The sequence below is a fragment of the Homo sapiens genome, chromosome 5 (genome assembly GCF_000001405.40).
Source record: "Homo sapiens chromosome 5, GRCh38.p14 Primary Assembly".
Taxonomy (NCBI): Eukaryota; Metazoa; Chordata; class Mammalia; order Primates; family Hominidae; genus Homo; species Homo sapiens.
In genome coordinates, this window is record NC_000005.10 from 159132200 (window position 1) to 159420557 (window position 288358).

A 288358-nucleotide genomic window follows, 5' to 3' on the forward strand; every position below is an offset into this window, starting at 1 on the left:
CAGGAGGAGATGGCACATCACAAGCCATTTGGTGGCACGTAATTGCTTCGACATTGACAGCAGAGGGGTATATATCACCTCCTCTGTTAAAAAGAGAGTGAGTGTTTTAAGTGGAAGAAGACTGAATGTAAAGGCAAATTTAAATAAACATTAAAGGGAAGTTAAACCAATACAAAACTGAAATGGATACCAAAATAAAATGAAAGCTTAAATATATGTTGAAGAAAACATTTAATAATGTATGATTTCTAATCATGCCCTTTAGAAATATTGAAGAATCAAGAATAAGAAAAAAAAAAGAATCTTATAGCTTAGAACAGCTTATAAAAGCATGAGACTGGTTTTGGACGGTACATGAAGTATTGTGGTTGGTTTTGTAAACTGCACAGAGAGAAAGGTCTTCTCAGTCTCAATTCTTCTGCTGACATTGAAAGGAAAGTCTCGGGGCTGGTCTGTCTTCAACTCCTCTTCAACACTGCCAAATCTCCCTTTTAAAAAAAGGAGGAAAAAAGAGTAGACTCATGCTCTGAGCCTTTGGCAAACAATCGCTTGAATTTAATTATATTACGTTGTTTTTATTACATTTATTTTTGTGGTTACCTTTATTTATGGCAAGTGAACTGGTTTCCACTTGTGATGGGCCTATGACATTTTTTTCTTTATTTACATTTTAAAAAGCTGAGTCAACTTAAAAACAAGTACTATATAAATAAAAGCTCTGAGTTTAAAAACAAAACAAAACAGAAAAATCAGTAGTGGGTTCAATGTCGTTGGACAAAAATCTTGTAAGGGGCACTGAAATAATTTTAGTTGAAAAAACATCAGTTTAAAGTCATAGACTACGAGAGCTTGAAGAGACTAAGAGCAGGCAATCCAAGTCTCCTCCACATGTGGAAACCAAGTCCAGAGACGGAGCAGTAACTGCCCGGCTCCCACGGCTTGTAATCGCAGAAACAAGCTTTAAGCCGGCTGCCTCCTTCCTCGTTGCTTTTACCATTATTTAATTTGTAGGCTTCACAAAGGCTATATGTGTTGAAATTGGCTAAATGTGCCCAGTCTAGAAATGAGTCAAAGTCAAGAGGCAGGCCACCAAGGAATTTATGTCTTTACTGATAAAATTTGTGCAACCTGCAAAACCACAGTGACATCTAGTGGTATTCCTTGAAAATGCAACTTTAAAAATATTTTTACATATTTAGAGGGTACAAGCGCAGGTTTCTTACATGCTTAGTAGTGAAGTCTAGGCTTCACTACTGGGTGCCCATCACCCAGATAGCGAACATTGTACACAACAGGTAGTTCTTCAACCCTCACGACCCTCCCACCCTTTCACCTTTTGTAGTGTCCAATGTCTATTCCACTCTGTATGTTCCTGTGTATCCATTGATCAGTTCCCAATTATAAGGGAGAACATGGGGTATTTGACTTTCTGTTTCTGAATTATTTCACTGAGGATAATGGCCTCCAGTTTCATCCATGTTGCTGCAAAAGACATGATTTTATTCTTTTTTATGGCTAAGTAGTATTCCGTGGTATATCTTTACTTCATTTCCTTTATCCAATCCTCCATTGATGGAGACAGTCAGGTTAACTCCATGTCTTTGCTATTGTGCATAGTGCTCTGATAAGCATATTAGTGCAAATATCTTTTTTTATATAATTGTTTCTTTCCCTTTGGGTTTATACCCAGTAGCAGGATTGCTGGATCAAATGGTAGTCCTATTTTTAGTTCTTTGAGAAATCATACTGTTTTCCATAAAGGTTGTATTAATATGCATTCCCACCAACAGTGTATAAGCATTCTCTTTACTTCACATCCTTGCCAACATCTATTGTTTTTAGACTTTTTAATAATTGCTATTCTGTCTGACTGTTGTAAGATAATATCTCATGGTTTACTTTGTGAAAATGCAACTCTTGATGCAACCCTTGACTTAAGCAGGCTTGTCATTAAAAAGGAAACATTGTTTTGTAGAATATCTCGTAGTGTGGGTTTGTCTATTTCCTCATGATTAGATTATTCTTAACAAGAATATCTCAGAGGTGAAGGAGTATCTTCCTTAGTGCATTATGTCAAGAGGTACATGATGAAGGCTTGTTCTATCATTGGCGATGCTAACTTCAGTCACTTGGTTACCGTGTTATCTCCCAGGTTTATCTCCTGTAGAGTTACTGTTCTTCCTTTCTTAATGATTTGAGGGACAATATTTTGAGGCTATATAAGCATCATTTTCCTTTTCAAACTTTCATCCACTAGTTTTAGTATCCATGGATAATTCTTGCCTAAATCAATTATTATTATAATAGTTGCAAAATGATAATTTTCTAATTCTGTCATTCCTTTCTCCATTTTATTAGTTAACATTTTACTCAAAGAGGGGCTTTCCCGATTCGCTTATGCATGTTTGCATTTATTTATTAGAATAAACTCATGAATGCTTACACAATCTACAATCTATGGATCTAGAATTCATGAGTCTATCATGAATAGGTTATATAGTAGATATTATATATCTTTAGATATATTATAGAGTACATATGCATGTATAGATTATGTCTAAATCTATAATCTATTGGTATTGTTATGTATTTCTTTTTAAAAATATAAATGTAGAACATCACACACTGGGGCCTGTTGGGGGTTGGGGGCTAGGGGAGGGAAAACATTAGGAGAAATACCTAATGTAGATGATGGGTTGATGGGTGCAGCAAACCACCATGGCACATGTATACCTATGTAACAAATCTGCACGTTCTGCATATGTATCCCAGAACTTAAAGTATAATAAAATAAATAAATAAAAATATAAACGTTTTGAAAGTCAAAATGGCGTGAAGAATTGTTTCGGATTAAGGAGACCAAAGAGACATGACAACTGAAAACAATGCATAATCCCGGGGTCAATTCTGCAAGGGACCTCAGGGGAGGCGCTGCAAACTGAAGGACATTATTGCGATGATGGGTGAAAGCTAAATAATTCTGTGAAGTAGATACTGCAGATTAAATAATAATACTGTACCTGTGTTACATTGTTTGGTTTTGATCATTTTACTGTAGTTATGTAAGAAAATGTCTTGCCTTAGGAAATACACACTGAAATATTTAGGGTTAAAAGGGCATTACATCTGCGGCTTATGCTCAAGTGGTTCAAAAATAATAGTGTGAGAGTGTGTGTGTGTATTGTGAAGAAATACAATCAAATACATCCTATTGTAATAGGATAATCAAATGTTGCAAAATGTTAACAACTGGTGAATCTGGGTGAAGGGTACATAAAAGTTCTAGCAACTTCTGTAAATTTGAAATTAAATCAAAATAAAAGTTACAAAAAAAGGTAAAATAAGATTTTAAAGAATTTTAAATTGTCTTTTTTTTTAAAAAAAAAAAAAAAAAGAGCAAAATAAACAAGTAAACTTGCACCTAGAAGCTTGAGAATGTCAAAGTCCTGTTAAGTTTCTTTCCACTGCTGCATACAGTTTGAGATAAAGTGCCGCTCTTTTCATTAGGGAATTACCTTGCTAGTCAAGGAAATCTATTATAAATTACTAGTTCAAATTCCCTAGATGCCTGAAAAATTCCTCAAAGGTACACACAATTTTATAAAAATTCACACATTTAATGTCATCACATACAGAAAACTGGCTATCCAGGTTGGGTCCTGGCATTGAACCCAACCAACCAACCATCTATGTTTGGACTAGAGGAAGCTGGCGATGAACAAATAAACAAAAGCTCCTCTGAAATATAATTATCCTCATCTTAAAAGGAAAAGAAACTGGAGTGCTGGCGAGGATGCAGTGGTGAGAGTGAGTCACTGGATCTGGAGTCGCTTCTTAAGGTGGTGCACCAGCCCTACCCACGACCTCATGGTTGTGAGTATGTGTCTAGCCTCCTCTCTCATGATTCCCCCTCTCTGCCCTCTTTCCTTAGCCTCTTCCACCCGCTAAGGAAACTGGAGTGCTGGCCAGGATGCAGTTGAGAGAGTGAGTCACTGGATCTGGGGGGGGGGGGAATTTGATGCAAAAGGGAATGAATTGGTCACCAGCAAAACGTCAATTGACAGGTAATGTGTATTGCATATCCTTAGGTTGTTCTCCTTCATAATAAGCCTGCTGTATGTATTAATAGGCACACTGCTACATACGCCTTGAAAATAAAGGAAATTGAACAGAACTTGGTACCAGGTGTGAACTGAGCGACACAGCACCCTCCCAGACATGACATTTAGGGTGGTGTGGGGTTAGTTTTCCTTAGATCACATGATTGTGATGCAGAGACTCTTTCCTGCCCTCCGGGAGCTGCCCTGCCCAGTTCCACTTCACTCTGCCAGGCCTAGAGCTCCTGCTCCTCTGTCTCTGTGTTCCTTGCTGTCTCTTCTAGGAAGCAAACATTGTATAGAGAAGAAAAGCAACAATAAAAAATATCTGGGCTGGGCGCAGTGGCTCATGCCTGTAATCCAGCACTTTGGGAGGCCGAGGCGGGTGGATCATTTGAGGTCAGGAGTTGGAGACCAGCCTGGCCAACATGGTGAAACCCCGTCTCTACTAAAAAGTACAAAAATTAGCGGGTGTGGTGGTGTGTGCCTGTAATCCCAGCTACTTGGGAGGCTGAGGCAGGAGAATTGCCTGAACCCATGAGGCGGAGGTTGCAGTGGGCTGAGATCACACCACTGCACTCCAGCCAGGGCGACAGAGTAAAACTCCATCTCAAAAAAATAAAATAAAATAAAATTTTATATATATGTGTGTGTGTGTATATATATGTGTATATATGTGTATATATATGTGTATATATGTATATATATGTGTGTATATATATATGTGTATATATATGTGTGTGTGTGTGTGTATATATATATATATATAGACTTTGGAGTTACATAGCTGTGTGTTAGAATCACAGTTCTGGAACTTACTAGTTGTGTGGTCTGTGGGGTTAATGTATTTAACCATGCAAACTTCAATTTCCTCGCCTGTAGGATGAGGGCTATTTTGAGTATATATTCTAGACCTGGCACTTATAAGGGATGACTGTACAATAGGTCCTGGGCAAAGCATTGTGGATCATGGAGGATGTCTGGTCCCTGAGCATCCTCCTCTCTTACCTTGACTGCCACAGTCTCTTGACTGATCTCTGGCATCCACTCGCGTCCTCCTTCCTGTCCATTGTCCACCCAATAGCAGTGTGAGTTTACTGAAAGGCAAATCTTCAGCACCAAGTCCAAACTTCTTAAGGTGGTGTACCAACCCACCCATGACCTCATGGTTGTGAGTATGTGTCTAGCCTCCTCTCTCATGATGCCCCCTCTCTGCCCTCTTTCCTTAGCCTCCTCCAGCCTCTAAGCTCTAGTGCTGTCCAATAGACTTTTCTGCAATAATGGACATATTCTGTATCTGTAAAGTCCAAAGTCATCACTGATCACATGTGCCCATTGGGCATGTGAAATGTGGCTAATGGGACTGAAGGACTGAATTTTTAATTTTTGAAACATTTTTAATTCAAATGTAAAAAGCCATATGAGGAGTGGCTGCCATAGCGGACAGAGCAAACACGTAAAACTTCTTCAAGTCTCCAACCAGCTATGTTCTCTCTTGCCTCTGGGTCCTTGCGTCACTGTTCTCACTCATGTAAATACTTCTTCATCCTTTATGTCTCAGCCTACATGTCACATGCTATATGCGTTCATATGATAGGATGAGATGTATATAAGCTCTGCCACTGACAAATTTTCAACCAGTAAACATTCATTGGTGCAAGTAAGGCTGTGCCTCAGGGAAATAACCCATTAATTGTACCTTTTGCTTTCTACCAACAGATGTGCAGGGTATTTTTCCCTCTGCCCTTGTTTGTTCATTAATCCATGGTAGGGGACACCAATGGATGGTCACAGTTATGATTCCTCCCATCAATGTGTTTTGCTTGGTTTTCATAGCATTTTTAATTATTTATTTTTGGAGACAGAGTCTCATTCTGTCACCCAGGCTGGAGTACAGTGGCGTGATCTCAGCTCACTGCCACCTCCACCTCCTGGGTTTAAGTGATTCTCCTGCCTTAGTCTCCTGAGTAGCAGGGATTACAGGTGCCCACCACCACACCCAGCCAATTTTTGTATTTTTAGTAGAGATGGGGTTTCACCATGTTGGCCAGGCTGGTCTCAAACTCCTGATCTCAAGTGATCCACCTGCCTCAGCCTCCCAAAGTGATGGGATTACAGGGGTGAGCCAACGTGCCTGGCTGGCTTTCGTAACATTTTTTTAAATGGAGCCAACATTTTAAATGGAAAAGACTTCACTAAACATATGGATTGGGTTCCTGGATGATCTGGAAAAAAAAAATCAGTACATCTAACCACACTGGACCCATATCCGTTTCTGTTCAGTGATAAGCAGCTGACTCATTCCAATATGGTAGCCACTAGGCACATATAGCTACTTAAATATAAGTTAATAAAAATGAACTAAAATGTAAAATTCTTCAGTCTCACTAGCCACACTCAACTGCTTGATAGTCACATGTGGCTAATGGCTAATGTATTGGACAGGATAGATGCAAAACATTTTCTTTTCTTTTCTTTTTTTTTTTTTTTTTGAGATGGAGTTTCACTCTGTTGCCCAGGCTGGAGTACAGTGGCATGATCCATGATCTCGGCTCACTACAACCTCTGCCTCCTGGGTTCAAGTGATTCTCCTGCCTCAGCCTCCCGAGTAGCTGGGATTACAGGCATCCGCCACCACACCCGGCTAATTTCGTATTTTTAGTAGAGATGTGCTTTTACCATGTTGGCCAGGTTGGTCTTGAACCCCTGGCCTCAGGCAATCAACCCGCCTTGGTCTCCCAAAGTGCTGGGATTACAGGCATGAGCCACCGCACCCAGCTGCAAAACATTTTCATCACAGCAGAATTTCTGTTGATCCGTACCCCTGGAGGGTAGTTGGGGAGGGCTGCTTCCTGCAAGTGGAGCAAGTGCTCTTCAAGTCTCTGTGGTCCTCAGCTGGCCTCCTTTACCCCCTTATGTCATCTACCTGATCCCTGTAGGCATTTGAATTCTAGAACTTGGTCTGCTACATGCTTTTGGGTTTCTGCTTAGTTTTGTGATGTTTGAAAAACACCACTAACCCTATGCCATCTGGAAGCTACGAAAAAAGCACTGGAAGTTATCTGAAAAAATGAATATGAAAGTAAGGATACCAAACCTGGAAAGTAGTGTGTGTGTGCATGTGTGTGCGCGTGCACATAAATGAGATTGGTGGTTCTATAGTAGAAATTGTTTTGAAGCAAATCATGGTAGGAAAGCACTGTGCATATACAGTCAATATTCAGCAAAAGATAAACAAAAGCAACTACCAGTCCATTCCAAGATGGACGAATAAGAACAGTTCCGGTCTGCAGCTCCCAGCACGATCGATGCAGAAGACGGGTGATTTCTGCATTTCCAACTGAGGTACCTGGTTTATCTCACTGGGACCGGTTGGACAGTGGATATAGCCCACAGAGGGTAAGCCAAAGCAGGGCGGGGCATCACCTCACCCGGGAAGCACAAGGGGTTCGGGGATTTCCCTTTCCTAGCCAAGGGAAGCCATGACACACTGTACCTGGAAAAACGGGGTACTTCCACCCAAATATTGCACTTTTCCCATGGTCTTAGCAACTGGCAGACCAGGAGATTCTCTCCCGTGCCTGGCCCGGCAGGTCCCATGCCCACAGAGTCTTGCTCACTGCTAGTGTAGCAGTCTGAGATCGACCTCTGAGGCTGCAGCCTGGCATGGGGAGAGGCGTTGGACATTGCTGAGGTTTGAGTACGTAAACAAAGTGGCTGGGAAGCTCAAACTGGGTGGAGCCCACTGCAGCTCGGCAAGGCCTACAGCCTCTATAGACTCCACCTCTCTAGGCAGGGCATAGCTGAACAAAAGGCAGCAGAAACTTCTGCAGACTTAAACATCCTTGTCTGACACCTCTGAAGAGAGCAGTGGTTCTTCCAGCATCATCTTTGAGCTCTGAGAATGGACGGACTGCCTCCTCAAGTGGGTCCCTGGCCCCCATGTAGCCTAACTGGGAGACATCTCCCAGTAGGGGTTGACAGACACCTCATATAGCCGAGTTCCCCTCTGGGATGATGCTTCCAAAGGAAGGGTCAGGCAGCAATAGTTGCTGTTCTGCAATATTTGCTGTTCTGCAGCCTCTGCTGGTGATACCCAGGCAAACAGGGTCTGGAGTGGAACTCCAGCAAACTCCAACAGACCTGCAGCTGAAGAACCTGACTGTTAGAAGGAAAACTAACGAATAGGAATAGCATCAACATCAACAAAAAGGGCATCTACACCAAAACCCCATCTGTAGGTCACCAACTTCAAAGACCAAAGGTAGGTAAAACCACAATGATGGGGAGAAACCAGAGCAGAAAAGCTGACAATTCTAAAAACCAGAGTGCCACTTCTCCTCTAAAGGATCACAGCTCCTCACCAGCAATGGAACAAAGCTGGACAGAGAATGACTTTGACGAGTTGACAGAAGTAGGCTTCAGAAGGTCGGTAATAACAAACTTCTCTGAGCTAAAGGAGCATGTTCTAACCCATCGCAAGGAAGCTAAAAACCTTGAGAAAAGGTTAGACGAATGGCTAACTAGAATAAACAGTGTAGAGAAGAACTTAAATGACCTGATGGAGCTGAAAACCATGGCACGAGAACTTTGTGACACATGCACAAGCTTCAATAGCTGATTCGACCAAGTGGAAGAAAGAATATCAGTGATTGAAGATCAAATTAATGAAATAAAGTGAGAAGACAAGATTAGAGAAAAAAGAGTAAAAAGAAATGAACAAAGCCTCCAAGAAACATGGGACTATGTGAAAAGGCCAAGTATATGCTTCATTGGTGTACCTGAAAGTGACGAAGAGAATGGAACTAAATTGGAAAACACTCTTCAGGATATTATCCAGGAGAACTTCCCCAGCCTAGCAAGCAGGCCAACATTCAAATTCAGGAAATACAGAGAACACCACAAAGATGCTCCCCCAGAAGAGCAACCCCAAGACACATAATTGTCAGATTCACCAAGGTTGAAATGAAGGAAAACACGTTAAGGGCAGCCAGAGAGAAAGGTTGGGTTACCCACAAAGGGAAGCCCATCAGACTAACAGCACATGTCTCTGCAGAAACCCTACAAGCCAGAAGAGAGTGGGGGCCAATATTCAACATTCTTAAAGAAAAGAATTTTCAACCCAGAATTTCATATCCAGCCAAACTAAGCTTCATAAGTGAAGGAGAAATAAAATCCTTTACAGACAAGAAAATGCTGAGAGATTTTGTCACCACCAGACCTGCCTTACAAGAGCTCCTGAAGGAAGCACTAAAGGAACAAACAACCAGTACCAGCCACTTCAAAAACATGCCCAATTGTAAAGAACATTGAAGGTAGGAAGAAACTGCATCAACTAATGGGTAAAATAACCAACTAACATCATAATGACAGGATCAAATTCACACATAACAATATTAACCTTAAATGTAAATGTAAATGGGCTAAATGCCCAAATTAAAAGACACAGACTGGCAAATTGGATAAAGAGTCAAGGCCCACCAGTGTGCTGTATTCCTATTCAGGAGACCCATCTCACGTGCAGAGACACACGTAGGCTCAAAATAAAGGAATGGAGGAAGATCTACCAAGCAAATGGAAAGCAAAAACAAGCAGGGGTTGCAATCCTAATCTCTGATAAAACAGACTTTAAACCAACAAAGATCAAAAGAGACAAAGAAGGCCATTACATAATGGTAAAGGGATCAATTCAACAAGAAGAGCTAACTATCCTAAATATATATGCACCCCATACACGAGCACCCAGATTCATAAAGCAAGTGCTTAGAGACCTACAAAGAGACTGAGACTCCCACACAATAATAATGGGAGACTTTAACACCTCACTGTCAATATTAGATCAATGAGACAGAAGGTTAACAAGGATATCCAGGACTTGAACTCAGCTCTGCACCAAGCAGACCTAATAGACATCTACAGAACTCTCCACCCCAAATCAACAGAATATACATTCTTCTCAGCACCACATCACACTTATTCTAAAATTGACCACATAATTGAAAGTAAAACACTCCTCAGCAAATGTAAAATAACAGAAATCACAACAAACTGTCTCTCAGACCACAGTGCAATCAAATTAGAACTCAGGAATAAGAAACTCGCTCAAAACTACCCAACTACCTGGAAACAGAACAAGCTGCTCCTGAATGACTACTGGTTAAATAATGAAATGAAAGCAGAAATATAGATGTTCTTTGAAACCAATGAGAACAAAGACACAACATACCAGAATTGCTGGAACACATTTAAAGCAGTGTGTAGAGGGAAATTTAAATGTCCACAAGAGAAAGCAGGAAAGATCTAAAAACGACACCCTAACATCATAATTAAAAGAGCTAGAGAAGCAAGATCAAACAAATTCAAAAGCTAGCAGAAGGCAAGAAATAACTAAGATCAGAGAAGAACTGAAGGAGATAGAGACACAAAAAACCCTTCAAAAAATCAATGAATCCAGGAGCTGGTTTTTTGAAAAGATCAACAAAATTGAGAGTCTGCTAGCAAGATTAATAAAGAAGAAAAGATGCAATAAAAAATGATAAAGGGGATATCACCACCGATCCCACAGAAATACAAACTACCATCAGAGAATACTATAAACACCTCTATGCAAACAAACTAGAAAATCTAGAAGAAATGGATAAATTCCTGGACACATACACCCTCCCAAGACTAAACCAGGAAAAAGTTGAATCTCTGAATAGACCAATAACAGGCTCTGAAATTGAAGCAATAATTAATAACCTACCAACCAAAAAAAGTTCAGGACCAGACGGATTCACAGCCAAATTCTACCAGAGGTACAAAGAGGAGCTGGTACCATTCCTTCTGAAACTATTCCGATCAATAGAAAAAGAGGGAATCCTCCCTAACTCATTTTATGAGGCCAGCATCATCCTGATACGAAACCCTTGCAGAGACACAACAAAAAAAGAGAATTTTAGACCAATATCCCTGATGAACATCAAAGCGAAAATCCTCAATAAAATATTGGCAAACTGAATCCAGCAGCATATCGAAAAGCTTATCCACCACGATCAAGTCGGCTTCATCCCTGGGATGCAAGGCTGGTTCAACACATGCAAATCAATAAACGTAATCCATCACATAAACAGAACCAAGGACAAAAACCACATGGTTATCTCAGTAGATGCAGAAAAGACCTTCAACAAAATTCAACAGCCCTTCACGCTAAAAACTCTCAATAAACTAGGTATTGATGGAAGTTATCTCAAAATAATAAGAGCTATTTATGACCAACCCACAGCCAATATCATACTGAATGGGCAAAAACTGGAAGCATTCCCTTTGAAAACTGGCAGAAGACAAGGATGCCCTCTCTCACCACTCCTATTCAACATAGTATTGGAAGTTCTGGCCCGGGCAATCAGGCAAGAGGAAGAAATAAAGGGTATTCAATTAGGAAAAGAGGAAGTCAAATTGTCCCTGTTTGCAGATGAAATGATTGTCTATTTAGAAAACCCCATTGTCTCAGTCCAAAATCTCCTTAAGCCGATAAGAAACTTCAGCAAAGTCTTAGGATACAAAATCAATGTGCAAAAATCACAAGCATTCCTATACACCATTAACAGACACACAGAGAGCCAAATCATGAGTGAACTCCCATTCACAATTGCTACAAAGAGAATGAAATACCTAGGAATCCAAGTTACAAGGTATGTGAAGGACCTCTTCAAGGAGAACTACAAACCACTGCTCAACGAAATAAGAGGACACAAACAAATGGAAGAACATTCCATGCTCATGGATAAGAAGAATCAATATCGTGAAAATGGCCATACTGTCCAAGGTAATTTATAGATTCAATGCCATCCCCATCAAGCTACCTATGACTTTCTTCACAGAATTGGAAAAAACTACTTTAAAGTTCATACGGAACCAAAAAAGAGCCTGCATTGCCAAGTCAGTCCTAAGCAAAAAGGACAAAGCTGGAGGCATCACGCTACCCGACTTCAAACTATATTACAAGGCTGCAGTAACCATAACAGCATGATACTGGTACCAAAACAGAGATATAGACCAATGGAACAGAACAGAGGCCTCAGAAATAACACCACACATCTACAACCATCTGATCTTTGACAAACCTGACAAAAACAAGAAATAAGGAAAGAATTCCCTATTTAATAAATGGTGCTGGGAAAACTGGCTAGCCATATGTAGAAAGCTGAAACTGGATCCCTTCCTTACACCTTATACAAAAATTAGTTCAAGATGGATTAAAGACTTAAATGTTAGACCTAAAACCATAAAAACCCTAGAAGAAAACCTAGGCAATACCATTCAGGACATAGGCATGGGCAAAGACTTCATGACTAAAACACCAAAAGCAATGGCAACAAAAGCCAAAATTGACAAATGGGATCTAATTAAACTAAAGAGTTCTGCACAGCAAAAGAAACTACCATCAGAGTAAACAGGCAACCTACAGAATGGGAGAAAATTTTTGCAATCTCCCCATCTGACAAAGGGCTAGTATCCAGAATCTACAAAGAACTTAAACAAATTTACAACAACAACAACAACAACAAGAAAAACAACCCCATCAAAAAGTGGGTGAAGGATATGAACAGACACTTCTCAAAAGAAGACATTTATGCAGCCAACAGACACATGAAAAAATGCTCATCATCACTGGTCATCAGAGAAATGCAAATCAAAACCACAGTGAGATGCCATCTCACGCCAGTTAGAATGGTGATCATTAAAAAGTCAGGAAACAACAGATGCCGGAGAGGATGTGGAGAAATAGGAAGGTTTTTACACTGTTGGTGGGAGGGTAAATTAGTTCAACCATTGTGGAAGACAGTGTGGCGATTCCTCAAGGATCTAGAACTAGAAATACCATTTCACTCAGCCATCCCATTACTGGGTATATACCCAAAGGATTATAAATCATGCTACTATAAAGACACATGCTCATGTATGTTTATTGCAGCACTATTCACAATAGCAAAGACTTGGAACCAACCTAAATGTCCATCAATGATAGACTGGATTAAGAAAATGTGGCACATATACACCATGGAATACTATGCAGCCATAAAAAAGGATGACTTCATGTCCTTTGCAGGGACATGGATGAAGCTGGAAACCATCATTCTCAGCAAACTATCACAAGGACAGAAAACAAAACAGCGCATGTTCTCACTCATAGGTGGGAATTGAACAATGAGAACACTTGGACACAGGGTGGGGGACATCAAATGCCAGGGCCTGTCAGGGGGTGGGTGGCTGGGGGAGGGATAGCATTAGGAGAAATACCTAATGTAAATGACAAGTTGATGTGTGCAGCAAACCAACGTGGCACATGTATACCTATGTATCAAACCTGCACATTGTGCACATATACCCTAAAACTTAAAGTATAATAATAATAAAAAAAAGCAACTACCAAAAAGGAATAATGATCTTCAGGGGTCACGGATAACATAAATGTTGGGATCTGGGTAGGACCTAGTGAACTGGGTGGGTGGGAGGGAGTAAGTGCCTGTTAAAGGGCAGAAGCCCCTGGGCTCCTGATGAATATTATGGTGGAAATGGGCTGAGACCTTCTAATTTTTCCAAAGAATCCAGGAATCCATACTTTTTGTGTGAAATCTCACCTTTTTTATTTTTTCGAGACAGTGTCTCACTGTGTCACCCAGGCTGGAGTGCAGTGGTGTGATCACAGCTCATTGCGGCCTCCCTCAACGTCATGGGCTCAAGCAATTCCCTCAGCCTCCCAAGTAGATGGAACCACAGGTGTGCACCACCACACCAGCTAATTTTTGCATTTTTTACAGAGACCAGGTCTCCCTGTGTGGCCCAGCCTGGTCTTGAACTTCTGGCCTCAAGTGATACTTCCACCTCAGCCTCCCAAAGTGGGAGTTCATACTTAGCATAGTGGTTCATAGAAGTATGAACTACCATACACAGCCTGATTTTTAAATGTTCAATTTTTTTAGAATCACCATCCAAGCAAAACAAAAGAAGTTTGCCAGTCAGATTCAGCTCACAGATGCCAGTTCGCCAGGTCTGAGCCCCAAAATTAGCAGCAGCATGAAAGTCATTGAACTTGCCTGATGCTGATTTAAGAGAAGATTGGTTGTTGAGAATACCAAGGTTCAGAGTGGAGGAAATCATGCTACAAACCAGGCACACTGTCGCGAGAAGATCTATCTCAGGTGTCAACGGCAACAGAACAGCAAAGTGCTGATCTCTTGGGACACTGTGATTCCCAAGCTTTGGTGCACGCTGGAATCACTAAGGGAGCTTCTAAGAATTCCCGTCCCTAGCCCAACAAAATTAGAATGTCTGGGTGTAGGACCCCAGGTGATCTCAATGTGCAGCAAAGTTTGAGAACCACTATGCTAAGGGACTCTCTCTTGAGTCTGAGAACCTGTCTCCACAGTGTTGATAAAGCTGGTTTTGGGGGAGCGGCGGGTATGCCTCACAGAAGGCAAGGCAGTATACTCAGTTGTAAAGATTTGAAGGTTTTCCCACATCTGGTGAAAAGGAATCTGGGAGCGACAAGCTTAAATCCATCCTTAGTGACTGAATTTACGAGCAGTGGACTTTGCCAACAGCCATGGTTAGGTAGAAAAGTTTGGTGCTCCTTTAAAAAAATAATCACACTTTATTGTTATCATTTAACTGTGAGTCTTCCAAGTGCCCCATGAGAGTTCTGTGAGGGCAGGGGTGATGTCTGGTGTTAGTCTGCATCTGGTTCCTAAGGGCTACTTACAAATGTGTATTGGTGAGATGCCATGGAGACGTAGGGAAAGCAAGCTACTAGCTGGGAACAGGGAGGGCTTGCGGGTGGGACTCTGGAGAAAATGCCAGGTGTCTATATCAAAGAACAGGGGTGGGAGGTCTTCGGGGTGGGGGTCACCTTGTGGCAGCTACTGAATGAATGAAACTGGTGAAGTCCCCAGCACATAAAAGCATCCAGGAGTTACTTCCTAAGATGCTTTCCCTACTACCGCCTCCAATTTTAAGTGCAAGAATGAAAAATCCAAAAAATACGTGTCTGTGAATAAACACTGTAATGTATTGCTTAAGTGGATTCTGAAGCCAGACTGTGTAGGTGCAAGAACTTACTGCTGTGGACTTTGAGCAAGACATCAAACTCTGCCTCAGCTTCCTCATCTGGATATGTAGATGATAATGCCTACAGGGGGTTCTAAGGAGTTCATGAGTTATTCATAAAGGGATTAGAAGGCCACAGAGTGTGAGCTATTCTTTTCTTGGAGACTATCAGTAAAAAGGATATAGTTTGCTAATTATCAGATAAATGAAAATCAAAACCACAATGAGATATCATCTCACACCTGTTATAATAGAATCTCTATTATCAAAAAGTCAGAGGCTGGGCACGGTGGCTCATGTCTGTAATCCCAGCACTTTGGGAGGCCGAGGCAGACAGATCACCTGAAGTCAGGAGTTTGAGACCAGCGTGGCCAACACGGTGAAACCCCGTCTCTACTAAAAATACAAATGTTAGCCTGGTGTGGTGGCTAGTGCCTGTAATCCCAGCTACTGGGGAAGCGTGGGGGAGAGAATTGCTTGAACCTGGGAGGCAGAGGTTGCAGTGAGCCGAGATCGCGCCACTGTACTCCAGCCTAGGCAACAAGAGTGAGACTCCGTCTCAAAAAAAAAAAAAAAAAGTCAGAAGATAACAAGAGTTACCAAGAATATGGAGAAAAGGGAGCCCTTGTAATCCGTTGATGGGAATGTAAACTTGCACAGCCATATGAAAAACAGTATGGAGATTCCTCAAAAAATTAAAAATAGAACTACCACATCATCCAGCAATCCTATCTGGGTATATATCCAAAGGAAATGAGATCAGTAGCCCAAAGAGGTATCTGCATATCTGTGTTTATTGCAGCATTATTCACAATAGCTAAGATATGGAAATAACCTGTCTGTTGATAGATGATTTGATTTTAAAAATGTGGTATGTGTGCATACACATATACACATGATGGAATATTATTCAGCATAAAAAGGAAGGAAATCCTGCCATTTGCAACAACATGGAGGAACCTGAAGGACATTATGCTAAGTGAAATAAGATGCATAAAGACAAATACCACATGATCTCACTTATACATAAAATGCAAAAAAGTCAAACTCATAGAAACAGAAGGGATTGGGGCTAGGGAAAATGGGGAGATGTTGGTCAAAGGTACAGACTTTCAGTTATGAGATGAATACGTTCTGGAGACCCAATGTGCAGCATGGTGACTGTAGTTAATGATACCGTATAGTATACTTGATATTTGCTTAGAGTGAACCTTAAGTGTTCTCACTACATATGGGAAAAAAAGGGAAACTGTGAGGTGATGGATATGTAAATTAGCTTGATTGTGGTGATATTTTACAATATATACACATATCAAACATCATGTACACCTTAAATATATACAATTGTCATTCATCAATTATACCTCAATAAAACTAGAACAAATAACTAAATAAATAAATATAAATAGTATGGTTTTAAAAAAGAAAGTAAAAAGGACATAGTGTTTCTTTTGATGTATGTGTCAGATGTTTGGATAACATGGACCATTAGCTCAGTTGACCAGAACAGAGGGTAAATAAGGCCTGGGGGGGTCAAAGCCCAAGGAGGAGAGGAAAGGCAAATAGTTCTCTAGTTTTCAGACTATTTCTCTCTTTAAGTACATGGTAGTAGTCACTGCAAGAATTGGTTAATTCAGTGAGAATGACTAGGCACACACTGATCTCCTCATCCCCATGCTGGTGGGGGGCAGTTGGCGGGGGACCCTCAAAGTTCATGTCATACAATGATGTGTTACTAATTGTCCTTTTTTTTTTTTTTCCAAGACAGGGTCTTACTTCATCACCCAGTCTGGAGTGCAGTAACACAATCATGGCTCACTGCAGCTCCGACCTCCCAGGCTCAGGCGATCCTCCGGCTTCAGCTTCCCAAGTAGCTGGGACCACAGCTGGGAGTACAACTGTGCCTCCACATCCAGCTAATTTTTCATATTTTATGTAGAGACAGGATTTCGTCATGTTGCCCAGGCTAGTCTCAAATTTCTCAAGAGATCTGCCCGCCTCCCAAAGTGCTGGGGTTACAGGCATGAGCCACCGCGCCTGGCCAAATGGTACTTTCCTACTAGATTCTGAATGTATCACATTGCATCTGAGTTTATTGAATTCCATCCAACCATCTTTTTATAATTTTTATTTTATTTCAATGGTTTTTGGGATACAGGTGGTTTTTAGTTACATGGATAAGTTCTTTAGTGGTGAGTTCTGATATTTCAGTGCACCCATCACCTGAGCACCGTACACTGTACTCAATATGTAGTCTTTTATTTCTCACCCCCTTCCACCCTTTCCCCCAAGTCCCCAACATGCATCGTATTGTTCTTATGCCTTTGCATGCTCATAGATTAGCCCTCACTTATAAGGGAGAACAAACGATATTTGGTTTTCCATTCCTGAGTTACTTTACTTAGAATAATGGCCTCCAGCTCCATCCAAGTTGCTGCAAAGGCCATTATTTTGTTCCGTTTTATGGCTGAGTAGTATTCCTTGATATATGCCACACTTTCTTTGTCCATTCGTTGGCTAATGGGCTTTTGGTTTGGTTCCATATTTTTGCAATTGTGAATTGTGCTGCTATAAACATGAGTTTACATGTGTCATTTTCATATAATGACTTCTTTTCCTTTGGGTAGATACCCAGTAGTGGGATTGCTGGATCTAATGATAGTTCTACCTTTAGTTATTTAAGGAGTCTCCATACTGTTTTCCATAGTGATTGTATTAGTTTACATTCCCTAATATTTTCTCCCATTCTATGGGTTGTCTGTTTACTCTGCTAATTATTTCTTTTGCTGTGCAGAAGCTTTTTAGCTTAATTAGGTCTCATTTATTTATCTTTGTTTTTGTTGCATTTGCTTTTGGGTTCTTGGTCATGAACTCTTTGTCTAGGCCAGTGTCTAGAAGAGTTCTTCCAATATTATCTTCTAGAATTTTCATGGTTTCAGGTCTTAGATTTAAGTCTTTAATCCATCTTGAGTTGATTTTTGTATGAAGTGAGAGATAAGAATCCAGTTTCACTCTTCTACATGTGGTTTGCCAGTTTTCCCAGCATCATTTATTGAATAGGGTGTCCTTTCCCCAGTTGATATTTTTGTACGTTTTGTTGAAGATCAGTTGGCTGTATTCGGCTTTATTTCTGGATTTTCTATTCTGTTCCATTGGTCTACATGCCTATTTTTATACCAGTACCATGCTGTTTGGGTAACTATAGCAGTGTAGTATAATTTGAAGTTAGGTAATGTGATGCCTCCAGATTTGTTCTTTTTGCTTAGTACTGCTTTGACTATGTGGGCTCTTTTTTGGTTCCACATGAATTTTAGGATTGTTTTTTCTAGTTCTGTGAAGAATGATGATGGCATTTAGATGGGAATTGCATTGAATCTGTAGATTTCTTTGGATAGTATGGTCATTTTCACATTGATTCTACCCATCCATGAGCATGGGATGTGTTTCCATTTGTTTGTGTTCTCTCTGATTTCTCTCAGTAGTGTTTTGTAGTTTTCTTTGTAGAGATCTTTCACCTCCTTGGTTATGTATATTCCTAAGTATTTTTTTTTGTAGCTGTTGTAAAAGGGATTGAATTCTTGATTTGATTCTCAGCTTGGTTGTTGTTGATGTATAGTGATGCCCCTGATTTTTGTACATTGATTTTGTATCCTGAGACCTTTACTGCATTCATTTATCATATCTAGGAGCTTTTCAGATGAGTCTTTAGGGTTTTCTAGGTATATGATCATATCATTGTTGAACAGTGACAGTTTGAATTCCTCTTTTCCAATTTCGATGCCCTTTATTTCTTTCTCTTGCCTGATTGCCTTGGCTGGAACTACCAGTACTACATTGAATAGAAATGGTAAAAATGGGCAGCCTTGTCTTGTTCCAGTTCTCAGGGAAAATGCTTTCAACTTTTCCCAATTCAGTATGATGTTGGCTTTGGGTTTGACGTAGATGGCTTTTATTACTTTGAGGTATGTCCTTTCTGTGCCAACTTTGTTGAGGGCTTTTATCATAAAGGGATGCTGGATTTTATAAAATGTTCTTTCTGCATCTATTGAGATGATCATATGATTTTTTGTTTTTAATTCTGCTTATGTGATATATCACATTTATTGACCTGTATATGTTAAACCATCCCTGCATCCCTGGTGTGAAACCTACTTGATCATAATGTATTATCTTTTTGATAGGCTGTTGGATTGGGTTAGCTAGTATTTTGTTGAGGATTTTTGCATCTATGTTTATCAGTGATATTGGGCTGCAGTTTTCTTTTTTTGTTGCATCCACACATCTCCTAAGTGGAATGTAATCTATATATACACATACATTTGACTAAGCAAAATGTTTGTTTTTATTTGCATGTGTGATTTAAGAAGTATATTTCGGCCCCATATTACATTAAAAATATTCAAGTTCTGGCTGGGCACGGTGGCTCGCCTGTAAGTGAGGTGGGATTACGCCTGTAATCCCAACACTTTGGGAGGCTGAGGTGGGCAGATCAGTCCCAGCTACTAGGGAGGCTGAGGCAGGAGACTCGCTTAAACCCACGAGGCGGAGGTTACAGTGAGCCAAGATCACACCAATGCACTACAGCATGGGCAACAGAGCAAGACTCGGTCTTAAAAATAAATTAATTAATTAAATTAAATATTCAAGTTTTTTCTAAGTAGTTAATATTGCGTCTCATCTTTTTAAAAATAAAGTTGTTTTTTCCTTTCCCTTGAAATAACAAGTACACTTTGGTGGCAAGCATTTCTTTTCCTTTTTTTTGTTATTATTATTATTATTATTATTACTATTATTTTGAGACAGGGTCTCGCTCTGTCACCCTGGCTGGAGTGCAGTGGCATGATCACAGCCACTGCAGCCTTGACCTCCCCAGTTTGGCAATCCTCCCACCTCAGCCTCCCGAGCAGCTAGGATTACAGGCACATGCCACCATGCCTGGCTAATTTTTAATTTTTTGTAGAGACAGGTTCTCCCTATGTTGCCCAGGCTGATCTCAATCTCCCGGGCTCAAAACATCTTCCCTCCTCAGCCTCCCAAAGTGCTGGGATTACAGGTGTGAACCACCTCACCCAGCTGAGCATATTCATTTATCAGGTATCATTTGTTCAAGCTATATGTGCTTTTTTTCTTCTTAAATGTAGAAGAAACTAAAAAACCTAAACCCATAACAAAAGATAAATGGCAATGGCATGGAGGCAGGCTGTAAGCCTGTGAGATACAGGTTGAAAGTCTAAAATGTTATGATACAAGTTAGCTCAGCGAATTGGCTTCCTTCTCCTGTGAACATACTTTTCTAACATACATGGCCTTTCCGATATCAGTCCCCCACCAGCAACAGCACCAGCACCAAAACACATACAGAGGTCACCATCTCGCAAGTTTATTCGTTTGAGTTGCACAATGTAGCTCATAATTACAAAAATAAACATAATGGCCCCCTTAAAACTTGGGCTTTCTTTTTAGGGGTAGGGGATGAGTTTCAAGGTAATTTTGGGAAGATGACTTCAGAAAAGATTTTCTAATCAACTAGAGAAAAAAAATGGGAATTTACAATGTTTATGTCTATCTATCCCTCACATGTGTTTCTTAGGACGATTTAATACTTATCTTGGGAAGGAAGCAGTTTTATATTTTAAAATTCTCTAAACTAAGGCTTGACTCCTATTTTAAACACAGCCCATCTGTTCCTGCAAATAGTGTGATTACACAGTCTGCACAGATCTGTGGCTTTAACTAATATGCAGAAGGCATTTTTATATTAAATGGTACGTATTTAATATTAAATGTTGGTATTTTGTAGCCAACAGTTTCCAACTCCAAATCTTGATGGGTTGTGGCTTGCCATATACTAAGATTTATTCTACATCCCATATTTTTTTACTGTTTGTTTTCCCTTTTTACATAATTTGCCAGACGTTTGATCTCAAATTGATAATTTTAAATATTATAATATCTCAGAAATTGTTTCAGATTTTCACATCTCTCGTGTAACATCTTTAAAGTTAATATAAGTTTTATTGAATGCAGCAAAATACACATGGGTGTTTGGATCTTTTTGAGGTGAGAAGGTGTAACGGAAAGAGCATTGGACTGGATTCAGGAGACCTGAGCACCCTTCCCCGCTTTGCCATCAATTGTGTGGCCTTGGACACATCGATAATTGGCTCTCTTGTAAAGTAGGACCACTGATCTAGATCTCTGAAGGCTGGTTTGCTTCCAAAATTCTGTGATTCTTTAATTCCATATGCTTGGGAAAGAGGAGGTGGAGGGGGTGCTAACAGCATTTTACCTTCAAATATAAATAGCTTGAGACACTTTTGGGTGGTCAACCAACCAAAAAAGGTTGGTAGATTAGGCCAGATGGCACATGCACACCTGCATAATGTGTCGGCCAGGCTTTGCTGCTTCACTGCAGAAACCCCATCGGTTGTAATGTTTGCTGAAATCCTTAACCACCAATGTTTCCCAGAGGCAAACCTCATGTGTATTTCTTCTCTAAGAATCTTCTTCCATAAAAATGGTAGATCCAAGAACAAGCAGCCCCCTCTCACTGAAATAGCAGGAATATTTAAATGAAAGGTACTCACATTTCCATAGAATCAGAATCATCTGAAAAATTGGAAAAGGTAAGATACCAGGCTCCATCCCAAACCTACCCAGTCAGAATCTATGGCACTGGGTCTAGGCATCGTATTTTTCTTTTTTTTTTTTTTTGAGATGGAGTCTCAACTCTGTTGCCCAGGCTGGAGTGCAGTGGCACGATCTTGGCTCACTGCAACCTCCACCTCCCAGGTTCAAGTGATTCTCCTGCCTCAGCCTCCCAAGCAGCTGGGATTATAAGCATGTGCCACCACACCTGGCTAATTTTTGTATTTTTACTAGAGACGGGGTTTCACCATGTTGGTCAGGCTGGTCTTGAACTCCTGACCTCAGGTGATCCACCCGCCTCAGCCTCCCTAAGTGCTAGGATTACAGGCGTGAGGCACTGTGCCCGGCCGGCATTGTATTTTTCACAAGCTTCCCAACCTGCTTCCAACGCCCATCAAAGGTTGAGAAACACTGCTCATGGAACAACTTGGTGATACCAAAATGCAAAATTCTAGCATAGATCCAAATTGAAAATATCTTCAAATAAAACACTTGCTCATTGATTTTTTTTTTCTTTTACTGCACTCCGGTCATTAAAGAAAAACAAACAGGTTCTATACTTCCATAAATGAATGTCAAATTTATACACATTGCTTCTGGTTTTTAATCTTTTCACTTTAATCAATACCGAATATCTGCACTATACATATTCATATAGGATTTGACTGTGATTAAATGAGATGTCGAATTTGCCCAGTGTTCACTTACGGCATCCTCTAAGCAAACGGAAGAGTCTGATGACAGCAATCTAATTTGCTAGAGCAAGCTGTGGTGGAGACGACAGGGGTGAATTAGAAACTCAGCCCATCCCAGCTTATGCGGACTGTTGCCAAGCAAGGATGAGTGGCCTATGCAGCCAGCACTTCCAATTTTTCACAAGAAAATAGAAATTGAGTTTGTCATATACAATCTTGCAATTTTTAAATGGTTGGCAACTGATTCAAATATTTTTTAAAATATCATTTAAAAATGTACCATTGAGGCTGGGCATGGTGGCTCATGCCTGTAATTCCAACACTTTGGGAAGCCGAGGCGGGTGGATCACTTGAGGCCAGGAGTTCGAGACCAGTCTGGCCAACCTGGTGAAACTCTGTCTCTATTAAAATACAAAAATTAGCTAGGTGTGGTGGCACATGTCTGTAATCCCAGCTACTCGGGAGACTGAGGCAGGAGAATCACTTGAACCCGGGAAACGGAGGTTGCAGTGAGCTGAGATTGTGACATTGCACTCCAGCCTGGGTGACAGAGCAAGACTCCATCTCAAAAAAATAAATAAAATAAAATAAATCTATCACTGAGGCCTAACAACAAAGCAAAATTTATCAGCCCAGATTTCCCCCAGAAGGCCCCAAATTTGTAATTTCTGCTCTAGAAACTGAGTTCAGGATCTGATCAGTTAAGACGATCAAAACCCACTCACAGAAATTACTTCATTTAGTTGCCATGCAATATTATGCTCTCTGCCTCTGGAAAGAATAGAATTCTCTGCCATTTTTAAACTACAGGGTGGATATGAGGAGCCACCTGCTAAGTTCCTTTGTTCATTCTGTAGATATTTAGAGTGCTCCTGCCCTATACCAGACACTGGGAACACAGTGGTGAACCGAATCTTAGGTAAGTTTAATATGTAGCACAGCATATTAAAAAAAAAAATGAAGCATCTGTCTCTAGTTTAAAACTGTTCAAAAATATGAAGCTCATTACTCAGTCAGTGGTGAGGATTAAAAATACAGATGGGCAAAACCTGAAACAGAATGACACTTCAGTGATGATTTTTTTTCAGATGAGGCTGATGCCCAGAAAAACAAAGGCTAATCAAAGATCACAGAGGACTTAGAATTATAATCCAGAGCTCCTGCCCTTAGTGCAAGCCCCTTTTATCCCTCTGTGCTGTCCATTTCCCTAAATCCAAGAGGACTGATAAAGGATTGTCACAGTACTAATTTTGATGGCAAAGTGCATAAGGTGACAGACCTTATTACAAAGTTTTTAAGGGAATATTGATGCGTGAAAATAGGTATGCACTGTCTGAAAACACTGGAAACCATTAAGTAGACAAGAAAAGTGACCTAAAAAGGACTCATAAGGGAACTGATGATTCTCTCAATTTGATCAAGCATAATAGAAGAGGAACTGAATCTAATTTTCTCATCTTCTCTTCAGTAGAACAAACCAGGTGGTTAAACTTTGTCTTCTTCCTAAGTCAAAAACTCTGCAGTGAGTTGGAAGCTATTACAAAATGGCTAGATTTTGAATACGGATGGCATTATACAATGCTACTGTCCAGTATGTAAGGACAAATAACAAATTAAGTCAGAGGTATATTTGGAACCATTCACAGGTGTGCTCCCAAATTTCAAATAATCTGTAAAATGAAGTTGCTCCACCAGAGTGCTGGTCACTGATATGCTCTCTTTCTAGGACGTGGAAGACAACTTCTGTGCTGTTGTGGCTGGTGGGGCCATATCAGTAGTTCCGGCCAAGGGAGTGAGTGGAAGTGACATGTCCATACCAGGGAGGAACGTGTAATTGCTGGTGTACAGCCTTGCAGTCTTCCCTTTGGCATGACCATCCAGAAAGTTCAATAGTGTCTGCACCAAACAGGATAGTGTCTGCACCAAACAGGATATCCTTGTAATGTACGTGCATGACATAAATCTTTGTGGTTTTAAAGCCACTATAATTTTGAGGTTTTCTGTTACAACCACATAATATATTCCTCCTGACACACAGTGACATTTGTCCAAAAGGCTACTAACACACTCATCTGATTTGGCATGTACAGCTGGGATCTATTTGCTATTAAGAAGTAAAAAGTGTATTATAATGTGGAAAGTAATTCCAAAGAACTCTACTTTTATTAAAATCCCAGATCATTACTGCTAGGTCTTTGGATAAGCAGCCTTCCTACCACTAGAGGGAGCTATCTGCTTTGTCTTCTGCCTAACACGGAGCACCAAAAAGATGATAAACTTCCAGCTACACCTGGGGAGAAATGAATTCTAGCCTAGATACTTTCCCCCCGCCAACAAGTCATACTGCCTTAGTGCTAGGCTAGCTGGATAGAAGCTCTGAAATGCTCAGGCACCCCAAAAGGCTGATTCAATCTGAATCAGAAGTAAGGTTCAGAAATGTGTACTTTTTTAAAATAAAAAGCTTCCCAAACACTTCTGAAGCACAGGTAAGTTTGCTAACACTGGGTGTAGAAGATTTCAAAAGAAATGGTCCTTTTCAATCAAAGAGTTTTGCCATCTACAGGGCATTTCTGACAAGGATCAACATGTAAGTCCAACTAAATTAAAAACAGAACCTCCTAAGAACAGAACTTCAAAAAAAGCACTTTATAATGACAACAAACCACAAGAACAAAACATAATTATCTTCAAATTTAAATTTATTAAGACATTCAGCTATGTCTGTCAGTCTACATCCAAATTTGCTACTAAAAATAAAATAAAGTCACATCCCACATTAGGAATACCGAGGTCTGAAAAACACTTTTTGAGCCAAGCCTATTGTATAAATAAATGACTAGTTTCTTTTCATATCAAAATTCCCATAAAAAATTACATTCCCCCCTCCCCAGTTCTACCTGTAGCCATGATGAATGTAAAAATTTAAATATGACACATCCTTGTCAAAGAAAAGGTGCAAAGTCTATTAACAGCTTTAAAAGTGGCATTTGCAGAGTGTGATCATACAGTTATGTACTCATTCCCAAAGTGCAAATATTGCCATAATTTAACACTGTTTTGATTCAGTTGCAAGAATTAAACATTACACAGGATTGAAAAGTACACCCAGGGCCTCTATCAGTGCCCTAAAGCCCTTCCCACTTTGGTCTCCTTCACTAAAGCAGACTCCAAAGTGTTCATCAGAGTTTTAGTTTACTTCACACAGCCAGCGAAGTATACAACATATTTAACAAAAGTTTCATATACATCAAAATACTGAAGACTCCGTCATAAAGTTCAAGAGTCTCAGATTACATGAATGCACCCGCAAGGCCCAAGTGCCCACCCACCCCTTCCCTAAAGCACATACAAAGTATGAGCGTGCTTCAATCTTTGAATACAATCAATGCTTCTTCATCTTTGATTTCATTTCAGTGCTGTACAAGACTCAATAATCACCTGACTGAGCTCCAATTAACTGAGGAGAAACGGGGTGGAGGAGAGGGCTGGTTGCTATTCAGACTTGATAATGAGATTGATCTGTCCCATGGAGAGTGAAAGTTCAGTTCCACTTCTGCCTCCTTCTTTCCATGCTGTCCTCATGCTCTTTATCCTCACTTCCTCAGTCCCTTCAACACTCAAAATCTGATTTTATTTCTCTCTCACACGTATCAGGGGCAGTTTCTGAAGTTGCTGAGGTTGAATTTTCTTCACAAACCTCTATAAAACATCAGCAGAGAACATATAAATACATTTTGATTAGCATACATTGCAAAATTTCTCCCACAATGTCAGGGGATGAAAGCAGGTGGTCCCCACTGAGAGTACTTCCTGGATTAGATCCTTGGAATGTCAGTTTCCTGCCTGATCATCTCATTTTCATTCCTCAAATCAGAACATGAATTCCATCTTGAGTTAACTTCTCCTCCAGAGTATCAAAGCATCATTCCTGCTGCTTCTCCTCTAGGCTGATTCAACAGGATGTGCTTCATCTTTCGCACTGTGAGGATATTCTTTGGGGTCAAAAGCCCCTTCCTGGTTATCTGGTCGTCTGGCAATGTACTCATTATTGTCCCTGGAACCTTCCTGTATCCTGGTCCCTGGAGTATGCTCCTGGCCTGGGGGTTCAGTACCTTCCTGAAACATGACGTTTTGCTCAGCTCCAGCATGAGGCTGTAGAACTGGCTCAGTTCCTAATCCTGGAAGCTGGGAGGAGTTTTTCAGATGGCAGTGGCACAGAGGGCAGGTCTCCTGGACATACAGCCATTTCTTAAGACAGCCTGCATGGAAAAAATGACTGCAAGGCGTGATCACAGCAGATTTCATGTCCTAAAAGAGGGGGAAAAAAGATACCTTATAAATGTCTGTTTTCTAGTATCTTTGGTGCTATCCCCAAAGTTCTGGTTCTAACATCTCTTTCCCACAATAGAAAATTTGTAACATAGATCTTAGAATAAAACTTACTTTATATATCAGTAATAATCCTGCTGCCATCACAGATCCCCCTTATACAAATAATGCAAGAACTACTGGCTAAGTACTTTCTAAAAGTGAAGGAAAAACCAAAAATGAGGAAGAAGCTACCTTTATAACTGGGTTTTGCCTGAGTATGAAATGCAAGTGTTACACAATTGTTGCAGTATGATTACTGGGTCTCCACTGGTATGACAAGAGTATAATTACAACCTCAGAAAATCTGATGAAGACAGGACTTTTTCTACAGTTTTGCTTCAACACAGCTGAACAGTTTATAATGAAATTATTGGCAAAGAGACAAAATCGGCCATATAATACCAGGGTATTGGCAAGGAAGTGGCACTCTCTCATTACGGACAATGTATATACCCAGTTTTCAAGATTTGGTCTATATAAGCCAGTGTTTCTCAACTTGCATAAGAACCACTTGTTAACACATAGTCTTGGGCCACCCAAGACCTACTGAAGTGGGATATGTAACGATGGGATTCATAAAATCTATAGTTACAAGCCACCTGTGTGACTTTTATACACTCACATTTGATAACCACTGGAATAAGGAGTGGTGTACTTTGCATTAATATTCCTTGCATAAGATATATATGAAGAGAGAAGCCTGAAGACATGAAGTTAAAGTTATAAAGACATAACGTTTCGTGAATCAACCATTAATTTTGTTTCAAGTCCCAAAACAAGCAGGTGTGGATATCCCAGAAATTCCTTGCCAAGAACTGGTAACATCTGGGAGTCAACTTTTAAGCAGAAAGCCATCCAAGGAAAAGCAGCCAGCTGGGAAGCTAAGCAGTTTTACTCTCATTTTCGATGTGATATCAACAGGTAGTTCTAGCACCTCAAAAAAAGTGATGTGACAACAGGAAATACAAACAGGACTCTTGAATCCCCGAGATGGAATATTCAGACATCAGCGGCTGAAGCTGAGGTGCTCCGACTCTGTTTTTGATGTGCTTTGTCCTGAGTACAATGAGGCTACCTAGCACAAAAGAGCTAGGGTTCATTTTAATAATAAACACAACTAAGAGAATGGCTACTTTGAAGGGAGGCAGGAACCCTACATTACTCCTCAGACCCCTCAAATGCAAAACCGCCTGGAGAACATTGTTTAGCTAGGATCAAAAAGTATGTTCTAATCAAAATAAAAAATTGATAGCTGTATTTTACTATCAGAAAAAAATTAAATATGCACAAATTTAAATATACACAAATACATACATACCCCACCTAAACTACAAAAGCAATCCTGAAGTAAGAATATCCCCTGTATATTGTTGACACTATCTATAGTTTTATTCTACCAGCCTACACTCTTTGAGTGACTTTAAAAATGGGACATAGTTTCTGCTGTTGGCCATCATCTCTGTCCATTATTTCCAACAGTGCGGCCTCTTGCACAGGTGATTGATGATTAAACTCTAGGTCTTTTTGTTGTTGTTTTATTTCCAAAGTGATTTAAGTACTACCTTTAATTTGTAATAGAAGACAATCATCAGGCTCTTTATGGTGCATGTGCTAAAGACTATAGGTAGGCCAACTTCAATTTTACATCAGTTTGGTAGCCTTTACCATATTCACCCACTCCCACCAAATGCTTGTACCCTCGGATACTTAGCAACCCACAGGTGGGCACATATTCTCTCTACCTATGTTAGGTACATGAATATTTCTTCCCCACTCTGGAAATACTAGAGGGAAAAGAGTCAGAATTTTGGCACACCACTTTTCAGGAGTTGCTGACCCCTCATGGATAGTATATTCAATAGTCCGTGTGAGTGTGTATTCAGGAGTAAATATAAAATGCACCTGACCTGTTTTTCCTTTATTTATGGGTGAGCAATAATGTTGAAAACAACAATACATTAGAACCCAAGGGACTAAATTTAAAACTTAATTTAGAAATAAAATGGAAATATTTTATCAGGTCTTTAATATAATTTCTGAGGTCCATTTTTTTTAATCCAGAAGATAATTTTGCCTAGAAATTTAAGTTGAATTTGGTTAATATGGTTACAGTCCCAAGGGATACACTGTATGACTTACCCAAACACATTCTTATTGAAGGAGTTACCTGATAACAGATGGCACAAATATCATTGTGTTTCTCAAGCTGCTCTTTCGTAGCAATGGGTAACGATTTAATCTTATTCACAGCATCCCTGCGGAGAAGAAAGCTCTTCCACCCCAGCTGGGCCCGAAGCCACACGTTATAGTAGGAATGAATGAAGATGATCATTGAGCCCATCACTGTCCATTCTCCAAAGATGGTCTCTGAGACGCCATAGGCCACCACACAGAGGGCCACAAGAAACTCCAGCAGGCGGTAAGTGCCATTCACATAGTAGATGACATCATCCATGTTTTCCACTGGCTCTTTTCTGAATTCCTCAACCATAAATAAGACATAAATAAAAAGTGTTCCCAGAACCTGAAAAAAAAAAAAAAATGTACGTATCTTGAAATATGATCACTAAGATACTTTTTTCATAGGCTTTAAACAATAACACATTCCTGATGTTTTTAGGGTGCAATATTTCAAATATACAGAAGAGTATCCAGGGGAAAAAAAAGTTTTAATAAATAAAAAATCAACTCTAAAGAGAAGACACTGATGACTAAAATGTGGGTGATCTTAGTAATCCAGGCATAGAAAACAAAAAGCCACACCGTCAGACGTGACTTTCCTAAAATGATTCTGATGAGTAATCAATTTTTTGATTCATCTTTTTCCCTTATTCCTTAGGTCACCAAACCTCATCAACTCCATCTTAATTTTCCTCATACCATAGTCATTCCTGTTCTACAACTCGCAAAGAAGTTTTACTTCTGCAAAAAAATAATGAATAACTCTTCACTGTGTTATGTTTTCCTTTACCTAGGTAGCAAAGATCTTCCTTTAAGTTACAATAAGCTTATCATTTCTAGGGCAATATTTTGTGTGTGCATGTCTGTGAAACATGTATCATGTCTGTATGTGTGCAATACACACACATCATATACATATATATTTATATACATCGTGGAACTATTGGTATTTTTGAGTGGAATTTAAAAAACACACTCCAAATAAGCTCTAACACAAGCTCTAAAAACTTTTAATATTTTAGTTACTTGTCAATTTAAGATTTATATGACACCTCTGTATCATACCATTTTGAAAAAGAGAAACTGAAAGGCTTAATTACCTTCATAAAAAATACAGTGACATCAATAGGTTTATGTAATATTTTCTTTTTTTTTTTTTTTTTTTTGAGACGGAGTCTCGCTCTGTCGCCCAGGCCGGACTGCGGACTGCAGTGGCGCAATCTCGGCTCACTGCAAGCTCCGCTTCCCGGGTTTACGCCATTCTCCTGCCTCAGCCTCCCGAGTAGCTGGGACTACAGGCGCCCGCCACCGCGCCCGGCTAATTTTTTGTATTTTTAGTAGAGACGGGGTTTCACCTTGTTAGCCAGGATGGTCTCGATCTCCTGACCTCATGATCCACCCGCCTCGGCCTCCCAAAGTGCTGGGATTACAGGCGTGAGCCACCGCGCCCGGCCGGTTTATGTAATATTTTCATAACCTGCCATCTAACTCCTGTGCTCAAATAAATGTAATGTGTTCTAGTAAAGAGAGAGAGAAGTTATCACCTGAATAGTCCACTTATAATCATTCATCTTGAAAAAATTTAATTCCTCCTCTGGGAGGAAAAATAACAAAATTGGTTATTATATAGAGTTAATTAATCATAGGCTTACCTGAAGAGAGGTAAGAATGCTGCTGGAAATAATGATAAGAAGCCAAAAATCCATGTGGAAAAACTGGCAAATCATATAAGCCATATAAGCAGGGAATACCAATAAAAATAAACAAAGGCTTACAGCACGGAAGTGTTTCCACAAGCTCCTGGAGAAAGACAAAATTATTCTTTTTAAGTGCCTGCCACCTAGTAGCACAACCACTCACATCAGCAGCTAACATCTCTGGTGCCATGATCAAATTTCACAAATTCCCACTGAACACCCTTCTCCATGCCAGTCACTGTACTAGAGTTCAGACCAAGTCACACAGGCTTGGCATGTCAAAGCCACCACACTCAGTCAATTGCAAAGTACAGCTGATTTTCTTTTGTTCCTCAATAGTTTGCTTTCAATTGCTACTCCTAGCAATTTCAAATTATTTCAGGCTTTTGTAGCCTTAAACCTTAACAATTTCAATAATTTTTCCTGGTTAAGACAGGGAGGGAGTATTAGAATAATTTGTGGTCTTTTTCAAATCTTATGACACCCTCTTCCCACTGTTTCCACTTGTGATGAGAATCTCTGCTACAGAGAGTGCAGTGTGACTAATAGGAATGACTCTCCAATGAGCAGGTATACTCATCCTCACATCTGTTGTGGTCAGGGTAAGTGGGAGACATGACTGAGAGCAACTGTATTGTAAGATCTACTACCTGGTTTTCCTCCCTCCTCCAGCCCTGATCTATCCAGGACACTGCCAGCCAGACTAATCCTCCTAAAGCTCTACTATCGTAATATTTTCAACACTGTCTCTAAATTTTTGAGCCTGGCATTTGAGGTCCTCCACTCCTAATTTTTCCATCCAAGCTTGTCAAATCTGTTCCTCATAAACCAAGCTGCTTATTAACTAACTGCCCTCTCAGCAAAACACAAGCACTCTTACGTCCCACTAGAAATTCCTCCATCATGCTCTCCATTTCTCTAAACCCTTTAGGCTAGTTCAAGCTAAACAACTTTGGCTTTCAATTGAAATAAAGCTCATGGCTACAAAAAAATTTAAGCTGTTTTAATTAAACATCAACATCTGTGATATGTTCTCAAATCCAAGTAAAGCATCTCAAAGAGACACAAATAACATAAATCATCTCTCCTACCTTTAATTATAATATAGTCAGGAAGTAAAAGTTACCACACACAAGGTCAAATGCTATACAGTGTGGTCCTATTATAATCAGTAATTCAGAGAAGAAAGTTAATTATTATGGTAAAAATTAAAGCTGCATACTTTGGAAAGTGTTTTACATTTTTTCTTGCCAAAAACTAATAATAATAATAATAATAATCAGAAATTAAGGAACAAATGTAAACTTGTCAGTAGCTTTGCTTTGAGATTCAGCAATTTTAACTTTTTAAAGAAAGGCAGTAGCTGTACTGTGTTAGATGATGAATTATAGATCTAATAGGGCAATCTGCCTTAAAACCTTAAATATATTTTTTAAAAATCAAGCCAGCTATGATTTATATGAAATATGTACGTATTTATAAACACACATGCATAGATTTAAGCACACACACAGAAATGTATATACAACAATGTTATGTCAAGAGTTTTACATTTATGCCTAATTTTAATACAGGTGGATATATACACACAAACATATACATAGACACACATATATGTCCTTATCTAAATAGTTAAAATTAAATAAAAGCAAATTTCAAATAAAATATAAAAATAAGGGAAAATTACATTGAAACCTCGTGCAATAGGTTAAGTACTATAAAAATGACAACCCATTTCCTAAAATGTTTGCCTTTTGAAAATTTGCTACATAATTTGAATAAGTAGACCATAGTTCTAATATTCCTTGTTAAAAACTGCAATAAAATTTACAGATAAAATAACCAATTATTTCTATGGCTAAAACTAACTCACACATCCTCCTAAGCTAAACGTGGAAATTACCTACAGTTCAAGCAACTCCAAAGACGTATTTATGAAGATTTTCCCTTTAACAATTATTTCATTAATAGAAAAGTTGTTTCATGAACTATTAGTATCATCTCTTAATTGTCCTCTAACTTGAGAATTAGGACGCTTTTCCTTTCCTTTTTTAATTCCCAGTACACTGAATTGAATTCATCACAATCCTTGATTGACGATGTACTGTCATCATTTGTCTGTGCATGTCCCTCCTTTTATTTAGTCAGTAATCTAATTAACTATTGTCAATAATGTAACAAGCATTTATGAACCCACTTCCCACATACAGGTGAAGGCCTGGAGAATAAACCACATCTAACGACAGGGGCAGGCCTGCCTATATATACCATGTTCTCGCCCCTCTGCCCCACGAAACCACTATCTTGAATCCTGTGTGCTTCATTCTCTTCCCTGCTTCCCTTTTTATAGTTTGGTTTTATCTATATGTATTTCTAAGTATTACAAATTTTAAAATTTTGTTTTTAACATAAAAATAATATCCTGGCCGGGCGCGGTGGCTCACGCCTGTAATCCCAGCACTTTGGGAGGCCGAGGCGGGCGGATCACGAGGTCAGGAGATCGAGACCATCCCGGCTAAAACGGTGAAACCCCGTCTCTACTAAAAATACAAAAAAATTAGCCGGGCGTAGTGGCGGGCGCCTGTAGTCCCAGCTACTTGGGAGGCTGAGGCAGGAGAATGGCGTGAACCCGGGAGGCGGAGCTTGCAGTGAGCCGAGATCCCGCCACTGCACTCCAGCCTGGGCGACAGAGCGAGACTCCGTCTCAAAAAAAAAAAAAAAAAAAAAAAAAAAAAAAAAAAAAAAAAAAAAAAAAAATAATAATATCCTACATTATCATCTTTTTGGATTTACTTTTTTACCTCGTGCTGCTATGATCATTCATACTGATTTGTGGGTCACTATTTTTAACATAGCACTGTGACTATTACCACATTTTATCATCTACTTTCTTGTTGCATTGGCATCTGGGTTGTTCCCAGGATTCTGGTGAGGTGAACTGTTCTACGAACATTCTTCTACATGTCTCCTACTGTACACATGCAAGAGTCTTTGAATATATACCTATGAGGAGATCATGCCAAACTCTCTTCCAAAGTGACTACACCACTTTACACTCTCATCAGTACCATGGGATATCCTGTGGAGCTGCAACTTCCCCCATCATAGGTATTGGCAGATTTTTTCCCTCCCCTTTCTATCTCCTTCCTTTTGATTGCATGTAAAACAGTATCTCACTGTAGCCTTCACATTTCCCTTATCATGAATGATGCTGAACTTCTCTTCATGTTTGCATTTTTCTCTTTTCCTAAATGCCTCATCAAGTTTTTTGTCCCTTTCTCTTACTGATGTGTAGGAGCGATTCTTGATCAGGAGTGCATACTAGAAATATTTTCTTCCAGTTTGTAATGACCATTTCTAACTTAAAAACTGCCATTAATTCTAATATTAATCATTAAATGTATTAATCTTTTCTTTCATAGTCATAGTCAATCTCAGTCTTCCACAGTCAGTTCTGTCAGTTTAAGAAATCTTTTCCTACTCAAAAATATACTAATCTCAGTGGAATTTTAACCTTCTGTTTTTGACATTTAAGTCCCTAACATACTGGAGTTATTTTGTTTATAATGCAAGATAGGAATCCAGTGTTTTTCTAGCTTCATTATAGAGTAGCACCTGTCTCCACTCATCTGGCATGCCACTTCTGTCATATACCAGAGTTCCACCCATATGTGGGTCAGTCTGTGGTCTCTATTCCACTGGTCTACCTTAAGCCAACATTACAAATGCCTCGCAATATCTCCTGCCATGAGTGAAATACTTTAAAAATTGTCTGGTTTATTTCAATATTGGGATTACGATGGCTTCACAGAGTGGACTTGGGGGGTATTCCTCTTATAGTTTGAAAGTATTTGTTTTAAATAATCTGCCAAGTGTGGTGGTGTGCACATGTGTCCCAGCTCCACAGAAGGCTGAGGCAGGAGGACTGCTTGAGCCCAGGAGTTCGAGTCCAGCCTGGGCAACATAGCGAGATTCCATCTCTAAAAATAAATAAATAAATAAATAAATAAAATAGGGATAACTGTTCTTTGGAATTTGGTAGAACTTGCCTGTAATATCATCTGGCTCAAGAAGTTTGCCAACTGCTTTAATTTCTTTAACTGTTATAGAACTATTCAACTTTTTAGTTCTTGAGTCAGTTGTGGTAAGTGGAATTTTTCTCTTAACTTTATTTCATTTGTTTTAAAACATACTGGCATGTAGCTGATGGTTAGTCTCTTATTACTGTAGGCAATGGTGGGAGGGAAGAACAGAATAGAATAGTTCATGTCTATTTTTCCTCCCACAGCCAAGAGGGCAGCCTCTCCCGCCTCAGGTTAATGCAGCCGCAGCCACAAGGAATAACACAGACACCAATTCAAAGTACCCCGGCCCACATACAACACTTCTCAGTTTGCTCCTTTTTCTCTAAATCTCCTCTGCATCTAATTTTGGAGAAAGCCAGTAGTGAGGATAGTTCAGTATCCTGGGAAGACCCACAACTGCCATCCACTGATTCTTATACTAGTGGAACAACATATTTTTTCTCTTTTCTAAATATTAGTTTTATCAATATATACTAAATTAATTAGTGTAATTAATAACAGATGACATTGACAGAGATGACAAAATACTAATTGTACTTAGGTCAAAGAAATCTACTTTTCAGATCTACTAAGTGGCTATTTAATTGCGCTCACCCTTGAGTTCAACATTTTAAATGCTTCAGTCAAGAAACCTTAAACCTCACAAACAAATGTGAAATAACTACCATCAACTATGATGATTAAGAAGATCTGAAACATGTCTAATAGTTTGAGCTTATTTAAATTGATTTTTCAGCCATCCTACCACTTGAGAAAATTATATAGAATGTTTGGCAATGTGTGTTATGGGGATACAAAGATGAATCTGATGTACTATAATTAAAATGTTAATTTGGAATGTTTTAGAAATCAGCTGATACAATTCTACCTCCCAAGAGATTAGCTGTTCCCTTACTATAAAAGGCTACCGAAGAAGCAATAAATTCAGATGTATTTCTATAATCAATAATCAGAATGCAGATAGAGAACTAGAAAAAAAACAGTGACATCGAATTTTAAGAAATTCCTTACAGAATTTCCTTGTATCAACTACAATAAAAAGACTGTATCTTTAAGGAACTAAATAATAGTTTGGCTTTTATCCCTCACAAAAATTTCTGGATACCTCAATTATCCTGATTTAATCATTATACAATGTATACAGCTCTCAAAATATCACACGAACCTCAAAAATATATACTACTACTATGTATCAATAAAATATAGAGAGTTTAAAATTTTACTGTAATGCAAGATGTACATGAATCCAACTATTAATTTCATTTGGTCCTATAAGTTGTCAAGAATCCTTATAATCCAGTCAGTTGAAATTGTCTAAAACTCCATCAAATGAGGCTGTTTTTCCATAAATGTCTATTTTATGATTACCTGATAGCCTCTATTTTCCTCTCCTTCATTTGCATTTCACTTAATGCTTTCTCTCCTTTAATTAATTTACACAGAATAAAATTAAATATTATTTGTTACATTTATTATGCTAGACTAAATTTTATGCTCTATGTTCTTAATTTTAAAATTGGACAAATATAAAAAGTATTAACTTCATCTGAAGCAGAAAAAGTTAACTTATAATTACATGGCCTTTGATGTCATTTTTAACTAAAAAATCTTGAGAGAAAAAAACAAAAGTCAAGTAAGTCAGACATCTCATATAGGAAAAATAAAAACATAAACTTGTTGAATTAACCTAAGCTAATACCAATTACCCATATCCATTTTCTGTCTCTAAATATTCCCTAAATATTTAGACAACAAATGCATGTAAAGAATATTACATGAGTTAATTTAAAGAATATTAAGAGGTTTCTTACTTGTCTCTAGATGCTCCCAGTGCCAAAACAATAGGATCTGCAATTTCTAACATAGACTGTAGGATAGAAGCTACGACAATGAAAAGGATAATACTGAGCAAGAATGCCCGATGAACAACCTGCAGTTCTATCAGCCCAGTCTGCACTGCCAGGATTAACAGCGTTACTCCTTCTGTCATGCCCCTAAAAAAAGCATACATTTTCAGAAAACATAAAATAATCTGAATCTCATTTAATTCAAAGAGAAAAATAATCCAAAGGCTTAGACTCTTGTTACATATTTTTAAATCTATTCTGACTTAATCCAGACTAAAAACCTGATCAGTATATTAACTTTGTAACATTAATGAAATAGTCATATATATCACTACATGTGCAAAGGCATAATAGCTATTACTTTACCACACAATGAGGGCAAAAATAATAACTTCTAAGACAAATAGAAGTTTTCCAACCAGATTCTGTAAATGAGCCAGATATTAACATCAAATACTGTATAGAAATCAGATTTTAACAGGGCTAAACTTCAAATGGGAAAAAGCACGCTTCTGAAAATCTCTTAAAGAAATCTAGGGAAGGAAGGTGCCCAATATTCATCATAATGTATTAATACATACAATACAAATACATCTTTAACATGGAAATGTATTTTTTCATAGTATTTTAACCCAAATGTTGCAACCATTCAAAAAAAACCTCTCCAATTCCATTTCTTCTAAAATTCATCAGCCAAAGAAATTCATCATTACTTCCTCAAGTTATCTATAGTATTTACATTTCTAGATATAATCAAGGAAAGAACTTACCGATTCATGGCAGGATCATTCATGAAAGCTCGATAACCCTGCAAGTAAAACTTGCAGAGTGTGAGAACACCCAAGGCAACAAAAGAAACCGTGAAGACCAAACCCAAAAGAGAGTAAGGAGTGCTGCAGCATTCCGCAATACTGGAAAAAAAGAGGGGGAAATTAACAGACATAAACTTTCCATTTGGAGTAAACACATTTGAGGCCTTTAAATAATCACCAAGCTTGATTTGATACTCATTAATTAAAACATCCTAAACCAAAATTTGAGGAGAAATCACCCAATTACTCCATTAATAATTTAACCATCTTATTCACCTTCAAACCCACATTTTTCTATCTCATTGGCAAATATGCAGTACATAGCACCAGATCTGAAACAAGGTCTTCAAATACAGTAAAATTCAAAGAGCCTAAATGTTCACATCTTAAGAAATATATAATTAGCATGCTGACAAGTATTCAAAAGAAGCTTGTACAGTTGCCCACTCTTCTTCCTGAAAAATGATGGCTGTTCAAATTGTTCACTGTGCTACATTATAATATGAATACTTGCTGCAACTCCTTATTTGACCAAACTGCTATGGAGCAGGGTGTATCACTCCTCCTACTCCATCAGTATCTTACATACTACTGCTATTTTTAAATTTAGGTTGAGACAAAGGCATTTTTTAAAAAAGGGTTACTTCAAAAGCATGCCCAATAATTTGCTCCAAGACTATTGAAAAGTAATTTTAATATTAATTTTTAACAAAAGTTTGCTATGATACTATTCATAAGGATAACTGGAAGACATTACACTAGAACTTGGAAATATTTTCATTGAACTTCTTAGATATTAACTTATATGTATTTTATAAATACATGTACTATTATGTACTGAGATAGATTTAGCATTTACACAATATCTATCTTATATATACGTATATTTATTTGAGACAGGGTCTTGCTCTGTTGCTAGGCTGAAGAGCACTGGTACAATCATAACTCACTGCAGCCTTGAACTTCAGGGCAAAAGCAATCCTCTCACTTCAGCCTCCCAAGTAGCTAAGACCGTAAGAGCGTGCCACTGCGCCTGGCTAATTTATTCTTTATACAGACAAGGTCTTGCTATGTTGCCCAAACTGGGCTAAAACTTTCTGCCTCAAGCGATCCTCCCACCTCGGCCTCCCAACGTATTGGGATTACAGGCTTGAGCTAATGCTCCCAGCCCTTATATAGTATCTACATCTTAAGCTTTAATTTTCAAAGAAGAATTTCACTGATATAGATGAGGAATTCATTCAGGCAATCAATGCTTGTCCCTTACTATGCAGCTCCATGCTTCTATATAGTTATCTTTCCTACACAATTGCTTATTAGTTGGTTTTTATGTGAAAGCATCTAATTTTACATGGTACCAATGTACACTATGATGAGAAAAAAAGTCTGGTTTTCTGTTAGGAGCCAAAATATCCACCAATCATGGTGGCTAATAACTAGAAAAAAATAATTAATTTTATGACATTCCTACAAATTTAATTTCTGAAATGTTTGGCATTTTCACACTGAAATCATTAGTAACAATTTTAAACAAATTGTGTACAATTTTACAACATGAGAATCATGGCTGAAAACCAACTAAAATTTTACTTCATTCTTATTGAAAAAGGCTGAAAATTTAACCAAAGGTCCATACTATTTCTCTATTTTTACGGACCTTTCTCCATATTTAGAAACATTTTTTACACCCACACAATATGATTTAATTACGTATTCAAACAGAGCACTTTCCTTTTCTCTTATTTTAGAAAAAAAAATGTGGTGCTATTTTTCAAAACAGAGCATACTAAATACCAAAGATTTCGACCTAGCTTTGGGGAAGTGAAAGAGTTTGGAAAATTTATAAAGTTTTTCTTTGCTCTCTCTTCATTCAGTAACTCATTTTTATTAAATCTTAATTTCTATTTTCTGGCTGCAAAAAAAACCTTTTTTTTGATTTGCAGTTTGATCTGGTGTGCTTTATTGTTGGTTGGTGTGTTTGTTTAGTCAGGGTATTCTGGTAAGCTCCCAATCTCTTTTTCTAAATAAGTTGTTTTTTTGGCAAAGAAACATAAACATTACCAGGCACACAAAAGCATGGATAAGAACAGAGAATAACTCTTACAGAGATATAAATTAACAAAAGAACCAATATGAGAACTTCTCAAAGCAAATTACAACATTCTTATCATGAAAAAAGGCAATCTATCCTGGCGAGGCATAGAAAAAGAAAAGAAAAAAATTATGTTAGCAAGATATCTAAACTTCACAGAATATCCGAATATTATTTTCTTACTTTGTAAATAAGTCCAAATGCATTCATGGCTTAGTAAATTGTTAAGCCTACTGCACTATGCTATACCTCATCTTACTGTGCTTTGCAGCGGGTAACAATCTGGTTTAAAGCACCACCAATTCAGTCTCACGCTGAGTTTATTATCCTAACCACAGAACTGTCTCTCTTTCTCTCTATATGCAGTTACTTTTTGGGTCATTTTAAAAGTCTTCAGGCCGGGCGTGGTGGTTCACACCTGTAATCCCAGGACTTTGAGAGGCTGAGGTGGGTGGATCACCTGAGGTCAGGAGTTCAAGATGAGCCTGGCCAACATGGTCTCTACTAATAATATAAAAATTAGCCAGGTGTGGTGGCGCATGCCTGTAATCCCAACTACTTGGGAGGCTGAGGCAGGAGAATTGCTGGAACCTGGGAGGCGGAGGTTGCAGTGAGCCGAGATTGTGCCACTGTACTCCAGCTGGGCGACGGAGCCAGATTCCGTCTCAAAAAAAAAAAAGTCTGCATAAAACCTCCATAATACTTATATCAAAAACAAATAGCAGTCAAATTTACTTAATACTAGATTAATCGTTAAAATGTATTTGAATTTGACATCAACTTACTGCATGTTTATAGAAGCTACTTATAATTGTTATTCATTTTTAGAAAGTTCAAAATCTGATTCAGTACCAGTATAAGTTTATCCCACTTATTTCTTAAAACAGGTTTTTGTCCTGTATATTTTTAATATTTACATTTGTGTTAATGCTTTCCTAGTAACATGCTCCTTAAGGATAGTAAACTTGTCTTAAATTTCTCATAGCCTACACCACTTAGTACACAGTCTTCCATCATATTGGATGGCTGAGAAACAATGACTATTAACTAGAACTTAAAACTGTTATCTACCTATATTTACTTTATAGGAGGACAGATTTTCATCCCTACTTTTTAAAGTGACAATGAGCAAGGGAACCAAGATGTATATTCATGTACTAGATTCTGAGAATGTGAGATTCAAACTCAAGAGTGGAAAAAATAACAAATGTGGATCTAGCAGAAGCTCACAATAAAATGGGAAAATGACTTAAATGACATGAGATTTAAAAAGACAAAACAAAACAAAAACCCCTAAATATTAAAAACCGAGTCTTAGAATTATTTTGGGTTAGTCCAAGCTTGACTAACCTGCAGCCCAGGACAGCTTTGAATGCAGCCCAACAAAAATTTGTAAACTTTCTTACAACACTATGAGATTTTTTTTTTGCAAGTTTTTTTTTAAAGCTCATCAGCTATCGTTAGTGCTAGTGTATTTTATGTATAGCCCAAGACAATTCTTCTTCCAATGTGGCCCAGGAAAGCCGAAAGATTGAACACCCCTGGGTTAGACAGTAAAGTACTATTATCTACCCATTTCACCAATTACCGGACTCTTTCTCGATACTGAAGTCAACAGGGACAAAGGCAAAGTATAGAGAGTAAGTCACAGGCTTCGAACTCAGGTGGGTCTGAGTGCCAGTTCTGCTTCTTTTGGCAGTGTTACCTGGGGCAAGTTATTCCTGGTACAGTTTCTTCAGCTATAAAATGGTAATTATAATAAAGGCACCTATCTCTTAGGGTCGTTGTAAAGATTAATGTGAGGCAAAGTGTTTAATGGTATGGTACATTTTAAATACTCAATAAATGTTATTTTTATAATATACTTTTTTCTGATTGACCCAATAATTTTAACTTGAAATTGAAAAAATACTTTTACGATTTGCTATGTACCTTTCCACAAATCATTTGCTACACTCTGGTCCATAGTGCAGCCAAATAAACCACATTATTATGTTAGCACCTCCCTGCATTGCCAAACCTAGGTATCCAGTGAATGAAAATCCTATCTTAACAAAATACGAAGTTGTGTAACATGAACGATAAAAGTAATCTGCAAAACTTACTATTCCTAGATCAAAGTTTTCTCTTTCTAAGGTTATATATAGTATCATAGGCTCTTATTAATTACCTTGTCAGAAAAAGGAAAAGAAGCCTCTCACGTGATGCAGGCTGATCTCGAGTACTGAAATAGGAGTAAATCTGAAGAGCAAATAAGACGAGCCAGAAAACCATGAAAAGAACAGGGACTACCAGTTGATTCCACAGGGACATTCCCAAGGCGAGAAGGCCATATACCTCCACTACCTAAATAAAAACGTAAGATAGGAAAACTTCTTGCATCACCATCAATAAACACTTTAAACACTTGAGTCAAATCAGAAGTAAAATATTAAATAGCTTTTCTTTGATTGCAAGACTGTTTCAGCTAAATTCCTTTAAAGTTAGCCTATATAGTTAATAAATAGCATGTTTTTTAAAACTTACTAATTTTGCATTATTATTAACACTTGACACACACTTATCTAATAGCACAGTAAACTGCCCTAATAGTTCAGGGATAAGGTCAAAATAAGGTCATATTCAGTACAAAATAACCTTAAAAGGTAGTTTGAGGAGACTTGGTAAACACTCATGTCTAATCAAAATAATCAGGACTAGCATGAATTGATACAACACTGCTTGAGGCACTAGGAAAAAAAATGCAAAAGTAAAAACTTTCAGGGTTTATTCAGAAATGTCACAAATGAGAAACAGTTCAATGGAAGAAGAGTACTTAATCACTGGAAAAAAATTTTGCAGAGCAAAGATAGTTAGCAAGTCTTTTTCTCCCATACACATCAATTCCCCTTCCTCCTACTGTGTTTTTATCAAGCTATGTTTTTCCATTTGGTTTGCCAAGTGTAAGTAACACTAGGAAAAGGATATATCTTAAAAAAAAAAAAGGCTTAATAATCTGCAACTCACTAAATTAGTTTTCCAGTTTATAAAACACTCTTCTTATGAAACTGATTAGGAAAAATCAATCACAGAATCTGATTCAATCTAAGAGCATAGGTGTAACCAAGTTTCTAGAGTTACTATGTCAGGGACCAGACCCTGGTGACACAGCAGGAATTCTGCTGGACAGCTTACAAAACCAGTATCTAGCAGTCAGCTGGTCTTGCTGGAATCTCTCAATGTGATACCAGAATGTTTCAATAAGGTATAAACATCTTTAAGTATTAAGTTAAAATAAATTGACTTGCAGATTATTCTAAATTTAAAATTCTTTCATCAGTAAAGCAAAGGCTTTTTCTACAACCCAGTCTATTAACTTCTATTTTCCCCAGTGACAAAAGATTAAAAGAAAAAGGAAACTGCCCAACTAGCTGCAAAATTATTATCAGGTAAACTCATCATTACGAGGCAGAGAATATTTTTCTTCCTTTCCATTCAAGAAACAGACCACTAAAAAAACCTGTCTGTTTCCATTTCTTGCTTATCTGATTCTTTCCTGGTCACGCATTTTATAACCTATATTTCCAACAACTACATCTAGTTGATGTATGAATCTTATGGCAACCAACTAAACATGACATTAAAAAATGAAGGCTGAGGTTATTCAATAAATATTTAATATTCAATAAGTATTTACTGAATATTCATTATTTATTACAAACAAAGATAACCCTCATAAGACTGAATTCAAAGAAAAAATATGTATCTTAAATTTGTCATTATTACCCTGAATACAACTATAACCCTTCCTGCCCTGCTTCCCCATGAAGCCACTCTTCACTGACTGTAGAAATAATCCCTTTTCTGGAAGATCTACTCCTGGGAAAACTGCCCAAGTTAATCACTGTGTAAGACGAAGATAGAATCAGGCTAAGGCCAAAAGCTTAGAGAAAGTATTCTCAAAGATCTGCCCCTGGGGCCACAAGAGAATACTTCACTTAGCTGTTATCAGTTTGTTCTATCTGAGAGCTTCCTGTACCTTAAGGACACAGTCAAGAGGTGGAAGACAGTGACATTTTAACACTCTCTTTTTATACCAATGTCAGGTTAAAATCTATTTTATATATTACAAACTATCAATTAAACCAAACAGAAACATTTATTTCCCAAATGTGTATTGTTTGTATCTGGGAGTAATTTATCTTAGAGCAAAGGCTGAAAAAAGTAGGGAAGAAACTTTTACAAAAAGCATGTTATGTTGGCAAAGTCAATTCAAGTACTATATCTAAATGAAATCTATCATATTATAACCCAGAACTATTTAACTTTTCTGTTTAAATTAGGCACACAAAGGGAAGAAACTATAGTCACAGTAGGACTATAATCAGAAGGAAAAAGCAGGATTTGACTTATAGGTATTCAATTCTTTATTATTTTTGTCTTCATTACAATAGCTAACACATATGGAACATTGTCTGCCTGGTACTAAACTCATTTAAATCTCACAGAACTCTATGAGGAAAGCACAGCTTTCATTATTAGCTCCGTTTTACAGAAAGTAACGCAATTATCACAAGGTTACACAGCTAGTGAACAGCAGCATCAGGGTTCGATCTCAGATAAATCTGCTTTAAGAGAACCACTTCACTTTACTGCCTTCTCAATAGAACATAATCAAGAATCTTTCAGATGCTCCTAATTGGGCTGAAAATAGCAGCTGTTTTGAAACTGCAAAAATGAATGGTACCATAACTGTGAAATAAAAATGAACTATAACTTTAATGTACTTAACATTTATGTAGAATTTTATCTACCTGTTTGTGGTTGTCAGCAGTCTTACCTGAACCAATTCTCTGTATGCAGATTTAGCAAGGTTATAAGGTACCAAAAGATTAGACCCAAGAAAATAGAGAACTTCCAATCCAGTAAAAATCATAGCAAATTTATTGATGATAACAATTGTCTCCAAAGGAACAAGGCAGAGTCGTGCTAGCAGAGGAAGCATGTGAGCTGAAAACAGCCAAATCTGCTTTGTTTTCATGACACAGGAGCATAAAGTACACACCACCAACTGACCTAAAATAGGGAATAGAATACATTTAATTTTGAGTATTTGGCATCCACAAAATAAAAACAAACAAAAAACACTGTTGATAAGGATAATAACACAACTTTTGAAGAAGTCTAACTAAAATCTCGTAGATAATATTTTAAATCAAACTTAAACTTCATCTGACTATAATTACATATTCACATGTTCTGTGAATTTTGAATACTAATTCTGTAGGGCTGATCTGGAAAGAGCAGCATAAATCTCCACTGGTCGTCTGTGATGCCATGTGTAATATGAAGAAAACTTTAAACAATGTCTAATTCAGTATTGTGACAATTCAGTTGCTAATGTTTATACATAACTTCTTTTCCAAAGGTACGCAATATTTAACTGTTCTGGTCTATAGGTGAAAGCATAAAATCCAAGAGATATAATTACTTGTTCAAGATCATACTGCAACAATATTTGTTCTGATAATTTTTTAATCTTTATTTTTGGAGGGCCAAGTAAACTGCCCCAAATAACTAAATCATAAGTTAAAACTAAAAACTAAATAAATTCTTCTCACTGGGGATTACGCATGATCATTACATTAAACACAGAAATACAAAGAACAAAATGGGAAACTCTCAGTCTCTTATAATCCCACAACCCAAAGGTAGTCCTAAGAACACCCTGGGGTACACTGAATGTATGTGACATGATATTTGCATTTAGCCCTTTCCAAATATTCCATAATTATAAAATGCTTTGTATGAATAAGCTTTTACATTATGACATCCTTGTATAAACTACTTGGAACACATTTCCTAATATTCTCTTAGGCTAGGAATTACTGAATCAGAAAAAAACATTTTTAAAGACTTTGACACACTGTCAAGACTGCCCTCCAGCAACAATTTACCAGTGTATAATGTGGCTATTTTTCTATTAACTTGCCATAGTGAGTATAATTTAGAGATGGGAAGAACAGGGAATATTTCCCAAATTTTTTAAATTGGCATTTTGTTGGTTACTAACAGCACTGAACATTATCAATAAGTATATGAAAACATTTGCAATTATTTGGTGAAATGTTCACATTCTTTGCCCATTTTTCTGCTAGAATACGTATCCTACTGCCTGATCGAAATAGTAATCCTTAGTCACATGATTGCATTTTTCTAATATGTCCCTTGTCTTAATATTTTAAATAACTTTATTCTCTTATAAAAGTATGTATTGAAAATAGTCAAACCATTTTTTTTCTTAATAGTACCCACCTTTAGTGCCATGGCTTATTACATGGCTACCCCACTCAAGATTATACAAATAGCTGTATTTTCTTTTAGTAATTTTTAGCTAATTTTTAATTTTAACTTAAAAATTAATACATTTGATTTATTGTGGAATAAGAAAATAAAGATCGAAGTTTGTTTTTTGTACATGTTTAGCTGGTTATCTCAAAACTGGCTACTGGAATCATCCATTCCTTTCTCATTAATTTGAAATGCCACTGTAGTAAACTCCAAAATCTTTTACATATTTAGGTCTATATAAGAACTTGTTACTTTTTGTTTTCAGTGATCTATTCTAATGATGGTACCACCCTGCTCCATCATACTGATTGGACAAGTCCTCTCTCATTGCTCCTTTCAGAATTTCTTGGAGATTACTGAATGTTATTTTCCAGATTAATTTAGAATAATTAATCATATTCTCTCACTTCTTGTCAATGAAAACCAAAATGAAAATTTGGGACTTGTTTGTATTCTATCCATATACATGTTGAATATTCCTAATCCAAAAATCTAAAATCCAAAATGCCCTAAAATCTAACATTATGCTCCAAGAAAATGCTTATTGGAGTATTTTGGATTTCAGATTTTGGGATTAAGGATTTCCAAACAGTAATATAATGCAGATATTCCAAAATGTAAAAAAATCAGAAATCCAAAACACTTCTGGTGCCAAGCATTTTGAATAAGGAAAATTCAATTTGTGTTAGAAAAATACAAAAATGTCAACCATTTTTACATAAGACCAAACACTTACAACAATCTACTATGTCATAAACACATACGGTATTTTATCTCACAAAGCATTAATTTTGGCCTTTAAAAAACTGATACTAAAGTAATGTGAAAAATAATCATAAAGGCATAAAGAAAAGAAAAACTCCTAATTATATAGAAAACAAGAGGCCACCAAATGATCTGGCTTTCACTGTGTTTATAGCTATGAAATTTAAATGTCCTTGTTGAGCACAATGTAAACTTCCTCTAAGCTCTGAAAATTCCCTTAAGTCTATGCCAGCACATGTGGTGCTCAGTGCTGGGGTTACAGGCTCCCTTTATCTTCTTTCATAGAAGAATATGACTCATATGGCGTATTTAAGAGAAGACTACTCCTGCTGACGTAAAAGAAGGAAGGAGTCATATTGTTAGTGGAATTTCCCCTGAAGTTCCAAAAGAATAAGTTGTTTGTCTTCTGATTTGCCTATTTCAACTTTTAACTCTGCATAAACCAAAATCCCAATGTACTCTTTAGATTTCAGGATTCCACTATTAGAAATATCTCCAAGAGGTTGGCAACCCTAAGAAATCATGGCATATTAAAATTACCTAGTTTTTCAAAAAAGTTTGTTACTGAAATGAAGAAAAACACCAGAAAATTATTTTAAAATCTAAGTTGGAAGAAAACATGCTCCTTAATAGTTTATGGACTTTGGAAAGTTGAATCTTAGTTAAGTAAACAGAAGACCATGGCCACTGATAAGAAGAGTTTTAAGAAATATGCTTCATATTTATAATACAAGTATATGCATCATAAACTAAAACTTTACAAGCTTTCTAACTTGGCAAATATCTTCATTATTGAATGTTACCGTTAATAAATATGCCAACTCATAACGATAGTCATAAAGCAACATTATTTTTGTCCTCTGCTGTCTTTTAAAATCCACTCTGTAGAGATTAGTGGTTTTCCTGCCCCTAGATAAAATCCAAGGCAAGTCCCATAACTTTTCTACTCTAGCTTAGGTTACTGTCTCAATTTAATAATAACTGAAACTTTCAAACAGATTTAAAGTTGAGACTTATCCCTTACTCTAGAGTTCAGGCATTCTAGGGAAAGCATTAATTTTTACCTTTATGCTTTAAGATAGAAAACCTGCAAGTGGGAGAGAAGGTGGGGAGGTTGTGGCTGGCTTCTTTCTCTTTTTTGACCTAGCACTTCTCCCTCTCTCTCTGACTTACCAAGGATTGAAGTGGGTAGGGAAGAAGGAGAGGGAGGGAAGTAGGCAGGTTCCTACTTAACTGGACTCTTACAATGATGTGGTTGTTACTGGTGCTTCCTAGACTTGAGGTATCTAAAACTGATTTATTTTCCCCTGGACCCTTTTATGGGTTCTTCTGAAACCGTTCCTATCACTGTGGCTCTCTCACCTGCAGCAGTACCCTTGGTGCTTGGTATACACCCTCAACTGGCCATTTTTGGCTCTTTTCTCAGCTCCTGGGAATCTGGAAGGTCAATCCCTGTTGAGGTCTTCTCATCCATCTAAAAGGCCTTCTTGAACAGGACCCAAGAAAATCCTACACAGACTTTCGGGGCCACTGTCTAGTTCACAAGAAACTTACATCCTTTGCTCTACAATTTCCTGTATCAGAAGATACAGGAAAACCCTATAAGGCATTTTCATTCCACAGTCAAAACACTCAACAAGCAACTAGTCTATTGCTAGTCCTTTATATCAGATTAGAATTATAATGTAAGCCAAATATAATTTTAAATTTTCTATTAGTGTCATTTCAAAAAGTAAAAAGAAACAAGTGAAATCAACAATATATTTTATATAACCTAACATATCCTAAACATCATCATATAGACATTCAATCTATATTAAAAGTTAACAAGATGTATTAAAAGTTAACCTGGTTTGTACCAAGTCTTCAAAATTGAGTATGTGCTTTACACATACAGCACACCTTAATCTCAATTCACCACACTGCAAGTGCTAACCAGCCACATGTGGCTAGTTTTGGACAATGTAGTTTTAGATTTTGCAGGCTGAAAAGGCACAAGAATGATATAGTGGAATTCTGGCCTCCTGGAAAGGTGAGAGGTGGGTGAAGGATAAAAGACTGCACATTGGGTACAGCATACACTCCTCAGGCGACGGATGCACCAAAATATCAGAAATCACTGCTAAAGAGCTTGTCCATGTAACCAAACACCATGTGTTCCCCCAGAAACTTATCTAAAAAATGTTTTCCCAGCCTGGGCGACAGAGCAAGACTCTGTCTCAAAAAAAAAAAAAAAGTTTTTTAATGTAAGAAAATAAAAATAAAAGTGTAACTCAAAAAAAAAAGATGTTCCAGGGTGAGTCAGACACCAGTCCACAGCATTCCCCCCTTCACCACACAAGACACATAACTCCCCAAATGGTCCCCCAGTGAATCCTCTAGTGTAAAGGGCTGGGGAAGTATTTCAGAAAAAAAGAGTTCTCTCTGAAGAAATCCTCCTCTAATCTCTAATATTAGGCCTGTTAACACCTTCTACATGGGTGAGTTTCAAAGTCACAAAACAGGTTTTCTCTTACTTCCTTTTTTGCATTTTGGCATGGTACACTCTGGTAGCAGGGGTCTGGTACTTCACTTTAAATTGTATCTATATTGTTTTTAGGCCTTAGCCAACACTTCTATTTTTAACATTCTGCTACCTGAATATTTCAATCACATCTCAAGTTCTTGATGTTTCCGGACATTCATTTTTGACAATAAGGTCATGGCTTTCAACAGCAATAAGTAAATTTAAGATACTACGTGTTTCATTTTAATCTTTCAAAGTAATAATTAGCTCTATTTAAAAATTAATCTTCTCAAATACTTAAAAAACCCTTAAAAAAACACAAGCAACTGTGCACTATGTACAATATGACTATAAATACATAATCTATACATGGGGAAAAGAAGACTTAAAAAAAAAAAACCACCAAACAATGGGTATATGTGGGAAAAGTCCCCATGAATCACTTTTGAGAATTCCGTTTTAAAAAAAAATGAGTATGCATGAATTTTATAAGTTAGTAAGACTGGTCGGTTCCTACCTACACTTTAATTCTTTTATAATACTTACCTATTAAGGCTGTGGTAAACCGATTCATAGAGAGAGGTTCTAAATACATTGGTCCCTCATAGGCAAACTCCAGTTCACTCCGAACATAGTCCCTAAATAAGAAAATTGATTAGAATGTATATATTAGATACATTCCTAGCGGAATCACAATATGCTTATAAAAGCATATTATGTTAATGATACCCCTTTCCATATCTAAGGAAAAATTTAGATATGAAGAATTATATATAAATGGCCTTCATCTCTGTTTTCTGTGCACTAGAAACAGACACAACTTATTGAAATGGAATTTTACCATACAGAGAAAGCTGCCAAAGCTCCACATTATGAAATTTTCTTTCTTTTCATGGCCTTATTAAATATTTTATGCCCAGTAAAAACCCAATTGAGAGCTGATCTCTCTCAACTCTACTACACTAACCAATCACATCTAGTGATATTACACTAAACATCTCTTTTGGCTATCTTCCACCACCATCACCCCACCCTCATCTTATTTCCCTCAAAGTTTTGGCCCCGATTATATTTTATTAGTCCCAAGTAGAACCACAAACTAGTTAGAAAACTGGGGGATAGGAGTACAACCCTTAAAAATTATCATTTTCAACTCTATATGAAATCTAAGATAATTATAATATTTAAGTAGGCTACATATTTACTTTGAAGCAAATTTTACATCAAACAAAATATTCCTTTTAAAATTTAACTCATTTAACGTGTGACTACTGAGAAATAGTAAGCTTTAAGTAATAACCAGAGCCTTTACACACTCAGAAAACAGGCAGGAAGCACAACCAGGGAGAATTTAGTTTATTATCAGTAAGTTACATGGGAGTACTGGAAGACAGTTTGTCTAAAGTATTTTTGGCATCAAAGAAGGGAAGTTTGTGTAAAAAAATTCTTCCCTTTTTTTCAACTTTTAATGCTTTATTCATTGTATTTAAAAGAGAACATTTCAAGTATTTCCAAACAAACTCATATGGCTGTATTTACTTTTTCCATGAAATGACTTCCCATTAGGCAATCAAGTGGAATTCCTTTAGCACTGCATAGCCAAACAAGGAAAGACCCTCACACAATCAGCCGGAAGGGTATTTGCAAAAAAGAATCAAAACTTAAAACTAAAAATTGTTAAAAGAATTAAAACAGTTTCTGAGATTATAAAAATGCATGACTAAGTTATATGGGTGATCTAGCAATTCTCCTTTATCACTCTTAGATGATGGTTTCTAACACATAATGTATTAATTGTCTCTTTCTACTGAAAGAGGAAGCCAAATTCTCAGGAAGAATTATTGTAATGCAGTGGTTGTCAACCAAGGGGCAATTTTGCTCCTGAGGGGATATTCTACAACCTCTGGAAACATTTTTGGTTGTCACAATTGGGGAGAGGTATTACTAGCACCTAGTGTGTAAAGGCCAAAGATGCTGCTAAATATTCGTCAATGCAAAGGCTAGCCCCTAGAACAAAAAATCATCCAGTCCAAAATGTCAACTGTGCAATATTGAGTAACCCTGTTTTCATGTAGAAAGACACAAATGCAAATAACACATAAATATCTGATTACTATAGGTAACCATCAATGGAATTATATAGTTAGAAAACTAAAAAATTAAAAGAATTATGAAATTAGAACAAAATGCATATATAAATAGTATTAATACAAAGTATTTTAAAATGCTATTTGAAAAATAAATTTATACCTAAAAGAGATACAACTCTGAGTGTCAGTACTATCCAGACCTTTAAAGCCCAATAATTTCTTTTTGGTCATAGCATATCTCTCTCCAATGGATACAGTTTAAACAGGGGCCAGGAAAAATCCATACAGACAAAACACAGATTGGTGGTTGCCAGGGGCTGGGGAGAAGGGGAGATGAGAGTAACGGCTTAATGAGTACTGAGTTTTGTTTTGGGTGACAAAAATGTTTTAGAATTAGATAAAGGTGACAGCTGCACAACATTATGAATGTACTATATGCCACTGAACTGCTCACTTTAAAATGATTAATTTTATGTTATACGAATTTTACATTAGAAAAGGGAGAGAGGTCAGCTCCAAGAGCACTATCCCCAAGGAGAAAGCCACAAAGTGCCCCAGAAGGGCCTCAGTCCCAAGTGTCTCTTTGTGAGGGACAAGAAAAGACAGAAGAATTGAGGTCCCTACCATGTTTTCTTTCCACTGTTTGGTTTTGTCACATATTATTGATATTTTATAATAAAGCTCAGCAAACTAAACATTATGCTAGAATTTGATTGCTGAGACATTTGTTAATTGTTCTGCATTTTTTCATAGCCTACGTTAGTTTATCCTCTTTTTAAAAACTTTGTCTTTCTTTAGAGTTTCTTACCTTAAATTCTAATTTCACACAACAAAATTTCTAGGGATAACTAACATTCTCTGTTGCTTTTTAACTCAAAAAGAAATTACTGAATACATAAGTGCTGGCACTCTGCTAGACTCTGCTAATACTGCACATTCCATACTAGCACGCAACTTATAAACAGGGAGGGGAGATAAATACTTAGTCCTATAATTATTTAATTATGATGATGATCAGTGCTGTAAGAAAAAATACAGAATGCTGTGAGGATTTTAACGTCTTTTTTATTGATACATAAAAAGATTTTAAATTCACAGCATATTTAAAAACTACATCTTTTATTCTCTATTTCTAGGTTCTAACTTTTTCATTTAACTAATAATATTTCTATCTGCCTTTTACTTTTTTATCTTAAATACTACTTATTTTACTTCTCCTATTTCATATGGTTATTATAAAAGGTTTTAACTATTTCCTTTTCTTTTATCCAACCCTATATTTCATTCCTTTTTTAAGCCTTCTCTTAACTTTGTAATCCTTTCCATTATTTTCTTTTTAATTATTTTTGCTTTCTCTATACTCATTACTTTGCGATTTGCTGTGATTATAGGACCCTAAGGGAGGTCTGCATTCCAGAAGAATAAATGATCAACCTTTAGGCCACAATGACAGCCCTGATGTTAAGTGGTTTCCTCCCACTCGCTCTCCTTACTTTGTCCTCCTCTAGGATCCCAGGATTAGCTCTCCAATACTGTACTGCCCCCCACATTCCTGTTCAATTTAAGTCTGTATCATTCATCATAGCCTCAAAATTAGTATCATCCCTAGGCCCCTTAGAACGTTTCCCCTTTGCTCGATTCCTCTCTTTCAATACAGTCCTCCAAAATCCTCCATTTGGCTGACTCACCAAAAAGCCCCACCTCAGTAAAAACAGCCAGGCCTAGAAAGCCTGCAGACTCTCTCTTTAGGCCAGCTCAGCTTAGCATGCCAGAGTCAAGGCAGTAGTTTTGGTGACAGCTAAACTACCTAGTATGCCACACAACCACTATGGAGCTGTCACTTCTAAAAGGAGGATCTGGGCATCCCATCCCAAACTGTAGAGAATAACTGAAATAAGAATCAGGGTTAACAAAAATCTCTATATCTTACTTATGCACAAATTCCAGGTATCTCATGCTGGCATTGAGAATTCTTGGTAAATCAGTCCTAACAGGGATGGTCATTCACAACATAAGAAAAACAAGACAGTAAGCCTAAATAAGAAGGATCCAAAGTGGGAATTATCCAAAATTCCATGAGTCATTTTAGGTGAAAAATTAGTTCAAGGCAAGAGTCATAAAATTCTAACTTTTAACAACAACATATGATTCTCTTAAGACTCAGGTGAGCTATTCAAGAGAAGCATTACAATTTTTCATTTCAGAAGACTTAAAAGGTAGAATGTTTTAATATCTTCAGAAACAAGAATTCCTGCCAATCTACTTATAACTGAATAAAATATTTTCCTTCTTAAATGTTTTTTCACTTGTGGAAGGCTGATAATCACCCCAAGGCACTAATAAACTGAAAAATCTACGTCCCTAGTCCTGTATAACAGCCTCCCCTCTTTTAACTCAAACTGGGGCCACAAGGAATGTACAAGATCTATGAAAAGGGCCTCCGGCCATGGTAGCTCAAGCCTGTAATCCCAGCACTTTGGGAGGCCGAGGCAGACGGCTCACTTGAGCCCAGGAGTTCGAGAGCAGCCTGGACAACACGGTGAAACTCCGACTCTACAAAACAAAAAATACAACAATTAGCCAGGCGTGGTAATGCCTATAGTCCCGGCTACTTGGGAGGCTGAGGCGGGAGAATTGTGTGGACCTGGTAGGGGCAGGGGTTGCAGTGAGCCAAGATTGCACCACTGCACTCCAGCCTGGGTCAGAGTGAGACCCTGTCTCAAAAAAGAAAGAAAGAAAGAAAAAGAAAAGGGCCTCAGAGCTTGCAATTAGAAAAATTCTTGCTTATAAAGAGAAGTATACATGTTACAAAAAATAAATGGGTACCAAGAACAAAACCTAGTAGCTTACCACTTCAGCTAATTAAAGACCTTTATTATAACAGTCTCTTCAGCGACCTGACTCAGACACTGGACAACCTAGGAACAACTTGTACATTCTGGCTATTTACTTAAAGCTTTCAAACAACGTTAATTCCAAAGAAACCTAACCTGTTTTCACACAAAAGAGGTGTGCCAAGTTATCTTTTGCAATATGGGCAACAAGAAGCACCACTTGGTACAAGAAATCTCAGATGTTCAAATACCTGTATTTCCTTATATGCCTACTAAACACACATATACGCACACAAACATACCTACCATACCGTCAGCACTGAGCTAGCAGTTGAATAATTCATTTACCCAGAGTTTATTTAAACTGTTGACACCCTTTCTTTAGTTTCTTTCTGGCCTCCTAGATATTGAGTGCCTGTATTTGATAATGTTCAAAAGCAGAACACATGTCAAACAGTGAAACTGGTCAATTTTATTCCTGTCAAAATTAAGTTTAGAATATAAATGGTAATACTCATTTTAACAATCCAAGCTACTTGGGAGGCTGAGGCAGGAGAATCACTTGAGCCCTGGAGGCGGAGGTTGCAGTGAGCCAAGATTGCACCATTGCACTCCAGCCTGGGCAACAGAGCAAGACTCCGTCTCAAAACAAAAACAAAACAGTTGGGCGTGGTAGCTCATGCCTGTAATCCCAGCACTTTGGGAGGCCAAGGTGGGCGGATCACCTGAGGTCAGGAGTTCAAGAACAGCCTGGCCAACATGGTGAAAGCCTGTCTATACTAAAAATACAAAAAATTAGCCAGGCGTGGTGGTGGGCACCTGTAATCCCAGCTATTTGGGAGGCTGAGGCAGGAGAATCACTTGAACCCAGGAGGTGGAGGTTGCAGTGAGCCAAGATCACGCCATTGCACTCCAGCCTGGGCAACAAGAGCAAAACTCCATCTCAAAAAACAAACAAACAAAAAACAATTTATCTAGTTTTTTTTTTTAAAGAAAAAAAATTTTTTTTTGAGATAGTCTCACACTGTTGCCTGGGCTGGAGTGGAATGGCACGATCTCAGCTCACTGCAACCTCTGCCTTCCAGGTTCAAGCGATTCTCCTGCCTCAGTATCCTGAGTAGCTTAGATTATAGGTGCCTGCCACCATGCCCGGCTAATTTTTTGTATTTTTAGTAGATACGGGGTTTCACTATGTTGGCCAGGCTGGTCTCGAATGCCTGACCTTGTGATTCACCCGCCTCAGCCTCCCAAAGTGCTGGGACTACAGGCGTGTGCCACCACTCCCGGCCTATCTATAGTAGTTCTTAACTGAGGACAGTTTTGTTCCTCAGAGACAGCATGTGACAATGTCTAGGGACACTTTTTGGTTGTCATATTTGCTGGGAAGAGGGTATCACTGGGGTCTAGTGGGTAGACAGAGTGTTGTCAACATCCTATAATGCACAGGACAGCTTCCGTAGCAATGCATACCCTGCCCAAAATACTAGTATCCCTGAGAAAGAGCAGCCCCAATCTACAACTTTGAATTATGCAAGTCATCATAAAATGGAGAGCTGATTATCCATAGTTTACACATAAGTCACTCTTGGGGAAGTTTTTACATTTGAAACCGTACTTACACACCGAAGAGCCAGAATGAAAACAGTATTACTTCCTTCTTTTGAAAGCCAGTTCTACTGGGCTCTTAATTCAAGTCACAGACACACAAATCCAATATGTTGGTTCATAAATCTAACAATAAAACAAGGAATTTAAGAACACTGGGCCAGGCACAGTGGCTCATGCCTGTTATCCCAGCACTTTGGAAGGCCAAGGCGGGCGGATCACAAGGTCAGGAGACTGAGACCATCCTGGCTAACATGGTGAAACCCCATCTCTACTAAAAAAAAAATACAAAAAATTAGCTGGGCATGGTGGCAGGCGCCTGTAGTCCCAGCTACTCGGGAGGCTGAGGCAGGAGAATGGCGTGAACCCAGGAGGCGGAGCTTGCAGTGAGCCATGAGCCGAAATCGTGCCACTGCACTCCAGCCTGGGCAACAGAGCAAGACTCTGTCTCAAAAAAAAAAAAAAGAAATACTGGAGTTTAGAAATTTTAGAAAAAACATCCATCTGTGGATGTGACCACACCCTCACAGGAATGACCACCACACTCTCACAGGAATAGTAGTATCAGTGTATGGTTTTTCTTTTTTCCCCCTTAGTTTTGGATAGTCTCAATTTTCTATACGGATTAGCACTAGAAAAATACATTCCCTACATCCCTCAAAACGCCAAGGAAGAGTTTAGTAATTTTAAAAATTTTAAACTGACATTTACCAAATTCTGTTAAGTTCAATTAGAATATCAATATTAAATATTTATATGACATTGACTGAACCCATGAATCTCTGACATTTAATTCTTCCAAACTGCAAGCTATATCCATTCTATAGACATATTCTAAACAAGTTTTTAGTCATTTCAGGATAATAAGTTTCATTATGTAAATACACATAAAGGAAAACAGAAACCCAACTTTTCAAAAGTTCATGAAATTTTCAACTTAGAAAATTAATATTTGCAAATGTCTTTTTCTATAAGCTAGTTTTTAATTTTTTTTTTCTTGTTTCCAATAAGGCTGGATATAGCCAGTTTTTTAAGTACGAAATTAATTGTTAAAATTATTATAAGTGCTGATTCTCCTTCTCAGGAGCATAATAAACTATGCCTTGATATAACTAGATTGCAGTGAATGGAAGAATATATTTGTAAATTATAGATCTGATAAGGGACTTGTATATATTTGCAAATCATAGATCTGATAAGGGACTTGTATATATTTGCAAATCATAGATCTGATAAGGGACTTGTATATATTTGCAAATCATAGATCTGATAAGGGACTTGTATCTAGAATATATAAAGAACTCCTACAACTTAGCAAGAAAAAGACAAATAACCCAATTAAATACTGAGCAAAGGATGTGAATAAACATTTTTCCAATATTTACACACGGTCAATGAACACATGTAAAGATGTTTAACTTCATTAGCCATCAGGGAAATGCAAATCTAAAGCACAATGAAATACCTCTTCACACTCACTGTAATGGCTCCACTAAAAAGGACAACAATGGATGCTGGCAAGAATGTAGACAAATTGGAAGCCTCATACACCGCTGGTAGAAATATGAAACACTGCAGCCATTTTAACAGTCTGGCAGTTTCTCAAAAGGTTAAATATAGGCACCACATGATTCAGCAATTCCACTCCGAGGTATTTGTCCAAGGAAAATAAAACATTTGTCTACACAAAACCTGTACATGAATTGTCATAACATTATTCATAATAGCTAAAACATAGAAACAATCCAAGCGTCCATCAAAAGATAATTGGATGTATAAACAAAATGTGACATACATCCATACAATGGAATATGGACAGAAAAAGAAAGTAAGCACCAACACATGCTGCAACATGCATGAATCTTGAAAACATGCTAAGTGAAATTCAGTGCATATAAAATATCCAGAACAGGTCAATAAAAAAAGACAGGTGATAGACTGACAGTTGCCAAGGGCTGGGGGCAGGGAGGGTGGTGGGAAATAGACAATGATTGCTAATGGGTATGAAGTTTCTTTCTGGGGTGATGAAAATCTAAAATAAATTTTGATGATGTTCTGCACAACTCTGTGAATGTACTACAAACCACTGAGCTGTATACATATATACAGCTTGTTCTGTCAAACAGGGTCTTGTTCTGTCACCAGGCTGGAGTGCAGTGGCACAATCCCAGCTCACTGTAGCCTCAACCTCCCAGGCTCAATCGATCCTCCACCTCAGCCTCCGAAGTAGCTGGGACTAAAAGTGCATGCCACCACACCCAGTTAATTTTTTGTAGAGAAGGGGTTTCACCATGTTGCCCAGGCTGGTCTCCAACTCTTGAGCTCAAGCAATCCGCCTGCCTTGGCCTCCCAAAATGCTGGGATTACAAGTGTGAGCCACCATACAAGGCCCTTGAGCTATATACTTTAATCAGGTATGTGACTATCTCGATAAAGTTGTTATTTAAAAAAAAATACCTGGGGCCAGGCACAGTGACTCATACCTGTAATCCCAAAGCTTTGGGAGGCTGAGGCAGGAGGATATCTTGAGGGCAGGAGTTCAAGATCAGTCTGGGCAACACAGCAAGAAACCCATCTCTACAAAAAAATATTTTTTTAATTAGCTAGGCATGGTGGCGTACACCTGTAGTCCCAGCTATTCAAGAGGCTGAGGTGGGAGAAGTGCTTGAGTTCAAGGCTACAGTGAGCAATGACTGCACCACTCCACTGCAACCTTGGTGACACAGTGACAACCATCTCAAAAAAAAAAAAAAAAAAAAAGATACTTGGTTATGAAGCTCCACAGAAATCTGAACCATTATTTTTTTAAAACTAAAACCTTCAACCTCAATGTCTTACAAATGTTACATATTCAAACATTGGTATTTATTAACTGTGATATGTTATGAATAATTCAAGGACAGCACATCTTTACTAGCCTTTTGTGAGATACTATCATATAGTATAAATTATACTAAGAGGAAAATATTAATACTAAAATATGCCATATCTTGAAATTCATTCATTTTATATCAAAACAAACTCCATGAGATGGCATTGTCTACAAAGGGGTATCCAATCTTTCGGTTTCCCTGAGCCTAACTGGAAGAAGAAGAACTGTCTTGGGCCACACATAAAACACACAATAGCTGATGAGCAAAAAAAAAAAAAAAAGGCAAAAAATATCTCATGTTTTAAGAAAGTTCACGAATTTTTGTTGGGCTGCATTCAAAGCCATCCTGGGCCACACGCAGCCCAGGAGTTGGACAAGCTTAGTCTACAATTTCAAAGAAGTAACTTGCTGAGGTAACATATTTACTAGGTAAGGAAACAATTTGTATCAAGTCTGATTCTAAAGTTAATTTTCCTTTCTACTAACCATGCTGCCTACCTAAGTGGAATGAACTAGATTGTGAAAACATGGATTCAAGTTAAAGTCTGGGATTGCCCTTCCTAGCTGTTTGCCTACTTCCTTTTTTTCATCTGTAAATCCCAAAGGAACATAAAAAAAATCAAAATGAAATAAGAATGGGAAGTATTTTTGCCTACTATAAAATTTTATTAAAACTTAATAAAATCCTATTATTGAGGCTGGACACGATGGTTCGTGCCTGTAATCTCAGCACTTTGGGAGGCCAAGGTGGGAAGATCACGAGGTCAGGAGTTCAAGACCAGCCTGGCCAACATGGTAAAACCCCATCTCTACTAAAAATACAAAAAATTAGCTGGGCATGGTGGCGCATGCCTGTAGTCCCAGCTACTCAGGAGGCTGAGGCAGGAGAATCACTTGAGCCTGGGAGGCAGAGGTTGCAGTGAGCCGAGATAAAATAAAAATAAATAAAACAAAATTCTATTATTTAAAATAAGCTTTAATTTCCTAGTTATGAAAATAAACTTGAAACATTAGAAAAAGTCATTTTCATAAACTGAAACTAAAAAGCTCAAAAAGCCACAAGGGTGGTCAGAAAAAATCCTTTCTTTACCTCTGAAACTACTTAGGTCCCCTTTTTCCTTATATACCAGAATCCTGACCTCTCTAGAAATGCCTGGATTGGTAATACAGTCAGCCCTCCATATTCACTGGGTTCCACATCTGTGGATTCAACCAACCAAGAATCGAAAATATTCAGAAAAAAAAAAAAACTGCAATTGGAGTAAACATGTACAGACTTTTTTTGTCATTTTTCCCTGAAGAATATAGTATAAAAACTATTTACATAGCATTTGCATTGTATTAGGTATTATAATAATCCAGAGATGAATTAAAGTACATGGAAGGGAGTGTGCAAAAGTTGCATGCAAATACTATCAGTATTTGAGCATCCACAGATTTTGGTATCCTCAGGAGGTCCTAGAATCAAACTCTCATGATACCAAGGGAGCATAGCACTGTAGATAAAAACAGAACTACATGGGTTTAGCCATCACTACACCACAAATGCAAATGGAAATGGAAAAACCATGAGAAAGGGCAGGCTCACAGTTTTTCACCCAGAATTGTAGCTATAATAAAAGCAACAATATTAAGAGGTCTACCTTCAACCTTGATATTTTCTTAATTAATCAACAAAATCCTATCAATTCTAAAAAGATATTATATGGCTATACATAAAATACCATGTAAAAATCATTTTTTAAAGATTAACAATGAGAAAATGCTCACAAAACATTGCTATGTGATAAAAACAAGACAAAAGAATTCACCAAGTACTCACTATGTCAGAAACTGTGGTAAGAGCTTTATATACCTTATCTTATTTGATCTTACAACAGCCCCTTAAGATATTTTATTACCACTTTAATGTGAAAAAACTAAGGCTTATCCTTCTGGGAAATGACACCCAAGGTTATGGAGCAGTAAATAAAAAACCTGGAATTTGAACCTATCCAAACCATCCATCTATCGAAAAATAAGTGCCCAGGCACTCATTTATAAAATAGAACAGTTACTCCAGAGCTCAGTATACCCTAATGACTGCATTACACTCTATAGATACAATTTTTGTTTACAAAAGAGTAAGCAAAGATGGGAAAGTGTCTCCATCCTCAGCCTGAGCTGAGACTCAGAGGTATCGGGGTAAGGCCACAGGAACAGAGGTGTGGGGGCTGGTGGTACTAGGATGAGAAACGCATCATGTCTGTATCAGTATTGGTGCTTGGACTCCTAGTTTGGCTCTATGGAGAGGGATGCTACAGGACAAGGTCTAAGTTGTTTTCATGAAGGAGTCTAAGACACAGTGACATACTTCTGTCATGCAAAACGGGGAATGTCACTGTCTCCATTCTTGAAGGGAACACAGCTTGATTTAAACATTGTGAGGATTGCAAGAAATGCAACACTACTCTGCCAGCTCCAGATTTTGCAACTTTGACATCAGAGGACCTACCCTGGGCAGGATGGTGGCAGAAGTTAAAGAGTAAGACACCATCCTCCAGGCACCATTTTGAGCATAGAAAATCAACCAGGAAGGAATAAAGGAGGAAAATGCAAGAAGAGTAAGCTTCTGGGAAACACCCTGGGACTTTGAGAAACAATTAGACAAAACATTAAAGAGAATTGGTGGTCCTGTTTCAACAAGAGGGGTGAAAAACCCAGTGATTTTAGTTATTCTCATCCTTTCATATCCACAGAAGTGGTGAGAATTGAACAGTATTTTAAAAACTGAAATAAAGTACCAGAATATTAACACATCTATCTCTGGGTGGTATAATTTCAAACGATTATTAAATGCCTTTACATTTTCTGTATTTTCCAAAAATTGTCCATAGTGAGCACCATAATTTTATAATCAGAAAAAGTTAATGTTTTTAAAAACTCAACAATGTAATTCTAATAATGTAAAAATGCTACTTCTAAGATTAAATTTCAACTACCCCAAAATCTGTTTCAGACTCTTATTATGGCTTGTACTATATGCAAGGTCACTCCTCTTAGAATTGGGAATATATTTTAATATGGTAAATGCCTTTCTATCAAAAATCATAAAATTTAAGTTTCAAAAGAAATTATACCTCCAAAATATATTCCAACCCACTACTTCATAGTGTAACTTTTGGTCCACCTATATTTTAACATTCTGTTGCAAAGTAGAAAGCTCATATTCATTGGCAGACCCAAGTCTTAAAATTTAGATCTAGCAGACTTAGGTACACAGACAATATGGCTAAAGAGATAGAAGGTTAGCTATACAATCAACCTTACAAGATAATGTATATCAATCATTCACTCCACATGGCTGCATCTTATGCTGATTCTTACACATCATAAATTGATTTCCTAAAGTAATGAAGTCTATAATTGTTAAAATGCTCCTACAGCCTACTTTTAGAAATTCTTTTATCAGGCAATACAGGAAAGTTCAAGGATATCCTCCCGAGTAGATGGGATTACAGGCGCCCGCCACCATGCCCGGCTAATTTTTGTATTTTTAGTAGAGACGAGGTTTCACCATGTTGGCCAGGCTGGTCCCGAACTCCTGACCTGAGGTGATCCACCCGCCTCCCAAAGCGCTGGGATTACAGGTGTGAGCCACCACGCCCAGCCAGTTCAAGGATATCTTTATAAACATAACCTTAAGGCTTGTTTCATGTTAAGCTTGTTTTTAAAAGCAGAAATAAAATGTCAGCATAAACCAGCTATTAATCCTGTGTAAGATTTGGAAAATGAGTATCAAACCAGTTTTGGACCTACCAAAGCCTTAGCTTTACTTAACAGTGTTCATGAAAAGTATTTTATTGGCAAAAGAAAACTTTAAATTCAATCATACATTTCAAAAATGGGGTCATATTCTTACCTGGAAATTTGATGTCCAGCATAGAGGAGCAGAGCAGTCAAAAAATATAGATAAAGCTGAACCAGATGCTGCCTGGGCAATGTTAGCAGCACCACACTTAAGATATAACCTGTACCAGAAAGATAAATAAAATACAATTTTAATTTAGTTTCCCAATTAATTACAATAAAAGAAAGAGCTTGAGACAAATAATTTTCCAAATAGGTTTCAGTACTTTCTGAGGTTTTTTATTATACTTACCAAAGTAAGTTTAGCATAGTGACACCCCTATGGATTTTTTGTTGTTGAAAATGTATTGTGTTTTTCACTTCTTTTGTAGATTTCTCTACCTAATAATCAAATATATCACACAAATGTGTAACACAACTCCTTTCTTCATCTACCTTTCCTTGATATCAACTTACTTGTTTTATGCCAATTCTCTCTTTCTTTCTAGTCCCAGAGGAAAAACTGGGTGTCTTAATGTCTCTTTCCAAGGCTGCCCCTTCCATGTGATTTAAGACCTTATTTCTCCAACCCCTGAAGACTCTCTATCTCCTATACTTTCAGTCGTTCCCCCTGACATCACTCCTTACCTTTGTTTCAAAGAATGTGCAGGGCTTTTACCCATCTTGAGAAAAAAAAAATAAACTTCTTTTCACTGCGATTTTTTTCCTATTATTTTTCTCATTCCACTGTCAAATGTTTGAAAAGATCTATACCCAATGCCTCTATTTTCTAAGCATCTATTCTTCTCTTTACCATCTACAATCCCTTTACAAACCCCCCTAACTTGTTTGCTCTAAAGAAAGTTGGAAGTCAACGACTGCCTACTTATCACATCTAAGACATCCTGCTTATTTTTGATCCCCAATATCCAGGCAACGACCATCAAAACGTTGTTACTCTTTGGCTCTGTTCATATGGATTTCCTCTTACCCTCTAACTTCTCTAATTTCTTTTCACGCTTTCCAATAAACACTGGAAATTTGGTTCCTAAACAACTGTTTTTCTCTATATATAAAGTACCTAGTGCAAACAACATATTTTGTAACTTCAAGTATCAGCATCTCTTCTATAAATGTTATCAACAAAGTTACTGATAACTTATTATACAGGCAAAAACATATCCTCATTTCTTAATCTAAGTAGACATCCCATCTCATGACACCTGAGATATATTCCACTTAAATGTTCTCATATTCAACAAGTACAAACTGTGCTCCCCACCTCCTCCCTCAACAAAGTAACTCAGTGACTCAAAACCTGTCATCTTTTCTCTCTTATCGTCAAGTCCTGCTGAGCCTTCCATGATAAATTCCTCTCATGTGTTACCCTTCCATTCCAACCTCTATGTCCCATATCCTAATCTGCTCTGCAATGCACAGTATACTACCATCCTTCTTTCAGTCTCTATTTTTGTATACCCTATACTTCAAGCTTGTCCAACCCACGGCCCATGGGCTACATGTGGCCCAGGATGGCTTTGAATACAGCCCAACACAAATTCATAAACTTTCTTAAAATATTATGAGTTTTTTTTTTTTTTTTTGCAATTTTAAGCTCATCAGCTATCACTAGTGTTAGCATATTTTATGTGTGGCCCAAGACAATTATTTTCCTAATGTGGTCCAGGGAAGCCAAAAGATTGGACACCCTGATATACTTAATTACCAGGGTAATATTCCTAACACCATCACTTTTACTTGACAATTCTCCTGCTCTAAAAGTTATGAACCTGACATTCTTGGTCTTACACAATCTGGACCCAGTCTACTCTTCTATAACCATCTTCCACTTAATTTACAAATCTTTATTAAGGCACAGGTACTCCTACTTATCCCCTATTGCCTCTCTCATGCTGAATCAATCATGCCAAAAGCTAAGAAAACATGAGCATGCTTGGGACTAAAGAAACAGAACTGAGGATTTCCTACACATCCTAACTGCAAGGACAGTCCATCAAAAGCCAGAGATAAGTATTTTTATTTGCTCTTTATTTCTTAAAATAATTTCCCCAATTTTGTTAACCCCTACCTCAAATGACTTTAGAGGTATTTTAAAGGATATGTAATATAGTTACTAAGCATTTCCACTGATTGTAGCTGAAGGATTTTCTAATGTCTATTACATGAAACTTCTCCTTAAACTCTCTTTTAACGAAACTGTCATTTTCCTTTCCAGAACGGTCTTGTCTTTTCTTTCTCCTATATATCGCATATAAAATCAGCGGCCAAATCTTCTAGATCAAACATATTCATTTCATCCATTCCTTCAATTATCCAGTCATTCAATCAACATTATTATGTGTAAAGTATGACCCACTTGCATTCCTAGACATGGAAGATCCAAAATTAATGTGAATAATAATCTAGTGAAAAGATAAGCATGGACAAAAGTAATTATTAGACAAAATTGATGCTATAATAAATGAACATTGGAAGGGCTATGGTTAAGTGATTAAGCTTGACTTGGATCTCTAAAGGTGAATGGTTCTTTACCAGGCTAAGAAGAAAAGGAAACATTCTAGGAAAAGAGAACAGCAAGCATGAAAACCATAAAAGTGTAATTTTCAGGGGACAGTAAATTCTGTACGTTAGACTAGACTTTGATGTTAACAGAAAGATTGGGAGATGATGCTGAAAGAACTAGCAGCTAAAGCCTCAATATAAAGCCTAAATACAATAATCAAGAATTTAGACTTAGCTAATGGTTCTCAAATTCTTCAATATCTATTTAGGTGAGGTAAGAGAACAGAAACCAAAACAACAAAAGCACCATTGCTCATCTATACCCCATTTTTATATTCCAGTGGAAAAGTAACTCTGTGATAACAAAATATTTGTGTAAGAAAACTTTGAGAGACAATGAATACTAACTATGAGAGCAGTATGAATGAACCATCTGAACTACGATGTATATATAATCTAACAATTTAAAAAATGCAAGCCAAAAATACTATTGACACAAACATGCATCACAACTCACTCTACAGCATTAACCAAACAATCCATAACAAACTAAGTTGACAATGGCAAAGCTGTTAGTTTTTAAATTATACACAGTAATTTGTAATTAAAAAGCAAGACCAGTGGCATTTAAAAATGATGACCTAGGCCAGGTGTAGTAGTGCACACCTATAATCCCAGCTACTCGGGAGGCTGGGGTGGGAGGATCCCTTGAGCCCAAGAATTCAAGGTTACAGTGAGGTTATGATTGCCAGTCTGGGTGACAGAGCATGACCCTGTCTCTATAAAAAATAAGGGTTGGATGTGTTGGCTCACATCTGTAATCCCAGCACTTTGGGAGGCCAAAGCAGAAGATCACTTGAGCTTAGGAGTTCGAGACCAGCCTGGGTAACACGGCAAATTCCTGTCTCTACAAAAAAATACAAAAAATTAGCCAGGTGTGGTGGCACACAACTGTGGTCCCACCTACTGAGGAGGCTGAGGTGGGAGGATCACACGAGCCCAGAAGGTTGATGCTGCAGTGAGCTAAGATTGTACCACTGCACTCCAATCTGGGCGACAGTGAGACTCTATCTCTAAATAAATAAATAAATAAATAAATAAATAAATAAATAAAAGAAATAATGACCTACGGGAACAGACTCTGAGAACAGAAAAAATAAAAAATAAATCAAAATGATGACCTGCTTAAAACAACACTGATGAATCTAATAATTTCTGCTATTTAAACATTATGGTAGTTGTAGGGTAAACAGCAGGACCAGAGGTAAGATGAGAGCCTGGATTGTAACAGTAGCTTTGGGTATGGAGCTGCCAGTCAGCCATGAGATACATATTTAAATAGGTCTTAGTGGTTATCTGTGGGTGACTAGTTGAGAACAAGGAAGTGAAGATCTGATGTTTCTAGCTTGGGTAATCAAGAAGACAGCTTTGCTATTAAGACAGGAAACACAGCAGGAGAAAGACTTCTGAGGTGAGAAAAAGGTGATGAGTTCAGTGATTGACAACAAATTGAAATGTCCATAGGCTATTTAGGTGGAAATGTCTAAGAAGTAATTCAAAATGCATTCATTCAGGGCTGGGCACAGTGGCTAATATCTGTAATCCTAGCACTCTTGGAGGCTGAGGCAGGAGGATCACTTTAGGCCAGGAGTTTGAGACCAGTCTGGGTAACAAAACAAGACCTTGGTATATGCCTGTAGTACCAGCTACTCCAGCAGCTAAGGGTTACTTGAGCCCAGGAGTCTGAGACTGCAGTGAGCCATGATCACACCACTGCACTCCAACCTGCGCAAGAGTGAGACCCTGTCACGTACATACATACATATATATAAAATTCATTCATTATTGGGCACCAGCTAGGTGCTGGGAATACTGAGATAATAAACAACCCCCTTCTTACCTTAAAGGAGCTCACAATCTATTAACAGTTGGGAAAATAGATAAGCATATGGACCCTTAGAATGCAACATAATAATTGCTATGGTAGAGATGTGAACTGGTTCCATGGAATCACAGAGGAAGAACATCAACTCCAGACTACAGTGGTCAAAAAGCAATGTAAAGTGGAGACAGAGATCTGCAGCCCAAACTACGTTCGGTCACCCAAACAACAAAAGATTAAAATTAAACACAAATTGTGGGCAATATCAACACTTGAGAAGTCTAAAGAAAACAAATCAAAAGAATCAGAAGCAATGGTCAGGGAGTTAGGAGAAAAATCAGGAAAAAAAAAAAAAACACTTTCAAGAAAGAGGAAGTGGTAAACAGCTCCATAAACATAGAAAAGTCTGTAGAATTAGGACATAAATGAGGGTTGAATTTTACATTTTAAGTCACTAATGATTTTAGTGATGGTAGTTTCAAAAGGATTTTCGCATCCATTTCTTCCTTTCTAATTTCTACCTTGCCAGTTCTGGCTCTCATTACCTCTTGCCTAAAATCCTAACTGGTCTTCTTACCTCCAGTTTCTCCCCTCCCCAATCCATCATCCTATAAAACGCTGCCTAATCAATCTTAAAATGCAGCTCACCTGCTCTAAAATCCCCACTGACCCACCACGACCTATAGAATTAAGCACCATATCTACTGTATGTATTCAGGATTCTTCACAAAAGCCCTATTCTACCTTACCAATATTACTTCTACTCCTCCTTTCATATCCTACACTCCAAAAAACAGTGGGCAGTCACTTCTCTTTCAGCAGAACCCACCCTGGAAAGCTTCTAAGTTTGAAGACACAATTACATTCCATTAAATACAAACTTTATTGCTCCCTCCCTTAATTTTTAAGCTCCTTAATTACAATTAGAAGACATAAAGGGGGAAAAACTCCCACTTACGATAGCAATAAAAAAGATAAAATACCTAGAAACAATAAATGTCAGGAGGCTGCGGCAGGAGGATCACTTGAGCCCAGGAGTTCCAGGCCAGCCTGGGCAACACAGCAAGAACCCATCCTCCCCACCTGCCCCCAAAATTAGTAATAATGCAATCTAAATTTTAAAAAAAATCAAATGGGTTGCTTTGTTTTTGGAATGAGACCTAGACAATTTTGAGACAATTCTTAAATTCACATAGAAAACTAACCATAAAAAAAAAGCTCAGAGGAGGAAATAAAGAAAACTGAAGGGACTAACCCTGTTAGACAGTAAAATATAATCTAAACCCTCAACAAATAAGACAGCGTGTTAATAGTTCACAAACAGGCAGACAGACTAAAGGAAGAGAAGTTCAAAAATGAAACAAAATATATGTGAGAATTCAGTATATAATGAGAAAAAAATGGACTAAATAGGTGAGGATGACTGTGTGGTTATCTAGAAAAAATAAAATTATACCTATAACACACTATTCATACAGATAAATGAAGCAAAGATTTAAATGTAAAAATAAACCCACAAAAATAGTAAGATAAAATACAACAGAATTCTTTATAAACTCAAGAATAAAGAAGGCTTTTCTAATTGACTCAAAATACTAAAGCTTAAAAACCTTCTAAATGTCAAAAAATCATAAGCAAAATCACTGAGTTGAAACTGGAAAAACTATTTTCAACTTATCACAAAGGATTAATTTCCCTAATGTATACCAAATTCCCACAAATTGGTAAAAAAAGAATCTCACAGAAAAGTGGGCAGGGTATATAAACTGACAACTCTCAGAAGAGAAAATACAGGTTTTTCTTAAGTATGTGTATGTTCAATTCATTCATAATAGAAATGCAAACTAAAACTACATTGAGTTAAAAAAATCAATTTTTCCACCTATTGGAGTAGCCAAAATATTTGTGGTAACAGGCTGTTTTGATAATATAGGATTGTAGGAACTCTCAACCACGGTTTTTGGAGGTACAAAATAGTAAAACCCTATGGAAAGTACTATCTGTCAACACTACAAATATATATAAGTTAACCCTTGAACAACATAGGATGGAACTGTGAGGGTCCACTTACATGTAGATTTTTTACAACCAAACTCTTATGGAATACAGTATTTGCAACATGCAAAACCCACGTATACAGAGGGCCAACCTTCTGCATACATAGTTCCACAGGGTCACTTGAGGGACCTGAGTATGCGCAGATTTTGGTATACGTGGGCATCCTGGAACCAACTTCCAGCATACACCGACGGACCACTGTACTCTTTAACCCAGCAACTTCGCTTCTAGTAACTTAGCCCCAGGTTATATTTGTACTTGTTGAAATTATAGCTATACAAAGTTATTTAGCACAACGCTGTACAAAATAGCAGAAGGTAGGCTATCTAAAATGTCCACCAATGGAGTAATTAGTTCAATAAATTATGGTATATCCATACGAAGATACTATGCCAACGTAAAATGCAATCGGGAAGAGGAGAAATGAGGCCTCGATATCTACTCAAGAGAGTCTTTAAGATCCGGCAGACTGTCATCATAAGAAAAAGAGCACAAAACTCTATTTCATAAATATCTAAAAGCAGTAGTTATGGCTCCACATACATCACAAACAAAAACCATGATTCAAAACCATGTATACCATGCTAACATCTGTATAAAAAGGGGGGAAATATACATTTTTTATATTTACTTATATATACATAAAAATATCTCTAGAATTATACAGAAAGAAATAAAAGCTACATGGTGTTCAGAGTGAGAACTCAGCGAATGAGTAACAGAGATGGGAGGGAGATACTTTTCATTAAATACTTTTTATGCTTTTTTATTTCTGAATGTAGATACATTATTTTATTAAGGTGAAATTTGATTTGTATTTGAGGGTGAAATTCTGTAAACAGGAGCATTACATAAACACTATGTAATATTTTGACAAAGGTAACTCCAACCAAAACATTGTTCAAGCTGAAAATATCTGTTCATGCAACCACTGAGCTTACTCTACTTTGGCATGGAGTAAGCATATTTAAGATGGCTCAACTAACTTTATAAAATTATAAACCAGATTATGAACTTCAATTGTACTCGAAAACATTCAATTTCTAAAATTAATATTCCTGGTTATCAGGCAGCTGTTTTTATAATAAATATTTCAACCTATTCAGAAACAATATATAAGCACATTTTTAAAACCACAGTATGTATGACTTTGCTGATTAATCTAAAAATCTAAGCCAAGTACCCAGTTGTTCTACAACTGACGGGAATTACTTTCCATAAATTGGCTAACATACAAAGCCTTTCATAAAAGGCTGAGAATTACAGTGTTTTGCAACATAAAGGAACTTTCCCATTTCAGAGACATTCCCAAGGTAGTGCTATCCACAAAAGATGAGTTTACTGAACCGAAACGTTTTGTTTCTAGTGCACCATCTCTTCTACTACATCATACTTCTTTCCACAACAGCTTACCTCTTAGGGATGTAAGGGGAACGTTCTCAGGGCTAAGTTTTAGAACCCAGAAAGTGATAAAAATAAATCTCAGAGAGACAGGACAACTCTTCATGACTTTATAAAAGATATATTTTGTGACAGGCAACTCTAATAATAAAATATTAGCAAAACCACTATAGTACCATTCAAACCATGTCTGGAACTCTGCAATCACAACATTAATAAAATATATTGCTATATACATTACAAATAAACCAAAACCTAAAAAGTAAGGATCATGATTTTTATTCTAGGTAAATTTTATCTGTTTCATGCTTGTATTTCTTGACTTTAATTTCTTCAATCTCTTATCATTATTTTTACCACTAACCCCATAGCATATCAATGATAGTTCCATTTTTCTTGAAAGGGGATTCAAGCAAAAAAAAAAAAAATTATAGTTCCAGGAGGATTTTTTTTATGGAACAAAGTATTATAGTATCATTTCCCAAATTTCATTTAACTGAACACTTTATCTTCAGCTGATGTTAATGTTTTCGTTTATCTCAGGGAACAATAAAGAATGTTGCATTTTAAAAAGCTTACTTTCTGAATTACTACCAAACCCCAAAACAAGGACAAATTAGAAGGGGCCAAATGTCTCTAAAAGTATTTCTCATTGTTTATATTTCATCATATTAAAATCTAGAATGTTTTCTTCTGCCTTCCAGTTTTATCCAGTAAAATAAATCCAATACTGCTTACTTTCTTGTAGCCTTAATAATTCATGTGCAATGATAAGACAAAACTATCAAGATTCATAAACACTCATCAATAACTATATCACTATCATCTTAATGAAAATGAACTTCATTTTACCCAAATTCAAAAAGATACTAAGACATAAATCAGAATGCTCACTAGAAGATTAGAAAATGTGATGTAGACACTCACCTACATAATGCATATTAAGAGCCAAATACTTATACTGGAAAAGAGGGTTATTACTAAGGCTACTTCTTTGGATCTGCTGGAAAAAGGAGCTGACATCCCATCTGTACAGGACATCCAACAGCATGATGCTTGGCACCCTCAGGGCCACATTTAACACTGCCTCCAGTTTCTCCTTTGCAGCCATGTTGTTTTTTTTTTTCTTTTTTTTTTTCTTGGAGAAGACCTAAAATTCAGAAGACACAATATATAAAAATAAAAAGTCAACACAAATCGCTTTTAGATACCCTTTCACGAATCTAATAGGTTGTCACACACTGTACAAAACTATGTGAGAACGTATACTACTTCTCAGCCACAACTACTATTTTTAGATATTCATAAAATAACCTCTGTATTGTGTTTTCACATTGACCCATTCAGTTCTGTCCAATCTTATAATTCTGATTAAATGTTCTGGCCTCAAAACTAATTTTTTAAAAGGCCACTAACTCCAAATCTAGGAACAAAACACTCTGTAAGACTACTGTAACTTGTATAAAATTAACTTGAAAAATTCACTCACTCCAATAAAACTATGATTTATGTAGCTCATAAGAGGGTGAATTTTGAATATTTACTCTATGAAAAAGCCTAAGCAATTCAATAAAAACTTGATAACTGCACGTTTAGTTTGCAGCATCTTGTACTCTATGCTTTTCCTTATTCACTTACAATCAAAATTGAAGTGCTAAATTTACAATCCAGAGAACTCATGATGTAGATACAGGTAGAGGGAACATTATTTACAATATCATTTCCTTGAATCTTTAAAGTTAAATATGGTCTAAAATTCCCATAATCTGCCTTCAAGTGTTCATCAAATTCTTCCCTTGATACACAGATAAGCAGGCACATGGAAGACGCCAGGCATTGAGTCTGCAGCCCCTGTCTCTGCACAGACCATGATAAGTAGTGGGGGGGGGCAGGGGGAGGAGGAAATGAAAGGCAGTTATCAGGACAATTTACTATTTAAAGGGACAATTCAATGCCATACTGCTTTATATGGTAGAACTTCAAATTAATCCAAAAAAATATAAAATAGGGCAAACAAGGCCGGGCGCAGTGGCACACGCCTGTAATCCCAGCACTTTGGGAAGCCGAAGCAGGCAGATCATGAGGTCACGAGTTCGAGACCAGCCTAGCCAATATGGTGAAACTCCGTCTGTACTAAAAATACAAAAATTAGCCGGGCATGGTGGTGCACACCTGTAGTCCCAGCTACTCAGGAGGCTAGGGCAGAAGAATTGCTTGAACCTGGGATGCAGAGGTTGCAGTGAGCAGAGATCACAATACTGCACTCCAGCCTAGGCAACTGAGCTAGACTCCGTCTCAAAAAAAAAAAAAAAAAAAAAAAAGCAAACAAAAGTGGGTAAAGAACAATTTAAAGAGTAAAGATAATTCTGGATTGTTGGCTCTGACAATATCCTTTTAAGAATTTTGCTGAGAAAGCTAAACACATTTCCAGCTTTAGCAGTAATTTCAGACATTACAGGACAAACGAAAACATTTATTTCTGCAGAAAATTATAGTGACAGATTGCTATGCTATGGTTAAATATTTGTCAGTATTTCCATCTTACCCTCCAATTTTCATAGCTTCCTAGTTCAGATAGTCAAAAAGCTAAAGGCAACCCAACTTGGCACACTATCAATAAAAGCTTTTCAATAATCATATATCAACCATTCCCATAACCCAAATGTTTTATATATATAGCCTGCCAATAATATAGATTTAACATTTTTATAGATAAGTACTGCAATTCTGATTATTTCACATGAACAAGATCATTTTCATAATTTTCCTACATAAGAAAAAATATTATTGTGAAAATCAGAACTAAATATCATGTCCTAAGAAGGAAAAATGCACTGAAAAATAAAATCTCTAACCTTTAATATTTATTGCAAACCAACCACTGAGGAATCTAAATTTCTCAAAGCCCATGATATTATTATTTTTTCTAATCCCAGGAAAAAATACACCAAAACATTCACAGAAATTGTTGGTAAAGAGTTTAATGCATTTTAATGTGTATAAGCCATCTAGATAACTTCAGGAATTACAGTGGAAAGACTTACTTTGGTGAGCAAACTGATAACCCAATACCCTCTTGGGAATTTATTTCAAAGTAATATTGAATAGATCTTCTCACAAACCACCAGCCACCATATTTGAAAATCACCACGTACTGAGATGACAGTATTACTGACAGTCTTTATACTGCCATCGAAAAGTAACTATTTTTCTATATTCTGGAATCCAATATAAATCATTACTCTGTTTTTATAAGTAACAAGAGAGGGAGGAGCTATTACTGATTTAACACTTGTAGCCCATATTTATTTCATTTGATTTGGAACCTTTCTCTTTTTTCAATGCTTTGCTATTTTAAAATGTGCCCATTTTCACCATTTACTGTGGCTCCTAAACGGGTAAAGAAGAAAATTTAAACTAAACAAATAACTAATCCTGCTTTAGAAATCAAGATCTGCTAGGGAAGAAAAACTCCCTAATCCGTACAGAGGATCATCTCTATTACAAAAGTCCATTAGCAGAATGGTACATGTTCCCTCTTTATTTCCACCCACCACTCCTGCCTAACAAATATAATAAGAAACAGAAAACAGGACACATTTCTATTTCTATAAAGAGAAAATACCGGGTCCCGAAAGCTGTCAATAAAAAACAATATCCAAGATCCCCCTCTACTACATAGTCAACTCGAGACTGAAATGTTTTTAACAAGGACTTTGGATAGAATTAAATACGCCCAAATAAACGAAACTAAATGTTGCATTTATTTCTATACGTGAATGTTATTTTAGCAAGTCAGTGGCAAGCTGGTCATGTATAAAGGCACTGACGAAACAAATTTAATACATGGAAAATCAAAGAGAAAAAAATTTCAAAACCTTATCACTTTGAACCCTTCTAAAGTAAAAGAGCACATGATAGTTATCAATACAAATAGGTACTTTACACTACACTTTAGCACCACACACTAAACCAACATCAAAACAAAACTTTAAAATATTCATCTTCTTTGCAAGTACTTGCAATTACTCACACCTGCCAAATCACTATATCATACAAACACGAAGTAAAATGGAGCCTTCTCTCCTGATCTAGAGAATACCTTTATAATGTTGCCTAATTTATCCTGTTCCAGATTTATTGTCAAACAGGGCTAATCAGCATATCCTAAAGTACAGGGGAGCTCAATATTCTCTTGAAAACAAAATAATACCAAATAATCCTAGAAAATAAGCAGGAGAGCTGAAAGCAGAAAAAACCGAAAGGTTTAACACACCCAAAGCCAAATACATAAACTTCCTATACTGTTTTATCTTCCATGCAAGATTTTAAAATGTCCTCCTTGAACTTTGAAAAGAACTGGGAAAGTAATATCCAACATGATGTGTCTGCAGGTAACATAAACTAAATGTGACTCAAAGATGTTTTACACAGTAAAACAGCTAAAAACAAACCAAAAAAAAAAAAGGCATTTCTTTCCAAAAACCACAAGAGGTGCAACAAATGCTAACCAAAAAGGAGACCTCAATGAGTTCATTAAATGACCTTCTCAGGCTTAGAAGCAGCAATCCGTAATTATGAAAACAGTAATGTCTTGTAGAAGTATAATGCTGTACAGTTTACCATTCAAATTTGTGGGTTAGAAAACACAGGGGGCTTCATTCTACACTTTCCTGAAAATACGGGATTTTAGTTTTGAATATGAAGAAACCAAACAAATCGTCCTGAATAAGAAAAATGTAGGTTTTTACAGTCACAGCTAATCTCTGAAGAACTATGTCAAATAAGAGAAATGAAAAATGTGATTTTTTATTTCTCTTATTTGAGTTCTTCAAAAATACACCTCCTAAACTTTTTTTTAAAAAGACAAAGAAAAAACAAGAATGACACGTGACCCAACTTAAAACTATTCAGTACAATACTTCTACACCTTCCCCCTAAAAAAGAAAAACAAAAATCATCATTCACCATTATCTCCTTTCTTTCTCCCAACCAGTTAAAAAAAAAAATTCTACCATCAACTAAAACTGATCTTAAGAAAAGTAAATTTTCGGGCTGTCCATCGGTTAGGATGGTAGGCCTCACTGAAAATGTTAAGAGCACAAAGCTAGAGCCTAAAATTCTAAGTAAAAGCCCAGAACTGAGATACCAGGAAAGAGAACGCATTTCTTACATAAGCAATGGCACATGTTTTAAATATAGCTGGTCCTCCCCACTCCCACTCCTTGCTAGCTAACTTTGTATGTACCTGATCTCCACATAAACTACTAGCAATTCTGTGGTTTCTCATCATCTCCCAAACCGCAAAGACAGGGAGTCTACTCTGAATACAAAGGCCATCTTTCAACTTAAGGAACAGAGAGAGGAAATAAAACTGCTACCTCTGCCATCGGCCGCTCAGCCTGGGTCACGACTGCAGCACCGACAGCTCATTCTTTTGGGCATGATTCAAGATTCAGTAAAACTGCACACTCCGTATTTTAAAAAATAAAAAGACACACAGTCCTCTCCTTCCCTTTCAGACTAGTTTCCTCTTTACTGCAGACTGCGACGCAAGGCCATCCACTAATCTTTGATGCCTGCTCACTGCACAGGCCCCTTCCTCTCTCCCCGCACCTCCTCCCACAACGCCTGCAGATCTCAGATGCGTTTGAACTACAGTAACCCCAACCCAGCTCGCGGCAAGCAGGCAGCGCAGCAGCAGTAGCAGCAGCAACCGGGCCGCCGCCGCCGCGGGGCTAAGAGATTACGTTCAGCAAAAACTCTTCCAGGAAAGAGGCTCGAGAGCTCCCCTCCTATCTCGCCAAGGGTGCTGACTCTGTCGCGCCACGCCACGTACCAAAAGGCTCGCGAAGAAAAACGCGGGCGAAGTTCAGCATCCCCGAACAGAAAGGGAACTCATTCCAGAAAGGGGGTTCACGGGTCTGAGGGTCCTTGGGTGGGGAAAGCAGTATTGGAGGGAGAAGACAGAAGGGATGGCAAGACAGAGGAAACCACGGGGACAAAAAGGAAGGGATGAGGAGCCCTCTTACTATAAAAGGGACTGACGGACGGGATGCAGAGCAATGGGCCCCCCTCGAAAAATGGACTGGCAGGCCCTTCCGCACCCCCAAACAACCTCGCACCACCTGAAAGCGGGGAGCTTGAGTTTGGGGCTGCGTAGATCAAAGCAGGGTAAGACGAAGGGAAAGAGGGAGGGGAGCTTGGAAGCAAAGTGAACAAAGAGGCAAAAGAGGCAAAGTTGGAAATGGAAACGAGAAAGGGAGCTGGAAAGGGGCCGCTCTGGAAGGGTCTTGAAAAAGGCCTAGAAATGGGATGCTGGGGAGGCAAAGGGGGACAGCCCCGAGGAAGGGCATCTCAGGAATGTAAGGGAGCGCTCCAGGCCCTGGGAAGAGGAAGGGATGGGAGGGCGGGGAGGCAGCCGAGGCCCGGGAGCTGGAACAGAGGGGGCTTTGCGCGGGGCCCAGGAGGGGAGAGCAGGGTCGGAGGGAGGCGACCACCGCGGGAAGAGCTAGAGGATGGGAGGGAGGGGTGCTGCGGCTGAAGAGGGGATGTGGACTCCTCCAATGCTAGGGAGAAGAGGGAGGTGAAGCGAGATAAAAGGAAAGGGGCGAACAGGGAGAAGAGGAAGGAGCCTGCGACGCGATGGGGGAGGGGAGGGAGGCCGTGGGAAGCGGCCGGGGGGCGCGGGGATGGGAAGGGGCCGGGCGGGCGGCGTGGTCACCTCAGGCTGCGGACTCCCTCCCTGGGGAGCGGCGCTGCCGGCGGGCGGGCTCCGCAACTCCCCGGCTCTCTCGCCCGCCCTCCCGTTCTCCTCGGGCGGCGGCGGGGGCCGGTACGGCACGGCTCACAGCGGCGGCTCTTCTGCGCCGAGCCTCGGATGTTGCTTCTGGGGAGGCGGAGGCAGCGGCAGCGGCAGCGGCCCGGCCCGTACGGTCACCATCGTCCGCGGCAGCAGGCGCTCGCGGGCCGAGCCCCTTAGCAGCCGGCGCCGGCGTCGGCGGCCATGGCCTCCTGCGTTTGCTCCTCCCGCCCCCGGCGCTCTGCGGCGGCCGCGGCCCGACTTCCGCACTCTGCGCCTGCGCGCGGCCCAGCCAGCGCGGCGCGCCCCTCCCGCGCGCGCCCGCGCTCACTCACAATCGCGCCCGCGGAGTGCTTTCCGCACCGCCTCCGGTGCGTGGGCGGGAGACATAAGCCTAGCCAAGCCCATACAGCCCGGCTCGGGTGGCTATGGAGAGGCGTACTGCAGAGACACCTGGACGCGCACTGTGACAGGCGCCATTCTGACACACGTGCTCTCTCACTCCCAAACACCACGGGCCGCAAGCGCTCACACCCACACTCACCTGCAGGGACCACGTGGGAGAATTTGAAGGGCTGATCCTGTCCCGGTGCATTCGCAGTAGCAATGATGCGAGAATTCGTTTTAACCTCGTCACTGACTGGACTAGACTGTAAACTCCTTGGCGTCTGGGATGGCTCAGCCGTGCCCAGCACCAAGTGCAGGCACTCAAACCCCTGTGGAGTAAGTGACTGGATGAATGAATGCATTGGAACTGTTCACTGAGTATCTGTAACAATTTTGATCCCATGGTTTGGTACAAAGAATTTTATTGCAGTATGAAATTAAATGGTGTTTGTGTGTTTGTCTTGTCTTGGTCTAAGGTTCAAAACAGGCTAATGTATGTTTTCCCCTCCCCAACGTAGAGGAGTTCCACTTTGTCTCTGTGCCAGTCTCTATCACAGAATGCGCAATCCTACCCTAATTTAAATGTCCACACCTTTTAGGGCAGGAACTGTTGCCCAGAATACATAGCCTGAAGCATATTGTGTGTTTACACAACGATAGTCTTCTGGGCTTGGCAAGACTTCTCATTCCCCATTTGTCTGCCACTCTGCCTCACCACGACCTTCTGCAACCCCCACTTCTATCTCCCCTGCCTTCCACCATCACCAAAACCCCTCCACTGTTTCTTGCTTTCTCTTTCGTTAGTTCCTGGGGAGCCAGTTGCTATGAGCACCTAGCCTGGCCTTAGATGTTGAAAGGGCCAGTGTACACAGAAGATACACACCCAGTGATGGGTAAGATGTTGCAACTATACTGGGTCATGCTGAAATTGTGAAGCCTCAACTTCTTCATGTGCAAGAGAAATTAATGTACTGTAATCTCGATGTCTGTGTTGAGGACCCTCCTTGTAAATTCAAGTCTCTGGCCTCTGCCCTTTGAATGGTAAACCCCCAATTCTGAACACTCTTGTATCCTGCTGAAATTGTGAAAGCAAGCTCTGTATTTAGAAAATGCAATCCCTGGAGGTATCAGTCAACCAAACTCTGAGTAACTTGCCTTCCATTAGTTTGATAGCTCTGTAGGAATCAAGTGTTTAAAATGTGTGGGAATTGTGTACATAACTCACTATAACCACCTTTCATCCAGGTGCCTCAGACTACTTCACCATAGTCATAAATCCTGTCACATCCCAGTGATGCAGTTCATGAGTCTCTTAATCTAGCCTGGTAAGTAAAAAAATTACAGAGGTCACATGAATAATGACTGGAATAGGAAATGGACCAAGATAGCAAGGCCTTATCTTGATCCCCTCCCTGTTTTAACAACTTTACATCTGACTGAGTCAAGAAAACCTAAGGCCAGAAACAGATTACAAAGAAGTCAAAATGAACGTAACACTAAATTCTAACTTTATTTATTTATTATTCTTGGATAAATGGCAGAATCCTGAAAATGTGATTCTAAAAGGAAGTATGGTTGCTGGATTTGCGTGGTTTTTGTTTGTTTGTTTGTTTGTTTTTTGAGACGGAGTCCACTCTTGTTGCCCAGGCTGGAGTGCAGTGGCGTGATCTTGGCTCATCGCAACCTCCGCCTCCTGGGTTCGAGCAATTCTCCTGCCTCAGCCTCCCAAGTAGCTGGGATTACAGGCATGCACCACCACACCTGGCTAATTTTGTATTTTTAGTAGAGATGGGGTTTCTTCATGTTGGTCAGGCTGGTCTCTAACTGGATTTGTGTTTTAAATGGAGGAGAGGCCTACTTCAGCTCTTACCTTTCCTTTTTTTAAAGTGGAGAAAATGGCTTCAAAGCCCTGTAACCCTCACTGGAAGTATTCTGGACTTGTAAAAGCAGGAAAAAGTCACATGTCTTTTTACCTTTTAACTTAATAGCAGCTGCCTGTAAATGCTGAAGTTCAAAACAAGTAAAGAAAATTACTCTGGTAATGAAAGGGTTACTGCTATTATAGTGCTGCTAATCCAGTTATGGGAAAGCTCCACATTGCCAGAAGCAGGTAATTAAACAGAACTAAAAAGCAACGCAAAAGAAAAAAGAAGTGGGGGTGGGGCGGGTGAATCGAGAGCAGCTCAAATAAAAGAGCTCAATCAAGTGTAGAGGAAGTACTTTCTAGAGGCACCCAAACCCACCCAAATCAGGAAAAGCCAGGAGCTAAATTTGTCCTTAAGTACCTGGAAGAAACATAAGGAAATGTCTAAATGCCACAGCTTGGTCATAAAAGGAACTTACCCAGGGTGCTAGAAGGAAAGAAGTGGTATGTTTATGACTGCCCAATGGCAGACCATTCAGGATTCGAAAGGTTATCTTCCTTCCTGTCTAAATGCATCCAACATTGAGGAGGAAGTCAGCACAAAGTTTGAAAGAGTGCATATATGTTCCAGTTCTAGCCATTCCAAAAGACTCGTTCCTGAATTCCTGATAGAGCCAACTATTGCTAATAGTCACATAGAAATAGTCTTGTGTTGCAAATCCGCAGGAACTGATGGCCACTTTATTATGCACTGCCTTCTAAATCTAGAGAAAATGATATAACGGATTTCACATGTTGGGGCCAAAATCCAAAGAACCTTGGATAGCCAGCATTGGGAATATGAGGGAGAATTTTCATGTCTTCATTTCTTCACACACTTTCTTGTTCCTAATGTTTTCTGGGCACTTTGAGGTTTTCTTTATCCAATTCAAACAACCAGATATTCAAAGATATCCAATTCAATAATCAACTCCCTAATTAGAAGAGTCTAGATAATATATAGAATCCATTCAACCTGGCTACCCTCATGGTTTGATTTTGAGAGCCAACTCTATAAGGAAAACTATAGTTTTGTTAGGCAACATTATTCGGTAAAGGGCGGTTCACTCTTTTTTTCATATATATATATATATATATATATATATATATACAGCTTAATTGACATATAATCCACCTGTTTTAAAGTGTACAACTCAGTGGTTTTTAGTATATCCTCAGAGTTGTGTAACCATCACCACAATCAATTTCAGAACATTTCATCATAACCTCCCGCCGGGGAAAAAAAAACCCATATCCATTAGCAGTTGCTTACCTTCTCGTCCCAGCCCTCAGCAATCATTAATTGTTCTGCAGTCACTAATCTTTCTGTCAGATTTGCATGTTCTGGACTTGTCATATAAAGAGAATCATACAATATGTAGCATTTTGTGTCTGGCTTACTTTACTTAACATTTTTGAGGTCCATGCATGTGTAGCATGTATTGGTACTTAATTTTCTTTTCTTGCCAGATAAAATTCCATTGTGTAGATAGATATACCGTGTTTTGCTTATTCATTCATCAGTTGATGGACACTTGAGTTATTTCCACTTTTTGGCATTTATGAATAGTGCTGTTATGAACATTCATGTACAAGTTGTTGTGTGGACACATTTTCATTTGTCTTGGTAGAATTACTGGGTCATATAGTAACTCTATGGTTTCACTTTTTGAGGAACTGCCAGATAGTCTTCCAAAGTGGCTGCATCATTTTACATTCCCACCAGCAGTATATGAGAGATTTACTCTTCTATTCAGATGCTTCCTATCTGCTAGCTATGGGACCCTGTGCCAAGTGTACGTAACTTAAGAACACCTCCATTTATTGTCTGTAAAATAGGGATAGTGATAATATCTACTTTGCGGGGTTGTTGTGAAAAATAAATGAAGTGATGTGTGCTAATATTCTTGGTACAAAGTCCTCAATAGTTCCCCCTCCTTCTTTTTTTTTTTTTTTCCTCGAGACAGGGTCAAGCAGTCCTCCCACCTCAGCCTCCTGAGCAGCTAGGACTACAGGCATACGCCACCACACCAGCTAATTTTTGTGTTGAGACAAGATATTGCCATGTTGCCCAGGCTGGTCTGGGCTCAAGTGATCCACATGCCTCGGCCTCCCAAAGTGCTGGGATTACAGGCATGAGCCACAGCACCTGGCCTAGTTCCCTTCCTTCTGTCTGTAGTATTTGATTGTCAACTTTTATTCTCTAATAGGGAGATAAAGATGAAATTGTAACTTTATATTAACACTAAGTGATTCATACGCATAGCTGGTGCTGAATAAACACTTTTCGTGGATAACTGAAAACAGCAATAGAACTTATATTGTTTTAACACCAAAATAAATGTATTTCTTTCTCCCTGGTATGGAACTAATACCTGAGACTATAAGAAGAGAAAGCATAGAAATAAGTCAGCTTTTTTGTTTGTCTGGAATTTTCAGATTTTTCTGAAAACATTTTTTATTTCCCCACATTTTAAGAGTTTCAAACATATAGAATTAAAAGAATATTCTAGTGATCACCCATATGCATACCATCTAGATTCAACAATTGGTAATTTTTGCATGTTTGCTTTATCTATGTGTGTGTGTCTTTTGCTAAGCTATTTTAGAGAGCTACAGACATCAACACACTTCACTCCTGAATACTCCAAGCTGCTGCTTCTAAAAATTTTACCAATTACCGTTACCGCACCTAAGAAAATGGAGTATAGTTCTCTACATCCTCTACTGCCCAGTCAATACTCAGATTTTTCTCAGTTCACCTCAAAATATCTCTAAAGAAGATCCAATCTGACAAGCCAGCTTTGCTTTTCATCAATCTGAGCACCTGTGACTGTTTAGAATCACTAACATCAGCAGAAACAAATTATATTTTTGCTGTTGTTTTCAGATTTTAGCTCAACTGGCACCTCTGTTCTATCCAGCTACTTTCTTTGCCTTGGTTCTGATTAAGCCTGAGGTAGGGAGTAGTGCAAAACTGTGTGTTGTTGTTTATGTGTGATGATATTCAACTAAATAAAATGGACATTGATTGTCATAGACATTTGTTAGCTACCTCCTCGCTATTCTTCTCCTCTTCTTCTTTCTAATACCAACTTGAACCTTGAATAAACAGGTGGTCTGTTGGCCATTGACCAGGAATGGGCTCCACCAGTTTATCCTTTCTCCCTTAGTGCTTAGTCCAGGGAAGGACCCGTGAGCCACATTGGGCCAATCAGAGGTAGGACTAAACATCAGAGGTTTTGACTGAGCTATGGGAAGAGCAAAGTTTCTCTTTTCTGCTAGACCTAAAAAAGGAAACCTGTAATCCCAGGAATTTACTGGCAGCTATCTGGGATACAAAAGGAAAGAACCAACTGAAGATTTAGCCAACAGAAGAAAGAGAACCTGAGACAAAAAAGAAACCAGGACCTGGTCACAGTGTAAGAGCTCTAAGCCTTATCTGAAGCCAGCATGCTGACCTCCTCACTCTTTAATTTATATTACCCAATAGATTACCTTTTTTGGCTTAAGCCAGTTTGGGTTGTGTTTTTGATTATTTACAGTTAAGAGTCCCAAGGCATTCAATCCTTATAATTTGCTTGTCACCCATCCCTGAGTATAATATGCTGCTATGAACATAAGGAGGTAACTAATAATAATAATGTTAAGTACATAAAAACACAATTGTACAGCTCCACATACTATTATGAAATACAACCATTTAACCACTATCCAGAAATATAAGCTTGTCCACATCCCAGAAGACCCTCACATGCCCTTTCATTCACAGCTGTCTCACTAGCCCCAAAGGTAATCATTTTCCTGACTTTAATGTAGTCACTTTCTTTTCTTTCTTTGACCACCTAACTATGAATTCCTGAAAACTGTAGTCTAGTTCTGCCTGTTCTTGAATGCTATATAAATTGCATAAAATAATCAAGTATTAGATTTTTTTTTCCTTTTTTTTTTCTTTTTTGAGATAGAGCCTCTCTCTGTCACCCAGGCTTGAGTGCAGTGGCACAATCTCGGCTCACTGCAACCTCTGCCTACTGGGTTCACACGATTCTTCTGCCTCAGCTTCCTGAGTAGCTGGGATTACAGGCATGCACCACCATGCCCAGCTAGTTTTTGTATTTTTAGTAGAGACAGGGTTTCACCATTTTGGTGGCCTTGGACCCCTGGCCTCAAATGACCCATCCACCTCAGCCTCCCAAAGTGCTGGGATTACAGGCATGAGCCACCATGCCCAGCCTAGATATTCTTTTGTGACTAGCTTTTTCTCCTTAACATTGTGAGATTCAATTACGTTCTCGTGAGGCTACAGTTATTTCATTTTCATTGCAGTATAGAATTGTCCTATGAATAGAATATGATTTAATCATCCTAGTACTTATGAACATTGAATTTATGAACATTAAAGTTTCATTTTGGAGCCATAGGTATGGTGAATCATGCTGCTGTCAACATTTTTGCACTTGCCTTCCTGGTCACCACCTGTACATATTTCCCTTGAATTGCTGGGCCACAGGGCTACGTATCTTCAACTTTCTTAGGTAACTCCAAACTGTTTTTCAAGGTGATTGCAGCACCTTACTTGCCTAATAGCAATCTGGGTCCTGTTGCCCTGTCTCCCAGCCTATGATTGGTATTGTCAGACTTTTAATTTTAACCATTCTAGTGGGGTTTTTAACTTGCATTTCCCTAATTGCCAATAAGGTTGAGTACTTTTTCGTATTTTGGGGGCCTTTTTAGATTTCCTTTTTGATGAATTGCTCAAGTCTTTTCCCCAGTTTTCCCTTACGTTGTCCTTTGCTTATTGTTTTCTTTTGTAATTCTTTGCATATTATGAATGCAAGTCCTTTGTCAATTATGTGTCAAGCAAAATGTTCTGTTATGTAGCTTCCCTTTTTAGTCTCAAAATGATGTCTTTTGAGGAAGGTAAATTTTTAGTTTAAATTTAATATTTTTTATTTGTAATGCTTGTTTTAAACCTGTTTTTTCTGTGCTCCACAGCACCATCTCTGTCATAAATTGAGTGTGCATATCTGAATAGATCTGTTTCTGAACTTTCTATTCTATCCCACTGGTTTCTTTGTTTATCCTTGTGCTGACACCAGACTGCTCCAGTGACTCTAAGAAGCTGATATGTGGTAAAGCACATCTTCCCACTTGGTTTTCTTTGTTTTGTTTTGTTTTCGGGAGGATCTTGGTTCTTTGCATTTCCTTATCAATTTTGGAATCAGCTTGTTGAGTTTCCCAAGATCGTGCTGAGGTTTTTAGTTTCCACGTAGATATTTTACATATCTCTTGTTACATTAATTCCTCCATGCCTGGTATTTTTTTATGCGATTGCTAATGGTAATTTACTTTTTTTTTTTTTTTTTTTTGAAGAGGAGTCTCCCTCTTTCATCCAGGCTGGAGCTCAGTGGCACAGTCTTGGCTCACCATAACCTCTGCCTCCCAGGTTCAAGCGATTCTCCTGCCTCAGCCTCCCAAGTAGCTGGGATTATAGTTGCCCACTGCCATGTCCAGCTAATTTTTGTATTTTTAGTAGAGATGGGGTTTCACCATGTTATCCAGGCTGGTCTCAAACTCCTGACCTCAAGTAATCCCCCCATCTCAGCCTCCCAAAGTGCTGGGATTACAGGTGTGAGCCACCCCACAGGCCGGAAATTTGCATTTTATTGTATGTTAGGCTTTGAGGATGTAACAGTAAATCTCAAGAGTCTCTGACCCCAAGACCTTCCAATGTCTTAGAGTGGGGGCAGACACATAAATGATGTGGGTTGGTTATCACAGATATACAAAGTGGTGTGGGTTAGTTGTGATAGAGGTGAGAAAATGTTACCATGAAAATGCAAATAGTGTGAAGTGGGTGGGATTAGCCCATTTGTGGGTTCTTGAGGGGATGGGGAGAGATATTCTGAGTGTTGAAAAATGCATAGGAGTCAGCTGAACGGGTGCTGACTCACACCTATAATCCCAGCACTTTGGGAGGCCAAGGTGGGTGGATCACCTGAGGTCAGGAGTTCAAGACCAGCCTGACCACCATGGTGAAACCCTGTGTCTACTGAAAATACAAAAATTAGCTGGGCGTGGCCGGGCATGGTGGCTCACGCCTGTAATCCCAGTACTTTGGGAGGCCAAGGTGGGTGGATCACCTGAGGTCAGGAGTTTGAGACCAGCCTGACCAACATGGCGAAAACCCATCTCTACTAAAAAAAAATAAAAATATTAGCCAGACATGGTGGCATGCACCTGTAGTCCCTCCCAACTATTCAGGAGTCTGAGGTGGGACGATGGCTTCAGCCCAGGAGGCGGAGGTTGCAGTGAGCCGAGATCACGCCACTGCATTCCAGCCTGCACAAAAAAGCCAGACCCAGTCTCAAAAAAAGAAAAAAAAATCTTCAAACAACCCATGGAGAGTCAACAGCTTCTCACAATAGTTGATCAGTTATAAAAAGCCAGCTAGCTTCTACCAGTTAAGATACCAGTAACAGTGGTGCCAATTGTTCAGATTATATGAAATTACAACTCCTATGTGTTATATATTCTATAATGTGAAGCAACTTGTGCACCCTGCAAACCAGGGTCCCTTGTAAATCACTGCATGGAGTAGTTTCATGGAGTAATAGGAGAATCAGTGATATTGTGGGTCCTCTTTTATCAATTATGTCACTTACCGCTGCGTATCCATATATTCTTTTTAATAAACTGCTATATATTAAAAAAAAAAAAAAAAAGACGTGCACCCAGAAGTGAAAGAATCAAGTTTAGGCACCTGCCAGATGCAGACAACCTGAAGACCACCAGCAACCTGCACTGCCTTAGCTGGCTTCTGCCCAGGTGGGGTCTGATGCAGCTGCTGGTGCCTGGGAAGGATTTAAGTGGGGGAGAGAGAGCATAAGGTGACCACAGGCCCTCACAAGTGCAGAGAACTCTCACTTTTTGGATGGAGATTGAGGCATTTAATTAATATCTTGACACATTTCTAATTACCAAAGCCAGACTGATTTTTTACTTAAAGTGAGTAGGAGTGCCCACTAATTAAGAATTCTTGATATCTGTCCAAGTTTCCACTGGAAGGCAGAAAAAAATTACTCCTTCTGAATACTTAAAGGGATAGTGAGTGATAAAATCAGATTGCATTTTGATTGCATCACAAATCTTCCGAGTTACTTCCAGAGTGTAAAGTTCATATAAGAAAGGATATGCAAAACAATTATGATTGGATCTCAGATTTACAGAGGGAATGGGGGGAAAGATGAGGTAAGCTGGGGCCAGTCCAGGAGTTAAGGAGGGACTTTTCATGCCATGCGAAGGAGTTTGGACTTTAACACAGAAATCAGTTAAATGCTGAGGAGTTGACTTAGAAGAGTAACATTTAGGGCATTTACTATGTTTTAGGTCCTGTACTAGGTAGTTTACATGAATTATCACATTTAATTATCATGAAAAACCTATGAAGTAGATAGTATAATTATTGCCATTCTAAAAATGAGAGAACTGAGGCATAGAGAGGTCAAGTAACTTGTCCAGAGTCACGCAGCTAGCAGCAGCAGAACTCAGATACAACCCAGACTTGTCAGGGTTCTATGTGTATATCCCCCATTATGCTGCACCTGCTTCCTGTCCCACTGATAATGCCAGGATAGATGATGAGTTTGTTCACAGAGTGTAGAACTCAAGCCCCACTGGTGTCTCCTTAGTAATGAATGAACGATTATTTTACCTGAAATGACTATATAAACAAAAGACAATAACACTTCAGGAATCTTCCCTGTGAGTTATCTTTGTTTTTGTTTTTGTTTTTGTTTTTTGAGACAAAGGCTCACTTTGTTGCCCATGCTGGAGTGGAGTGCCATGATCTCGGCTCACTGCAACCTCTGCCTCCTGGGTTCAAGCGATTCTGCCTCAGCCTCCTGAGTAGCTGGAACTACAGTCATGCGCCACCACTCCCAGCTAATTTTTGTATTTTTAGTAGAGATGGGGTTTCACCATGTTGGCCAGGCTGGTCTTGAACTCCTGACCTCAGGTGATCCACCCACCTCGGCCTCCCAAAGTGTTGGGATTACAGGCGTGGGCCACCGCGCCAGGCCCCTGTGAGTTTTCTTTGATGTCTGATATGGTTTGGCTGTGTCCCCATCCAAATCTCATCTTGAATTGTGGCTCCCATAATTCCCACCTGGGAGGTAATTGAATCATGGGGGCAGGTTTTTCCCATGCTGTTCTCGTGATAGTGAATAAGTCTCACGAGATCTGATGGTTTTATAAAGGGCAGTTCCCCTGTACACCCACTCTTGCCTGCTGCGATGTAGGACACGCCTTTGCTCCTTCTTCACCTTCCGCCATGATTGTGAGGCTCCCCCAGCCATGTGGAACTGTGAGTCCATTAAACCTGTTTTTCTTTATAAATTACCCAGTCTCAGGTATGTCTTTACTAGCAGCATGAGAACAGACTAATACAATGTCTCCACATTGTTTCACAAAATAAGAACGTTTGCTTTGGGTCATAGACTTCTGAGTAGAGTGTGGCTAATTAATTACTCTTTCTAAATGGGAAATGGAGGTGGCGGCTAGGAGAGTGCAGACTAGAGTTACTCTAACTGGGTTCAAAGCCTGGCTCTGCCTCTTACCAGCTGTGTGACCTTGGCCGAGGTACTCAACTTTTCTTTGCCTAATTTCCTATTTAATAACACCTACCTCACAGGATTTTGTGGTCAGATGTGTCATTATACATATAAAGTACTTAGAACAATGTCTTGCACAAGGAAAGCAGCATTGCTATGGTCTGAACGTTTATGTTCCCCCAAAATTCATATGTTAAAATCTATTATTCACTGCAATAGTATTAAGAGATGGGGTTTCTGGGAGGTGATTAGGTCATGAGGGCTCTGTTCTCATAAATGGAATTAGAGGCTTGAGGGAGCTTGTTCGCCCCTTCTGCCATGTGAGGACACGTAGAAAGCACTATCACCAGGAACAGGCTGTCACCAGACAACCGTTGCTGCCTTGATCTTAGACTTGCCAACATCTAGAACTGTGAGCAATATATTTATATTGTTTATAAATTACCTTATCTAAGATATGTTGTTATAGCAGCCCAAGCCAGGATAAGCACTATCATAATTGTTATTATTATTATTTTTGGCTTATCATGCTTATACCTTCACTATTCAAAGATACTAAAGATACTATCAGTCAGTATTTACTGAGCACATATTCATAGCATCTGTTAGATGCTAGGTGCCATATAAGTGAATTAGAACACACAATTCCTGCAGGTGCTAAGTGTGATGTAAATGAACCAGACCATAATTTCTGCCTTCAAGCCTGTTATGACCCAGTTAGATAGATGGACCTACGTATGCTGCCATGTTATAAAGCTGCATGATACATATTTTATCCCTTAATTGATTATAAACTCTTTCTGGCATGAGCCACAGTTTCTTTCTTTTTGAATCCCTCGCTCCTTCTCTCTTCCACTTAGGAGATTGTCTATAGTATGTCTTCAGCTAATTTGTCATCAACTTCCAAAAAACTTATTTTATTTGTTTCCTTTTTTTTTTCAAGACAGTCTCGCTTTGTCACCTAGGCTGGAGTTCAGGCACAATCTCGGCTTACTGCAACCTCCACCTCCCAGGCTCAAACAATTCTCCTGTCTCAGCCTCCTGAGTAGCTAGGATTACAGGTACCCGCCACCGTGCTCAGCTAATTTCTATATTTTTAGTAGAGATGGGGTTTCACCATGTTGGCCAGGCTGGTCTCAAACTCCTGACCTCAGGTGATCCACCTGCCTACTAGGCCTCTCAAACTGGTGGGATTACAGGTGTGAGGCACTGCACCTGGCTGCAAAAACCTTATTTTCAATAAACTTTCCTGCTGACCACTCCTATTAAGGTTCTGGTGCTTTCTTCATAGTGTCTTTACTCAAGTGTTCTCAGCATCAAGCTTCCAATCCACTGACCCTACCAGCTCTTTACATCTTCTCCTTATGTCCTGCCATCTCTCTTCACCCACCATAAGTTCTATGGTGTGTCATTTAAATGTGCCACTTACAAGGATTCTTGGCTCTCTGTCTGCTCTGTACCTGCACCTGAGTGGCTGATATTGCTGGATAAATCACACAACCAATCACAAATCTCAAATCTGAGCCTTCAGGCCCACTCCACAATCCCACTGCATTGTCCTGGTACATTTGTTTCCCACTCCCAGAGGGGCATGCTCTGCTGTCTTCTCAAACCTTCCACACCACCCATCCTCTCTCTTCCACTATTTTCAGCTGAGTGAGTAGCTGAGAAAATCAAAGTGATCCATCAAATCCCTTGTCTATCCACCATGAAATGACCAGAACGTAGCGGTATTTTAGGCCTTCTTTCTTGTACCGTGGTAGAGGTTCCCTGGCTTCAACAAAAGATCAGATTCTCCACTAGCAATCTGAATCTCAGCCTCTTGTTTTTTTCCAGCATTTAGAATCTGAAATAAATCCCTCTTTCTCATACCATCAAGTCCCCTCTCTACTGGGTCATTTCCACTAGCATAGAAACATGATTAGAATGGCGGTTGTTTAAAAAATGTGTCCAAACACGGTGGCTTGCACCTGCAATCCCAACACTTTGGGAGACCAAGGCAGGAAGACCGTGTGAGGCCAACAGTTTGAGACTGGTCTGGGCAACCTTGTAAGGTCCCATCTCTAAAAATTTTTTTAAAATTAGCTAAGCATGGTGGCACACACCTTTAGTGCCAGCTATTGAGAAGGCTGAGGCAGGAGGACTGATTGAGCCCAGGAGTTCAAGGCTGCAGTGAGCTATGATTGTGCCACTACATTCCTGCCTGGGTGACAGAGTGAGACCCTGTCTCTTAAAAAAAAAAAAAAAAATCCCCCCCTTGAATTTTGTGCCTCACAACCTTCACCTCCACTTCACTACAAAAAATATCCTGAAAAGTTGTCTATCGCAACTGCCTCAACTTCCTACCTTTTATTCTCCCCTTAATCCATTCCAATCAGAATTTAACCCCAAATATTTCACTGAGAGTTTTCTAGCAAGATCATGAAAGACTTCCTCACCAAATCCAGTGGTCCCTTGTCAGTACTGATCTTATTCTACCTGTCACCAGCCATTTCAAAGAGTTGACCATCTCCCCACCTCTTTTTGTTTGTTGGTTTGTTTTGTTTGAGATGAAGTTTTGCTCTTGTGGCCCAGGCTGTAGTGTAGTGGCACAATCTTGGCTCACTGCAACCTCCACCTCCCGGGTTCAAGCGATTCTCATGCCTCAGCCTCCCGAGTAGCTAGGATTACAGGCATGCACCACCACGCCTGGCTAATTTTTGTATTTTCAGTAGAGATGGGGTTTCACCATGTTGACCAGGCTGGTCTCAAACTCCTGACCTCACGTGATCCACCTGCCTCAGCCTCCCAAAGTGCTGGGATTACAGGTATAAACCACCACACCTAGCCAATTATCTCCCCCTTTTAAAAACATTTTCTCCTCCTGATTTTTGCATTAGATGCCTAAGGCTGCTGTAACCAATGACTACAAATTGAATGGCTTAAGATAAAAGAAATTTATTCCCTTACAGTTTTGGAGGCTAGAAGTTCAAAATCAAGGTGTCAGCATGGCCTTGTTCCCTCTGAAGTCTTTAGGAAAGAATCTTTCTTGACTATTCCTAGCTTCTGGTCACTCCTGCCAATCCTTGGTGTTCCTTGGCTTGTAGCTGCCTCACTCCAATCTCTGCCTCTGTCATCACATGGCCTTTTTGTAAGGACACCAGTCATTGGATTCAGGACCCACTGTAATCAGTATGACCTCATTTGAACTTATTAGATCTAACTAATCAGGTCTGTAAAGACCCTATTTTCAAATAGGGTTACATTCTGAAATTCCAGATGGGCATGAATTCTGGGGAGAATACTGTTTAACCTGCCAGTTTCGGTGACTGCATGCCTTCCCAGTTTTTCTTCTATCTCATTAGCTGTTCTTTCTCACTCTCATTTGAGGGCTACTTTGTCTTAGCTGTAAATGTTGGAGTGACCCAAGGCTTGGCTCAGGGCCCTTTCGCCTTCTGTAAACACACTGTCTCCTGAGGGGATATCGTCCACTCCCATGGTTTTAAAATTCCACTAATGACTCCCAAATTTGTGTTCCAGCCCTCAGCTGTACCCTTAGCTGTGTCCAAATCCCAGCCTCCTATTGATGATAGTAGTTAACACTTATTGGACACTCCCTATGTACCAGACCCTGTCTTAAGGTCTTTATATGTATTAACTCATTTAATCCTCACAAGAAATTTACAGGGTGAGTACTGTTTTTATCCCCAATTCATAGATGAAGCAACTGAGGCACAAAGAGGTTAAGTAAATTGTTCAAGCCTACATAGGTGGGAGCCAGGTTGAGTCCAGAGTCTGCTCTTTTCACCACCACCTGTTCTGCCTTTCCTCTGGGATCCAGGCTTATATATCCCAACACATACTCAACATCTGCACCCAGATGTCTAATAGGCATGTTGGAGGTGAATTAAATAGAACATTGGACTCCTGCCCGTTACCTCCACCTTAATCTTTCCTTTCCTGGTCCCACATCTCAGCATATGGCACCACCAACCCAGATCTAGAAGTCAAGTTCAAATTTGATTCTCCTGTTTCCCCATTTACCCTAGTCTTCATTCCCGTGCCCAGCCAGTCCATCAGCAAGCCCTACTGGCTTGACCTCAAGCATAGGTCTCTAATCTGTCCACTTCTCTCCATTTTCACTACCATCCTAGTTCATGCTGAGCTATCATTTCATGTTACTGCAATTAAATTCTAGTCTTTTTGCTTTCACTTTTTTGGTCTATCCCTAACCCAGTGGCTAGATACATTTCTGAAAGATAATCAGACCATGACATGGCCCAGTTTCAGAGCCTTCCAGGTGTCCCTTATGTTCAAAATGCATACTCCTGTTCCTTGCCCACAGGGCCCAGCCTGACCTGGCACCTTTGCCTCTCTGCTCTCCTCTCTTACCACACTCCTCCTTAGTTCTCCAGCTTGAGTCACAGGCTTCATTTATGCTTTTCCAGGAACCCCAACCCATGCTTGCATCAGGCCCTCTGCACCTGTTCACTCTCCTGACAAAAATGGTAGCAGAAATGCTCCATCCTCACATCTTCCCTTCATTCAGACCTTGGCTCAGACATCACATGCTCAGACAGGACTTTTCTGAATCACTGCTTTTTTTTTTTTTTTTTTTTTCGAGACAAGGTCTCACTCTGTCACCCAGACTGGAGTGCAGTGGCACCATCTCGGCTCACTGCAACCTCTGCCTCCTGGGTTCAAGGATTCTCCTGCCTCAGCCTACCAAGTATCTGGGATTACAGGTGTGTCCCACCATTCCTGGCTAATTTTTGTATTTTTAGAAAAGAGGGTTTCACCATGTTGTCCAGGCTGGTCTTGAACTCCTGACCTCAGGTGATCCGCCCAACTCAGCCTCCCAAAGTGCTGGGATTACAGGCGTGAGCCACGGCACCCAGCCTAGGACTTTCCTGAATCACTATCTAATGTTGTTCTGTTGTCCCCTGATCACTTTCTCTCACACACTGTCCCATGTTTTTTGTTTGTTTTTCCTTTGAGACTGGGTCTCGCTCTGTCACCCAGCCTGGAGTGCAATGCCACAATCTCAGCTCACTGCAACCTCCACCTCCTGGGTTCGAGCAATTCTCCTGCCTCAGCCCCCCCGAGCAGCTGGGATTACAGGCACCTGCCACCATGCTCGGCTAATTTTTGTATTTTTAGTAGAGATGGGTTTTGCCATGTTGGCCAGGCTGGTCTCGAACTCCTGACCTCAAGTGGTCCACCCACCTCGGCCTCCCAAAGTGCTGGGATTACAGGTGTGAGCTGTTGCGCCCGGCCTGTTTGTATTTTAATAGCCTTTATCACTATTTAAAAATACCTCATTCATGTTTTATTTATTTGGACGGAGAGCTTTTCATTTACATTTTATCCCCAGTGCCTAGAATGGTGTCCAATACAGACTACTCAATATATATTTTTAAAGGGATGAATGAATGAAACTGAGTGTACAGACAAGTGAGGTCAATCATGAGGTTGTTTATGGATCAGTTTTAAGGCATAGTTTGAAAGAGGGGAAGATGTTTTATTATAGTGGAGAAAGGACATTTTTAGCAAAGAAAACAATATATTCAAATAAATGATCTGGTCTTGAATAAGTGACAGATAGAAGCTGATAACTGTATTAATTCAGGTGATATAGAAAGTTGGTGACTACAAGAATAAAATTAGCTTATGAGAGCAGGGAGTTATCACTTAGATATTGAATGTCAAACTAAGGAGTTTAAATTCATTAATGACTTCAGCAAATCTTTATTGATTTTCTTTTGGATGCAGATACTGTTCTAGGTACTTTTTGTACAATAATGAACAAGCAAGGTATAATCCCTGTCCTCATGGTATTTACAGTCTAGTGGAAAACTGACATCAAATACTATTCCATAAGCATTTATACAAATGGTCAAAGTGTGTGCTGAGTTAATATTTTGGAAAATTACTCATTGTGTGTTTTGTTCCCAGCATTACTTGTTCTCCTTTGGCTCTTACCCATTCAATCAGCTCAGTATTCTGCATGTAATGATGCAGAAGATAGATGAATTGCAGAATCCAATATATAACTAACAAAAACCTTATCCTAGCTCTTGAGTTCCAAAATTCCAGTTTTCAGTAGGCATAGAATATAACTTCTGTCATGAATAGTGATTTGAGAAGATACTCACTGAATCAGAGCAAGGCTATTCTGGCCCAGAGACTGGCAACTTTTCCCCAGGATAGAGGAGAGTCAGAGGGAAGTGATTAGAACTTAGGTGGTGTTGGGTCTTTGCAAAATGGAGCCTCCACCCCATCTCATTTCCCAGGCCAACCTCCAGGGGATGACAAATTCAAGATTAGTTTGGACTTCATAAGAGCAAAAGAGACTGGTGCTCACATTCTCCAGGCCCAGCCCAGCAAGTTGACCAACACTGAGTAGAAATGGCTTTGTAGAAGCCTTTGCACTTGGACTTTGAAACCTCACAGATTCCACCTGTGCTTCTCTTTGGTGCAGAAGAGCAAAGTGATCTCTAGGCACACAGGAGCAGTGCTCCAATGAAGCACAGCATTGTTTTTCTGACAGCAAATCTGTCATTTTCCAAGGACCACCAATTCTCCAATTCTTTGATACCAACTGGGTGTCCAATAATTCAATTCAACTCTGACACCAATTACCTGGAGTCAGTGCAGACCCCACAAGTTATGGGTTCAGTTGCATAACAATGCCTCCACTTCACATGTTAGCCGGATATGGGGCTCCAAGCTAACTGAACCTCTGCTCAATCAACTACAAATTTGGGGATTCCCATGACCCTCCCTGTATTAGTTCATTTCCACGCTGCTGATAAAGACATATCATGCTGATAAAGAACAGCATGGAAAAGAACTGAGCCCCTGATTCAATTACCTCCCACCACGTTCCTCCCACAACACATGGCAATTCAAGATGAGATTTGGGTGGGGACACAGCCAAACCATATCACTCCCCACCCTCCACCAGGTTTGATAATTCGCTAGAAAGACTCACAGGACACAGGAAAGCACTATACTTACCACTGCAGTTTTATTATAAAGAATACGATTCAGAAACAGCCAAATGGAAGAGATGCATAGAGCTAGCAAGGGAGTGGAAGGTGGACAGAAAGCCCATGCCCTCTCTGGGCATCCACCCACCCAGCACATCAATATGTTCACAAACTCAGAACATCCCTAAACGTTGTTGTTCAAGAGATTTTACTGAAATTTCATTATGTAGGTGTGATTGGCCATTGGTGATTGAACTCAATCTCCAGACCCTCTTCCCCTCTCCACAGTTAGGGGTTAGGGGATGGGGCTGAAAGTCGCCTGGTGATCAGCTCTATTCTGAAGCTCTCTAGAGGTTAAGAATTCTCTCATTAGCATGTGGTCAGGTATGATTCAAAGAGGCATGTTATGAATTACAAAAGAGTCCTATTAGGAAATTCTAAAGGTTTAGAAACCCTTGTTCCCCGCGTAACTACTCCACCCAAGGCAAGTCTCAAGCTGTCCAACTTGATGTCACTGAGTTCACCTGGAACCCAGATGAAATATCAGGAGGAAAGGGAAGGGTGAGTACTGACTCTATATCATTTTCAATTCCTGTTGAATAAGGGTTCAAATTGTAAATTAAAGCCTACTCTTCCTTTCCCTCCCTCCCTCCCTTCTTTCCTCTCTCCCTCCCTTGCTTCTTCTCTCCCTTCCTTCTTTCTTTCTTTCTTTCTTTCTTTCTTTCTTTCTTTCTTTCTTTCTTTCTTTCTTTCTTTCTTTCTTTTTCTTTCTTTTTCTTTCTTTCTTTCTCTTTTTTTTTCTTTTTTGAGATAGAGTCTTGCCCTGTCACCCAGGCTGGAGTGCGATGGCATGATCTCAGCTCACAGCAACCTCCACCTCCCAGGTTCAAGCAATTCCCTGCCTCAGCCTCCCGAGTAGCTGGGACTACAGGTGCACGCCACCACATCTGGCTAATTTTTTGTATTTTAGTAGAGATGGGGTTTCACCATGTTGGCCAGGATGATCTCCATCTCCTGACCTCGTGATCCACCCGCCTAGGCCTCCCAAAGTGCTGGGATTACAGGCATGAGTCACCACACCCAGCCTCTCTTTCTTTCTTTTGTTCACAAAGTCAACAGTGGCTGAGTGCCCATGTGTTTCACGGTGCTTGTCTAGTATATTTTTAAAAGGTGGCACCAGGGCGCTTCTGCTAAAATGGGTCTGTTGTTCATGGAGGAGCTGGGAGTAATGGCTCTGGAAGTGTGGGGAGACCAACAGCTGACAGGGATCAGCCCTTTCAGTCCAAGTGGGACACTGCTGCCTACATTATCTTCCTCACCTTCGTCAGCACCCTGTTGTTCTTGCTGTTGCTCATTATCATCCACTGTTGCTGCAGCTGCTGCTGCAACTCCCAGAAAGTGAGCCCCCAGAACAAAAAATTCCAGTAGGGTAGGTAACTTGGCCCTTGTACCTTAACACCATGAGTCCCTGCCAGCCCCTTCCTGTATGTCTTGCCTTGTAGCAAGTAACAATCCCATGCCTTGTGTTTACCTAGAAAAATTAATTAAATTAATGGTGAGTCACATATTTAGAAAATAAGAGTTTTTGCAGACCTGCGTTTGTAGATTGAGATCCATTCCTGTCATTAAGACTGATCTTGCCATTGTAAATAGAGATATACAAAACTACAAAGAGATTTGTGGAATCCCAACTGGATTCTATTTAAATATCAATAAGAGCTGAGCCTGGCCTGCTCAGAAGAATAAGAAGATAATTTAGAATAAAATAAAGCCATTGAAAGAGTAAATCAATCCAATCTCAAAGTGAAAGAACCTAGGAGAGGGGTTACAGACCCAGATTTCACTAGAATTAGGGACGTGAACATGGGACCCTTTCTGGCTATGAAATTCCTGTAACTAGGCCTCGTAACTGGGCCTCAGTATGTTGGGAGAACACAAAACCCTGAGTCCCAGCCAAATCCAGAGTCAATTTGTATCCTCAGTGACCTCCTCCTGAAAAATAAGACCAAATGTTTGGTGTGGTATAACTGTCTGCTTCATCTGCCCATTTTAATTCTAGGAGGATCTGTAATTGAAAATAAAAGAGTGAATTATGAAAACTGATTAAGCCAAACCCATCGTATTCATATATTCATGGTAAGTTGAGAAACACCTTGTGCACTTGCTATTTAGAATACGTGTAATTATTTGGAGAATTTATTAATAGCAGATGAGCGAATCAAACAGAATTGCTTTATAATTTAATGTATAATATTTAATTGAATAATTGATTAACTTCTGACTTTAAGTTCAATGTATAAGAAAACTTTACTAAATTTAAAGATACTATTGGAACATTCAGAAGAACCTAATATTCACCATATTTATGTTTCATATGTTAGAGTTACTTAAATTATTTTTGTTACACAGTTGAATGACTTAAAATGAAAACAAGTACATTAAATGTATGAATGTAATTTTTTGATGTTTAAGAATTAAAATTGTCCAGCGTGGTGGCTCACACCTGTAATCCCAGTACTTTGGAAGGCCAGGGCGGGCGGATCACCAAGTCAAGAGTTCGAGACCAGCCTGGCCAATATGGTGAAACCCCATCTCTACTACAAATACAAAAATTAGCTGGGTGGTGGTGCGTGCCTGTAGTCGCAGCTACTTGGGTGGCTGAGGCAGAAGAATCGTTTGAACCCAGGAGGCGGAGGTTGCAGTTGCAGTGAGCCGAGATCGTGCCACTGCGCTCCAGCCTGGGCAAAAGAGCGAGACTCCGTCTCAAAAAAAAAAAAAAAAAAAAAGAATTAAAATTAAGTTTGTAAATGGGCTCACACATTAATCAAAGGCCCCCTTAAAAGTGACTGTTAAAGTCTTATTTATTCATTAATAGAACAATGTGATTTTTATTTTGAATTTTAAAGCTTAAGGACAAATAGTCTTTTGATCTTATAACCTTAAATGGAATATTAATTTCTAAAAACCAAACTCATCATAAATAATCTTTTCTGGTCATAAAAACTGCCATCACTCATACCTAAACCCAAGAATCACTTTCTTATAGTGATGATTTAAACAGATGCAAACAGCGAGCACATCTTGTCACCTTTGCGGGACTGTGGCTGTGCCCCTCGCAGTAAATTTGGAGGTTCTACATCCCTGGTGAAAAACAAAACAAAACAAAAAAAAAGCCTGCCATCATTGACACCAAAACACTCATAATGACAGTACCCACTGTAATGCTTAGAAGTGAAAAAATAACATGCCATGAAAGAGACTAATTGAAGGGGCTTAATTTAGATCAGGGGTTCAAAGATCTCTCTGGAAAGTGCCTTGTGAGCAGAGACTTCAGAAAGAAAGTTTAACCAAAGGAAAATCAAAAAGAAGAGTGGTCCAGGTGGGATCCTAGAGAGAGCTTAGTATGACAGAGGAATTGAAGGAAGTTGGGAAGTTCAGAGAAGCTGGAACCAAGTAAGTCAGAGGGAGAGTGGCATGGATGGGACAGGAGAGGAAGCTGCAGTCAGATCATGCAGGCCTTTGGAGACCGGGTTAAACCATATGTTATATAAACACAAATATACAAATCCCTAAATGTAATGGAAAACCTCTGAGGATTTTAAGCAGAGGTCGGGGTGCTGAGTATGGTTGAATAGCCTGCGTACTGCACAACTCCATGTTGCACCAGTGGCATAGTTCCTGGTGTGATGCAATATTGCCTCTGGGCAGGTAACACAATCAAATTAGTGTTAAACAATTACTCTGGTTGCTGTAGGGAGAAGAACTGTAGAGGTAAGAGTGGAACCAAGGAGATCATTTAACTAGCTAATGCAGACTCCAATCAAGTAGCCTAACACAGTATTTGTGGTGATAGGGAAAAGTGGACAGACTGTTTTTTTTTTTCTATTTCCATGGCAGACAGTAGAAGTCTGGGTAGATTTCTGAATCTGAAAATAACCTATCTTAAATGGTGCTTGAGAAAAATTAATCGTCCATCCAGAAATGTGCTAGAGCTGATATACAGCAGCTTGTATTGGTTCAGTAGAGACAATGGGGTCCACCTTTCCCCAACTCCTCATTCAGTGACATCAAGTTGATAGCTTGAAATCTGCCTTGGTGGGAGTATTTATACCATGGAGATTAGCAAACACTACCAATAGAGCTTCTTTCCCCAGAGAGCTGATTGTGAAACATTTACCAGCACACCAGTGCTTCCAGTGCTTTTCGCTATCTCAACACTGGAATACTATTTAAAGAATCACTGCATATAATATGATATGATGTCAAAGAACATTCATATGGTTCTTACGAAACCTTAAGAAAGGAATGGTTATGAGAGACACTGGGAAGAAAATATCTGTAAGACTGGGTGGTGCTTTGCAAATGGTGGTAATGGGAAGAGGGGGAGCAGATTGTATCTTCTTCCATGGAATAGGAATCATTTCAAAGCATATATCTTTGATGAAGATTACAGAGAGAACATTTCACAGTTTGGTTCCCTGTCCTCTGTATTTTAAATGTCCCTGCTTCTGCTGTCAAGGATTTCAAGTGCCTTTTAAAAATTCCATATTGTGGTAGCTCTGAGTTCTGAATTCTATCACTATTTACTGGTGCAGTTAAATGAATAAAATAATAATTGAATACCAGACTCTCAGTCACTGTCTTGCAGAAACAGAAGCTCTGCAGAGAGCTGGAGAAGAGCATGCTTCAAAACTGAAAAATGTCTTCCACTTTGTAAATTTGTAGCATCAAGGCAGTGGTGTTGAAGACCAACCTGAGCCTTCCATATATATGTGAAGGTTCACATAAGGGTTTCTAAAGGGTACCAGGAAAGGAAGTGGAGGGAGACCCTAAGGGCATGCTCCAAATATTATTTTTCCCATGAAAATAAGTGTTCTGCAGAATTTAAAGCTTATATCACAACATGATGTAAACACCTTTCTCATCAATATTGTGACAAGTATTTTCCTAGATCCCGGAGATATGAAAATGAATAATGTAGTGTTTCCTCGGATCTCAGTGAATAAAAAAGTGAATAAGACTACTTCATTTGGCACACAGTAATTGAGAGAGACAAAATCATGAACAGATTAATTAGAGTACGATGTGGCCAATGCAGAAATTTAGTATTTAGAAGATACCATGGAAGCCCAACGAAGGGCATGTGACTCAGCCTTGGGTGAGCAGGGGCAGCTTCCTGGGGGAAGCGATATTTAAGTTGAATCTTAAAGAGTAGGGGTAAACCAGATACAGTGTGTGTATGGAGTAGAGGGAATTCCAGGCAGAGGGAAGAGCATGAGAAAAGACACAGAAATGAGAAACAACAGGTGATTTGGCCTTAGAGGCTTGGCTGAAGGGAAGATGGGGATAAGGAGAGGAGGGTGGAGGCCTCCAGGTTTTCAGTGGAGTACCAAGGAGTAGGGCAATTTGAGTGGACCATGCTGGGTGTAGGCAAAAAGGGGGTAGACTGTCTGTTGAGTATTAGAAAACAATAATAAAACTGACTATATTGCCAGTGATTCTAAACAATGATAACACGCTCCTCTCTATCAAGGTGGCTACCCCCTGGGTACACCACTGCATGTTTTTCCTGAAGGTCTGGGGCAAGGAAGTGATGCAGTCAGACTCCTGAGCTGTGCAGATCTGGAGATGCCAGCCTCAATAATATCTAAGTGAGAGAACATTTTCTCGCATCCCCCTCCCCATCCTAGACAGATAGAGAGTGCCTCTACTAAACATCCTCAAAGCACTGAGCATTTTTCCATAATAGCCGAGCAGTTTGTAATTATATCCACCACTGAAGAGAAAGAATGCAAGAGAAAAATACAGGTTTTCGGAAGATATATAGAGTTTGGGACAAGTTTAGTTTTATTGGCTTGTGGGAGATCAAGGACAGATACACAGCAACAGGACATGGATTTTGGACTAAAGCTGTAGGTTCAGAGTCATTAGCATAGAAGTGGTGGTTAAATCCTTGGGAGTGGATGAGGTAACCTGGGAAAAACTGAGAAAGACAGTGGGCCAAAAGTGGAATGCTAGAAGCTGAATATTCTATGGACAGATGATGGAACAAATATCCAAAAGAAAAGACAATGAAGAAATGCTCAGAGGCCTAAGAAGAATCTGGACAACACAAAATTGTGGCAAGATTTTCCAGGACCAAAGGAAGAGAAAGAACTGGAGATAATGCAGAAAACTAAAATATCAGTAAGTGTCTGTGAGAAAGAAGTCAAACCCATGGCATATGTGTTGGAAGGAAGTTGGTGAGAAAATGGGGAAGCAATGGCGGAAACCTTGGAAAAATCTGGGAATGACAGAATCCCATCTAGGATTCTCCAGAGGGACAAAACTAATAGGAAATATGTCTATGTGAAAGGGAGTTTATTAAGAAGAATTGACTCACACAATCACAGGTAAAGTCCCACGATAGGCAGTCTGCCAGTTGAGGAGCAAGGAAATCAGTAGTGGATCAGTCCGAGTCCCCAAACCTCAAAAGTAGGGAAGCCAACAGTGCAGCTTCAGTCTGTGACCAAAGGCTCGAGAGCCCCTTGGCAAACCACTATTGTAAGTCCAAGAGCCGAAGAACTTGGAGTCTGATGTTCGAGGGCAGGAAGCATCCAGCACCGGAGAAAGATGAAAGCTGGAAGGCTCAGCAAGTCGGCTTCTCCCACCACCTTCTGCCTGCTTTATTCTAGCCAAGTTCGCAGATGATTGGGTGGTGCTCACCCACATTGAGGGTAGGTCTGCCCACTGGGAAGATTTCCCTTTGCCACTGTCCTTCAGGGATGTCCTAGAAAGAGACTATAGTGCTGCACCTGTCCACTTTTGGGTGGTACCTGCATATCGTGCAGAACCACCCGTAAACCAGGCCCTAGTCCTCTCTTCCTGTGTAGACTGATCGTAAGGAATTCCCCATGAGGCCATCGGTGCAGGCTTGGGGAGAGAAGACAGGGTGGCAGGAGTGGAGATCATGGGCATTTGAGCCATTTCCTTATGTAACTTACTTGTGCCTTCTAAGCAGCTCAGGTCGCATGGTGACTTGATGACCCATAATCAAGCCTTCAGTTTCTACCAAAGCCCAGTAACAAGCCAAGAGCTGTGTCTCAAAAGGAGAGTAGGTATCTGCAGAAGATGGCAGGGCCTTGCTCCAAAATCCTAGAGGTCTCTGCTGTGATTCACCTATGGGGGCTGGCCGAAGGCTTCGAACAGCATCCCATCTGCTACTGACACCTCAAGCACTGCTGGATCTGCTGGGTCATATGGCCCAAGTGACAGAGCAGCTTGCACAGCAGCCTGGACCTGTTGCAGAGCATTTTCCTGTTCTGGACCCCACTCAAAACTGACAACCTTTTGAATCATTTGATAAATGGGCTGGAGTAACATACCCAAATAAGGAATGTGTTGCCCCCAAAATCCAAATAGGCCAACTAGGTATTGTGCCTCTTTCTTGGTTGTAGGAGGGACCAAATGAGGTAATTTATTGTTCACCTTAGAAGAAATATCTCAATAGGCCCCACACCACTGGACTCCTAGAAATTTCACTGATGTAGAAGGTCTCTGAATTTTAGCCGAATTTATTTCCCATCCCCTGGCATGCAAATGTCTCACCAATAAGTCCACTGTGTTTGCTACTTCTCACTCACTGGGTCCAATCCGCATAATGTCATCAGTAGAATAGACCAGTGTGATATCTTGTGGAAGAGAAAAGTGATCAAGATCTCTGTGAACAAAATTATGACACAAAGCTGGAGACTTGATATACCCCTGAGGCAGGACAGTGAAGGTATATTGCTGACTTTGCAAGCTGAAGGCAAATTGCTTTTGGTGGGCCTTATGGACAGGAATGGAGAAAAAGGCATTTGTCGAATCAATGGCTGTATACCAGGTACAAGGATATATGTTAATTTGCTCAAGCAATGAAACCACATCTGGTACAGCAGCTGCAGTTGGGGTCACCACTTGGTTAAGCTTACAGTAATCCACTGTCATTCTCCAAGATCCATCTGTCTTTTGCACAGGCCAAATAGGAAAGTTGAATGGGGATATGGTGGGAATCACCACCCCTGCATCTTTCAAGTCCTTGATGGTGGCACTAATCTCTGCAATCCCTCCAGGGTTGTGATATTGTTTTTGACTTACTATTTTTCTAGGTAGAGGCAGCTCTAATGCCTTCCATTTGGCCTTTTCCACCATGATAGGCCTCACCCTACCAGTCAGGGAGCCAATGTAGGGATTCTGCCAGCTGCTAAGTATGTCTATGCCAATTATGCATTCTGGCACTGGGGAAATGACCACACAATGAGTCTGGGGACCCACTGGACCCACTGTAAGTCGGACCAGAGCTAAAACTTCATTAATTACCTTATCTCCACAAGCCCCATAAGATCCGTATTTTAGCTAACCAAGCTTTAACTGGAGGACCACAATGATGTTTTGGGTCCTCTGAAATCAATATCAGCTCAGAGCCAGTGGCCAGAATCCCCGAAAGTTCTGATCATTCCCCTTTCCCCAGTGCACAGCTACCCTGGTAAAAGGCCAGAGGTCTCCTTAGGGAAGGATGGGAAAAAGATTAACTGCATAAATTGTTGGTAGTATAGTGAGGTTCTTCCTCAAGGAGAACCGGCGTCCCTTTCATTCAAGGATTTCTGGGTCTGTAAACTGGTTCATGTCTGGAAATGATTGACAGGCCGTAATTCTCTATTTTTATAATTCAAATTAGTCTTTTGTCCATTCAGCCTGAAAGTTTTCTGCTTATATAAATTAAGTAAGCATGCAGTAGGCTTCCTATCAATTTCACTTCTAGGAACACTGTGATTAATTAGCCAAAGCCAGAGCTCTACATAAATCATGCTATTCTGATTGCTACTTTGCCTTTGCTGTCCATTATAGTAACTACATCCACCTTGCCTTTCATGGTTGAGTGCCTCAACTTGGCCCCTGCCACCTTGGGATCCAATTATTTCCATTGCATTTAACATTTCTAATTGAGTGACTGCAGTTCCCACTGTAAGATCTGGCATACAAAGATAAGCAATCACAAAACTCTTCAAGGATGTAAATGCTCCCTTCACAAATCTATTTCGCAAAGTATTGGTGAAGGGTATATCTTCTGGACCCTCCCAGCTGGGATGAGTAGGTCTAAAATGACTAATCCACTCCAACATTCCAATCTCCCTAAGCTTTTGGATCCCTTCCTCTACATTAAACCAAGGGAGATCAGGCATTTCCAGCCTACTCATAGTAGGCCATATTTTATTTTATTTTATTTTATTTTTTTGAGACAGAGTCTCACTGTGTCACCCAGGCTGGAATGCAGTGGCACGATCTCAGCTCACTGCACCCTCCACCTCCTGGGTCTAAGCAATTCTCCTGCCTCAGCCTCCTGAGTAGCTGGGATTACAGGAGTGTGCCGCCAAGCCGGGCTAATTTTTGTATTTTTAGTAGAGACTGGGTTTTGCCATGTTGGCCAGGCTGGTCTCAAACTCCTGACCTCAAGTGATCTGCCCGCCTTGGTCTCCCAAAGTGCTGGGATTACAGGCATGAGCCACCACGCCCAGCCAAGTAGGCCATCTTTTGATCCATGTTTCAGCTAACCAAGCAAATAAATTATTAGAACCTTTTTTTAACTCCCTGATCTGCAACATTAAATGCAGAATCCCTGCTTAGTGGGTCCATATCAGTAAATTCAGCCTGATCCAACTTTATGTTCTTTCCACCATTATCCCATGCCCTTAAAGTCCATCCCGATACCTGTTCTCCAGATTTCTGCTTTATAAGTTAGAAAACTCTGTTCTTTTGGAGTGTAGCGCACCTCCTCATTGGTCACACTCTGAACCTTACATCTAGAGCCTGCTGGAACTTGAGTCTAGTTATAGGTCTGGAAGCAAACAGGGGTGTTAGGGGTGGGTCCTGAGGAGAATCAGCATTCTCTTACCTGGCAACTTCCTCAGGGGAGGCCATCACTGTTGCCTCAGGCAGTGCAGGGTTAATCTCCTCAGACAAAGGTGGAAAGGCTGATGGCAGCATGGGTGGTGGGGGGAGATGTTGCTACTGCTGCAGATGGGAAGGCTGTTTCCTCTGGCAAAAAAGGCTCATCAGAATTTAGAAGCTCAGTGTCCCAAGCCTCATCAGGGACCTCCTATACATCCCCATTCCTAATTGCAGGGTCCCATTCTTTTCCAATCAATGCCCTCACTTTAACAGTAGACACCTGGCAAGGGTGTGCATTCACCTTTTATTGCAAGTCAGCCACTCACATGATAAGAGCTTGTGTCTGTTTTTCCACAATTTCAGCTCTTTCTATACAGGAGATAAAACTCTCTGTTAGGGCAGTCTTAGAAGATTTGGGGCTCAGTATCTGCTTCTGGAGCCAGGAGTTAGAATCCCTGAGTTCATCGTTTTCTTTCATCACTTTGTCCAGCAAACTTAGGAGCAACCAAACAACTTTATGACATTCCTTGATTCTCCACATATGGTCAAAGGTATTATGTATAGAGTCACTAAACTCCTTGCCTCTGCAGAGCAGTGAATCAGGAGTATCAAATGCATTTATTTTGCATAACTTTCTAAACAGTTCACACCAAGGACTATCAGTGTTTTCCATAGTATTCAAAGCAGAGGTCTTAGCATTTTTGGGTCTAATCAGATTGAGCAGCCAATTCCAGAAACCCTGAAACCAACTAAAGAACTCTATCCTTAAAATTCTTGAACCACTCCAGGAACAAAATCTGTATTAGTCAGGGTTCTCTAGAGGGACAGAACTAATAGGATATATGTAAATATGAAAGGCAGTTTATTAAGAAGAATTGACTCACGCGATCACAAGGTAAAGTCCCACGATAGGCCGTCTGCAAGTTGAGGAGCAAGGAAGCCAGTAGTGGATCAGCCCGAGACCCAAAACCTCAAAAGTAGGGAAGCCAACAGTGCAGCCTTCAGTCTGTGGCCAAAGGCCAGAGATCCCCTCGGCAAACTGCTAGTGTAAATCCAAGAGTCCTAAAGCCAAAGAACTTGGAGTCTGATGTTCAAGGTCAGGAAGCATCCAGCACTGGAGAAAAATGAAGGCAAGTCAGGTTCTCCCACCTTCTTCCGCCTGCTTTATTCTAGCCAAGTTGGCAGTTGATTAGATGGTGCTCACCCACATTGAGGGTGGGTCTGCCTTTCCCAGTCCATTGAGTCAAATGTTAATCGCCTTTGGCAATACACTCACAGACACCCAGAAAGAATACTTTGCATCCTTCAATCCAATCAATTTGACAATATTAACCATCTGATGGTGTAAGTGGATCTATGGGCCCCTGCCTAAGTCACATATTGAGCCCTGCAGGTGACAAGACCCCAGAGTTTTCCCACAGCACAGTGTGGTGAGGAATACGGTAGTCATGGCCCAGTGTGGCTGAGGGGCCTAGTGAGTGTTTCCCTTCCCTCAAAAACAGAATTGGCCCAGCAAAGAGACTCACCAGACTAGAAAAGACAGGGACTTGTGTTGACAGATGGGATCATGCAGATCTTAAGGTCAGCTAGGATGATGGCCATCTTAAAAGATACCGTTGTCCTAAGACCTCTGGCCCGGATGCATTCTACATGAACCTCATTAACTAAGCCTCTGCCCACACCTACCTCCTCTTGAATGTTATCTCAAGCAGAAAACTTAGTTGCCTGAGGCCAAGTGTCTGCCACTGGGAGGACAATAACAACAAATAAAAATGAAGATAGAGAAAAATAAAGTAATATTTCTTGTGTACTTCAGTTTGCAAACTGGAACCCATATGCTAATTGTAGAAAAATGACTTTATAAATCCTGGACTCATTGAATCCTTTCTCTGTATGCTGTTGATGCTGCATTCAAAGAAGTACAATCCCAACAGCTAAAAATGATAAAACATGAAATTCTGAGCTTTCATGTGCATTACTTGGAAATTGTTTAAAAGGATCCCATTTGTAACCCCGAGAATACTCTTCCTATGCTCTCTTCTCTCTTCCACAATTCTCTCACACCCTGTATTGCTTTAGAGCCTCTCATTCACAACTCTACCTCCCCAAACCTTTTTCTCCTACAGTTCACACTATATTTTGCTTCCTAAATTCATGAATCTGGCTGGGCACGCTGTCCTGTATTCCTAATACTTTGGGAAGTTGAGGCAAGAGGATCCCTTGAGGCCGGGAGTTCTAGACTAGCCTGGCCAACATAGCAAGACCCCACCACTACAAAAAAAATTAGCCAGGCATGATGAGGCACCACTACAGTCCTAGCCACTTGGAAGGCTGAGGTGAGAGGATCATTTGAGCACAGGAGTTCAAAGCTGCAGTGAGCTAAGAAGGTGCCACTGCATGGGTGATAGAGCAAGACCCCATCTCTTATAAACAAACAAACAAACAATTTTTTTTATCCCCTAGTTCTTTAATAGATCATTTATGTTTTCTTTTCTCCTGTCCTTTCCCCTTTTTTCCTATTCTTTCTTCCTCCTTCCCGAGGTATGGAAGGATTGTGAATCTACTCAGTCAATCTTAAAAGGGGCAATGGGGAGAGGGAAAACAAGGAACCCTCACAGGCTAATTTTTAAACCACATCTCTTAAGAAAATATGGAGAAGCAAAGAGAGGAAAATGTAAATTACCTGAAATTCTACCACTGTAAATATGTTGATATACTTTCAGACTTTTTCCTATGCATTTATAACACACACACACACACACACATATATAAGTTGCAAAAAATGGCCAACAGTATATATATACATACTCTTTTGTAGTCCCCTTTAAGCAACTTATTGTGAATGTCTTTCCCTCTCAAGCTTTATACTGACAACATCATTTTGAAAAGCTACATGACTTTCCATTGTGTGAATGTACTATCATTTATGAACTTTTCTTTCACTGTAAGACATTTAGGTTGTTTTCTCTGTTGTAAATGATAAACACTGCTGTTGTCAATATCCTTATGATAACTCCTTTGCTTACTTGTGCAATTATTTTTATAGGATCAGTTACTGGGTGTGAAAATTGGGATGGCAAGCGTGCATATAGCATTCACTTTCTAGGGCTGCTGGAACACAGTACCACAAACTGGGGAGCTTAAACAACAGGAATGTATGGCCTCACAGCTCTGGAGGCTAAAAGTTCAAGATCAAGGTGTCAGCAGGATTGGTTCCTTCTGAAGGCCTGTCCGCAAGCTCTGGTGGTTTGCTGGCTCTCTAGATGCTCCTTGGTTTCTGCTGCATCACCTAATCTCTGCCTCCATCTTCACATGGTCTTCTCCCTATGTGTGCAAATTTCCCCTTTTTGTAAAAACACCAGGCATACTGAGTCTGAGACACTGTGGAACATGCAAGCGGAAATATCTACTCAGTAGCTATATATGTAGGTCTGGAGTTTAGGAAAGACAAATGTGTGAGTCATTGCCACTTCAGTGGCAGTTGACAGTCATGGGGATGGGTGAAATCACCCACTAAGATCGCCCTGTAACATGATATAAAAAGAGAGCCAAGGAAAGAATTCTAGGAACTCCAATAAACTTACAGGATGATTGGAGGGTAAGAAGGTCACTAATGTTGCATAATTAGACCTGGGCTTCAGGAAGTCAGCACTGGGAGCGATATTATGGAATAGTTGGAATTAGAAAGAAAGAGGAGACATGTCCCATCTCCTAGCTCTGAAGCACCCTGTGTGTCCATTCCTGACTTCAGGCACCTCCCTCCCTGCCATTGGCAGTCACTGCTCTTAAGTTTTTATTAACCAATCTCTTGCTTTTCTTTATAGTTTAAGCACATATATATCTCTAACTACTATGTTGTTCAATTTTTTCTACTTTTAAATGTTACATACATGGAATCTTGCTTTATGAGTTCTTCTACAATCTGGTTATTTACTCAAAATTAGGTGTTTTGGAAGGATTTGTTTTGTCACGTGTGGCTATAGATTTTTCATTTTTAGTGCTGTATGGTATTGCATTGTAGGCACATACACCAATTTATTATTATTATTATTATTATTATTGAAAGTAATGGCAAATACTATAATTACTTTTGCACAAACCCAGTATTTGTCCACTGTATTATTCATGGACATTTGGGGACATTTCCAGTGTTTTGCTATTATGAGTAATGTTTCCATGAACTTGTTCATACATTTCTCCTTCATCTGCCCAAGAGTGTCTTTCTAGAAAATATACCACAGAGTAGAATGTTTGAATCGCTTACCCCCAGGCTTGCTTTACACCAGAAAAGACTCATATGAAAATGAATTCCTGCCTCACACCATATTCAAAATTCAATTTCATGTGGATCAAACACTGAAGTTCCAAATGTAAACCTTAAGACTTTCAAGAGAAAATATGAAAATTATTATTTTTTACATTTTGAGATGGAGTTTCACTCTTGTTGCCCAGGCTGCAGTGCAACAGCGCAATCTTGGCTCACTGCAACCTCCGCCTCCTGGTTTCAAGCGATTCTCCTGCCTCAGCCTCCCAAGTAGCTGGGATTACAGGCGTCTGCCACAACGTGAGCTAATTTTTTTGTATTTTTAGTAGAGACAAGGTTTCACCATGTTGGCCAGACTGGTCTTGAACTCCTCACCTCAGGTGATCTGCCCGCCTCAGCCTCCCAAAGTGTTGGGATTACAGGTGTGCGCCACCATGCCAGGCTGGAATATCTTTATGACCTTAGGTTAAGAAAGGTTTTCTTATACAAAGTACAAGAAGAACCACCTGTAAAGCAAAAGGTAATAAATCGTAAGAATTAACAACTTCTTTTCAATAAAAGACATGGTAAAAAGAATGAAAAGAGAAGCCATAACTGGGAGAAGATAGTCATATAATATATATAATGCACAAAAATTAGTATCTAGAGTCTATGAATAATTCCTACAAATCAATAAGGAAAAAGACAAATAACTCAGTAGAAAATGAGCAAAAGGCTCTTCACAGAAGAGGAAATCCAAATGCCGAGAAACACAGGAAACAAGATTCAGTCTCATTAGTAATCAGATAAATGCAAATTAAAACCACAATGAGAAACTGTTTAAATCCACCAGACTGGCATAAACGTAAAAATAAGACAATACCAAGTTTTGACAAGAATATAGAGCATTGTAAACTCACACACTCCTGGTGGGGTTGTGATTTGCTACAACAACTTTGAAAAGCAATTTGTCATCACCTAGTAAAGTCAAGTAAGCATGTGTCATATACCAAGCAATTCTACCCCTAATGTTAAACTAAAAAAAAATTCTTTGTACATGTGAAGCAAGAGACACAATAAGAAACTCCATTGCACAATAGCCCATAATTGTTCCTAACAGCAAAAAACATTGACACAATTGAAATTTCTATTGACATTAAAATGGATTACAAAACTGTCATCTATCCATATCATGGAATTTTATACAGCAGTGAAAATGAATACACTGCAACTACACATAATAAATGGATGAATTTCACAACACAGAGTGAAAGCCAAGTAGTAAGTCACAGAAAGTCACATATGATGTGACTTAATAGATGTAGTTTAAAAAACAGACAAAATCAAATAATAGTTTGTTTAGAGCTACCTACATGTGTGGTAGGGTCTAAGGAAAACATAGGCTTAACACAAAATTTAGGATAATAGCTACTTCTGGGTGGAGGTGAGCATGCGACGATAAACTATGATAAATATTTGAAGGAAAGGCTGGAGCTTATTTGAAGTTCATAATTAAGGGCCTGACTCAAGACTGTGGATTACAAAAGCCTTCCTGAGGAAGTGCACGTCAGCTGATACCTGAAGCGTGAGAAACAGTTTAGAGCAGTGCTTCTCAAACCTTAACAGAGACCCCCACCAATTGCTATGGGATAGAAAGGTATTTTCAGTCATAGTCAGATTTTTGATTATTAAAATAGAACTTTATCCAAATAAACATAAAGTACTGACTATTGGATTTTCTGCCTTCCTGGAGGAAAAACATCATTTTTTTTTCAAGCTTAGCCTCATTCGAATAGAATTTGAAAGATTTCACTCTGCTTTAATGGAAGCCAGACTTGAGAACAAATGATAATATATACAAAAACTGGTGGCCATAAGCAAAAAATCTGGAAATATCCGATTGTTTACTCTGGGTTAAAAGAGATTATGAGAGAGACCTGGTCTTCAGAAAATGCATTGAACATCCAAGTTCAAGTAGCTGCAACAAAAGCATCCTTTAAAATATATCAGATAAATTTTAAAAAAAACTTAAGGTGGCAATAAAAGATGGCCTGGATGAAAGCATATTTTTGTAAAAGCATAAATCTGCTTTCACAAGAAGCTAAGATAAAAAAGAGTGAGTAAAGTGAATAAACTGAAAAAAACTTGCAGAAGATGAAAGATTGAGCTGCTGTTCTTACATAGGAGAATGAGATCTGGGAATTGGAGATATTAACAATGCCTCAGACAATGGAGATTGTGTTGAGGATTAATAAAGTTTTTTATTGAGGTAAAATTCATTTAAAAACACTGTGAAGTATACAAACCAGTGGCTTTTAGTACATTCACAATGTTGTGCAGCCATCACTACTATCTAACTTCAGAAGATTTTTGTCACCCCAAAAAGAAACTCCATACACATTAAGCAGTCACTCCCAATTCCTGCCCCCACTTCCACCTGGTAACCACTAATCTATGTTTTGCCTCTATAGATTTGCCTATTCTAGACATTTTATATAAATTGAAACATTATGTGGCCTTTCGTGTGGGTTCTTTAACTTAGGATAGTGTTTTCAAGTTTCATCCATATTGTAGCAAGTATCAGCACTTCATTCCATTTTATGGCTGGATGACATTCCAATGTATGGGTCTGCCATATTTTGTTCATGCCATTTATCCACTCATGGATATGTAGCTTGTTTCCACTTTCTGCCCATTATAAACTATGCCTACTACGAACATTCATGTATAAGATTTTATTTGAACATATGGTTTGATTCTCTTGATATATTCCCAGGTGGGTAATTTCTGGGTCATATACTGTAGTAACTCTGTCTGAAACATTTTTAGGAAATGTTTTTTTTTTTTTTTTTTTTTTTTTTTTTTTTTACAGTGGCTATACTATTTTACATTCCCACAGCAGGTTTTGAGGGTTCAAGTTTGAGTTTTCCTTGCCAATACTTATTTCGCATTAAAAACAAAATTATTGTTATAGCCATCATAGAGGGTGTGAGGTGGCGTCTCACTGTGGTTGGATTTGCATTTCCCTAACAACTGATGATGTTGAGCATCTTTTTACGTGCTTATTGGCTATTTTTATATTTTCTTTGGATAAATGTGCATTCATCTCCTTTATTCATTTTTAATTGGGTTGTCTTTATGTTGTTGTAAGAGTTCTTTATATATTCTGGGTACTAAATAAACCTTTATTAGATTTCTGATTTGCAGATATGTTCTCCCATTCTGTGGGTTGTCTTTTCACTTTCTTAATAATGTCCTTTGATGCATAAAAGTTTTTACATTTGATGAAGTCCAAGTTTTTTCTTTTTCTTTTCTTGTGCCTCTAGTGTAATATTTAAGAAACCACTGCCTAATCCAAGGTCATGAAGATTAACATCTATGTTATTAAAATGAAGTTCTGAAGAAGCTGGATTTATGTGGCTATGGTAAATGTATCTTTAAAAACTCTTGAAGGAAAAAGCAATAAAATCTACACTAAATTATTGAAGAAGTCAAAATAACAAATGCACTTATGGATAATGTTAAAAGTCTCAAAAATGTACTAGCTTCATTGCAGTCTGAAAAATCCAGTTTGAAAGTGAGATTTCAGAGCTTCAGCAGAAACTTAGTCATTACTAAACTGCATCAATAAAATAAAATGATTATGCAAGATTCAATTTAAAGTGATTTACTATGGAAAGAGAAGAATCTTTCCAAAGCAGATGAAAAAATCAGTCATGCATCTGAAGTGCTAGACATCTTCAGAATCCTAGCCAAAATTCTCTCTCTCTCTGTCTCTCTCTCTCTCTCTTTTTTAGCAGGGCCTCTCTCTCTCTGTTGCTTAGGCTGGAGTGCAGTGGCATGATCACAGCTCACTGCAGCCTCAACCTCCTGGGCTCAAATGATCCTCCCACCTTAGCCTCCCAAGTAGCTGGGACCACAAGCATGCACCACTATATGTAGCTAATATTCTTTTAAATTATTTTTTGTGGAGACAGGGTCTCCCTGTGTTGCCCAGGCTGGTCTCAAATTTCTGGCCTCAAGAGATCCTCCTGTCTTGGCATCCCAAAGTGTTGGGATTATAGGTGTGAGCTACCACACCCAGCCCAAATTAAAATTCTTCTAGAAAAATTAGAAAAAGCCATTGGATCCTATCAATTATCATGAGGAAAAAAAAGCTCTTGATAGTTGGTTGAGAGCTCTATTGGCTGAGAAAAACTTTGATAACTCAAGAAAATAAAATCCACAACTCAGGGAAATAATGATTTAGGAAGAACTTAAGTTTCAGCTTTTTAAAAAGTATCTCTATGTCCCTGATATTCCAAAAGGAAAATTTGGCAGATGCATGGGAGATACTAGGATCCCCTGATACCAAGACAGCGGAGCATTAGGTTGGGATGGCTCAGGGTTCCAGGATCTGTGCCTAGTGTGGACCAGATTCCTCCATCAGGCCAACTCCATCAGGACACATAAATTCCTCCACAACAACAGGGAGAGTTTCTCCTGGTGCTCCTTTGCTGCCTTCTTTCAATGATATTCAATGCTCAAGATCTTCTTTTGATGATGTTGAGAGACATGCACCTTCAGAAGTGGAGACCAATAGGAAAGACAATGCACATGATCTTGGTCATTTAATTACACCAGACTCAACCCTTCCATCTGGACAAGAAGCAGCTGCCCAGGCTCTGTTCTTCTACCTCATCCTCCTGTCAGATGGCACAGATGTGTCCCAGGGGAATGTTCCTGAGAAGCAAACCTTCTGTCATGCTCTCTTCTCTGGAAAGCCATCATGGACCTCCTCAAGGATTCTTTCCTTGGGGATGGCCACGGCCCAGCACATCCTTCTCTGGCCACAAGAAACATGTCTTCACAAGTGCTGGATTTTGTCTTCTGTTCACACAACTTGAAAACAGAAGCAATGCACCTTCAGAATTGATCCTGCCTCCCAAGAAGCCTACTTCCAAAGATCAGAATCATAAAATGCATTTTTGCTGTCTTCGTAAGCAATTTTGATATTTTGTCAGTTTCATTGCTATTAAGTGATCATTCCTTGCTTCAAATGAAAGCTAGAGAGAATTACAATTCTTATGATACTGTTTTATAACTGTAGATTACCTATATGTGAATTTTTAAGCAAATTGTTTCCATTTTATTCTATTTGTATGTAATTATACTATTTTTGTTGTTAAGTCCACTAAAATAATTCAGAAACACAGCAAAAACTTTGTCTTCTAAGATATTTTTGAATATTTTCTCTTTTAGTTTTATTGCTCTTAAGTGATTATATAAGTACTCAAATGGGAACATGATAGAATTATAATTCTCAGGAGAGTGTTTTACAAACACACATCATATAAATGGAAGTTTTGTTAGTAAATTGCCTCCATTTTATTTGATTTCTGCATAAAGTACATTCTTTTCAACATTGCTATTTAACAAGTCTCTTCTGTTAGTCCAGAAAAATGGCAATAGTTTTATCTTCTAAAGTATTTTTCAATTTCTCTTCTTTAGTTTCTCTGTAGTAGTTATGGGATTACACAATTGCTCAAATGGAAGCTCAATAGAACTATCATTTTTAAGATAGTATTTATGAATTTATTTTTAAGTGAATTTTATTTTCTTCAATCTCTAGATAACATGAAGACAGCATTTCAATTGCTGATGTTTAACAAGTCCCCAGTAACTCCAACTGTAGTTGTAGTAAGAGCAGTTGTGTAAACACATGGAGACATTTGAAATTCAGTTTATTTCTGTATAGCTGGGGCTGAATTTACTCTAAATAATTAATATATTTATCTAAACAAATGTCAGTTTAAAAAGAGCTGTCTTAAAATAATTTCCTCTCCTGGGTGACTTAAAAGAGGCAATCTAGGAGAAAACTACATTCTTTTCTTCTGTCAACCATGCTATGGATCCTTAGGGACCTGGGTTTTCTTTTAGGGAATCAAAATCTTACACCTATTAAAGGCAAAACATGGCTGGGCATGGTGGCTCACGCCCGTAATCCCAGCACTTTGGGAGGCCAAGGTGGAAAGATTGCTTGAGCTCAGGATTTCAAGACCACCCTGGGCAACAAAGTGAGACCCTGTCTCTACAAAAAACCCAAAATATTAGCTGAGTGTAGTGGTGCATGCCTGTGATCCCATCTACTCAGGAGGCTGAGGAAGGAGGATAGCTTGAGCCCCGAATGTCGAGGCTGCAGTGAGCTATAATTTTGCCACCGCACTCCAGCCTATGGGAACAGAGCAAGACCCTGTATCAAATTACAAAAAAAAAAAAAAAAGGCAAAACATACCTTTAAAATAAAGGGGGGAAAATCTACCTATAATCTACTTTAAGTCTTCTGTGAAGTAGTATTGCACACTGATAGCTAAGATTGAGATTTCACTGTGGAGGGCAATAGAAAAAAGCAGGTAACAATTTTTTTTCACATTCACGGTCTGTTTCTAACATATACATGCCTTCTTTTGAGGGATCTTTGTCTTAATGTTAGCAACTACTACAGTTTGTGTCCCTGCAGGTGCCCAAGAAATGTTGAGTGAATTAAATTTCATTTTGAACCCAGAGATACTAATTAAACTGATTTTAAGTGATGTTTTAAAGATGAAAAAGGGCCAATGACTATATATTTCTCCACAAACGATGAATAAAATAGTTTTCAGAAAGTTTGGAGTGTGTGCTTAAAACTATATTTGGGGGGTGGCCTGATTTTTAAAATTTCCTGTAACCACATTTTGGATTATTTCAAGGTCCAATGTGATACAAAAGTTGGAGAAATTGAAAATAAATTTTATAAAAATTATAATGAAGAAATATACAGCATAGAAGAATAAAAGGGAAACAATAAAGGGTTAAAAGTACAGATTCCAGAGCTGTCCAGTTCAGCAGCCACTAGCCACATGTGGCTATTGAGCATTTGAAATATGGCTAGCATGGACTGAGATGCATTGTGAGTATAAAGTACACAATGGATTTAACATGATTTAGTATAAAGAAAAGTCTGTGAAATCTCTCTCTTTCTGTTTTCCCCCCATCAGAACTCTACTTTTGCATTCAGACAGGCAGGGGATGCCTCATCCTTTGAATACTGGCACATTAAGAGCAGTGACATAGGTAAGAACTGAACCCAAGCACTATAAGAGAGGATGTTAAGCAAGATCTAAAAATCAACGTGATCAACAAGAGCAGTAATCTTTTCTTTTCCAAGAAAAAAGAATGGAAGAAACAGAAGGTACTGGGCGCAATGTATTAAACACTGTGTTTTGAATGACTCGAGATTCTACGACTGCCTGGAGGGGTTTTGCTGGATCGGTGCAATGTCATGTGATTATTGGAAATTAATCCCTTTTTTCAAGAATTTTTCAAGAATTAGGTTAAGTTAGATTTGAGCAAACTTAATTACCTTGCCAGGCATTTGTTTTTCAGAAACATAATAATCTATGTATTTGATTCAATTAGTAGTAGGCCCATGGGTTGTTCTGTAAATCACAAGTATGAAATACAGACTCTAAAATTCATTTATTGAGCAATTACCATCTTCTGGGCAATGACCTTGTGAGAGGAATACCATTATGCCTATTTTACTAATATGAGAAATAAACCAAAAAGAGGTTAAGTAACCTGTCCAAAGAAATACACCAAGAAGTGGGGGAGCTGATTTGTACCCACAAATGGTTCTTCATTAATTCTCTTTCAGCTGGGAAAGATAATTTCAAATGTTAGCATATGTCCTGATTTTATCTTGTGTACATCATATTAAAACCCAGAAGGACTGGTTGGCCAATCGACATCATCCTTCAAACTTTTCTCCCTCTCTCCCTTCACTCAATCTAGTCAACAATTAGAAGACAGAATCGAAGTGTGATTTGTTGATACCCAAAAAAGACTATGATGACTGAAGGAAATGTAGAGTACTCTAGATCACAAAAAATAATTCCTGCATGGTGATGGTGAGGGTTCAGTTCTCGTTCTCCCCATCACAATTCTATGTATATATGCCATGAGGACAAACACTTGCAAATATAGGCAAACTGCTGATTGTGGGAGGGTGGGGCAGAGTGCAGAATGAATCAGCTATTAAGATAAATCATCTATTCAACTGTTAACCCCAGGCAAGCACAAAACCCACAGAATATTATGAAAGAATATTCTCAAGCACTAGGTGTTTTTAGGAATTCTAGAAACAAAGACTGAGATAGCACTTGTTACAGACTATTTTTTTTAGAGCAGTTTTAGGTTCACAGCAAAACTGAAAGGTACATAGATGGCTGGGGGCAGTGGCTCACACCTGTAATCCCAGCACTTTGGGAGGTAGAGGCGGGCACATCACTTGAGGCCAGGAGTTCGAGACCAGCTTGGCCAACATGGCAAAACTCCCTCTCTACTAAAAACACAAAAATTCGGCGGGCGATAGTGGCATGTGCCTGTAATCCCAGCTACTCGGGAGGCTGAGGCAGGAGAATTGCTTGAACCCAGGGAGGGGGAGGTTACAGTGAGCCGAGATCGCACCACTGCACCCCAGCCTGGATGATACAGAGATTTCCCATATACCCACTACCCCATTCAGGAACAGCCTCCCCTACTACCAACATCCCCCATTGGAGTGGTACGTTTGTTACAATCAATGAACTTGTACTGACATATCATTATCACCCAAATATTATTAAACAATCTCTCCTTTTCTTACTTTTTTTGTGGTTATTAGAAAATTTAAAATTACACATATGTGGCTTGCATTATATTTATCCTGGACAATGTTGCTCTAGAATCAACCTGCCTGGGTGTTAAATCCTCCACAAACCTGAGGTATGACCTTAAACAGTTAACATAACCATGTCTCAGTTTCCTTATCTGCACAATGGGCTTAAAGACAATACTTTAAAGCAGCGGTCCCCAACCTTTTTGGCACCAGGGATCACATTTCTTGGAAGACAATTTTTCCTCGGAACAGGAGTGGGGGTGGGTAGATGGTTTCGGGATGAAATTGTTCCATCTCAGATTCTCATTAAGGAGTGCCCAACGTAGATCCCTCGCATGCGCAGTTCACAATAGGGTTCCTGTTCCCGCTCCTATGAGAATCTAATGCCACCACTGATCTGAGATGGGACAGAGCTCTGTTGGTAATGCTCCTGCGCCATGCTCACCTCCTGCTGTGCAGCCCACTTCCCTTCTGTGGCCCAGTGGTTGGGGACCCCTGCTTTAAAGGATTAAGAGCATTTCTTAGACATACTGATGTTGGCATGTGCCAATGTTCAGTAATAATAGCAAGGGTACCAGCAAAATGATCAAAGAGTGAGCCTATTCCGAGACAGAACAGAACTGGAAGTGGGATATAGTTGAAAAATGGAAGGATCACTAGAGCAGTTTATTAAAACACACACAAACAAAAACAATACAAAGCAAGCAGATAGCTAGTTAGTGTTTAAAGTTACATTTTCCAGGGTCATAAAAGCATCATTCCTATATCAGTTGTTACAGAGGAAATCTGGAGGAAATAGTGGCAGATTGCAGGTATGCTGACCATTGACTGAAAATAAAAATAAATACATCTACAAAGCAAGGACAATGATACATCTGTGGTTGTTAACTGGAGTCTTAGGCTTTCATCCCCCAGCTTTGCTGAGGATGCAGAAACTGAGTTAAGCCAACATCAGAGGCAGAGCACCGAGCAACAAAATCTGACTTTAAACAGATTGTTGCCAGTGATTTTCTCAAACCATAAGTAAAACACAGAATCTATAGTTTGCCCATTTTTTGTTTTGAGGCAAAAAGTTTTAATTTTATACCCATAAGGTTGTGAGAATTAAATAAAATATCACATCTATTATATTTACATGCATTAATAATAGCTTATTGGGAATATTATTATGGGAAAGTCATGAGGATAAAAAAGTTATAGTTTAGTTTCACCATGTTTAAAATCATAATAATACGGCTGGGCGTGGTGGCTCATGCTTGTAATCCCAGAACTTTGGGAAGGCCAAGGCGGGTGGATCACGAGGTCAGGAGATCGAGACCAGCCTGGCCAACATGATGAAACTCCGTCTGTACTAAAAATACAAAAAAATTAGCTGGGCATGGTGGTGCGCACCTGTAGTCCCAGCTACTCGGGAAGCTGAGGCAGGAGAATCTCTTGAACCTAGGAGGCAAAGGTTGCAGTGACCCAAGATTGTGCCACTGCACTCCCGCCTGGCAACAGAGTAAGACTCCATCTCAAAATAAAAATAAAAAAAATAATAATAATAATTGTGAATTACATCAAAATTGGAATTATTAAAATACAATCAGATTCAGACATTAATTTTTTCTTAGAGTCAGGGTCCCATTCTGTCACCCAGGCTGGAGTGAAGTGGCATGCTCATGGCTCACTGCAGCCTTGAACTCCTGGGCTCAAGTGATTCTCACATCTCAGTCTCCTGAGTAGCTGGGACTACAGGCATGTGCCATCACTCCTGACTAAGTTTTTCTATTTTTAGTAGAGACAGGGTCTCACTTTGTTGGCCAGGCTGGTCTCAAACTCCTGGCCTGAAGTGATCCTTCTGTCTTAGCCTCCCAAAGTGCTGGGATTCCAGGAGTAAGCCACCACACCCAACCTCAGAAAGAGTAATTTTAAGAAAAAAATTAATGTAGAAATCACTGTTGATTTAAAATATGGAGCATTTCAAGATTGGAGAGTCATAAACTAATTTGGAACTATTTAATACTTTTTACATTTGCTAGTAGCAGTGACAGCAGAAAATACATTTCCAAGTGGTAGAATTTAAAATTAATGTAAATCCAAAGAGCTAAGATATGAATGGAGAGGAAGAAAATGAGTGATTTTCTTATGGATAAAATGTGACTATCATTAAAAAATAGAGTGGGTGAATGAATAATAAATTAACTAGAATATTGAGATAAGGAAAAGTAATATTGAGACTTCTTAGGAAAGTAATTAACACTGTTAACTGTCAGTGTAGAATAACTTCAGGAGTGGCTAATAGGCCTACAGAGAGGGTCTCATCCCTGAGAACCCTCCCCAGTACACAGGGACAAGCTCAGGCAGAACCTGATCCCTTAGGCAGAACTGATTGGTTCAGAGAAGGACATGTGGCCTAAGTGAGGCCAATAAGATTCTATCTCAGGATTTTGGAATTTGGAGCTGAGCAATACAGAAACTAGGAGTCAGAGTCATATGAATGGCAGTGTTCTTGAGAGAAGGTCTATGGATCTAGAATTTATTGTTGAGGATCTTGGACTCACCTTGACTCCTGGTTCAACGACAGGCATAACTGTGTCTGGTACTGTGCTCTTTCTAATACTGCTCTCCTGCTTCCTCTCCTCAACTCCCTTTAGGCTCAAGCTAGCATGTTTAAGTTTCTGTTATTTAAAACCATAAATAATATTTCAAAACAAGTCACTTGAGGTAATATTTATACAGTAGCAAGAAAAAAATTACTACTTTGATGTTTTCAATAAAATTCTACATACTAAATGTAAATTTTCTATAAAATTTATTTAAGTATGAATGATGAAGCTCTGAAAATTCCAGGAGAGATATATGCAGATATCAGGGAAGTAATAATAGCTGTCAATAAAGAGGAAGAACATGAATTTTCCATTTGGTTTTACGGATTACGTGATGCTTATGTTTCTCATTTTGCAAACGGAAGATTGATGGAAACTGTCAAAATCTAGCCCAGGCCCATAGGCTGTTGTCTGAGAACTATTAAACCATAGAGGCTCTGAAACACAGAACGTATTTATCTTTTTGTCTTTTGGCTATTCAATAAACTCATTTTTACAAATGGAATTGAGGTCAGGGGAAATTGATTGCCTCAAGGTCAGGAGGGCAATTTTAGGCAAGGCTGCTTCTAGAACCCTGTCTAATGCTCTTTGGAAATAAACACATTGTTAAAGAAATGTCTCCTGAAGATTGGAAGCATAATGAATAAAACAAGGTAGCCTAGTCATTACAGATAGCTTATTGGTAATCAAAGCTTGCCTTGTTGTGTTGTAAATGTTTAGATTGTAACTGTCTAAACATTTCATTGATATTTTTTGAAGCATGGGAGATATTAATTTATTCACTTATGAGTCACTGTGGATGTAAAAAAACAAATAAATGAAATTACTTCATAATGTTAAATACTACAACATAACAATTTGATGTTCTTTTTTAAGATTTCATAGTGAATGTGATTAGGCAGCAATATATTATGCTAAAATTTTCATCTCAGAAATAGTTTCATTAGCCTAGAATTTGTGGGTTGGGACATTGTAATTATTATTCCATAAGTAAGAAGATACTATCTCTAATGCACAAGACTTTGGATATAAAAGAGAAGCACACATTTTATTGTTCCTATTAAAACTGTGCATGGGACATCTATGGAAGGTCTGTTCCACCCTTTGACTGTGGGAAAATTTCTACTCTATATTCTTCTCTATAAATGATAATGAAATTAAATGAATGTAGATATTCTGCCACCCTGCAATCTTTACTAACTTTGAAGTTTTCATTTTGTTTACTAAATAAAGAAAACTAATATATTAACCACCTGTGTCAAAGAAAAGTAGAATCAGTTTTTTATAATGAGTACATATTATTATTATTATTATTTTGTATTTTTGAGACGGAGTTTCGCTCTTGTTGCCCAGGCTGTAGTGCAATGGCACAATCTTGGCTCACTGCAACCTCTCCCTCCTGGGTTCAAGCTATTCTCCTGCCTCAGCCTCCTGAGTAGCTGGGATTACAGGTGCCTGCCACCACGCCCAGCTAATTTTTTGTATTTTTTGTAGAGATGGGGTTCACCATGTTGGCCAGGCTGGTTTCAAATTCCTGACCTCAGGTGATCCACCCAACTCAGACTCCCAAACTGCTGGGATTACAGGCGTCAGCCACAGCGCCCAGCCGAGTACATGTTATTTTTATAAATGAGAGAAAATGCATTTTACTGTTAGAATAAGTGGAATCAAGTCATGATAATGTTTTTCACTCCTGTTGGTAACTTTTCAGCCCTATATTTAGGTTAAGCTTGCTATATCATATTTATTCATTTATTTTGTTTTGTTTTGTTTGCTGTGTCATATATAGATATGTTTTGTTTTCAAAACGAAAACAAAAAAATGCCTTTTTTTCTCATTGTAAAAGTAATACAGAGATTTCCAGTTCCAAGACAGTTCCAGTTGCACGTCTCCCTATTCTTCTGCTAAGTATAGCTAAAAATCCTGGACAGTATATGTAAAATAAATATAAGGGGACTCTGGAAGGTAGAAATAAGGCAGATTGGCTATTTACCTTAAAAAACATGCTAGCAAATTCCTTGGGATTTCTTTTTGTTTCATATATCCCAGACTACGTACTGGCAATACAGGCAACCTAGAAATGCCAGGGGGTTCATGTAACACTCCCCCATCCCTACCCCAAGCCTGCTGTCTCTAGACAAAGGACCAGGAAAGGAACAGCCTGGTAAGGCAGAAAACATTTAGTTAATAACCACATATGCAGAAAAGTTACCATGGGAGGCCTAAGCCTGCCATCCTTAGAAATTCTTGCTTGCAAGATTGGTCTTTGGCTGGCATCTGGGAACATCCTACAGTTCCTATACAGATATGAAACTTTCCCCAAATGATAAGAATGGCTCACTGAGACTAGACTGTTGGCAAACAATGTAGCTTCTGCTGCACAGCTGCTTTCCTTCTGAGAGTCTGCAGTTTTGATAGGTGCAAGACAGTGGGTATCTACATGATGACATAGTTTGTCTGTGTCCCCATCCAAATCTTATCTTGAATTGTAATTCCCATAATTCCCACATGTCAAGGGAGGGTCCTGGTAGGAGGTGATTGGATCATCGGAGTGGTTTCCCCCATGCTGCTCTCATGATTGTGAGTGAGTTCTCATGAGATCTGATGATTTTCTAAGTGTCTGAATTTCCCCTGCTTGCACATACTCTCCTGCTGCCATGTGAAGAAAGTCTTTGCTTCCCCTTTACCTTCTGCCATGATTGTAAGTTTCCTGAGGCCAACCCAGACATGTGGAACTGTGAGTCAATTACACCTCTTTCCTTTATAAACTACCCAGTCTTGGGCAGTTCTTTATAGCAGCAGTGAAAGGGACTAATACAATAATCAACTGTCCCCAAAACCTAGGGCACTGATTCTCTAATAATCTTCCTTTGTAGACACAATTCATGCCTGTTGTCACAGTTCCCTGTTAACAAAATTAAGTGTGCTCTGTATAATTTCCCTTGGAGAGAATCCTTAGAATCTTGGGCCTGGTTTCCTCCAGACTTCATTCCACGAGGCTATTCCTTTTGCTCATTTTATTTGTGACAGGAACTATACGCTGAGTCCTGTGAGTCCTCCTAATGAAACGCTGAACCTGGGAGTGTTCTTGGAGACCTCTGACACACTGCCATACTCCAACCAAATATCACAGAAAAAGGAGTGTTCCCACCCCCACCGATCAGTAGTAGCTGACTGGGAAGCCTAGACTTTCACCCTTGATGGACTATAGGGTCCTCTAAACCCCCACCAGGCTGGTTTCAGAGAAGGCTGAGTGGGAAGCCCAACTTTCACCATCTTCCAGTGGTAATGAGTCCCCCACACACCCTCCAAAGTGTCATTGGAGGCCACGTGAGGATATGACAGTGAAACAGCAAAAGAACTAACATAACTAATCCATTTTTTAAGGGGCCTTTACTCATTCCTGCATGTAGGCTAGGATAATTTTAGAACACTGAGATAATATGCAAAAACAGCAATCATGTAGTTTTAAAAATGAACTCTAGGATTAAAGGAGAAGTATGTAAACAGCTAACTATATTTTGTTAAAGATTTATAGGAACATTTTCACATGACAAAGAAGTTCCCAACCACTGTGGACCCTCACTGGTGCCGAGATGTCTGTGGTTATTGGTCATCTCTTGATCTCAACTCCCTCCTTGTCCCCTTACCCTTACACAAAAAGAGCCTAAAATTTGTCTTGACTTAAGATGGTACTTTAGAATGATGGTCCACCATCTTCTCAGTTAGCTGGCTATCTGAATAAATCTGCTTTTCCTTCCACCAACCATCATTTTTCATGTCTGGCTTTCAAGCAGTGAGCAGCTGAACCTAGGTTCAGTTACATGGGGCAGTAATGAGGCATCCCTCTCCCTCCCAACCAGGGTGGTATCAGTGGAGGCCTAGTGGGGAGCCTGAACTCCCAACCCTGCTCAGCAGTAATGAGATACCTTCCCCACCAACCTAGGTTGTCAAGGGAGGCCTGATGGAGAGCTTTGACTCTCTCCCTAGTCAGAGAGGTTGGAGGTGGCATCTCCCTTCTCCTAACAATTCAGTGTCAGAGGAAGCCTGCTGAAACAGAAAATTTAAATAAGATTCAGCACCAAGATAATACAGATGTTGGAATGACGTTATCCTAGCCTACATGAAGGGTTTTAAAGCAGTCATCATAAAAATGCTTCAATGAACAACTAAGAACATGCTCAAAATGAATAAAAAGTGTTAGCAAAGGAATAGAAGGTATAAAGAAAAATAGATGGAGATTTTAGAACTGAAAAATACAATATCCCAAAAAAAATCAATGGATGGAAGAATGGAGGGGACAGAAGAAAGAATGAGCCTGAAGATAGAACAAGAGAAGTTATCTAATCTGAACAATGGAGAAAAAAATGGACTGAAAAAAAATGAACTGAGGTTCAGGGACCTGTAGACTATACCAAAATATCTAACATTTGCACTGTCAGAGCCCTGGAAGGAGAGGAGAAAGAGGGTAGACCTCAAAAAGTGTTTAAAGAATTCATGTTTGAAAATTGCCCAAATTTGGCTAAAGACATAAGCTTACAGGTTAAAGAAGCTGAGTGAACCCCAAACAAGATAAACACAAATAAATCCCCATCATGACACATCATTAGTCAAACTTTTGAAAACTAAAGACAAAAGATAAAAATATTGAAAGCAGCAAAAGGGAAACAATGGCTTATGAGTAGAGTAGAAAACAATTAGAAAGTCACAGGATTTCTCATCTAAGACATTGGAGGCTAGAAGAAAGAAGCACATTTTTCAAGTGCCAAAAGAAAAGAACAGCCAGCCCAGAATTCTGTATGCAGTGAAAATATGCGTCAGGAATAAAGCGGAAATCAAGACATTCTCAAATGAAGGAAGACTAAGAGCTTTTGTTGCTAGCAGACCTACTGTGATGGTTAATTTTAGATGTCAATCTGACTTGATTAAGGAATACCTAGAAACCTGGTAAAGCATTATTTTTGGGTGTGTCTGTGAAGATGCTTCCAGCAAAGATTAGTGTGTGGGTCTGAGTGGACTAGCTGGGGGAGATCCACCCGCAATGTGGGCAGGCACCATCCAATCTGCTAGGGGTTCAGAAAGAACAAAAACAGAGAAAAGGTGAATGTGTCACTCTATCTGCCAGAACTGGGATGCACTTTTTCCTTTCTTGTCCTAGGAAAACAACTCCAGGCTCCCCAGCCTTTGAACTCTAGGACTTACACAAAAGTCACCCTCCCTCCCCAACCAACTGGGTTCTCAGACCTTTGTCCTTGGACTCGGAGTTACATCACTGACTTCCCTGGTTCTGCAGCCTTGGAGCTTAGACCCCGCCACACTACCAGCATCCCAGAGCCTCCAGTTTGCAGACGACCTGTCAAGAGATTTCTCAGCCTCCACAATTGTGTGAGCCAATCCCTCTAATAAATCCCCTTACGCTTCACTTGAACTACTAACATGTTATCGCTAATTGACTGTTTTAAGTTATGTAAATATAATGTAATACCTAGAGCAACCACTACAAAATTTACAGAGATAAACTAAAAAAAATTATACAAAGAGATACACTCAAAAACCTTGCAGACAAATCAAAATAGAATTCTAAAATAATATTCAAGAAATCAATAGAAAAACAAGAAAAAAATAGAAAAACTAAAAATAGAAGCAACAAACAGAAAACAAAATATGGGTTGGAAGACTTAAGTCTCAACAGATTACGAATTACCTTATAAACAAACAGTCTACTTTATTTCTAAAAGGCAAAACTCAGAAACAACTAAAATGCCCAGTAAGTGAATGGCTAGACAAATTGTTGTACATCCACACAGGGAATCCTACTCAGCCATAAAAAGAAATGAACTATTGATACACAAAATAGCTTGACTGGATCCCAAGGGCCTTATGATGAATGAAGAGGCTGATTTCAAAACACTTATACTGTATGATTCCATTTACATAACATTCTGGAAATGACACAATTATAGAGGTGGAAAACAGATTAGTGGCCAGTGATTAGGAGTGGTCCGAGGAATGTGGATGGATGTGAGTACAAAGAGGTAACACAAGTGCTATGTTTGTGGTGATGGAATAGTTCTTTGTGTTGATCATAGTGGTAATTACATGAATCCGCATGTGATAAAATGGCATAGAGCTATATGTACACTCATTGCATCAATGTCAATTTCCTGGTTTTGATGTACTATAGTTATATAAGATGTAATTCACTGGGGAAAACTGAGTGAAGGGTACAAATGACTTTTTGCAGAAGTTTATAATAATTAAAAATTATAATTATAAAGTAATGTATTTATAATTATAAATATAAGTATCATTATAATTATAAAATATTTATAATTATTTTTAAATAATGGTATTTTTAAATAATTGTAGATTTTAAATAATTGTAGGTTTAGATAATTGTAGATTCCCAGGAGAATCTACAATTATCTAAAAATAGAGTTTAAAAAGTCTCATAAAAGTCTCATAAAAGGCATGGTGGCTTACACCTGTAATTCCCAGCACTTTGAGAGGCCAAGATGGGTGAATTGTTTGAGTTCAAGAGTTCGAGACCAGCGTGGGCAACATGGCAAAACTCTGCCCTAGAAAACACACACACACACAAAATTAGCTGGATATGTTGGCGCGTACCTGTAGTTTAAGCTACTCGAAATGCTGATGTGGATCACCTGAGCCCAGCACGTCAAGGCTGCAGTGAGCCATGATGGTGCAGTTGCACTCCAGCCTGAGTAACGGAGCAAGATAAAAAAAAAATAACATAAACTATACATATGTGTGTATGTGTGTGTATAAAGTCTAGAAAAGCAATGATAGGCACTACAAAAAGTTAGCAGAGTTATGAACGTATCTGTGTTATTTCAATATTTTTTAAAAGAATGCCTTTATGAACTTCTCATATAAAAAAGAAATAAAAGTAATGTAAAACTGTAAAAAATTCAGATGTACATAAAAATATAAACAAGATGGAAATTGCCTGTTCTGTGATGCCACAGATAATTTCATTAATTCACCTAACAAATATTTACTGAATACATCCTATAGAGCTATGATCTATCACGATTTTAGTGTGCATTTCAGACCTTTCCTGTACCTCCAGAGTTATATACAAATTGTAATCATTCATTGATATGTATTGTTACAAGCGTAATATGTACAGCTGGCCCTCTGGATCCACAGGTTCCAAAACTACGGATTCAACCAACCTCGGGTTTGAAGTATTAGGGGAAAAACCCAAAGATAATAAGACAACAATAAAAAATAATGGAAGTAAAAGCAATACAGTATACCAACTATTTACATAGGATTTCCATTGTATTAGATATTATAAGTAATTGAGAGATGATTTAAAGTGTATGACAGGATGTGTATAGGTTATATGCAAATACTATGCTATTTTATATCAGGGACTGGAGCAGCCTTAGATTTTGTTATTTATTGGGGGCCCTAGAACCAATCCCCTACCAATACCAAAGGACAACTGTTACATCATAAGCTCTTATTACTTAACATTCATTATTCATTCATTCAGCATATATTTATTGAGCATCTATGTTAGCCAATATCATGCTAGGTTCTGAGAATGGAAAGGTGAATAAATTGTCTGTTCCTTAACAAAATTTACTGATATGGTTTGTCTTTGTGTCCCCACCCAAATCTCATCTCAAATTATAATCCCCACGTGTTGAGGGAGGGGCTTGCTGGGAGGTGATTGGATCATGGGGGTGGTTTCCTCCATGCTGTTCTCATGATAATGAGGAGCTCTCACGAGATCTGATGGTTTAAAAGGGGCAGGTTCCCCTGCGTGCACGCTCTCTCTCTCTCCTGCTGCCATGTAAGACATGCCTTGCTTCCTCTTCACCTTCTTCCATGATTGTAAGTTTCCTGAGGCCTCCCTAGCCCTGTGGAACTGTGAGTCAATTAAACCTCTTTTATTTAGAAATTACCCAGTCTCAGGTAGCATCTTTATAGCAGTGTGAAAACTAATATGCTTACAATATAGTGGGAGAGAATGTCACTAAAGAAAGAATATTTCCAAGAAGTATACAATTATAGATTATGTCAAGTTCAGACAACTGTAAACAATGTTCTGAATATCCATCTGTGAAAGGAAAGGGTGATGGCTATGATGGCAAGATACCATGGCATGTTTATTATTGATGGGAATGAGCCAGTAGAAAGAGGTTAAAAATACAAGAGCAAGAGAAGGGAATCCTGGATTTATAGAAAGCTTCCTTAGAAGGAAGAAGCCGGAGAACAAGTTAAAGGGTTGGCTTCAAATAGAAGCGAACTGCCTCAACTGAAATAAGCAAGAGTGAGGATGACTGAAAATATACCTTAGTTTGTAGATTCAGAGGTTTGAAGAATTGCCAAAATATGGGACAATGTCATCTGCCTAGAGCAAAGGAGTATATTGGAAGTTCTGAGGTTTGAAGAGAATGGAGTTTTTAAGTAGTAGTTTGGGGAAAGCATGCTGAATAGAGAAGGGCAGTAACTGGGCATGCTTCATTAAGAACCTGTATTCTGTCATGTGGGGCAGATTCTAAATATTTTCAGCTCTCTTACTGCAGGCAAGATAAAGGCAAAGGAGTAGGTATTAGAAGAGAGAGACAAACTTCTAGAGGGAACTAAATTTTTGAAGAGGATTGTCTTCCAACTGGGAAGAGAGGGAAAGCTTTTTGAGGGGAGTAGATCTGAGCTGGGCAAGAGAACACACTTGCTAGAGAAAGAAAATGGCCAGAGAGAGAAAAGGGGAGAAAAAAGTCTGGGGGAGATGGAGATAAAAGCAGAGTAGTGGGGGATTTCTGGCCTAGGTGCAGGAATGTCCTTTTATCTTCCAAAGTAAATGTGGTCACAGTAATATTAACAGTTTGTCATCTGATGTTGTGAAATTGTTTCCATATATTATTTAGACTCTCAGACCTGACAATCTATGGAGGAATTCCCAGGCATCTTTAGCTGCTACAGAGATGCATGAATGAAGGACAAGTATATTATCCTCCACACATTAGAAGAGAGGCTCCAGGGAGCAACAGGAGGCAAAAGTTCTTCTTTTCTTTTTTTTTTTTTTTTTTTTTGAGATAGTCTTGCTCTATCACCCAGGATGGAGTGCAGTGGCATGATCTTGGCTCACTACAACCTCCACCTCCCAGGCTCAAGTGATTCTCATGCCTCAGCCTCCCGAGTAGCTAGGGTTAAAGGCACATGCCACCACACCTAGCTAATTTTTTTTATTTTTAGTAAAGACTGGGTTTCACCATGTTGGCCAGGCTGGTCTTGAACTCCTGACCTCTAGTCATCTGCCTGTCTTGGCCTCCCAAAGTGCTGGGATTACAGGTGTGAGCCACACTGTGCCCGGCCAACATTTATCATTTGTGTTGAGACTATCCCAACCTTTCTCCTCTATTTTGAAATACAAAATAAATTATTGATTACTATAGTCACCCTACTGTGCTGTGGAACGCTACAACTTATTCCTTCTGTCTAACCATATTTTCGCTCCTTTTAACTTCTCTTCATCTCCTTCTCCCTCCTTATCCTTCCCAGCCTCTGGTAACCACAATTTTACTCTCTATCTCCATGGAGTCAACTTTTTTTTAGCTCCCACATATGAGCACCAAACTTCAATGTAAGACCCAAAACTATGCAGCTATTCCAAGAAAACGATTTGAGAAAATGCTTGAAAATGTTGGTCTGGGCAATGATTTTTTTTTTTTTTTTAATTAAGACTTTCTGAAGAAAAGGGCATACTTTTCACTGAAAAAGTTTGAGTTTTTTAAATGAGCAGATACTCATGCATTACTAGTGCAGCCAAAAATTATCAAAAGTAGGGAAGAATGCAAAATAGCGTGTGCCTCTTAACTAAAGAACTGTTAAGATACAAAACTTGGCTCTTTGCTGCCTTTCCCGCACTGCCAAGAGGGAAACATGAATTAGTTACATTGCCGTGGTGCTCACTGGGAGTTCGCTGTATGGACCAGATGGGTACTGCTCCGAATTTCCATTCAAGTCTGACATTCTTTTGTCAGCGTTTGTGTAACCGGTTTTCCTTGCATTCAGAGGAAAGACAGCATGGAAGTATGGATGGGAAGGTTGAGACGATTGGATACTGTATGGTAACCTCGATCGCAGCTCTCCTATGAGACTTGCTTCTTGGATTCTGAGTCACTTAAGCTTGCCCCTTCTCTTTCCTGACCCTCTTCCGTTTCCCCTTAGATTGGAGATTCTCCTCAGATTCTAAGTCTCTGAAATTATTAGTGTTGGCAGCCCCTGGGCCCATGGAGGGGTCTCAAGTCTTCAGTTCTCAAAGATCACCTTTTAAGCTTCATTCGGAACATGACACAGCCACACGAGTCCTAGCCCTGAATCTCACGAAGACCTCAGTACACCTGGAAAAGGCAGCACACCCAGTTACGACACTACTAGAGACGTCACACGCCTCAGCACCCATCCGCTCCCAGCCCAGAACGAGCGCACGCGCAGAACGAGAGAGCGGCCACCCAGGGATCGGCGCTATCTGCACAGCGGTTACAGTCTCGGAAAGGCCTGGCTTCTTCGTGGCTTTGTGGAGATCCCTTACAGCGGCCATTTGATTAGCACCCGAAGAGATTCAAAGGAAGCAGTTGTTCCGTCCCCAACATATTTCCGTTTCAAACCACCCACTTCCGGTTTTTCAGCCGGTTCCGGTCCCGCCCTTCACTTCCGGTCGCTTTCGGTCTCTCAGCGGCCGGTTTCTGCGTCCGCTGCCGCAGGTTCCACCGCGCTCCAGGTGAGGGGTTGCGGGGCACCCTGGCGCGCTGCCCTTGGAGACGCTGTTGGGGCTCGGGGACAGTGGCTTTGCGGCCCGCGCGGCGTGGCTTGCACTGCGGCGGGCTGGGGATAGTGTCTGTCCTAGTCTGACGCCCAGGCCCCTAGCCCCGGCCCGCTTAGTCGCGGGGGCCGCTGTCCTCCCATCCAGCAGTCTAGCCTATTTGGAGGGCTTTCTGTTTCCCAGTGGGTTTTGCGTCCCCAAACTTCATTCCTCCGTCTTCTCAGGCTTGTCCATCCCTCCCCTCAACCTCCTTGTTGAAGGCATCCCGGCCTTTTTGGTTCTGGAGCCTCCACCTGCCTCCTAATGCTCCCCTAAGTCAGTTAGCACAGCCCCCGACCCTGCACCACCTCGCAGTTGTTGCTGGTGTGCGGTTCTCGCCGGAGTTCTTAGTGCTTCACGGTTATCTTTTGCTGGGATTGTTGAAAGTTAACCTCCCGTTAATTCCCAAAGTGTTACTTTTACTGCTATACTTTAAAATTTCTTCATTTGCCACTTTTTAGGTTTGTGGTCCCGGGCAAGTTTAATTTCTTTTCAGGATTCTCATTTGTATAATGAGGACAACAGCTGTTGGTTCAGGATTGTGAAGCTTCAATGAGATAATTGTTTAGCATGTTTTTATTCCATCATGAACACCATTTGTATTGTGTTTTACAGTTTACAAAGTGCTGTCACAGGTGTTACTTCATACCTTAACACTACTCCTGTCCAGTGAATATTAGTAGCCTCATCTTGTTGAGAAGACTGAGGCCAAGAGGTGGATTGACTAGGCAAAGTCAACACAGTATGTTAGGTAGAACTCCAACCTAAACAGCTATTCTTGACCCTAGGTTGACCATATGGAAGTGTATTCTTTGCTTGCTTGTTTGGGTTTGCCAACTTCACTCCTCCCCACACCCCAAATCATTTTTCAGCTTATAAATCTGATGGGATCTGAAATGATACAAAATACTAAGAAAGAAGGTTAAATGTGAAAGCAAAATAGCTCATGCATTTATATCACACTGCTTCATTGGTGTGAACGGTCTTAATGATGAAATAAGGTTCAGTAACTTTTAAACAAATCTTAAAGACATATGCATTTACAATTTTTATGGTGTTTGTTTCGCTTGGCCCTTTAAGGCATTTGCCAACTTGGAATTTCCACTTGTGGGATAGGTGCTTCGTAACGTTTTTATGCTGCTTTATTAACCATATAGAGCCCATGCCCTCTGGCACATTTTTTTTAAGGCTGAAAACATTGAAGAGCCTGTAGTACTGACTCTCAAATTTGAGCATTCATCAGAGGTGAGGAGGACTGACCTTGTTAAAACACAGATTCCTAGGTCCCTTCTCTCCACCCCAATTACATTTCTACCAAATTACCAAGTGAGGTCAATGCTGTTCGTTAGCCCAGGGACCATGCTTTGAAAACCACTAGTCTAGAAGAGCAATCACTTGTCCAGGGTCACCTGGAACTCAGATGATTTCACTCCAAACTCTGCACTACTACGCATCACAATATATGCGATATTAGTGCTGGTTGCCTTTCTAGCTCTCGTAGGATTCCCTTTTATTCTTATGTCTTACAGAAAATATTTAAACTGTATTTCAGTTTAACTCAAAAGGTCCACTTTTAATTGAAGAATATAACATTTGTTATAGTTCTGTCTAAAATGGAATACGTTACCCTAAATTAAGACACTTGCTTTACATTTTCAGTAGAACACATTGTAAACATAGGAGTAAATATACATTTATAGTTCATATTTGTATTCATATATGAGTAAATATAAATATGAATTTATGGCTCTCTCTTCTAATTGGCCTTTTAGTAGGAGACACTGTTTTTAAATTATTTTTGGAAGTGGAGATTAAAAATTTAACCTCTTTCTTGCAGTTGGTCCTAATAGTTGCATGAAGAGTGCAATCAAATGTTTCATCAAATAAGTGAAAGCATTGGAAATACCAATACCTTGAGATTAGAAAATCCAGTTCTCTGGACTGTGGGAGGAATGAGTTTAATGAAAAATAGAAAGCTTTATGCAGGAAGAGACATATGTTTGGTTATTTACATGAGTGGCAGCCACTATATAATCTTTGTGTGCTTAGATCTGTACCCATGGGTTTTGTATTTTCTGATTGATATGGTTTGGCTGTGTCCCTACCAAAATCTCAACTTGAATTGTATCTCCCAGAATTCCCACTTATTGTGGGAGGGACCCAGTGGGAGGTAATTGAATCATGGGGGCCGATTTTTCCCGTGCTATTCTTGTGAATAAGTGAATAAGTCTCATGAGATCTGATGGATTTATCAGGGGTTTCCGCTTTTCTGTCTTCCTCATTCTCTCTTGCCACTGCCATGTAAGAAGTGCTTTTTACCTTCTGCCATGATTCTGAGGCCTCCCTAGCCATTGTGGAACTGTAAGTAGCTGGGATTACAGGCGCCCACCACCACCTCTGGCTAATTTTTTTTTGTATTTTTAGTAGAGATGGGGTTTCACCACATTGGCCAGGCTGGTCTTGAACTCCTGACCTAAGGTGATTCACCTGCCTCAGCCTCCCAAAGTTCTGGGATTACAGGCATGAGCCACTGTGGCCAGCCTTGGGTATGTCTTAGCAGCATGAAAACAGACTAATACGGTAAATTGGTACTAGTAGAGTGGGGCATTGCTGAAAAGATACCCGAAAACGTGGAAGCAACTTTGGAACTGGGTAACAGGCAGAGGTTGGAACAGTTTGGAGGGCTCAGAAGAAGACAGGAAAATGTGGGAAAGTTTGGAACTTCCTAGAGACTTGTTGAATGGCTTTGCCCAAAATTCTGATAGCTATATGAACCATAAGGTCCAGGCTGAGGTGGTCTCAGATGGAAATGAGGAACTTGTTGGGAACTGGAGTAAAAGTGACTCTTGTTATGTATTAGCAAAGGTACTGGCAACATTTTGCCCCTGCCCTAGAGATTTGTGGAACTTTGAACTTCAGAAAGATGATTTAGGGTATCTGGCAGAAGAAATTTCTAAGCAGCAAAGCACTCAAGAGGTGATTTGGGTACTGTTAAAGGCACTCAGTTTTATAAGGGAAGCAGAGCATAGAAGTTTGGAAAATTAGCAGCCTGACTATGCAGTAGAAAAGAAAAACGCATTTTCTGTGGAGAAATTCAAGCTGGCTGCAGAAATCTGCGTAAGTATCAAGGAGCCTAATGTTAATCCCCTAGACCGTGGGGAAAATGTCTCCAGGCTATGTCAAAGACCTTCATGGCAGCCCCTCCCAGCACAGGCCCGGAGGCCCAGGAAGGAAAAAAGGTTTCGTGGGCCCGGCCCAGGGTCCCCGCGCTGTGTGCAGCCTAGGGACTTGGTGCCCTGTATCCCAGCCACTCCAGCCATGGCTGAAAGGGGCCAACTTACAGCTTGGGCTGTGGCTTCAGAGGGTGGAAGCCTCAAGCCTTGGTAGCTTCCATATGGTGTTGAGCCTGTGGGTACACAGAAGTCAAGAATTGAGGTTTGGGAACCTGTGCCTAGATTTCAGAAGATATATGGAAACTCTTGGACGCCCTGGCAAAAGTTTGCTGCAGGGGTGGGGCCCTCATGGGGAACTTCTGCTAGGACAGTGTGGAAGGGAATTGTGGGGTCAGAGCCCCCATACAGAGTCCCTACTGGGGCACTGCCTAGTGGAGCTGAGAGAAGAGGGCCACCACCCTCCAGGCCCCAGAATGGCAGATCTGACAACAGCTTGTACTGTGTGCCTGGAAAATCCACAGACACTCAATGCCAGCCCGTGAAAGCAGCTGGGAGGGAGGGTTTACCTTGCAAAGCCACAGGGGTGGAGCTATCCAAGACCATAGGAACCCACCTCTTGCATCAGTGTGACCTGGATGTGAGATCTGGAGTCAAAGGAGATCATTTCGGAGCTTTAACATTTGACTGCCCCGCTGGATTTCGGACTTGCATGGGCCCTGTAACCCCTTTGTTTTGGCCAATTTCTCCCATTTGGAATGGCTATATTTACTCAATACCTGTACCCCCATTATACCTAGGAAGTAAATAGCTTTCTTTTGATTTTACAGGCTCATAGGCAGAAAGGACTTAACTTGTCTTAGATGAGACTTTGGACTGTGGACTTTTGAGTTAATGCTGAAATGAATTAAGACTTTGGGGGACTGTTGGGAAGGCATGATTGGTTTTGAAATGTGAGGACATGAGATTTGGAGGGGCCAGGGGCAGAATGGTACAGTTTGACTGTGTGCCCACCAAAATCTCAACTTGAATGATATCTCCCATAATTCCTATGTGTTATGAGAGGGACCCAGGGGAAGGTAATTGAATCTTGGGGGGTGGTCTTTCCCATGCTATTCTCATGACAATGAATAAGTCTCATGAGATCTGATGGGTTTATCAGGGGTTTCCGCTTTTGCTTCTTCCTCATTCTGTCTTGCCACTGCCATGTAAGAAGTGCTTTTTGCCTTCCACCATGATTCTGAGGCCTCCCCAGCCATTCTGCAACTGTAAAGTCCAATTAAACCTCTTTCTCTTCCCAGTCTTGGGTATGTCTTTATTGGCAGTGTGAAAACAGACTAATACACTGATCTTTGATGCCTTAACTCTTGTATGTTCAACTGAAGAGATACAATTGTGGAGGAGAAGAAACATAAGATTTAGTCAGAAGACCTGTTCTGTAACTAGCTATGTGTCTATGTACAGATTGTATAGCCTCTCAAAACTCCTGTTTCCTTAATTGTAAAAGAGGGAAAACTTACCAAATTACTTTCTCTAATGAGATTGTGTAAAAACTTCAATTCATAAAATATGAAACAAAGAATGGCTATTTACTATTTATTTAGCACAGTGCCTGCCTGGAACATAGTAAGCTTTTAGTTTAAAAAGATTTTTGTTTAACCAATACTTAATTTATGTAGTGTTTACTAGGTGCCAGGCACTATGTACCTTGTAAATGTTAATTAAGTTAATCCTCATAAAAGCCCTAAGAAGTAGGTAGTATCATCATCCCTATTTTACAGATGAGGAAACCTAGACACTGAGAGTCAAGTAACTTCTCAAAGTCAGATGGCTAAGTGGGAGAGATCTGGGATCTGAACCCAGGTCATCTGGCTCTAGAATCTGTGTTCTTAACTACACCACACTACCTTTCAAATGTTAAATGAACATGGATGGTCTGTCAGGGAAGGACTTGCTTGTAGCATCAACCTGACCAAATAGAACAGGAGGAATGGTAGCTCATAATTGCACATTTCCAGTTGAACAGTGAGACTCAGAGTATTAGAAAGTAGTAACTCTAAGCCAAAAATTAGGAGTGTGGGGGAATTTAACTTTGAGTCCTAGTATCTTTTGGTGTTCTGGTAGCACTCCTGTATGGACAAAAATCCTCTCTATCATAAGTTGTAAAATAAGGCTTAAACTGTACACATAAAACTTAAAAGTTTGGCTTCAATAAACAGTATCTATTTTAACTTGTTCATTTTTGTCTTCCTTTCCAGGTATTTTTTTTTCTGAAGGAAAGCTGCTTCCTCATATGTTTCAAGAATGGCTCTCCCTATCATTGTAAAATGGGGTGGACAGGAGTATTCAGTGACCACACTTTCAGAAGATGATACTGTGCTCGATCTCAAACAGTTTCTCAAGACCCTTACAGGAGTTCTTCCAGAACGCCAAAAGTTACTTGGACTCAAAGTTAAAGGTAATTCTCTCCCCTCTTCAGATTTTTTGCATTGAATTTTTAGTATTATGAATTTTAATAATTATTTTGAATATAATTGTTTAATAATTTATACTTGCTATTTGTAGTTTAGTAAGTCTCTCCCTTTCGAGATTTCTCTGGTAGAAATATTCTTAAAATTGTTTTAGTGGTAAAAGTAAGAATATTAAAGTGTTCTCGAAAATACCATGATTATTAAGATTACTTTTGATGTTTTAGACAGTCAGTATTTGCTTGTTAAACCTTTGGCACAGAAGTCCCGGATGAAACTCATTTATTTTCTGACATCTACCTTTTAGCACAGTGTTTCGTTGTAACGAGGGCCTCGTACTCTTCCCAAATTATCTTTTCTGTTTCAAAAGTAAAGACAACATTTAAAAATTACAGGCAGCATTCATATCCAGTTTAAAAGGGATTTTTTTTATGGTGTTTTGTGATTATCATATTGAAGAGTGAGTTTTGAGTAACAGTAAATCTGCAGTTTTCTTAGGCACTCAATTTTTAAGGCTTCCTGGAAAACAGTAATATTCATCTTGAACAACAGAATAAAACATGAATTAATTTTGTTTAGGTAGTTGAATAAAGGTGTTCATCTAACATAGAATTGGGGAGAAAATAACCCTTGTATTAATTTTGACTTCTTCGTGTCTTAGATATGACTAATTCAGCAGAAACAATTTGTTAATGTAGGAAAAAACAAAACAACAAAAATTGCTGTGACATCTGTACCAAACCTTTTAATGTTAGGGTTTTATATAATGGAATAGTGAAACCAGCACCTGAACTTTAGTGAGAAAACAGTCATTTGCTTGTATTGTAGGCAAACCTGCAGAAAATGATGTTAAGCTTGGAGCTCTCAAACTGAAACCAAATACTAAAATCATGATGATGGGAACTCGTGAGGAGAGCTTGGTAAATGTTTACTTTTTGTTACCATTTGTCCATTTGAAGATATTATGATTTATACTACACTGTTGTATTATAGTTTTAATTGTGGTAAAATTGTCAGTCTAGCAATCAATGAAAAATAAAACCCGCACCGTGAATGTGTTATTAACTGTATAAGTATAGTAGTAGCACAAATGATCAAATTTAATATGGTAAATCTGCCCAGGAAACATACATAACGAATTATTAATTGTGGAAATTTTCCAGTATGGGCTTAAAAGACTCTGGAACTCAAATTGTATCTCTCATTTTATTTTTATGCTATGCATGTATTTGTTATATTAAGGATAATATGGTAGAACAAAACTTTTTCCATCTTAATAGGAAGATGTCTTAGGTCCACCCCCTGACAATGATGATGTTGTTAATGACTTTGATATTGAAGATGAAGTAGTTGAAGTAGAAAATAGGTAAGTGCTTTTCGCTTTAGAAGTAATCAGTTGTCATGTGAGAACAAGTGAATATTTTATCTAATTATATGTTTTCCATTAGGGAAGAAAACCTACTGAAAATTTCTCGCAGAGTGAAAGAGTACAAAGTGGAAATTTTGAATCCTCCCAGGGAAGGGAAAAAGCTTTTGGTGCTAGATGTTGATTATACATTATTTGGTAAGTCAGTTAAGAATGCTTTTCATTTTCTGTTACCCACAACAACTCTTTTTTTCTTTTCTTTGTTTTTTTTTTTTCTTAGCAACTCATGGTTCTCGTGAAATACTTGAAAACTTTTCTTATTACAAAAGTAAATTGCTCATTGTAAAAAATACAGATAAGCAAAAAAAAAAGTCATCTGTAATCCTGATACCCAAAGATGACCACTCTTAGTAATTTGATATATATCTTTTAGACTGTTTGTATGGATCTCCTCTAAATCTTTTATTTAATAACACATTGAACATCTTCTCAGTAAAATATTGTTTATTATGAATGATATATATATATGTGTGTGTGTGTATATATATTTTTTTATTTTTTTGGCCAGAAAGTATTCTAGTTTATGGATGCATCATCATTTAACCATGTTATTCCCTGTTGATTATAAATAATTTTTTATAAGGAATATTTTAAAAATTATGTTTGATATTTTATCACTAGTTTTCTGTTTAGTTATATTCAAGCAGATTCTTGAATTTAAAATTTCTCATGTAGGCCAGGTGCAGTGGCTCACATATGTATCCTGGCACTTTGGAAGGCTGAGGTGGGAGGATTGCTTGAGCTCAGGAGTTGGAAATCAACCTGGGCAACAGAGCAAGACCTCATCTCTAATAAAAACTAAAAATACTCGCTGGATGTGGTGGTATGCACCTAGTCCCAGCTACTTTAGGAGGCTGAGGTGGGAGGATCACTTGAGCCCGGATTAAGACTGCAGTGAGCTATGGAGTGCCACTGCACTCCAACCTGGGTGACAGAGTAAGACCCTGTCTCAAAAAAAAAGAAAGAAAAAAATGTTTTGTGTTCATTGAAAAAGAAAGATGTTCCTTTTATGTCTAATGTTGGCAAGAAATAGTTAACTTCTGATACTGGAATTTATTTCTAACCCTAAACCTAAAACATAAGTTAATGTACAGTTTTTAAAAATTTAATTAATTGGTTAATTGGCCTGTCATTTTGATGAAATGTGATTATATCTGCAAGGTAGATGACTAAAGGTGAGTATAAGTGGACATAGTTTGTTTTTCATTATTAAAAAATAACATCTAAACTTTAGAGACTAGGTGAGAAAAAAATTTTCAGTTTACTACTTAAGCCTGAATTTTCAGTATTGCTTTTTGCAAATTGAACAAAATTGATCGACTAAAATTGGATCTTAAGGATTTTAAATTGTGTTTTGAAAGACATCTTTTTGTCAGCCAACGTAATTCAGTCTGAAGCAGTTTGCAATGAAATGTTTATGTTTGCATTTCGTAATATATTACATTTAATAATAATTGGTATTAGGTACTTGTTCATGATGGTAAACTAATAATTATTTATGATCAATTTTCTTTTAGACCACAGGTCTTGTGCAGAGACTGGGGTAGAATTAATGCGGCCATATCTTCATGAATTTCTAACATCTGCCTATGAAGATTATGACATTGTTATTTGGTGTAAGCTGTATTTTTTTGTTTAGATTTCCGTGGAAATAGGTTGTTCCATATATTATTGTGCTGTATAAAATGTGACTTAAAATGACCTGTGTTTAAATATGAAATAGTTTTCATTTTTTAGCAAATTTCTAAAATGAAGCATGTATCACAATATAAACTTAAACATATATTGGCCAAATACCAGTGAGATAGTTAATTTAACTATAGGACATGAGTACATTATAGTGTAAGAATAAAAATGACTAATTTTCCCAATGACCCCACCTTGATTTGAAGTTTTTCCTTCTGATTTTTTTTTTTTTTAACTAGGCACATATCTTTAGGGTCTCGCTGTGTTGCCCAGACTGGTTTTGAACTCCTGGGCTCAAGTGATCCTCCTGCCTTGGCCTCCCAAAGTGCTGGATTACAGGCATAAGCCAATGTGCCCAGCCTTTCCTTCTGATCTTTGCTGTGAAATTCTTGATGCTTCAGAATATTTTTCTTTTCTCCTTTTTTCCTGACTCCAGTTTTAAAATACTTGGAAAAAGGTGTTTAAAACAAAATCACAGTGATATAGTTCTCTGGAAATAAAGGCAACTTGAATTACTTAAGGAAAAATTAATATGTGGACTAAAGCCAGTGACATTGAAATTGTGGTCTGCGGACCATTTCAAGAATGTACAGGTCTGTGATAAGATACTGAGTTTGTTCCAAGAAGTAAATATACTGTAATCGTAAGCACACTATTCAGTTCAATTAACGTTTTTTGGTAGCAAGATTTTCTTGGAAAATGAAGCAATGCATTGATTTACATCCCTCCTCCCCACAAATATTTAAAGTTGCCTCTTGGCAATGTCATAAGCAGAGAAGAGTTATCCTGACTGAATTAAATGAAGTCCCATCAAGTAAAGGTGCTACATTTCATTGTACTAGGTCTTTGAGAGAAATTATGTTAGTTGTTGCAGTCTGTAAATTCATTTTGTATTTTTCCTTATAATCAGAGTACTTCCGTTGTTTGTGATATGTGAGTTCCATGTGAGTTCACAGCTGTTAAGATTAAAATTATTGTCAAAATATATAATTTTCTGGTTTAGTAAGATAAGGTGAAGAAAGCTTGCTGGTTTGTTTAGCAACTTTGACATCTAAGATGATATTTGAGAAAAAAGTTTATCCTTTAAATGTTATTAAACTAGACTTATAAAATTTGAGAACCTTTTACAATAGTATATTTAAATTATTTTTATAAACTGTGATATTTTGTGGTAGTTCATTGAAAAGAGTACTTCACTTTGGAGCTAAATAGACTAGGATTTTAATTCTGGCTCTGTTCTTACTGTGTGACACTGGACAGGTCACTTAATCTTTCTGAGCCTTAGTTCCCTCACTTGAGAAATGAAGATATCTAAATACATATTACAGGTTAGTTGTAAGAATAGAAGTATCAATATAGCAACTAGTACTATGTCTGACATATAGTTACTTAATAATTAGAAACTTTTTATTAGCTGTGGGTCTTTTTGTTTTTCGTCTGATAATTACAGATACAAAGTAAGTACCGGATTAAAATTTTTTTCTATCTTATGATTATTTTCATTGGAGATACAATAGTCTTTAAAATTTTAGCTCAACTGACCAGTTTTGTACGTGTAAGGTGATTCTTCTGTTTTTTTGTATGTGTGCATGCTGAAGATTTTTTATTTTGAGAACTCAGGTTCCTCTTTTGCTTTTAAAAATCACACACACACACACACACACACACACACACACACTTCAAATAATTAAATTGCTTTTTCTCTTTTTAAACATTTTACTTGGTTATACCTGTATAGTTTAGTCCAGTAAACCAGGAGAGCACATAAAGATGAGGATTTAATTTTAGTATTAATGATCTCAAAGCTGGTTAATGTCTGACAATGAGCAGATACATGATGCAGGTATACTTCATGAATTTGTCTCATTTCTTGTTAGAAGCTGCTAGACTCAGTGAGCTTTAATTTGCTGAGACTGACAAAATGCAGATTTTCACTGAACCTGACTAGCTGGTTTTCAACATAAACTTTTGACACATAACAATATGCTTATATTGACACTATGTATACCTGTGCATTGCCTAGAAGTAGGAACATGGAAAAAAGTGATCCAGGCACCCAAGTTTAAGTTTGGAATTGATAGAGTGTCAGGGCTGATTTAAAAAGAGAGTTTAGGTCTTGATTTATAAATTTCCTAGGTTCAGAGTTCTTTTGAGCATGGATTACCTGTATCTTACAGATAAAAGTTGTTTAAAATTTATTCTGTCTTGAAGACACACTGCAGTAAGTTTACTTTTATCAATATTTAAAAGAAAATTACCATAAGTATGCTAGGGACTGTTAATTCTGATGCATTTAAACTTTTAGTTTTGCTTAGAAAACTTACTTATACAGATTTTTTTTAAAGAAATTCAAGCTTTTCATATGTATTGTATTATCATTCCTCGTGTTTTAGCTGCAACAAATATGAAGTGGATTGAAGCTAAAATGAAAGTAAGTGTTAGAAAGCAATCCATTTAAAAATATTTTCAAACTGCATTTGTCTTGTTAAAAGTTCTAGAACTGAATTAATTTTATTCTTACTGGAGGGCACTTAGTAGATAGATAAATGCCATTATTGGGAGTAGAGGTGTTTTTAAAGTGTGTTTAATAAGTGGATTGTACTGAATCCCTAAGTCTTTTTTAAGAAAAAGTATAACTAAGCTTGTCCCCTCCCCCACATTCTTCCTCATTTTACAATAATACTTTATTTTCCTTCTTTTGCTCTAGTGTGCAATACTTAAAGAGTCAGTATTCTCCTAAAATGGTAAATTAGGAAGTAATCTATTTCTATTTTCCTTGGTTTACCATTTATTGACTTGGCTAAGTGAAACTAAAATACTTCCTAGTTGTTTAGCAAGATGTAGTGGCCAGTGGTGTAGAAAGTTGGCATTATGAGAAATTGCAGCTAGAATATTCAGAAAATCTGAAATTTTCCACACTACTATGTTTTAACCTCACAAATATTTGTGTTTATAGGAGCTGGGAGTGAGCACAAATGCAAATTATAAGATTACTTTCATGTTGGATAGTGCTGCTATGATAACAGTACATACTCCAAGGAGAGGATTAATAGACGTAAGAAGTCATTTTATTTCTATTTAATGACACCATGGTTATTTTCCAGTGTACTTTTTATGTTTATACCTATGGAGTAAATAGTGTAGAGATTCATCTGAGTGAATAATAAAGTGGTTGAGTTTTGACATAGGAAAATGTATTTAAGGTTAAAAGATTTTTTTTTTTTTTTTTTTTTTTTTTTGAGATGGAGTCTCATTGTGCCGCCCAGGCTGGAGTGCAGTGGTGCAATCTCGCTCACGCAAGCTCCGCCTCCCAGGTTCACGCCATTCTCCTGCCTCAGCCTCCTGAGTAGCTGGGACTACAGGCACCCGCCACCACGCCCGGCTAATTTTTTCGTATTTTCAGTAGAGACGGAGTTTCACTGTTGTTAGCCAGGATGGTCTCGATCTCCTGACCTCGTGATCCGCCTGCCTCGGCCTCCCAAAGTGCTGGGATTATGGGCGTGAGCCACTGTGCCCAGCCAAGGTTAAAAGATTTGAATTTTAATGATAAAATTAGGGATCTTGAAGTAGGACTGTCAAGAAAGGAACTTGTGATTGTGGGTAATTGACCTGTGTTGATGACAGCACAATGTTACTGGGCAGAGTAGGTGAGAAAAATACTGAATATTATCAAGGAAGATACTAGAAACAAGCGAAAACACTCACCCTGCCCTGTTTGAAACTGGTAATAAAAGCAGATGCATCATGATGCATGTACTTTGGGATGATGCTGAAGAATAGCAACAAGAACAATCAGAGAAAAGGGTTTGGCTAACCAGTTATTTTACTCATCAAGTAACTACTCATACTATTAAGTATCTACTGTCTGGAAGGCCCTGTGATAGGCACTGTTGGGAATAAAGAGATGAGTGAGACACAGTCCATATCATTTGAAAGCACCCAAACTGTTAGCTGGGCTGGATAATGCATGCCTGTAATCCCAGCTACTCAGGAGGCTGAGGCAGGAGAATTGCTCAAACCCAGGGGGCGGTGGTTGCAGTGAGCTAAGATTGAGCCACTGCACTCCAGCCTGGGTGACAGAGCAAGATTCTGTCTCAACAAAATAAAGTAAAATAAAAGCACCCAAACTAATAGGAATTGAGGAGAACTTAGGATACGAGGAAACCTTAGGGGAGACAGTATTAAAATTATCAAAACCATAAATAGAATGATTTAAGGGCATGGGGACTTGTTCTATAAAGGAAATACTGCATGTATCGAGAAAAAGATAACTTACTATATACTAAAGTAAAATAATACATTTACAAAATCTTAACATTAAAAATTACTTAGGGAAATGTTAAACATGTTTTATAACAGTGAAAAATTAAAGGAATAAAAATAATCCTCAATATCCAGCAATAGGGCATTGGATATATAAATTACTGCTACCCATATAAGGGACTGTAGCTCGTCATTTGATGTAGTAGGATATGTAATGATTTAGAAATTTTCATGACACATTTAAGTGAAAGAAGTATTTTAGAGAACACTGTTGTAAGCCGTTAGAAAATAGTTCTTAACCTTTGTTTGGTTCAGGATTACCCTTAATTTAACAAAGAACCTGTCAACTCTCTGAGGCTGCTCTTGTTTATAAAAATGCCTGGAGTCAATGTATCAGAATATTGAGTTGTTGCCCTTGGTACTGACTAGATTATTGATTTAAAATTTTCCTTTATGCTTTTCAGTATTTTCATGTTTTTTTTCTGTAGTTAGCAATATTACTTTTCTAATTGAGAGCAAAGTAGTTTGTGTTTTGGGGAACATAGGTGCTTGACCTAATTAACAAATGACAGCACTTTTTAAGAGGATGTAGGATTTTTATTCTGGATGTCATAAAAAATGACCTCTGTTGTCATATTTCTTGAGGCTTTTGTTAGCTAAAAATCCACAAAATATGGCTTATTGTATTAATTCTTATATATTTGTCTTCATTTCGTGGGGGGAGTAGGGGGCGGTTTCTATTTCGGTAGTAAACAAGATCAGTAGCAAAAAAAAATCAGGAAAGTAAAATTTTAGTAAATTAAAATATTTCATTAACATTTTTTGTAATAGGCAAGACAATAGGAAGGAAAAAGCTTTCTCCAAATTAAATTATAGGAGGAAAAAAATTTTTAAGTTACAACTTTTATCACTATTTATTTCTTACCACTTAATCTCATATATTTATTATTACATTCTGTTCTCATAATACCGTAAGACTTCTGTCTTCAGCAAAAGTAATTTTCTAGAAATTTAAAAAATTTTCTGAATGTGTAATACATTTGCATGACTAAAAAAATAGTAAAGTACATAATGAAAAGTCATCTTTCACCTGGTACCTAGCCACAATCAGTGTTATTTCCTGTGTGGTCTTACAGAGACTTTACACAAATACCAACAGGTAAGACTATATAAGAAATTATTTATTTGAAGCTTCAGTTTAAGAATTCAGAAATAAGAGTAAGAATTTGTAAAATATGGTGCTTCCGAAGTTAAGCAATCAAATTCCCTAGAAATTATGCACCTGTGCCACTGAGTTAAAGACAAAACGAGTTTTTCCTCTATAAAATATTCAAATTATTAATTGAAAAAGCCAAATACAGTTTTTTTTTGACTAGGGTGTTCTAGTTTTGAAAGCAGACTCCATGTGACTCCCAAGCTCTGAGAAGGAATGTGTTAACCAAGGAAGTCATGTGACTGCATAGCAGACATCTAAACAATTACTTTGGATTTTTAAAAAATTAAATAATTTATTTATTTTACCCAAAATCTTCACGTTAAAATTATGGAAAGTTTTATAATGGGTTTAGTTCAGTTGGACATGAACAAACCTTTCAGAAGTTTTAATATTGCAAAATGCATTGTGCTTTAAAGTGGGTTGCATTTAATGATTAGCTCACACCTGTCTTACAGGGGGAAAGGAACACTTTGGCATTGTTCTGCAGGGCAGTTTGCAGTATTCCTGCTTTTAAGACAGGATGAAATATTGATAAAATTTGAGTTAAATGTAAACTTTTATTCTAAGGTAAAGCCTCTTGGTGTTATATGGGGAAAGTTTTCGGAGTTTTACAGCAAGAAAAACACCATTATGTTTGATGACATAGGGAGAAATTTTCTAATGAACCCACAGAATGGACTAAAGGTAAGACATACTTTTACTTGTTATGTGCTCATGTAATCTGGGCTGTGTGGTAGAACTTTTGTAGTAAGCACTGTTGAATTTCATATATTTTTGGAAGTACTGTATTCTTATGTCATAGGCGAGAAAAGTTTAAGAATAATTCATATAGAAATTGAACTTTGTCTTTTTTGCATTGATGTCTCCATAGTTAGCTAGTTCATCCAAGTATTTGTTTGTTTATTTATTTATTTATTTTTGAGACGGGATCTCACTCTGTCGCCCAGGCTAGAGTGTGGTGGTGCGATCTCGGCTCGCTGCAATCTCCACCTCCTGGGTTCAAGTGATTCTCCTGCCTCAGCCTCCTGAGTAGCTAGGATTACAGGCACGCACCACCACACCCAGCTAATTTTTGTATTTTTAGTAGAGACAGGGTTTCACCATGTTGACCAGGCTGATCTCAGGCTCCTGTCCTCGTGATCTGCCCACCTCGACCTCCCACAAGTGCTGGGATTACAGGCATGAGCCACTGCGCCCGGCCCAAGTGTTTTATTTTTAATTAGCTCTGTGGGAGCAACATGGGCTTCCCAACATTGACTTTTAGCATCCAAAGTGAAATCATTAGTTATTTTTTTAGGTATACAAATCTTGGCATTTTAAACATTCTGGTTAGCTTGAGAAATGGCAGTAAGGGTACTTTGTTTTTTCTTTTTAAACTGAAACTAAAGACGTTTTTGAAAATTCCTAGACGGCAAGTACAGATCTTAGAATTAGACATTGCCAGAGCTAGAAGGAACCACAGTCATCTCTTGCCTACCTTCTTAACTTTGGAAACAGTCTGAGGTTGAAGAAGTTCCTGACTTGCCCAAGATTGTATATGTAACTGGCTAATGACAGAATTTGGGTTAGACTCTAGTGACTTGGTTCCTAGGTCAGTGACAATCTTAGCATGCAACTGCATGCAGTCTTATGTGACATTTCATCCTGGTAACAGTATAAAATTGGTAAGAGTGAAATTTGAAATTTAAAAGTTTCTGGTACCCATAGTTGATTACATGTTGGCGCAATATGAAAATGGAAAAGATAGCTCTATACTATGGCACTATTGCACATGGAGTCTCCATTCGAAGTGGCAGTCCTGACACTGAGATGTTTTCATTCTCAGTCCTAAACTTTTCTACTAGCTGGGTCCTTGGTAGTTTTAAAAGACAAGAGAGAAAAACTTAAAAGTACATTTTTTAAACCTTTCTTACAGACTGTTGATTTGAGTTTTTGTTTACAATGAGGATATTTTAGGGAAAGAATACTAATCTAGGTAGTGAATTGCCATAAGTATAAAAACTGTTGACTTGGAAGAAAAGTGGTTATGTTGTCCTTAATGGTTTCTGTTTAAGGCTTGGAGAGAAGTGCTTTTCTTAATATGTACTGCACCAGGTAAAGGTACAAAAATGTATTCTTGAGTCTTGAGAAGAAATGTGGTTGATGTAAACCTAATTGTTTGTGAAACGAATGGTTATTACCTGTTCTTGCAAGGAGGTGATCCCATGATGGTCAAGGAATAATTTTGGAGGAGACGTTTAACTTTAAAAAAAAAAATACAATCATTAGTTTCATGTTTGTTTAAAAGAAACTTTGTTTTCCTAACCAACATTTGAGCTCCATTCATCTCTTGATGCAGGGAGAGATGTTATTGTAAATGTCTAGTTCTTTATGTTACTTTACAGTAGGGTTTTTAAAAGACTGTACTCAGTAGACCCACTGAAGGAATTCCTAAAAATACGTATGTCCCCATCCCCTAAATTCTAATTCCAGAGGTAGATTTAGACACTCCACAGGCTGTCCTTGTGTGTCTTTTATTGAAAACCTCTTTTTTATAAAATTAATCTACCCAAGATAACACTTCATGAAAACCTCTTTTAAGGTTAAAGATTAAAGGTTAAGATTAAGATTAAAGATCTGCCCACGTCGGCATAGAAACAGGTGGGGTTTTCTGACAGGGTCTTGCTCTGTCACCCAGGCTGGAGTGCAGTGGCATGATCAGAGCTCATTGCAGCCTCGACTTCCCTTGCTCCAGTGATCCTCACATGTCAGCCTCCCAAGTAACTGGGACTACAGGCGCACGTTACCACACCTGGCTAATTTTTGTATTTTTGGTAGAGACAAGGTTTCGCCATGTTGCCTAGGCTGGTCTCGAGGTCCTGCACTCAAGCGATCCACCTATCTCGGCCTCTCAAAGTGCAGGATTACAGGCATGAGCCACTGCGCCCAGCCCAGAAAGAGTTCTAAAATGGAGAAATATCCTCAAATGCTGTGTTTTGTTATCATGCTTTCATAATGCACTTGGTAGAAATCTCAAAGATTTCATGTAGATCTTAAAAATAAGACTGCTCATTTTTAAAATAGTTAACTTCTATTAAACATAAGCTTGTCAGTCATAAGGTTTGAAGTACATGGAAGGTACTGTGAATATGAATTTAGAATTACACTAAAAGAATGTGAATCTTGGTCATGGATAAAGCAGTTTATCGGCTGAAAACTCCATTTTTATTGTCTGTACAAGGAAATTATGATATAGGAGAATTCAGCTTATCTAGACAGTCTTAAGTTTCTAAAAATGCTTCCTTGACCTGAGACAAGATGATGGTTTCCTGTCCTTTTAGTGATCACTTAGATCAGTTTTTAAAAATGTACAGTAAACAGTGGTTATACTGGAGCAAGTGAAGTCAATTAGGTGCATAGATTTTCACCCTTAATTTGTTTATTTAAAATTTTAGAACCAGAATCATTAGAATATTTTAGTTTTGTTGTTTAATAGTGCTTAAGAGCAAATGTTTGGAAAGTAAAAATAACTTAGCAGAGCCTTGGGTTGAAAATCTTATTTACTACCCACCAACCCTGTAATTTCCTGCTGTTTAAATTTGGACACTTTGGTACATTATATATTAATTGCTTAAAAGTTAATTTGTTACCTTTCAGTCCTTAGGAAGTGAATGAAGGAATACTTTAAAACATTACCATATCACCCAGGATTATGCAGAAACTCATTTCACTACATCCTCATATCATGACTCTGTTTACTCCCATCCCCAGGGCCTAAGCAAGGCCCTGTAAAGCGTCGTCTTCAGCCCCCACATTCACTGCTGCTCGGAAACAGCACTGCTGCACTACCTTTTTGGAAGTGGGATCTCCCACAAATGCTGATTTCTGAGGAGACTCCCTTTGACAGCTCTTGACTGGTGCCCTTCAAGCAGTATGGGAGCCAGCTAACAGTGTGGAGGTCACTGGCACCAAGCTGTTCTGATGAGAGTAGAACACCTGGGAAAATTTTCTTCTGTCCATTTCAGATGGGTGGTGTTTTTCCAATGACAGAAGAAAAGTATGTAAAAAATACTTAAACCCTTCCCTACACTTAATAGGTATGGTAGTAGACTCCTTTGGGCTCACTCATTGTTCTTGCTTCTCAGTAAGTGACAATGATTAAATATCATTCATTTTTCAGTGTTAACTGTGTAAAATTAATAACTAATGACCAAAAAAAAAAAAAACTAATGACCAATTTGCATTTTCTCCAAATCAAAAGAATATACTAATACTTTGCTAAGTATGATGAAATCAGTCCTTACATGTGTGCTTTAGGAATATGTGTGCTTTAGGAATATGTATGATTTTTTTTTAACGATAACAGAAAAATTCAAATGTAAACAGAACTATATAAAATTGCTTAAACCCCCATGTAGATATCATTCAGTTTAAATTAGCTTATTAATTCATGGATGGTTATTGTTTGCTCTATACGCTACTTCCCTCTCCTTAATATTTTGAAGTAAATCTTAGTCATATCATATTATCTAAAATTAATTTAAAATTATTGAAAGACTATCTTGAGTTGTATAAAGATATTTGAGCAGGTGTCTTTTACAAAACAGCAGAATTCTTTACTGAAGCTATAAAATAAGGAAAAGTGCATAAATTTATAGTTCAACAAACTGTAAAGATAATTCTTGTAAAAAATTTTATTCCACTAAAATTACTCATGATTTTCCTTTCCAAAGATAAACACTATTACCATCTTGATTTATAGTCCTCTAGTCTTTTTAAGCATAGATTTATGCACAAATCTAGATGAAGATTGCATATAAACATATGCATTCATAGCACCGCCACTCAAGTCAAGATATGGTATTCCTTACTAATTGCAGTCCCCTACCTCGGTCTATTATTCTGACATGTGTGGTTTGAAATAATGCTTTTTAAACTCTTTTTCATCATAAAATAGATCAGCCTTAAACATTTGGAAAATATGGCAGTTCTTTTTATGGAAAACTCTTGCATAATTAAAAATGATTTTAACAGAGAATTTAATGATAAAGAAAAATGCTTATGATAAAATGTAGGAGGAAACAGGTTATATAAATGTATAATGATATCTCAGCTATATAAAAATTTAATAGAAAAATAAAATAAAAATCATCGTTAAAATTTATCTCACTGTACTGTTAGATCAAGCTGGTATTGGGGTTAAATTTTTATGAATAAAATAATGTGAATGAAATTAATTAGAAGCAACTAGAATGATAGGAGGCGGGAAAGGCTAAGTAGTTTTGCAAAGTAGAGTAGCTGTGTATGGATTCAAGTGCAATAAGAAAGCTGGTGTTGTCAGGTTCAGATTGAAAAGATAATGTTAGGTAAAATAGGTAGAAGAGTTTGTAATTTGTAAACATTATACATGACTTTCTATTTAGGCTAATATAAAAGTAATTTTTAGTATTTATGTTCTTGGTGATATTTTAACCTCATTAACTCTAATTGAAATGATAGTATAGATTTGTTAGTTTTCCTTATCACATTGTGATGTGTTGAGTAATGTTTGTTTCCTAATAGATAAGGCCTTTTATGAAAGCGCACCTAAATCGTGATAAAGACAAAGAACTTTTAAAATTAACTCAGTACCTCAAGGAGATAGCAAAATTAGATGACTTTTTGGATCTAAATCACAAATATTGGGAAAGGTAAGTTTTAATTGCTTATTTATTTTCTCTTTACATCAATGAAGAAAAAATTATCATTTTTCATCAGTGACCCCAGTATATATATAGCTGTCTTAATTTTTATTTAAAATAGGTGACTTCTAAAAACATTTTCTAATCCAGTGACCTACCCCCAAAAGTATTTTCCCCTTTCATCTTAACCTCTAACTTGTTCATAAACATACCTCTTGTAAACTCTTTAATACTTCTAGAAGAGAGAACTTGAGAGACTAGCATATGTTGGTGATGCTGCCTGTAAATTATTTTGTGATGTTAGGTAAGCTACTCCTTTATGAATCACATGGAATATAATCCCTCTTCTCATACTGTAACTTAATGTCAGGATAAGATAAAACACATGTAAAAATTTCATAAATAGTATTAAAAATTACCAGTAACTTGAGTGTAGCAGAGAAATTAGAAAAGTTTATCCTACTAAAAAAACAATTACTCATAATTTTCCTTTTTAAAGATAACCACTGTTACCATCTTGGTATATAGTCTTTCAGTCTTTTATCTAAACCCAAATGTTTGCACAAATCTATATAGACGTTGCCTATAAACATCAAGGTTTTGAGACAGAGAAAAGTCCCCAGAGAAGTGGAAGGTATTACTATGTATTACAGTATTTGGGGGGGAATTAGATCTTTGAGGATCTGGTTCCAGTAATACAGCACCAAAAGAAACTATTTGTGTAATAATAACACTTTGGCTTTTCAGATTCCACTTTTGACTTTTCAGATCAGTTTGACACAAGTCTTCTAAGAGTCTATAATCCTAATAGGAAGATAAAGCAGACATTTTTACCCCCATCTTTAAATTGCAAATGATGTAACTGAGTCATGGAGATAGTAAATACTTAGTGCAGTGCCACAAAGTGAGCAAATTGTACCAGCAAAACATGTCCAAGTTTGCTGATTTTAGGAACTCTTTCCCCATCCCCACACCACCAATTATAGTAGTTTGTAAATGTTAGAAATAGAGATCAAGTTTTTAATTTAGTGGTAGATTTCTATTAAACAATATGAAAAACACTTGTTTGCTTAGTAATGTCTTATATCTTTTACACTCTTGATCAAAGACCTTTAGCATCTTTTGCCCACTGTCTTGATGTAACAAAAATAAGATCTTTATGGAGTTTGATCTGTATTTGGAAGTTACAATACTAGTTAATATAGTGACTTTCACATTGGAAGTAAGGCAGTATGGAGTGGTAGTCAATGAGTATGACCTCTGGAGCCTTGTTTTGAATCTAGGCTCTTCCACTTTCTAGCTGTGTGAATTTGGGCAAATTGCTTAACCTCTTTGTGCCTGTAAAATAGGAATAATTCTAATAGTAACTCCTCAGAGCTGTTGTGAAGACTAAATGAATTAATACATGTACTTAGAACTGTGCGTGCACATAATCAGTAGATGTAAGTGACTATTAAGAATACTCATCTTGAAATGTTTTGTCATTAGAACAAACTCCTTTGGGAGCAAAGTTAGGTTATCTTCATGAATTTAGCATGATACAGCTTTGACATCTTTATTTTATTTCTTGCAGATATCTCTCAAAGAAGCAAGGACAGTAGTTACAAGTTATACTGGCAGTTATTGAAGATACTTAAGATCCAAGAACTTCTTGCTTTTATGCTAGAAATCATTATGATAGTGCTGGACACTGAAGCAAATACCATACTGCTTATACTTGGTCTTCCAGTTTTTTGTAAATTTAATTTTATATTTTTTGAAGATGATAGCAATATGCTAAAAAATGCTTGTCCCCTATATGAATATTCTGTTACGCTTGAAAAATATTTTCTCCAGCGTTGGTTACTGACCACCCCACCCTCCCACCACACACACACACACACACACACACACACACACACACACACACACACAAAGTGGAGAAAAATGTATACTCAACAATGTCATTTTGTGACTTTGGAAACAAGTTATGTTTTGTGTTTTTGTCTCATTGTGTTATTGTCTGACTAAATCTAAAACCAAACCCATGTTGAAACTAGTACTTTTCCCTTTAAAAACAAACCAAAAAAAAAAACAAAAAAAAACTTTTTAATTAAAGAACCTAGTTTGCTATGCTTAAAATTACCAAGAATTTTTTATTTCTTTGTCATAGACACAATTTCTCTTCTGTATGCCACTAGTTACATTTCTAAATTCTGAGCGGTCTCAGTTAGGCCTGTATGTGTGTACATGTCCAAGTAAAGCTGGAAAATGTCAGTCTTGACACAGCTGTGTCTTAGTATGAGAAACAGAAGACTGAAGAATAAAAACTAAGGAACAAGAATGAGTCTCTTTTTGGTGGCTAAGTAGAATCTTCCTAAAACCATTGTCATAAAAGCAGTTAAAGGCAATAAATTTTTAAAAGGGACATATCACTGATTCATTCCTAAAAAGCATGAACAAAAAGTTTTTGTTCTGTTCCAGCTATATCTTGTCTAAGTGCTAACACTGTTTCAGTGAAAATATCTAGCCATAAGATTAAAAAAATATATTATTTGCAATGCTTAAGCCTGCAGATACGTAATGTGACCACTGTTTTGTGTTGACAATATTGCTTTATACAGTTCTTGTATTTGAAAGGAATTGATCCTTTTAAAGAAACATGGTGTATATTGTTCTTACAGGACTAATTTCAGTGGTGTAAATAATAAATATCTTTTCTTAAAACATTCGTTATCTGTTCTATATTACCACATATATTTTACCTCTTTGTTGAATGACAAAATGAACATTATATTCAGGCAAGGATCTCTTGCAAAAACTTAAATGTGTATGGTGATGTTAAAGGTGTGTATATCACTATTTATACATTCAGGAGTAGTTTTAGCAGCTAATCAGATACATAAAATTACTTAATTCTAATAAGTACCTTTTTTCAGAAATATATACTATTTTCTTTGTGACAGGTTTTGAGGATATACAGTGCAGAAGAGTTTGAGGACTCTAAAGTGATTCAATTAAAATATATTTCTTAATTATGAAGTAAAATTTAAATATTTAAGGATAGAACAGAAATTTTAGAGTATTCATTTTTCATTGGTACATTTTTCCCACTGTAAAAGACAACTTATTCCAAAGTACGCACGGAAAGGGCTTAATCTTCTCAAGAAAATGGAACACTTAAACTATTAACATAGGTCAAGAACGGGCAGACATTTTCGAAATCAGTATAAACTAAAATACAAAAGTTAGCAAATCACAGGGAGCAAAGTAGAATTTTACAAAAACATATTCTGCCATTAGGTGGTGCCCAAACCAAAGCTTCTTAGCTGCTGTGCTTAATTAAGCCACTCCGGAGAACATTGTCATTGAGCTTGTTGAGATAACGTGCTATATGTGATTAATACCATTATAGAGTGTGGGAGTTTTCATTTGTCTTCTGCATCTCATGGCTTATTGAACAGCTCCATCTCTATATATCTATGTGTGTGGCACACACAATTGAATCAATAGATCACTTAATTTGGATGCATATTTTGGTGAAACCACAAATTATTTTTATCAGATACATGTGTTAAGCATTAAAACAGTATTATACGAAGTATATTTAGCCTAAAAACTACAGAACATCAGTAAATCTTTGATTCAGAGGGAAGTTTCTAATTTCCCCTCAGGTCTTTGTTACCGAAATCAGTTATTGGACTAATGATACCTATAGCAGCTCTTCAGTGTAAAAGGTAAGGAATGGAAAAACAGGTTGTTACAGTAAGCAACTGAAACTTATTTTTTATTCATGGAAAGTAAAATAGTTCCTTGAGAGGAAGAGGAACTACAGGATAGGGACTGGGAAAAAAGGATATGCAAAAAAACGCAGATTAGTTGCATTTTAGGTTATTGCTTGGTTTTTAGGTATTAATAACAATTGGGTGGTCAGAATGGTAATAAAACATGAATAATAAACGGTTGAGTTTTCTCATCCCAAGTACTCAACAGAGCTCTCTCAAGGGACGAACTGTTATGGTCTCCAATGAAGTATTTTACATCAAAATTCAATCTTCTTATGAACTAGCCCAAGAAATGTCTGTGAAGATTAAATGCTTAGATATTTATGTAAAGATTTAGTTTTGCTACGTGAGTCTTGGTGAGACATCTGAATATTTTAAATTTTTAATTGACAGTTGTTTATGGGGTACAATATAGTGTTTTGATACATATATCCAATGTGGAATGATTGAATCAGGCTAATTAGCATATTCACCTCAAATATTTATCATTTCCTGGTAGTGAAAACATTTTAAATCCTCTTTTTTAGCTGTTTTGAAGTATACGTTATTATTAACTGTAGTCACTATGCTGTGCAATAGATCACCAGAATGTATTCCTCTTATTAAACTGAAACTTTGTACTCTTTGACCAACATCTCATCTTTCCCCATCCACCACCACCGCCCTCCCCAACCTCTGGTAACCGCTTTTACTCTCTGCTTCTGTGAGTTTGACTTTTTAGATTTCTACGTATAAGTGAGATAGTATTGTGTCTCTCTGTACCTGGCTTATTTCATTTAGCATAATGTCCTTTAGCTTCATTCATGTCACAAATGACAGAATTTCCTGAGTTTTTTAAGGCTGAATAGTATTCATATATATATACACCATATTTTAAAAATCCATTCATCCCTTGATAAGTACTTTGTTTTTTTCTATATCTTGGCTATTGTAAATAATGCTGCAGTGATCCTGGGATTGCAGGCATCTCTTCAGAGTGCTTAGTGTTTAAATCTTAAGAGAATCTTTTTGTAATCAGTTTCATAGATTTAGCAAAGACTTCTGAGAAATTAGTGCCTTATAAGAACTGAAATCAATACGAAGCATCCTGTAGGGCTAAAAATGGTGTCAGTTATCTAGTAATGTCAATGAGCTTCCATGTAAAGTGTTTAAAATCTTGCACACCTCCCACATTAATAATTTCGTAAAAACACTTTGGAAGTAAGCAAGCACTTAAATGCAAACATAAGGATATTTCCTGATATGAACTGTTACTCATTAAAATGCTGGTTTGCTTCCAAAAAGCTTTAAAAGCTGAACTTACAGCTTTTAAGAACATTTGTAAACAGTAGAAACAAAACCTTAAAAATATCAAAAACAAAGACTGCTAAGCTTTAATGATGTTTCCATAAACCAATATGGCTATGATGAACACACATTAGTGTATGTGTATAATTTGTTACACTAAAGGCCAAACTGATGACTTTTCAGGAATCTAGAGGTAAATCAATTATTTAATTGAATACAAATCCCTCTTACTTTTATTCCCAGTTCTTAATTCTCTGGAGCACTGATTGCTATTACTTCTTGTTGGATAATCTGTGAGGAGAACTGCTGTAGCTTCCTAAATAAGGCTTTTGAAAGAGCCAGTGGTTTGTCAGAAAAACATGTGACTAAAATCCCTCTTTATTGGCAACAGGACCTTGGGCAAGTCACTTCAACTCATTTAACTTTTGCTTCCTTCTACTTAAAAAAATTCTGCACCTGTCTGCCTTTCCCATAGGCTGTGGCAAAGTCAAATGAGACAGTTCCCATGGAAGGACTTGGAAGCAGCAAAGGCTTATATGAATGTCAGATGTTAAAAGTAGCACAGAGCATGTTGCTATCATCGAGCCCTATCATTCCTGAAATATAGTTACCAAAAGTGAAATCTTAAAAGGAAGACTTTTCTTGATAATTTTACAAATACTATCTTGGTTTTCCTAAGATTTCTAAATAATCAAGGAAAGGAGAATAAGGAAACCTCTGAAGACCTAGATCTTTTGGTAAGTATCCAGCTGCTTTTACGTCTGCAAATTCCATTTAGTATTGGTTTGGACTGGAAGTCCAGCTGTCCCTCTCCCTCCACCCCCAACCTTAAAGTGACTATGACTGAACCTTAACAGCATTATAATACCTTTTTTATAGTGAAATATTTACATGATTTTAATCTTCTAACTTTGGAAATCAATTGTTCCCAGATAGAAGCTTGCTTATTTTGCCATGCCATGTAAAAATGAAAAGTCATTCAAAAGCAATGAGTTTTAAAACTTTTTTTCTTGTAAAGATATGCTAAGGTGTAAACATTCATGGGTTTTGTTTGTTTGTTTGTTTTTTCTGACAAGTTTGGCAGAATAAACCATGCAGGAAGCAGGCAGTCAACATTTAATGTATATTTATTAGTTCCTACTATATCTGAGGCACTGTTCTTCAAGGGTTAAACACAAGATTTTTCTACCCTCACAGAGCTTATATTTGAGTGAGGGAAACAATGAAGAAACAAGATAATTTCAAATAGAGGTCCTATAAAAATATAATAATATGAGAGAAAATGATGGTGATTCACATTACATGACCTAAGGTGGGAAGATGGAATTTGAGCTGAGATCTGAATGAAAGCCACCATTTGGAATGTGCAGAGAGAGGATGTGGAAATCTTAAGGGGCAAATAAAAGGAAGAAATGAAAAAAAGTACAAAAGTATGGAGAAGAATATTGTGGAAGGCAGGATCAAGGTAGGCAGATTCAGGTAAGAGTGGGAGGTAAGCTGTGGCCTGGTGTGAGGTGAGGTTGGAGAGGCAGGCAGAGCCCGTGGGAAAGGTAGGATGTTGTACATCACCATAAGCAGTCTGGCGAATTCTACGTGAAATGTCAGGAACCAGTGAAGGGTGTTAAGCATAGAATGACAATCTAATTTTTTTTAACAGCCTTATTGAGATAGAATTTACATATCACAAATTTACCCATTTGAAGTGTGCAGTTCAATGGTTTTTAGTGTATTTAGAGAGCTGTACAACCATCACTGTAAGCTAATTTTAGAACCTGATTTATTTTTAAAAGGATCATTCCGGTTCTTGTGTGAGAATGGGTTATCGAAGGGCAAAAGTAGAAAGGACAAGACTCATTAGGAGATGAGAGATGTTCAATGTGACCAGGAGAAGGTATGCATTTCTTCACTCCCTTGTAGCATCATCTTCCAGCTACCTATTGAGCCCCTGTGCTATACCAGGCCACGTGTGAGGTGCCACATCTTCCATGGTAAAGAAGACAGATATGACCCCTGCCCTATGGGAGCATGCAGCTGCAAGACTGTGTGCACCACAAACTTAGCCCTTCCAGCTTTACCACTGGGTAAGTGATGTGATTTGAAGAATAGAGAACTCAATATATCAAAGTCAGCATATGACAAATATTTCTCACCCACCTATGCCCACAGTGAAAAAGCCCCCTGTGATTCCACCCAACCCTTCTGCCCAGAGGCTAGACCCAGGATTAAGTGTCCAGCTTGGGCATGCATGGCCTATGCCAGCAGGGGCACAGCAGAGGTCTGCACACATAGGAAGATAGATCAAAGGCCCCCTTCCATTTCTCCTCTCCAGAGTGTTCCAGTAAGAACATCCCCTTCTAGCTATTTCACACATGGACAACCAAGAAATAGTCATTTACAGAGCATTTTGCATTTGTACAATTTCACTCGTTATTTCTCCCCCAGTACCTAATGGGGGCTGCAGCGTGTACTCTGTTCGTGGTTAAATTCTGCTGCCAGAAGTTTCCTCCAGCTCCTGATGCCCCGAACCCCTCCCTCCAGCATTCCTGTGGCTCATCTTGCAAACTGATTCAAAGGTGCTTTGTTGCAATCTGATCTTTCAGGACACATACTGCTATAAAGCTTTTGAAATTTTAGTCAGAGCAAAAAACAAAAGCAAAAATATAAGCCTAAACATCCCCTGAGGGGAAAATAATGAAGGAGCTCTTAAGCACTATTGCAGATAATGCTTAATTTTAAGAAGACATGTTTTTTTTAAAAGAATGTGGACTACTTCCTGGTTTAGACTTGGAAGGGTGTACGTGTCCAGAAATTTATCTATTTCTTCTAGATTTTCTAGTTTATTTACATAGAGGTGTTTCTAGTATTCTCTGATGGTAGTCTGTATATCTGTTTTGGTACCAGTACCATGCTGTTTTGGTTACTGTAGCCTTGTAGTATAGTTTGAAGTCAGGTAGCGTGATGCATCCAGTTTTGTTCTTTTTGCTTAGGATTGTCTTGGCTATGCAGGCTCTTTTTTGATTTCATATGAAATTTAAAGTAGTTTTTTCTAATTCTGTGAAGAAAGTCAATCGTAGCTTGATGGGGGTAGCATTGAATCTATAAATTACTTTGGGCAGTATGGCCATTTTCATGAGACTGATTCTTCCTATCCATGAGCATGGAATGTTTTTCCATTTGTTTGTGTCCTCTCTTATTTCCTTGAGCAGTGGTTTGTAGTTCTCCTTGAAGAGGTCCTTCACATCCCTTGTAAGTTGTATTCCTAGGTATTTTATTCTCTTTGTAGCAATTGTGAATGGGAGTTCACTCATGATTTGGCTCTCTGTTTGACTATTATTGGTGTATAGGAATGCTTGTGATTTTTGCACATTGATTTTGTATCCTGAGACTTTGCTGAAGTTGCTTATCAGCTTAAGGAGATTTTGGACTGAGAAGATGGGGTTTTCTAAATAGACAGTCATATTATCTGAAAACAGAAACAATTTGACTTCCTCTCTTCCTATTTGAATACCCTCTATTTCTTTCTCTTGCCTGATTTCCCGGGCCAGAACTTCCAATACTATGTTGAATAGGAGTGGTGAGAGAGGGCATCCTTGTCTTGTGCCAGATTTCAAATGGAATGCCTCCAGTTTTTTCCCATTCAGTATGATATGGGCTGTGGGTTTGTCATAAATAGCTCTTATTATTTTGAGATACATTCCATCAATACCTAGTTTGTTGAGAGTTTTCAGCATGAAGGGTTGTTGAATTTTGTCGAAGGCCTTTTCTGCATCTATTGAGATAATCACGTGTTTTTGTCCTTGGTTCTGTTTATGTGATGGATTACGTTTATTGATTTGCATATGTTGAACCTGCCTTGCATCCCAGGGATGAAGCCGACTTGATCATGGTGGATAAGCTTTTTGATGTGCTGCTGGATTCGGTTTGCCAGTATTTTATTGAGGATTTTCACATCGACGTTCATCAGGGATACTGGCCTGAAATTTTCTTTTTTTGGTGTGTTTCTGCCAGGTTTTGGTATCAGGGTGATGCTGGCCTCATAAAATAAGTTAGGGAGGATTCCCTCTTTTTCTATAGTTTGGAATAGTTTCAGAAGGAACGGTACCACCTCCTCTTTGTACCTCTGGTAGAATTTGGGTGTGAATCCATCTGGTCCTGAACTTTTTTGCTTGGTAGGCTATTAATTACTGCCTCAATTTCAGAACTTGTTATTGGCCTGTCTAGGGATTTGACTTCTTCCTTGTTTAGTCTTGGGAGGGTATATGTGGACACATAGACACAGGGAGGGGAACATCACACACTGGGGCCTGTCAGAGGGTGAAAGGCTAGGGGAGGGATAGCATTAGGAGAAATACCTAATGTAGATGTCAGGTTGATGGGTGCAGCAAACCACCATGGCACGTGTATACCTATGTAATAAACCTGGAAGTTCTGCACATGTACCCCATAACTTATAATAATAAGAAGAAAGTGGACTAAATATTCTTTATTTTCCCTTAGTTGGTTCTTTGCTCAAAGAAAAATTTGCATCATTGTTTTGGTGGATTTGGTAGACCTGTTTAATTAATGTCAGACCTAATGGTTTAAAAGATCTTGGAGCAAAAAGGTGTAATACCTTTTCCTCACTCATTTTGAGGTCCACAGCCAACATTTCTATAGGAAATACAGGTTAGCAAGAGAAAAGCATAACAAACTCAATCAAGTTTCATGTGACACTGGAGCCTTCAGAAATGAAGGCCCAAAGACCCAGGGAAAATTGCATTTTTATGCTTAGGTTCAATGAAGAATGGACAGCCATGTAGAAATGTGATTGGACAAAAAGGTTATGCTCTAACGGTAATAAACAGCGGACCCCAGCAAGGCCTGTTTGTTCGGATTCTTCTTGGCCTCTTCATACGGGATTTTTTCCCTGCTGGGTGTGGGGCAAGACCCTTCTGGAATGAGGGTCTTATGGCCTATTTTCAGAGGAGGTAGGTCAGAGAATGACCTCTCGAGGTTTTACGGCTTGCTTCGGGAGAGAGGGGTTCTAGTTTCTATGACCCGCTTTGGAGAAGAGGGATCCTCATTCCCATGACCTGCTTGGGAGGAAAACGGGAGAAGGAGAAAGGAGTGTGGAGAAGGCCAAAGGGAACTTCTTGCTTCCGAGGTCCTTCCCATCTTTTACAGTTCAAAGTACTCAGCATGCCAAAGTGTCATGCTTTGGAGTATAGTGTTCCGAGCCTTAACAATCTTTAATAGCTATACATGATTATTTTTATTTTTATGGGCAATTTCTATTTGTTTAAGAAATACAATTTTTTTTTCATTACATGTAATCTCACCACCCACAGGTAACAATGGTTTACATTGTGATATACATCCCTCTGGGCTTTTTTCTATGCCTATGTGTACTGATAAAATATATGTGCAAAAATGGATAGGTATGTCTCAGTGGCTCTCTGTGCTTAAATTAGTCCAAATGGTTATTGTTAGATGCATATAGTTGAAAGCCTCAGGAAGCAAAGACTGTATGTCTATTTTTTTTGTATTCTTCCCAGGTACATAGTAAGCCTTTGAACTTGATAGATATATGATCAACCTGAGTTGAATTAACAAATGAATGTATAAACAGACAAGCCATAAAACAGGTACTTATTTAATGTCACTATTTTAATAACATTTGCTTCTTTAAATGCTTCCCTCTGTGATGAGAGTAATGACAAATATATAACACATATTTATTTCCCTTTTCTTTTTGCATCCTGGCTTATTGATTTTTCAGTCTACCATTTAGGAGGATATATTGATATAAGGAAAATATTTTTATGACAGCTTATTACAAGAGAAAATTTTAAAATTCTGGTTACTGATGTAATGTTGGATGGGTGAACTACTATAGCTTTATGTCTCCACGATGTATGAGGGATATTTTCATTCATCTCTTAAATGCATTCTGCCTTTAGTGTAATAGTCAATTGATTCATGTAGTTTACAAATGCTTTCACAAGAGAATAATAGAAGGGCACAGGCCAGGTGCGGTGGCTCAGCCTGTAATCCTGGCACTTTGGGAGGCCGAGGTGGGCAGTTCATGAGGTCAGGAGATCGAGACCGTCCTGGCTAACATGGTGAAACCCCGTCTCTACTTAAAATACAAAAAAAAATTAGCCGGGTGTGATGGCATGTGCCTATAGTCCCAGCTACTTGGGAGGCTGAGGCAGGAGAATGGCGTGAACCTGGGAGGTGGAGCTTGCAGTGAGCCGAGATTGCGCCACTGCACTCCGGCCTGGGTGGCAAGGCGGGACTCCTTCTCAAAAAAAAAAATGGAAGGGCACAGCACCATATCTAAATGCCATAGTTATTTATCATAAATTGTTATTCTCTGAGAATTCTGGGAGCTTGAGATTATCGTCCATCCTGGTTAATAGGACACTGGTAGGTGTTATGCTGGTGCTGTCGAGCAGCAAATCATTTAAAGCCAAGTGCTACAATTTGCTGGCTGCCATCCAGTTCACTGAGTAACTAACTAAGCAGTCACACATCCAACCCCACAGTGGGGTGCTGTGAACATGTATGGAAGCCCCATATCTTCAAGGAGGTCCTACCAGGACCACAGGTTACTAAAACTTCTCCGATAGTGCCCACGGTGAACCCGTATTATTGTTCCTCTATCAGGTAGCTCAATATATATGAAAAGATAGTGGAATCTGCTAGGTGATACAGGTGAGGGAAGATCCTTTGATTTGAGTTGATGACAGGAATTCAGCTGAGTCATGTTTTAGGATGCAGGCTCATACCTAGAACCATCTTGAAAGTACCATCTGGGAGCAAGAGGGCAGGGCATGGATGCCCTGTTGAACATGGGCTTTGAGGCGAACAGACCTGGGATGGATATCTAGTCCCAGAGTCGTGTGGGATCTAGGGCTAGAAACTTCACCTTCCTGTATTAGTTTTCTATTGCTGCATAACCAGTTACCACATAGCTGGTGTCTTATAATCACACATTTATTATCTTGTAGCTTCAACAGTCAGGATCAGCTTAGCTGGATCCTCTGTTCAGGGTCTCACAAGCCTGCAATCAAGGTGTCGGCCAGGGTTGTGTCCATCTGAAAGCTTGACTGGGCAAGAATCTGCTTCCAGACTCCTGTGGATTGTTGGCAGACTTCAGTTCCTTGAGGTCATGTGACTGAACGTATGTCTGAAGCCTGTGCCTTGTTGTCAGTTTTAGCTGCCCTGAGGTTCCCATGATCCTTGCCACATGAGCAAGGATCCTTGCCACATGAACCTCTAATATGGCTGCTTTCCTACCTCAAGAGAGTTTCTGACTCCAGTATGCTGAAATGGAGTTGTCTTGCATTGCGTGAAATAATTATGGAAGTGACATCTCATCACGTTTGCCATATTCTCTTAGAGTCAAGTGACAGGTCCCACCTACACTCAGGAGAGGGGATTACACAAATGTGTGAACAGCAGAAGGTAGAAACATTGAGGGTTATGGTACAGTCTGTTTGCCACAATCCCTGAATCCATTCTTTAAAAAGTTGGTATAAAAATACCTACTTTAGAGGGTTGTTATGTGAATTCAAAACAAGATAACATATATCGAGTGTTTACGTGGTACCTGGCACATAGTGAGCATTCAATAAATGTCACTGATGATGGTAAAGATGATAATCATGGTGATAACCAGTGGATATCCTGATAAATGCCTATAATCTCCTTAAATCATATATGTCTTTCTAAGGACTCACCACAATATGAGGAATTTCAAGTTTTGAACTTGACTCTCTCAAAGGATAATGGTCAACTCAGTTATCTACATGACATGGAGAGGAGGGTGATGGAATTGATTATCTAAGGCAGGATATAATTCAGGAAAATATCTAACTTGACTTTGTAATAAAGATTTTTTCTTTCCCTGATTGTTCTGCGCACACATATTATTCCATATCACAGAGGTATGCTAATTACCCTAATTTATTTACTTTCTCCCCATTGATGGACTCTTAGTTTGAATCTAATTTTTACTATTACCAGCAATGCTGCAGAGGACATCCTTCTAGACATATTCTTATGCTCTTTTGTGTTTTTGTAGGAAAAAGTTGTACAGCCATTTATAGACAGCTTATTACATATCCGACATTGTGTTATGTGCCAGGTGAATAAGATATATATGGTTCCTTCCCTCATGGAGCTCACAGCCATTAAAATTACATGTATTAAAAGAATAATTTTGAGTATGGGGTGTATATTATAGGAGGACATAACATAGTAGGGAGGAGGGAGAGGTGAGGTCACACCCAAGCACAGGAAGATAAGCAAGATTTTGAGGTCAAATGAGAAGAGTTAGGCCATCTCTAGAAAAGAAGTGAAATCTTAGGATCTGGGGAATCAGAACTTGGACAACATTGGAGCCAAGTTCCTGGGATCTTGAAATTACTCTTAAAAAATTCACATGTACAAATCTCAGACTGTTAATTCAGAAATAAGATTGTATTTTTCTATTAGAAAAATTATTTTAAGATCCCTTATTTTTCTGAGTAGCAGAAACTTAACCTTCGTCAATATGAGGTTTCCTGTCTTTTTCCCAGTGTTGGGTCTAAGCACTGGGGTCTTACATCATGCCAAGACATTCGGTATATGGAATTGAGATGAAGAGGTATCTGGTCTTTAGTAGTCACCTAGTGTATTAGTCTGTTTTCAAGCTGCTGGTAAAGACATACCCGAGACTGGGCAATTTACAAAAGAAAGAGGTTTATGAGCCAGGTGCGGTGGCTCACGCCTGTAATCCCAGCACTTTGGGAAGCTGAAGCGGGTGGATCACCTGAGGTCGGGAGTTTGAGACCAGCCTGATCAACGTGAAGAAACCCCGTCTCTACTAAAAATAGAAAAAATTAGCTGGGCGTGGTGGTGCTTGCCTGTAATCCCAGCTACTTGGGAGGCTGAGGCAGGAGAATTGCTTGAACCCGGGAGGTGGAGGTTGCAGTGAGCCAAGATCGCGCCATCGCACTCCAGCCTGGGCAACAAGAGAGAAACTCCATCTCAAAAAAAAAAAAAAAGAAAGGTTTATGGACTTACAGTTCCACATGGCTGAGGAGGCCTCACAATCAGGGTGGAAGGCAAGGAGGAGCAAGTCACATCTTACATGGATGGCAGCAGGCAAAGAAGGCTTTTGCAGAGAAACTCTCATTTTTAAAACTATCAGATCTTGTGAGACCCATTCACTATCAAGAGAACAGTATGGGGAAGACCTGCCCCATGATTCAATCATCTCCTACTGGGTCCTTCCCACAACACGTAGGAATTATGGGAGCTACAAGATGAAATCTGGGTAGGGACAGAGAACCTAATAATATCATTCTGCCCCCGACCCATTCCAAATCTCATATCTTCATATTTCAAAACCATCATGCCTTCCCATTAGTCCCCCAAAGTCTCAACTCATTTCAGCATTAACTCAAAAGTTCACAGTACAAAGTCTCATCCAAGGCAAGTCAAGTGTCTTCCACTTATGAACTTGTGAAATCAGAAGCAAGTTAGTTACTTCTTAGATAAAATGGGGGTACAGGCATTGCATAAATACAGCCATTCCAAATAAGAGAAATTGGCCAAAACAAAGGGGCTACAGGCCCCATGCAATTCTAAAATCCAGCAGAGCAGTCAAATCTTAAAGCTCCAGAATGATCTCCTTCAACTCCATGTCTCACATTCAGGTCATGCTGAAGTAGGTGCCCGAGGTCTTGGGCAGCTCTGCCCCTGTGACTTTGCAAGGTACAGCCTCTCTCCCGGCTGCCTTCACAATCTGGCATTGAGTGTCTGCAGCTTTTCCAGGTGCACAGTGCAAGCTGTCAGTGGATCTACCATTCTGCGGTCTGGAGGATGGTGGCCTTTTTCTCACAGCTTCACTAGGTTGTGCCCCAGTAGGAACTCTGTGCGGTGGGTCCCACCCCATAATCCCCTTCCGCACTGCCCTAGCAGAGGTTCTCCATGAGGACTCCACCCCTGCAGCAAACTTCTGCCTGGGCATCCAGGAATTTTCACACATTTTCTGAAATCCAGGCACAGGTTCCCAAACCTCAGTTCTTGACTTCTGTGCACTTGCAGGCTCAACATCATATGGAAGCTGCCAAGGCTTGAGGCGTGGACCCTCTGAAGCCACAGCCTGAGCTGTACATTGGCCCCTTTCAGCCATGGCTGGAGTGGTTGGGACACAGGGCACCAAGTCCCTAGGCTGCACACAGCATGGGGACCCTGGGCCTGGCCCATGAAACTATCTTTTCCTCCTAGGCCTCCTGGCCTGTGATGGGAGGGGATGTTGTGAAGACCTCTGACATGCCTTGGAGAAATTTTCTTCATTATCTTGGGGATTAACATTTGGCTCCTTGTTACTTATGCAAATTTCTGCAGCCAGCTTGAATTTCTTCTCAGAAAATGGGATTTTCTTTTCTATCATTGTCAGGCTGCAAATTTTCTGAACTTTTATGCTCTGCTTCCCTTATAAAACTGAATGCCTTTAACAGCACCCAAGTCACCTCTTGAATGCTTTGCTGCTTAGAAATTTCTTCCACCAGATACCCTAAATCATCTCTCTCAAGTTAAAAGTTCTACAGATCTCTAGGACAGGGTCAAAATGCCACCAGTCTCTTTGCTATAATATAAGAAGAGTCACCTTTACTCCAGTTCCCAACAAGTTCCTCATTTCCATCTGAGTCCACCTCAGCCTGGACTCTATTGTCCATATCACTATCAGCATTTTGGGCAAAGCCATTCAACAAGTCTCTAGGGAGTTCCAAACTTTCCCACATTTTTCTGTCTTCTTCTAAGCCCTCCAAACTGTTCCAACCTCTGCCTACTACCCAGTTCCGAAGTCACTGCCACACTTTTGGTTATCTTTTTATAAGAACCCCACTCCTGGTGCCGATTTACTATATTAGTCCATGTTCACACTGCTGATAATGACATACCTGAGACTGGACAATTTACAAAAGAAAGGTTTATTGGTCTTACAGTTCCACATGGCTGGGGAGGCCTCACATTCATGGCAGAAGGCAAGGAGGAACAAGCCACATCTTATGTGGATGGAAGCAGGCAAAGAGAGCTTGTGCAGAGAAACTCATGTTTTTAAAACCATCAGATCTCAAGAGACTCATTCACTATCAAGAGAACAACATGGGAATGACCCACTCCATGATTCAATCATCTTCCACCAGGTCCCTCCCATGATACATGGGAATTATGGGAGCTACAAGATGAGATATGGGTGGGGACACAGAGCCAAACCATATCACTAGTCATGCTGGCATCTGCTAAGATCTCCAAAATCTGCCCTGGACCTTGGCCACTGATCCACATAGGTCACTGCTACACCATCCCTTGTTCTAAGTCAGGTCGATGAATGTTCCTTGTTACATCTATACTTCTGCTGAATGCATAGAATTCCTGTGCTTCCCTCAACCCTAGGACATTAAGTGGAGCTAAAACCCTGTGGTACTTCAGAGCCACTCTTAGCAGAATAAAGTCATCTTTTTGTCATCACTCTGTGCTGAGTTAAGGGGAAACTCTTGCAAGGCTGTTTAGGTTCCCTCTGTCTAGGCACATCCTGCAGTCATTTCTTCTCTGAGGTTGTGGCACCTCTTTTAGGCTCTGCCAGGGAAGAGAGACACACATTACTTTGCTCTGTAATCCCATAAACCTTCATGTTGTTCTCCAGGGGTTCCTTTCTGGGCTCACTTTTCCCTCATACATTCTCTCTTCCTCAATTCTGGAAGAACTTAATTTAATTGGTGGGGAAGGATAGAAAACTTTGATATAATGCATCACTTTGATCTAACTCATCACATATGTTCTCAAATTTATTGCCTGGTTTCCAAGATTCAAAATCTGAGAGCAGGAGGCCCCTTTCAGGGCCCTTTTGCCCCACTGCCCCCTCCCCCAAGCATGGAAATAAAGGAAAATTTTGAGTCCTCTCAAGGGAAATTCCAGGCACTTGGCTAGCCTTGAGAAATAAATGAGCAACCTGATAAGCAAAAAGGTAATAATAACTTAAAACAATAGCCACCCAAGTAAGTTAGAGACACAGATATTTGGTTCCCTATAAAAACTAAAGATAACATCTTGACATATGTCCCTGAGTTATTTTTCAGAAACGCAGACTCCCACCAGATGGAAAATGTTACATAGGCTGTCACACAGATTGAACTCTGACTGCCATTCCTTGTTCTAATTTTCTTCCTGAGGGGCCTGAAGAAAGTCATGCACACAGTCCAAACCTGAACATTCCTTTCTGTGGACCCCAAGTTTTTAAGACACAGCTTTATTTTCTTAACCAATTGCAAATCAAAGAATCACTGAATCTATTTATGACCTATAAGCCCTGGCTTCAACATATCCTCCTGCCTTTTTGAGCCAAACCAATGTATAACCTCCATGTATTGATTTACAATTTTGCCTATAACTTCTGCTTTCCAGAAATGTACCCCTGCCCTTAAAATCTCTTGCTGATAAGCCATGGGGAGTTTGGGCCTTAAGCATTATCTGACCAATTCTCCTTGCTTGGTATCCTACAATAAATCCTTTTCTTTCTCTCATTGAACATCTTTTTTTATAATTAATGAATAATTTATTTTGTTTTTGTTGCTGCTGTTTACCTACAGCTGTTTATCTCACAGCAAATCTTGATGTCAGCATTTGGCTTTGCTGTGCCAAGTGAGCAGACCCAAGTTCAGTTCAATAACAAATCCAAAAGCCTTTGTTCTCTGCTATTCTTTGAGTTATCTATTCCTTGAGGCAATGAATGACTGAATGGGGGTAGGGATGCAGAGGAAGACCAAGAGGTACAAAAAATATATAGAAAATTTTTAAAAAATATTTTACAATTATTTACCAACTACAAATAGCACTTTTTATTTATTAGTGATGAGGTTCAAGACACATCACCCCAATATATGAGTGTACTGGACTAGAATATATCACCCCAAAATATGCTCCTTTAGCATAAGGATTATGTTGATCTAATTATTTTAAGAAACAGCAGACCTAGGAGAAGCTCTGAAAACAAGAGTAGAAATTACACTTTTGTAAGGAAAATTTGCATTTACAAAGGAAATCTCCAATTTAAGGGTGTTTTCCTCTCTGCACCAGGAAGAGAAGGATGACTGTACATCATTATACATGCCTACCAATGGAGAAGACACTGACTTAAATCTGCATAACAAACCTAATGCTGTTTTATGGTGTTTTGCCTGGCCATCTTGGCAAAGCTGGACCTTCCCCACCCCGCTCCCTTTTTTTTGTTTCGGTAGATGGAATTCAAACCACCTCTTAGAGAATTACTCATTTTCCCTGTGTATCTCCCGTGGTATAAATGAGACATACATGTTTGTTTTTCTGTGGTTAATCTGTCTTTTGTTATAGGAATTTTAGTTGTATCAGCTAAAAATCATGAAAAGTAGAAAAAAAATTATTTTTTCTCTGCTACATTAGACATGCAATAAATATGTGTGTTTGAGGCTGGGTGTAGTGGCTCATGTCTGTAATTCCAGCACTTTGGGAGGTCAAGGCAGGCGGATCACTTGAGGTCAGGAGTTCGAGACCAGCGTGACCAACACGATGAAACCTTATCTCTACTAAAAATACAAAATTAGCTGGGCACAGTGGTGCATGCCTGTAATTCCAGCTACTTGGGAAGCTGAGTGTTATAAATAAACTTTTGGCGCCACAAAAGAAATAGCACTCAAACATAAATTTAATTTTCTCAGCAAGGCAATTTTACTTCTATAGAAAAGTGTGACTCGTGGATGGAGCAATGGTGAGAGCACACCTGAACAAGGGAGGGGAAGGGCTTTTTATTCCTGACACAGGTAGCCCCTACTGCTATGTCGTTCCCTTATTGGCTAGGGTTGGACCACACAGTCTAAGATAATTCTGATTGGCTATTTTAAAGAGAGAAGGAGAACAAGTCGGAGTGGCGGGGTGAGTAGTTTGGTGGGAAGGGCAGTTACAGAAAAGAGAACTCAGGATGATTCAGGTCAGAGCAGGTGACCAGGGATGACTCAGATGGAACAGATGACCAGGGGTGACTCAGGACAGAGCAGGTGACCAGGGGAACAGATGTGAACTGCTGATTAGAACTGGTGGAAAAAGTTGTTTACTGAAACTATGGGCGAGGAGAATGAGGAAGTTAAACTTTAAAATGGAGAACAAAGAACTGAACATACTGACATACTGATTCTTTGAAGAGAAATTTAGAACTCACTGTATTCAACATGAGGCAGGAGAATCACTTGAACCCTGGAGGTGGAGGTTGCAGTGAGCCGAGATCACGCCATTGCATTCCAGCCTGGGCAACAAGAGTGAAACTCGGTCTCAAACAAAACAAAACAAAACAAAACAAAACAAAACAAAACAAAACAAAACATGTTTGAATCTGCTTAACACAACATTTTTAGACGGACCTCTTTTGATGTTCCTAAATCAGGCTGTTAAGGACTATCTTCCATGGGAAAAGGTGACTTAAGAGTGGCAATCACTGATACAGTAAAGTTCTGCTTTGCTGCTTTGCAAAACTTTGCTTTATTCTCATTTTCTGGGGGGGATGTATCCTAAGCCTTAGGCAAGAATTACTTAAATTTAAAATTACACTTAGGTACATGAATATTCATAGCAGCATTAGCCATAATAGTAAAAAACTGGAAACAACCCAAATGTCCATCAATTGATAAACGGGTAAATAAAATGTGGCATATCAATGCAATCAAATATTGCTCAGGAACAAAAGGAATGAAGTACTGATACATGCTGCAACATGTATGAACCTTGAAAATATTATGCTAAGTAAAAGAAGAAAGTCACAAAGGACCACATATTATATAATTCAATTTATATAAAATGTCCAGAATAGACAAACCCACAGAGACAGAAAGTAGATTGTGGTTGCCTAGGAACATGCAGAGAAGGAGGGATACTGGGATTGGGATTTGTGTTAGTCTGTTTTGCATTACTATAAAAGAATACCTAAGGCTGAGTAGTTTGTAAAGAAGAGAGGTTTATTTAGCTCACAGTTCTGCGGCTGTTCAGGAAGCACGGTGTCAGCATCCGCTCTGCTTCTGGTGAGGCCTCAGGGAGCTTACAGTTATGGTGGAATGCAAAGAGGGAGCTGGCATATCATATGGCAAGAGAGGAAGTGAGAGAGAGGGGAGAGGCCCCAGGCTCCTTTAAACAATTAGCTGTCACGTAAACTAATAGAGCAAGAACTCACTCATCACCAAGAGGATGGCTCAAGCCATTCATGAGGGTTCCACTCCCATGACCCAAACAGCTCTCATCAGGTCCCACTTCCAACATTGGGGATCAAATTTCAACATGAGATTTGGAGGGACAAATATGCAAACCATATCAGGTGTTGATGGTGAAGGGGTGCTGTGTTTCTTTTTGGGGTATTGAAAATATTCCAGAATTTATTGTGGTGATGGGAGCACAACTCTGTAAGTGTATAAAACCTGTTGAATTAGACACCTTAAAAGAGTCACTTGTAGAGTATGTGAACTATACCTCATTACAGCTGTTAGAAAAATGTATACCTTGGTGGTCAAATTGTAGTAGCTAGTGGTGGCTTCAGTTTGCGGAGTTAGAAGAGTAAAGTCAAATATGAGGGTTTTTATATTTTGGGTAACTTTTTCATTACCTAAAAGTGAAATTTTCTCTTTTTGTGGATCTTAGGTGGAATGTAATGTAAGGGAGAAAACCTTTCTCTCTACCCTCTTAAGGTTTGATCATTGAGTCTGGGAAGTAAATAGACAGTAGATAGATTAACAGGAAAAAACAATTTTAATTATGTGCATAGGCATGGGAATCTCACAAAAGATGAGACTCAAAGAAGGGCTAGATGATTAAAGTTTATATAGCATCCTGAGCTACAGAAAGGAATTGGGGCTTGGAGCTTAATTTGGGGGTGGGGCATGACACAAATTATGGGAGGGAAAGGAGAGGAAATGCATGGTGAATAAAAGTTGTCTTGTTATGCAGATAAACAGTCTCCAGAGTAATAAAGGTTGTCTTGGAGCACCCCTCAGAACAGGTGATAGTTTGTGATAATGTCTGGGCTTGGCAATTACCTTCAGTCTGTTCTCCTCCTGTGATACAGTTAATTTTTCCTAATTAATGAGATTCCTGGGGAGGAAACTCATGGCAATTGAGTGCCTTTTTGGAAGATCTATCTTTAGGCAGACGAGGCAAGTTCAGAGACCACCCTTCCCTGTGCTTTTGAAACAGGGGTGAGAGACAGCAGGGCAGAAGTTCAGGGAGGCTTTTTGGTTCTCCCTTAGTTCAAAGCACTCTGCATGAAAGCCCCAAACTTTGGGGTATCATTTTCAGAGCCCCAACAGTAAACTTACAAATTTGCCTATTTGTGTAGACTTGCCTCTTGAGGGTCAGTAGTCAGTATTTTTCTTACTCAGTGAAATTTCAAAATTTACAGAATTGAAATCACTCGGACTTAAATTTTAAAATGTACTTGTGTAAAGAAGATACATATAGTAAAATCCTTTGAAAGCAGACATTGAATCTTTCTGAAAAATGATAGGACATTTGCAGTTTTTATGTGATGATCTAGTTAAATCCATTTGATTTCTTCCCCCTGTTCTGCCTTCTCTTACTGTCCATTCCTCTTCTGGTAGAAAGAGTTGACTGCCTGTGTACAGGTGGCAGAGTTGTTTTCTGTTCATCAGAGTCAGTAGTAGTAAAATTCAGTTGCTGGATTAGCCAAGTGTGCTCTGAATTCTGACCTCTTCAATACAATAACATTTTGCATGACTAAGTCTGTACAGTTTGTTCCAAAACATTACCCTGCAAAGCAGTCTGCAAAGCAGCTTGATCCATGCTTGGACAGCCATCCCCAGCTTGGTCCTCCAGGTTTGTGGACAAGGATCTGGGACACTGAGGGCTTGTAGAGAGTAGATATGGATTGGATTAAGCACAAATGGCAACCCTAGACTACACAGGAAAGTCGTAGTCGGCCACACCTTGGGCTTCCTATGACAGCAGCATATCAGTGCTAACGAGCCAGGGCTTGCAAGCCAAGGCACACCAATGCATTTGCAAACTCCAGAGTCACCATAAGAAAGTCATTTATTCCAACGCTTGTAGAGAGAGGCTGCTTGTCTCTAACAGTATATGTGCAGTGTTGAAAGTAAATCTTTAGATAAGTTAAATTTAACCAAATTTAATTGAGCGAAGAATGACTTGTCAATAGGGCAGCTCTCAGAACCAGCAGAAGTTGAGAGAACTCTGCTCCCCGATATGGGCTGACAGCAAATGAACAGAAAATGGAAGTGAGGTACAGAGACAGCTTGGTTGGTTACAGCTAGGTGTTTGCTTTATTTGAGCATGGTCTGATCAGTTGGTAACCTATAATTGATTGGAGGTTTGCTGCTGTGTTTTACTGCTGAGGCTCAGCTATTAGCTACAAAAATATATTAAATTAGCTTTCAGTCAGTTCATACCAAGTTAGGTTGCATGCAGTTCATTACATAGGGACTCAAGGTATGGAGTCAGCCTCAGATCAAGTTTAGATTAATTAAACAGTGGAGAGAGGGCAGATGTCAGTTTCAGAATCATGGCTGATTGGAAAATGTTTTCCCTTTCTGGACTTTTTGGGTAGGGAGACCTTTCCTTCTCAGATCCTCCAAAAGGCCTTCCTATCTCCACCAACAACAACTCCAAGAAATGTCTTTTTATTTTTAAATACATGCTCAGAGAATACAGAGAATCCAAAAGAAGGAATTAAAAAAAAGTAACAAACTAAGACATAGTCATTGTCACTACTTTGGTATATGTTAATGCTATCTAACAGAAGTAGAAGGTGAATGACAAATATGAGTCATATATTTAATTAAAAAATTTAATGTAGCCAGGTGCAGTGCTCTTGCCCATAATCCCAGCACTTTGGGAGGCCAAGACGGGAGGACTGCTTGAGCCTAGGAGGTCAAGACCAACCTGAGCAACATAGTGAGAACCCCCAGCTCTACAAAACAAAAATACTGTACTCCCATTAAAAAAGGTTTAAAAAGGTGAAATTAATGTTAATAATACTTTAAACTTGATATATATTATTTTATCATACAATCAACTTAAAAATTATTATTATTATTATTATTTTTGAGACGGAGTCTTGCTGTTGTTGGCCCGGGCTAGAGTGCAATGGCATGATCTTGGCTCATGGCAACCTCTGCCTCCCGGGTTCCAGCAATTCTCCTGCCTCGGCCTCCCGAGTAGCTGAGTTTACAGGCACCTGCCACCATGCCTGGCTAATTTTTGTATTTTTTATTAGAGACAGGGTTTCACCATGTTGGCTAGGCTGGTCTCGAACTCCTGACCTCAGGTGATCCACCCACCTCGGCCTCCCAAAGTGCTGGGATTACAGCTGTGAGCCACCGTGCCCAGCAACTTAAAAATTATTAATAGGATATTTTACATTCTTTCATACTATCTTTGTTTTTTATTATTTTATTTTATTTTAGAGACAGGGTCACCCAGGTCGGAGTATACTGGTGTGATGATAGCTCACTGCAGCTCGGACCTCTCAGGCTTAAGCAATCCTCCAGCCTCGGCCTCCCAAGTAGCTAGGACAACAGATGTGCACCACCATGCTGGGCTAATTGTTTTGTTTTTTGTAGAGACAGGGTCTATATGTTGTCCGGCCTCTTTCATATTGTCTTTGAGACCCAGAGTGTATTTTGCATGTACAGCACATCCCGCCATGTTTCCAACTGAGGTGCTCAATAGCTGTGGCTGGCGCCTATTGTACTGACCAGCACAGATGGATATTGTTGTGAATCTTTACCCCAAATTTGGTTCAGATGCTATACCAAAGGAGGGCACACCCAGGCTTTCTGAGCAGCTTGCCCAGGTGTGGGTGTGGTGCAGAGAGGTAAGAGAGAGAGGCAAGGCTTAAAAGCTGTCCACAGTTACACATCAAAAAAAAGGAGTCAGACTCTATATATACATTATATTAATATTTATATCTATCTATCTATCCATCCCTATATCAGACCTCAAGGAAATATATTCAAAACTACATGTTGAAAAAATTAAGCAGAGAGAAGTAGATGGGAAGGTACTAAAAATGCAAGACTTAGCAAAAGAAGGCTGTATATATATAGCAAAAGGGGACACACAACAACCCCTCCCACTAGCAAATGCAGCCCAATCATTGCCCCTAAAACAGAACCTTGCACTTGCTTCTCCTTTCCTGAAATGCGCCTCCTGCCCCAAGGCACACAGCTTCTCCCTCACTTCTTTCTGTTCTCTGTTCAAATCTCACCACACCTACCTCTTCTGAGGGGCTTTCCTTGTTCATGCTATCTAAATTAGAGGTTCCTCTGCCCCTGTGATTCTTAATGTTACTGCAAAGCAGCTACCACTTAAAGAATTTGTAGTCTATCTCCCCTGAATAAACTGGAAGCTCAAAACGGGGGAGTTCAGGTCTGTTTTGTCTGCTGGTTTGGCCCCAGAATTTAGAAAAGAGGCCGGCACACAGTAGATTCTCAGTAAAATAGTGTTGAGTGAATGGTTGCTTAGGAGAAGGAAACAGGGAGGGTACTTGGAAAAAAGGAGCAAGAAGGCCACCATTGGTGAGAATAAGTGTTTTATAAAACACAGGTTATGGTTTTCCTTCTTTAAGAAAAGTAGTTTTGTTTTCAAGTGCCAAGAATAACATTAGGCTACTAAGGATTTCTGGACTGCTTTGGGGTTTGTTTTAATGAATAGATGGAAATTACATCTATTTAGCATTAATTTTTATGTGTAAGTGGGTACACCCGAATTGAATAAAAGCAGTTCTCTTGAATAATTAAAACATCCTCTTCACCCTGCAAAGCATTTAGCACACTCCTCTCCCAAAAATTCTATTAATGGCAACTAAAATCATAAGGTTTAAATGCAAAATAAAGAAGGCATTTTTCTTTATGGTGGCACAGAAGTGAATACCTCAAAACCGGGCAGACCCGAGAGTCAGATACCAAGGGTTCTGTGGAGTCAACATGATGGTCTCTGATAACATCAAAAGTTAGGAATGTTTTACTAAAAAGAATATAGGAAGAATAAAGAATTCTTGTTTACAGTAGAATTCAAACTAATAAACATAGAAAGAAGGATAGAAATAGAAAATCACCATTAGGCGAAATTACTGTTGCTTGCAAGCAAGTATCATCTACGTATGACAAAATCTGTTGGTAGAAGTATGATGAGAAAAAGGGTACTAACATAGTCTTAAAGGGTCTCTCCACAAGATATATTAATTCCAAAAGAAAAAAAGAGTACTACAGGGGAGAACACTGGTGGACAGACACAACCTAAACAAAGTGATCAAAGTTAATTTCACCAGTACTGAGAGACATTGATTTCATGCCCCTCCTGATGAGATTCACTGAGAAGGGCACAGTATTACTGCTGTAGGATGCTTGACAAAAATGTAGAACCCAAATTTAATCATGAAGAAACATGAGACAAATGTCACTTGAGGGACATTTTACAAAATAACTGCTCCTAGCTCTTCAAATGTGTCAAGGTAATGCGTGGTTAAGGAAGACCAAGGAACCTTCCCAGACTTGAGGTGATTATAGGGCATGAAACTAAATTCAGTGTTGTGTCTTAGATTGTATCCTGGACGAGGAAAAGCACATTGGTGGAAAAATTAGCAAAATTTGAATAAGGTCTATCTATTAGGTAGTAGTATTGATCAATGTTAATTTTACTGTTTTGGATAACTATACCAAGTTTATGTTAACATTAGAGAAACCCGGTGATAGTAATATGGGACTTCTGTGAACTATTTTGGCCATATTTTTCTAATTCTGAAATTAATTCAGAATGAAAAGTTGAAAAGAAAGTATCTTTAGTTGGCAATCTTCTGGGAATTTGAACAGGAACTGCCAAAATGGGAGTCAGGAGACCCAGGCTCAAGTTTGAGCCCTGGCATTAATCCTGGTGTTTGGGCACGGCACCAAACTCTGTCCTTCTGTTTTGTCATCTATAAAACTGTGTTCTGCAGAATTTAGGAGTGTTGAGAAGAGGCCTTAGGGCTCTCAGTGGTGAATAGGGGACAGGGAATGAGTGGGTGTGAGGCTCCAGCCAGAGCAGCTCTGCTTTTGCCTACTTTATATATAGGACTTCATAAAAAACTAACTTTTAATTATGCAAAAAATATATATTTTCCTTGTAAGAAATTAGAACGTTGCAGATGCAACTAAAGCCCCTTTGGCCACCATACTCCCCAATTCCTGTGTATCTTGGAATTGCATTTAAGATTTCCATTTGAACAAAGGGACCCTGGCTCAAACAAGTTGGGGGACCATTGGGCTGGTTAACCCTTAAACACCCCAAACACTCAATAAAGAGGAGTTTCAGGGAAATGGACAAGCCATGGCTGGAGGATGTTCTACAAGGTTGAGCAGAAACCCATGCAATAATTTGCTGAAATAGGGCATTGCTCTGAGTGCTGTGATTCCAGGGAGATGTCACTGCTGTGTGCTGGCTGTATGCCCAGCAAAGGGCTGGTGGCTGGAAGGACATAGCTTTCTGAGTTAGGACTGGAAGGCTTCTGTACATGTCCAAAGTCAACCTTCATATTCATGGGGAGGGAAAAAGAAGTGGGCTTTAGGATTGCCTCTCCTTGTTGGCCTGCTCTGAGAAAAACAATCGCGGGAGGGTGAGGCGGGAGAATCGCTTGAGCCCAGGAGTTTGAGGCTGCAGGTTAGAAGCTGCCGTGAGCTTTGATTGTGCCACTGCACTCCAGCCTGGGCGATGGAGCACTGGGTCCTGTGAGCCTTGACTCATTTAACCCCCACAGCACCCAGTAGATGGTGGCACTATTAGCATACTTGTTTTAGAGGTGAGGACACACACACAAAGAGATAAGGAATTGCCTAAGAGCAAAAAGCTGGTAAGTGGTGAGCCCAGGTGTGAGCCTTGCTTCAGGATCAAGTGCGCACCCCTGTGCTCTGGACTCCTTCCAGGTGTTGTTTCTCTTGCTGGCATTTTAACTTCATTACACCTATCTGTATGTTGGTCGTGGGAAGGAGGAAGCTCACCGAACACTGTGGCTTACCCAAGATTTGTCCCTCGACTTTCCCTCTTCACCAAACCCCAGAGCCACTGGCGGAATGTTCAGTTCCTTGGAATCCCACATGCCCGGGTTAGCTCCTTTTGCAAGCAGCCTGATGGATAGAAGTGAAGGGATGGTGCTCCTTATGAAAGGAGACGGGGGAGCTTAGTGAGCAGCGGCAGGGCCCTGCAGCCCGTCACACGCTAGCATCCACCGGGTTGAGTGGCTGCGCACGACCGCGGCGGGCGGGCGGGCGCGCTGCCGGAACGCTCTAGGCCTCCTGCGGAACCCAGGCCTGCGTGAAGGTAAATGCAAATCAGCTCCGCCCAGCGCTTCCCGCAGAAGGAGGGTTTTCTGTGTGCGCGTCTGGTTTCCTCCGCCTTCAGCCAGAATGCTGGCTTTATTTTTGCGGTTTATGAGCTTGAGACAGGGAATTCATTTCCTTGGTATAATATGACCCTCTGGAGAAAGTCTTGTCCAGATATATTTTGCTCCCAAACGCCGCCCTAGAAGAAGGACTACACTGAAATGAAACGGAGATGATTAAAGTCTGATTTATAGGTAAGGTGAATTGGTAGGATTATGCCAAATTCATTACATCCAGAGAAGGTGAAAGGGAATGAAAGGGCTCCTCCCGGGAGATGGAAACCTTTGTAAAAATAAATATTTATGGTGCACATACCTTTAACTCAGCTAGTAGCCAGGTTATATTTTATTATATTCACCACCATTTCCCTTTTCTGTTTCTCACCAGGCTGTACAAGCCCTGAAAGCAAGAACGGGGTTCACGGCATCTTGATACCCCCATGTGGGGACGTTTTGGCGATTTTATTTACAAGAAAGGGATTTTACACCGGAGAGGCTTTTAAATATGCTAACAGACTGGACCAGCTTTCTCATCCCCACTGGCTGATTAATGATTCCTCCATGCCAACCCGGTTCTCAGAGACACCAAGGCCAGGTAAAAACCACCCCTTCATCCCCTAAACCTTGCAAGAAGCACAGGGTCCAGAATTATGCTTCTTTCAGGTTCTAAATAGCACAATAAAACTAATAACAATAAGCTTTTAGTTATTAGATCAGGTACATTTTACTTTACAGTAAGCTTTTACTTATTGGATCAGGTACATTTTAAAGCAATTTTTGAACATTATTTCATTTGATCCTCACAACCACACTATGAGGTAGGTACTATCATTCCATTTGAAGGATGAGAAAACTGAGGCTCGAAGATGTTAAATAACTTGTTCAAGATCACAGCTAGTCAGTGGACATAGCTGCCATTCACTGAGTGCTTCCTGTGAGCCAGGCACGGTGACCATCACATTAAACCAATTATTTATTTCATGCAATAGTGCCCTTGATCCTTAGGAAGTGGCCTCCAGTGCTTAGAATTCCAAGCATTTGGTCCTCTGGAGATGAGAAACCATGGGAAGGCAGGGGCTCACTCACCCCTGTATCCAAAAAGTTGAGGATGGTGCCAAGGACAGAGACGGTACCAGGGACTCCAAAAATACTGAATGAAAGGACAGTAGAGGTGCTTTCCTGTGGGATCCCCAATCTCTCCCCGCCTTCAGGTGAGTCCTGCTGATGCTCAGGCTGCCCTTGGAACAGGGACCTTGGCCATAGTTTCCTTATCTGTAATAATGGGATGAGAATTCCTCCTGCACAGGGTTGTTAGGGACCTCGTGAGGCAGCTTCTATGGCTGCCTTTGGTGCTTAGTTTTCTCACTTTCTTCTTGAACATGGGAGTGGGGAGACGGACTCCTAAGGGTATGACACTTGAAGATTTCAGGAGGGGGCCTGCAGGTTTATGTCCTCACTTGTTTTACACCTCACAGAGGTCAGCGAAGCAGGGTATCACCAAAGCCCCACCTGATGTCTCTGGAAATCGAGTACTCCGTGTCTTCACCAGGCCCATGCCAGCTGTGAGGGGCAGAACCAGGTTTTCTGACACCAAACCCCAGGTTTCTTCCTGTGCTGGCATGGGTCCTTTTTCTGACTTGGCCAGCAGCCTCTCATAGATGGGGGTCTGATTAAATAGTTCTGGTGATGGGTGGAGTGATGGTTGCACAACAATATGAATGTATTTAATGCCACTGAACTGTACACCTGAAAATGGTTAAAATGTTACATTTTATGTTATGAATATTTCACCACAATAAAAAAAAGAAACAAATATGGATCTGTCTCTCTCACATGTCAAGAAATCTGGGGTAGGTAGATACAGTGGTTGGTTCAGCTGCTCCATGATGCCATGAGGATCTGGAGTCTGGCTTTTTTCTTTTCTTTTCTTTTTCTTTTTCTTTCTTTTTTTTTTTTTTGAGACAAAGTCTCACTCTGTTGCCCAGGCTGGAGTGCAATTGTGTGATCTCTGCTTACTGCAAACTCTGCCTCCTAAGTTCAAGTGATTCTCCTGCCTCAGCCTCCCAAGTAGCTGGGATTATAGGAGTGTACCACCATGCCCAGCTAATGTTTGTACTTTTTTGGTAGAGACGGGGTTTCACCATGTTGACCAGGCTGGTCTTGAACTCCTGACCTTAGGTGATCTGCCCACCTCAGTCTCCCAAAGTGCTGGGATTACAGGCATGAGCCACAGCGCCTAGCCTGAAGTCTCTAGCTTGAGTTTTTGCATGATGGCTTTCATACTGGGCACAAGGTGTCCTCTGAAGCTTCTCGAGATTTTTTTCTGCTCAAGAGAGGAGGATGGAAGGAAAGGGTGATGCTAGACATGGCTCTGTCTTTCATCAGAAAAGCCAAAGCTTCTCAGCAACCCTCCCAGCAGAATTTTCTTATATCTCATTGGCCAGAACTCAGTGTTTTGGCTTTGCTGGGCAACAAAGGTGGCTGAAAAAGTGGTCGCTAAACTTACCAACATTTAGAGCTGAAGAGGGCATCGGGGAGAAAACAGTTGGGAATGAGTATTGATTGGAAAACCAGCAGGCTGTTTCCAACACCCTGCTCAAGGTCACAAGTCTGTTATGTAACCATAGTTGGGACTGGAGTCTGCTCCTCTGATTCCCAGTCCTAAGATCTTTGGCTTAGACATTTAGTACATTTTGTAGTGGCTAGATTTACAATAAAAAGGACAGTCCTGGAGACTATCTTTAAAGAAGAAAAACTCTGCATTGCATGCACTGAAATTAATCGAATGCTAAGAGGTCATGTCGCAAAAGCACTGGGCATGGTGGGAGCCAGAACATCTCACCTCTGCCCCAGGCTGGCCAGAAATTTGGGGAAAGGTCCCAGTTCTCAGTGCTTATGAAATGTGATTAGTTATTTATTTTTTAAAAATCTGGTTAGTGTTGTTCATTAAATGTCCGTTAAGTACTTTGGTAACTGCAGATGAAAGACCCTGTAGGGGGACAAACACTTGTTATTAACAACCATATGCTGTCAAGTGTGGGCTTATAACACGGGACCATATGCTCCAAAGGTTGGCAAAGAATGACAGAAGCCACCCACCATTCCTCCAGGCCAGGAGCAGAGTGGCATAGGGCTCCAGGGGACACTGAAAATCAGGAATGTAAACAAACACCCCTATTATAATTACCCTGCCATTGCAAGGAAGCCTGAATGTGCACACTTGGATTTTTGGGATAGCAGGAAATTGGACTGCATTCCCTCTGATCCCACCATCTCCTCCTTCCATGGGAAGCACCAAGGGGAATTTGCAGGCCCTGCCCATTCTTTAGCCCAAAGTTGGCACCCTCTCTTCTCTGATGAGTCTTCCTGGATGGTGCTGGGTTACACAGATCCTTCTTTTTCATTCTCACCCCAGGCTACCATATATCCTGAACATTTTAGCGTGTAATGATAGTGAAGTTAACTTTTCATCCTGCCTTATAAGCAGTGTTAGGAGTGGGCACTGTTTGGGAGACACAATGCAAGGCTTTTTGAAACTTCCCAACCCTGAGGGCTAGCACATGTCCATATATACGGCAAACTCTCAATAAATACTAGAGCTGGACCTAAGAGCTGAGATGTCCATGGCTGTACCAGGTTAGAGTTTTATTTCATGATTCTTGGGATACCAGTAGAGTCGATTCCAGGATAGAGGGTGGAATAAGTGAGAGCTTCCACCCCTAAAAAAGGCACAATGCAGTTCAGTGCCCTTGCAAAGGATCCTTCCTTGTCAGATTACAGGGACATCCCCTGAGCTCAGGAAGACACTGACTTTGGAAATACTATAAGGGGAAAGAGCAACTCTGCAAAATTTGGAATGGGATCACTTCAAGAAAGGGCAATGCTTAAATGATAGGGGAAAAAATGCACCCCTGGTAGACTTGCAAGCAGAGTACTCAAATCAGCTGAGAATGCCCAAAATATGATTACAAAGAAGAGTTTTTATTAGTTCAGCCTCAGAATGCAAAAATAAATAAATAAATAAACAAACAGGAAACAAATGTAATCACTTTACAGAGCGCACATACATTACTTAAAAGTAGCACCTTCATGGAGCCATATTTTCTGGTCATAATTGTGTATCAGGTTCATTCATGCTAATGAGAAAGGGATTCCAGATTTTCTTTGCATCTGTCTGCTTCTCACAGGGCTGTTAAGAAGCCACCTGCCATTCTGACAATTTCATGTCCTTAGCCATAACTACTTGTCCTCTCTCTTGAATCTTAAGATCTTTTTGCCTTCCAGACACTTACGGTGTTTCTGTGTCATCCTCCTGTGTCTTTTAGAGAGGTGGGGGTGAGGACTGCCATGGAAGCTAAAGCTGAATTTTAATTTCAATCATTTTTTTTTTTGAGACAGGGTCTCATTCTGTCACCTAGGCTGGTATGCAGTGGCACAATCACGGCTCACCATAGCCTTGACCTCCTGGGCTCAAGAGATCCTCCTGCCTCATCCTCCTGAACAGCTGGGACCACAAGCATGAGCCACCACGCCTGGCTAATTTTAAATTTTTTTTGTAGAGACGGGGTCTTGTTATGTTTCCCAGGCTGGTCAATCATTTTTTTCTAGCCCTTTTAAAATTCAGGCATCCAAAGATTAAACTTGCTTAGAAGTGTAAGTGGCCCTAAATTGCTTTATCAACACCATCTCCAGGAAGTCTTCACAGACATGGGAACTAGCATCTTGTTCTCCTGGATCTTCTCAACAGGTTTGCATTGTCAGGTTTCCATGTAAGTATCTCTTGCGTTCCCATCCATCACAAGTGTATGATGGCACTGGTATCAGAACACTGCATTCTTCCTGATTGTCATAAAACTGATGTACTTGCAGCCTTGCTTGAAAAGTTGTCAGTACAAATAAAATTAAATTCACATTTTGCATAATAGGGACTGATCCTGATGGATCAGGTCATAAGAGTATGAAACATTCCATACATCCTGGCAGACAAACGTTAAATAACAGTAATATACTAATAAATACATAAATTACTTAAATATTTAAATAGCATGAAGGCCCATGGCAACTTGAGAGCTGGAAAATCTATACATAAATTAGCTGATTGTTTCAATGAGCATTTAGCATCTAACTATACAAATACAGCAAAGATATCATTGTGATCCTAAAAAAACGTTTTAAAGCAAATCAGATAGAAATTATCTTTTTGGGTCTATTCCGTTGTGTCTTTAAACATTTTGCTTAATATCTTCCACTTTTCCTCCAAATTTTCATCCTGGATCAGAACCTGGAAGAGAATGCCAAAAGTTGATGTGGGGTGACATTGTAACAGCAATGTCTCTTCTTATTTCTCACAACATATGATCCTGGGCAACTGGGTTTCAGGGATTTCATGCCAGAAGGCCCAGGCCTTCCTTATGTGGCCTGGAATTTGGCTGGCACCATGCTTGCCAGAGGCTTTCTTGAGGGTTTTCTTAAAATAATATCTGATTGTGTTACTTCCTTGCTGAAAACCCTTCAGTGGGTTTCAGGGCCCGGGGCCCCCAGAACAAGATTCTGAGTCCTGCAAGCTTGCAAGTCCTCCATGCTCTGCCTCCTGGCTACCTCTCTCTTTTCTTTGCCTTTCTCTTTAGGAGGCCAGAACCCCGGTCTGTTTTCTTTCCTGCAATATCCCTGTGGCCAGCACAGTGTCCTACATAACAAAGGCACCAAATAAATATCTGTTAGTGAATAAATGTATGTTTCTGATTCTGGCAACTGGGTGCTGGCCACTCCATCCCCCTTTCCTCTCCAACACAGCCCCCAATCATATCCCTGCATCCAGGTGCACTGAGAGTGCAGGCCTGGGCTGGCCTTTGAGGGCCTGCTCACCTAACTGCAGGGCACAGATGCCCATTCGCTCCAAGATGAGCTATAGTAGCGGTCCTGGGCCCGCACGCTAATGCTGGCATTTTTGCGGCAGATGACCGTGGCTGAGGTCTTGTCCGTGAAGACTCTATCTTTCTGCAAAAGAGAAGGAAAGCTGTGAAGACCCCTTGGCAACATAGTCACAGGGTAAGCTGAGCCTGTTTCTGCAATGCATACTCTCCCAAAACAAGCCCATCTTGGTCTTAGGGCACTGTGCTTGCAATTCACAGGGGTGTGCATAGAACTTGCACCACCTACTGGCAGACACTCCACATGTAGGTGCAGCTTTTGTACTTTGTAAGCCCTTGAGGGAGAAATCGTTTGGCCCAGCTTTCATCTTTCTAGCACAATTGCCTTGCCTCAAGACCCCATGGCCACTCACCCAGTCCTGAGCTGATGGTGAGAGAGAGACAGATTTGCTCTAGCCATCCCTGAGATATTGAGAAATACCATATCCTGATCATTTCATCAGAAAACTTGCCTTCAAATTCTGGCACTGCTACTTAATAGCTGTGTAACTTCAGGAAAATGTCTTAGGTTCTCTGTGTCTGTTTCCTCACTTATAAATAGGGATAACAATAATGCCTACTTCATAGAATTATAGTTCAAGGTAAAAATCACGTCAAACTCTTAGCAAGTCTTTAGCACATAGGAAGCACTCAATATCACCTATTAGTCATACAGATCTTAAATAGGGAAAGTACTTGCCAAGATGTAAAATAATATTTAGGTAAATATCTATTCCAGGATAGCCTCCCTACCTAATTATTTTCCCAGAGAGTAACTAGCTCACTGAATTTCTACCACATGCTAAATGCTATGCTGAATTAGGGCTTTGTCCAGTGATTTTAAAAGTGGGGTGAAAGGAGTCTGGGGCGGTACAAAAGGGCCTCTGGAACCTTGCAACAGGCAAAGGAATTCTGCTGTAAGGTGAGGAAGCTGGGAAGCCAATATCTTAGCCTCTATAAGTGTAGACATTCTGTTTAGTAAAATAATTTTATAATATCTGGAACAGCCAGGAGCTATCCATTTTGGGGGCGATATCTCTTGCCTGTTCTATCATTCATTACATGCACTCAGTTGAAACAACAATTTTAGGCTTCTGGAGCCCAGGTCTCCTCTATCAGGACTAATTCTGAGTGCCAAGATCAATGACCAACATCAGAGGTAGTGGAGTGGTTAGGTGCATGGCCTTTCTGTCTGGCAGATTGAGTTTATGTCTTGGTTATGTCATTTCCTAGCTGGGTGACCTTGGTAAAGTCACTTAACCTCTCTGAGTCTTCAATCACTTGTGAAATGATGATAATACTACTGGCTACCAACCATCCTTTTCTTGGGGTTGGGCTACTGTCCAATGAGCACGTAGTGAGGGCAGTGCTGCTAACACCTACACAAAATTCCTGCATCAGCTACAGCTTTACTTTACCTTGCCACAGTTTCTGGAAAAAAGGAAAGCCTCTTTTCCACAAAAAAGGGGGTAAAAAAACAAGAATAACATCAGCTACCTTTGTTGCGTTAATTTTGTAGATTAAGTGAAATAAACATGGAAAACCCTTGGCACAGCTCTAGACACATAGAAAAGTGCTAAGAAAAGTAATTATGCATCACATAATAACATTTCAGTCAAAGAAGGATCACATATATGACCAGTGGTCCTATATTGTTATAATATTGTATTTTTGCTATATCTTTTCTGTTTAGATATACAAACCATTGTGTTGTAATTGCCTACAGTATTCAGTACAGGAACATGCTGTACAGGTTTGCAGCCTAGGAGCAATAGGCTATACCATAAAGCCTAGAAGCGTAGTAGGCTATACCATCTAGGTTTGTGTGGGTACACCATATATGTTTGCACAATGATATAGCTGCCTAAAGATGAATTTCTCAGAATGTATCCCTGTTGTTAAGTGATACATGGATGTCATTGTTATTATCATCATTCATCTTCTCACTTTATGGTGGGCCTCCGTAAAACTGACCAAGGAATATACTGCACCTGAATCACTTCTTACCTTTTCTCTCTTGCTCTTGCCCTGGACCTGAACGCAGAATGTCAGGGAGAAGTAGGAATGTGGAGTACTCCAGGTGTCAGGGTACTCCCAGCTGACCTCCACCTGCCGAGAATTCTTTAATGGCTTCAGCTGCAAGTTCTTGGGTGGGTCAGGTTTGACTGTGGAAGAGGATAAACATGCTTTATTTTCCTAATAAGGCTTTGGAGTTCAGTGGTTTTGGCTTATGATCTCACTTGCACCTTTGATCAGCTGTGAGTCCACTGGATAGTTACTTAACTTCTGTGAGCACCTGGCTGGCAAATGTGAGGCACCTCTGCCGCAGGTGCTCACGCTGGTGCCTCGGGAAGGCAGTCATTATCAATGGCCACATCTCAGATCCACATGTATTGCAGGATCTGAGAGATGCTCAGAATCCTCATCACTGAACAATCAGATGGGACCGCACAGTGAGAAGACCTCTGCTTTAATGGTTATGGGCCATGCATTGAAGGACCACCCTGTCTGTGCTAATCCCTCACTTTGCACTGAACATGGAACTAAGCTGAGCCTCTCCCTGGGGATGAGATGATAGATTTTCTATTTACTGCCCTTTCTTTTGTCTTTTCATAGCTTTTGGTGCGGACATGTCTTGGAGCAGTTACAGTCAATTGTCTCTATGCTCAATTTGCTTGTTTATTCCATGAATACTGAGCGCCCATTATGTTCCAGCCACTGGACTGTGCATGAAGGATACAGCAGTGAGTTTCACAAAGACTCCTTCCTCAATTAGGTCTTCTAGATAAGAGGAGGCAGAGACATGCTAGGGTGTGTGGTTGGGCTCTGTAGGCCTGGCACTGCTCCACACAAAGATCACGGCTCCTAGCAGGTGCTTCGCACATATGCTTCCCTCTGCTCTTAACACAACTGACATCTTTCCTTTTGGTGTCAGCTAAATGTCACCTCCTCAGAGAGGCCTTCCTTGGCCACCCTATGTGAACTAGACCCCACCCACCAAGTACAAACCCTCCATAAGTTTTGAAGCAAGTTCTCTGGTTCTATTACACTTTATCATGCTGCCTGGTCAATGAATAAATAGTAAAGGAAATGACTTATGGTGAAATCCCTATCTGCCAATTAAAAAAAAAGATGTCCATTTTGGAAGGGTTTATATTCTAAGAAAGAAGTCCCTTTTCAAATGCTAAGGAAGGATTGGTTGGGAATAATTGCCATTAGTAAGGAAGCCCTGGTTCTGAATATGAATATTATGCTTGATTAGGCTCTGGGATTCATCATGGAAACTATCTGGCAGCTGAATCAAAGTGCAGTAAAGAGCAGCTGTAGTGGAGTGGATCTGGATTTGAACGGCTAGCTGTAAGATCTGAGATCTGGGGCAAGTTGCTTAACTTTTCTAAGACTCAATTTCCTCTTCCTTAAAATGCAGATAACAGTATCTACATCGTATTTTGTTTTTGGATGCAGAATAAAAGAGATGATGCTTGTCAACCACCTACCCCACAGTGCATGGGGCATTGTGAACACGTGACAAATAGTATCTTTCCTTATGGAGCACATATAATCATCCAAAACTCACTGATGTCCCTGATGAAGAAGCTGCTGGTGTAGTTTTCATACTTGAGCTTGTGAACGGCATCCACCATGACCTCAATGGGCAGACTCTCCTCAGCAGCTGGGCAGGCACTGTCCTCCTGGCACTCCACTGAGTACTCATACTCCTTGTTGTCCCCTCTGACTCTCTCTGCAGAGAGTGTAGCAGCTCCGCACGTCACCCCTTGGGGGTCAGAAGAGCTGAAGTCAAAGACAGAAATTAGCCTGTGTTACACATTGGGGAGAGAGTTCCTAGTGATTGTAGCCAGTAAGGCAGGTAAGGCCTCAACTGTTGTCTGAGGACACAGTTTCTCCAACTGGGCTGATTTCTACCCAGAGGGTAAGAAACTGCCCTCCCCAGGAGAAAAAGCTTAAATTCAAGAGCACTTACATGTCTCTGGACTAAATGAATATGGAAGTTTTTGTTTGTTTTAGATCTAGAATCTCTGATTATTAAACCCCCTTGTTAAAAACTTAAATTCATTTTTTCCCATTTTAATTATAAAATCAATACACAAATCAGTACACACTAATTATAAAAGTAAAGATGATAAAGATCCATATAAAGGAAAGAAGTGTATGTCTCCTTCATCCTTAACTGCTCTCCACAGGTTTAAGTACTAATAATAGCTTGTTGTATCCTTCCAGACCTTCCTTTTTCTTTTTCTTTCTCTCTCTCTCTCTCTTTTTTTTTTTAAGAGACAGGGTTTTGCTCTGCCACCCAGGCTGGAGTGAAGTGGTGGAATCAGACCCCACTGTAGCCTCAAACTCCTAGGCTCAAGTGATCCCCTCCCTCTGCCTCCCAAGTAGCTGGGACTACAGGTGTGTGCCACCACACCCACCTAATTTTTTTATTTTTAATATTTTCTGAGATGGGGTCTCACTGTGTTGCCTAGGCTGGTCTTGAACTCCTGGCCTCAAGCAATCATTCTGTCTCAGCCTCCCAAAGAGTTAGGATTTCAGGTGTGAGCCACTGTGCCTGGCCAGAACTTTTTCAATGAATATTCAAGATAATTGTATACACATTTTATATATATATATATATATACACACACACACACACACACATATGTATACACACATTATATATATAATCCATGTTATATACATCTCTACATTATATATATCCACTATATATATTTTACTTATACATATAGATTTTATTTTTATGAACTAGGATCAAATTGTATACATATGATTATGTAACCATCCTTTTCCCCTCTGAACATATTATGGGGAGCTCTCCATGACAAAACATATGGGTTGGGTTATCCACTTCAATGACTGCACATTAAGCAAGAGTATAGTGTACCATGTTTTATTTAACCATTCCTCTGCTGATTATGTCTTTATGCACTTGGAGAAACATTTCTTTAGTAAGCATTTTCCTTTTAAAGATGAAAAAGTGAGACCCCAATGCTTAATTTACTCAGTGAAATAATGGTAAAGTCAGGATGATCACCTGGGGTTTGCTTCGGTGATGATTAAAGTAAGCCACATGGGGGTTAACACATAGGTCTTGTATTTATGGAAGTTGCTTTCTTACGGAAAGTCCAGGTGCATTGGACCAACAGCGAACTTCAGATTAGTGGTGTCAGCAGAAGTAAAAGGAGTTGAGGTGGCCCTGGGAAAATTTCGGGAGGCCTCATCGAGTTTTGGAGTCTGCTTCAGGGCCCCTAAGATCTACGCCCTGGAGCTCTTGTTTTTATTTTTGACTCAAGGTGCAATTTCAGCAAGTCATTTGTAGCTTTGAATTCTCCGTTTATCCCTTTCTTTGGTGCTATGAGGCTTCAGGAAGCATGGCCAGGCAATTTGGATGAGTGGGTTCAAACACAGCAGAGACTATTCTCAGTTCCCAATAATATCCTGCCCCAACACATACATTTATTCAAGCAATCGGCTAAAATCTCCATGTTCTTTCTTCAATGTAGACAAGGAAGGGCGGTTGAAAAAACACGGGTTTGACTTTGCTTTTCCCATTATCATTAACTGATAGGTCACTGAGAGGTTGCCCTTAATTTCTTAATGAAATAGTTCTAGAAAAATGCTGAGAAACCAGAGCAGTTTCACTCACCCTCTGCTGCTTTTGACACTGAATGTCAAATCAGTACTGATTGTCGTCAGCCACCAGCAGGTGAAACGTCCAGAATAATTCTTGGCCTCGCATCTTAGAAAGGTCTTATTTTTGGGTTCTGGATTTGAAAAAAACAAAAATTCAATATTTAGGAGTTTTTTGCAGAAAGGTTTTGATTGTGATGAATCACAGATCACCAGATGGTACAGGGTGAAGTTCTTCCATGCGTTGCCTCTTGGGTAGCTCCATAAGGATTGGGAGTATCCCAGTGGGGTGTTGATTCTGCAGAGTACACTACACACCTAACATGCCTGGCAGAGGCATTCATTTTTTGAAGGCTATCACCCCAGTGCAGAGTGATACACTATCGGTTAATTTCCATTAGCCATTAAATAATATCACCATTATTTAAAGAAAACATGAGGCTAAGCATTCAGACTGATCATGAAACTCCCTTAATATGAGATTTTGATGGTTGATAACCCAAAGGGTCCAGGAAAGCAAAGGAAAATGGAGGTTAACATCAATTAACATCAATAAGAGACTTGATGTTAATTCATTACACTCACCATGACTTGGCTTTTCAATTTGTTGTTGTTGTTGTTTTTAACTCTTATGAGCGAAAGAGAAAATTGATACTATCCAAGGGTATAGAATTACCTTTCTGGTCCTTTAAAATATCAGTGGACCAAATTCCATCTTCCTTTTTGTGAAGCAGCAGGAGCGAATGGCTTAGAACCTCGCCTCCTTTGTGACAGGTGTACTGGCCAGCATCTCCAAACTCTTTGACTTGGATGGTCAGGGTTTTGCCAGAGCCTAAGACCTCACTGCTCTGGTCCAAGGTCCAGGTGATACCATCTTCTTCAGGGGTGTCACAGGTGAGGACCACCATTTCTCCAGGGGCATCCGGATACCAATCCAATTCTACGACATAAACTGGAATGCACATAAAGTGGAGAACCAGGCTGTAAGCTCCAGGAACTCTGGGACTGTGTTTTATTAACCCTTCGGGCATCCCCATTGCCTAAACACAACCTTGTTTACAACAAGTATTTGGCAAATGCTTGCTGAGATGATCTCAAGGCATGAGACCCTGCTTGGGCTCAAGGTCATGGAAAAGAGAAACAAAGAGTTTTATAGCTGCCATCGACTCATTGACTGGAAGGCTGCCTTTAATAGTAACCTTTGATTATTTAGCAGATTGGAAACACCTTAATATACCAAAAACTGCAAACAGCACAAGACTCTTTGCCAAAGGTCTGGGGGAGAGAAACTTCCAGCACAATTTCAGTTTCATAGAGAATACGGCAGGGCACAATATTCAGCAGAGTAACATAGTGGTTAAAAGCTCAGGGTGTCGAGAACAACGAACCAAGACTGTCATCCTGTCTCCACTAACCAGCTGGGGGATTTGGAACAAGGTATTTCATTATCATGAGCCTCAGTTTCCTCATCTGTAAAATGATAATAATAACAGTATCTGCCTTACATTTGACTGAGGATTAAATGAAAAAAAAAAAAAGCACGTAAAGTACTTAGCACAGTGTCTGCCACACAGTAAATTCGGTGTTAGTTATCGTTACTTATAGACTGAGGAGTCAGCCAACTGTACAGAGAAACTCTCTTAACAATTTTCCATGGATATTTAAGGATTTCGTTCCCTCTGTTTTAAATCACCAGTGGAGATTTTCATTCTCTCTGCATTATTATTATTATTATTATTATTTTTAGCTATCTTACACTCTTATGAAGCAGTCCAGTAGAGCTTAGTCTTCCCATTTAATGAAGAAGCGTACTGAGGCCAACGATCTAAGCATGGTCACAGCAAGTCAGAAGTACAAGGGCTACAGCTCAGACCTTTTGTCTCTTGGGCTTTGCAAGGGATGCCTAATGCTAGTGTCTAAACTGGCCTTTGAGGAATGGCTTAGTATAGTATTTCAGAGTGTGTCATAGCAAAGCTTCATTCATTTTTTTAATCCATGCATAAATTATTAATTGAATAGAATTGTTTAATGTAGTAGTTCCCAAAGCATGATCGATGAAACACCATCAGCAGCATCACCTTGGAATAGATCAGAAATGCAAATTCTCAGCTGCTGAATCAGAAACCTTGGGATGGATTTAGTTATATGGTTCTTAAGCTCTCCAGATGGTGCTGATGCCTGCTCAAGTTTATGAGTCACAGTGGTTGAGAGCCTGCATTTTGGAGTGGCAGAGGCCTGGATTTAGAAGCAGCTCTAGCCCTTGCTCCAGTCTTGTGGCCTTTGGCAAGACATTCAACTACTGTAAGCCTCAGTGTCATCATCTTTAAAATGAGAAAAATATTAGCCCTTGCTTTAGAAGGTGGATATGTGGATTATATAAGCTCATACACAGTGCCCTTACATGCTTTATAAATGGTGGTTCTCGTTATTGGCCTCTGGATGTAAAGCATTGTAGAATATAAAGTTTTCACTTTACATCAATTGGATTATAAGGACTGAATGGATAACAAAAATAAGAGGTCAAAAGCATTTGGGGTCCAACTCTGGGGAAATGATTAGCTGTGCTGATGTAAAACCATGTGGCACTTTTGGCTTTTTCTTGGTTTTTTTTTTGTCCCCCTGACACCTGAAGAGCATGGTTACTTTCCTGTCCCAACTGAGGCTCGGAAGCCCTAGAAGATGTTTGCTCAACAGCAGGGAAAACAGCTGCAGGAGGAAAGCTGAAGAGGAGCATCAAGAACCTGGCACTTAGCCTCACTGCATCGTCTGCCCTCCTAAGTCACACCTCGGAGAGTTTCTCACACTGATTTTCTGGAATTTCTGTGGTTTACCAAATCAGAAGTCACTAAGGGGTCAAATATGCCAGGACCAAGGTTCCTGAGCTCGCTAACAATCCCAGGGTTGGAAGGGATCTGCCATATACCCCTGGCTCAGGCCTTTGCCTTTACTTAAGAGAGTGTCTAAATCTCTCAAATTCTCATGGAGAAGGGGTGGCTGGATTCTGTCTTCCTAAAATTCTTGAGAAGAGAGGAGTGGTCCCAGATTTCTTTCAGGTACCCATTTCAAGATGGTACTTTCTAGAATATCAAAAGATTATTTCTGATCATCAGCTGAAATATTTTCATCCTTAATTTATGTCCATTTCCTCTTATTCAGCTCTCCAAAGACCTGGGAAAAAATTACTTCATGTCCTTGTAAAAACGTTTTCACAAATTTAAGTGCACCAGCTTTGAAGCAAGACAGAATTGGGATCAAGTCCCTGTTCCACCCTTACCAGGTATGTGACATTGGGCAAGTTACTTAATCTCTCTGGCCTCAGTTTCCAACATCTGTAAAATGGGATACAGACAGTCTCTACTTCATATGGCTCTTGTGAGAATTAAGTGAGACAGTGCACTCAATAAACATTAACTATTATTATTATACAATTAAAGATAGTAATCGCCAACATTATGATGTTGGCTTCAGTGATAAAAATCTGAGGGTCTTTCAGGTACAGCCAACGGTCAGAATGCACATTTACTGAGTGTGAGATACTAGAAGGATGGGCAGAACTCCTTATTTTACCATTAACTATTCTATTAGTCTACTAATAATTTTTACTGATCATTGGGATAATAAAAAGTATCTCTTGAATCATGAAAGATATTTTAAACAACCAAAATAGTAATACTAGCTGACATTTACTTTCACTTTACTATCTGTCGAGTTGTATTCTGCATTCATTAACCCACTAAATAACCCACGTGGTAGGCATCCACTTTGTAACATCCAGTTTACAGTTGAGGAAATTCAGGATTAGAGGTGACCCAGCTTAAAGTCACATAACCAGTCATTGACAGACCTAGGACTTGAACCCAAGTCAATGTGAGTCTGAATCCTATGCTTCCTCCAAAGTGCTTGGTCAGAGGTAAGTCATCACAGTGCCAACTGAGGGGGCAGTATCATGTGGTGGAATGAGAAACGAACACAGTTGTTATACTTTGCAAATCCTCTACTTTGGAATTTTAATTGTGTGAAACAGTTTTTAGTAATATTGGAAAATATCATATGTCATATGTCTTTCCCCACCATATCATATATCATATGTCTTTCCCCACCATAGTGTACCAATGTCATCCAATGTGAAAACCAAACAATATAGATACCATCAAAGTAGAAAAGAGAGATATGGCATTGCATTTTCCCAGAGTGATGGCTTTCTCTAGAGGACCCAGTGCATGGTTGCCCATTTCAGTTTGATTTCCCACCAGTGGCTGCCCAAGAGTCCTGGCTTAGAAGTGGGGCCTCCACAGAGAATAATGAGAGGCTGGTTACCATCTTTCTTCAGTTCCCATATGGCCACGAGGGGAGATGCCAGAAAAACCAGGGAAAACCAAGAGATGACCAACTGCTGGTGACACATCTATAAGAAGGGAGAGAAGCAGGGGGAAGAGAAGGAGGAAAAGAGAAGGAAGAGGAAGAAAAAAGAGAAGAAAGAATGTCAATAATTCTTGTTACCTTTGTGAACCATATACACATTCTAGCTACTTTTTTTTTAAATAAAATCTTGATTCTCCCCTTTCTTCTCCATACTGTCAAGCAAATACTAAGTAAATTACAGGAGTTCTATGGCAGTCTGTGGGGAAGAACATCTCTAAATAGAGAACCATAGGGTATTTGGGGCTCTGGAGCTGAAAGAGACCTAAGGCAAGCCATCTGATACAATCCTCTTATTTTTAAGATGAGAAACTTAAAGCTTAGAGAAGGAATGTGACTTTCTGGATCAACATCTAGCAGTTGTTTATTTAGTGCTTACTACATAAAGAGCACTGGGCTAGAAGCAGTTGAGAGAGAAAAAAAGGGCTTACCTGGATCCCGCTTCCTAGGAGCAAATACTTTTACTCAATAAATATTTATTAAGTCAGTGTGTTAAATGCCTCCCCGCCAGCTGGGGAGATGAGCCATACATTTGTATCACTGCAGCACAAAGCAGTGTGTGCTGGAGCACCCAGAACTGAAGGACTTGGGTTAGGGACAGGAACGGTAATACAGAGGCGAACTTTCAGGTTCTGGCAACGACCTGGTCACCAGCCCTTGCTGTAGGGGTTTAGCTTCTCTTGTTTTCCAAGTTCAAAGACTACTCTCTCCCATATAGAGAACCTAGTGGTTCTAAAATTTGAGTGACTGTCAGGATAACCTGGAAGCACTGCTACAACAGACGGCTGAGTCCCACCCCCAGAGTGTCTGATTCAGCAGGCATGAGGGCCTGAGAATATGCATTTCTAGAAAGTTTCCAGGGGAAGCAGATGCTGCTGGCGCTAAGACCACACCTTGAGAACCACTGGTTTAACCCATGTTCAGGGTCCAGAACCCCTGAAAATCAAAGTGTTCATTGGGAAAAGACCACAACATATTGATATATCCACCATGAAATAGTAAAATGCATAATTTTATGTTAAATAAGCCACCATCTGATATAGAAACCAGTCTAGGTTAGTATCCAGGGTTTATGAAAATCTTCCGATTGCAAAAATTACATGCCACTTACGAATGAGGTAGGGATGATTATTGAAACATTCTGAAACAACTCCATTCACCTTGCAGAGCACCCATGGTCTGGAGGAAAGTGGTTCTGAAACCACTGTTTTAAACTATATGAAGGGCAATGCTCAACTGTTTCAGTCAAATACCTTAAAAATGAGCATTCCTGGGTTGGGTGACGGAATATTGACAAATTACAGCTTTGTCAGAACTGCTACTAACTCTAGGCGGACCTTGCTATGTACTTTATTCCCTTATAAAGTTTGTGAGTGGCAGAGACAGGCCTAGAAGTCAAGCCTTCTTGGACACTGCTCAGTGCTGTCACCACAGCATGGAGTTTTAGGGGCATGGCTATCACTTCAGTCTAGGTTATGACTGTAGCAAAGTACTAGCTGGCACAGGGCACCGGTTAGTACATTCACAGGCTTGAAGTTAAACAGACACAGGCTTGAATTTTGGTCCCACCGCTCATTTGCTGTTGAGCAGTGGGAGCAACTTGTTGGCCAAGTTACTCGCTGAGCCTCAGTCTCTTTGTCTATAAAATGGACCTAATACTTATCTCAAAGGCTTGTTGGGAAAGGCAATGAGATAACATATTATAGAAGGCAACCAATAACATATTAACTTGAACCTAGAGGAAGAGGTAAGGGAACAATTCGGTATCTGTGTTTTATATATCATGGATAGTCAAGAAAGTCATTCTAGGCAGTAGGGAAATGTGCACAGAGGTACTGCAATTACATGCGCCTGTAAAACCCAGAGGCTGGCACACTGGAAGGGAAATAGTGGAGATTCCTGGCATCTCCTGGCCACTTACGCTGAGGTATTCCCACTAGCTGTGTGCCCAGCACTTCCTCTGCATGCCTCAGATGCATTTGACAATCTCAGGTGAACTGCACTTCAGGGTCAAGGGAACCCCGGCCATGGTTCTAAGAAGCAACTCCCATTTTAGTATCACCTACATTTGAAACCACAGAGCACTGTCCAGGAGAGGTGATGGTGGTGGGTCTCCTCCTTTGGCTCTCTGGCCCATCAGCTGATACTAGGGAGCGCTATCCCTCAGCCCACATTTCTCAGCATGGTAAGTCTGAGAGTCTTGATGATTAAAACACATTTTTGTGTGTGCAATTTCATAGGTTTTCTAAACTCTTGAAACCCTTGCATGAAGGACAAAGGGACCCCACGTTACACACTCCTACTTCCTGGAGTATGCTAAGGGCTTCCCAACACTGGTGCCAACATCAGCATGCCAATGACGCTTGGGTGGGCATCTCTTTTTTAAGTTTTGTTTGTTACCTTTAATTAGAAAAGGGAGTTATTATTAAAGAATAAAAAGATATAGTCACAGATGGCATGGGTGGCACATGCAAAGATCCCTAGTTTGAGGGCCAGGCAGACTTCTAGAACTGTGTGACTCTGGGTGAGTCACTTGGCCCCTTTAAGCCCCACACTCCTGATCTATAAAATGGGCATGCTACTGTGGTAAGGAGTTAGTGACATAATTCACGTGAAGTGTCATGGTGCCTAGATGAAGTCAGGACCCACTATTTGCTCCCCTCCTTCCACAGCATTTACTACAATGGCAACAATACAGTCTCTTCTTTACTGTTTGTCTTCTCTGCCACACTGAGTGAACTCTCTTATGCCATGGATCATGTCTATCTTGTTTTGCACTTTACCCCCAGAGTCCAGCACAGAGGGATTCCATGACTTATTAGTAGCATGAAGGAATGTACGGAAATCATACAATTTCAGATTCCAGTAAACTAAACTCTAAGAGGTTACCCACATTCCATCTAGTATCTTGCAATTCCTTGTTTGAAAAAGTGGGTCATCACCTGGGGTTTAGTAATCCCTTTGTTAAAATGACATTGTTGTTGCACACAATTTTACCTGGGCAAGTAAAAAAACCTTTTTTTCCCCCTTCTCACAGATTTAAAAACTCTTTAGGAAGCAATAATAGCTTTTCATTTTTTAACTGGGGCCAAAGTTAGTTAATCCACAAGAATGGGGATCCCAGCTGTCATTTTGGTTGATATCACAACTGACGACCAAGACCATCACAAATATGGGAGCAAGTCTGATTTGTAACATTATTATAATTATGAATCCAATTACTTTAAGGAATGCACGAAAGGCTTTTTAAAAATTTCAATAGTAAGGCAGGCACCACTCACTTTAGCTCTATACAATCCTTTAACTGATGGGCATTAACATTTAGGAATATACTTTTATACATCAATACACACCACTTCAAAATAAGATAAAACAAACATTTCCACAAACTATGCATACACACAGATCTTGCTATACAGTTATTATTAGGTGGCTTTTAAAATGGACACTGTACATCGGTCCCTAGAGTACTAAGTTTTCACTAATGTTCCAGCAGATGACTCACCAGGGATGCTTCCAGGAATCCACCAACTCCCTCCTGCCAGCTGCTGGGGTAGCACACTAACGGTTTCTACACCTGGACAGCTGCAGGCCCACAGGGAGGGGAGGGAGGTAGGGGCTTGGGAAGTGCTTACCTTGCTCTGGGCAGGACGGAGAGTCCAATGGCCCTGAAACAGATGTTGTTTCTTCTGCTGCTGTTGCTGGTACTGGAACTTATATACTCTACTCCTTTCTGATGGAAACTTAAACTAGAAACTGACTTGTTGCAACATTGAAAACAACTCTCAAAACCTTCTGGGGGAATTTCAAGAAGTTCCTTTTTTGTTTGTCTCTCTCTGTGTGTGTATCAATAACGAGGAGGGAACATAGACATCAAAATCCCAGGTAATGAACTAAGAGGAAATGACTTTTGGGTGGGGAATAAGGAAGGAGATGGAGATGCTAATTTCTCTGGGTTTACATCATGGCCAAGGTGCTTGGAGACAGCACTAGGCAGATTCCCTGGGTTCCACAGATCGAGGAAGAAGGAAGGCCAAGGGGCGGTCAGACGGGAGGCTGAGTTCATGTCGGGATGGAACAACTGTATGCCCAAGGGCTTAAAAACAAAATCCTGGTTCTTCCCAAGTCAGAGAGGATGAGATGAAGGGCAAAGGGTTTAGTACATCTGGGGCGCCTTCCTCCACATTAGTCCTTTAATTTCAGAAACATACTATTTACCACCCATCTTGGCTCCATGCACCTCTCCCCACATTCCCCGAGTGGGAACACACGCGTGCACACACACACCCATGCACATTTCATACAGACACAGACCTGGGGAGATGATAAAACTGCGTGTACCACTAATAAGACTCAAATATGTGCACATCCTGTGCTCATAGGTACTCGCTCATAGGGGCGGATGGGAGCAGAAAGTGAAATACCCTCAGGGAGGCATACAGACAACCACACTCAAGGCACCCCCCCTTGGGCACCCAGACTACATCCTCATTTCATTTGCACACAAATCTATGGCCCTAGGGGCTCCGTGCAGATGCACAGGAATAGCGGAATAAAGATATCTCTCGTGGTGGAATTTCAAGTTGCTAAGAGGTATGCAAAGGTGTACACCGGTGTGGACCCCCCCATCCCCCGCCCAGTCTGCACGTGAACAGGAACATGTACCTGCACGTATACCAGGTACACGCAGACAGATGCGGGCCATCCCCAGAGCCGCCGACAGAGGTCGCTGCGAGACGGTACCCGCGCCCCACAGTCCACCCGCTCCTCGGAGTCCCCCCGCGCCCCGGAGTCCACCCGCGCCCCGGAGTCCACCCGCGCAGGTCCACTTCTCCATCCCTGCTCTCGACCTCCGCCCCTGCGGTGGGGGAAGTTCCTGGGGCGGTGGCTGGGACCAGGCCGGGTTTTAGGCGGGCGCAGATTTCCGGGCTAACTTTCCTCGCCGTCTCAGCGCGGGAAGGGGGAAATGGGAAACCCGGGCCAGAGCAGCGGAGCTTCCCAGCCGCACACTTCCTCCCTCCAGCCGTTTGTCTCGGCAGGGGAGGGCCCAGGCAGCCAAGCCGGCAGGCCCACTGGTTATCCGACCTTGTGCTCTGGCCGTGGGTGGAGACCTTACATCCAGCTCAGAGCGCCTCCTCCCATCCCCTGTGTCCTCTAGGCCTCCCCAGACTTTGCCTTTTAGCCTTCCAGTGAAACAAGTTCTGTATCCAAGATATACAATTAAGTGGACAAAGCAGATTGCAGGTATGTTTTTTCGTATGATACCATTTGTGGGGTGTGTGTGCGTATGTGTGTAAGTGCACCTGCACTTTTCACAACTGGTATCTCTGAGGCATATGTAACAACTGGGGGAGGGGCTTTTTGTAAACATGTATTAATTTCCTCCGATCCATCACTAAAGTGTACTGAACAGAAATTGACGTGAAGTAGTTTCACTAATTTATTTACAGTGGCTGCACCACCACAGATGAGTCCTTGTGCCCCCCCATAAATAAATACATGCATAAAATAAGACAAGTAAGGTTCAAAATGACACAAATATTTTATTCATGTGTTCGTAAAAGCACCTTGAAAATTAAAAAAAAAAAACTGTAACGTAAAGTCTCAGTAAAAATCCAGCGCCAGTTATGCAAAAGAAGCTTCGAAGTATGCCCTCATCCTCCCTTTTCCGCTCAGATTGCAGCCCGAGGGCTAGTCCTATATGAAAGGGCCCCCAGTGTTCACCTCCACCAGGGACAAGTAATAGGGTTTTAAGAGCATGGGCTCTGGAGTTAGAGAGCTGGATACCCGCACCTGCAAGTTACTTACCTTCGTTAAGCCTCAGTTCCTCACATCTGTAAAATCGGGTTAATAATAGTACCTGATCTCAGGACTGGTGTGAAGATTAATGAGATATGATGGGATGCAGTTAAAGCAGCATCCTGGCTAAACGTTTAATGAATGGCTGCTTGCACTTATTTATTTTTTTATCCTGTCGTGTCCCAGAAAGTCTTTTCGTAGCTCACAAGGGGACATCAAAGATGACAAAGAGGAGTGGAAGAAGACAGAGAGAATCAATGTGAGGAGCCTGGAACAGGGCTCTGAATTGTCTTCCCACAGTGAAATCACTTGTCTATTGCTGAGCCAAGAATTTGACTCTGAGCATCTAGGATGAGAAAGAAGAACTGGCACCTACGCCATCTCTGCCCCTCGGGACTGACTATTTTGGTAAGTTCAGTTCACCCATGGAGGAAGTGGTTCTCGTACTTTATCTGCATGTAACAACAAAATTCAGGTTCTTGGGGCTGATGCTTGGAGATTGTGATTCAGATCTGGGATGGGGCTCAGGAACCTGCATTTTAACAATGGAGGTTCTAATGTGGTCATTGGCAGGTTGTTCTAATGTGGGGGCCACATTAGAGCCTCTCTCGGAGACAGGCTGTACATGGCCAGCCAGCATTCTGGTAATATGAGCCAAATGCCCATTGACCTAATTTTGGAGAAGAGGTTTATCAACATGTCCCACTTCACAATCCAGACCCTGATCCCAGGCAAAATAAACTGATACCTATAAGCTTTCTATTGCTTACCCTATGGGCGAGGAAGGTCTGCTGACAAACAGAGGGCGTGCTGAGCTGCAAGGTTAATGTGTCTGATGATTAAGCTGTGACATGGAGGCAACCCCCTAAAAACCAAAAATAACTTAAAGAATTTTTTTGGCCACAAAAACTTATTTTCTCCTAGAAGAATGCTTTGATCATCTAGTACACATTTCAAATAAAGGAGAAGCCATGTGTACTTATAAAAATTAAAATCTTAGAAAATTACATAAGCAATACATGCATGCATGCTATTGTAAAAACTTCAAACAATACAAATATACATAGAATACAATGTTGAGGCCCTGATTCCTGTGGCTTCCAGAGGTTACCAGTGCCAGCATTCCTGCAGAGCTTCTGAATGCTTCTCTATGTATTTATATCTATCTGGCTATATAAATGGAATCATACTATACATATTGTTCTGCAAGTTGCTCTTTTCTTGCAACAGTCTATTTTGTATTCAGTCACTTGCAGTGACTTGCTAGAGGTCACTTGAACAGATTTCACGTCTGCATCAATTAGGTTGCCCTGGGCTTAGTTTTCTAAGGAGCTCTGCAGTTCCAGGCATCAATCCACTAAGGACTGATAACACCTGGGATAAGAAAAGACTATCTTGTCCTGTTGATGTCTCTTAGGAGCAAATAATTTGCCCTACAAGCTCCATAGCCTTTTCATGAAGTCTCACTTATCACCTGTATACCACTCCCTGACAAGGAGAATGGGCTTATTACAAGGAAAGTGATAGACAAGGCAGGTTTGCCCTACTAGATGGAAAGTGGTAGGCCATTGAGAGTCATGAAACCACCCTCACAGGGTTGACAAGAATTGCATGCTGGGTTCTGGACAGGAATATAGTTATAATTAAGCATTGATTAGGTTGCACGTTGGCCCACTTCCTTGTTGCTCAAAGTCACGTAGCACTAGATCCTGACCATTTGCATCTGCATTATTCCTGTAGATAGGATTTCTGACATTAGGGTCATAAGATTGTGTAGGAATTGATTTGTATCCCTATTGTTCCTTTAGATGGGATCTCTGACATTACAATCAGAACGCTTTTGTTTAAGAATCACTTAAGTTGTTTTTCAGGTCCCCAATTCTACCATATTTCAGTTTGAAAACCCCCACAAAGAAAGGGGATCAGGTTGAAAATACAGCTTCACCCTGTCCCATGACTTCACCATGCACTCTTCAACCAGTCAACCATCTCCAACACATCAGCCCACTCCCAAACTCTTAAAAACCCTAGCCCCAAATGCCACAAGGAGATAGATTTAAGGTTTCTTCCTGTCTCCTCATTTGGTGACCCTACGATTAAACCTCTTTCTCTGCTGCAACCTGGCCTCTCGGCGTATTGACTTGCTGTGTGCAATGGGCAATGAACCTATTATGGATACAGTCACATGTGTCTGTTACATGAGTCCAAGTGATTTGTGCGGCCAGTGAAGTGCAGAAATAGGGCAATTGTGTGGATAATGAAAACTAAGGCTTCTTCCCCCAAATGGTCAGTTGCTTTTGAAGGGATACTTCTAGCCTAGGAGTATGGGAAGTAGCTTCTACCTCCTGCCTCATACATACATGCTCTTACCAAAAGAAGAGTGGAAGTGTCACGGCAGATAGCTAGTCAGACATGAGCAGGGCAGAAGAGGGTTCCCCCGCCACTCCCCGCCCACCACCACTAGGAATGTCAGGCAACCATCAGGTGAGGGTCAGATGGTTATTAAACTGTTTCTCTAAAATAATAATTGGTCACAGCTGGTACCAGGGAAAGGCAGTCTCCCAATAGATAGAACACCTGAAGCTGGTGATTAGCAGCTTCCGGATAAGATCTTAGGAGCTGGGCGAATGGGCTTAAGCATGAGCACTAGGAGGGAAAATGGTCGAATTTAACTGGTGTATGAGCTTCTTCTAAGAACACTCAACTAGTAAGGGAAGAATGCCTCAAGTGAACATGCGTACAATTTCAGTAAACATACTGTGTATGTGGCCCCTCCCAAGTGCTGGCAGGCCACCCCAAGAGAAGAATCAGGGGAGAAGGGAGGCAACCCCCCAGAAGCATGCCAGCATATGCAACCCCAAATCAAAGGTTAAACCATACACTTGAATCTCTCAAGTCACCCTCCCTCTTCCAAGTGTACTTCCTTTTGTTCCTGCTCTAAAACTTTCTCTTTTTTTTTAACTTTTTTTTTGAGATGGAATCGTGCTCTGTCTCCCAGGCTGGAGTGCAGTGGCGCAATCTCGGCTCACTGCAACCTCCACCTCCTGGGTTCAAGCCATTCTCGTGCCTCAGCCTCCTGAGTAGCTGAGATTACAGCTACCACGCCCGGCTAATTTTTGTATTTTTAGTAGAGATGGGGTCTCACCAGGTTGGCCAGGATGTTCTCGAACTCCTGACCTCAAGTGATTCACCCGCCTCGGCCTCCCAAAGTGCTGGGATTACAGGCATGAGCCACTGTGTCTGGCCTCCTGCTCTAAAACTTTTTAAATAAACTTTCCCTCCTGCTCTAAAACTTGCCTGGGTCTCTCACTCTGTCTTAAGCCCTTTGGTCAAATTCTTTCTTCTGAGTAATAGGGACAGGAGACAGAGAAATTCTAGGCAGAAAAGAGTGGGGGTTTTTGGCAAAGACCCACCCTCAAGCCTGGTGCTGTGGCCCAAAGTGAGAACATGTAGTCCTGTTTTCCCACTCCAATGTTGCCGTTTCCCAAACCACCCATGGCCCACCCTGCCCCCACATTCTGCACCCATAAAAACCCCAGGCTCCACTGGCAGAGAGCAGAGAAGGGGAGGAGAGAAGAAGCAGCTGAATGCTGGAGAGAAGCAGTTTGACTTCAGAGGGATGACTTGACAGCAGGACTTCAGGGGAAGAATACCTTCCCGGTCCCTCCCCTTTCCACCTCCCCTTCCTGTGGAGAGCCACTTCCACTGGCAATAAAATCCTCCACATTCACCGCCCTTCAATTCGTTCATGCAACCTGATTTTTCCTGGACACCAAACGAGATCTCAGGTGCCATGGGTGAGGATGCTAAAGGCTGTCACACTGACCCTCTGCCCTTGCAAAAAGGCAGAGGGTTCACTGAGTTGTTAAACACTTAATCCAACCATGGATAGCAAAGCTAAAAAAGTGCACTGTAACATATGTCCTGTGGGGCTGCAGGGGTCATGGGTACTCCACCCTAGATGCTGCTGTGGGGCCTGCACAGAGTTTTGGTCCTGCCGGTGCCCAAAAGCATTTGCTCTGGCTCTTGCACCTGCTCACCTGTGTGCTGCCCCCCCGCCCATGAGGGGTTGAGAGCTGTGGACTGAGTAAGTGAGGCATTCCTGTCAGGAGGACTCTGAAGGGGTCAAGGAAAACCTCATGTTTCATGAGGAGGCAAGAACTGAGGTTAGTTCACCACCACTAACATACTTTGGTGCCACGTGATTTTGGTGCCACGTGACTTAGATACATTCCCTAGTGGTAACAGAAGGTTCTAGAGCACAAAATTTAACAGTGTATATATGAGTGGTATGAGGGCGAATTATTTTTGTTTTCTTTTTAATGATCTCTTAAATTTTCCAGAATGTCTACAATGACCTTGTATTACTTTTCTAATCAGAAAAAAAGAAAAAAGTTACCGAAGAAGAGATAAGTGAAGCACACACAAAAGGCAGAATATATAGTGCATCAAGAATGTGTGTTTTATAATCTGACAGACCTAGTTAGACCATAGTCCATATTTCAAATATAATTACATGTGCTCATAGCTGAGAACCTTCTCCTGGGATGGATGCATTTCACCAGGTCACTGCTGAAATGTTGTACTTTTATGGATGGTGATGAGGAAGCATCTGTTTTAGGTGTGGTATTTCCTGGAGGCAGAAAACTGCTTGAGTTAGCTCATTCAGTTTTTCAGTGGCCTTTCTAATGCATGTTTTGTTTTGTTTTAATGCTTTGCAAAAGATTCCTAGAGTGGAAATTGCCTTTGCAAAAATTATAACAGTGAGAAAATTATGACAGTGAAAGGGATCTGCCCTAACTGTCCCCATCTTGCTTCTGGGTATCTTTGCTCATTCCTGGGTGTGGGCCAAGCTAACTTTGGGAGAAATTTAGTTAAATTATAATGGCCCTTCCCAGATACTAAATTGCCCTTGTAAAACTAATGAAAGGCCACCAAGTTAGGAGGATGAGAGGGGCCTGAATTCTGTTAGGAAGTATGCCTAGCCAGCCATTACTTAGGAGGAATAAAGATTTGCAACTTCCCCAATTACTCCAGCAGATAACATCACTATTTTAGAATCTAAGACTGGCCTTTGGAGATGTCTTTTCAGGTTTTTGCATTTCTGACAACCGGATGGGCCCCACCCAGGAACTGACTCAACACAAGAAGACAGTTTCCACTCCCTATGATTTCATCTCCAACCCAACCAACCAGCATTCCTTACTCCCTGGCTCCCTACTCACCAAGCTATCTTTGAAAAACCACTAACCTCTGAGCCTTCAGTGAGACTGATTTGAGTGATAATAAAACTCCAGCCTCCTGTACAGCCAGCTCTGCATGAATTAAACTTTTTCTCTGTTGCAACTCCCCTGTCTGGATAATTCAGCTCTGTCTGAGCAGTGGTTCAAGGAGAACCCGCTGGGTGGTTAGAATCAGCTTCACTTTCAAAGGGCCTACAATGTCCTCATTAATTTCTTCCCCTTCAAAGATGACTGTGATCACATGTTTTCAATATCGTCCTTCCACCCTTGGCCCATGATAAGGGCAGAGGGTGGTAGATGCAGTCACTACTGAATTTCATTATCCCAGTGGGCATTTTTGGCCTGCTCAACTGGACTGACTGCAGAGCAAGTGTTCCACCTTGACCTTGATTTTGCCATTTGCATATGGAAACCTTTTTTTTTTTTTTCCTTTCTAAATTCAACTCTTTGGTAATCCCAGTGAAAGAAATGGGTGTGTGGGCAACTGGAAGGAAGTGGGTGTGTCCTAGGTTGTAGGATTGCTGAGATGTAGAAATGCTTATGCTAGAAAGGTATGAGAACAGTTGGTCTGGTCTTGCTGTTAGTAGAGACAGATAGAACAAGACAAGGTGGGAACAACATGGAGTGGGCAGATGTTTGTGGTGAAGTCCTGGCATCTATTGTCTGAGGGTCCCCTATCAACATCACCTCCAACCAACAATTATTGAATATTAACCAGCATCCCCTGCATTTATAGGATGAATTGTTAAAGCACCATCCAATAAAGTACATTACTGCTGCTACTCACCCTAGAGCACATAGAATTCTCCTGGAGAGAAATAGATTGACCAAAAATCGGGGCCTGCAATTTGGAGCATCTTCCTTTGTGACAGTTGATTTGGGACTCACATTTAAGGCGCATTTGTTTCTCCATTCACAGAAAATTTATATTAATATTCATCAGGCTTTTATTGTATCTTGTTCTGGAAATCTGCTCTGGAAAATAACTATGACCCCTGGTCTTCTGCCCTGTCATTTTCTCTCTAATTTTTGGCTTTGAAAATTTATCTGTCTATCTGTCTATCTATCTATCTATCTATCTATCTATCTATCTATCTATCTATCTATCTTTATTCTTGATGGTACTTTAAAAAAGTAACTCATGCCTCTAGTTTAAAATAAACTATGCTGGGCATGGTGGCTCACACCTGTAATCCCAGAGCTTTGGGAGGCTGAGGAGGGAGGATTGTTTGAGGCCAGGAGTTTGAGATCAGCCTGGGCAACATGGCGAAAGTCCACCTCTACAAAAAAATTTAAAAAATTAGCCAGGTGTGGTGGCACATGCCTGTGGTCCCAGCTGCTTAGGAGGCTGAGGCAGGAGTATCACTTGAGCCCAGATGGCTGAGGTTACAGTGAGCTGTGATTGGACCATTGCACTCCAGCCTGGGTCACAGAGAGAGACTCTGTCTCAAAAAAAAAAAAAAAAAAAAAAAAAAAGTCAAATAGTACAAAGGTTACTAAGTGTGTCTATCTTCTTGAGGTGCCTCCCTGGTCCCCCAGTGTGAAAGCTGTGTATACCACAGATCCAAATCAAGCTGTCCCAAATACCCTTCAGACTTGGTGATGATCTTCTAGTCATTTTACTTGAACATGGAACAGCCAAATAGACAGAAACCCAATTTCATTTATGTGTTTTAGTAGGTGAGAGATGTTCCTTTTAGACCTGGGGAGACAGAAAGAATCTTAAGACCTTGGCACTGTCACCAGCCAGTTACACTCCAGTTAAGGAGACTTGACGAAGCATGAAAGTTAAATAGTGCCAAAGACAAAAATATGGCAAGGTGGGGTTGATTAGTCACCAAAGGAATTTACATCAAAGGCATTACCATGTTTGTTATGTAGGTGCCAATAATAATGAAATGCCACTCTACGGTATTTGGGAGGCCAGAAAATTTAACAAAAAGGAAAGTGGCATCCTCAGTCTTATTGGAGGCAGCAAAGCAAACAGACACTGGAGATGAATGGTCTTGGGTTTGGGTCCCAGCTCTGTTCTACTAGCTGAATGATCTTGGGCAAAGTACCTCAATTCTCTGAGCCTCATTTTCCTTATAAGATGGGACTACTGATAATATCTACCTCAGAGAACTGATAGAAGGATTAAGTTACATTTGGCATAGAAGATGGATCAATATATGGTAACTCTTATTAAAATTAAATAATATAAAAAAGAATGTGTTTGGTTGCCAAGGGAGTCTAGTCTTCCAATGTAGCAATAATAAGTGTATAACACAGCAAAATTTCATCTTTATTAGATTGCTTGTTTAAGTAGATTTTTTTTTTTTGAGACGGAGTCTCTCTGTGTAGCCCAGGCTGGAGTGCAGTGGCTCGATCTTGGCTCACTGCAAGCTCCGCCTCCCGGGTTCACACCATTCTCCTGCCTCAGCCTCCCAAGTAGCTGGGACTACAGGTGCCCGCCATCACGCCCGGCTAATTTTTTTGTATTTTTAATAGAGACGGGGTTTCACCATGTTAGCCAGGATGGTCTCGATCTCCTGACCTTATGATCCGCCCGCCTCGGCCTCCCAAAGTGCTGGGATTACAGGCGTGAGCCACCGTGCCCGGCCTAAATAGCTATTTTTAATATGATAGAATATGTCCTGAGCACGTACTTTGTGCTAGGTGCTCTGCCCCAGTAGAAGGAACACTGCCCCCACCAGTAATGTGCTCACAGTATTCTAGGGGGCAAAAGAAAAAAAAGCTAAGAGGCAATGACATGGCAGTGTGACACGCCTTGCAATGACAATCACAGCAAGGGTGCTTTAGATGCACACACATCTTCGGGGTGGCGGTGAGGGAAGGTTTTCCAGAATAGATGATGTCTAAGCTGAGATCTACCAAATGGGGGGTTGACCTCAGCAACCACAGTAGTAGACTTTTTGGGTGTGCTTCCTGTGGACCAGTTACTGTGGTGTGTGTTTCATGTGAGTTTTCTCATCTCGTACTCACAACAAAGCTATGAGGTGGAAATTATTCTGCCCACTTTACTGGTGAGGAGACTGAGGCTTAGAGATGTAAAGCTAACTTTCCATGAAAAATGTAGCTAGTAGATGGAGAATCTGGGATTGAAACACATCACGTGTTTGAGTCCATCAGTACCATCTGTCTTGTAAGACCATCCTATATAAAATTTATAAAGTGACAGCAAATCAGGTTAGCAGAAAAGACATTACCCTTAGCTAGGCCATCTATAGGAAGCCAGTGGGAGAAATGGTTTTCTAAGATGTGGGTATGCATGAAATAGGAAGTGTAGATAGCGCTTGGGGAGGAGAGTGATGTGATTCCAGGGGGTTGTGAAAATGAGGCATCCAGACATGAGGATCAGGTAGGGGAGAGGCTGGGCGAAGGAGACCCAGGAAAGAGAGCAACAGTAACTAAGGTGTGGACAGATGAAGGCTGGTACTCATGCTTCTTCCCACTGCAAGAAGAGGAGCCATGTGTCATTTCCTCTCTGTGACTGTGAGCAGCCCTTGGCCCCTGGAACTCCCCAGGTACAACCGGAACAACATCATGGTGCACTGGGCTTACTTTTAAGCCTAGAACATGAAGAGAGCTGGTTAGAAGGGGACAAGCAAAGGACTGGAAGGATTAGGCACACACATTCCACCATGTGCTTGGTGCCATAGAGCAGTTTGAGTCTAGACAAATTGACAGTCACTGCCTAACATTCTCCATTTCTGTTGTCCAGCTGGATAATCAAAGTTCCATAACAGATTCTTTTTGGTTTTAATCATGAGTTGTGTGGGGGACACCAATGGGGCTAAGAATTAATTGTCCATATATCATTTTTTGAATTGAGCCTTTTATTCTAAAACAAGCAAGAAGCATTGGACCTGTCAGTTTCTGAGGCAGAAACTTCCTCTCAGAATGGTGTGTGGGCATTCATGGGATAGTCCTTGAACACTGTCCTTGTCCTAATAAAAGCAGCTTACTTTTATTTAGAGTGCTTGTTTCTTGACAGATTTTACTTAAGAGCTTTATAGTTAGTCCTTTTAACAACCCTTTTCCAAGCAAAGACATGGCTGGTAGAGGCAGAATGAGTAACTTGCCCAATGTCTGCCAGCAAGGAGGTGGCAGAGCTGGGATTCTTGATCGCAAACACCGCCCTTGACTGTCTCTGCCTGTGGCTAGTGATGCAATTGTCCCACGTGTCTATCTGATGGGCTGTTTGCCAGAAAAGCCTTCTGAAATGCTTTGGGCTGCACAGGGCCCCAGTTAAAATGTGTGTATGATTTAAACTGACACTTGTTAACCTTGCGGTTATTTATTGAGTGACAATTACATATCAGGCACCCAGCTAAATTCTGTGAATGTAGTAAGCAGATCAGACCTGGACTCTGTCCTCATAGAGCTAAATAGATATGTGCAGAGGACAAAATGCTATGAAGGAAATGAATGGGTGGTGAGACAGAGAATCACAGGGGAGGGCTCTCTGATGAGGTGGCATTTAAGTTGGGACCTACAGGTGAACCAGGATGAGAATCAGTAAGAAGCCCCTACAATGGGAGAGGGCTTGGCGGGTTGGAGGAATGGAAAGGAGGTTGGTGTGACTTAAGCGCAGAGGAAAGGGAGAGATGCCCAGGGAGTCTGAGGCAGGTGCTGGCCGAGGCACATGGCTGCACAGGCCCCATGTAGTAGGCACATTTAGCACTGAAAATATGTAAAAGTCTCTGAGATGAAACAACCACGATAACCAAAACCAAGACCCAGGTATGCTTTGTCATAGGATCAGGTACCAATGAAGTTCTTGGGAGCTGTGAAACATGGCTGACTTGACCAGACCAGAAGTTTCCAAATCTTCCTTGGTCGCAGAACGCTTAGTGCTTCAGTAATTTTTTCATGGCATCTGTAGGCCAAAAGAAATACCAAATAGATTCATTGATTAACTAGTTAGGGTCAAATCGCTTAAAAGTCTTTATGTGCTAAAAACTTTGTATTGGCCATTTGAAAAAAAATGATACATTGAAACAAAAAAAATATTTTTTTGTATTCTGAAATCATCACAATTACTTACTCATGGGATGTGTGGCCTGCTGGGCACTGTGCAACTCCTTAAACTTTGGAATCAGAGTGGACACTGCCACCTTCATTTCCTGTTCCACACTGATTTCCTTGTGGCACTTGCTTTTTGTCACAGTAACTGCCAAAAACATGGCTTCCCCAAAAGATGCCATCACTGAAAGGAATATGACGTAATCTAATGTTGAAACCATGAACAACCCTGAGTTTGTGCAGTGTTCAACAGATATGGAGGATCCTGTCTTTCCCTTGGAAAATTTAAAATACCTCCCAACAGTCCTGTGAATTTACTATGCTACCCCAGGGTGACCTGGTAGAGAGTTTGGAACCACAGCTAGCCATAGTACTTTCAAACTACTAAAGTTAGATATCTCTTTGCCACCAAATCCCTCCTCAGGGCCATATGTGACCCTGCATTTTGTGCAGGGATTCCAGGAAGCAAAGTTGTCACTCTTTCTGGAAACTGTATCCTATTTGCCCAACCATCAATAGGGGTACCTCTGGAGTGCGAACCCAGCCTGGCTTATTTGAATAGAGGAAAGGAGGAAAGGGGTGAGTAACATGTACAGATGGTCAGCAGTAGTATGAAAGCATGTGAGGTTGAACCAAGAGGAAATGAGTAGGTGATACACAACCATAATTTTGGGGCCCTTGATGAAGAAATGAGTGCTGAAATTCTGAAGGGTTTGTTATTGTGCAGACCTGCAGTTAAGCTGGCTAAGCTTTAGGTGTTGCCTCTGCAGTCAGGAACATCCTGCCAGAAGGCAATTAAAGAGTGGAAGAGCAGAAATGCAGAGAAGGAATTCAACACCTGCTCCACCAGCACGTTCCTTGGTCGCTCTCGTCTGTTTCCCTAGCTGGATCACATTCTTGGTGAATGAGAGAAAGTATGAGGATTAATGAGCAGACCTGTCTTTGGGATACCCTAGAACCATGATGCAATGCAAATATCACAGTATCTCAAAGGACAGTAGCCAGTAGAGCCAGTTGACTTCAAGTCAGTTTAACTTTCTCTTTCTGCATAAAGTCATGTATGCAAATCATCTAGGATGGCTGAGATGCTGATGAAATGAGTTCCCATGGCAACTGGAAGATTATCCTTACATCATCTTTGTGATGAGCAAAGTTCAGTGAAGACCAGAGGGAAGTAAAATTCTTGCTTGTCACTGAACTTGGACTGTTTACTCAACCTCTATTGCTTGGTTTTCTCATCTATAAGATGAGAATAATACTGAGATGGGATTGTTCCCTTGACCTCCTCATGGGACTTGCAACATTGGTGACTTGTTTACTTGGCCACTGCACTCAAACCCCTTGCATGAGGGGGAGCACACAGGAGAGCAGGAGCAGGAGCTGGGGTGATTGCCTTTGGAAGCCATTAGGAACAAACTGTGTACCAGCCTGTGGCAGTGTCTAGGGGTTGTCCATGACCTCTGGAGCCCAAGGGGGCATGTGTTACAAACAATACTCTTTTAGCATTTGCTGTCCACAGACAGCTAAGTGTTTACCCGCTCAGTGGAGGGTTGGGGTGACAGCCTTTCACACCCTGCCCTCTTGATACCCAGGTTCTTGTCCTATGTCCAGGAAGAATCAGGTCACAGGGACTTGAAGGATGGTGAATGTGGAGACTTTATTGAGTGGTGGAGGTGGCTCTCAGTGGGATGGGGAGCTAGAAAGGGGATGGAGTGGGAAGATACTCTTCCTCTGGAGTTCAGCCATTCCTGGCCAAATTCCTCTCCAACCATAGTCTCCGATGTCCAGCTGCCTCTTCTACTCTTGATGTTCAGACACTTCTTCCCTTCTCTCCTTCTCTGCTGCACCGCTCTGCTCCTCTGCCAGTGGAACTTGGAGTTTTTGTGGGTACAGGGTGGGGAGGGAAGTGTGGCATGCCAGGGTGGTTTTAGAAAAGGCAACATTCGAGCGGGAAAACAGGGATGTGAAGTTCTCATCTAGGGCTGCGGGTCCAGGCTTGAGGGTGGAGTCCTTGCCATGGACCCTGCCCTCTTCTACCCAGTATTTCCCTTCCTCCTGTCCTTATCAGTACAAACCCAGACCTTTAAGTTGTTACAAGAAGTAATGATACTCACTAAGCCAAAACCATAGTGTCAGGTACTATGCTGATGCTTTATATACACTAGCTTATTTTATACCTAAAACAATCTTACAAGGAAGACATATTATAATCCCCATTGATATCTGAGAAAAATGAGGCACAGAGAGAACAAGTAAGTTGATATCAAAAATGGCAGGGCAGGGATAATAAGATACATCTAGTATAAGATTTGGTTGAGATTATGAGTATGAGATCTTAGCCCATTGCCTGCCCACAGCAGTACTCAGCAAATGCTAGGCTATTATTATTACTGTTATTTTTTGTTAATTCCATTACTGTTATTATTTGACCAGGGGAATCATCTTAGGCTTTATGGAGGAGTTGACATTTTCAATCAGCTTTGAGGGTGGGTAGGCTTTGGACAGACAGGGATGGGGCAGAAGAACATTCTGGACTATGGGCACAACAAGAGCTAAGGCTAGGAGGTGGGACTGTGTAACTTTGAGATGGAGAATAGGGAGGAGACCTCAAAGCAGAACCTTAGGCTCTAAGGGAAACAAGACAGAAGGATTCTGCTGACAAGACAGTAAAGTAGCCTGCTCATCTGGTGGTAGGCACTGTGTCAGCGTTCTAGGTTGTAAATGTAGGAAGTAAGCAGATCAGAGGTTTGCTCAACAACCTGCCTAGTGAGCCAAACTGCTTGCTCTTGAGGCCATGTAGTCCTTCTGGGGCAGCTCTTCAAACCCTAGTCCACAGAGGCAGGTACCCAGTTCTTTCAGTGATGCCCCAAGCCAGATAAGAAAATGATGTTATGGAGATCTGGAATCCTCACCCAAAAGTCCAGCTTTCATTCTAAATGCATCCGTCCATCAGGACAGTCTTGTGTGTGTTCAGAGGTGAGGGATGAAAGAGAAACTTCACAGCAGAAGACCCTCTCAAAGTCATGTGCGGATCTGCACTGAGTCTCCTGTTTCTCCCTCTTCCCTAGCTATACCTCTTTTTAAGATCCAAAAGGGCAGGGCTGACTTAAGCCTTCTCTAGGGCCAGATATTCCTAGACGAAAACAAGGGGCTTCTTGAGAGGAAATGAAAGGAGACGGAGATGCGGTTTTGCCTTAAGGTTTTTAATGTGAGCCACTGAGAAGATTCATTTTGAAATAGAAGGATGTGTCTGACAGTGTGATGTAAATGCAGGCATTTTGGAGTCCCTGCTGGAGAACACACAGAGGTGAGTAGGGGTTCTCCAGTGACCTTGTGGGAGTCTTTGGCTGGGAAGCTAGCTGCTGGAGCTGAAAGGGCACAGGAATAGAAACCACACCACCTGGGGTCTTCTGATCCAGTGTTTTCCAAAGGGCAAGTGCCATGTGAGCTGGTTTTAGACTGCAAAGGAGCAACTGATTCAACAGTAACAAATTACAAATGAAAACTTTTCCCATTTCAAAGTTACTTTTCAGTTCTTCTGATGCTAAGGAGAAAGTGTCGGTTTTAGGCTATTGTCTCTCTTTTTTTTTTTTTTTGAGTCAGAGTCTTGCTCTGTCGCCCAGGCTGGAGTGCAGTGGTGCGATCTCGGCTCACTGCAAGCTCCGGCTCCTGAGTTCACACCATTCTCCTGCCTCAGCCTCCCAAGTAGCTGGGACTACAGGTGCCCGCCACCACGCCCAGCTAATTTTTTGTATTTTTAGTAGCGATGGGGTTTCACCGTGTTAGCCAGGATGGTCTCAATCTCCTGACCTTGTGATCCTCCCGCCTCGGCCTCCCAAAGTGCTGGGATTACAGGCATGAGGCACCGCGCCAGGCCTATTGTCTCTTTAATACCTCTCTATCACTTGTTGATCTCTCTTCTTAAGGAGGGCAAGCACTCTTCAGCCTTAGAGGCATTAGCAGGCAACAGCATCTATTCTAGTGGATCTCATCCTTGGCTGCATGATGCTATTTCCTGGGGAGAGCTTTAACAAATTACTTATGCCTAATTGCTTCCTCCCCAGAGGAATTCCAGTTTAATAGCTCTAAGGTCTGGCTTGGGCATTAGGATTTTTAGAAGCTCTCCAGACAACGGTTTCTAATTAGAATTGTTTTGTATTATATTTATTAACCTTCTATTAATGGCACGTGATACTAGTTTTCTACTGAAGGCATTGAAGTAAAATTTCCTTTCAACATCAGTTGACTTACATAAAAACAGTAAGTGCCTGTTAAAGGAAAATAAAAACTAAAGGCAGGAGGATTACTTGAGGCCAGGAGTTTGAGACCAGTCTGGGCAACGTAGTGAGACCCCGTCTCTTAAAAATAAAAGCCAGGCATAGCGGTACGTACCTGTAGTCCCAGCTGCTGAGGAGGCCGAGGTGGGAGGAGTGGGACGATCACTTGAGACAGGGTGTTTGAGGCTGCAGTGAGCTATGATCATACTACTGCACTGGTGTGACAGAGCAGAAAAAAAGAAGAAGAAAAAGAAAGATAACTAAATAATGCAGGTGGTATTTGCATATGGCAAAAACAAAATATGCATTCAGTGAACTTTGCCAAACTCTCTTCTGGTCCTGGCTTAGCTCTCCCATTCCTGTCTTCTTTAGGCCCAGTTTCCTCAACAATGAAATGGGACTAATTATCCCAGGTCACACTTCTCTCTGGGCTTACCCTGGGAATCAGATGATTGAGCTTTGGTAAGTATTATTTGATAAACAAGTATGAGGAAGGAAATAAAAGGGAGATCAGTGCTGCAGAGATGGCTAATTGGCAGATTTACACAGAACTGGATTTTTTGCGTATGTTAAACCAGGCTATTTGGAACTTCTGAGTTCCAAGTACCATCTTCTCTCCCTCTGCATCAGAATGATCCACTGGTCTCCATTAAAGGTATCATGATTGCCAATAATGATTTAGTTCTCCAGTGGCAATAAACTAAAGAACACTGGAAGTCCCACCAAGACTCCCAAGGATAGCGTGTTAGCATACAAGCTGAATAGCCTGTGTTGCAGTCCCTGCTAGTCAGGGTCTTCTGGATAATGCATTGCCTGTGTGAGGACTGGCCTGGTCCTCTGCAGGCTGAATTCTGCATTTAGCAGCTCAGTGTCCCTTCCACGGGCCCCAGTTTCTTCATCAGGAAGGTGAGGGGCTTGGACTAGTGTAGGATCAGGTATAAATGCAAATACCTCCAATACCAAGGAAGTAACTCAGGTGTGAGGCTCTGCTAAGGGAACAGGGAGTGGTCAGGCTTACAGCAAAGTAGAGAGCGCAGTCCCACAATAAAGATACTCAGATTCAAGTTTTGAAAACCAGGGGGTTGTTAAACAACAGTTTGGCAAGGTGACAGTTAGTGATTACTGGATGTGATGGTTTCTAAGATTCATTTCTAAAAATAATTTTATAATAGTAAAATAAATCCAAGGTGTCTACTGGGGTTTTTTTATATCACTGCTGTACTCAATGGTACCCAGAGGCTTCTCTGATAATAAGAACTAACACTTAGAATAAAAGCTAACATCCAAATGCTAAGTTCTTTAAAACCATTTAATCCTCACCATAACTGTGTGAAGCCAGTACTATTATTACAGCCTTATAACATATAAGGAAGTTAGGGTTCAGAGTGTTTTTTTACACACATTTTACAAATGTGTGTAAAATCTCTAGAGCAGCGTTATCCAATAGAAATATAAAATGAGCCATATATGTAATTTTGAATTTTTTTAGTAGCCATATTAAAAAATAAAAAGAAACATGACATTAATTTTAATTATATATTTTATGTAAACCAATATATATAAAATATTATCATCTTAATATGTAATCAGTGTAAAAATTAATGAGATGCCTTGTGTATTTTTTGCATTGTCTTTAAAATTTAGAGTTTCTTCTTTTTTTTAAACAAATAGCCTTATTGAGATATAATTCACATACTATACAGTTTGCCCATTTAAAGTATACAATTCAATGGCTTTTAATATATTTACATATGTGTAACAATTTTAAATTAAAATTGTGTAAAATTTAATATATTCACATGGTTACACACAAATGGTTACACATATGTTAATATACTAAATTTTACACAATTTTATATTTATTATTTATTTGATATATAAATATTATTTATTTGAGGCAGGGTCTTGCTCTGTTGGCCAGGCTGGAGTGCAGCATTGCAATCATAACTCACTGAAGCCTAGACCTCCTGGCTTCAAGCAATCCTCCTGCCTCAGCCTCTTGAGTAGATGGGACTGCAGGCATCTACCACCACACTCGGTATTAACTTTTTAATTTTTTGTAGAGACAGGGTCTCACTCTGTTGCCCAGGCTGGTCTTAAATTCCTGGGCTCAAGTGATCCTCCTGCCTCAGCCTCCCAAAATGTTGGGATTATAGGTGTGAGCCACCGCAATTTTAGAAAGTTTTCATCCCCTTGAGATGAAATCTCCTATCTTTTGGCTAGCACTCACCTACCACCCTGACCCCATCCTCAGCCATAAACTACCCCTAATCTAATTTAAATCTCTATAGACGTCCCTATTCTTTTTCATGTGACTATTCTGTTATCCCAGCACCATTTGTTGGAAAGACCATTTTCCCCCACTGAAGGGTCTTGGTACCCTTGCCAAAATCAGTTGACCATAGACATATGGGTTTATTTCTGTGCTCTCAATGTTCTGTTCCATTGATCTGTATGCCTATCCTTATGCCAGTACCATACTGTCTTGACTATTGTTGTTTTGTAGTTAAGTTTTGAAATAGAGAAGTTTGAGTCCTCATACTTTATTCTTCTTTTTAAGGATTATTATGGCTATTCCAGATCTCTTTTAATTCCATATAAGTTTCTAAATCAACTTGTTAATTTGTACAAAGAAGTCAGTTTGGATTCTGATAGGGAATGTGTTGAATTTACACATCAGTTTGGGGAGTATAACAATGTTAAGGATTGGAAAACCCGTGATTATAGGGTTTTCTCCATTTATTTAGACCTTCTTTATTTTCTCAACAATGTTTTGCAGTTCTCAGCATATAACTTTCATTTCTTTTGTTCAATTTATTCCTAAGTATTTAATACTTTTTGGTGCTATTGCAGATGAATTTTCCTATTAATTTTCATATTGGTCATTGCAATTGTATAAAAATACAATTATTTTTGTATATTGATCTTGTTTCATGCAATCTTGCTGTGATGGTTAATTTTTTGTGTCAACTTCACTGGGACATGAGGTGCCCACATATTTAGTCAAACATTATTCTATGTGCTTCTGGGAGGATGTTTTGGATTAGTTTGACATTTAAATTGATAGAAATTGATAGACTGAGTAAAGTAGATTTCCCTTCGTAATGTAGCTTAGCCTCATTTAATCAGTTAAAAGTCTGAATAGAAAAAAAGGCTGACCCTGCCCACAAATAAAAAGGAATTTCTTCTGCCTGACTACCTCTGAGCTGCAACATCTGTTTTTTCTTGCCTTTGAACTTGAATTGAAACATTAGCTCTTTCTGAGTCTTGAGTCTGCTGGCTTTCAAACTAGAACTACAACATTAGCTTTCCTGAATGCAAATCAAAACCACAATGAGATGCCATCTCACACCAGTTAGAATGGCGATCATTAAAAAGTCAGCAAACAACAGGTGCTAGAGAGGATGTGGAGAAATAGGAACACTTTTACACTGTTGGTGGGACTGTAAACTAGTTCAACCATTGTGGAAGACAGTGTGGCGATTCCTCAAGGATCTAGAACTAGAAATACTATTTGTCCCAGCCAACCCATTACTGGGTATATACCCAAAGAATTATAAATCATGCTACTATAAAGACACATGCACATGTATGTTTATTGTGGCACTATTCACAATAGCAAAGACTTGGAACCAACCCAAATGTCCATCAATGATAGACTGGATTAAGAAAATGTGGCACATATATGCCATGGAATACTATGCAGCCATAAAAAAGGATGAGTTCATGTCCTTTGTAAGGACATGGATGAAGCTGGAAACCATCATTCTGAGCAAACTATCACAAGGACAGAAAACCAAACACTGCATGTTGTCACTCATAGGTGGGAATTGAACAATGAGAACACTTGGACACAGGATGGGGAACATCACACACTGGGGCCTGTCATGGGGTGGGGGGAGAGGGGAGGGACAGCATTAGGAGATATACCTAAAGTAAATGATGAGTTAATGGGTGCAGCACACCAACGTGGCACACATATACATATGTAACAAACCTGCACATTGTCTTCATGTACCTTAGAACTTAAAGTTATTTTAAAAAAAGCCACAGAACTCTTTTGTAAGTAAATAAAAAATTAGCTTTCCTGGTTCTCAGACATTTGGACTAGGACTAGAACTAAGCCATTAGCTCCCCTGGGCCCCCAGCTTGTAGGCTTCAGATTTTAGGACTAGTCAGCTTCCATAATCACATGAGCGAATTTCTTATAATAAATCTCTGTGTGTGTGTGTGTATATGTGTGCAATATATATACATTCTCTTGGTTCTGTTTCTCTGGAAACCCTGATAAATTATACTTGTTGACTCAAATAATTTCTCGCTGGTCTTAGAATTTTTTATATTCAATATTATGTCATGTTTGAATAGAGATAATTTTACTTCTCTTTTCCCCAATCTGAATACCTTTAAATTCCTTTTTTTTTGTTGTCTAATTGCACTGGCTAATACTTTCAGTATAATGTTAAATAGAAGTGGTGAGAATAGATATTCTTGTCTCATTTCTGATCTTAGGAGAAAACATCCAGTTTTTCATCACTAAGTATGATGTTAGCTGTGAGTTTTTTCACAGATTCTCTTTATTAGGTTGAGGAAATTCCCTTCCATTCCTAGGTTTTTTGAGTTCTTATTCTTTTTAATATTATAGAAGAGTTTGGGTTTCATAAAATCTTTTTAAAGCATCTATTGAGAAGATTATGTGGCTTTTGTTTTTTATTCTATTGATATGGTGTATTATATTAATTGATTTTTTGATGTTAAACCAACCAATCTTTCATTCCAGGGATGAGTCTCACTTAGTCATGAAATGCAGTCTCTTTGTATGTTGCTGGATTTAGTTTGCTAGTACTTTGTTGAGAATTTGTGCCTCCATATTCTTAAGTAATTTTGGTCTGCAGTTTTTTTTTTGAGATGTGTTTGTCTGGTTTTGATATCAGGGTAATACTAATTTCATAGAATAAGTTAAGAAGTGTTTCCTCCTCTTTTATTTTCTTGGAAGAGCTTGTGAAAAATTGACATTACTTCTTTAAACGTTTGGTACAATTCAGCAGTGAAGCCATTTGGTCTTGAGCTTTTCTTTGTGGGTAATTTTTTTATCACAAATTCAATTTCTTTGGTTGTTAGAGGTCTACTGAGATTGTTGGTCTAAGATGGTCTAAGTTATTTAATTTATTGACATATAATTGTTCATAAGAATATTATAATTATTTTGAATCCTTTTTAATCCTTTTTATTTCTATAAGGTTGGTAGTAATGTTCCATCTTTTGTTTCTGGTTCTAGTAATTTGAGTTGTCTCCCTTTTTTCTCAGCAGTCTAATTAAAGGTTCGCCAATTTTGTTGATCATTACAAAGAACCAGTTTTTGATTTCATCAATTTTTGGAATGGTTTCTTTTTCCTCTATTTTATCATTTTCCACTCTAATCTTTATAATGTCCATCCTTATGCTCACTTTAAGTTTCATTTGCTTTTCTTCTTCCAATGTTTTACGGTTAGGTTATTGCTTAGAGGTCTTTCTTCTTTTTCTAATATATGCATTACAGCTCTAAATTGTCTTCTGAGCGGTGATCCAGCTACATTTCTTAGGTTTTGGTATGCCATATCTTTATTTTCTTCTATCTCAAAGTACTTTTAATTTCTCTTTTGATTATTTCTTTGACCCATTGGTTATTTAGGAGCATGGTATTTAGCACCTCTTAAACTGGAATAGTTACATTTCAAGTGCCTAATAGCCACTATGGCTGGTTGTTAGCATATTGAACAGTGCAACTTTATAGAGTTATTCAGTGATGCAAGTTGGGAGTTGAACCTGGTTTATCTGATTCCAAGGAAATAATCTTTGCAAACTGTCTCTCCAATATGTTAAATGTGTAAAATAGCAAGCCTTGCTAATTAGCCACTTTAGGAAGTTTAATTACTTTATTTTGGGAAAGTAATTTTAAACATTTTACCTTTTAAATTATTAAATAATTTTTTATTTGTGTATACTTTAGGCATACAACATAATATTTTAATATCCTTATATATAGTGAAATGATTACTACAGTCAAATAAATTAGCATATCTGTCACCTTTTATAGTTACCTTTTAAGCTTTAAAAAAATTTTAAACATAGCACACATGTAGAAAAATGCACAAAGTATAAATGTACAGCTCAATAAATTATCACAAAACAAACACACATGCATCCACTGCTTAGTTCAAGAAATGGAACATTGCCAATCACTTCAGATGTCCCCTCTGTGCCACTGCCCAATCTGTATCCTTCTCTTCCTTCCAAAAGTGATCATCTCACTTCTAACCAGAGTTGGATTTACCATTAAGACAATAGAGCCTAAGCTATAGGGGCCCTCATTTACACAGACCTCTTCCAAAGCCCTAAGGTGGGGTGGAGCGCTCAGTAAAGTGTTCATATGGTCATTTGTCATCATTTTTATGTGTTTTTGTAAATTTTACATAAGGAGAATATTTTGACCATAGTCACTTAAGGTGGTGGTGCTTTCTACTCTGACTTTCCTGCCTTCACATTTTGCCTTTTGTTGAGTGGTAATGAGATAGCTATTGATGTTTTTGGGGTTTGTCCAAGCCTTAGACTCTGAGGGTAGGGGAGTTGAGGATATATTTTATTGAGGTCAGCAAGATTTATTTATGTGACTCCAAGTCACTTCCATATTCAAACAGTTAAGTTCATGTAGGATTATATATCATAAGTTATTTATATATTGTCCTGCTGATGAACGTTGGGCTTATTTTGAGTTTTTTGTTATAACAAATTATACTGACACATCATTTTTGTATATTTCTTTTGGCAAATATACGTATGCATTTCTTTTTCCTTTTCTTTCTTTTTGTTTTTTGAGACAGGATCTCACTCTGTTGCCCAGGCTGGAATGCAGTGATACGATCATGACTCACTGCAGCCTCAAACTCCTGGGTTCAAGTAACCCTCCCACCTCAGCTTTCTGAGTAACTGGGACTACAGGTATGTGCATCCCCACTCAGTTAATTTTTAAATTTTTTATAGAGACGGAGGTATCCCTTTATTGCCCAGGCTTGTCATAAACTCCTGGGCTCAAATGATTCTGCTGCCTTGGCCTCCCAAAATGCTGGGGTTACAGGCTATGCATTTCTTTTTGCTATACCTCTCTATGTATGAAACAACCAGCTCATAGGGTCATTTGTATGTTCAACTTTGGTAGACATAGCAAACTGGTTTCCAAAGTGGGTATAAACACATATGTTCCTACAAGTAAGCACATGAGGGTTTCCTTTGCTTTACACCTTTGCCAAAAAAAAAAAAAAAAGAATAAGTAGTTTTTACGTTTCAGCAATTCTGATGAGGTTGTAATGTTATTTCATTCTCATTTAAATTTGTATATCCCTGATTATTTTTGAGGCCAGGCACCTTCTCAGTCTATCAGTTATCTGTTAAGTTTTGAATCGATTTGTCCATTGGTTGTCTTACCTTATTGATTGGTAGAAGCCCTTAATTTTGGCATGAGCTCTTTATTAGTTACATGTGTGGCAAATATTTTCTCCCACTCAGGGACTTGCTGTTTCACTCTCTTCATGGTAGGTTTTGATGACCAGAAGTTCTTAAATTTAATTTAGGCTAATTTATTAATCCTTTTGTTTCAGGTTAGTATTGTTTTATTTAAAAACTGTTTCCTGGGCTGGCTCACATCCCAGCACATTTGCAGACTGAGGCAGGAGGACTGCTTGAGCCCAGGAGCTTGAGACCAGCCTGGGCAACATAGGGAGACCCCATCTCTACAAAAAATTAAAAAATTATCCAGGCATGGTGGCTCGTGCTAGCTACTCGGGAGGCTGAGGTGGGAGGATCTGCTTGAGCCTAAGAGGTTGAAGCTACAGTGAGCCGTGATGGCACTACTGCACCCCAGCCTGGGCAACAGAGCAAGAACCTGTCTCAAAAAATACAAAATAATAAAAAATAAAAACTATTTTCACACTGCAATATTATGAAGATATTCTCCTATTACCATAGGATAATGCTTCCTTTCTAAAGCATTATTGGTTTGTCTTTCACATTTAGATATATAATTCACATAGAGTTGATTTTTATGTATGATGTGAAGTAAAGGTCAAGTTTCATTTTTCTTATGTGGATATGCAGTTAACTTAGTACCACTTATTGAAAAGATTGTTTTTTCTCCACTAGTTTGCAGTGACTCATCATTAGACAAGTATCTATATATTCATGAGTTATCTCTTCTTCTTCATTGATCTACTGGTCTACTCTTGTGCCAATACTGTGTTATCTTAAAATAAATCTTTTTTTTTTTTTTTTTTTTGAGATGAAGTCTCACTCTGTCACCCAAGCTGGAGTTCAGTGGCACGATCTCGGCTCACTGCAAACTCCACCTCCTGGGCTCAAGCAATTCTTCTCCCTCAGCCTCCAGATTAGCTGGGATTACAGGCATGTGCCACCACACTGGGCTAATTTTTGTATTTTTAATAGAGACGGGGTTTCACTATGTTGGCCAGACTGGCCTCAAACTCCTGACCTCAGGTGATCCGCCCGCCTCAGCCTCCCAAAGTGCTGGGATTACAGGGGTGAGCCACCGCACCTGGCCTAAAATAAATCTTTTAATGAGTAGAAGCAGTCATTCTATCTTATTTTTTCTGTTTCAGAATGTCTTGATTATCGTTGGTCCTTCACATTTCCATATCAATTTTAGAGTCAGCCTGTCAATTTTCATACAAGTCCTGTTGAAATTTTATTAGGATTACATTGTATCAGTAGATCAATTTGGACAGAATTGGTACATGGATGATACCCAATATCATAAATTTATTATATTTGGTATTTACTAACCGATACATGTGATCTACCACATGCTTAATTTATTTGTCTATTCCTGACTTCTTGAGATGAAAGCATAGATGATTGTTTTTTCCCCAGCCTTTCTTGTTTCTTAACATATTCATTTTAAGGTTGCCCGATGAGCATGCTTAGTTGGATTCCCCAAAATAATTAGTTAGTTAATTTGTTGACTGATTGATTGACACATTGCTAGCTCCTCTCAGACTGCCCAGTCTTCCTCATGCCCAAAGGGCTCTCATTCTGTTCATGATAACGCCCAAAATCTTTACCTTGGCACACTCGTTTCTCCATGATCTGCCCCTACTCCCTAATCGCTGTCACCTCCTACAATTTGTCCCCTTATCCACCTTGCTCCAACCACACTGGCCTCCTTACTGTTCCTCAACAACATCAAACACACTCCTGTCTCAGAGCCTTTGCCCTTGCTGCCACCCCTATCTGGAAGGTTTATACTTTAAATAGCCAAAAGGCTTTTCCTCTTCCTTCATTCAGGTTTCAGCTGAAATGCACCTTTTTTTGGAAAGACCTTCCATGACTACGTTATATAAAATGGCATTCTCTAGCACCCACTATCACCCATACTTTGATTTTATTTTTCTTCATAATGATACTTCCCAACTGACACAAAATAAATTTACATGTTTATTTATTGTTTGGCTACCATTTTCTTCTCTCTCTAGAATATAAACTTCATGAGGATAAGGATTTTTTTTTCTGTTTTATTTACTTCTGTATCTCCAAAGCCCACAAAATGTGTGGTACATGGTAGATGATTTATAAATACTTGGGTGATGGATTCTGTACTTGGCGTCAGAAGATCTGGATTAAATAGTTCTGAATCTGCCTCTTATTAGCCACGTGACCTTGAGCAACCAAATGAAACTTTCTAAGCCTCGATTCCTTTAATGGTGTAGTGGAATAATAATTATTGCCCCTGAGATACTGAGTGTAAAAGTACTTTATGAAGTATACAAAATCATCATAGACATTTTTCGATATTATTGTCAGAAAATGTCTTGCTTGTCCCAAATTTCTTTCTATTTGAACTTCCTTGGTGATAAAAATTCTCCTGTGGGAGAATTTTTGTTGTGAACATTTTGGACATTTTGTTGTGTTTGCCTCTAGCTAAAACATGAGCATTTGTTCCTAGAAGGGATAACATTTTTACACTTCTGTTGCCATTAGTATGTGAGCAAGAATTAATATATGAACTCATTGTCACTGATGACATGTGATATGGGTGGGTAGGTTTTGGTGGAGAAAGCACTAAGCAAAATGTCTAGAGCATTGTGGGGAGGGGAGTGCTGAAAAGGCCATTCTAAGTGGGTGCCTGGGGGAAAGATTAAAAAGTTCTTTATTAGTCAGGTTAGGCTATGTTATATTGCAGCACAACAACGTCAAATTCTCAGAAGCGTATCAGGAAAGGTTAATTTCTTATCCAAATAGTCTTCTGTGGTTTCATACTACTCTCCAGGGGTTGGGAGGAGATAGTTGTATTATTTCACATGCCTGTGTGGGGACTTTTTAGGGAATCTTAGTTAAACAACTTGGATAAATTTAATAAAGTTTTATAAGACTACCACAGTACAAATCTATCTTGGCAAAAGATTTTACAGTTTACATAGGAATATGCTTGAAAATACTATTGTTATTTTCTAGCCCTTTTGGCATAGAGTTTAGGTATAATTATCACATTTTCAACTGCAAGTTGTATCATGTGTTTTGATGGATACGTATGTTTTTGGGGAAATGGGACTCATTATTTGAATTAGAACCTTTAAAAGAATGCTACCATTTATTGAGCAATTATTGTGTACCAAGTAGCACAGTAAAAGCTTTGAATACCTTATCTCATTTGATGTTCAAAACAGCTTCCTGAGGGAGATACTATTACTGTATTCACCTTATAGTGAGGAAACTGATGTTCAGAGATGTGGAGTAATTTGTCTCCAGTCACACAAATAAGTGGAAGAACTCAGGCCAAATTCAGGTCTGTCTGGCTTCAGAACTTGTGGTCTTTACCGCAACACAATGCTATCTACCTCTCCCCAGATAATATATTCTGCATGTATGATTGCCATAGGTCTATCAGCAGCCCAAAATAGATGATGACAATGAATATATTAATATAATAGGGTTATATTAATGATTTCACAGCATTTGGGCCTGAGTGTAGAATCCCAAAGATGTTCTGTTGTGTATGTTTAACATTCCCAGTGTCACAATCACTCCTTTGGGTTAAGACTTTGCCTGTGATAGACCCAGGTAAAATGCAAATATCCTTCATGGGAGCAAAAATAAATTAACACAATCACTATGACCAGCAAGAAATAGCTGATTTCTATCATCAGGGAATAACCAAATGAAGAAGACAAATTTAAAATAGTTTGTTAGAAAGCAATTTAATATAACATATAATCAAATGAAAACTTAAATATAACTGAGTGGAAGTTATATTTTGCAGAACTATAATGGGTATGCCAATGAGGGAAGGGTTTTATAATTGAAAATAGTTATCAGGAAAGGATTCTTGGAGTAGTTGGCACTTGGTGTGAGTCTTGAGTCACTTGGAAACCATGTACTATATGTGTCTAATAATCCTGATTTTAAAAACCTATAATAAGTCTCTCTTTTTTTTCTGCCCATAAGAGTCCACCTGTTTCCATCTTCTGTTTCTCTGCAAAAATGCTGGTGCTTTTCACTCTAATCATGTGACTTGAATGGGAGCTGCCATCTTTTTAGAGCTCTTTCTCCTAGACAGTGTTGATTGGCTCAGAGATAGGCACTTGATTTAGTCCAGGCTAATCAGAATACTCAAACTTATGTCCACAGTTGGTGAGTTCAGTGATAAGTACCTGACCCAAGATTGGTCAATTCTATCAATTTGTAGGATATTTGCATTTGAGACTAGAAAAAGTGAATCTCAATTCTTCTATGGGTTTTGCTTCTGTGTTGTAAGATTTGAGGTACTAGAGCTCTGGGTGGCCATGTTCCTGGTTGGTCTATTCTAAGAAAGAATGAGGTGCCCTGTGGGGTTAAACAGAAATGAGAGATGCAAAGAGTGTAAGGTGGCATTTCCATTTCTGGTCTCTGAGCTCTACCTTTATGCACTGTTTTAGCTGTTCAGTCTTTATCTAAATAACTTCTAATAACTCCACTGCCACCGCCATCTAGCTATGCTCTTGGGTAATTTGAGTTGAATTTTTGTCACATGCAACTGAGAGTCCTGACTAGTATTTCATTGTGACTTTATATTGAAATAGGCAGAATAAAAATTATCTTTATTTTACAGAGAGAAAATGAGGCTCAGAAAAAATATGTAACCAAGATACTAAAAAAAGTATAGGAGTTAATCCAAGACAAACATTAGATCTTCTCTCACTGGAGAAAACATTGGTAGGTACAAGGAGCTAGGTCATGAAAAGTCTACTGGCTTAGGAGACTCAGTATATGAACTATGAATAAAATAGCTTCCCACCTCTTAGGGTATTCTGAATGTTCTGACACTAGATTTTGGTATCATTTTAGGTTGGGTTTTTTTATTGTTGTTGTTTTTGTCAGTAAAATCCTGGCTTTTGAGGAAAAAGGAGGAAGTCCAATTCCACCACAGAACCCACTTCCCTTTTGACTTTAGGTCCATGGGGTTGCCCAGGTCTGAAATAAGTTAATAACTATCTCTTTTGTACTGTAGTGATGTAACCCTGAAAAGAATGGGCTTTTGGTAAGGATTAATTTTAAAATGATACCAAATGATTGATCGTTCCACTCTTATCAAAGCATACTCGAATCTGTACTAACCCAGGGATACAGAAAGATTCAGAAAGCACAATCCTTTGAATTTTAGGACAAACTTTACTTAGAGAAGTATCTCCTTAATAAACAAAAAAAGAAAATAAACTTGGGACGTTTAAAACTTTACATTTTGCCATATTTCAAATAAGATTTAAGATAGCTTAAAAGAATATAAACATATAAGAGACAATTTAAGTTAAAAGTGGAAGAGAGGCCGGGTGCGGTGACTCATGCCTGTAATCCCAGCACTTTGGGAGGCTGAGGTGGGTGGATCACTTGAGGCCAGGGGTTCGTTCAAGACCAGCCTGGCCAACATGGTGAAACCCCACCTCCACTAAAAATACAAAAGTCGGGCATGGTGGCACATGCCTGTAAGTCCCAGCTACTTGGGTGGCTGTGGCAGGCAAATCGTTTGAGCCCAGGAGATGGAGGTTGCAGTGAGTCAAGATCGCACCACTACATTCCAGCCTGGGTGACAGAGTGAGACTCTGTTTCAAAAATAAATAAAATAAAATAAAGTAGAAAAGAAACAAAAATTATAAGATAGGGACATTAAATGGAGTTAGAAATGAGGCTAATAAATAATGAATATGCTGCACCGTGGAATACTACTCAGCCATAAAACAGAACAAAATAATGGACTTTGCAGCAACTTGGATGGAGCTGGAAGCCATTATCTTAAGTGAAATAATTCACAAATGGAAAACCAAAGATTGTATGTTCTCACTTGTAAATGGGAGCTAAGCTATGAGGATGCAAAGGCATAAGAATGACTTTGGGGACTCAGAGGGAAGAGTGGGAGGGAGGTGAGGAATAAAAGACTACACATATTGGGTACAGTGCATACTGCTTAGGTGATGGGTGCATCAAAATCTCAGAAATCCGGCCGGGCGTGGTGGCTCATGCCTGTAATCCCAGCACTTTGGGAGGCCGAGGCAGGTGGATCATGAGGTCAGGAGATCGAGACCATCCTGGCTAACACGGTGAAACCCTGTCTCTACTAAAAATACAAAAAATTAGCCGGGCGTGGTGGCAGGCACCTGTGGTCCCAGCTACTTCGGAGGCTGAGGCAGAATGGCGTGAACCCGGGAGGTGGAAGTTGCACTGAGTCAAGATCACGCCACTGCACTCCAGCCTGGGTGACAGAGCAAGACTCCGTCTCAAAAAAAAAAAAAAAAAAAATCTCAGAAATCCCCACTAAAGAATGGATCCATGTAATCAAAAACTATCTGTACCCCCAAAACTATTGAAATAAAAAAAAAATGAATGTGACACAGTCCTATATGTATTTGGCAACTAGCCCCAAGTTGGGTTGGGCTTTAAGCTTTCTTGTTGTCAGTGCAAATAGAGAAACTCAACCAACTACAGTTTTGCAATATCCACGAGACAAATGTTTAGGAAAAGTACAACTACATCTAACACTATGTCCAGAAACAATGTGTCCCTGGGTTCTTACAAAGAGAGCACTGTATTATAAAATACAGAAGGCCTGAAGATCCTCCTTCCAGGAGACCCAAGGATGAGGTTCACAGGCCTGGTTCTTATAGGTGGAAGCATTATTTCTCAAATTTCAATTGTCTTTATTATTTCTGCCATATATACTTACTAAATTTTAGAAATTATTATTATTATCATTATTATTATTTTTTGAGAGGGAATCTCACTCTGTCACCCAGACTGGACTGCAGTGGCATGATTTCAGCTCCCTGCAAGCTCTACCTCCTGGGTTCAAGTGATTCTTTTGCCTCAGCCTCCCACATAGCTGGGATTACAGGTGGGCGCCACCACACCCAGCTAATTTTTTATATTTTTTTGGTAGAAACGGGATTTCACCATGTTGGTCAGGCTGGTCCCAAACTCCTGACGTCAAGTGATCCGACCGCCTCGGCCTCCCAAAGTGCTGGGATTACAGTCATGAGCCCCTGTGCCCAGCTAGAAATTATTAACCTAATTTTTTTTAACGTAGATTTTATTTTGACTCAGTTTTAAACTTAATCTTAGCAAGGTAGAAAAGCTAGTTATGTTTTTTTCTAGTATCGTTTAAGTCAAGTTTATAAGGATTAAAATTAAAAAGTCTATTTTAATCTAAAATTTTCTTATGTACCATTAATAGTTTGTAGGCCACACCTTGGGAAACACTGACTTAAGGAAAAGGAAAAATCCAGTATTTGGATATCCATGACCTCATTGCATTTTAATATTTCTCGAGAGGTGTCATCTTAATATTTCCTGAGAGGTATTATTATCACCAACAGAGGTGGGGAAACAGGTTAAAGAACTTTTGTAAGGTTCCACAATAACTGAGCAGAGATGAAACTCAAGTCTTTTGATGAAAATCAAGTTCTGGCTTCTAGATGGGTGTAGAGAAGGCCTTTTTCCCAAACTGAAGTTCAGACTCTCTTTGACTGTTTACCCCTTTGCTTCCTGCCAGAATGCCCCACCCCACTTAGTCCATAGTGATGCCCACCTGTGGTTAATGGAGCTGAGGCTGCTGGACCAAAGGGAGGAAGTCTGTTAGGCATATGTGGAACCCAAAAGAGGAACTTCATCAACTGTCATGGACAGCTCTGCCACTTTGTGACCCTGTGGACTTTTTGGGAAGTGTTTTTGTGGTTCACCAGTCTCTCATTAGGCAAGGCCATTTGTCCTGGGTTGGTCTTCTTCATTGGTGGAAAGTACAGCTGGGAGATTTGGAATGGTTGCAGATTGACTTGACTCTCATAAGGAACTGCCACCATGAGCTTTTGGGGAAAGACCTCAAGCTGTGGTGTGTTGCTGAGGATTGTGGGATTCCTCCAAATCTTGGGGAACATTTTGAGTCATCACTGGCAGCAGATTTCTGTTGACAACTTGAGCAACTTCAGAATGAAGAAGCCATCTTCATCTCTCACATGAATATGACTTTGGGTAAATCATCTCGAAATCTGAACCCATGGTTGTGATCCACACTCCTCCTGAGTTCTGATTTTTAGTGTAACCTTTTTCTTCTCATTTTTTCTTCTTTGTGCATCTCTTAAGGAGGTTTTTAAAATCTCATAATTAAAAAATTTATTTCTTCAAAACTTTTTATTTTGAAATCACTGTAAATTCACATACATTTGTATAAAATGCCACAGAAAAATCCTGTGTGCCTTTTACTCAGTTTATTCTAATGATAACATCCTTAAAGAGATTTAAAAATTACTGAGATATAATTGAAATATGAGAAAATTCACTCTTTTATGCATTTAAATATCCTTTATGTTTTTTCATAGCTTATTAGCTCATTTCTTTTCAGTGCTGAATAATTCTTAATTGTCTGGATATACCATAGCTTATTTATCCATTCACGTATTGAAGGATGTTCTAGTTGCTTTTAAGTTTTGGCAATTATGAATAAAGCTGCTGTATACATTCATGTTTAGGTTTTTGTGTAGATATAAATTTTCAAGCTCTTTGGGTAAATATTCCAAGAGCACTTGCCGAGTTGAATGGTAAGAAACTACCCAACTGTCTTCTAAAGTAGTATACCGTTTTGCATTCCCACCAACAATGAATGGGAGTTCCTGTTTCTCCACATTTTTGTCAATATTTGGTGGTGCCTGTGTTTTGGTGCCATTCTAATAGGTATGTAGTGGTATCTCATTGTTTTATTATTCATATATATTCATTGGGTAAAGTGCAATTTTGCTGTTGACATATTGCACTGTGGTGAAGTCAGGGCCTTCAGTGCATCATTTATCACTAGAGCAAGGCACATTGTACCCACCAAGCAACCTACCATCACCCACCAACCTTCTATCCTTCTGAGTCTCCATTGTTCATTATCCCAGACTCCACATTCTGCTTTGTGTGTACACATTATTTAGTTTCCTCTTATAAGTGAGAACATGAGGAACATGTCTTTTTGTATATGGGTTGTTTCATGTCAGAAAATGGCCCCCAGTTCTATCCATGTTTCTGCACAAGATATAATTTCATTCTTTTTATGGTTGAATAGTATTCCATTGTGTATATACCCCACATTTTCTTTATCCAGTCCTCCATTGATGAACACTTAGATTGATTCCGTATCTTTGCTATTGTGAGTAATGCTGTGATAAACATATGAGTGCAGATATCTCTTTGATATAGTGATTTCTTATCCTTTGGGTAGATACTCAGCTGGGTAGGACTGCTGGATTGTATAGTGGTTCTATTTTTAGTTCCTTGAGAAATCTTCATACTGTTTTCCATAGAGGTTGTCCTAGTTTACATTCCCACCAACAGTGTGTAAGAGTTCCCTTTTCTCCAAATCCTCTCCAACATCTGTTATTTTTTTATCTTTTTAGTAATAGTCATTCTGATTGGTGTAAGATGATATTTCATTGTGGTTTTAATTTACATTTCTCTGATAATTAGTAATGTGTAACTTTTTTCATATACACGTTGGCTATTTGTTTATCTTGTTTTGAAAAATGTCTATTCATGTCTTTAGCCCACTTTTTAATGGGATTATTTTTTGTTGTTGAGTTGAGTTCCTTGTAAATTCTGGATATTAGTCCCCTCTTGGACGTATTGTTTGCAAATATTCTCTCCCATTCCACAGATTGTTTATCACTCTGTCGATTATTTCTTTTGCTATGCAGAAGCTTTTAACTTTAAGTCCCATTTGTCTATTTTTGTTTTCGTTGCTTGTGCTTTTGAGGTGTTCTTCACGAATTCTTGACTAGCCCAATGTCTACAAGAGTTTTCCCTATTTTTTTCTAGCATTTTTATAGTGTCAGGTCTTACATTCAAGTCTTTAATCTATTGTGAGTTGATTTTTGTATTTGGTGAGTGATAGGGGTCCAGTTTCATTCTTCCACATATGGCAATTCGATTTTTCCCAGCACAATTTATTGAAAAGGATGTTCTTTCTCCAGTATATGTTCTGGTCAATTTTGTCAAAGATCCGTTGGCTGTAAGTGTGTGGTTTTATTTCTGCATTCTGTATTTTGTTCTATTAATCTATGTGTTGATTTTTATATAAGTATCATGCTGTTTTGGTAACTATAGCCTTGTAATATAATTTGAAGTTAGGCAATGTGATACCTTCAGCTTTTTTTTTCCCCCCTTAGGATTACTTTGGCTATTTGGGCTCCTTTTTGGCTCCATATGAATTCATTTCTTCTAACTCTGAATCCTGAATTATTTACTCTAATTCTGTGAAAATTGACATTGGTACTTTTTTTAGACCTCCTGTGTGGACATGACATTGGCATTTTGATAGGGATTGCACTGAACTTGTAGATTACTTTGGGCTGTGTGGTCATTTTAAGACTATTAATTTGGCCAGGCACGGCAGCTCACACCCGTAATCCCAGCTCTTTGGGAGGCTGAGGCAGGTGGTTCCCCTGAGGTCAGGAGTTCGAGACCAGCCTGGCCAACATGGCAAAACTCTGTCTCTACTGAAAATACAAAAATTAGCCAGGCATGGTGGTGCATGTCTGTAGTCCCAGTTACTTAGGAGACTGAGACTGGAGAATCGCTTGAACCCAGGAGGTGGAGGTTGCAGTGAGCCAAGATCATGCCACTGTACTCTAGCCTGGGTGACAGAGCGAGACTCCATCTCAAAAAAAAAATTAATTTTTCCAATCCATAAGCATGGGATGTTTTTCCATTTTTTTGTGTCATCTATAATTTCTTTCACCAGTATTTTGTAATTCTCCTTTAAAAGACTTTTTACGTCCTTGGTTAAATATATCCCCAGATATTTTATTAATTTTTTGGTAGCTATTATAAGTGGGATTGCCTTCTTAATTTGGTCCATGGATAGACCATTATAGAAATGCTACTGCATATTAATTTTATATCCTGAAACTTTACTGAGTTCATTTATCAAATGCAAAAGGTTTTTGGTGGAGTCTTTAGGGTTTTCTAGATATAAGATTATATAATCAATAAGTGAACAAGAATAATATGACTTTCTCTTTTCCAGTTTAGATAGCTTTTATTATTTCTCTTGCTTGATTGCTCTGGCAAGGACTTGCAGTACTGTGTTAAATATGAGTGGTGAAAGTGGGCATCTTGTCTTCTTCCAGTTCTTAGAGGGAATGCTTTCAATGTTCCCCATTAAGTGTGATATTTGCTGTAGGTTTGTCATATATGGGCTTTATTATGTTGAGGTATGTTTCTTTATGCATAGTTGGTTGAAGATTTTTATAATGAAGGGGTACTGAATTTTATCAAATGCTTTTGCTGCATCTATTGAGATGATTACATGTTTTTTGTCCTTAATTCCGTTTATGTGTTGTATCACATTTATTGATTTGTGTATGTTGAACTATTCTTGCATCCTCTTTTTTTGTTGTTTTTTGGGTTTTTTTTTTTGAGACATGATCTTGCTTTGTTATTCATGATGGAGTGCAGTGACACAATCATAGCTGACTTTAAGCTCAAACTCCTGAGCTCAAGCTAAGGGAGGAGACCACCCCTCATATTGTCTTATGCCCAATTTCTGCCTCCAAAGAAAGAAGTAAAAACTAAAAGGCAGAGATGAAATCCACAGGCAGACAGCCTGGTGCCACATCCTGGGCCTAGTTAAAGATTGACCCCTGACCTAACCAGTTATGTTATCTAGATTCCAGACGTTGTATGGAAAAGTGTTGTGAAAATCCCTGTCTTGTTCTGTTCTAATTACCGGTGCATGCAGCCCCCAGTCATGTACCCACTGCTTGCTTAATTGATCATGACCCTCTCACACAGACCCCCTTAGAGTTGTGAGCCCTTAAAAGGGACAGGAATTGCTCACTCGGGGAGCTCGGTTGTTGGAGACGTGAGTTTTGCCAAAGCTCCCAGCCGAATAAAGCCCTTCCTTCTTTAACTCAGTGTCTGAGGGGTTTTGTCCGCGGCTCGTCCTGCTACATTTCTTGGTTCCCTGACTGGGAAGCAAGGTGATTAATGGACGGTCAAGGCAGCCACTTAGACGGCTTAGGCCTGCCCTGTGAAGTGTCCCTGCGGGGGACTCCAGCCAGCTTGGGCGACACGGATCCTGAGAGCACCCCTGGGTAGGCAATTGCCCTGGTGGAATGCCTCGCCAGAGCAGCACATGGCAGGCCCTCATGGAGGATCAATGCAGTGACTGAACACTGGGAAGGAACTGACACTTGGAGTCCGGACATCTGAAACTTCGTAAGACTAGTCTTTGGAACTTGCCCTCTCCATTTGAGTGGAAGCGTGGCCTGATCACCCACAGTGTGCCTATACCAGCACTTTGGTTTTTGTTTTGATTTGACTTGAATTGCTTAATACTTTGGTTTTGGTTTTGACCTGGCTTGGATTTCTTGATACTCTGATTTTGGTTTTGATTCTGCTTTGGTGTAAACTGTAAAAGTGTGTGTGTGCTCTTTTTACCCGTTCTTTGTTTTGTGGTGTGTGTGTGGTGTGAGTATGGTGTTTTGTCTCAAAGAAGCATGGGTCAGGCACAAAGTAAGCCCACCCCACTAGGAACTATGTTGAAAAATTTCAAGAAAGGATTTAAAGGAGATTATGGTGTTACTATGACACCAGGAAAACTTAGAACTTTGTGTAAATAGACTGGCCAGCATTAGAGGTAGGTTGGCCATCAGAAGGAAGCCTGGACAGGTCCTTTGTTTCAAAGGTATGGCACAAGGTAACCTGTAAGCCAGGTCACCCAGACCAGTTCCTGTATATAGACACTTGGTTACACTGATTTTAAACACCCCCCCAACAGTGGTTGAGAGAACAGCAGCATAAGCAGCTGGCAGAGGCAAGGAAAGACCAGCAGAGAGAGAGAGAAAGAGAGAGGCAAAGAGAGAGAAAGAGACAGAGGCAAAAGGAAAGTCAAAGAGAAAAAGAGACAGAAAATCAAAGAGAGAAAGAAAGAGATATACAAGTAGTTAAGAAAAAAAAAAAAAACAGTGCACCCTATTCCTTTAAAAGCCAAGGTAAATTTAAAACCTATAATTGATAATTAAAGGTATTCTCCGTAACCCTATAACACTCTAATACCACTTTGTTGTCAGTGTAAACAAGGGTGTATCCCAAAAGCACTGAGGCCTTCCTATCAAAAATCCTTAACCCAGTAACCCACAGATGGCCCAGATGCATTCAATCTGTAGTGGCAACTGCTTTGCTAACAGAAGAAAGTAAAAAAAATAACTTTGAGAGGAAACCTCATTGTGAGCACACCTCACCAGTTCAGAAGTATCCTAAAAAGAAAAAAAAAAGGATAATTTAACACTAACCAATGAAAATTCCCTTAACCCAGCAGGTTTCCTAACAGGGGATCTAAATCTTAATTACCATACAAAGGTCCAACCAGACCTAGGAGGAACTCCCTTCAGGACAGGACAATGGATGGTTCCTCCCAGGTAATTGAAGGAAAAAGAAAGCCATCTATACGAATTCTAAGTTAATTTGGACAAAACAAGGTCTTATTCATAGCAAAGGATAATTAAAATCCCAAGCTTACATGGTTTTCAACAAAAGTAAAGTTTGCTAAAAGTTAACAGTGTAACATGTATTATAGTAACTTCTAATCTTGTGGCCTTAGACAGTCTAGTCCACAGACATAAAGCAAAGAATGGTTACCGTCTTTGGAAAAAAAAAAGGAAAAAAAGTGGGGGCAGAATTTATGTAAAAAGAATGTTATATGGTAAATTCTTATCCTGAAATAAATTAACTGGTTGTTTAAAAAAAGAAATGTTTGTAATAAGTCAGAAAGTTGAGGCATGTCGAAGAATTGTCTGCTAAAGTCGTGAAAGAGAAAAATATTATAAAAAAAGAATTTATGCAAGAAATGTTGTATAATTTAAAAGTAACTAGGCCTCCTGAAGGTAAAAACTATTGAGAAAGAAAACAGTTTATGTGCATGGTGTATAAGGAAGGTAAAATATACCTTTAGTAAGAGGATTATAAAGAGGCATAAGAATGTAAATTTTTACCTACATTAAAACATTAAAAAAGTTATTGTTTTGAAGGTTTAAGCAAGTTTTAAAACATTAATTGTAAAGAAAATTCTGTGTGTAAACATATTTGCTGAAGTTAAAAAGCTATCATCCAGTTTTTCTGTGAACTGGACATTAAAGTAAAAATACAATGGGTTTTTCTTAAAGCACTAACCTGCTCTTTAACAAAGATTATAAAAGGTTAAAAAGAGTCTATAAAAATCTTACCTTATGGTCCAACATTAAAAATTGAATAAATATGTATACAAATTTTATTAAAACTAAGTTTAACATTAATAGCACACTAATATAAAGGTGAAATTTAGCTTATCTGGTATAAAAATCATACAAGAAGCATTATTAAATATAAAATGATGTTTGGCTTTCTTTGGTCTAAAAACTAATAAAAATAGGTGCTAAAAGAAATTTCTCAGTAAGAAGGCACCAAGGACTATAAAGTCCACTGATGTCCCCACATTTAAAACAAAAGGTCAGTTTCTTAGAAATTATGTACTTGGCCTATCTTCCACTTTCCTTTCCGTCAAAACTAAAAGTCTTTTAGCACAGGTACCACCCCTAGAATTTCCAGTAAACCATCACTAGCCTGAAGATCACCTTCTCATCAAAGGGTAGAAAGAAGAAAAACTCAAGCCAGCCTAGGAAGGACCCTACCTTGTGCTTCTGACCACCGAGACTGCTGTTCATAGAGTGAAAGAAGGATGGACTCATCACACCTGAGTCAAGAAAGCACCACCCCCTCCAGAGTCGTGGGCCATAGACCCAGGGGAAAACCTTATCAAACTAAAGCTAAGAAAAATTTAACTCTTTCATCTATTCTATTACTCTTTCTTCTTTCCTTGCTCTATTGCTGACCATCTAGTTATTAACATAACCAAGTCAATTTCGCCTCACACTATTGCATTTAATGCTTGCCTTGTTATACCCTGTGGGGACTTGCCAAGTCAAAGACAGCTCTCTACTTCAGAAAAGTACTTCTGTCCTTCCTGACTCTCCTCAGACTGGGCATTAGTAAATTAGGACCATTTAATCTGGGGAAATTTCGATAAAGACTCCAGTGTCAACCAGGAGTCTTGCCCCCCAATGTACAGCTTTTATGCCATAGTTGGTCCAACGTTCTGTGGACAACTAAAGAGCAAGGATGGACTGCCCTAACTGGTTTTTATAATTTCCTAAAATCACACATTCATTTTACTAGAGGATTATAGAAGTTAAAGACTTAAAACAAACTTTGGCAATTAAGACAGCATACCAAGTTGCAAATGCCTGGTTGGAATGGATCAAATATTCCATCTGCAGGTTAAACAAAAGCAATTGTTATGCTTGTGCACATGGCAGACCAGAGGCCCAGATTGTCCCCTTTCCTCTAGGGTGGTCCTCCAGTCGACCAGGCATGGGCTGCATGGTGGCTCTTTTCCAGGATTCTACAGCCTGGAGTAATAAGTTGTGCCAAGCTCTCTCTGCTATATCCCAAAGTTCAGCACCTTGCAGGTCAGCCCCTGAGGGCCATCCAGCCTCCGTCTCCCAACACTAAGTTCACTTCATGTCTCTCACCACAGGGAGGAAACTTAACATTCCTTGGAGACCTGAAGAGATGCAGTGAGCTTAAAAATTTTCAAGAGCTTATCAATCAGTCAGCCCTTATTCATCCCTGAGCAGATGTGTGGTGTTATTGTGGTGGACCTTTATTGGGCACTCTGCTGAATAACTGGAGTGGCACTTGTACTTTAGTCCAATTGGCTATCCCTTTCACCCTGGCATTTCATCAACCAGAGGGAGGAAAAATAAGACATCATGAAGCGAGAGACACCCCTTATTGGTCTTTAGACTCTCACATCCATTTAGATGCAATTAGATTTCCACGGGAAATACCAGATCAATTTAAAGCTTGAAATCAAATAGCTGCAGGATTTGAGTCAATATTTTGGTGGGTGACAGTTAATAAAAATGTAAATTGGATAAACTACATCTATTACGACCAGCAGCAATGAGCTTTTCATGAGTTAAAAGAAAAACTCATGTCGGCCACAGCCCTGGGGCTACCTGACCTAACAAAACCCTTTACACCCTATGCATCAGAAAGAAAAAAAATGGCAGTTGGAGTTTTAACCCAGACTGTGGGGCCCTGGCCAAGGCCAGTGGTCTAGCTCTCAAAACAACTAGATGGGGTTTCCAAAGGCTGGCCCCCATGTCTAAGGGCCTGGCAGCAATAGCCATGTTAGCACAAGAAGCAGATAAACTAACCCTTAGGCAAAACCTGAATATAAAGGCCCCCCATGCTGTGGTAACTTTAATGACTACCGAAGGACGTCACTGGTTAACAAATGCTAGATTAACCAAGTACCAAAGCTTGCTATGTGAAAATCTCTGCATAACCATTGAAGTTTGCAACACCCTAAACCCCACCACCTTGCTCCCTGTATCAGAGAGTCCAGTTGAACATAACTGTGTAGAGGTGTTGGACTCAGTTTATTCTAGCAGGCCCAACCTCTGAAACCATCCTTGAACATCAGTAGACTGTGAGCAGTACGTGGATGGGAGCAGCTTCACCAATCCCTGCAAAGTGACTCTGAAGAAGATGACTAGCCCTGCTCCAGAAGCTGACTGGTCCACACATGGCAGAAGCATGAGAAAACTCATCATGGGACTCATTTTCCTTAAAATTTGGACTTGTACAGTAAGGATTTTAACTGACCTTTCTCAGACTGAGGACTGTTCCCAGTGTATACATCAAGTCACTGATGTAGGACAAAAAGTTGCTACAGTCCTATTATTTTATGATTATTATAAGTGTACTGGGACTCTAAAAAAAAAAAAAACTTGTTTGTATAATGCTATTCTATTAACAGTATGTAGCCCAGGAAATGACCAACCTGATGTGTGTTATGACCCATCCGAGCCTCCCATGAACACAGTTTTTGAAATAAGATTAAGGACTGAGGACTGGTAAAGGCTCATAAATGATACGAGTAAAGTGTTAGCCAAAACAAAAGAAAAAGGGGTGCCCAAACAAGTCACCTTGAAGTTTGATGCCTGTGCTGTCATTAATAGTAATAAGTTAGAAATAAGATGTGGTTCTCTTAATTAAAAAAGAGGCTATATGGCAGAAAATAAGTACATTTGTCATGAACTAGGACTGTGTAAAAATAAATGTGGATACTGGTTTTATGTCGTTTAGGCTACTTACATAAAAAATAAAAAGGATCCTGTCCATCCTCAGAAAAAAAAAAGTGGCCCTTCCTATACCAGTGGTCAGTTTAACCCCTTAGAACTAGTAATAACCAACCCCCTTGATCCTTGCTGGAAAAAAGGGGAGTGTGTAACCCTAGGAATCGATAGGGCTGGACTGGATCCTCGAGTAAATATCATGGTTTGAGAAGTTTATAAACGCTCTCTTGAGCCAGTATTTCAAACCTTCTGTGATAAACTGAATGTGCCAGTACCAGAAATTCCAGGAAAAACAAGAAATTTGTTTTTGCAATTAGCTGAGCATGTAGCCCAGTCTCTCAATGTCATTTCATGTTATGTATGTAGAACTGTAATAGGAGATCAATGGCCATGGAAAGCCCGAGGATTAGTACCTACAGATCCAGTTCCTGATGAATTCCCAGCTCAGAAGAATCACCCTGATAACTTCTGGGTCCTAAAAGCCTCAATCAGTAGACAATACTTTATAGCAAAAGTGAGGAAGGACTTCACCCTTCCTGTAGGAAGACTCAGCTGCCTTAGGCAAAAACTATAATAATACTACAAAAACAGCCACCTAGTGGAGTTCAAAGCATGCTAAGAAAAATCCATTTAGTAAATTCCCAAAGTTGCAAACTGTGTGAACCCACCCGGAGTCCCACCAGGACTGGACAGCCCCTACTGGATTACAGTGGATATGGGGGTCTAGGGCTTACACCAAATTACCCAACCAGTAGGCAGGTAGTTGTGTTATTGGCACTATTAAACCATCTTTCTTCCTACTGCCCATAAAGACAGGTGAACTCCTAGGCTTTCCTGTCTGTGCTTCCCACAAAAAGAAAAGCATAGCTATAAAAAATTAAAAAGATGATAAATGGCCCCCTGAGAGGATCATACAATATTATATGCCTGGTACTTGGGCACAAGACAGCTTGTGAGGATACCTGACCCCCATTTACATGCTCAACTGAATCATACGGTTACAAGCTGTCTTAGAAATAATCACTATTAAGACCGGCAAAGCCTTGACTATTCTGGCCTGGCAAGAAACTCAGATGAGAAACGCTATCTATCAAAATAGATTAGCTCTCAACTACTTGCTAGCAGCTGAAAGAAGGGTCTGTAGAAAATTTAACCTTACTAATTGCTGTCTACATATAGGTGATCAAAGGCAAGTAGTTGAAGACATAGTTAGAAATATGGCAAAACTGGCACATGTGCCCGTGCAAGTGTAGCATGGATTTGATCCTAAGGCTATGTTTGGAAAATGGTTCCCAGCACTAAAAAGATTTAAAACTCTTATAATAAGAGTTATAATAGTAATAAAAACCTGCTTATTGCTCCCTTGTTTGCTACCTGTACTTCTTCAAATGATAAAAAGCTTCATTGCTACCTTAGTTCACCAAAATGCTTCAGCACAAGTGTGCTATATGAATCACTATTGATCTGTCTTGCAAGAAGACATAGATAGTGAAAATGAAAATGAGAACTCCCACTATTGAGTGAGATTCTCAAAGGGGGGGAATAAGGGAGGAGACCACCCCTCATATTGTCTTATGCCCAATTTCTGCCTCCAAAGAAAGAAGTAAAAACTAAAAGACAGAGATGAAATCCACAGGCAGACAGCCCGGTGCCGCACCTGGGCCTGGTCAAAGATCAACCCCTGACCTAACTGGTTATATTAGCTATGGATTCCAGACATTGTATGGAAAAGTGTTGTGAAAATCCCTGTCTTGTTCCGTTCCGTTCTAATTACTGGTGCATGCAGCCCCCAGTCATGTACCCACTGCTTGCTCAATTGATCATGACCCTCTTACGTGGACCCCCTTAGAATTGTGAGCCTTTAAAGGGACAGGAATTGCTCACTCGGGGAGCTCGGTTTTTGGAGACTTGAGTTTTGCCAAAGCTCCCAGCCGAATAAAGCCCTTCCTTCTTTAACTCGGTGTCTGAGGGGTTTTGTCTGCAGCTCGTCCTGCTACAAAACAGTCTTTCTGCCTCAGCCTCCTGAGTAGCTGGGACTATAGGTGTGCACTGCCATACCCAACTGATTTTGAAACTTTTAGTAGAGACAAGGTCTCACTATGTTGCCCAGGCTGGTCTCAAACTCCTGGCCCCAAGCACTTCTCCTGCTTTAGCTTCCCAAAGTGCTGGGATTACATGTGTAAGCTGCAATGCCTGGTGAGTATTATCTTTGTAATGTGCTATTGAATTTGATTTGCTAGTATTTTGTTGAGGATTTTTGCATCTATGTTCATCAGGAATATTGATCTATAGTTTTATTTTTTTGCTGTGTCCTTGTCTGGTTTTGGTATTAGGGTGATATTGATCTCATAGCATGAATTAGGGATAATTCCTTCCTCCTCAATTTTTTTTTAATAGTTTCAGGAAGACTGACATTAATTCTTCTTTGTATAGTTGGTAGAATTTGAGTGTGAATCCATCTGGTTCTGGGCTTTTTTGTTGGGGGAAGATTTTTTAAATTATTGACTAAATTTTGCTATTCATTATTGGTCTGTTTAGGAGTTTTATTTCTTCCCGGATCAATCTTGGAAGGTTATATGTTTCCAGGAATTTATCCATTTCCTCTAGGTTTTCTAGTTTGTTAACATATAGTCGTTCATAATAGTCTCTGATGATCTTTTGTATTTCTGTGGTATCAGTTGTGATGTCTCCTTTTTCATTTCTGATTGTGTTTATTTGGATCCTCTCTCTTTTTGATTAATCTAGATAGTGGTTTATCAATTTTGTTTATCTTTTTGAACAACCACCTTTTTATTTCATTGATCTTTTTTTCTGGTCTCATTTTATTTAGTTCTGCTCTGATCTTTGTTATTTGTTTCCTTCAGCTAACTTTGGGTTTGGTTTGTTCTTGTTTTTCTAGTTCTGTGAGGTGTGCCATTAGGTTGTTAATTTGTGATCTTTCTGCTTTTTTGATGTAGGCATTTAATACTGCAAAATTTACTCAGCATTGCTTTTGTAGTGTCCCATGGGTTTTGGTATGTTGTCTTTTCATTTTCATTAGTTTTAATTTTTTTAAATTTTCCATTTAAATTTCTTTATTGACCCAGTAATCATTCAGGAGCATGCTGTTCAATTTTCATATATTTGAATAGTTTCTGAAGTTCCTCTTGGTATTGATTTCTAGGTTTATTCCACTGTAGTCTGAGAAGATACTTGGTATGATTTTTATTTTTAAAAAATTGTTAAGACTTGCTTTGTGGCCTAAACATGGTCTATCTTGAAGAATATTCCATTTGCTGATAAAAAGAAGGTACATTTTATAGTTGTTGGGTAGCATGTCATATAAATAATTGATAAGTCCATTTTGTCTAAAGTCCAATTTAAGTTCAATGTTTCTTTGTTAATTTTATGTCTCAATTACCTATCTAGTGCTATGAGTGGAGTGCTAAAATCTCCCACTATTATTATAGTGTTGTCTATTTCTTTAGATCTAGTAACATTTGTTTTGTGAATTTGGGTGCTCTGATGTTGGGTGCCTATATATTTAGGTTTGTTATATCCTCCTGCTGATTTGATCCCTTTATCTTTATATAATTACCTTCTTTGTCTTTTATTACCATTTTTTATTTATAACTTGTTTTATTTGATATAAGTATAGCTACTTCTGTTCACTTTTGGTTTCTGTTTGTGTGGAATATCTTTTTCCATACCTTTACTTTTATCAGTCTATGTGTGTCTTTATGGATAAGATGACTTTCTTGTAGACAGCATATTCTTGGATCATTAAAAAAACCCATTCTGTTTTTTTTCAAGATAGTGGATAGGAGGTAGTGTTAGTGTCCTTCTCCCACTTGAAAGGACAGAATAGTGGGTGGAGATTCATACTGTTAATTTTTTTTCCATGAATTACCACAGGAACTTGTCAGGAAAACTGAAAGAATTCACAGAGCCTTTGAAAGAAGCAGCAGGCCTACTCCATGAGATAGGTGAAAAATTAAAAGTTCCCAGAGTGTGCGAGGGGGAGAACCTGCATCTAAACACACATCCCTACTGGGGAATCTGAAAACCCAGATCATGGGAGAAGGCCTTAACCCTACTGAGAGCTGGAACAAATTTAGGGAGAAAAGTGAGATATTAAAGTAGAAGCAGCAGTGGGAAGTGCCTTGTAGGCATTCACAATCTGCAGCATGAGCCCAGGGAAGCTATTCCTGATTATTTCCCACAGGTACCCTTGCGGAAGTTAGCCAATGAACCCAGGGAGGGGTCACAGAGTGAAAGAAGCTCCCAACTGAATTTTGTGATATAATTTTGAGTGGGAACAAACTCTCTTGAACAGAATCCAGGAGTGAGCAGGAAGTATGCTGCAGACGCAAACACAGAAGCTGGGTGCCTGCCTTCCGGGCAGATGGGGAAGGGAATGGCCTTAAAGCTGTTATTGCTGTCTCTCTGGGGGAGCTTATGGCTTGGGTCAGGTCTGAGTTCTGTGTGCAGACTGCCTGGATCTAAACCTGGTGCTGTTAGCGGGACACTGTGGGAGTGAGACCAGCCTCACCAACTGTGTGGGAGCTGGGTGGGACCTACTGCTGTCAGCTAATCCTCACTCCCTTTGTGAACTCTTCTGCACAGTAGAGACAGTTATACTTTCTTCTGGAACATTATCCTGGTGGCCTGGGAACCACCCTCTGTTCCCCACAGTGGCTGAGGCAGGCCCCGGACAAGGAGAGTCTGAGCTCAGACCTGCCTAATCCTGACCCTACCTGATGGTATTTCTCTACCTGCCCTGGTAACTTAACACAAAGACATAAACTTTTGGGAGCTTTATAGCCCTATCCATTGCCTGAGAAGCTAGAATACTTCCCCTGGACAATTTAGGAAAAGCTTAAATCCTACTGCTAGTAATGCAGCTGGTACTCTTTTGCAAGTGCTACCTCCCAGCTGGAGGCCAACCAACTCAGGCCATTACAGCACCTCTCAACAGAATAACACTGCACCCAGGGAAGAGAAAATGATGCCTGCAACATGCTGGCTAACCAGAGGTCCTGAGTCTGTCCATGTCACAAATTCACTGCTAGCATAACTGGCATTTGAGAAATCCAGCATGCTAAACCTATTTACAACCAAGGAGTCTCATAGAGTCTACGTCACTCCCCTGCTGTCACTATCAGAGCAGATGCTGGGTATCCACTGCTGGGAGACCTGAAATATTCCTCAGCACCAGCCCAAAGCCTGGTAGTCCCACTGGTGGGCTAGACCCAGAAGAGCAATAATTACCACTGCAGTCCAGCTCTCAGGAAGCCCTAGTCCTGGCGGAAGTGGGAGAGCACCACATCAATGGATCACCCTATGGGACAAAATAATCCAAATGGTGGGCCTTTAGTCCCAGATCTTTCTACTGGTGGGAAGTTTCTTATAGCAGAGACACAGTTGCAGAGCTGGGCACAGTAGGGAAAATCTGTATGCCTATGTCAACCGGCAGGCAGCCTCTGTGATCATAAAGGGCCTTGGAGAAGGGGTCCTTGTTCCCCCGGCACACTACTGCAGACACAGCTGGGGCTTCTCCCATGGGAATGAAGCATGGATGCATCTGTAGGCAGCCTTCCTGGTACAATTTAGGGTGATTGTAGCCCCATAGGAGGAGCACTCCCTAGATTCAGGCCTGCATGAGAAGCAGAGTCACAATTCCTCCATAGTTGGAAGATTAACATTTCTACAATGAAAAGAGGTGCTTATATGATCTGAATAGCTGGAACACTGGGACAGGAGTGAGGCTGTGAGGTGAATAGCCTACCTGCTGGCCTGGCAGGGGAATTGAGGTATCTCCCACTCTTCATTTTGATAAAATCTCTGAACATCTAATTGAGAGCTTCCCTAGCCACATTCATCAAGGGTGGGACTTCTGCTCTCCAGTGGGTATTATATCTACAAACCTGCTTTAGCTACAACCAGTGCCTACCTAAGGATACCTCCCTTATTGGCCTGAAGCCTGAATCATCAACTCAGTAAATAAAATACTGGGAACAATTAAACAAATAAAGTGAATACTATGAGAGAATGAGATAAGCCTCAAGAGATTGCTACCATTCCAGCCCCATAGGACACAGTGAACTGGCCCACACTCCAAGTACCTAACTACTACAACCAGAGCACAAAGACTCTCTATGATAAAGGAACTCATACAGTGTTTTCCCCCTAAAAGCACCAGGAATCAAATTATGTTAAAATAAACTGTAAACATTAAAGTCAGAAAGTCTGATCCTTAAAAGGGGGAAAAACAGAAATAGAAAAAAACCCCACAGTCAAAACAAAAAAAATTAAGAATAATTTGAAGAAATAGTCTACCTAAATAAGAAGGAACCAGAAAAGTAATTCTTTGAATATGAAAAAACAGGGTTCTATAACACCCCCAAAAGATCATTCTAGTTCCCCAGAAATGGATCCAAACCAAGAAGAAATTTCTGAAATGCCAGATAAATAATCAGAAGGTTGATTATTAAGCTACTCAAGGATATACCAGAGAAAGGTGAAAACCAACTTAAAGAATTTTTAAAAATTCAGAATATGAATGAAAACTTTTTCAGAGAAATAGATATCATAAAGAAACAATCAGAACTTCTGGAAATGAAAGATACACTTAGGGAAATACAAAATGCGGTGGAAAGTTTCAACAATAGACTAGAATAGGTAGCAAAAAGAATTTCAGAACTCGAAGATAAGGCTTTTGAATTAACCCAATTAAACAAAGACAGAGAAAGAAAATAAAAATAGGACAAAGTCTCTAAAAATATGGGATTATGTAAAATGGCCAAACCTAAGAATAATTGGTGTTCCTGAGGGAGAAGAGAAATCTAAAAGTTTGGAAAACTTATTTGAGGGAATAACTGAGGAAAACTTCCCTGGCCTTTCTAGAGAGCTAGACATCCAGACACAAGAAACTCAATAACACCTGGGAAATTCATTGTAAAAAGATTATCCCCAAGGCACATAGTCATCAGACTATCTAGTGTGAAAATGAAGGAAAGAATCTTAAGAGCAGTGAGAAAAAAATATCAAGTAACCTACAGAGGAAAACCTATTACATTAACAGCAAATTTCTCAGCAGAAACCTTACCAGCCAGAAGGGATTTGGGTACTATCTTTAGCTTCCTTAAACAAAATAATTGTCAGCCAAGAATTTTGTATGCAGCAAAACTAAGCTTCATAATTGAAGGAGAGACAAAGTCTTTTTCAGACAAACAGATGCTGAGAGAATTTGCCACTACCAAACCAGCACTACAAGAAATGCTAAAGAGTTCTAATTCACTAAACAAAACCTCAGTATACACCAAAATAGAACCTCCTTAAAGCATAAATCTCACATGCCCTGCAAAACAGTAACGCAATGAAAAAAACAAAGTATCTAGGCAACAACTAACATGATGAATAGAACAGCACCTCACATCTCCATATTAACTTTGAATGTAAATGGCCCAAATGCTCCACTTGAGAGATAAAGAATGGCAGAATGGATAAAAATGCACCAACTAAATATTTACTGTCTTCAAGAGACCCACCTAACACATAAAGACTCACATAAACTTAAGGTAAAGGGGTGGAAAAAAACATTTTACGCAAATGGAAAAACCAAAAGCAAGCAGGAGTAGCTATTCTTATATCAGACAAAACAGACTTTAAAGCAACAATAGTGAAAAAAGACAATGAAAGACATTATATAATAATAAAAGGATTGGTCTGACAGGAAGATATTACAATCCTAAGTTTATATGCACCTAATACCAGAGCTCCCAAATTTATAAAGCAATTACTATTATACCTGAGAAATTAGATAGGCAACAACAGAACAATGGTGGAGGACTTCAGTATTCCACTGACAGCAATAAACAGATCATCAAAACAGAAAGTCAAAAAGAAACTATTGTGGGAACCAGCCCCCAATATTTCAACATAGGTTCTTTCTATTTTCCCTAAGTGTTGGCCGGTCTGAGAAATAAAGAGAAAGAGTGCAAAGAGATAAATTTTACTGCTGGGCCTCCGGGGGTGTCATCATATAATGGTAGGACCATGATGGCGACCCTGAGCTGCAAAACCAGCAAGTTTTTATTGGGGATTTTAAAAAGGGAGGAGGTGTATGAACAGGGAGTAAGTCACAAAGATCACATGCTTCAAAGGGCAATAAGGATCACAAGGCTGAGGCAAAATTAGAATTACTGATGAGGGTCTGTGTCCTGCTGTGCACGCATTGTCTTGATAAGCATCTTAACAGGAAACAGGGTTCTAGAGCAGAGAACCAGTCTGACTAGAATTTACCAGGCTGGAATTTCCCAATCCTAGTAAGCCTGAGGATACTGCAGGAGACCAGGGCATATTTCAGTCCTTATCTCAACTGCATAAGACAGACACTCCCAGAGTGGCCGTCTATAGACCTACCCCCAGGAATGCATTCCTTCCCCAGGGTTATTCCTTGCTGGGAAAAGAATTCAGTGATATTTCTCCTACTTGCACATCTGTCTATAGGCTTTCTGCAAGAAGAAAAATATGGCTGTATTCTGCTCGACCCCACAGGTAGTCAAACCTTATGGTTATCTTTCCTTGTTCCCTGCAAATTGCTGTTATTCTGTTTTTTTTTTTTTTGCAAGGTGCACTGATTTCATATTGTTCAAACACCCATGTTTTACAATCACATTTAATATTGTTCAAACACACATGTTCTGCAATCCATTTGTACACTAGTGGTCCTGAGGTGACATACATTCTCAGTTTACGAAGATAACAGGATTAAGAGATTAAAGTAAAGACAGGCATAAGAAATTATAAGAGTATTATTAGGGAAGTGATAAATGTCCATGAAATCTTCACAATTTATGTTCAGAGATGGCAGTAAAGACAGGCATAAGAAATTATAAAAGTATTCATTTTGGGAACTGATAAATGTCCATGAAATCTTCACAATTTATGTTCTTCTGCTTCGGCTCCAGCTGGTCCCTCCATTAGGGGTCCATAACTTCCCACAACAAGAAGCAATGGACTAAAACTATACCCTAGAACAAATGGACTTAACAGATATTTGTAAAACATTCTTCTTATCAGCACATGGAACATTCTCCAAGTTATACCATATGGTAGGCCACAAAACAAGTTTCAATAAATTTAAGAAAACCAGCATCCAATTGAGTATCTTCTCAGACCACAGTGGAATAAAACTGTAAATCAACTCCAAAAGGAACCCCCAAAACTATACAAATATATGGAAATTAAATAATCTGCTCTTGAGTGATTTTTGGGTTAGCAATGAATTCAATGTGGAAATTAAAAAATTATTTGAAATTAGTAATAGTAGTGACACAACTTATCAAAACCTCTGGGATACAGCAAAAGCAGTTCTAAGAGAAAGGTTCATAGCATTGAATGCCTACATCAAGAAGTCTGAAAGGCACAAATAAACAATCTAAGGTTGCACCTCAAGGAACTAGAGAAACAGGAGAAAACTGAACCCAAACACAGCAGAAGAAAAGAAATAACAAAGGTCAGAGCAGAACTAAATGAAATTGAAACAAACAAACAAAATACAAAAGATAAATGAAATAAAAAGCTGGTTCTTTGAAACAATAAACAAAATTGATAGACTGTTAGTGAGATTAACCAAGAAAAGAAGAGAGAATATTGAAATAACTTCAAATAGAAATGAAATGGGAGATATTACAACTGGTACCACAGAAATACAGAGGATCATTCAAGACTACTATGAACACATACACACATTCAAACTAGAAAATCTAGAGGAGATGGATAAATTCCTGAAAATATACCACTCTCCTAGATTAAATCAGGAAAAAATAGAAACCCCGAACAGACCAATCAATAACAAGCAGAGAGATTAAATCATTAATTTAAAAATTTCCAACAAAAAAAATCCAGAACCAGATGGATTAACAGCTGCATTCTATTAGGCATTCAAAGAAGAATTGGTACCAATCCTACTGAAACTATTCCAAAAGGTAAAGAAAGAATTCTCCCGAAATCATTCTATGAAGCCAGTATCACCCTAACACCAAAACCAGGAAAAGATATATCAGAAAAAGAAAACTACAGAACAATATTCCTGATAAACATTCATGCAAAAATCCTCAACAAAATACTAGCTAACTGAATTCATCAATATATCAAAAAGATAATCCACCATGATGAGGTGGGTTTTATACCAGAAATGCAGGGATGGTTTAACATACACTAGTCAATAAATGTGATGCATTACATAAACAGAATTAAAAACAAAAATCATATGATCATCACAATAGACACAGAAAAAGCATTTGATAAAATCCAGCATCCCTTTATCATAAAAACCCTTTGTGATAGAAAGGACATACCACAAAGTAATAAAAGCCATGTATGATAAACCCACAGCCAACATCATACTGAATAGGGAAAAATTGAAAGCATTGCCGCTGAGAACTGGAACAAGACAAGGTTGAATAGGTATTCAACACAGTACTGGTAGCTCTAGCTAGAGCAATCAGACAAGAGAAAGAAATAAAGGGCATCCAAATTGGAAAAGAGGAAGTCAAACTGTTGCTGTTTGCTGATGATATGATTGTATACCTAGAAAACCCTTAAGATTCATCCAAAGAGCCCCTAAATCTGATAAATGAATTCAGGAAAGTCTCAGGATACAAAATCAATGTATACAAATCAGTAGCACTGCTATACACCAACAGTGACCAAGCTGAGAATCAAATAAAGAACTAAATCCCTTTTACAACAGCTACAAACAAACAAACAAACAAACACCACCACCAACAAAAAACCCTTAGGAATATACTTAACCAAGGAGGTGAAAGATCTCTAAAAGGAAAACTACAAAACACTACTGAGAGAAATCATAGATGATGCAAACAAATGGAAACATCCTGTGCTCATGGATGGGTAGAATCAATATTGTGAAAATGACCATACTACTCAAAGAAATCTACAGATTCAACTCAATTCTCATCTAAATGCCATCATCATTCTTCACAGAACTAGAAAAAACAATCCTAAAATTCATTTGGAACCAAAAAACCTGCATAGCCAAAGCAATACTAAGTAAAAAGAACAAATCTGGAGGCATCACATCACCTGACTTCAAATTATACTACAAGGCTATAGTTACCCAAACAGCATGATACTGGTATAAAAATAGGCATGTAAGCTGGGCACAGTGGCTCACGCCTGAAATCCCAGCACTTTGGGAGGTCAAAGTGGGTGGATCACTTGAGGTCAGGAGTTTGATACCAGCCTGGCCAACATGGTGAAACCTTGTCTCTACTAAAAACACAAGTTAGCCGGGTGTGGTGGCAGGCCCCCGTAGTCCCAGCTACTAGGGAGGCTGTGGCAGGCCCCCGTAGTCCCAGCTACTAGGGAGGCTGTGGCAGGAGAATTGCTTGAACCCAGGAGGCGGAGGTTGCAGTGAGCCAAGGTTGCGCCACTGCACTCCAGCATGGGCTACAGAGCGAGACCCTGTCTCAACAAACAAACAAACAAACAAAAATAGGCATGTAGATCAATGGAGCAGAATAGAGAATCCAGAAATAAAGCCAAACACAGCCAACTGATCTTCAACAAAGCATACGAAAAACAAAAACACAAACTGGGGAAAGAACACCCTATTCAATAAATGGTGCTGGGAAATCTGCCAAGCCATATGTAGAAGAATAAAACTGGAACCTCATCTCTCATCTTATACAAAATTCAACTCAAGATGGATCAACCAGTCTGGCCAACATGGTGAAACTGTGTATCCACTAAAAATATAAAAATTACCTGGGCATGGTGGTGTGTGCCTGTAGTCCTATCTACTTGGGAGGCTGAGGCAGGAGAATCTCTTGAACCTGGGAAGCAGAGGCTGCAGTGAGCCAAGATCACGCCATTGCACTCCAGCCAGACAGAGTGAGACTCTGTTTCAAAAAAAAAAAAAAAAAAAAAGATGGATCGAAGACTTAAATCTAAGACCTGAAACCATAAAAATTCTAGAAGATAACATCAGAAAAACTGTTCTAGATATTGGCTTAGGCTAAGAATTCATGACTAAAACCCCAAAAGCAAATGCAATGAAAACCGAAATAAATAAATGGGTCCTAATTAAACTAAAAAGCTTCTGCACGGCAAAAGAAATAATCAGCAGAGTAAACAGACCACCCATAGCATGGAAAAAAATTTTCCTTTGCATCTGACAAAGGACTAATATTCAGAATCACAAGGAATTCAAACAAATTAGCAAGAAAAAAAACAAATAATTGCATCAAAAAGTGGGCAAGAGACATGAATAGCGAATTCTCAAAAGAAAATATACAAACAGCCACCAAACATATGAAAAAATGCTCGACATCACTAATTATCAGGGAACTGCAAATTAAAACCACAATGAGATACCACCTTACTCATGCAAGAATGGCCATAATTAAAAAGTCAAAAAATAATAGATGTTGGAGTGGACGTGGTGAAAAGGGAACACCTTTACACTGCTGGTGGGAATGTAAATAGTACAACCACTATGGAAAACAGTATGGAGCTTCCTTAAAAAACTAAAAGTAGAACTACCATTTGATCCAGATATCCTGCTACTGGGTATCTACCTAAAGGAAAATAAGTCATTGTATGAAAAAGACACATGCACATGCATGTTTATAGCAGCACAATTTGCAATTGCAAGGATATAAAACCAACCTATGTGCCCATCAACCAACGAGTGGATAAAGAACATGTGGTACATATGTACCATGGAATATTATTCAGTCATAAAAAGGAATAAAATAATCTCTTTTGCAGAAACATGGATGGAGCTGGAAGCCATTATTCTAAGTAGGGTAACTTGGGAATGGAAAATCAAATATTGTATGTTCTCACTTATAAGTGTGAGCTAAGCTATAAGGATGCAAAGGCGTAAGAATGATGTAATGGACTTTGGGGATTCAGGGGGTAAGATTAGGAGAGGGGTGTGGGATAAAAGACTACATATTGGGTACAGTGTACACTGCTTGCGTGATGGATGCACCAAAATCTCATAAATCATCACTAAAGAACTTATCCATGTAAGCAAAAACAACCCATACTCCCAGAACTATTGAAATAAATGACAACAAATGATTCTGCCAATCTGTATCTTCTATGTGGAGTATTATTTAATCCATTTACACTCAAAGTTAGTCTTGATATGGGAAGTTTTTTCTGTTATATTGTGAATTGTTTTCAAGTTGTTTTATAAATTATTTCTCCTATTTCTGTTTTTGACTTTATGATTTGATGAAATTCTATTGTGTTGCCGTTTGAGTCCTTTTTTTTTTTTTTTTTTTTTGAGATGGAGTCTCACTCTGTTACCTAGGCTGGAGTGCAGTGGTGTGATCTTGGCTCACTGCAAACTCTGCCTCCTGGGTATAAGCAATTCTCTTGCCTCAGCCTTCCACGTAGCTGGGATTACAGATGTGTGTCACCACACCTAGCTAATTTTTTTTGTATTTTTAGTAGAGACTGGGTTTCGCCATGTTGGCCAGGCTTATCTTGAACTCCTGACCTCAAGTGATCCGCCCGCCTCAGCCTCCCAAAATTCTGGGATTACAGGTGTGAACCACCATGGCTGGCTGGTTTTTTTTTGTTTTTTTTTTTTTTTGAGATAGGGTCTCATGCTGTCACCCAGGCTGGAGTGCAGTTGTATGATCATGGCTCACTATAGCCTCAACCTCCCAGGCTCAAGCCATCCTTCCACCTCAGCCTCCCAAGTAGCTGGGACTACAGGTGTGTGTCACTATGCCAGGCTAATTTTTTTATTTTTTGTCATGTTGCCTGAGCTGGTCTCAAACTTCTGAGCTCAAGTGATTCACCCACCTTGGCCTCCCAAAGTGCTGAAATTACATGAGTGCACTACTGTGCCTAGCCTAATTCCTTTCACTTCCTCCTTTGTGTGATTGTTTTTATAAGATCTATGAGTTTTATATTTCCATGTGTTTTCATGATGGTGAATATTGACCTTTCATTTTTATGTTTAAGACCCCTTTCAACATTTTGTGTAGGACCAGTCTAGTGGTGACAAATTTCCTTAGCATTTGCTTGTCTGCAGAAGACTTTATTTTTCCTTAATTTATGAAGCTTATTCTGGCAGGATGTAAAATTCTTGACTAATAGGTGTTTTTATTTTTTCCCCAGCACTTTGAAAATACCATCTCATTCTCTTCTAGCCTGTAAAGATTTTACTGAAAAGTCTATTGTTAGTCTGATGTGATTCCCTTTTATAGGTAATTAGCCACTTTTCTCTCACTAATTTTAAAATTCTTTCTTTCACTTTCACTTTAGATATTCTGAATATAATACACTGAGGTAAAGTTCTTTTTTCAAAGGGGATTTGCCTGGGGATTGCTGAGTCTTCTGTATCTGGATGTGTGACTCTCTTGCTCAACTTGGGAAGTTCTCATCAATTACTTCCTTAAATAGGTTTTCTAAACTTTTTTTTTAAATCTCTCTTCTCTCTTTGGAATAGAGATAATTCATAACTTTGGGTCACTTTATGTAGCCCCACTCTCTCAGAGGCTTTGCTCATTCTTTTTTATTCTTTTTCCTTACTTTTGCCTGACTGGATTATTTCAAAAGACATGTCTTTAAGTTCTGAGAGTCTTTCTTCTTTCTTCTGCTTGGTTTATGGTACTGTTGGAGCTTTCTAATGCACTTTGTATTTCTCTCAGTAAATTTTTTATTTTCAGAATTTTTAAAAAATGATATCTGTCTCCTTGGTAAATTTTTCATTCATATACTCAATTGATTTTCTGATTTCTTTGCATTCATTTTCAGATTTCTCTTGCATCTCATAGAACTTCTTTAAAATTAATATTTTGAGTTTTTATCTGGCTTTTCAAGGAATCCTTTTTGATTGGGATCTATGACTACAATTGTTGTGGTCCTTACTTTTTCATGTTTCCTGTGTCCTTCCACTAATATCTGAATATCTGTTGTAGTAGTTGCCTGTTCCAATTTTTTGAAATTGCTTTTGCAGGGGAGGATTTTTTTTCTGCAGATGTATATATGTTGGTGGTTGAGTAGGATACTTTGGCTTTGATTTTAGATGCCTGTGGTGGTTTGATCTTTGTTTGACTTCTTGGCAGGAAAAAGGGTCAATAGTACCTGTGATTTTCTCAGTATCTTAGAGTACAGTTATTAGTTGAGGTTGTGGTAATGTTTTGCTGGGGACCTGGACACCAACTGAGTCAGTCTTTGGGCCCCAGTGGTGGCAGCAGTTGCCTGAGTGTGCTTGTTTTTAAACCCCAGAGCAGCTTACCTTGGCTCTTGTGTTAGTGGGCCCTGGAGGGTTGATTCTTTGGCCTCCACGTGGCTTGTTTAGAAGTTAGTAGTGGGAACAGTGGGCTGGGTGTGTAAGCAGGTTCTCAGACCCCTGGGCAGCTTGTGTGGTGTGCTTTATGGCAGTAGCAGTGGTGGAGCAACCAACCCACTTAGACCCAGTTAGTCCATGTTGGTGTTGCTGGTGGCTGCCATGGATTGGTTGAAATAGTTCTCAGTCCCCCAGCTGCCTGTAGCAGGGTAGTGGGTATTGTCCTAAGTATGCTTAGGAGAGCTTGGTCCATCTTGTTCCTCTTCTGGCTGGGTGGCAGCTGCAGCTGTGTCACCTTCAACTTGGCCTGAGGGCAGGCACAGCCCAGAATTAAACTCTCAAATTGATGCCTTGGCCTTGAGACTAGAGAGGTTGGGGCCCCTCCCAGGCAAGCAGCATGAACAAGAAGCTGTGGCGGGTGCAGTCTGTTCATGTCTCAATCTCAACAGCAGGCTGCACAGAGTGGTAGGCATTTTCTCATGGGGTACGTGGGAGTGCCTGATCTCGCCTCTCCCTCCTTGAAGAAGTGCAACAGCAGCAGCCATGTCTGTAGATCTGTGGTATCTAGCTTCTCAAAATGGTGTCCAGCTGAAGCTGCTCTAGGCTTGGATGTCTGTGGAACTCTGTGTGTGTTCCCTTCCTGGCGCAATGCCTCTGTGCAATCTCTAGGCAGCTCTCTATGTCAGGCCTGAGGCCCTGATGGGTTGGAGGATTCTCCCATAGCCAAGATTGTAATAGTCTGTTTTGGAGTGTGAAGCCCTGGGGGTTACTCTCTTACTGTTTCCCCACATCCAGGAGCCTCTCCCAGCTCTCAGCTAGTCCCTTGCCTGGCAAGCTGCCTTGAACCCTCTCCTCACTTACTTCTGGTGATTCCCATCACTTCTCTGGTGAATCCTAGTATTCTCTCCTAGATGATCTGTTTGAAATGTGAGTATCTACTTTACTATCCTGGTTCTGCTCTATGGACAAAGACCTATGTCTAGTCAGTCGTCTTGATCACACTACCCTCATTGTTTTTGTTTGCATTTCCCAGATGATATATGATATGAAGCATCTTTTCATATGCTTATTTGCCATTTGTATGTTTTCTTATTTGCGATCTGTATATCTTGTGTCTGTTGAGGGCTTCAGCCCATTTTGTAGTTGGGTTGTTTCCTTATTTTTGAGTTTTAAGGGTTATTTTAATATTTTAGATAACAGTCCTTTATCAAATATGACCTTTGCAGGTATATTCTCCCAGTTTGTGGATTGTCTTTGAATTCTCTTGACAGAGCTTTTGCAGAACAGAAAAGTTTAATTTTAATAAAGTCCATCTTATCAATTCTTCATTTCATGGATTGTGTCTTTGGTGTTATATCTAAAAAGTCATCACCAAACGCTAGATCATCTAGATTTTATTCTATGTTATGATCTAGGAGTTTTATAGGTTCACATTTTATATTTAGGTCTGTGAATTAGTTTTTGTGAAAACTGTAAGGTCTGTGTCTAGTTGATGTTCAGTTATTCTAATATCATTTGTTAAAAAGACATTCTTCACCTTTGCTCCTTTGTCAAACATTAGTTGATCTATATTTATGTGGCTCTATTTCTTGCTCCCTAGTCTGTTTCATTGATCTATTCTTTCACCAATACCACACTGTCTTAATTACTGTAGCTTTATATTAAGTTATGAAGTTGGGTAGTGTCAGTCCTCCAACTTTGTTCTTCTCATTCAATGTTGTGTTGGATATTCTGGGTCTTTTGCCTCTCCGTGTAAATCTTAGAATCCAATTGCCAATATCCACAAAATAACTTGCTGTGGTTTTGATTGGGGTTATACTGAATCTATAGATCAAGTTGGGAAGAACTCACATCTTGACAATAGTGAGTATTCCCATCCATGAACACAGAATATCTCTCCACTTACTTAGTTCTTTTTTTATTTCTTTCATCAGAGTTTTGTGGTTTTCCTCATCTAGATCTTGTACAAATACTTATACCTAAGTATTTCATTCATTGGATGATAATGTGAATAATGTATTAGGTTTTTAATTTCAAATTTTTCTTGTTCATTGGTGGTAGATAAGAAAGCAATTGACTTTTGTACAAGATTAACCTTGTATCCTGAAACTTTGCTATAACTGGTCATCCTGAGTTTTATTCTTTTGCCTACTTTATTTCTTGACAAGAGGATTTTTTTTTTTCTCGCTGCTTTGTGTGTCTTGTTATTTTTAATGGAATGCTGAACATTATGGGTAAAATAACATTAGAAACTAAGTTAAATAGTGACTAATGTCCAGAATGGGCATATCTCTTCTTCTGTCAAACTTTTAGTATGGGGAGTTGGGTCAGTTGACTCAGTTCTTGAGCTGAGTTTCTTTTATTGTTGTTGCTATTATTACATTTAGTGCACTACAATTGTTTAGTATAAATTCTGAAGTCCTGTAGAGTTTTTCTCTTGTCGTTTGCCCCATCCTCAACTTTCACCATGCCTTTTTTCCTCTTTTGCCCTCTTCCACTGAAAGATTGTCACTGCTTATTACTCAGTGCAAAGCTTATGGTACTCAGTACAAGGCTTATGGTAGACATTTTTTGAATCTCTTGCTCCAGCTTCATTCTTAGGCAGACCTTGTGCACCTAAGCCTCAGGAGTTGGGCTTTCTCCGTATTCCTCCTCCTTCTAGTTGCAGGTAGCCTTGGCACCTACTCAGTTCAGGATTGAGTGCAGTGCATTTACTGACTGTTATAGGCTGAATTGTGTCACTCTCCACTCCCCTAATTCGTATGTTGAGGTCTCAACCCCCAGTACCTCAGAATATGACTGTGTTTGGATATATGGTCTTTAAAGAGGTGATTAAGTTAAAATGAGGCCATTAGTGTTTGGGCCCCAATTCAATATGACTAGTATCCTTATAAGAAGAGATTGGGACACAGACATGCACAGAGGGACAACCATTTGAAGTCGCAGCAGGAGGGCAGCCATTTGTGAGCCAAGGAGGGAGGCTTCAGAGGAAAGCAACCCTACTAGGACCTTGATCTTGGACTTCAAGCATTCAGGACTGTGAGAAAATAAATTCCAGTTGTTTATGCCGCCCAGTCTGTGGTATTTTGTAATGGCAGCCCAGAAAACTAATATAATAACTTTTTCTCCTGTGGCAGATGAACTCTACCTTGTATCAGTGGGGGATATTGGGTATGAGTGAATTTCCAGTCTCTCCCCTGGCAGCTTTTGCTTAGTGTCAAAACAGAGGCACAAGTAAGTTTCTTCTTACCCTTCCCCGGCCAGTAGGCAGCTTTCATTCCATATCAGAGAAGACTCTGGGGTGTGAGTGGGTTTCATGCTTATCCTCTAGGCTAATTATTACCTTGTACTCATAGAGCGCCCAGAAATGAATGAGCTTCTCTGGATACTCCTGCTATTTTCTCAAACCTTGGCAGGCTCAGAACTCCCACACCACTGAGGAGGGTCTCTCAGGTCTTCTACCTGTCCCCAGTGTTTCTCATGAGTACCCAATTAAGGCTCATGGAGAAGAACTATGAAGTGGGTGTGGTCTTCTTTCATGTCTGTGTCTCCCAGGGATTCAACACTTCATGCCAGCAGACATTTAACCTTTAAGAATTCATGAATGTTTCAGTTTTTTCTTTTTACCTGCCTTTATAGCTTCCACCTCTTTTTCTCATGCTCTGCCAAAATTAAAATTATTCATGAGTCCCTCAGTTCAACTAGTTCTCTAATGACCTCATCACTCTGATAAGATTTTTTTTTAAAATCACTTTTTAGATTACAGTTAATTCTTGAACAGTGTGGGTTTGAACTGCACAGGGGCACTTAGACATGGATTTTCTCCTGCCTCCATCACCCCTGAGACAAGCAAGACCAATGCCTCCTCTTCCTCCTTCTCAGCCTACTTGTATTAGCCCATTTTCGTACTGCTATGAAGAAATATCCAAGACTGGATGATTTATGAAGAAAAAGAGGTTTAATGGACTCACAGTTCCACGTGGCTGGAGAGAGCTTACAATCATGGTGGAAGGTGAAGGAGGAGCAAAGCCATGTCGTACATGGAGGCAGGCAAGAGAGTGTGTGCAGGGGAACTTCCCTTTATAAAGCCATCGGATCTCGTGAGACTTATTCGCTATCACGAGAAGAGCATTGGAAAAACCCACCCCCATGATTCAATTACCTCCTATCAGGTCACTCCTACAACATATGGGGATTATGGGAATTACAATTCAAGATGAGATTTGGGTGGGGACACAACCAAACCATATCACTACTCAATATGAAGATGATGAAGATAAAGACCTTTATGATGATCCACTTCCACTTAATAAATAGTAAATATGTTTCTCTTTTTATGATTTTCTTAATAACATTTTTTTCTCTAGCTACTTTATTGTAAGAATACAGTATATAATACATATAATACAGAAAATATCTGTTAATTGGCTATACTATTCATAAGGCTTCCAGTCAATAGAAGGCTGTTATTAGTTAAGTTCTGGCTGAGTCAAAAGTGATACATAAATTTTCAACTGCATGGTGGGGTCAACATTACTAAACCCCTCACCCTTCATGGGTGAACTGTATTTTTATATCTATATCTAATCTATATATCTATATATCTCTCTATATATATTTAGTTTGGGTGGCCTCAGCTTCCTTTTTTTTTTCTTTGTATATTCTAAGTGGATGCTTGAAGTCATTTCATTTATTGACATTGTCAGAATCAAAATGTGGTGATATGAAATCAGTCAGGGCCAAAGTTGTTGTACTCAGAAACGTAGTATAAATCATGCAAACACTATATAAAGCACATTTCAAATGAATCAGGTATTTAAAACTTGCTATGGTATTCTCCCATCAAAACTTTTAGTGACTGTTTTAATATTTAATGGGCTGGACATTTGAAGGCAATTATTGTTCAGTGAATTTAGTAGATAATCAAAGTCTAATTGGTTACTTTTGTATTTTTTTCTTTTTTTTGAGACAGAGTCTCGCTCTGTTGCCAGGCTGGAGTGCAGTGGCACGAGCTTGGCTCACTGCAACCCCTGCCTCCCGGGTTCAAGTGATTCTCCTACCTCAGCCTCCTGAGTAGCTGGGATTGCAGGCATGCGCCACCACGCCCAGCTAATTTTTGTATTTTTAGTAGAGACAGGGTTTCACCATGTTGGTCAGGATAGTCTCGATCTCTTGACCTTGTGATCCATCTGCCTCGGCCTCCCATAATGCTGGGATTACAGGCGTGAGCCACCGCCCCTGGCCACTTTTGTATTTTTAAATCCAATATTAAAGTAAACTTTATCTGGAATTCTAACTGTAATTATCTCCCACTAATATGAGAACAATCTCTTTAGGACTGGAAACCACGAAGTCAATTGAATTGAATGCACCACAACCCAGTGAGTTAAATCTTTGTGGAAAGATTCCACAAATGCCTCTAAAGTTGCATCTATAAGCTTAATGATCTTATGTCTGTGTCTCCATGGATGCCAAGTGATATGATTTGGATCTCTATCCCCACCCAAATCTCATGTTCAGTTGTAATCCGCCATGTCAGAGGCAGGGCCTGGTGGGAGGTGATTGGATCATAGAGGTGGAACCTTAATGAATGGTTTAGCACCATTCATCTCTTTGGTGCTGTTCTTATGATAGAGTTCTCATGAGATCTGGTTGTTTAAAAGCATGTGGCACCTCCCTGCTCTCTCTCTTCCTCCTGCTCCTGCCATGTGAAGTGCCAGCTCTCCCTTTGCCTTACACCATGATTGTAAGTTCCCTGGGGCCTCCCTAGAAGCTGATGCCACAATGCTTCCTGTACAGCCTGCAGAACTGTAAGCCAATTAAACCCCTTTTCTTTACCAATTACCCAGTCTCAGGTATTTCTTTGTAGCAATGTGAGAATGAACTAATACATCAAGTAATGTGGCAATACTGGTTAAATGTCCTGGGAATGATGAGAGAGCAGAAGTGGTAGTGATTCACAAGATAGATACCACATGGAAGGGCCTGAAAGCCAAACTGAGAGGTTTGGACATGAACGGTTCTTATTGATTGACGGATTGATTGATTTCCTATTAAGGGAATAACATGATACAGAGAAACGTGTTATAAGGAAACTACTATTGAGATCTCAAATCCATGTGACTTGGATTTTAGTCCTGATTTTACTGATACAAAGCACAGTGAGGTGAAAAGAGCTAACTCTAGGTCCAGACAAGACTGAGTATAAATCTTTGGTTCTGCCAATTAAGATTTTGTGACTTTGAGTTATATAAGCCTTAAGAGCTGTAACTTACTTATTAGCTAAATGACATAATTGTACCTACCTTGCAGCACTCTGGAGAGAACATAAGATCATATATTTCCATAGTGCTTGGAATTCATCATTAGAACTCCATAAATAATTGACATTGGGATGATTCCAATTGTAAAAATCATCCTCTCTGAGCCTCATTTTCCTTGTGTGTAAAATGGGATGGTAACACATTTCATTGAGCCATTGATCAGATTAAAAGACATGATGTATTATATGAAAAACTTCCTAGAATGCAAAATCAAATGTTATTTTTTCTTCTTACAAAAGTTGTTATTCAAGGATTATTAGCAGCCACCATTAATTAGGCACTTCATTATACTGTTTTACTTACCTCATACTCACCCAATTATTGAAGCAGGGATTCCTGCCCTAGGATTATAGGGATGGCCGACACTTGACACTTGACACTGAACAGATGAGATTGACAGCAGCTTGTCAGTCACACATACTGCACTCACATCCAGGGAAGGAGGACACCACGTGGTAGGTAGCACTTATGCTTTGGAGCAGAGTAAACTAGCAGGGATTGTATGTAGAAGGCAGGCTTTGTAGTATCACAAGGCTGTGGTGCTCCTTGGTTCCTGTGGGAGGATGTGATTGGCTCGTTTGAATAATTTTGTGGACTGACACAGAATGAAAACCCGCTACTAAGAGATAAGCAGGCACCACACCTGGTCCCTTTGAAAAGAAGGCTTCTTTGGCAGGGAGTCCTTATCTGCTATAGCAGCGTAGGGAGGGGAACTTGTGGTTATGCCATTTGAGGTCCTCCCAGCTTCTCCCAGATGTCAAGGCAACATATAACATTGGGGTTTTAAATTTAGGTCTTCTGTCACACATATTCCAAGAAATTTATAAGTCTTTAAAATCTTCATTAGCCCTCCAAGGTAGATGCTGTGGTCTGAACGTTTATGTCTCCCTAAAATTCATATGTTGAATTCCTAACCCCCAAGGTGAGAGTGTTGGGAGGTGGAGCCTTTTAGTCTCCTGGCTGGGATTAGTGGCCTGATAACATAGACTCCAGAGAGCTGGCTTATTCCTTCCACTATGTGAGGACACAGCAAGAAGCCGCTGTCTGTGGGGAAACAGAGGCTTACTAGACATGGAATCTGTCAGAGCCTTGATCTTGTACTTCCCAGACTCTAGAACTGTAAATAATACATTTCTGCTATTTATAAACCACCCGGTATATAGTAATTTGTTATAGTAGCAGGGACAAATGAAGATGGTGGATATTATTATTATTATTCTCCTCATTTTATAGATGAGGAAACTGAGGTGGAAAGGACAAGCCACATAGCAAGTGGCAGTGCCAAGGATGAGCTCAAGTTTGAGTTCTGGTGAGGTGGCTGGGATCATGCTGGAATCTGATGGCGTTATGAAGGATGATGCTGTAGCCATGTGAGACTCAAGGCAGGAGGCCCATCAGAGCAGTCCCGGGGTGCAGGGGTGTGGCAATGAACGCCCACCAGACATCACGAGCTCAAACGTCCAGGCTCGACACAGCACATGTAAACAAATACACATAGACAGGGAGGCAAGGCTCAGGACTGAGGACAAACTAGGGAGTGGTGGGGACCACAGTGAACCCATGGCGCATGCTCTTTCCCAGAGGCAGGTCGCTCCTCAGATCCAGCTGACTGTGCCAGATGTGAAAGCAAGATGGGCATCACAGTTCTTGTGATGTTTAGAGAAGAGCTGGAAAACTGAACTTAAATGTGAAGTAGCTATTTTAAAGGCTGGCCACAATTATAATAAAAAATATATATGATATAGGCCACATTGTGAGTATGAAGCAAACTGTGTCTGTAGGTTGGGTCTGGCTCTCAGGCTCTGAGCTTCAGGGGTGGAAATGGAGACAGAGGGACTGCCTGAGGCACTGCTGCAGCTGTGGGCCTGGAATTTAACCAGAGGTGTTTTTTGCTGGAGGGCTAAGTGGCAGACTCCAGAGCATTTTCCTTTCAGCGTGAGACCATTCATGATGTATGCCCTGGGCTTCAGGCTTCACCAGTCTGGAGGTACCTCTGTGTTCACACTGATATCAATACCTGACTTGCTTCATACTTCTTCCTGCCTCCGCTAGCCTCCACCCAGGGAAGGTGTGCTTCTCGGTAAGTCAGTTTGAGAGAAGCAGTGTAGTGTAGTGGTGAATAGTCTGGATTTACATCTTTGATCTTCCATTTACTACGCTTGTGACCTAGGGGGTGTTGCTTCCCCTCTCTGTTCCAATTATTTATCCATAAAATAGAAATAATAATTTGACCTCGCTTCAGGGGTGGCTGCAAGAATTATAAAAGATAATAAACATTGAGGACTTGGAAAAAATCTCTGCATGTAATAAATGTTCTATAAATGTCAGCTGTCATCATTCACACTTCTTTCTTTCTTCCTGATGCATTGATTTGAAGCATCTGTCTGCTGCCTCTGATGCATCAACTTCTGGGAAAATTCACTTGGTATTGCCCAGAGCCCTCAGGATGCCAAGGCTGCATAATACATATTCATAATTTCATAATATTAATAATATTCATTCAGAAAATATTTATCAAGGGCCAGCTGTGTGCCAGGTTTTGTTCTAGGCATTGGGGAATCATCAGCTGCAAACAACATAGAGAAAGAGTTTATATTAGAATGTCCAAGACTGACAATGATAATGAAGCCACATAAATGAACAAAATCATTCCTGAGTGCTTAACGCTCTGAAGAAAAAGAAAATGGCGGTGTGATCACAAATGAATAGACAGTGACTTTAGGTGCTCAAGAAAGGCCTCTGTGAAGAGGTGTCATTTGACTGGAGGCATGAATAATAAGAAAGTATCTTTTCATTTAAAGATCTGGGGGAAGAGTGTTCCAGGCTAATGGAACAGCAAGTGCAAAGGCCATGAGGCAGGAATGAGCTCGGCTTGTCCAGGGAACAAGCAAAAGATTACAGTGGCTGGAGTATAGAGAATGAAGGGATGAGGGCCAGGGAGGGGCCACTGAGCTAGCTGGGACCACATCACACAGGCAAAGGCTTTGGTTACATCTTAAGTCCTAAGCTGAAGATTTGAAGCAGGGGAATGAGAAGACCTGATTTACATTTTATATTTATATTTATATTTTGAATTGATCACTCTTGCTGCAGTGGAGGTTGGATTTGTCAACAGGAGGGCAAGCAGAGAGGCCATCAGCTCCAATGTGGACTACTGTGGAATAGGTATTGGGGGAGGCAGGGAGAATGGCTCTTCTCCAGATAATTTTTTCATTCACTGATTTATTCATCCAACAGCTCTTTCTTGTGTGTCTTAGCATGTGCCTAGTATGGAGAATGCTTTGTCAGATTCGATTCACGATGTGTCAGCAATGTGTTGGGCACTGGGAATACACTGACCCATGACGTTGTCATGAGCTCTGAGCTCTGCTGTCTTGGAGCTTTCAATCAAACATCCCTCTTGGTTTCCTGGGTCCTGAGGCAGCTCTGTGTGTACGTCATCTTTCATGAACATTTATCCTATAGCAGCTTACCCCAACCACACTCACTTTCACGTGGGCTCACAACCAGGGCGATGGAGGGATCGAGGAGCCTCCATCTTAGTTGCCCTTCTCTTTTCTTTTCTCTCTTCTTCCTAGGCCCCTTCCGTATAACTCCCCACCTCCCTCAGTAAAATATTAGAGATGTAAATGGGGAATGCAAAATGCATATGGAGCAGGAAAGAGGCATCTGAACGTCCCTGCCAAAAGCACAGAATCTCACTGAACTCTGTGTACACATTTGTGTACACAGAGCGGGTGAATGTATGGGGGATTGGGGGTGAGTCTACCTCTAGGTGACCCTTGAGAGAATAAAGGCAATATTTATTTCTGATCTGTTTTCAATAAGGTCAGACTCTTTTTTTAATTTTTAATTTTTTTTTTTGAAATGGAGTTTCACTCTCATTGCCCAGGCTGGAGTGCAATGGCGCGATCTCAGCTCACTGCAACCTCCACCTCCCAGGTTCAAGTGATTCTTCTGCCTCAGCCTCCCGAGTAGCTGGGATTACAGACATGCGCCACCAGGCCCCTCTAATTTTGTATTTTTAGTAGAGACGGGGTTTCTCCATGTTGGTCAGGCTGGTCTCAAACTCCCGACCGACCTCCGGTGATCCGTCTGCCTTGGCCTCCCAAAGTGCTGGGATTACAGGTGGGAGCCACCGCGCCCTGCCTTTTTGTTTTTTTAAGATAATTTTTTTAAGGTAGTGAAACAATATTACTTACTATGTGGAATTCTTTGTCAGATTCAATTCACTACCACAGGTTCTTGCGTGAAATCCTGGGTGTAACCAAATTTCTCAAATAGTAAAGAAAATGGGCAATCCATTTTCTTCAAATGAAACCAAATACCTAATAACCGTCTTTCACTATCTGATAGTCGGAGGCTGGTGAAAAGATCTTCGAAGAGAGTCTGACAGGTGGGCTAAACTCCTCTACCGCTTCTTTACAGAAAAGAAATGTCAGTCATACTTTTTAAAATAGAGGGGCTTCAAATTGCAAGGAAGTAACAAGGAGTGGAACAATGACTTTGCAGGTTCTATGTGTCAGGTACTTCTCATTTGGAGTGAACAAAGATAGAAGAATTCTGGCAAAAGAAAAAGTGAAAAAATCAATTTAAGAAAAAATTTTCATGGCAATGGAATCCATTTTTCAGGATATTATTCAGAGATCCAATATGCAAAAGAGAGAAAATAGAAACTGTTTTAAAAGCCGGAGGGTGGGATGGGCGTGGTGGCTCATGCCTGTAATCCCAGCACTTTGGGAGGCTGAGGCGGGTGGATCACCTGAGGTCAGGAGTTCAAGGCCAGCCTGACCAAAATGGTGAAACCCCATCTCTACTAAAAATACAAAAATTAGCTGGGTGTGGTGGCAGGCGTCTGTAATCCCAGCTACTCATGAGGCTGAGGGAGGAGAATGGCTTGAACCTGGGAGGTGGAGGTTGCAGTGAGCTGAGATCATGCCATTGCACTCCAGCCTGGGCAACGAGAGTGAAACTTCATCTCAAAAAAAAAAAAAAAAAAAAAAAAAGGGAGGGTAATTAGGGCTCATCCTGTTGTCATCCAGCCCATCCCAGGTAAGTTCTGGAGCTTTAGTTCTTTGATGCACGTAGTTGGGACCCTATTGATTTAAACCATGATAGAGAGCAAAGATTGTGGGAATCCTTTTTTTTTCTAAGCTAAATTTTATTTAGAATATATCATATGGTAGGACTCTTTGCTAACAAAGCCATTTACATTCACAGCATTATGTTCAATCCCATGAAATAGGTGTTGTTATACCTGTTGTCCAGATGAGGAAACTGAGGCACCAGGTGGCTAGATCATGTGCCCAAAGCTACACCGTTGCTAAGGGCAAATCTTGGTGTCACACTCAGAGCTGCCACCAAAGTTCTTGCTTTGAACTTTGAACTCTACTTTCTCTCTCTCTTTGACAGGCTCTTCAATTCTTATCAAAAGTAGAAGGGTTTTAGGAATGCTTACAGAAATGAGACGGGGAGGAGAAAAAGGAGGAAGAAAGAGTAATGTGGAGGAGGCAGAGGCAGAGGGAAGGGTAGGTCTTAAGCTAGTGACAAAGAGGAAATTAGTGTAAAGTGATAAAAACCCAAGAACCAAATGCTAGAAAGGAAACTCCATGGAAAATCCAAAGAAAGATAATATCATGAGGAGAGAAGAGAAGAAAGAGGCGGGCCCAGATGGAAGGTCACTGCTTACTAGAGACCAAAATGCCAAGATTTCAACGGGAGCCAGCCACCCTGGTTTCTATTTTGATGTGATTACTTAGTCATTTAAAGTCAGGTTAATGTTGGCCAACAACAGATGGGGTCAGGACACAGGAGTTCTGCAGCTCACTGAAACTGGACAGTCTTTTAGGGCACCCAGCTCACAAGGCCACACCGTGGCCCGCCCCTGGATGGTGGCTTTTTATGCCATCAAATGATCATTTTACCCCCATTGACTGAAGTTTTAGCTAGGTTGCTAAAATGACAGACCAGGTTGGAGTCCATGAACCAACAGCTGTCAGATCCAAGGGACAAGCTAGAGGCCAATAATCGGGCTGAAGGAATGTTTCGTTTGCCAAAAGAAAAAGCAGGGAAAAAAACCAGTAAGCAAGCTGTTGGCATATGTGTGATGACTGGTCTCTGTTAGCTCATTTGTGTGGAATTAATTACCAAGATGAGTGGTATCAAGACCATGCACCTCCACTGCCCAAGTTTTGGGTGGGTTTGGTGACATAGCTCCAACTGCCATTATGGGCTAAGTGGGTGCCTGCTGGATGGAGGCGCCTGCCCAAGTGATGAAGGACAGGTAACTTTCTCTGCCTCGGCTCACCTCTCTGGAACACCCTGATCATATATGCTCCTTACCTAGTTTATTAGGTAAGGGCTGTGGAATCATGAGGCAAGAGTGTTGGAGAGAGCATGTTGAGTCTTCTGGGAAGGAAAGGACTGAGACATTCTTTAAAGACCACTGTTTAAAGGACAGGAATATTCTTTAAAAATAAGAGAAGGCAATTCACATGCTTTCTCTGATCAGGTTCTCCCCAACTCTAGGCTGGGCAGTATTAACCCCATTCTATAGGAGATATTCAGAGATTTCTGAGATTCAGAGACATTATGTTGTTTGTTCAACTTTTATTTTTGTTTATTTATTTTTGTATCTCCTTCTCCTTTAGGTGCCCTGAACCTCTTGAGTGCATCTATTGTTAATCCCTTTAGATTCTTAGCCCTAACCAAAGGGTACCAGGATAGGTACCAAAGGCTGGACTCGAGACCCGGCAGGGTCACTTTGGAAACCAAGCAGATAACATAACTATTAGAGGCAGTCAGGTATAGAGTAACTGGATGAGGAGCATGATTAGAGGGAAAGTGCATATAAAGACTTTCAGATTCAAAGAAAACACAACTACATTGGTAAACAAAATACATAAAGCCAGAGCTTTCCAGTTTACAGCCTCCTGGCTAGATCATCCTTCAGGTCTTTTTGAGTTCTAACGTTTAATTTTTAAATTTTTTTTGCCATACATAAAAATGAGCACATCCCTTGCTTATTCCCTTCAGGTTCTGCTTTCTATTGGCAGGAGTAGGCGATGGTGGCAATGAGCTAATCAGATAAGCTAACCTCTGCTAATGGGTAAATTAGCTAATGGGCAATTCCTCTTGTGACTTAATGCTATCATTGGGTTAAAGCATATCCCTTCTGATCTTGGACCCACGGGATTGACAAATGATGGGAATTCAGCATCCCTGCAACTACACCCTAGGGGCAGTTTCTTGGTCTTCTCAATGCCAGGGGCAGGGCTGGACAGAACTGGCAAGTGAGCCAGCCTCAATTCCCTTTAATAGTGGCATCAATATGATGGCCAGAACCTAATTATTGGGCTAAACACTATGGAGTTCTGTATCATGTGGTGGCCCCATGAAGGGGGTGGGGATGTGAAAACCCAGGCAATCTTAAAGTGATTTATGAATATTTTGTTTAATCACATTTTAAACTCTGAATAAACACATAAATACTTTTATTTTATTTTTCATTTGTTTTTGTGTGTTTGTTTATTTTTTAAAGAGGGGTCTTACTCTGGCACCCAAGCTGGAGTGCAGTGGCATGATCACGGCTCACCGCATCCTTAGTCCCTGGGCTTAAGTGATCCTTCCACCTCAGCCTTCTGAGTAGCTAGGACTACAGGCCCAGCTGGTTTTTTAAAAAATGTTTTGTAGAGACAAGGTTTTGCTCAGTTGCCTAGGCTGGTCTTGAACTCTTGGGCTCAAAAGATCCTACCACCTCGGCCTCCCAAAGTGCTGGGATTACAGGTGTGAGCCACTGCACCCTGCCTATAAGTACTTTTTTTTTTTTTTTTTTCGCGGAGTCTCGCTCTGTCACCAGGCTGGAGGGCAGTGGTGTGATCTCAGCTCACGGCAACCCCTGCCTCCCGGGTTCAAGCGATTCTCCTGCCTCAGCCTCCTGAGTAGCTGGGACTGTAGGCATGCACCACCACGCCCAGCTAATTTTTGTATTTTCAGTAGAGACAGGGTTTCACCATGTTGGCCAGGATGGTCTCGGTCTCTTGACCTTGTGATCAGCCCAACTTGTTAAAAAAATGCATTGTGGTAAAAACAAAAATATTTGGAAAGGCATAAAGTTTAAAAGTCCTTTTTCCTCCCATCTGCTCAAACTCCCAGGCTCACTTCCCTAAAGAAATTAAGTTAATGTTTTGTAAATATCTAAGCTAAGGAAGATCACCTATAGCTTGAATATTCCATCTCCAGAGGAGCCAGAAACAAGCAAACCAACCAATTCATCTTAGTTCCCTCCTTCCACCATCCCAGAGCTACAAATTATGTGAACAGCATGGTCTCCTTCTCATGCATCTGTCTTCCATTCTCTTGGCTTTCTATTTTCACTGCTATGGAACTCCACCCTATGCCCACCTTTTCGATTTCAGAAGATGTCTTTTTCAGAAAAAACCTTTTATCAGCAGCTTACACTTGAGTGTAGAAAAAGATTATAATGAATGTAGTATTTAGGATCTGGAAGGAACCTTCCATAATTGTGGATGCAGAGGCCACCTCAGAAAAACAAATATACACCCATTACCTTGGGTTTGTGTAAAGGTTCAGTGTTTATAAGAGGGCTTTCCTGTCCATTTTTATACTTGATCCTCTTCCTGGCTCCTGTATGGAAGCAGGGGAAGGCAGTATTATTTCCACTGTGCAGAGGAGAAAACTGAGCCTCTGAGAAGCTGACTTCCCCAACAGCCAGTGCACTCGTCCCGGGACCACAGCATGGAAAGCCTTTCACCCTACTGGCATCAGCTGCTTGTGGAGGGACTTCAGGTTTGGTGGAGACAGTGGGCATGAGGCCATCCTCAGAGCGCCTTAAATTGCAACACTTGGGATGCTGGCTGTTTTGCATAAGCTGATATTGAGCTCAGGCTCAGGTACTCTGCTGACTCCACTCTCCAGATTTGATTTGGCTACTGGCCCTGGGTTTCCCAGGCATGGAAATGACATCACCATGGCTTGAGACAGAAGACCAAGTGGAGCTCTGGCACTCAGCCAGCATGGGCCCTTCCCAGTCCCCTGCTTCACAGGTGGGACTCACTTTCTTTCCCTTCATGCTTTTCTTCATCCTTCCCTTAATTTGGTGTTGTTACCTCTCATATAAGGGGAGATGTCTGTTTTCCTAACATGACCTCCTTTGCCCAGGCAGGGGTAGGGGGAGTAGAATGGCAAGAAGCGGTTGATTTGAGTGACTACAGTGAGCAGGTGCTGTGCTAGGGACACTGGTACCGAGACCAAGAGGGCAGCATATTCAGTCTTGAGGACCTCACGGCTCAGGGAACAGGTCATCAGACACATAGCAAAGTAAATGAGTGAGGAATTGCATTTGGCTTCAAGTAATAGAGAATCAAAACAATAGAGATTTAAACAAGGGTCTCTTTTTCTTCCAAATTCCTTGTAATTTGGAGCTGGGTGGCCCAGGGCTGGTTTGGGACCTCTGTGATGTCACCGGGAACCCAAGTTCCTTTGATTCTTCTGCTTGGCAATGTTTAGTAGGATTGCTTCGTGGTCATAAGACAGCTGTTGGAAATCCACACTGCATGTCTCAAGCAGGAGGAGGGAAAAAGGCAGAAATGCAAAATGGTGTTAGCCAAGTACACCCTCTTTATTTATTTATTTATTTTGAGACAGAGTCTCGCTCTGTCACCCAGCCTGGAGTGCAATGACGCCATCTCAGCTCACTGCAACCTCCACCTCCCGGGTCCAAGCGATTCTCCTGCTTCAGCCTCCCCAGTAACTGGGGTTACAGGTGCCCACCACCACGCCCAGCTAATTTTTTGTATTTCTAGTAGAGACAGTGTTTCACCACGTTAGCCAGGCTGGTCTCAAACTCCTGACCTCAGGTGATCCACCTGCCTTGGCCTCCCAAACTGTTGGGATTACAGGCATGAGCCATGGTGCCTGGCCAGAGTACACCCTCTTTAAATTGCTTTCCTAGGGCCCCTATCCCATGATGTTGACTTACGTTTCATTGCCTGCCCTATCTCCAAAGGAGGATAGGAGATAATTTGTTTAGCCTTTATTTTTTCTTTTTTAAACTGGGCACATTGTCATCTCTAACAATATAGTCTTGTTATTATGAAAGAGGAGAAGAAGGGATGTTGGGTAAATTACTAGCTGTGTCACCTAATCTGGGCAATTTCAGTGCATTGTGGTGGTGTACTTTGCTGAATGTGTGATTTAGCAAAATAATTAAACCTCTCTCATCTTCAAAATGGATATACTAATAACACATACCTTATAGTGACTAAATTGCGTAGGATTACTGTGAAGATTCGATGAGAAAATGTATGTCAAGGGCTTAGGGCTATGGGAGGTATGCTGTAAGTGCCCAATAAATGTTAGTTGTGATGGTGAGCATGGGAGAGGGTGATGATCCTGGGTTTGTATTCCCCTCCAGCACTCCTTGCCTGGCTATGGGCACAGCCCTGTGATTTGGTTTCTTCAATGATAAAACAGTAGGATGTGTCTCTAAATTGCTATGAGATTGAGATAATCCCTGGGGAGTGTGTAACAGAGTGTGCAGCATGTCCTAGGAACTCGGAGAATTATGATTATGAAAGCACCGAGAAGAGGCGGGACGGTCAGGGAAGGCTTCCTGGGTGAGGCGTCTCTGGGTTATGTTTCACAGGTGTAAAGGAGACAGCCTGGGAAGGAGGTGGGGAAGGCTGTCACATGGTGTGCTCTGGGAGCTGTGAAGGGTCTGGGGCATCTGGGCCCCAAGGTCAAGGTAGGACATGGCACTAGTTGAGGCAGAGAGGAAGGCAGTGTTTGGGGCCATGCTGAGGGGCTGAGAGCCCTGGGGGTGTGGAGCCTGCTGCTCTGATCTCCTGGGACTGGTTTCTGAGGCTGAAGAGATCATTATTCACAGACAAGGAATTAGGTGCTTTGAACAATGCTTATTTTATTGGCATCTGCAAACTGCCACCTGTTAACCAGAAGCCTGGGCTCAAACTCTGGCTAGATTCCTCTGGGAATAGGCTATTAATCAACGAATGACTTCCTCTTTGGCAGAGAAGGAAATGTCTAATAGCTTGAGGCTGATCTTATGACTGGAAAAATGGAAAGGCTGTTGTAAGTTCTCACAGGGATGTAAAGACAAGTTGTCTGTAGGTTTCCAACAGGGTTTTTTATTACCTATTAGCAAATGAGCACAGATTTGTTTATCAGCTTCCCCTAGAAATTAGGTTGTTGAGGCAGCTGGAGAGGTGAATCCTGGGGTGGGAGAAGGCAGAGAAGGGAACAAGAGGAGCTGGCATTACCTTGGTGCATTGTACTTAAGGAACCATAGAGGTGGCTTGTTCCTGAGCTGGGGTTGCATAGAGAGAGCACTGGACATGAGTCCAAAGTCACAGGGGCCAGTCTCACCTTTGCCCTGAGTTCCCAAAAACAATGTACGCTGTTCTGTAAAACATGGATAATACCATGGCCACTTGGGATTACCAGGCTCTCTGATGGTAACCTAGGAAAATGTATGTCTGCGAAGACACTTTGTAAAGTGCAACTAGAGTAAAATCCAACCCCCGCCCCAATCTCCCAGGCCTTCTGACAAATTACAGAGCACCCCAGGCTCTCTTTCCACTTTGTACATTGACCATTGCTCCTTTTTCTGCCTAGATCATTCTTCTGCCCCCTCCTTGGAAGGGCCTTCCATGCCTTTCTAAGTATATGCTCCCCAACATAGACAGTGGTTAAGACCCAGGCTCTGAAACACCACTCACGGGTTCAAGTTCGGCTCTGATACATACCAGTGAATTGACCTTGGGCAATCACCTGACTTCTCTGCCACAGTTCCCACTTCCGTAAGATGGAAGTAATAATTGTTTGTACCTTACGGAGCAGTTGTGGAGAAAGGATGACATTAATAGTTGGCCATTATTACTGTTTTTCAGAGCACTCTATTTCCCTTCTAGCGCTGCGGTCTGTAATTAATTTATTTGTATATATGTCCATTAACCACCACCCGTAATATCCTATTATCTTCTATAATGGGATCTTTTAATAAGGGCAATGACCATGTCTTTCTCATCATCCTTATATAGCACAGTGCCTGCGACTTAAAAAATGCTCAAGTCATAGTTGTTGGATGAGGAATTCACTGAACGGGTATTTCCCAGAAGTCTCAACAGCCTGTCCCCAGAGACAAGAAGGCACCACGAGGGGTGACTGAGGCAGCCCTGCAGCCCCTCAGGGAAGAGCCAGGGAGCTTGTCAGATGGCCCTGTTTTGCATTTCATTCTCCCGGTTGCAGGCTTTCACTTATGTAATGAAATAGCAGTGAAACCCCACTGACACCTGAGTGCTTCCCCTCTAGCCAGCCCAGTATTTGACCACAAAAAGGGGGAAGAAAAAAATATAAGAAAAAAAGGAGCTTCAAACCACATGCTTCTTGGGACACACAGATGAGCTGTCCTTTCCCCAGAGTCGTCTGAGCGTATTGTAGTAGCCTGGAGGGGTGTTTTGCTGAGCCTGATCATTGTGACCAAGTGGTGAAAAATCAAGGTCCCCAGCCTGCGTGTCAGCAGTCGAGACTTTTTCCACCTCTGCCCCTGACCTGCTGTGCAACCTTTTGCAAGTCACCTTACCTGTCTGGGTCTCTTCAGTGACCCCATCTGCAAATTGAGGGACTGAAATAGATGATGAAAGTAGAGTAGCCATGCAGTTCTGGCTTTGCCTGTAGACTTGGTAGAATGATTAATAATAACCTCTTTCATTCTTCTTTTTTTTGAGATGGAGTCTTGTTCTATCGCCCAGGCTGGAGTGCAGTGGTGTGATATTGGCTCACTGCAACCTCCACCTCCCAGGTTCAAGCGATTCTCCTGCCTCAGCCTCCCAAGTAGCTGGGATTACAGGCATGTGCCACCATGCCAGGCTAATTTTTGTATTTTTAGTAGAAATGGGGTTTTGCATGTTGGCCAGGCTGGTCTTGAACTCCTGACCTCAAGTGATTTACCCACCTCGACCTCCCAAAGTGCTGGGATTACAGGCATAAGCCACTGTGCCTGGCCCATTTCTCTAAATGACTTGTATTGGATGATGGATTATAAGATTAGTTGGATGCAAGTCTCTGCCAGTTGTAAGATTATTGCTCTTATTATTATTATTATTTTTTCTGACTGCCCATCCGTGCTCCTACTCTATCCCCAGATTCATGCTCTGTCCAGCTTGCTGTCTGGAATGCTGACCTCCAAAGCCACTGTCACTTGGCCACTCCTACTCTCCGGATTCCTGTGAGGTTTGGTGATGGAAGGCACTAGCAGAAGAAGGGATTGTGGGAAAAGAGAGAAGCAGGGTCATTAATCCCTCAGTGCCCCCTTTACTGCATCCTGGGAAGTGTCTGTTTCCTGTGCCCACGGCTTCCATTGGCTGAGCTCTAGAAACCTTACAATTTCCCAGCCCTTTAGGCCTAGGGGTAGTAATGTCTTCTCAGTGTGCGCTTCCATCCCCAGCCGCTCCCTAGTTCTACCACACCTCTGAATTTAGTGCCTTCAGCAAACTGTCTCCGGTTGACTGTTTTGAGGATGCTTCTTGTTTTCTGCTAGAACTTGGACAAATACAGATTCTTTGACACTCTGACCCAATCTTCCTTTGAGGCACTGGGCTGTCCAGTACAGGGACACCACATCCAAATGTAGGCAGCTCTGCTGCTGAATCTTGGTTTTCTAGGATGCAAGGGTCCTGTGGCATAACTGGCAGCATGAATTGGCGGGGGGTCACGACAATGGGCTGTGATGCCATTTAGGTGCTATTGCAGCAACATGAACATGAACTCAAGAAACTCACAGTGCATGTCTGATGCATGGTAGGCATTCGAGAATAGTAAGATTTCTACCCCCAGATTTTATTATGAACATTTTTGAACAATCAGAAAGTTGAAAGACTTGCACCATGAACACCCATCTATTTGTCGTCTCAACTCTACAATGAATACTTTTCTGTCCTTGCTTTATCACATATTCATCTATCTAATCCTCTATCCATCTCTCAACCCATCCTATTGTTTATATACTGTATTTTAAAGCTAATTGCAAACATCAGTATATTCCTTGTCTAAACACTTCAGCAAATATAATAGGATTGTTTTCATTACAAAAGCAATTGAAGCTAATAGTGAAACATTCTGACAATACAAGGTGTATGAAATGAAAAATGGAAAATATCTCTTTACTCTCTGTAATCTTGTTCCCCAGGCACAACTGCTGGTGGGTGTTGGGACTCAGAAAACAATACCCCAAAATAAAGGCTTCAGAAGCCAAAACCTTTTTCTCTGACCTCTGCCCTCCTGTCTCTCAGCCCCTTTCTACCCCAAGGCTAGCCAGAGAAACTAGAATCCCTTTTTCCCAAGGTAGGGCATAGGAACCAGAACCCCTTTTCTCCAAAGACAGCCACAAAACCTAGAATTATTATGCCAGTGTTCCCCTCTGCCTTTCTGTGTAAAAATTGGCCATGAAGAGATTAGCTGACCTACCTTGTTTGACCCCCATTCCAGAGAGGGGTCTGCCCCATTCCCAGAAGGAAGGAATGCTGCTCAGAGAGGCCAAGAAGAACTTCGACAGACAGGCCTTGCTGGGTTTCCCTGCTCAGTCTATTAGCATTAGATTAGACCTTTTTTTTTTTTTTTCCCTAATCCTATTTCTACATGGCTGTTCACACTTTGTTGAACCTAAGCATAAAAATGGACAATTTCCCCTGTATCCTTGTTCTTCATCCTGAAGTCCCCTGTGTATGCACATTAAATAAATTTGTATGCCTTTTCTCCAATTAACCTGCCTTTCGCGAGTTGGTATTTCAGCAAATCCTCAGAGGGCCAAGGGGAGCCCTCCCTTTCACCCGTACATGGGATAGTCCCAAGCATTCATGTACACCTGTAGTTTTGATATCTTACAAAACTTGAATTATAGCATACTTATTGTTTCGCACCTTGCTTTTAAAAAATCAACCATACCTTGAAAACATTCTTGCTTGTTAATAATAATGGGTCATCTCAACTTTTTAATGACTGTAGAAATGTCCATATTATGTACCTCATTTATTTAACCATTTCTCACTGATGGACATTCATACTATTTTGGGTTTTTTGGGGATATGATAAACAACGTCACAATGAAGATTCTTACACATTCCTTTACTTGACAAATATTCTAATAAGCAGCACTGTGTGCCAGACATGGTTCTATGCTTGGGGATATTAGGAAAATAAGATGGGTAACATTTGTGTGGAAAGTACATTCTTCTGAGGGAGTCAGATAACGAACTAGAAAACATCAAAAGCAAATAAATTGTTTTTAGCTAGTTATTAAGAAAATAAAATTGAGTAATTTGATAGATGGTGATAGAAGGGGTTACTTTACAAATGGTCATCTGGAAGGCCTCCACTTCAAGGTGGTGATATTTGAGCTGAGACCTGAATGAAGAGAAGGGGCCAGTTATGCAAAGTCCTAAGGAGAATGGATAGCAAACGCACAGGCTCTGGAGTGGGAGCAAGCTTGGTGTGTTGAGGGATAGAAATACACAGAGCATGGCAAATACAGCAAGTGGTGTGAAATGGGGTTGGAAAAGGTGGCGCAGGCCAGATCACTAGGACCAAGGAGTTTGAAATTTATTCCTAGTGCAGTATATCAGGTTGTATTTTTATCACTGGATAATCATAGAGTAAAACTAGCTTGATCTGATCCATGTAGAATGGAATATGAGCAAAAAATGTTTTGTATCTGGTTAGCTGCAGCATGGCAAGCCACAATTTCCCTCTAGGCTGTGTGGCACCCTGGAAAGAGAATGGGTGTCGGAGCCAGAGAGATCTGCTTTCAAATTCCAGCTCCATTGGTATACACCCCAAAGAATTGAAAGCAGGGTCTCGTATTGGTACACCATGTTCATAGCAGCACTGTTGACAAAATGGAATCCCCAAATGGAAGCAATCCAAGTGTTCATCGACAGAAGAATGATAAACAAATGTGGTATATAGGGTGAGCATGATAGCTTATGCCCATAATCCCAGCCGAGGCTGAGGCAGGTGAATCGCTTGAGCTCAGGAGTTTCAGACCAGCCTGGGCAACATGGTGAAACCTTGTCTCTACAAAAAACACAAAAATTAGCTGGGTGTGGTGATGCATACCTATAGTCCCAGCTACTTGGGAGGCTAGATGAGAGGATCACTTGAGCCAGGAGGTCGAGGCTGCAGTGAGCCAAGATGGTGCCATTGCACTCCAGCCTGGGTGAAAGAGTGAGACACTGTCTCAAAAAAAAAAAAAAAAAAGTGGTATATGCACAAAATGGAATATTATTCAGGCTTAAAAACAAGGGAAATTCTGACCTGCTACAACACGAACATGTTAAGTGAAATATGCCAGTCACTAAAAGACAAATACTGTATGATTTCACTTATATGAGGTAGCTAGAAAAGTCAAATTCATAGAGACTGAAAGTAGAACGGTGGTTAGAAGGGGCTGTGGGGAGGGAGGAATGAGTAGTTGTTGTTTAATGAGTGTAGACTTTCAGTTTTGCCAGATAAAAAGAGTTCTGGAGATTGGTTGCACAATAATGTGAATGTACTTAACATTACTTAAATGTATGCTTAAAGTGGCTAATGGTTAAGATGGTACATTTTGTGTTAAGCGTTTATGTTATGCGCAGCTAATTTTTGTACTTTTTATAGAGACGGGGTTTTACCATGTTGCCTAGGCTGGTCTTGAACTCCTGGACTCAAGCCTCCAAAAATGCTGGGATTACAGGTGTGAGCCACTGCGCCAGGCCCTGTTACTTGTTTTTAATTAAAAAATTCCAGCTCCATCACTTACTGATGGTGTGACTTGGTCAATTAATCCCTCTAGGCATGAGTTTTCTCATTTATAAAAGGAAGACAATATCTCATAGCTGTTCTGAAAACAGACTTCAGTGCTGTCTGCTTCCAATCTTACTTTGCATAATTTGGAATCTCAGGCTCCCCAGGCACACAGCTTAAAGAACCTTTCAGTGAATCCCAATTGAGTTGTCCTTGTACCTAGTACATAGTAGATGCTCAGTGAACATTTGTTGACTTGCTGGCTGACTGAATCCACTTATGTAGATATGATCTAAAAGGAAGCATATGTGTAGGGAGCTATGTGCCTAGTACATAGTAGGCATTCCATAAATGTTTATTGGACAGATGAATGTGTACACACCTGACCACAAACTGTGGCAAAACAACTTGCTTGCTCCAAAATGCACACATTTTTTCCCCCACGTTGTACCGTAATGGTTGCTTTAGAAAACAAACTGAAATCCCTACTGACTGAGTCTCATGTTAGCACTGTTGCTAGAAAAAAAAAAAAACACCCCAGATTTCCACAAGTATTGTAGTTTAAACAATGCAAAGTTATTCTCTTACAGTTCTGTGGGTCTGACATGGTCTCACTGGGCTAAAATCAAGGTGTCAGCAGGGGTATGTGCCTTCTGAAAGCTCTAGGGGAGGATCTCTTTCCTTGCGCATTCAGGTCGCTGGCAAAATTCATTTCCTCTGGTTGTAGGACTGAGATGTTGTTTCCTTGCTGGCTATCACTGAGGGACATTCCCAGCTTCTAGAGGCCACCCGAATTCCTTGACTCACGCCCAATTCTGCCATCTTCAAAGTCAGAAACTCTTCTTTCCTCTCACCTCTCTGACTCATTTTTAAGGAAACTGACCCCGTTTTTAAGGACTCGTGGTTGGATTAGGCTGTCCTGGGTAATGCGGGATAATCTCAGAGTACTTAACCTTAATCTCATTTGCACAGTCCCCTTTGCTATGTCGTAACATATTCAAAGATTCTGGGGATTAGGTCATGGATATATTTGGAGGGGTTATTATTCTACCTATTGCAGCATCCATTATCACTTTAGAATGGAATGGTTTCTCAGAACAGGCAGTTGTCTGTCTCCCAGCAAAGAGCTCCAGAAAACTAGGCCAATGAAAGGGAAATTTGGATGAAGGCAAGAGAGGTGAGGCACTGGCAGTAAATGTGATGGCAGGCCTGCAAGGGATGCTACAGAAAGAGGTTCCTGGTTTCATGGAATCCAGGTTATTAAAAGAAGAAATATTCACAAATGCCAGGAAAGTTAAATTTCATGTCTCTTACAATTTCCCTTCAGATCAGTTCTGCCAAAGATAAAGCGATCTTCACCTCTGTGAAAAACAGTAATTCCTTTCTCCATGATGTTCATGATTTGGTTGATGGGTTATTGGTTCATCGCTGCAATTATAATTGAAGGACATTGTCTTTGCTGGTTTGGTGAAGCTTCCAGATGTTATTAGAAGGGGTGTTCCTTTAAGCTCACCCAGCATTCTCTCACTTATAGCTGGGCATTAGCTATACAAGAGCTATTTGGTCTCTGAGAGCAAAGGTTCAGCCACTAAGGAAGGACCTGGTGTCCAACGTAGGCCTTTAGATTATTTCTGGAGCTTGTCTCCAGGGCCTAAGAGGTGACTCTGGCAGGACACCATCTGTTTCAACCCTATTTTTTTTCTTCTTTCTGCCTCGGCAATCCTCTTTTTTTCTTTTTCTTCCTTTGTCTCTTCTCTCCTTTCTAGTGTTCTGATGTTTTAGGATCAAAATAATGAAAAAGAATAGAAACCATTTCAACTCAGAAAATAATTCAAAGATGGGAAAAAGGTGTGTACCAAATTCATTGCTCTAATCATTTCTGTTCTGATAAAAGGAGTTTACAGCAAAGGAATAACTTTTCTGTGTCTCTGAGGCTTTGGAAAAACAAGGCATCAAGAAGCTTTGGGGTGTGGTGGGTGTGGTGGGGCAGCCTACTGCTTGTTGAGGTAATGCAAACTAAGGAGAAAGAGGTGTTAGCTTCCTCCGAGGCCAGGGCGTTTTAGGCTGCAGGTAAACCATGGATGTGGTTCTACAGATGTTGCCACAACAGGAAGACAAAATCTCACAGCTAACAGAGGTCACAGCTTTTGGAAACAGTGGTTGCGACACAGAGGAAACTCCCCCTCCCAGCCCTACCCCAAGCACATCCTTGCTTCTCTCAGTCACGCCAGTTACACCAACAGGGGCAGCTCTGGGGAGGACATTTGGAAAATAGTCAAGAGAGGGTGAAACCGCTGGCATGATGTCACCAACAAGAGGCTACCCCCTGGGGAAACCTAACAGGAAAAAGGTAGTTGAGCCAGGAAAAGCCACCAGACCCTTTCTCTTGGCTTGAGGCATCATATACATTTGAATAATAATCAAATTAACAATGTAATATGACTGTTTAGCAACAATGATGTGCTAATCATGGTTTTACATGGATTATCTTTAGTCATTAAATTCTCTACATCCTAGAGATGCGGAAATTGAGAATGAGAGAGGTTATGAGAGCTTTGAAAGGCCACAGAGCATGTGTTGTGGCTGAGATTCAAGCCCAGCTTTACTGATTTTAAAGCTTGTCTTCTCTTTCCCTCCCTTGCTTCCTTTTTTTTTTTTTCAATTTTCTTTCTTGCTTCATGTGCTTTTTTTTTAAAGAAATAAAATGTTACCCCCTCATCGATAATCCCTTTGTGTCTCTGCTGTCTGCCCTGTCCCACCCGCCTGCCATCCTTGCCAGCAGCAGCCTCTCAATTGAGGTTAGAGTTTCTCTCCCACCCTTCATTATGCATGTTCATGGCTATAAACAATCAGTATGCATGTTTTAAAAATTTACGTATATGAGAAAGAGCTTAAAGTATTAATTTACGGAGAAAAAAATACAAATGGCTATTAACCATCAGAAAAGATTCATTAAAAAAAGAGTAATAAAAATTCAAACCACATTGAAGCTGGGTGCAGTGGTGCATTCCTGTAGCCCTAGCTACTTAGGAGGCTGAGGTGGGAGGGCGGCTTGAACCCAGGAGTTAGAGGCCAGCCTGGGTAACACAGTGAGACTCCGTCTCTAAAAAAAAAAAAAAAAAAAAAAATTCACTAAAAAAACCCCCTTCACATTGAGATAGCATTTCAAAAATCTGCCAAATCGGTCCATACCCAAGATTTGATAACAGTGTATAGAAGCGGCTGAGGGAAAGACGCACTTAAACTTTGATTGTGGTGAGTAAACTGGTATAATCTCTGTAGAGGGCAATTTGACAACATATAACAAAAATGCAAATGCACAAATCTAGGTGTGGTGGCTCATGCCTATAGTCCTGGTACTTTTGGGAGGCTGAGGTGGGAGGATTGATTGAATCCAGGAGTTTGAGCCTGCAATGACCTATGATTGATCCACTGCACTCCAGCCTCGGCAACAGAGTGAGAAACTGCCTCAAAAAAAAAAAAAAAAAAGCAAATGGCAAATGCACAAAATTATAAAAGAAATCCCATTTCTTATAATTTATCTATAGATAAGTATATGTTTACACATGTTCAAAACTGCATGTGTTCAAGGTTATTCATTGCAGTATTGCTTGTAATAAAAAGACCAGAAATAGTTCACATATTCATTAACAGGGAGTGATTAAATAAGTATGGTGCATCGTTGTAACGGAATCATATGCAGTTGTAAATGAGAATGAAGGCACTCTCTGTACTAATATGGAAAGTTTTCAAATACATGTGAAGTGGAAAAAAAAGCAAGATGCAGAAGAATATATATAGCATGCTGTATTTTGTGCTAATGAAGGGGAAAATAAGCCTATGTATTAATTTTTTTTTGCATATGCATAAAGAAACTGAAAGTTTACATGCAAAACCTAATAGCAGTTTTGCATGTGGGATGTGGAAAGAGGGGCGGTATGAGGTATGGGAGAAGATTTTTAAATATATTTCTTAATTTTTTTTGAGATAGCCCATGTGGATGGACTATGTTACCTATTCCAAAAATTAAATTAAAAAGTTAAAGTGGTTTTATGCTGTACAAGTGATTCTGTAACCTTTTCCAATCAGGTTTATTTTATTTATTTATTTATTTTGAGACAGATTCTCGCTCTGTCGCCCAGGCTGCAGTGCAGTGGTGCCATCTCGGCTCACTGCAAGCTCCGCCCCCCAGGTTCACGCCATTCTCTTGCCTCAGCCTTCCGAGTAGCTGGGACTACAGGCGCCCGCCTCCACGCCCGCTAATTTTCTGTATTTTTAGTAGAGAAGGGGTTTCACCGTGTTAGCCAGGATGGTCTCGATCTCCTGACCTCGTGATCCGCCCGCCTCAGCCTCCCAAAGGTTTATCTTTCTGAATTTTTATCCGTGTGGTTGTGCCCTTGATTTTTCCATTAATTATGCTGCCTTGAACTGTAGAATTTTACAGCTGGAAAAGCTCTTGGAGAACACCTAGTTTCCAGCTTTTATATTACAGGAAAGAAAAATGAAGGTGCAGCAGTGGCAAGTAATTACTGAGAGTAGCTCAGCAAGTCAATGGCAGAATTGGGGGTTTGGCCTCAGACCTGACTCTGATTCAGAGGCTGGGACTGCCTTTCTTCACCCCATCCTCAACCAATGCCAAAGCCATCTGCCGAGTCTTAAGAAGAGATTGGTAACTTTACATGTTATCCTTTCCTAGGCACATTTGCATTCAAAAACAAAACAAAGATAACAACAGACAACAAAACCCAGTGGTCACTGTTGCAACTGATTGTTCAGACCTCAGAAGTCAGGGAGATGCTTTGGGATGAGAGATATGGGGTGGGATGGTAATAGTGGTTGGGCCGGTAGTCAAGGACACGGTAAACTTTCTAATATCTCCATTCTCCTACAAAATACATAAATCAGTTAAAGGAAAAGAAAAAGGCAAATAAAACAAAAAACAAAAAACAAAACAGCGAGGTTATCACTAGTTCATTCATATAAAGATTGTTTCTGTTTTCAGCTCAGGAAGAACTAATTTGAATTTTATATTAGTGATGACATTGCTATGAATATTATTAATTTAACTAGATCTTATTAGACTTTTTGTTGCCATAGTGACAATACAGGCACTAATAAGCCACAGAGTATGAGACCTCTGCAGGCAGAGTCATCTGGTGTATCTCTCCGCCTACATGCGGAACTCCTCTAAGCCGTTCTGACGGGTAAAGACCTTTTAGGATTTATGTTAATAAATAATGCCAGCCCTTCTGGAGTTCTTATAGTCAAGCACCGTGCCAGAAGTGGCAAGAATACAAAGACTCAGAAGAAATGTACTTCTGAGATGGCCAAATTCCTAGGCAGATAAAAAGGGGTCCCCGGAGAATCTCCGACTGGCCTGCTCACTGGGAGAACGGGGTGGAACCAGGGGGAGTTCACACTCTTTGCAGGAGGGAGGAGTCTGGCCTCTTCAGTTTCTGTGTGGTGGCCTGGTGTTCAGGCTGTGAGATGGGAGCCCACTGGCAGAATTCCTTCTTGCTTTGCTGAGAGTTTCTTTTTCCTTTTTTCCTTTTTGCCCAACAAATTCCTCTCTAAGCACCCTTCAGTATGTCCGCGCGCCTCATTCTTCCTGGTTGTGTGACAAGAACCCGGTTTTAGTTGAACTAAGGAGCAAAATTCTGCAACACTTCCACCACAAATTAAATAGCATACATGGGTGTTTTCTAAAATTTTATACAAAAATATTTCACTTATGTATTATTATTATTATTATTATTATTTTTGAGACAGAAGTCTCACTCTTGTCCCCCAGGCTGGAGTGCAGTGACGTGATCTCGGCTCCCTGCAACCTCCGCGATACTCCTGCCTCAGCCTCCCGAGTAGCTGGGATTACAGGCGCACACCACCACCCCCCGATAATTTTTGTATTTTTAGTAGAGAGGGGGTTTCACCATGTTGGCCAGGCTGTTCTCAAACTCCTGACCTCAGGTGATCCGCCACCGTGCCCGGCTATACAAAAATATTTTTAACAGTAAAGGAACAGAAACAATGTGTAGAGGCCTCCCTATGCTTGAAATTTTGGTCACATTTGGAATTTTAACTCATAATTTCATTCAAAATGTTGGATTCTACTCCATAATATAAATGTGTTTGCTTTAATGTCTATTAAATGTCTACATGTATAGTCTGTTAACTATTTTTTCTTCCTAGTCTTCTAGTAAAATTGATGCTCCAAGAAGATACACAACGTTGACCATGTGGATTCAGATATCTCCCGCTTGGATCTCAGCCTGGATCTTGTTGTTTGAGAAGCATAGATTAGCTACAGGTTGGTAAACTTTTTTGTAAGGGCCAGATAGTAAATATTTAAACAGTATAATGAGCCACACTGTTCCCGGACAGAACGAGGTCCTGCTGTCTGTTCTCGCGGTCCAATAAGGAGATGCAGACAGACTGGGAAAGAAGGGAGTTTATTTCTGCAACTGGTTACAGGGAGAAGGTTGGAGTAACTCACCAGACCAACTAAAATTAGAGGTTTTTCTCTAGTGCTTATGTTGCTGGAAGGAGGTCCCAATCCAGACCCCAAGAGAGGGTTCTTGGATTTCATAGAAGAAAGAATTTGAGGCGAATCCATAGGGTAAAGTGAAAGTAAGTTTATTAAGAAAGTAAAGGAATAAAGAATGGCTACTCCATAAGTAGAACAGCCCCAAGGGTGGCTTGTTGCCCATTTTTATAGTTATTTCTTGATGACATGCTAAACAAGGGATGGATTACTCATGCCTCCCCATTTTAGACCATGTAGGGTAAAGTCCTGACATTGCCATGATGTTTGTAAACTGTCATGATGCTGGTGGGAGTGTAGCAGTGAGGACGACCAGAGGTCACTCACATTGCCATCTTGGTTTTGGTGGGTTTGGGCCGGCTTCTTTACTGCAGACTGTTTTATCGGCAGGGTCTTGATGACCTATATCTTCTGCAGACCTCTTATCTTATCCTGTGACTAAGAATGCCTTCACCTCCTGGAAAAGCAGCACAGTAGGCCTTACACTTACTTTATCTAGCCCCTATTCAAGATGGAGTTGCTCTGGCTTAAATGCCTCTGATATGCCTACATGTGGGGCCTGGGGTCTGGAAAATTACTTCAGAGGCTTGCAACAATTACTTAATCTAAAGTAGGTCCTGGTACAAGGTGTGCAAGAACACCTCCATTATTTTAATTAAACTCTAAGGTCTGAGAAAGCCCAAGTGCGGTCTTAATGGACTTGTTTTCACATTCTAACCTTTGTACTAAGGCACCAGTTTCTCCAGTTCTTTAATGTTTTACTTATATGTTCATCAGAGTGACAATAAGGTATTGGTGAAGGCTAACTGCTCTGGTGGCTAATGGAGACCTGGCCTGCCACAACACTGTTTCTGTTACATGCCCTCAACCCAGCCATTATAGCAAAAAACGGCCAGAGATAGTATGTAAATGAATTGGCATGGGTGTGTTCCAGTAAAACTTTACTTATAAAAACAAACAGATTTGGCCAATGGCCTGCATTTGGCCTGTAGGCTGTAGTTTACCAATCCCTGGATTAGAAAATGCCCCAAGAGTTCATAAAAGGGAAATTTTTGGCCGAGTGTGGTGGCTCACCCCTGTAATCCCAGCACTTTGGGAGGCTGAGGCGGGCAGATCCTGAGGTCAGCAGTTCGATACCATCCTGGCCAACATGGTGAAACCCTGTCTCTACTAAAAATACAAAAATTAGCTGGGTGTGGTGGCGCACGCCAGTAATCTCAACTACTCGGGAGGCTGAGGCAGGAGAATGGCTTGAACACGGGAGGTGGAGATTGCAGTGACCCGAGATCGTGCCACTGCACTCCAGCCTGGCGACAGAGTGAGACTCCATCTAAAAATAATAATAATTAAAAAAAGGCAAGCTTTTTCAGCTGGAAAAAATAAGGACGAAGAGTGGAAGTGGTAATTCTATTGGTTATTGAAGGCTGCACAGTATTTCAAACAGCAGAGAGGAAATGTCAGCATTATTGGTAGAGAACCAATATAAGCAAAGGCAAATGTCTTGGGGCTTATATGTAGATGGCAGTGGGGGACAGGGAGGACAGTAATTAGATCAGTTTGACTGAAGGAAGAAACTCGTGTCAAAGAGAAACATTCTAAATCATCAGGGCTGGAAGAGACTTTGCTGATCATTTGCTTTTCATTGTACAGATGGGGAAATTAATGTGGGCGATTTCAGATCTGGAAAGAATAAAGAGTGGCATGCCTCGAATACTGTCTTAGTTCGTTTTGTGCTGCTATTACAGCATGCCCAAGATGGGTATTTATAATGAACAGAAATGTATTGGCTCTTTCCTGGAGGTCAGGAAGTCCCAGATTGAGGGGTGACATCTGTCAAGGGCCTTTTTGCTGCATCATCCCAAGGTGCAAGGGCAAAGAGAGGGAGGGAGAGAGAGAAAAGGGGACCAAACTTACCCTTTTATGGCAAACCCACTCCTGTGATAATGGCATTAATCTATTCATGAAAGGTGGATCCTCATGGTCCAATCACCTCTCATTAGGCCCTGCCTCCAAATACTGTTGCATTGGAGATTAAGTTTCCAACAAATAATTTTGGAGGGCACATTTAGACCATGGCATTCTGTACCTGACCCCCAAAACTCATGTCCTTTTCACATGCAAACTACATTCATTTCATTCCAATAGCCCCAACATCTTAACTGTTTCAGCACCAATTTAAAAGTTCGAAGTTTAGAGTCTCATTTAAATTAGATATGGGTGAGACTCAAGGCACAATTTATCTTGAGTTAAAAGCCCTCCAGCTGTCAGCCTGTGAAATCAAACAGATTATCTACTTCCAAAATACATTAGTTGAATGAGCATAAGATAGACATCCCCATTCCAAATGGAAGAAATAGGAAAGAAGCATGGAGAAACAAGTCCCAGGCAAGTTCAAAACCCAATTAAGATGAATAATACTGAATCCTAAGGCTTAAGAATAATATTTTTTCACTCAGTGTCCTACCTTTTTGTATAATGGGTTGGGGGTTGGTCCCCTAATGCCTTGGCAACCCTGCCCCTATGGGGGGTTAGGGAGAGCTAGGCCTGTGCAGCAGCTCTCAGGGGTTGAAATCTCATGCCTGCAGCTCCTCCAGGCTGTTATCTCATGGTGGTGACTCTACAGTTCTGGGGTCTTGGGGGTGGACTTACCCTCATGGCTCCACAAGGACTAGTAGGGACTTTCTGCAGTGGCTCTGATCCCAGAGTTCTGCTGGGCATTGCCCTAGTGGGGGCTCTCTGCGGTGACTCTGCCCATGAGAAAAGTTCTGCCTGGGCCTCCAGGCTGTCTGAGACATCCTTTGAAATCTAGGTAGAAGAAGCGATGTTCCCACAGCTCTTGCATTCTGTGTACCTGCACACTTAACACCACACGGATACTGCTAAAATTTGCCATTTGGGGTGCTGTGCCAGGATTCAGAGAGCAGAGACTTGACCTGGCCTGGAGCCAAGGCCCCGTGGATGCCCTAGGCCTTTCTTTTGATGTATTTTCTTTTTCCAGGCGTTGTCATTCTGAGCCTGCAATAGGAAGGTCTGCATCAGTAATCTCTCATGTGCCTTTGGGGTCATTCTCCAGTTGTACTGATGAATAACCTCCAGCTTTATTCTATCCATGCTAATCTCCTTATCAAATGGTCCTTTGGGCACATCCTTGGTTTCCTAAAAATTTTTTTTCTCTCAAAAAAAATCTTTTTTTATTCTCTACTATATAGCCAGTCTGAGAGTCCTCCAAATCTCTATTTCTCTTTTAATTTTAAATTCTGTCTTTAAATAATTTCTTTTTCTTGCATTTTACTCTATGCAGTTAAGAGAAGCCATGCTGCTCCTTCAGTATTTTGCTTAGATATTTCTTCCACCAGACACCCTAGTTCATTGCTCTTAAATTCTGCCTTCTGTAAAGCTCTTGAGCACGCACACAATTCAGCCAAGTTCTTTGCCACTTAACAAGGATGGCCATGACTCCAGTTTTCAATAAGGTATTCTTCATTTCCATCTGAGGCCCAATCAGTATGGCCTTTACTGCTCATATTTCTATGAACATTCTGATTATGATGGCTTAAGTAAAGTTTCAGACTTCCTCTATAGCTCTCCTCTTCTTTTGAGCCCTTACCAGCATCATCCTCAAAGTCCATTTATAGTAATTTTGGCTTTTTCTAGCCTGCTCCTCCAAATTCTTTCAGCTTCG

General features: G+C 39.9%; 3 protein-coding genes, 4 long non-coding RNA genes, 1 other non-coding gene and 1 pseudogene across 15 annotated transcripts, besides 16 other annotated features; 7 read left to right on the forward strand and 2 right to left on the reverse strand.

The window, feature by feature from the left end:
* Positions 24888 to 25017: an enhancer, noted in NCBI's record as "active region_23540". NCBI's record gives its function as "activates an Ori minimal core promoter by ATAC-STARR-seq in GM12878 lymphoblastoid cells {active_cell/tissue: GM12878}" and the evidence as "EXISTENCE:reporter gene assay evidence [ECO:0000049][PMID:35858748]".
* RNF145 (ring finger protein 145) lies at positions 25210 to 77854 on the reverse strand. Of its 7 annotated transcripts, none has more exons than NM_001199380.2 (11): positions 77654 to 77854; positions 71235 to 71457; positions 62517 to 62625; positions 49761 to 49852; positions 44433 to 44668; positions 41784 to 41959; positions 37480 to 37620; positions 36674 to 36856; positions 30733 to 30880; positions 29067 to 29423; positions 25210 to 26836 (listed from the first exon to the last, which is right to left on the reverse strand). In NM_001199380.2, the coding sequence occupies exons 1-11, from the start codon at positions 77702 to 77704 to the stop codon at positions 26471 to 26473; spliced, it is 2082 nt and encodes a 693-aa protein (NP_001186309.1). In that variant the 5' UTR covers positions 77705 to 77854; the 3' UTR covers positions 25210 to 26470. The 7 variants fall into 7 exon arrangements, with proteins under 7 accessions (NP_001186309.1, NP_001186312.1, XP_016864627.1 ...); NM_001199383.2 differs by lacking the exon at positions 77654 to 77854 and adding an exon at positions 77032 to 77354; XM_017009138.3 differs by lacking the exon at positions 77654 to 77854 and adding an exon at positions 76147 to 76939.
* Positions 28933 to 30132: an enhancer, noted in NCBI's record as "CDK7 strongly-dependent group 2 enhancer chr5:158588140-158589339 (GRCh37/hg19 assembly coordinates)". NCBI's record gives its function as "activates an origin of replication core promoter dependent on BRD2, BRD4, P300/CBP, MED14 and CDK7 cofactors, with strong dependence on CDK7, by STARR-seq in HCT116 cells {active_cell/tissue: HCT116}" and the evidence as "EXISTENCE:reporter gene assay evidence [ECO:0000049][PMID:35650434]".
* Positions 75465 to 76120: an enhancer, noted in NCBI's record as "H3K27ac hESC enhancer chr5:158634672-158635327 (GRCh37/hg19 assembly coordinates)". NCBI's record gives its function as "activates a minimal SCP1, AML or CMV promoter by ChIP-STARR-seq in primed H9 embryonic stem cells {active_cell/tissue: H9 hESC(primed)}" and the evidence as "EXISTENCE:reporter gene assay evidence [ECO:0000049][PMID:30033119]".
* Positions 75465 to 76139: a biological region, named in NCBI's record as "H3K27ac hESC enhancer GRCh37_chr5:158634672-158635327".
* Positions 75720 to 75769: an enhancer, noted in NCBI's record as "active region_23541". NCBI's record gives its function as "activates an Ori minimal core promoter by ATAC-STARR-seq in GM12878 lymphoblastoid cells {active_cell/tissue: GM12878}" and the evidence as "EXISTENCE:reporter gene assay evidence [ECO:0000049][PMID:35858748]".
* LOC107986468 (uncharacterized) lies at positions 75828 to 77953 on the forward strand. Its single transcript, XR_001742943.2, has 2 exons — positions 75828 to 76481; positions 77660 to 77953. It is a non-coding gene; the product is annotated as an uncharacterized LOC107986468 (long non-coding RNA).
* Positions 75860 to 75909: an enhancer, noted in NCBI's record as "active region_23542". NCBI's record gives its function as "activates an Ori minimal core promoter by ATAC-STARR-seq in GM12878 lymphoblastoid cells {active_cell/tissue: GM12878}" and the evidence as "EXISTENCE:reporter gene assay evidence [ECO:0000049][PMID:35858748]".
* Positions 76020 to 76139: an enhancer, noted in NCBI's record as "active region_23543". NCBI's record gives its function as "activates an Ori minimal core promoter by ATAC-STARR-seq in GM12878 lymphoblastoid cells {active_cell/tissue: GM12878}" and the evidence as "EXISTENCE:reporter gene assay evidence [ECO:0000049][PMID:35858748]".
* Positions 77037 to 77226: a silencer, noted in NCBI's record as "silent region_16569". NCBI's record gives its function as "represses an Ori minimal core promoter by ATAC-STARR-seq in GM12878 lymphoblastoid cells {active_cell/tissue: GM12878}" and the evidence as "EXISTENCE:reporter gene assay evidence [ECO:0000049][PMID:35858748]".
* Positions 77267 to 77556: a silencer, noted in NCBI's record as "silent region_16570". NCBI's record gives its function as "represses an Ori minimal core promoter by ATAC-STARR-seq in GM12878 lymphoblastoid cells {active_cell/tissue: GM12878}" and the evidence as "EXISTENCE:reporter gene assay evidence [ECO:0000049][PMID:35858748]".
* Positions 77727 to 77826: an enhancer, noted in NCBI's record as "active region_23544". NCBI's record gives its function as "activates an Ori minimal core promoter by ATAC-STARR-seq in GM12878 lymphoblastoid cells {active_cell/tissue: GM12878}" and the evidence as "EXISTENCE:reporter gene assay evidence [ECO:0000049][PMID:35858748]".
* A 17562-nt stretch (positions 77954 to 95515) lies between the features above and the next one.
* On the forward strand, positions 95516 to 112928 carry LINC01932 (long intergenic non-protein coding RNA 1932). The gene is made up of 3 exons (NR_134261.1): positions 95516 to 95543; positions 97042 to 97118; positions 112461 to 112928. It is a non-coding gene; the product is annotated as a long intergenic non-protein coding RNA 1932 (long non-coding RNA).
* Positions 97995 to 98123, forward strand: LOC124900203 (small nucleolar RNA SNORA68). The gene has a single exon (XR_007059152.1). It is a non-coding gene; the product is annotated as a small nucleolar RNA SNORA68 (small nucleolar RNA).
* Positions 130316 to 130823: an enhancer, noted in NCBI's record as "H3K27ac hESC enhancer chr5:158689523-158690030 (GRCh37/hg19 assembly coordinates)". NCBI's record gives its function as "activates a minimal SCP1, AML or CMV promoter by ChIP-STARR-seq in primed H9 embryonic stem cells {active_cell/tissue: H9 hESC(primed)}" and the evidence as "EXISTENCE:reporter gene assay evidence [ECO:0000049][PMID:30033119]".
* Positions 130658 to 130727: an enhancer, noted in NCBI's record as "active region_23545". NCBI's record gives its function as "activates an Ori minimal core promoter by ATAC-STARR-seq in GM12878 lymphoblastoid cells {active_cell/tissue: GM12878}" and the evidence as "EXISTENCE:reporter gene assay evidence [ECO:0000049][PMID:35858748]".
* Positions 130758 to 131067: an enhancer, noted in NCBI's record as "active region_23546". NCBI's record gives its function as "activates an Ori minimal core promoter by ATAC-STARR-seq in GM12878 lymphoblastoid cells {active_cell/tissue: GM12878}" and the evidence as "EXISTENCE:reporter gene assay evidence [ECO:0000049][PMID:35858748]".
* Positions 130758 to 131331: a biological region, named in NCBI's record as "H3K27ac hESC enhancer GRCh37_chr5:158690031-158690538".
* Positions 130824 to 131331: an enhancer, noted in NCBI's record as "H3K27ac hESC enhancer chr5:158690031-158690538 (GRCh37/hg19 assembly coordinates)". NCBI's record gives its function as "activates a minimal SCP1, AML or CMV promoter by ChIP-STARR-seq in primed H9 embryonic stem cells {active_cell/tissue: H9 hESC(primed)}" and the evidence as "EXISTENCE:reporter gene assay evidence [ECO:0000049][PMID:30033119]".
* On the forward strand, positions 131091 to 153837 carry UBLCP1 (ubiquitin like domain containing CTD phosphatase 1). Its single transcript, NM_145049.5, has 11 exons — positions 131091 to 131161; positions 136671 to 136870; positions 137709 to 137800; positions 138161 to 138246; positions 138329 to 138444; positions 139824 to 139922; positions 142386 to 142423; positions 142949 to 143047; positions 146039 to 146155; positions 151013 to 151140; positions 152705 to 153837. The coding sequence occupies exons 2-11, from the start codon at positions 136717 to 136719 to the stop codon at positions 152730 to 152732; spliced, it is 957 nt and encodes a 318-aa protein (NP_659486.2). The 5' UTR covers positions 131091 to 131161; positions 136671 to 136716; the 3' UTR covers positions 152733 to 153837.
* Positions 169693 to 170892: an enhancer, noted in NCBI's record as "P300/CBP strongly-dependent group 1 enhancer chr5:158728900-158730099 (GRCh37/hg19 assembly coordinates)". NCBI's record gives its function as "activates an origin of replication core promoter dependent on BRD2, BRD4, P300/CBP, MED14 and CDK7 cofactors, with strong dependence on P300/CBP, by STARR-seq in HCT116 cells {active_cell/tissue: HCT116}" and the evidence as "EXISTENCE:reporter gene assay evidence [ECO:0000049][PMID:35650434]".
* LOC105377683 (uncharacterized) lies at positions 178623 to 183277 on the forward strand. Of its 2 annotated transcripts, XR_941138.3 has the most exons (3): positions 178623 to 178815; positions 179009 to 179215; positions 183019 to 183277. It is a non-coding gene; the product is annotated as an uncharacterized LOC105377683 (long non-coding RNA). The 2 variants fall into 2 exon arrangements; XR_007059021.1 differs by lacking the exon at positions 183019 to 183277 and having other exon boundaries at positions 179009 to 180433.
* Positions 182581 to 198288, reverse strand: IL12B (interleukin 12B). Its single transcript, NM_002187.3, has 8 exons — positions 198233 to 198288; positions 194496 to 194583; positions 190855 to 191130; positions 190195 to 190312; positions 188107 to 188321; positions 186537 to 186694; positions 184486 to 184617; positions 182581 to 183901 (listed from the first exon to the last, which is right to left on the reverse strand). Exons 2-7 carry the CDS (start codon positions 194581 to 194583, stop codon positions 184486 to 184488), a joined length of 987 nt encoding a protein of 328 aa, NP_002178.2. The 5' UTR covers positions 198233 to 198288; the 3' UTR covers positions 182581 to 183901.
* RNU4ATAC2P (RNA, U4atac small nuclear 2, pseudogene) lies at positions 185843 to 185968 on the forward strand (annotated as a pseudogene).
* Positions 199319 to 230635, forward strand: IL12B-AS1 (IL12B antisense RNA 1). Its single transcript, NR_037889.1, has 5 exons — positions 199319 to 199841; positions 200583 to 200804; positions 215317 to 215406; positions 221805 to 221922; positions 230009 to 230635. It is a non-coding gene; the product is annotated as an IL12B antisense RNA 1 (long non-coding RNA).
* The last annotated feature ends 57723 nt before the right edge of the window (positions 230636 to 288358 follow it).

What these genes read in the sequence shown, in the direction of transcription:
- IL12B (NM_002187.3), bottom strand. Translation starts at nt 194,583, where the DNA reads ATGTGTCACCAGCAGTTGGTCATCTCTTGGTTTTCCCTGGTTTTTCTG. An exon ending in CTTCTTCATCAGGGACATCA is followed by an intron (nt 186,695 to 188,106) that starts GTGAGTTTTGGA and finishes CCTCTTCCACAG; the next exon opens with TCAAACCTGACCCACCCAAG. An exon ending in GCAAGAGCAAGAGAGAAAAG is followed by an intron (nt 184,618 to 186,536) that starts GTAAGAAGTGAT and finishes TCTCTTTTGCAG; the next exon opens with AAAGATAGAGTCTTCACGGA.
- RNF145 (NM_001199380.2), bottom strand. Translation starts at nt 77,704, where the DNA reads ATGCACCGGGACAGGATCAGCCCTTCAAATTCTCCCACGTGGTCCCTG. An exon ending in CATACAGAGAATTGGTTCAG is followed by an intron (nt 41,960 to 44,432) that starts GTAAGACTGCTG and finishes GTTTTTATTTAG; the next exon opens with GTAGTGGAGGTATATGGCCT. An exon ending in CTTTTCCTTTTTCTGACAAG is followed by an intron (nt 37,621 to 41,783) that starts GTAATTAATAAG and finishes CTTTTTTTCCAG; the next exon opens with TATTGCGGAATGCTGCAGCA.
- UBLCP1 (NM_145049.5), top strand. Translation starts at nt 136,717, where the DNA reads ATGGCTCTCCCTATCATTGTAAAATGGGGTGGACAGGAGTATTCAGTG. An exon ending in ACCCACAGAATGGACTAAAG is followed by an intron (nt 146,156 to 151,012) that starts GTAAGACATACT and finishes GTTTCCTAATAG; the next exon opens with ATAAGGCCTTTTATGAAAGC. An exon ending in AATCACAAATATTGGGAAAG is followed by an intron (nt 151,141 to 152,704) that starts GTAAGTTTTAAT and finishes TATTTCTTGCAG; the next exon opens with ATATCTCTCAAAGAAGCAAG.